Here is a 288,358-nt window from a genome sequence, read left to right as displayed (position 1 = left end):
ATTTGTGGTTGTGAATACAGTATTACACAGTCCGAAAAAACCTATAACTTGACCGTTGGCCTATTTATAGGCCTATTCTAAAGCCATGATTGGTTGGTGTTACTGTAAGTAGTAAAGCAATGAGTGTTTGCACATGAGAGGCACTGATGAATTAGTGTGGCATTTTGATAGGTTGTGTTTGAAAAAGGAAATCAAGATACATCCTGTTAGATTTTTGTGTGTTGTGGTTTGCAAAAAGCGTTTTATGAAACTGAAAACTGAGTCGAAGGCCGAGAATTAGTGTATGGTTTTGCAGATTTGTGTGTGGTTCTGGTGTTTCAGTGTCAGGTTTCAGAAATCGTGTGACAAGTAAAGATTTTGTGTGTGTAAGCATTAAAAAAAAAAAAAAAACTGTAACAAAAGAATTTTGTGCAGTACTTCAATTGATAAACAGTATATCTGTACAGGGTAAATAAGTAATACATTTTCAACAAGGACAGAAATACATTCATTCCAAAACCAAGCAATTCTGCCAACCAGCAGCTGAGACATAGACAATCAACCAAAAAAAGAAAAGAAAAGAGATCTGTAATTTCAGTGGTTTTGGCAAAAAAATCATCTGAGGCCTAAATGATTTTGTTAAAATTGTCTATTTTCAGACACACAAGACACTTCAGTCAGAGTATCTGAGCATTATGACATCATCATCTCTTCGTGCGGGGCTGTTGTCAAAGAAACGTTCGCCGGGGAACTGGATGAGGTCACCTTCTTCGGCCAGTTGTCTGCCACTCTGGTAACCGCTGAATTCAGAAGAGACACAGGTAGTAGCCACAGTCGAGCGAAACGGATGTCTGGTTGAGTACATGTGACGTACATGTCCATGAGCGGACGACTTCCTGCTTCTGATCCGCCTCTTCAACACACGCCCCAGCCAGAATACGCCCAGCAGAAGCAGGAGCAGAGCATTAGCTGTAAGGGCTGCCACTGTGACCAGCTGGAGGTTGACCTCACTTGTCACAGAGGGCAAAAGTGTGACAAATCCAGTGCAGTGATCTCTGGGGGCAACCTGGCACACAGCCCCGTCCACTACGCTCTCCACACAGGTGATGTAGGTGGAGTCTGGGCGAAGCTCTTGGAGGATCACCGCCCGGTCAGATCCATCTGTGTAAACATAGCGTGGGAAACGGAAAGAATGGCCGAAACGGTCAAATAAAACCCGGAAGAGAAGTTCTTTCCCATGAACTAGTCCAACATCGGGAGTTGTGCTCCAATGGACTGTGGCTGTACTGGAAGTGACGTCTTCCACGCTAACATTCAGGATGGAGTGATGGTTGAATTGACACGCATCAGTGATCATTGTAATTCTTGAGTTATGATGCTTGGCTCTGTCCTGTAAGGGCAGGTTGAACTGCTCCTGCTGGTCCAAAGCAAAGTTACTGTGGTTGTGGACGTGGCCTGTCAGGAACGTGGACATTGTTGAGGAAAAATCAGATAAAGAGCCATTTTTCCCAGCTGTGGGTCTTGGTCTTGAGCTGACCAGTTTCCTCTTCTTCTTTCTTTCAAATGTTGTCACAAGCCCTAGCTTCCCCTCATCCCCTTGGACCCCTACTTGTTCATGTATTTCTCCTTCTCGCTTCTCTCTTTCCTCCTTGAGAATAGATGTCTCTGCTACTGCTCCACGGCTCTCCATTGGCTGAGACAGAGGTTCTGACTCGCAATAGCCACTCATATTTCTCAGCTGCGAGTTGCTGACATAGTCCAAGTATTTTCCCGCCAGCGGTGGGGGGTGAAGGCAGCGCACAAACACGGTCAACAGCTTTCCCTGAGAATGCGCATGCGTCATCCAGCTTTTAAGCTTCTCCATCCGGCAGTCGCACGTCCAGTTATTCCCATTCAGTTCTACGTGAAACAAAACGCCGTTTGTGGCAAAAATTCCACCGGAGAGATTCATAAGACGGTTGTTTTTCAATTTTAAGGTTTTTAGATGTGAAAGGTGGCCGAAAGCACGGGGGTCCACGCGAGATATGTGATTGTCGCTGAAGTCGAGGTGTTCGATGCGCTCGAGCGGGTCCAGCAGACCGGCCATGATCTCTGTCAGCTCGTTCTTGTCAATCTCGAACTCTTTAAGGCGCGCGAGCCCTTTGAGCGCGTCGTTGTCCAGCTTTAATATCTTGTTGTGGCTCAGCGAAAGTTTTGTTAGCTTTTTCAAATTCTGAAAGACGTTATTTCCAATGTGCCTTATTTGGTTGCCTGTTATTAGAAGAGCTGTAAGTGACTTAAGATGGGAAAACATAAAAATATCTCGCAGTTCTGTTTGTTTATTGTCTGATAGGTTTAAAAACTGCAGTTTGCTGAGCCGCGAAAACGCATTGCGGTCAATATGGCGAAGCTGGTTCGATTCTAAGTGCAGAAACATTACATTTGTCAGACCTTTGAAAACGGATTCTTTTAAAAACTCTATAGAATTTCCATCAAGTCTCAGTTTGACCAAACTGTTTAAGTGACTAAACGATTCGGAAGTAATGTCCTTTATTTTGTTGTTATTGCTATATAATATTGTGAGTTTTTTCAGCGACTGTAGAGTCCCAGGTTGTATTGCCGAGATTAAATTGTTGCCCAGATATAGTTCCTCCAGCTTGGAAAGTTTCTCGAATGCTTTAGGGTGTATATTCCTTATTTGGTTAAACTGGAGATTAAGTCTCATTAGGTTGCCATAGCGCATGAAGTCGAAGGCGCTGAGGTTGTGAATGAAGTTTCCCGCAAGGCCGAGAACCCGCACGTCCCCTGCGCGCTCCACCTGTGGCGCTTTGGGCACCGCGCGCAGACCGCGATTAGCGCACAGGATATGCTGCGCGTGCTGGCAGTCGCATGTTTCAGGGCAAATGGCGCAAACAGGCGAGAAGAATAAAAGCGCTCCGCTGCCCAACAAAAGAAAGCTGTAGAGCAAATATGCCATTCCAGTGACACGCAAACAACAACACTCTCAATGCATTCCTTTGTTTCAGTCCAAGTTCGCCAAATTCTTCCTCGCCGGGAATTAAAGCTTTGCGGATGCAGTGCCTCCCGAGTACAGACATTTAGATTATGTTTAGGTGTAGCACGATGGCATAGCGATTTGAAGCTATATTGAGATATCCATGCACAACCGTTGCAAACTGATCTGGTTCCAACCAAGGAAACATTTGCCTCCGTCAGACTCTCTCATCCCCCAAGAAGTCATCTGTTGCAGATTACACACACACACACACACACGCACACACTATAGTCATCTCCGAGTTCAGGCACGGATCACCCCGCCCCATCCCCTCCAGATGTCGACATTACAGCCACACGACATACACACACGGATCTAGAAATTCTGGTTCAGATTCATCTGAACGATTCCCTAGGTTGCGTTAAGGATTCTTTTAGTATTTTAAAAATGTAGGGGAAGAAACGCAATTCCTATTGCATTTACTGCTCTTTATCAGTCGTTTCCAAACGATTCAACATATTAGGCCCTATACACAATAAATCAGGAAAACAATTCTTCCAAGGGTTTGTTTACACACAGACTTTAGAATGACTTTTGCGAACTTTTAGAGGCAGTATGAATCCAATTCAAATAACTGGCCCTAAAAATACTAAAACGAAAAAATCGAAACATATTTAATTCATTAATTTTATTAAATATTTTCATAAAATTAATTAATGGTTCAAATATTTTTAGATGGACGGAGCTGATAAAGTGACTAAATGACTTGCGAATCAGAATCAGTGTGTCGGTAACTGTCAAGACAGATTCATGAGTGTTTTTTATTCAAAAAAACAAAACAAAAATGGCTCCTAGAGTCATTCATTTGGTAATCAGACCTCACTGGTCACGTGTAGGTTTTTTATTCACAAAAAAACAACCAGCTGGCTGGAGTCATTCTTTTGAGAATTGTACTGCACTGATCTAACTTCATTTAAATTGTAGTCTACATTTTTCTATGATATTTTTTTAAAGGGTATAACAATTCTGGAAATTCAGTGAGATTAAAAATGATGTTCTCCTCAATGTTTTCAGCCCTATGACAAGAGATCAGTAAAACAAGTGGTGCTCACCAAGGGTGGAGCTTGATGTCCAGCACCCCCTCTCTGGATGTAATGGGTGGAGCTTGAAGGTCCAGCCACACCCTAACCCTACCCATAACCCTATCCCTTATGCAGGTATGACATCACTTTTAAGGCCAAAACGTGAAAACTAGTTAGCATTTTAGCACTTCTGGGTTCCATCATCCTGAAGTCAATGGGTTTTTTTGAATGGGATTTTGGATAAATGGCTGGAATAAGGTCTGCGGTGAACACAAGCTCAAGACACTTTTACGTTTTATTCTACGACAGAAAATACATCAGTATTACCAGACTCATGATTTTTTGAAGCTGTAATGAGTCTTGAAAAAGGCAGTTGCTTACAAGTGGCGATGGGACTACAGAGGCAGTCGGGAACATTAAACGTCATCACGCTGAACAGGTAAACTCAAGCTAAGTGATGGTGACGTTGAATTTGTGGGACCGTGGTGTAGTTCGTTTATAGCCTACCTTTAGCCTTTTACTTCTGGCGACTGCGCTTCAAATTGCATAAAAGTTGTGTTCAACTGTGATAAGTATCTTGATGGACAAAACGTGCAAATTTCATAAACTTTTGTTGATCACAGAGCTTGTTTTTTACAATAATCCAAAAGCCTATGGGAAAATCCTATTTTCGTCAAGGTAACCAGTGTGATGCTAACTGCTGATTGGCCTACAATGTGACGTCATACTGTACCGCTCTATACTATCGCTGTTATTAATTAGGTCAAGCTCCACCCATTAGTTGGACTATAGGTCAAAAACCATCCATTACGTCCAGAGAATCCAAGAAGTGTTTTGGCTACTAGTAGCCATTTTTACTGCAGTCTTTTTTGTTCCTTTTGTTGGTGTTGGATGGATGGGGACTTTACATTCTTTATTGGGATAAAAATAAAGTAAGTCATATTAAAGATCAGTGTCTGGAGACAAACTATTAGACAGGTATGCTTTTAGTCAACCATGACCAAAAATAACATTATTTCAATCAATTTTACACCGTTGTTACTAAAATACAACCCCTGGGGAAATATGCCCAGACCTGCCAAAAACATCCATGAATCTCTAGTGACGTCCCTGCTAGCAGTGTTGCAGGAAATATGGTCAGAGTATTTTTAATGCAGTGTTCTGTACTAAAAATGCACATTCCAGAATGTTTAAAGTCACCATGAAATCAAACCTCAATGGAATATTGCTGTATTCATAAATTATTTATCCGTTCACATCATCATTTTTTCTTAATTCATGTAATCAAACTAACTTCCTTTCCCTTTTGTTTACTGGTGGGTCAATTGTCACTCGCAAGAGAACGCAACAATAGCAAAAATGACAATGATCCAATCAAATCCCAATGGACAAAATCAAGTCCCGCTCTACTTTTTTTGTCCGAGAAGCTGTTTCACTCAGATATACGACACAGTAGGAAGAAAAGACTTTTGCAACTTCCCTGTCATGCCGACTTTAACAGCACTGAACATCATGAAAATTACTTAGTTGCGTTATATATATATATATATATATATATATATATATATATATATATATATATATATTGGAAGGGTTCAGATGCAAAACTTGTTCTTATTCAGAACAGAACTGGTTCCATAAAACACACACACACACACACACACACACACACACACACACACACACACACACACACACACACACACACATATATATATATATATGAAGAGTTCAGATGCAAAAGCCTCTAAGTGCCATCTGAAATTTTCTTCTAGAATGATCCTTTTTATCAAGATTGTATATATAAGTTCAGTAATTTCACTTAAATGACAAATAATAGATCATTTTCATTGCCATTTAAGTGAAATGACTGAATTTAAATATACGAGCTTGATAAAAATGATCATTCTAGAAGAAAATTTCAGATGGCACTTAGAGGCTTTTGCATCTGAACTCTTCATATAATATATATATATATATATATATATATATATGTGTGTGTGTGTGTGTGTGTGTGTGTGTGTGTGTGTGTGTGTGTGTGTGTGTGTGTGTGTGTGTGTGTGTGTGTGTGTTTTTTTGTTTTTTTTTATGGAACCAGTTCTGTTCTGAATAAGAACAAGTTGGTCCCCAACCCTACATGTGTGTATAGACCAAGCAAACGAACATTCTTCCCACGAAGGTCCCGTGAGACTCAATCTCTGCCAGGGAGAAAATGGAAAAGTAAAGAAAGGGAATTTCAGACCAAATTTCTGTCTCAGGCCGTGTGCCAGGTCGTGGGAAGGATTGAGGAGCGCGCTCTCTTGAGTGCGTGGGTAGACTTCACTCAATTACAAAACACTTGAATTTATAAGTTTGAAGTAGAAATGGCTTGTCAAAGAAAAGTTATCGTGGAATAATTCAATGTTTCATTCCTTTTCTAAATCCAACAAGAACATAATAAATAACGTCCACTCAATTAAGCGAAAGGTCCAGATGTTTCAAATTTCCTTTTAACTCAAACATTCAGCATGGAGGAGGGCTGCCACGAGCAATGTTGAGAATTATTTTGACTGCCGATTGGATCTTCTAAAAAAAAACTATATATTTATATGTCAAAGAAATTATAGATTAGCAAGGATCTGATTGGCGCATTTGGTGTTATGAGTTTTATTTGCCAAAATGCCAAACATTTCAATGTCTTGAAATAGAAAGATGCAGAAAAATGCATGGACAAACATACTTATATCTCTGCACTTTGAAATGTGTTTGCATGTGTGTGTTTCCAGGAACTCCTACACCCAGGGGTCATTTCCTGTCCCGTCCTCACTTGGATTTGCGACTGCACACGCTAAGCCATGATGAAGAAAACTGTTGTGCGTATACACAATGTGTTTGTGGGACAAAATAATTTGATACACAGACCACACACAACTGGCTTATTTCAAGTTACACTGGAAAGAATATACAACAGATGAAGGAGGTAAATGAGGGGAGAAAGAGAAAGAAGCCATGTGGCATTATCCTTGAAAACTGCAAAACAGATAGCATGGGAAATGGAAAGAACATAATAGATATGGAAAGGAGTGAGAGAAGGAGGAGAAAAAAGTAAAAGGGGCCAAGGGGAAATAGGCTACGAGAAAAAAGAAAGAGACAGATAGAGAATGAGAAATGGCAGGATGTGTAATAAAGTGCCTGTTGCCAGATATTGATGCAGATGGTTTTCATGAACCAAGTCTTTGAATTAAAAATAGCTAATCAGAGTGTTTAGCATCTCTATGCTTACTGTAAAATAATCAATTATGCAAAAAAGTCATACAGTACACTTGTTTAACTTAAAAAATCTGGTTTCCTTAAAAATGTTTGTTCATTTAAATAACAAATTTGAGTTAATACAATGGAGAAGATTGGTTTAATCAACATAAACTCAAAATATTATGTTATCTGAACCATAGAAATTTTTTTTTTGATAACAAATCATGAAAATATATTTTATGTGAGTACTCAAGCAAACAATGGTTATTTCCTTTATCTTAATGTTCTATAAATGTTCTTTTTAGGTTTTTAACCATCTTGTAACATTCTTCAAATGTTGCATGGAGCTTTTTTGTGACAAGAAACTCTACAGAATGTTGTCTAATGGTTATTTGGTTTTCTTTTTTATAACCATAAACTAACCTTCCTGAAACCAAAATTGTTAGCTTGGACACAACTTCTGTTCTGACATCATCATTGTCGCATCTCAGTATGTTTAATTCAGCTCACATAGCACAAACACATATACATGCATACACACGTGCAAACACATCTCTTTCTCAGTCTCTCTCTCATGGGGGCATGTCTCTTATACGCTCACCCTCTCTGAAGAAGCAGGGCGGTTGTCTATTGGAAACACATGCTGCCTTATTGATGAACAATAGCTTTCCATAAAAACACATCACTCATTTAGAGTAATTCATTCACCCAAACAATCCAAGTGCAAGATGATAAACTCCCAAACCCTGACTATAAAATATGGCATATTTATGCATGTTTGATGAGTGAAAGTGTGAATTATTTTACATTCCTGTCTGTCTGCCGGATTTTTAGCGCTTGTAACTGTGTATATCTCTGTATCGGTATTCGTGAGAACAAGAGAAAAAGGGGGAGAAAAGGAAAAGAGATTTGAGGGGTTGACATGAGCAGCAGCTGGTTGGGTCATTAAGTTCTTTAACCTAGATCTGCTCCACAGACTTTAACTCTCAACTGCCCTTTACACAGTATGAGTGAATGTGTGGAGTGAATGCACAAATGTATTAATAACTTCTGACACATTAAAACAGGTAATAATGGACTTATGGCACTATAATGCATGCATTTTCAACTTTTGGCATCATACAAAATCCTTTAGGTGACAGTTCATCCAAAAAACGAAAGAAGATATTTTGATATTGAGTAAATTGGGTCAAAAACAACTCTGGACTTTCATTATTTAAAAAAAAACAACAACACTTTTTTTTGTTTGCATATGAATGTGTCTTTGCAGTGTGTGGACACAACCACCATACAATGAAAAAAAAATCCATTCACTCCTTTTTTTTTTTAATCCTCAAAAAGCCTAAACACTCTCAATAATCAAGCCTTTTGGATTTTCTGAGCAATATGATGTCATATTGCTCATGCTCCGCCCACAACCACTGACAGACTGTCCCATATTAGCATATTTCCTGTATTAGCATATTCCCACCCTCAGCCATTCTATACTTTCTGCAAGGCAGCACTTTATGTGTCTTGTGTCAACACCCCCATAGAAGAGAGGGGTGGGGTGAGCAGTTGCTCATTATCATTTAAAGAGACATGCACTGAAATGGGTTGCTGTGAACAGAGCTGTTTTTGAGGAGGTAAAAAGGGTGTTGTTTTACACAACCATTAAGGAATTTTAACCAAAGTATGTTACAAACTTTACACGAAAACCCTAAAGAATATTCCCAACTTGTGGAAAATGGGCATCCGATGACCCCTTTAAAAAAAGGTTTGAAACTAAATGAGGGTGAGTTTACATTTTTATGAAGATATATCCTTAAAAAGAGCTATTTCTACCTGTTATGATCCTCAAGTTGTAATTTCACTTAAGGCTGGAAAACACAGCATTTTGCTAAGATTTTTCAATATTTGCAGAAATTGCAGTCTTCAGGATTTGGGCAGTCAGACTTGACAGATTTCACAGAAAATGAGCACAGACTCTGATTTAAAGCTTCAGATTCAGTCAACCAAGTATGTTTGATATTTTGAGCTGAATTTAGATATTGTTTTCATTTGTGGTGCATCTCAAAGCGAAGTGTTTGTTGTGTTCAAAATGACTTGAAAGTCTTGTAGTGTATTATCCTCAGTCAATAAGTGTATGATGCCCTGTTTTTTTCTATAAATTTAAAAAGTAAATTGTCGAAGTGTATGATGCCCTGTGTCTTAATTCTTTTCATACTTGAAAAAGTATAGTTTGTATATATAATTGTATAGTATTCCGGCTTTTATCTGCTGTATATTAAATAATATTTCTGATTTGAATAAAACGATAAAATTATTACATGTCACGACCCGGCCTAGAACTCAGGTCTCTGGTGAAAGAGCTAGGCGGTAATACCACTGAGCCACCAGAAAGCAGGGGTAGGATCCAATCGATACACAGGATACGAGGTCTCAGATAATGGTTTAATAAACAAAAGATGATGTCAAAAACTCCAACAAAAGGTTCTCCTCAAAATGGAGGTATAAAACGAAAGGAAGAAAACAAAAACAAAAACTCTACGAGGGGAGAAAAATAAACAGATGCAAGAGAACTTCTTTAAATAACTTAAAAAAATCTTACTATTTCACAGGGTCTCAAAAAATCCTACGAAACTCAGGGAAAGACCAAGTAACAAGGGAGAACCAAGACAGAGCTAAAATACACAGGGGGAAACAAGGTGCAGGTGAAGATGATTACACAAACGAGAGACCACAGGTGAGTGACATGACATCTAGTGGCAGAACTAAGGAAAAAGCAGTCCCAAATGCTGACAGGAACCCCTCTCCTACAAACGGTAAGACACAGGGTTTACTTTCCTGGCAATACGGAAAGGGCCAATGAACTTCTGGGCAAGTTTCTTAGACTCAACCCGAAGAGGTAAGTTCTTGGCAGCCAGCCAGACCCGGTGGCCGGCCCGGAAGCTGAGAGCCCTTTGTCGATGATGGTTAGCCTGATGCTGGTACCTCATGGAGGTCTGGAGAAGCGCACGTCTAGCCTTCTTCCAGGTCGACTGGCAGTGTCGGACGAAGTGTTGGGCAGATGGGACACCGACCTGTGCCTCATCCTCAGGAAACAGTGGAGGGAGATAGCCAAACTGACACTCGAAGGGGGACAGTCCCGTGGCAGATGATCGGAGGGTGTTGTGGGCATATTCTGCCCACACGATGAAGGTGGACCATGAGGTGGGGTTGTTGGCCACCATGAAGCGCAGGGTGGTCTCAAGGTCCTGGTTGACCCGTTCTGTCTGGCCATTAGACTCAGGATGGAACCCAGATGACAAGCTGGCAGACGACCCGACCAATTTACAAAAGGCCCCCCAGAATCGAGATGAAAACTGGGGGCCTCGATCGGAGACGACATCCTGAGGAATTCCAAAGATTCTGAAGATGTGATTCATCAGGAGCGCGGCAGTCTCCTTGGCTGAAGGCAGTTTGGGTAAGGGAATGAATCGGGCTGCCTTCGAGAACCGGTCCACAATAACCAGAATGACAGAGTTGCCCTGGGATGGAGGGAGGCCTGTGATGAAATCCAGAGATATGTGCAGCCATGGTCTATGGGGAACAGGCAAGGGGTGCAGGAGTCCTAAAGGCCGCTGGTGCCTCGACTTCCCTTGGCAGCACACTGGACAGGACTCCACAAAGCTCCTTACGTCCTCCTTGATGGAAGACCACCAGAACCGCCGCTGGAGGAAGTCCAGGGTACATGCAAAACCAGGGTGGCAGGTCAGGGGAGAGTCATGACCCCACTGTAGAACCCGGGCTCGGACGGATCGAGGAATGTAAAGGCGACCTGGGGAACCACCTCCTGGGTCTGGTTCTTGGGCTTGGGCCTCACGTATCTCCCTTTCCAGTTCCCAGCACAGCGGCGCGACGATCCTAACCTTAGGGATGATCAATTCTAGTGACTTTTCTTGTGACTCAGGAGAGTAAGCTCGGGACAAGGCATCCGGCTTGACGTTCTTGGTGCCGGGCCTGTAGGACAGAAGGAACTGAAAAGATTAAAAAATAAAGACCGTCGAGCTTGGCGAGGATTGAGTCGCTTAGCCTGCTGCAGGTACTCAAGGTTCTTGTGGTCTGTGAGAACCTGGAAAGGGTGTTGAGCCCCCTCAAGCCAGTGGCGCCACTCCTCCAAGGTGAGCTTCACCGCAAGAAGTTCCCGATCCCTGACGTGGTAGTTGCGTTCCGCTTCCGACAGGCGACGAGACATGAAGGCGCAAGGGTGCATCCTACCGTCCTCCCCTCTCTGAGAAAGGATGGCCCCAACTCCCATGTCCGATGCATCCACCTCTACCACAAAAGGTCTTTCAGGATCGGGAACTGAGAGTATAGGTGCCGATGTGAAGCGACGCTTGAGGTCACGGAAGGCTCCTTCTGCCTCTGAGGACCAGCAGATCTTGGTGACACCTCCCTTAGTCAGTGCAGTTAAGGGTGCAGCCACTGAGCTGAAGTTCTTGATAAACCTCCTATAGAAGTTAGCAAAGCCGATGAAGCGTTGAACTTGATTGACTGTCGTAGGGATAGGCCATTTCAGGACTGCCTCGACCTTCTTGGGATCTATCTCAACATGACCTGGGGTGATGATAAAACCGAGAAACTGAGCATGGGTGACGTGATGTGGAACTCACATTTCTCAGGTTTCACATAGAGATGGTTATTCAGGAGGCGTTGGAGAACAGCACTGACATGCCCTTCATGCTCCTCGAGAGACCTCGAAAAGATTAATATGTCGTCCAAGTAGACGAAAACAAACTTGTTTAGCATGTCCCGGAGTACGTCATTTATTAGGGCCTGGAAGACTGCTGGAGCGTTGGTGAGCCCGAACGGCATCACCAGGTACTCATAGTGACCCGTGGGAGTGTTGAAGGCCCTCTTCCATTCATACCCTTGCTGAATCCACACAAGATGGTAGGCGTTGCGTAGATCCAGTTTGGAGAAAATGGAAGCCCCTTGAAGTAGCTCAAAGGCAGTAGGCCATCAGAGGAAGGGGGTAGCGATTCCGAACCGTGATTTTATTAAGTGCCGGTAATCGATACACGGCCTGAGTCCTCCATCCTTCTTCCCCACAAAGAAGAAGCCCGCTCCTGCCGGGGAAGTGGAAGCACGGATGATGCCAGCCGCTAGGGACTCCTTGATGTACGTGTCCATAGCGATGCGCTCGGGAGGAGACAAGGAAAAGATCCGACCTCTAGTGGGACAGGTGCCTGGGAGAAGGTCAATGGTGCAATCATAGGAGCGGTGTGGTGGTAGGGAAGTGGCTCAGGACTTACTAAAAACAGCCTGGAAGCAGTGGTAGACACTAGGGACTCGAGACAGGTTGATGGGTTCTTGAGACTCTGGACTCGGGGCTGGGGGACTCGAGAGGGGACAGGTAACCTGGCATGCAGTACCCCAACTCAGGATGGTTCCAGCTAGCCAGTCGATGCAAGGGTTGTGTTGGTGCAGCCAGGGATAACCCAAGATCACAGGGAACTCGGGAGAGTCAATCAGATAAAACTCTTATGTTGATGTTGGAGAACAGTGTGATGAAGAGGGTAAGTGATCTCCGTAATGCAGCCCGGTTCCAAGGGTCTGCCGTCTAGGGCAGTAACGGTTTGGGGTCGAGGAAGTAATTGGGTAGGTACTCCAAGCCTCCTAACCAGAGACCGTTCCAGGAAGTCGCCAGCAGCCACGGAGTCGATCATGGCTCGGACCTGATGTTGATGGCCCTCCCAGGAAAGAGTTACAGGAACGGAAAAAACTGCATTGGGAGGAGGAGCACAATTCTTCCCCATCACAGCCCTCCTGTAACTGGGCGGGGGCGGTCGTTTCCCGGAAGCTCCCAGAGGAGACGGAAATGCCCGCAGTATAGGCAGCGATTCTCCCTCATGCGGCGATCCCTCTCAGCAGGGGAGAGTCTGGAACGCCCCAACTGCATGTCCTCCGGGGGCTCGAGTTTCTTAGAACTGGGTGAGGAGATGCGAACAGGATAGGGTTGCCTGCTTCCAGACAATCGGGGCGGAGACGTCTTGCGACGGGTTGACTCTCTCTCTCTTAGCCGATTGTCCAGATGGATAGCCATGGTGATCAAGGACTCGAGATCAGTCGCGGGTTCGCGAGTAACTATCTCGTCCAGAATGGGTCCGGACAATCCTCCCTGGAAGCAGGCCATTAGAGCTTCGTTGTTCCATCCACTACCGGACGTAATGGTCCGGAACTCTATAGCGAAGTCTGCATTGCTACGTGATCCCTGCTTAAGGGTGAGTAGTTGCCTGGAAGACTCCCGACCATTCACTGGATGGTCGAACACCCACTTGAACTCCTCCACTAAGAGAGCGTATGTGCCACAACAGACATCCTGAGATTCCCACACCGCAGAGGCCCAGGAAAGTGCCTTATCTGCAAGGAGAGTGATGATGTAGGCAATCTTAGAGCGGTCAGTAGGGAAGCTTGAGGGCTGGAGTTCAAATGTCAAGGAACAATGAGTCAGGAATCCTCCACTTGAATTGGCATTCCCCGAAAAAGGGCTTAGGAGGTGGAAGCCGAGGCTCAGCGACTACTTGGGGTCCATCAATGGGAGGCGGACGTGGTGCTGGAGGAGGTGAACTCTGGAATCCATTGAAAAAGCTGGCCAATGGATTTCATCACATCAGCGAGAAGGTCAGAGTGCTTGGCCATCAGTTCCTCCTGACGGGTGAGAACTGCTTCATGGCATTGATACGCTACCTCACGCTGAGCCACCACTGCCACCAGGTCCTTATAGGTGAGTGTTTCTGGATCCATGTTGACTTGGTCTTTCTGTCACAACCCGGCCTAGAACTCGGGTCTCTGGTGTAAGAGCTAGGCGGTAATACCACTGAGCCACCAGAAAGCAGGGGTAGGATCCAATCGAAACACAGGATACGAGGTCTCAGGTAAGATGGTTTAATAAACAAAAGATGATGTCAAAAACTCCAACAAAGGTTCTCCTCAAAATGGAGGAAGAAAACGAAAGGAAGAAAACAAAAACAAAAACTCCACGAAGGGAGAAAAATAAACAGATGCAAGAGAACTTCTTTAAATGACTTAAACAAGAAAATCTTACTATTTCACAGGGTCCCAAAAAATCCTAAGAAACTCAGGGCGCCAGGCAGACATCTCATACAAAGACCAAGTAACAAGGGAGAACCAAGACAGAGCTAAAATACACAGGGGGAAACAAGGTGCAGGTGAAGATGATTACACAGACGAGAGACCACAGGTGAGTGACATGACATCTAGTGGCAGAACTAAGGAAACAGCAGTCCCAAATGCTGACAATTATAACTATAAAATATAAAAATGTATCTAGATTTTTAGCTTACCTGACAAAAAAAAAAGAATAAAATAAAATACATTCATACTATGCATATATACTATATACTATACATACTAGATACTTCTCTCAAAAAACCCTCTAAAACGGATAACAGTGTGTTGAAGAGGCAGTAGAAACACATTTCTTTCTCTGGTCACAGTGTCTGTGAACTGTGGCTGTTAAAACACACACTTCTGTTTCTCATGCCACAGTGGTTGGTGAACAGTGACACAACAATAACCACAGCAGCAAGTGATTTACAGTCACAGTGATTTAATATTAGGTTTCATGACTATTTAACACTACTGCTGTTTTTGTTTTATGCAAATACTGTAACTTTGGTAAGGCGTGAAAGAAACAAACCAACAACATTGTAACAGTCAGCCACAGATGGTTTGGAGAGAAGTATAAGTTGTTCTCCTTAGTGTTACCAGTGAAAAGGGATACATCTGGAAAAACTTAAAACCTTTACACCAAGAGAGATGTGAAGGGGGAGAGAGAAACTGAGTGAGTGTGTGTGTGTGTGTGTGTGTGTGTGTGTGTGTGTGTGTGAGTGAGTGAGAGAGAGAGAGAGAGAGAGAGAGAGAGAGAGAGAGAGAGAGAGAGAGAGGAATGCAAGCAGCTCTTATTGAGTTTGATGTTCCACATCATTGCGCTGTACCAAATGATTCCTTTCATCTCTTTACTCTTTTTAGATAACACACATATGCACAAAAGACTAACTAAAACAAATCTGAGGTTTTAAATAAGGCTGATAAGAATCAAAAAAGTACATCAACTTCAAGATGTTGTTCCTTGTGCCAGTGGGTGATTTGCTGAATAAATGCGGGCAGTGCCATCTGCTGGTTGTTTTTTAGTATAGTTTTGACACATTTAGCATGGCTGAACTATGACAAAAAACAACAACATTATAATCATCTTTGAGGTTGTGTAAGGATAAACATTTTTGAATAAAAAGCTGCCAATGATGTTTGTACCTTATATGGTGCTTCTGGACTTAACTGTTGTGAAAAACAGCTGTGTTTTTGTTGTAAAAACAGCTATTTAAATGACTTTGGTCTTCCCATAGAAATGGCATGAGTATGTATGCAAAGTATGCAGACCTCCCTCCCTCTGTCTCTGTATGCAGTGGGGTAAAATGCTTCTATTTTACATTTTCTCTAATTTGATGATTTTGCCCCCATTACAAATGATATTACCAGCATCTAATTTTGAGTGAAAAGTTGAATAGCAGCACTCAAGCTACATCAACTCTGCAAGTTTGTTTAAAACCTGATGATCATGTTCTCCAACATGGTTTGAGATGATCCAAAATGCTTGTGCTTCAATGGATTCACAAATATCTGATCGTCTGTATAGTGTTCACATGATCAGTCAATCAAATAAGCAAAGTTGTGACAGAATCATAAACGTTTCCTAATTTCATATTACATTTTTAATTTAAATAAAAATTCACAATGGTATAACAACTGCACACTAGCATGAACATGCAAAAATACAGATGACACACACACACACACACACACACACACACACACACACACACACACACACACACACACACACACACACACACACAGTAAACACATTGTACAGTGAGATAAATGGCTGTTTCTGAATGAAGAGACCCACTCTACCAGTCCAACAGGCTGTTTTGCTCTATCTTCTCTTCCTCTCTCATGTTCAAAGAGAAAGAGAGAGAAAAGACAGACAGAGGGAGAGGTCACACAGAAAGAGAGAGATGACATATTTCAACCAAGACCTTTTTGTTTTGATGTCCATTTGAAATAAAACACCAAGAGGCAAACATTGAATGGTGAACTACTTCAGCAATGCATTAGTACATCTGCAGGCAAGTGATGGTACATGTTTAAAAAGTATTTAGAGTTATATATATACAGAGTATTTGGACAAAAGTATGTGTACACTTTTGCACACTTGTACCTATGTTATTACAGAATATACAAAATATCAAAGCAGCAAAAACAGATTTTCTCAGGACTTCACCTTTCTGAGACACTTTTTCCATTAATTATAGATAGATAGATAGATAGATAGATAGATAGATAGATAGATAGATAGATAGATAGATAGATAGATATTTCTCTCTTACATTCAAGATAGATAGATAGATCGATAGATAGATAGATTGGTATCGCTCTCTTACACTCAAGTAAATGTTTTACTCCTAATCAAATACTAGATGGTGTTAATGTGTGCATGGTTTATGCATGTCTATTTAAGATATAATAATATCTCTCGAAAATGTATTTATATAATTTTGCAATACAATATAAAACATGCACCGAGTGCATGCATATACTTGTGATATAAACAAGTAATTTTCCTCAACTCTATTTGTGTGTGCAGTGCATATTAATTGTAAAGTGTTCATGTAATATGGCTAGTATGTGTGGTTTCGATCCCTGTGGAGGAAAGGGAGTCCCTCAAGTATGCAGCTGGACTGGTGACATATATATAAATGTTGTAAAGTCTTCCTGGACAGCCTCTCGCTCAATTGAATGATACTGTGGAAACCACATTCCTGGATATTTCCTCTTTTTTTTTTCATTCTCACTCTCATTCTTTCTCTTTGTTCCACATACACACAAGTTGAGAAATTGTTATGAGTGACATTCCTCACTGTACCCGGTACTGGCTCACATGGAGCAGAGACTATTTCAGATGGCATTCCTTGGCTTAACCTCCTGCATGGTGTAGAGAAACTAACTAGAGAGGCATTCCTGACCATTCCACCTCTGACCCATTCTTCTGAAACCAGGAGATTTCCATCTGCCTTTCAGATGTACCCATGACCCTGCAGGCCACCCAGCGAAGAGTGTCTGCTCAATGTTTTCAAAAACACATTACGATGCTGATTTAATGATTTAAATAATTAAATCAGCCTTGTAATGGTAAAGTTTGGATCGATGTAATTAAAAGTGAGCAAAAATCCAATATTAAAAGTTTTTAATTAAATATCATAGCTTCCAAAAACGGTATTTTTCTCTTTAAGTGCTTCAAATAAAATGAGCATTTTATTAATCATTATCTATATTTTACCTTTTCAAGAAAGCTTTTTTAAAAGAATATATTAGGACAACAAAAATCGAATTGCAGGTTAGAAAGCAGCATTACTGAAAATGAAATGAAAATGTTGCTACTCACTGAATGCTCAAATCTATGGTTATCTTTCGGTTGCAAATGTGATTTATATTTATTGTATATCTGTGATTGCCTTTGTTAAAGAGAGAGGAAGACACAAATTGAGACTGAAAGAGATACTTAAATAAAAATGTGTCGTAAATCTTGACGGTTCACTATGTACCAGCATGTGTGTAGTGACTGTACTGGAACATTGTTATAGAAACTGGCATCATTCCACACTTCCGTTTAACACTAAACTCTTACTTCAGACAAGCTGGGAGTTGCAATGTTGCAAGACCTCGAGGGATTCCCTCAAACAATGCCAGTACCCTGAGACTGCCTACAACTGATATGCACAGAGGTCTTGGATTGTTTAGCTCTGAAATGTCTTTTTTAATGCAGTCAGTGTGAAATATAACTTCTCACCACAGATGTCACACCATTAGTTGGCTATTCACAGTAAAGTGTCAAACAAGTCACTGTTCTATCCTACACACTGCATTCTATATTCATGTGGGGCTATAAGAATGACAGCCTAATAATCTTTCCATTGTCATTTCTGTAACATTTAAGACCGGCATGTGGCATCACTCCACTCGTGGGAACACTACTCTTCTATGTGAAGCTGATAGCCTATTGCCTTTGTCCAATGTGAAATTGTTTAAGCTACAGTGTCGATTAATTTCGAGGTTTTGTCTATCAATAGACATTGACATAGTAGATGAGGGTTTGGCTCGATTGTTTAGATCACACAAGAATGCTCCCCACCTTGAAAGAAAAAATTGAAAAAAAAAAAAAAAGTTTCACCGCAGAAAAAGCGACTCGCTGTTCGCTGCCAGGGCAACCGTAAGTCCAACCTACCTCCATAGTAGAATTACCTGAATTCTCCTCACGTGACCGATCCCCAGACCGGTCGACCAATCAGAAGAGGGGACAGGTGCACTCATTGTAGTTTCGGAGGTGGAATCTCAGGTGCTCTTGTAAACTGCGACGGCACTATAAAGTCTTTCACGTAAGTTCAAATTGGATGTTCCATTTTGGGCAAAGGATGATGTTACGCTTTCTCAGAGACAAAAATACTGCGGCAAAAGTAAGAGGCAAAACTGCGTCTCAGTGAAGTCTTCGGAGTGAAAGATGATTTTCACGCACTGTGATTTCTTCTGAGGATTCAGCGTCTCTGTTGTCTCAACACACCTTTCATTTAGAGGAACCTCGGGCAGCGTTTATCTTGTTCTCATCATTTTTGTCCAGGTGAGTCGCTCAGGCTGATGATCAGGTTTGTTGTTGTGGCATGAATCATCACCTTTAAAATACTCTCTTGAGGTTATGGCGCTCTAAACCTGTTCTGCATCGCAGGACAATTATCCTTGTTTGTCATGTATGACGTGACACTCATTCGTTTTGCATTGATCTTTGTATTTTAAAAATATGTTTAAACTCCCTTATATGACTTGAATACAGATAGTCTATAGACACGCTTTCAATTTCTGAATTAAAAGTCATTTAGATTTTTTTGCTTAAATTAAAAGATGTCAGGGTGCATAGTCTCTTTGGAGATTTAAAAACAAAAATAAACATAATCAAACGTTTGCATAAATAGTTTGGAATATTGTTTTATTATGATTTATTATTATTATTATTTCTTTCAAAACCAGTAAAGCACTTTTAATGTAAATGGTGTAATCAACATGAAGGAAGCCATTTTATTGTCATGTGACAAAATCCTAAATAGGGAGTACCCCATACCCCTAGGCATATATATATGAAGAGTTCAGATGCAAAAGCCTCTAAGTGCCATCTGAAATTTTCTTCTAGAATGATCATTTTTATCAAGCTCGTATATTTAAGTTCAGTAATTTCACTTAAATGGCAATGCAAATTACCCATTAATTGTCATTTAAGTGAAATTACTGACCTTAAATATACGAGCTTGATAAAAATGATCATTCTAGAAGAAAATTTCAGATGGCACTTAGAGGCTTTTGCATCTGAACTCTTTATATATATATAGGCTATATAATTTATTTTTTATTTTTTTCTGAAAAAAATCCAAGTTTAATTATAGCTTATGTACACTCTGTGACATATATAGGCTATTTCTATATCTATATCAAAATTATGTTTTGGTAGAAGATAGTATAGGCCTACGCATTCATATGAAACCGATGAATGTAGGCCTATTTAAGAATTTAAACTACATTTTTTTAAGTTTTCTCCATCTTGGACATTATTTGTCATTGACCCCTAAGCAATTTGTGTATCCAATGTAGGCTATCCAGTTAAGGGTGGAGATGTAGGCCTAGCCTATTTCAATAAAGCATATTACATCTATTACAGATAAGATATCTCGGATTACACTGTGTTGTTATTCTTGAATAGACATGCTATGTCTATTGTTGTTCTTACGTCATAGCGTCATAAGCGTGGGTTAATAGACTAAAATGTAGCTATAAATATAGCTACAACAACTATAGTCGTTTCAGTTTTTATGTTGAAGTAGTACATTGATTGTGTTTGTTTATTTATATGATCTGTTTAGTTCTCACAATGACGGAGAAAACAGCCCCCTGGTGGAGGTCTTTCGTGGGCAAGAGGAGAAAAACAGCCAGAGAATCGGCAGAGATACTGGAACAGGACCTCCATAACCAGGAGCCGGACCAACAGCTCCCTTCACCCACACATCCAGCGAAAGAAGCAGGCAACTGCTTACCTAGCGATGAAACTTATGACGACTCCGCTGTTCAGCCAACTTTCAACGAGCTCTCCAATCGCCGAAATCTCCTTGTGTCCCGCTCCGGTCGCTTCAAAGAGAAACGGAAGACGCGCGCGAGTCTTCCACAGAGCAACGAAGATGATGGGAAACCTGCAGCTGTCAAATCCACCGACGTTCAGTCAAAGCACTGACTGGAACCTCGGCTTACACCCGATGGTAGAGCACGATATACGGCACTACCTCATGACTGACACTTTTGAACATTTTGACTTATGAATGCACTTATATGAAGTTAAGGGTATAAACTCTTTGAATAACCTAAATTATCCATATCACAGGAGCTTTTTCCAAATGCTGGAAATAATGAGATTTTCCTGCTGAAAGCCTCTTATTTTGCAGGTTTTAAAGGGATTAGGCCAGTCTGGGAGACTAACTAGACCAGTCTAAACCATAAGTTGTTTTCCCCCCAGCAGGGTTATAGGATATAGGTTATTTTTTTTTGTGAAGGATATACAACATTCTTAAAACGTTGTCATATAATTGCACTGTTTTGTGGTGTTACTGCAATCTTTTATGAAGGAATTTACATTAGAAGGATTTAGAAGCAATTATTTTAATGGTATTCAGTGTGCACAGCTTTAGCATGACTTGGAACTGTTTTAATGTTTGTGGATGCTTGCTGCAGACTTTTTTTGTTTTTGTTTGAGGGGGTTTGGCTGGTGGTCCTATCCATCCTGAATCAAAGGCTGTTTATGCCATGATAGTCATATCCATAAGCCATCAGATCCAACAAGCCCTGCATTGTCTTGTGTAGTTTGTTTTATTGAATCCAGGACACTTTGATACTAGTATTTAGCTCTCCCACTGCGAAAGTAGTTGTACTATAGACAAACCAAAGATTCTTATAATATATGTTTAGTTAAATATATAACAGAGCAGTCAAGAAACGCAATATAACAAAATGATAAGCTGTTAGTTTTGCAAACAGTGAGTATATTAAATATGCCTTGAATTCTAAATCAAAACTGAACCTGATTACTTGGGTTAAAAAACTGTGATCAAGCTATATGAGATCTTATAATGTTCTCTTATATTATGAGCAAAGCTGTAAGAAAAATGGGTTATTCAAATGTTCATTGAGCTTGTGTAATGAGATTTGTACATAAAACATAACCAAAAAATGCATCAATGAAGATTTAGACACATGCAGTGTGAGTAGGCAAGTTTACAATATACTTTGGTCTTATGCATTAGTTTGCCAAATTCAGCTTTGGGAAGTGTTACTACATCAAATTTTAAATAAACAGATAATTTTCCATTTAATGCATCCATTTGTTCTGCATGTATTGAAGTGTTATTGCTTTTGAATGTGGTTACGTGTAGGCCTACGTGAGTGTTTGTTATGGGTGGAGTAAACCGAGAGCAACTGGTCATTATTAGAGTTACAGTATTTGAAACTGTGTGCTATAATGCTCATCACCTTGCCTGAGGCTGTCATCTTTAACCTCATCAACCCTGTGTCACAACATTCCTCCCTCTTAAAGCACAGGTTCCTCACAGGGAGCCAGAGTGTCTATTCTGTCTTTCCCTAACAGGTGGAAAATAGGCCTAATTTGCATGAATCTACAAGTATAAATTCTTTCCTATCAGAAATTAGGCCTATCAATTAAGGTTTTTTGAGTTGTGACTGTACATTTTAGTGTTGTTGCAACACACTTAATAGTTTTTATCAGTAGCTGATTTGATTTTCACTTAATGAAACATTCAAATACTGTTTTGACCCTATTTCTGATTAAATCTGGTTTGGAGGTCATCTTTAATTAGCCATGCCTCTACTCTACACACACAAGCCCAACCTTGTCAGAAACTACCACTAGAGAGCGATCTGGTCGCGCACAGCTTTCAGTAACCTACATACAGCCACCTGAAGTACCATAAACATTTATTGTGCTGTTAAACAACTAATAAAAGCGTTGACCTTTTATTTTTATTCAATTTTAATGATATAAACTTGACATATTATCTCTACATGCATTTTAATGAACGCTGTCTGGTTTAGAATTGTAAATAATCAAAGATATGAAACAGCCAGGCTCATGGTCAAGACAACCTCCCACCACGCAGCCTGTATAGCCTACTGTATGTTGTTTATTGTACGCGCTCGCGTTGCGCGTGCACCCTACACGCAACAGGCGGACTACAACAGGGAGCGCGTGCAGTTCAGTTCACACATAAATTCCTAGCCGAGAAAAGGAGGACAGCTTTTGGAAAGTGTCACGATTCACGAAGTGTTTTAAAAACATTTCCAGTGGATTGTTATTTTACTTTTTTTTTTTTTTTTTTTTTTTTTTTACCAAGTGGAGAGGATAATCCAAATGTTTTCTTCACATATATTTGTTTGACTAGCAATTTATACTTTTTGTGCGGTTCGTATAGTAGCCTACTTAACGGAAAATTGGACGAAAATAGTCGTCGTGAAACCGTACAGACTGCGTCCTCGGCGTCTTCCTAATTATAACACGAGCTCGCGGTCAGTAACTGTATCTCGAGGGTCAACGGCGCGCTATGCGGACCCAGCCTCGCTGCTGCAGGACTGGACTCTGACAACTTCCCTGCGTCCACTGGAACAGGACAACGCACGAAATTTCAACTTTGCAAACCACTAAGGTAAAGTTGCCTCTGAAAACTACATTACAGTTAACAGCGAACCACTGCCGTTATGTTTAGTAGATAAGACTACTTCATTGGTTTACGTTGCAGCTGGACACTGTTAGTGAGTGTCATTGACAGGACAGTAGTAGCCTTAAATGTAGCCTTTAAACAGCCTCATATTTCACACCCCTTCGAGTGATAGAGTTTAGAATCTGGATTCAGAAATCATTCTAATATGCTGATCTGATACTCGGTTATTATCAATGCTGGAAACAGTGCTCCTTACTATTTTTTTTTTTTTTACCTGTGATACTTTTTTCAGGATTCATTGATGAATAACAAGTTTTAAGAACAGCATTTATTCAATATATAAAACTTCATAGAAATCTTTTCTAACAATATAAATCTGTAGGCCTACTATCACTTTCTATCAATTTAACACATCCTTGCTGAATAAAAGTATTAATTTATATTAAAAATAAAATAAAAATACTGCCCCCAAACTTTTGAATGGTAGTGTATTTTGTTACAAACGATTTCCATTTTAAACAAATCTTTTTTTTTCTTTTTTTTCTTTTTTTTTTTACTTTTTAAAAAAAAGTATCACAGGTTATTAAAAAAATACTAAGCAGCACAACTGTTTCCAACATTGATAATAAATCAGCATATTAGAATGATTTCTGAAGGATCATGTGTCACCGAAGACAATTTTCAGTTTTGCATTACATAAATAAAATATATTTTAAAGTAGCCTATATTAAAATAGAAAACCATTATTTTAAATTATAATAATATTTCACAATATTACAGTTTTTTTCTGTATTTTGGATCAAATGAGGAGGCTTGATGAGCATAAGAGACTTCTTTCAAAAATATTAAAAATAGTAATGTTTCCAAACTTTTGACCGGTATATATAGGAATTATGATTACAAACAGAATGATAGCAAACACAATACAAAACATTCACAAGTGTTATATTAACACTGGCCAGATATTATACAGCATGTCTCTGTTCCCACATGGGTGGACCAGCTGTGTGTCAACATCTCCATGGGAAAGCTGTTAATGGGACTCTAGAGAGAGAGAGAGAGTTGTTAAGAGCTATGCTGCTGGATGAAATGTAAACCACAAGATCTTGGACAATCATATCATGAAAGAGGCCAAATAATGAATTGCTGAATTCTTCATGTGACTCTTAAACAATGTTGGGATTTTACCTATTAATGATCAACATTAATTTGACGTCAGAGTTTCCCAATTCTTCAACTTGTCCCTTTGTGCTTCAATAGAGCAATAGAACAATAACACAATGTTTCTCTTTTTTGGCAAGAATAAACATTCCTGGAAATTAACATATTAGCTGAATTCTTTCTACATTTCTCAGCTGTGTTTAGCATGTTTCTCTTTCTCACACTATAGCTCTGATTGGCTGTTTGGCTCGCCAGAAGTTGGGCAGCTTTTTTTCCTCAAACAACAGACTCCATTGTTATCTCCGGAGCCTACCAGCTCTTGATAAGGTTCCACTTCACTCTGATCTGAGATCATTTTTATGCCAATTCCTTTTAAAGGACAAGTTCAGTGTTTTATATGTGAGAGATGGCCCTAGTTCAGGGTTAAATGCAGATTCTACAAAAGATGATCTTTGGAACCTCTTACGGCCCATTGTGGAAGCAGGAGATTGGTTTTCCTAAAAGAGAAGGGAGGGTTCCTGTTGGGTGCATCTTGTGATGGACACACTTCCTGCCAAGAGGAACAAGATGATTCATGAACAGAGAGGGGAATGTGGGGGAGATCGCTTTGTCATGTCGAAACCACTATGACATTCTTTAACACTTGTGTTTGGCTGGAGCTTTAACTGTAAATGAGCATTTTCAAATTGCATTAATTGAACCACTGTATTACAAAAAATATATATATTTTAAGATATAATATTCATTTAAATATCTGTTTGAAAAGAGGTTGAATAGTGCGGTAGGTAAGGGTCACAGATACTGTAACTCTATGTGTTATGTGTTTTTCAGGTTCCTAAGCAATGCCTGTCCCTCCTCCACCACCTCCCCCAGCACCCCCACCCCCACCTCCACCTGCTGCAGCTCCTGCACAAGTGAGACACACACACACACACACACACACACACACACACACACACACACACACACTCATAGATACCTGTTAATGTAATACAGTTCATCAGACTCTAAACATTCTGTATATAATAGCTCTTTTTTTTTTCTTCTCCATCTGTGTGTTGCCTTCTCTCTCTGTCTGTCATTCTCTTTGTAACCGTCACCCAGTTCCTCCTGGCAACCACCTGGCCAGATTTGCATTATTAATTAGAGATAAAATTACACACACAGGGATATACAACACAGGTGTCACATGGTCAGATTTGACTTTCTTGTTTAATGCATGCGCACACTAATGACAATTTAAAATGCACATTTGAAACCAACATTAATGGGGAAGTTCCCCCTAAAAGTAAAAATTGCGACTCATTTGCTCACCCATATGCTGTCCCAAACCTGAATGACTTTTAGGTTTCTTCCCTGGAACAACAAAGAAGAAATTTTTATAAAATATCCGTGGTTTTATGTCTATACAGTGAAAGTCAATGGAGTTCAAAACTGTCAACGCTTTATAAATCCTGTAGCTTTCTAAGTCATACCCATGTTATGCTGTTTTACATATCATTCAGTACATGATTAGATTAGACTATTTGTTGCCATGCAGTTTGAGTTTTATTTTGGTGTATCATGGGATACTGTGAAAAACCATAGCAGAGAAAACTAAAGGCATATTGCAACTCATTAGAATTGCACAAAATGAATTAAGTTGCAACTTTTTTCCTCTTTCTTTGACAAGTCACGGACAGACCCTCCTAAAGTCCAGCGTTCTGAGGGAGCAGGTCGCGGTGCACTCCTGTCTGACATTCAGAAGGGGGCGAGGCTGAAAAAGGTCACACAGGTCAAAGACAGAAGCGCACCAGTCCTTGACAGTGAGTTAAAATCAATTTCATTCACAGAAGCTCAATTTTCAATTCAGAATTCTATAATGTAACAACTGAGAAGTTAACCGATCAGGTGAAATGAGTCACTTGGCAACAATCTGTCTGTTTGCAAGCATGAGAAATATAAATACTAAACTGATACTATTTAAGGTTCATTTCCTGATTATCTGATTTGGCATATATCTGCTGTGTGATGGCAACACTGGAATGTTGTTTATTGGTGTAACCAACCAGAGCGCTACCTGCATTGCATATTCATTTTCAACAGTTGTTGATTCAGGATGAGAGCGTTGTATCAACGTGAGAATGTGTATTAAATGACTCTCTTGTGAAAATGAAACTGGAGGAGTTTAAGAAAGAAAGAGTAAGTATGAAGAGAAAGTCTGAATGGCTAATAAGTTGTAAGGGCTTATCAGTGGCAGAGCTATATTTGAGCTCAAGGTCTATAGCCAGTGGGTTCTCTCACACTTCAAAGCATTCATGTGCACACAAAGACACATAGGTTTTCTATCTATATGGAAATGCACAGTGGTAGATAAAGGGCCAAGACCTCAGGAAGTTCTGGAGTGAGGATCACACAGAGACTGTGCTCCTCGCCTTCCTCTTTATTACAAAGGACAGCAGTATTCTTTATGCTCAGGACATGCCATGCTCATTAAAAAGTCATTGGCTCACTTCAGCTTGCAATTCCTGTTTTGCAGAGAAAACTAAAGGGACAGTGAAACTCATTAGAACTGCACAACATTAAAGGTGCAGTAAGTGATTTCTGTGAAACCCGGTTGAACACCCAAACAAACAATTTGGTGAATATTTCTGTTCTGTTCTGTGTGTTTGCTTGAAAAAAAAAAAGTGTTTGTACATAGTCCTGGCAGTGTAAATAAGAGAAATACAAAGTGGATTGGACCGGTCGCCACAACGCTTGTAGCCAAATAGCAATAGGAGAGAGAGAGTGAGTGAACGGGACATTTGTAGAAAGACAGATGGCTGAGATATTAACAAAGAGGAAAATGTCTAAGAAATATATTTGGGAAAAGATGGGTTACGATGAGACAAGAGCTAGGACCTGCATTAATATTGGAACAGCTTTCCAACAACATCTCTGGGGAGATACGTGAGTAACATTTGTTTTGCTACGGTATGTTTCCAGAACCAAGATGCTATTGTTGTTGTTGAATCACGGCTGATTTATCCATGTTTCCTGTGTTGCGTAGTGTGTTTGTTATTTTGGGGGAGGGGTGTGTTTCCTTTGGGTAGGGGTGTGCTTGTTTGGGTGTCATTTTCAAATATCAACAGTGTAAATAAGTTACAAGTTACAACGCTCTCTTTCTTTTAAAGTCACGTACAGACCCTCCTAAATTGCACACACACACAAAAAAAACTGCACAATATTGTGTGATTGTATAATGTAGGGGAGAGCGGGGCACAACCTAACACATTTTGGCACATTTTGGCACATTATTTAAAAAAAAGTGCACTGAAAGTGACAGAAGTGCAAATGTTACAACTTTCCCCATATGCGGGGTTAATTGTTACAGACAGAGGGGCTAGTTGTAACACTTGTGTGTAACACACATAATTCAGTACTATTTTATCTGTATAGTTTGATATTGTTTGTGCATCTGTATAGATAGATATCCATACATCCATCCAATCATCCTTCTATTATGGATCAATATCATGGATAGAGATATAGGAAAGGGCTGCACATTTTTGCAATAAATAAATGAATAAATAAAAGCATCAAATATTGTAATTGCAATTGAATTGTATTTGTGTGTGGCAGCTGCATGCAAAATGATTATTATTAATAATAATAACAGTAATAATAATAAAAACAAGCTTAAAATCACATTTTAAAGGGTTTATTGCATGAAAAACAGGCTATATTCTTAAAAAATAAACAAGTGAGCAATGCATAGTAAACAAATGTGAAAATATTTACATTTACAATATACTTTGACATTTAAATTAGGTTAAATGTGGCAAAATAAATATACAGATAAATACTGAAACCTGAAAAGTTGTGTGGCTCCCTGTTTTCATTTCATTATTGTTGTACACTTGGCGGCTTAGTTGTAACACTGTGCTACAACTAACCCTGCTGTGTAAAAAAATATTTTAAGCCTAGCTAACAGTTGCTAGGAGTTGCTGACATGTTTCAAAATGGTGCTATGTTTTAGCCAACAACACAGTGATTAAGGCAATATAAAGTTAGATTTGGTGACGTACACACCCAACTCAGAAACCGAAAAAAACGTGTGATGAAAAAATGTACTTGCATGGTGTCAAAACACTCTTTGTCCAGTATCTTCACAAAATCTTATCAAAACTTTCCACAAATTAGCGGGACACCGTCTTCTGGCAGCAAGAGAAAATAAGCAGAAACACAACCTGCTTGACCCTGACTAACTATGTAAAAGGTCCGTGTTACATTTAACCCCGCGTTAGGTTGTGCCCCGTGCTTCCCTACAATATACAATACATGATAGATCCAGGAACATGTTCTACTTGGTGCAATGGCTGTAAACATAACGGTGATGTGTGTATTTGCAGAACCTAAAGTGAATAGCGTGGATGACGGTGGAAGAAATGTGTCTGCTGGGAATTCTGCAAACTCAGCAGGATCTACTCCATCTACAATGGGTCTAACTCGGGGTGGACTGTTTGCCGGAGGATTTCCTGTGCTCAAACCAGTCGGACAAAGAGAGAAACTGCCACCTCACAACCCAGGTATTGAAGTCAGATCTATTTATTGTCATGTTAAATAAAGGTTTTCAGTGCTGGAAATATTTTGAATGACTTTTTGGATATGGCTTGTCTGTGTTTCAGTGTCTCGTTCCGGCTCTACCGCCAGCCTGAAGCAGCCTCTCTGGAACCCTCCATCACAAGGAGATGGTTTCAGAGGAAGCGCCCCTGATCTTTCCCCTTCCCACAGGTCTTTGGAGAGAACCTCCTCACTGTCTAAAGCTCGGCCTATTTCCTCATACACAGCTCCGCCGTCCCCCAGCCAAACTGCACATCCTACTTTCAAATTATCCTCTACTCCTCCTTCCTCTGCCCCTCCTCCACCTCCTCCTCAGGAGCGGCCCAGTAATAGACCGCCTTCTCTGCCCACCGGCCCGCCCCCACCCCCTCCTCCTCAAATGGCCAAACCCACTTGGTTACCTGTCCAATCACACTCCATTCCCATGCCCACAACTCCGCCTCCTCCACTCCCTCCCTCGGTTCCTCCCTCGGTTCCTCCGTTCTCACCTCCGGACAGATCATCTGGTGTCTTCCACCCTCCGCCCCCTCCACTGCCTCCATCAGTCCCTCCATCTTCACTCCCCGACAGGTCATCTGGTGTCTTCTACCCTCCACCTCCTCCACCACCTCCATCAGTCCCTCCATCTTCGCTCTCTGACAGGTCATCTGGTGTCTTCTACCCACCGCCTCCTCCACCACCTCCATCCTCGCTCCCTAACCGCACATCTGGAGTCTTCTTCCCTCCGCCCCCTTCGCCAGGGCAGTTCGAAATGAAGGACAGTACATTAGGACCTCCTCCCCCACCACCTCCTCTTCCTGCTTCGTTTGCGTGCAGTCACACCTCCTCAGCACCTCCTCCGCTACCTCAGAAAGTATCTCCCATGCCTTCACCTACATATAGGCCCAGCGTACCACCTTTGCCACCGTCCTACCCCTGTGGTGCACCCAGTAGGCGCCCCCCTGCAGTGCCACGATGTGCAGGTAGAAGACCTTTGTTGTATATATTTGCAAATATTGTATCTATACACTACCATTCAAAAGTAGGGATTGCTGGATATCACTTTTTCATGTTTTCATAATGTAGGGCATTCCTGAACCACACACTCTCTCACACACACACACACACACACACACACACACCTCTTACTGCTACATCTGGTAAAATCTTGATTTTAAAAACTATTACAAATGACTATTAATCTACTATTATATGCTATCACAGGAAGCTATCTGTTCCTCAAATAAAACAATTTTATGGCTTCAGAATACTTGAACAACCATGGGTAACGCACAGTATCGAATTTCGATCGTTCCTGTGCTGACCGATACTTGATCCAGCAAAAAAGTTCTGTATCGGACCGATACCGATACTGAGTATCGGATCGCCACATCCCTTTTCAAAAGTTTGGTGTCAGTAAGATTTTTGGGGGGAATTTCAGTAAAAATATAAACATCCTTAAACCAAGAGAAATCTGTGCTAAGAAACACAATTGCATAAGATTATAACACTTGTTTTCAGAGAAATTATGTTTTAAGGATATATATCTATTAATACATTTAAATTGTATTTACTGTTGGATTTTGATTGTTAGGAAATTTTGTAAGAAAAAACAAAACAAATGTATAGTAAAAACAGTAATATTGTGAAAATAACTTTTATTTTAGTTTATTTAAAAAAAAAAAGAACTGAAAACCTAAGTGAAATGAATTATAGGTTGTCATTTATCAAGATTTTTGGATTGACAGGTCCTCCACGGATGGCTCCACCCCCTGCTCCCCCGGCTCGCTCTCCTAACACTGAACTCTCCATTAGGACTCCGCCCCCTCCTCCTCTCCCACTGTCAGCTCCGCCCAGCTCAGTACGCAACGGACACCTGCACAGTTTAGGTGAGACTAAAGGTCGGCATTAATGATGAAGCTAAAAGCCTAAATGGGCTATTACCTTCTGATGAACAGCAACAACAGTTGGAAATGAACTATACAGTGTCAATGTTTGTGATCCACCATTGTATGTTTGTGATCACCTGCAAAGCAATTCGATTTAACATGGCATTTCTGTTTTGTTTTTTTAACTCACAGAAGTGTCTTTGTCTACTTTTCAGATGACTTTGAATCAAAGTTTCACTTCCATCCGATAGAGGACTTCCCCCCTCCTGAAGAGTTCAGGCCCTTCCCACGTACTTACCCCAGCAAGGAGAACAGAGGTACAACAAACTCTTTGTGTGTGAGAGTGCATGTGAAGAAAGGTGAAGTCTCTTCAATGACAGTGCTCACAATGTTGCCTCTGTTCATTTAGACAGGCTTGAGGCAGATGATCTTTTTTTTTTCTATATACAATTGAAAAAACAGGTGATAAGAGATGGATGTTTTCATAACAAAGTCCAGAATATATTTAGTATTAATGTGTTTGAATTGGACAGCAAAATGTGCATATTAAAACACAATAGCTATGTTTCCATCCACCTTATTTTATGCACATTTTGGGATATCGCATTAAAAAAATGGTGGATGGCAACGCCAAAGATGAACATAAATTCTAAAAATGAGAAGACAGGCACATAAACTGCGATGGAGACACATTTACCTAATAAATCCCTTGATGCACAACAAAAAACTTGCATCGACAGAGGATGTGATTGGATAACTGGACTTACCAGCAGACCAATTTCATTGCACAGCATCTCAAATGTTGGTTTAATCATTCTGAAATGCCTGAGCCAAAGTCTGTCATCAAAATAATTTGGTTTAACTTCCCAACTTCCATTTTTATTACAGATATTTTGTTCTCTTGAACACATGGGATAGAAATGGCGCTTTTTCGCAAATGTTTTATGCGATATCCCAATTTTGTGCATACGTTAAATTCGCAACTTTGGATGGAAACATAGCTTGTGATACAATTAATACCTAAAGGCACTGTTTAAAATGATGGGGTCAGTAAGATTTTAAAGAAAGAAATTAATATTCAGAAAAGACGCATTAAATTCATTAACTGAGAGTAAAGACATTTATAATGTTACAAAATATTTCTATTTCAAATAAATGCTGTTCTTTTAAACTTTATATTTATCAAAGTATCCTGAAAAAAATATGTATCATGGTTTCCCCAATATATTGAGCTTCACAACTGTTTTCAACATTATTAATTATAAGAAATGTTTCTTGCGCATCAAATCAGCATTTTAGAAAGAATCATGTGACACTGAGGACTGGAGTAATGATGCTGAAAATTCAGCTTTTAATATCACAGAAAAAAAAACATTTTAATATATATTTAAAAAGAAAACAATTATTTAATAATATTTAAGTTATATATTTCTGTTTTTAATGTAATGTAATAATGTAAATTTTGATCAATTATATGCAGGGAGCACAAGATACTTCTTTCATAAACATTTAAAACATTAACCGCTTTAGTATAATAGTGTAAATTGTAAGTCTCTGTTTTAATGCAGATTGCTTGTTTCAGAACCAGTTATTATCAGATTCAAAAGTTGAAACAATTGTGCATACAAAAATTGTTCACTCAGTTCCTCAGTTGATTGTTTTTCATTTAAAATACAGAAACGACCTGTCTTGTTGAAATTGAACTATTCCTGTTTTGTTTTCACAGTCAACCCACAACCTCCCGCTATGAGGACTCATTTAAGATGAAATATGAAGCTTGGTGCTAACCTTTATCAGGACAGTTTTTTTTTAACATCATTTTCATGGTAAAGGAAGAACAGCAGCCAAATCTGTAGGTAAAATCAACCCACATTATCTGTGAAAACATTTTAGTTTGATGTAAAACTAGTCATCCACATTTCAAGAATGAGTTTCTCTATTACAGCTGCAGCCCTGTTAAAACCTCTGATTCTTATTGAAAATTGTTTACCTGTCTTATTATTCTTCTTCATCCAATAATAAGTGCTTTAACATTTAATATATATCTGGAACAAATGTGTCATCCTAATAATTCCTATTCATTTTGCTTATCATACCCGAGAAGGCTTTTATTAATTATCCCATCAGCTGTCAACATACACTGAATGGAGTAAAAGGGCAAATTAATAACTTATAAAAATTTGTAAAAGTTTAAATCATGGCTTTACAAAATAAATCAAAAGGAAAAAAGTGTTGAATCTGTGCATGCAGATTTGAGAAATCTCACTGACTTACGGTTTCAATTAAAGGCCATCTGTTTGTTGTAAAAGGGAAGAAAGTTCACCAGTAAAAGTGAAACAGTGTGTTTTAGGCCTAAGGTGGTCAGAATAAATGGTTGAAATGGATGAAACTATAGATGGAGTAGTACGTAAATGGAATTAATCTGCTAAAACTAACACGTTTTTATTTGTTGTGGCTGCTGGAGCCCTATGTAACTGAGTCTTCATAAAATCAAGATTTTCTGAAACACCAAAGAAAAAATAGTCTTAGGGTTCCCTCAATCTATATGTCAGTGTTTTAGATGTACCTGTATTTGAAATCTTTGCCAGAATGAAATACTGAAATAAAGCTCTGAATCTGAATGAGGAAGAATCTGGGAAACAGTGCCACCCACTGGACATGCTTGCAATTTATTGCTCTGACTGAATCAATTATTTAACCCAAGTAAACATTACAAGACATACTTTTTTTCTGTGAAAAAATGGTCAAGCAGAGAATTATTAGGTATCATTTCATAAAAGTCTGGACACAGTTCAATAAATAAAACAATTAATAAATACAATGAATACCTGCTTTTACAATACATGCTTTACAAGACATGAACCAATGCAATACTGCTTAGTCTGTTGTTCCGTGAGAATAAGAACATGTTACATGTATGGAAACATGCACAAACTTAATCATGCATTTGCAGTACCAAACAAATAAATAAGTTTCATATAAACATATTATACATTCATTTGAATAAATATAATTTCATTACACAGCTCCAAACTTTAAACATTTAGCCCCCGCTCAGCTGCCATTAAAACATACTAGCATCAAAGAACATGTGCTGCGAATAGTCCAGTCCCTGCTGAGTTGGACCTTACAGTATAGTGTAGTGTGTGTGTGTGTGTCTAGAGGAGAGTGAAGGAGGCAAGGGTGACAGAAATAGCCAAATCCTCTCAGATCATTGCTAAATACTGTTGATCTCAGCAGACTCTCTCTCATATCTGTGTGTGAGTCTGTGTGAAACTTTTGTAGGCCTCAGGTCCTGTATTTACAGCTGGTTGAGTCGATGAAACAGGAGTCGGTGCACCTGAGCTGCCCAAAGGTTCTACGTGTACAAAAAGATAGAGACGTTAATTATATTGGGTGTTGATAGGATTTTGCATCTCTAAAAATTAATAGAAAGGATAGAAATGTGTACTTGTAACATTTTAAAAGTCACACCCTGGACCATTTAAAAAGCGAAAAGGTAAAAATTATTAAAATGTCATTTCAAATAAATAAATAATTACAATAAAAAGAAATTTCAGCTTAAAATCTGTTGATTACAAAAAGTCTACCCAATATGCATGTGAAATTGTGTGTGTGTTGTATGCATACCCTGGCAAATATGATTTGCAGGTCTGGTAGCCAAAGTCTTTCCCATCACACTCCTCCACACCCTCATTACGATATCCATCACCACAGTATGCCTTCTTACAGCCTACTCACAGAGATAAAGAACAGGAAAGAGACAGAAGTGGTCAAGTGGAGTGAGTGAAGAATTGAGTGAAGAGTGAGTGAAGAATTGATAAGACACACTGCTTTTCTGTGTAAAATGGGTGCTGCTTTTCTGTGTAAAATGTAAGTTATCTACACACTTTCGAAACAAGATCACTATAATGCGGCTAATTCATTTTATGTTTAGGCATATTCATTATTAGCTACAGTATGTGATGGTTTCTGGGATCACGTGACTCACCTACGCAGTCATCCGTAACAACCTTGTTTCCGTCGTCGCATTCCTCCCCGTTGAGTTCCTGCAGCTCTCCATCACCACAGACTCCATTCCCATCCCTCATCCTCTCTGTCGCCTGGAGTGGCATCAGCTGGAAAACAAAAAAGCTCCTATTCCCGAAATGCCAGTCTGGCAGCATGTTTCATGGCATTGTATTCAAAACAGTCCTGTACCTGAATGGGCTTCCATCCATTTTTATCTTTGAAGTAAAGAGACCTCTGATCCTTTCTGAAGGCGAGTGCATTATCTTCGTGGAGACCTTTTAGCTCTTCCTCACTGCTCACAACGAATATCTGACCAGGAAGATCAGGAAACACAAACTGATGAAGAAGCAGATGTAAAGAGTGAACAAACAGGCATATTGATTCCATTAGAAACAGGCAAAATGTGTGTGTAGGAGCAAATGTACCCACAATGACAATAAAACCCCAAATCATCTGGAACTCCTCGCAATGAAAACTGCTCAATTAAGGGACTAAATACGGTCTTAATAAAAATCTAAAAAAAGTTTCTTTAAGGACTAGGTGTAGCAGGGTTAGTAATTCACTTGAAGAAAACATGAAATTAACCCTGTTTACTTTCGCATACATGTTTCTGGTCATATTGTGAATGAATCATCCGTGCATTTTTTTCCAAAGGAAAAATTGGTTTGTCTTCGTCATTTTGAACCAAAATGTAATAAAATGCTCATCCTGTGAAATTACGTTCCTTTTAGCAAACTTGCATTTATTCGGGTTTCATTCTTGTATGTAGCGACCACTTCCGAATGGATAGAATCAAGTTTCTTACTGAATATCTTTAACCTTAAAGGGATAGTTCACTTTGAAATTAATTTTTGATATGTTTTAGCTTACCTCAAGGGCATCCAAGATGTAGATGTCTTTGTTTCCGCAGTAGTTTCAATTTTGATATTTTTAGGTCAAACCGTTCTTGTCTGTCAGTCATATAATGCAGGTCTATGGTCACTGTCTCAAAACACAAGCACAGAGTCCAAATTAAAACAATTCCCCATCGTCCAAATTAAACAATTCCCCATCGTAAGTACACATTGATGGCCTAAGACACGAAACGAGCGGTTTGTGTGAGAAAACGAACAGTATTTATATCGTTGTTATCTCTTGAACACAGCACACGTCCAAATGATCTGACGGCGCGGGCGGGTATAGATATATACATAGATGTCGCCTTGGCTACGGTTTCGTTCCAATGAACTGCAGTAGTGAAGGCGACATCTAGTGTATACATCTATACCTGCCCGCGGGCGGGTATAGATGTATACACTAGATGTCGCTTGGCTACGGTTTCGTTCCAATGATCTGCAGTAGCCAAGGCGACATCTATTTATATATCTATACCTGCCCGCGCCGTCAGATCATTTGGACGTGTGCTGTGTTCAAGAGATAACAACGATATAAATACTGTTCGTTTTCTCACACAAACCGCTCGTTTCGTGTCTTAGGCCATCAATGTGTACTTACGATGGGGAATTGTTTAATTTGGACGATGGGGAATTGTTTTAATTTGGACTCTGTGCTTGTGTTTTGAGACAGTGACCATCGACCTGCATTATATGACTGACAGACAAGAACGGTTTGACCTAAAAATATCAAAATTGAAACTACTGCGGAAAGAAAGACACCTACATCTTGGATGCCCTTGAGGTAAGCTAAAACATACCAAAATTTTATTTCAAAGTGAACTATCCCTTTAAGAAGTAAATGGAAAGTCCTCAGCATAAAACAATTATTTGCGGGTTTGTGTGGCTTACTTGAACTTTGTCATATTTGTTACGGTGTTGTAATGGGGCACTGGCTGGACTGAGAGAAGGCAAGCTGCAGTCACAGACTCCAGGAGGACCGGGAAATCCCTTCTCACCTTTTTCTCCAACTACAAACAGCCCTGTACATCACGAGATGCCAACAAACAAAAGGAAATAGAGATCAGACATGAATATTAATCTAGAGCAGTAATGCACTGATTTACTTATTAATCTACCTGTGTGTAGAAAAACTGCCTTCAGAAGTTAGCTAAATTTCACAAAACCTCACTTTGGATCTGCAGACATCCTCAAAGGTGATTCATAAATATTTAAAGAATAGTGTTTTTAATTTTTTTTTTTTTTTATGCATAAGGTAGAAGCTGAGGGACAATTGAATAATGGTCTGTAGTAATTATAATTAGCTTCATATAAAAAAACAACAAAGCCCTCCTTTAGATAGCTAAATACACATGTCTGTGTGAGTGCATGCCAGCATGAATGTTATGTCACCTGATGCAGGTACCCCAGGAGGTCCCGGGTGGCCCCGAGGTCCAGGTGGACCAACGGGACCCACTGGCCCTGGAAAACCTCTCTCTCCATAAGGCCCCTATGTCAATAAGATTAAAAAAATAATAATTTGAGAGAAATCTCTCATGCTCACCAAATCTTATTTTATACAGTAGACATACAGTGCTGATTTGGTGCTCAAGAAACATTTCTTATTATTATCAATGCCGAAAACAGTTGAGCAGCTTAACATTTTGTAGAATTCTTTTAATAGAAAGTTCAAAAGCGCAGCATTTATTTGAAATATAAATCTTTTGTAACAATAGAAAAGTATTTACTGTCACTTTTGATCAATTTAATGCATTCTTGCTGAGCACGGTCCCAAACTTTTAAATGGTAGTATACAAAAAAAGTCATCAAGCTAGTTGCTGGTGTTGAAATGACATTCAAGTCTGAGGCCTGTGCAGTAATCTAAGGAACACTAAATGTGCATGTGTCACAGTGTTCGGCTGATTGATAGTAGGAATCTAAGGCCTACGGTAACAGTCCAGGTATTTCCCAGCAGTTAGTAAAGACATTCCCAGGAAGTGCCTATCCACAGCGTAATACAAGAGCTCGGAAACACGATCGGCAGGGCTGGATTCAACATCAGAGGCCCTGCTGGTCCAAATCCAGCCACCAGCATGATGAGACTTTCAGCTTCTTAGATTACTTACGAAATGACACACACACTCACAGACTGACGTGCTGACTGAGGCAGACAGGTTAACTTTGCGCGCATGTGGGTTTTAAATACGTCTGAAGCTTCTTCTGCCAATAATCCACTCCCTTATTATCACTCAAAGACTCTAGGTCTCAATATCAAAACAAACTAGAGGAGATCTGATGCAGTGTCGAATGCTGTGTGGGTCCTCACCTGTTTGCCTCTCTTGCCTGGTCGTCCAGTAGGGCCACGCTTCCCTGAGACGCCAGGCTCACCCTTGGGTCCCATTTCACCCTGGGGGAGTGACGAGGAGGGGGAGGTTCAGAGAGAAGTCAGATCAGTGACATCCAAAACATCTTACCGTTACATATATCACATTGATTTTAATGGTTAAAATGTCACATCATACCTTCTGTCCCAGCATCCCAGGCAGTCCATTTGCTCCCTAAAGAGAGAAGACCAGATACACCCGTGAATATGAGTGTAAGTGTAATAAAGGCAAGCCAGTAAGAGCTGTGTGTGTAAACCTCACTCCCCTGGCCTCAAAAGGTGCACTAGAGACTGACGCTAGAGACTGATGCTAGAGACTGCAGTCTTTAGTGTCCTTGTAAGCGTGCCTGCCTCCCATTCCGGAGATGCCGGTTCAAATCCCACTCAGAGTGGGTTGAGTAGGACCGGTTGCATTTGGTGTCGTGACCCGGATGGGAGTGAGGTATAGCGGGGGTGAGTGTAACGAAGACAAGATAGTAAGAGCTGTGCATGTGAACCTCACTCCCCTGCCACAAGATGCGCGCCAGCCGTTGCCGGAGACGCCGGTTTGAATCTTGCTCGGAGCATGTTGAGCGGGACAGATTACATTTGGTGCCGTGACCCGGATGGGAGTGCGGTTTAACGGGGGTGAGTGTAATGAATACAAGATTGTAAGAGCTGTGCGTGTGAACCTCACTCCCCTGCCCCAAGAGGCGCTCTAGATGGTGCCGGAGATGCCGGTTCGAATCTTGCTTGGAGTGGGTTGAGTGGGACGGGTTACATTTGGTGCCATGACCCGGATGGGAGTGAGGTTTAGCGGGGGTGAGTGTAATGGAGGCAAGACAGTAAGAGCTGTGCGTGTAAACCTCACTCTTGCCCCAAGAAGTGCGCTAGAGACTGCGGTCTTTAGTGTCCTTGTTAGCATGCCCACCTCCCATGCTGGAGACGCTGGTTCGAACCCCGCTTGGAGCGGGTTAAAAAAGGACCGTTTACATATGTTTAAACTTAGATTCAACATATTCTTTTTGAACAGAGAAAATAAATCTTACATATATGTGATTTAGGAGCTGCCGGCTGCTACAGTATCTGGGTGATTGACAGTGTATTCTAAGTGCTTTAGAGTGTCGCTAATTGGTTGCTAGTGTGATCTAGATGGTTGCTAGGTGGTTGTTGGTGTGTTTAAAATGTTTTTGCATGTTTCTCATAGGTTCTTTTGTTGGTAGGACGTTTTGAGAGATTGCAAGGTGATTGAAAGCATGTTGTAAGTATTTTTTATGTGTTTTTATGTGGTTACTAGGGTGTTCTGGGTGGTTGCTAGGTGGTTACTAGCATGTTGTAAGCATGTTGATATGGGGTTGCTAGGGTGTTCTGGGTGGTTCCTCTTGTATTCGAAGTGTTTTAGAGGTTGATGTTCAAAATGATTTAGTGTGTTGTTCTTTAAGATGTTCTAAGTAATTTCTAGGTGGTTTCAAGCATGTTGTAAGCATTTTTAAGTGTTACTATGTGGTTGCCAGGGTGTTCTGATTGGTTGCTAACATGTTGCTAGGGTGTCCTGGTGTGGTTCCTAGATGGTTGCTACTGTGTTCTAAGTGTTTAAGAGTGTTATTATTTCATTGCTTTGGTGTTGTAGATGGTAGCATGTTGCTATTTTGTTGCTATGGGATTGCTAGGGTGTTCTGGGTGGTTGCTAGCATGCTGTAAGTGTTTTAACATGTTGCTAATAGGTTTCTAGGTGGTTCCTCTTGTATTCAACATGTTTTAGAGATTGATGTTCAAAATTATTTTGCGTGTTGCTCTTTGGTTTCTAAAATGTTCTGAGTGATTTCTAGGTGGTTGCCAGGGTGTTCTGTTTGGTTTGCTAACATGTTGCTAAGGTGTCCTGTTGTGGTTCCTCTTCCTAGATGGTTGCTAATGTGTTTAAGAAAGATGTAATTTGGTTGCTATGGTGTTATAGATGGTAGCATGTTGCTATTTTGTAGCTAGGGGGTTCTGTGTAGTCGCTAGGTGTGCTTTAAATATTTTACCATGCTGCTGTTTTGCTGCTAGGATGTTCTGGGTAGTTTCTAGGTGGTTGCTAGTGTGTTGCTATTTGGTTATTGGTGGTTTCTAGGTGGTTTTGAGTATGTTCTATACATTTTAGTGTGTTTCTATTTTGTTGCTAGGGGAAACACAGTTAATAAGAAAAAAATGTTATTGCATCTTTAATTTCTAACCTTGTCTCCTTTTGGAGCTGCAGGTCCAAAATCCCCCCGTGCTCCCTGAAACCATAAGAATAAGTTCAGAGAAGTTAAGTACAGTCAGTTAGAGTTTAGTTCTATTGTACAAAGGTAAATCTTTTTTTGTTTGTTTAACAGACATTCTGTACCTTCTCACCCTTGTAGCCTGACAAGCCCTAATGGGACATAGAAGACAATTATTATTTCCCTGTTGGTTCTTTTCTCATTGATAGGTGAGATGAAAAGGTATTTCTGTAATTACCAAAAAAGCACAAAAATAATAAGACGGCATACTGTACACCAGTTACACCTGAAGAACTTGACTTACTTTAGGTCCGGCTGGTCCCCTCATTCCTGGCATTCCCATTAGTCCTGGGTCTCCTTTATCTCCCTGCCAATAAGGTCATATAAACAGTCAGGGGCTCTAATCAGATATTTACTAACCCCTTACCCTACCCCACACCCTGAGAGACAGCTTTCTCCACGCCCCAACCTTTCATCACGCCCACTGCTCCAACCAGCAGATAACCACACTTGGAATTTTCCCGCTTTCCATGTTTTCAATTGTTATACAGTAGGGGGGGCTATTACGCAATTTCGGAAAGTGTAGAGAATCTCCGGATCAAAACCAAAAAAGTAGCAGAAACAAGCGATAAAAGCATTGCTTATGCATGTTGTTGTCTTTGAAAAACTTGATTTTCTCAGCTTTTTGTCCAAAATGTTGCTTTTTTTTTTAAATGAAACATTTCCCACATTCAAGTGTTGATGGAAAAAAGAATGCATGAAGCTAGAATAAAGGCCCGTTCACTCCAAGGACGATAATCTAAAAATCATTCTCAATATTAAAGAATTGCAGAGTTCACACCACAGCTATAACGATAATGGCACAGAGAAACGATATGGTTGGAATCACTTTCAGAACGATTTTATTCAGCTGATGAATGACAAAAACATTGACAGCCAATCAGAATCCATCCTGCTGTAACGAGCTCGAGCATTTAAAGCGGCAGACAAGCACATGCTTAGAATAAACAGAATGATATTGTCCGCTGGCGTGGACGCCAACATAGTAATAATAATAATAATAATTAAAGCTGCAAGCAGCGATGAAAGGGCCCTCGCACCCGTGCCATCAACACTCGGTGGTTTTAGGAAGACAGAGCATGGTTGGGAAATGTACATTTAAGGAGGTATATATAGTAAGAGTATGTCAAAGTCAGTTACAAAATGTTTTGTATAATGGTGATAATAGCATGCTTCATGACTCAGCTAAGTGTTGCTAGCATGTTTAGTCTGTTTCTAGCATGCTCAGTACACAATAATTATGTGGTTAGTACTGCATTACTGTGTTAACCATGTCAGTTTCTGTTGCCAGTAGGTGGCGTTATGACTATAACTGAATATGAGCATGGATGTGTGTTCAGGACAGAACTCTTATCAAACGTGTGAAGTTTGGTGCAAATTGGACATTGCCTTCTTGAGTAACAACAAAGTCATGTTTCATTGAATTAGCATTCTTTAGCACTTAGCTAAGCATTGTTAGCATGTTTTAACATGTTTCTAGCATGTTTAGAACTCAATGGCATTTTTAACATGTTGCTAGAACGGCATCAACGTGTTAAACATGTCACTTCCTGTTGCCAGTAGGTGGCGCTATTACTAGAACTGAACATTCTCATGCAGATGTGTTCAGGCCATGACTCTTATCAAAAGTGTGAAGTTTGGGGCAGATTGGACATTCCATGCCTGAGTTACAGCAAATTCTTATTTAATTGCAATAATAGCATGCTTTAGCACTTAGCTAAGAGTTTGCTAGCATGTTTTAGCATGTTTCTAGTATGTTGTTAGCATGTTTAACACTTGCTGGCACTTTTTTATATGTTATTAGGAGTCCATAACAGTGTTAACATGTCACTTCCTGTTGCCAGCAGGTGGCGCTATGACTGTAACTGAATATAAGCATGGTCATGTGTTCAGGACAGAACGCTTATCAAAAGTGTGAAGTTTGACGCAGATTGGACATTCCATGCCTGAGTTACAGCAAATTCATATTTAATTGCAGTAATATCATTCTTTAGCACTTAGCTAAGTGTTTGCTAGTATGTTTTAACATGTCTCTAGTATGTTGGTAGGATGTTTAGCACCTACTGGCATTTTTTTATATGTTATTAGGAGTCAAGAACAGTGTTAAACGTCACTTCCTGTTGCCAGCAGGTGGCGCTATGACTATAACTAAATATGAGCATGGACATGTGTTCAAGAGATAACTCTTATCAAACGTGTGAAGTTTGGGGTAGATTGTACATTGCCTTCTTGAGTAACAACAAAGTCCTGTTTCATTGAATTAGCATGCTTTAACACTTAGCTAAGTATTGCTAGCATGTTTTAATATGTTTCTAGCATGTTTAGAACTCAATGGCATTTTTAACATGTTGCTAGAACGGCATCAACGTGTTAAACATGTCACTTCCTGTTGCCAGTAGGTGGCGCTATTACTATAACTGAATTTGAGCATAGACGTGTGTTCAGGCCATGATTCTTATCAAACGTGTGAAGTTTGGGGCAGATTGGACATTCCATGCCTGAGTTACAGCAAATTCATATTTAATTGCAGTAATAGCATGCTTTAGCACTTAGCTGAGTGTTTGCTAGCATGTTTCTAGTATGTTGCTAACCTGTTTAGCACTTGCTGGCTCTTTTTTATATGTTATTAGGAGACCACAACAGTGTTAAACATGTCACTTCCTGTTGACAGCAGGTGGCGCTATTACTATAACTGAATATTCTCATGTAGATGTGTTCAGGCCATGACTCTTATCAAACGTGTGAAGTTTGGGGCAGATTGGACATTCCATGCCTGTGTTACAGCAAATTCCTATTTAATTGCAGCAATAGCATGCTTTAGCACTTAGCTAAGTGTTTGCTAGCATGTTTTAGCATGGTTCTAGTATGTTGTTAGCATGTTTAACACTTGATGGCACTTTTTTTATATGTTTTTATATGTCCACAACAGTGTTTAACATGTCACTTCCTGTTGCCAGCAGGTGGCACTATGACTGTAACTGAATATGAGCATGGTCATGTGTTCAGGACAGAACGTTTATTAAAAGTGTGAAGTTTGGTGCAGAATGGACATTGCCTTCTTGCGTAACAACAACATCCTGTTTCATTGAATTAGCATGCTTTAGCACTTAGCTAAGTATTGCTAGCATGTTTTAACATGTTTCTAGCATGTTTAGAAGTCAATGGCATTTTTAACATGTTGCTAGAATGGCATCAACGTGTTAAACATGACACTTCCTGTTACCAGTAGGTGGCGCTATTTCTATAACTGAATATTCTCATGTAGATGTGTTCAGGACAGAACGCTTATCAAAAGTGTGAAGTTTGGGGCAGATTGGACATTCCATGCCTGAGTTACAGCAAATTCCTATTTAATTGCAATAATAGCATGCTTTAGCACTTAGCTAAGAGTTTGCTAGCATGTTTTAGCATGCTTCTAGTATGTTGTTAGCATGTTTAGCACTTGCTGGCACTTTTTTATATGTTATTAGGAGTCCATAACAGTGTTAAACATGTCACTTCCTGTTGCCAGCAGGTGGCGCTATGACTATAACTGAATATGAGCATGGTCATGTGTTCAGGACAGAACTCTTATCAAACGTGTGAAGTTTGGGGCAGATTGGACATTCCATGCCTGAGTTACAGCAACTTCCTGTTTCATGGCGAAACATCGAAATTTGTCAGGCCGCCGAGGACCCGCCCTTCGACGAAAACTCAAGATCTTCGCAATTTAACGTCGCAAAGGCCTTAAGATTACACTCACCAAATTTGAAGATGATCAGATTAAAACTGTAGGAGGAGTTCGTTAAAGTACGAGGCCTGAAAATGGCAAAAACTGCACAAAAATCTGAGAGGAAGTTCAAAATGGCTGACTTCCTGTTGTGTTTAGGGCTATGCTCCAAGAGACTTTTTTGTAGGTATTAGGTCATTACATGTATGTACCGAATTTCGTGCACGTACGTGGAACGTTGCGGGAGGCGCACTCCGTTGAACTTTTATAGGTGGCGCTATCGAGCCATTTTGCCCCGTCCAATTCTGAAACCTATATCAGATGTAAATTTTCGCCAGTTCTGACGCGTGTGCAAAGTTTTGTGAGTTTTCGAGCATGTTTAGGCCCTCAAAAATGCAATTAAATGCGGAGAAGAATAATAATAATAATAAATATAGCTGCGAGCAGCGATTGCGGGCCCAAGCCGGTGGCACCGCCACCCCGGTGCCTTTAGTTACCTAAAGGCACCGGGGATGGCGGTGCCACCGGCTTTGGCCCTCCATCGCTGCTCGCAGCTATATTTATATATATATATATATATATATATATATATATATATATACACACACACACACATATATATATTTTATTTTGCGATGTATATTTATATATTTTTTTTGCGATGTATTTGGATGCTAAACTATTCTTTATTATAGGCTTTGTACTTCACTCGTGTTCCAATATCGATGGAAAAAATCATCCTCTTCACGCGCGCAAAAATGTGCTTGGAAACATCACAGTGGAGCTCTGCTTACTGTGAATGGTACAGATTGTACTACTGACTATTTAAACAGAGCAGTGTAATTCGTTTATGTTAGGTTGACTATTTTTATTATTATATTGTATTAGGGCTATAATGAATGTCAAGATTGCAATTCTGGAATGTGTGTGTGACGCGGTTGCGGTTGAACAGTGGACACAAAAACATAAATAAAATGTTTTAGTTAATTCCTACATCCATAGGAATACATTGAAAATGCTCGCTCTACTCCGCACCATTATCAATGTCTGTGCGGACGTCTGTATTTTACTAGTATATAGTATACTATAGTTAGCGATTTAAAAGCCCTCAGCGGTGTCACATGTCGATTAACCGGTGGGAAAATTTTTATCACAGTCACATCCCTAATATATTTATATATAAATACAATAGGCCTACCTGAAAGAGAATTTTACTTGCCCGACCAAAGTATAGCCTGATTAGAACGTCAATAACAAAAAAATAACTTATCAATTTATTAATAAGTTATTAATAACTTAATCACTAAAACGAGAGATTATTCTAATTTCATTACATTCATTTTAAGTTGCAATCAGCAGTTAATAATAAATGTATTACTGATCAATGGTAACAAGGTTGCACTGCTGAGGCTCATGCTGCTTCTCCAGGAGAATTGTAAATAAATGAGCGCAGCACACAAAAAAGCAACCCAGTTAACAACATACTGACTATAAAAATTACAAATATGGAGTTTTTATATATTTTATAACATATGATAGAGTTAAGCAACCTCACTTGACGAGTAGGCAACTATTTCCTGAATACAATCACAATTGAAACTGTGACATTGATTTCATACAACAGGTTAATAAACAGTTACAATTAAGTCACTTACATTTTAGATGCAATATTGACTGTTTTTGTTCTGTTTCAGCAGCAAAAATAGTTAAACAAAGATCACAGCAACTTGTTTTCTCATTACTGAATGATTCAGCATTTTGAAACGAATCGCTTGACTCAAAGATTCAATGGTCAATCCATAAACATCTGTCTCAATCATGAATGACTCAGTCATTGGAATGAATCGTTTGAACGAATGAATCAATGACTCGCTCATTAAGATGGTCGCCTGGCGACACCTAATGGCGGTTTAGTGTTATGTTTAAAAGTATCATTCTTTCCAACGTGCACCATTATCAATGTCCGTGCGGACGTCCGTTTTTTTACTTTCACTTTTATATTAGCGATTTAAAAGCACCCGCTCGTGTCACACGTCGCTTAACCGATGGGAAAATATCCTCACAGTCATATACCTAATAAATTTATATTTAAATACAATAGGCCTACCTAGTAAAACGTTTTATATACTATTTTGATATCCTTTTGGACACAAGAGGGCAGTATAGCCCTATGTTTGCTTTTTTGTTGAAACAAATAGCACTAAATAGCCTGTTTTTAACTTTTTCATACTTCTTGAATTGCAAAAACAGAATAAAATAGGTTTAGTTCTAATATTTGTATAATTTTATATAAAAATAAATGGTGTATAATTAAATTTTAAGAATATATGAGATGTTTTCTGATTCCTTTTTTGACATTATTTTAATCCCTCGCCATGTCAAAACCGTTTGAGATATTCAATATCCGTTCTCAATTTAGCATATTTAATGTATTTTCATCATGTTGAAAAAGTTTGGTGTGAATAAAAAAAAAAACACTTAGCAGGAGTGGGTAAAAAGCAGAGGCTGAATTTGCAAATAAATCCACATTCAAACCAAAATATCTGACTTCCTGTTGGTCCAAGCTAATGACTGCAAATTAGAAAGTTGTCCAGCTCGATGAGACCAATATACTTACTGATTTTTGTAATTGTGGGTAAACCTAACCCCCCCACTTTTGTCAAAAACATTTTGAAAGTGACACACTTCCTGCTGCCAGTTGGTGGCGCTATAACTTTGACTCACAATAGTTACATCCATCTGATCGGCCTCTTACCACGAACACACTGCTGAAGTTTCATCAAGATCAGTTAATGTATGCTAAAGTTATACCACTTCGTGTTTCTCTTTTCTCGCAATAAATGCATTTCCTCACCACGACCAAAGCGTTCGAGATATCAAAAATCCGTCCGCAATTTAGCATCCTCAATGTCTTGACTTCATGCACACCGAGTTTGGTGGCGATTTAATTAATTCTCTAGGAGAAGTGTTTCAAATTCCACAGCAAGCGTTCTCCAAACAACCCATAATTGCCGACTTCCTGTTGGGCTGGTGTAAAACTTAGAGCACGAAAGTTGTTCGGCCCGATGTGATCTATATGTGTACCGAGTTTCATATCATTACATGCAAGTGTGTTTGATTTATGGACAAGTGTTTGGATCCCGTTCCAGGGGGCGCTGTTGAGCCCCCCTGCCACGCCCGGGTACCAGCTTCAGCCCGGCCCTGATGGCCGCAGGTTCTGACCTGTGTGCAAAGTTTCAAGAGTTTTCGAGCACGTTAAGGGCCCCAAAAGCCCCTGAAACCTTGAAACACACTGAAATCAATTGGAAATTCCCTCCCACCCCTCACACACACAGAGACAGAGAGAGAGAGAGAGAGAGAATTCTCCAAAAAATCACATTCAAACCAAAATATCTGACTTCCTGTTGCTCTCAGCTAATAAGTGTGAATTAGAAAGTTGTCCGGTTTAATGAGAACAATATACATAGCGAGTTTAGTGACTCTATGTAAAACTAAGCCCCCATTTTTGACTAAAGGTGGCGCTACTGAGCCCCTCACCACGCCCGTTTCTGAAACTTTGCACATGTCTACTGGCTAATAAATGTGATGTGTCTGTCGAGTTTCATGCAATTTCAAGTATGTTAAGAGTCTCAAAAGCATCAAAAAAGAATATTAAAGTTTGATGCGTTGCCACGGCAACAGTATCTAAGATATCAATAAACCTTTCACAGGTCTACATCTGCCGTGTGTCCACATTATTCACATAAAGTTTGAAGCAAATCGGGTTAAAATAAGAGGGTGATTTCAAAGCATTTTGAAAGTGACACACTTCCTGCTGCCAGTTGGTGGCGCTATAACTTTGACTCACAATAGTCACATCAATGTGATCAGCCTCTGAGCAAGAACACTCTGCTGAAGTTTTATCAAGATCAGTCAATGTATGCAGAAGTTATAATACACTTCCTGTGTCCCATTATTCGCCATAAATTCGTTTCCTCGCCACAGCCAAACCGTTCGAGATATCAAAAATCCCCTGGCAATTTTTCATCCTCAATGTCTTGACTTCATGCACACCGAGTTTGGTGCTGACCGGGTGAATTCCCTAAGAGAAGTGTTTCAAATTCCTAAGCATGCGTTTCCAAACAACCCTAAATAGTCGACTTCCTGTTGGGCTGGCGTAAAACTTAGAGCATGAAAGTTGTGCGGCCCGATGAGATCTATATGTGTTCCGAGTTTCATATTATTACATGCAAGCGTGTTTGATTTATGGACCAAGTTTTCGGACCCCGTTCCAGGGGGCGCTGTTGAGCCTCCCTGCCACGCCCGGGTACCAGCTTCAGCCCGGCCCTGATGGCCGCGGGTTCTGACTCGTGTGCAAAGTTTCAAGAGTTTTTGAGCATGTTAAGAGCCCCAAAAATGCCTGAATGGTCGTAAGAAAAATAATAATAAATATAGCTGCGAGCAGCGATTGCGGGCCCAAGCCGGTGGCACCGCCACCCCGGTGCCTTTAGTTACCTAAAGGCACCGGGGATGGCGGTGCCACCGGCTTTGGCCCTCCATCGCTGCTCGCAGCTATATTTATATATATATATATATATATATATATATATGTATATAAATACCTATATATATGTATATAAATATCTATATATATACACACACACACACACACACATATATATATATATATATATATATACTTATATATATACGTATATATATATATATAAATATAAGACAGAAAATTTTACTTGTCTTACCTTATTCTGATTTTATGATACACCCAAAATATTCCACAACAAATCCTTTAAATTTAATGTAAAAATAAAAACGAAAGTAAGCAGTGTTGGTCTCACGTAACCCTCTCATTAGAATCAAAATGTTTCAATTTTTGCGATGTATTTGGATGCTAAACTATTCTTTATTATAGGCTTTGTACTTCACTCGTGTTCCAATATCGATGGAAAAAATCATCCTCTTCACACGCGCAAAAATGTTCTTGGAAACATCACAGTGGAGCTCTGCTTACTGTGAATGGTACAGATTGTACTACTGACTATTTAAACAGAGCAGTGTAATTCGTTTATGTTAGGTTGACTATTTTTATTATTATATTGTATTAGGGCTATAATGAACAGGCTGCGATGTCAAGATTGCAATTCTGGAATGTGTGTGTGTGTGTGACGCGGTTGCGGTTGAACAGTGGACACAAAAACATAAATAAAATGTTTTAGTTAATTCCTACATCCATAGGAATAAATTGAAAATGCTCACTCTACTCCGCACCATTATCAATGTCTGTGCGGACGTCTGTATTTTACTAGTATATAGTATACTATAGTTAGCGATTTAAAAGCGCTCAGCGGTGTCACACGTCGATTAACCGGTGGGAAAATGTTATCACAGTCACATCCCTAATATATTTATATATAAATACAATAGGCCTACCTGAAAGAGACCAGAGTATAGCCTGATTAGAACGTCAATAACAAAAAAATAACTTGGGAATCACTAAAACGAGAGATTATTCTAATTTCATTACATTCATTTTAAGTTGCAATCATCAGTTAATAATAAATGTATTACTGATCAATGGTAACAAGGTTGCACTGCTGAGGCTCATGCTGCTTCTCCAGGAGAATTGTAAACAAATGAGCGCAGCACACAAAAAAGCAACCCAGTTAACAACATACTGACTATAAAAATTACAAATATGGAGTTTTTATATATTTTATATGATAGAGTTAAGCAACCTCACTTGACGAGTAGGCAACTATTTCCTGAATACAATCACGATTGAAACTGTGACATTGATTTCATAGAACAGGTTAATAAACAGTTACAATTAAGTCACTTACATTTTAGATGCAATATTGACTGTTTTTGTTCTGTTTCAGCAGCAAAAATAGTTAAACAAAGATCACAGCAACTTGTTTTCTCATTACTGAATGATTCAGCATTTTGAAACGAATCGCTTGACTCAAAGATTCAATGGTCAATCCATAAACATCTGTCTCAATCATGAATGACTCAGTCATTGGAACGAATCATTTGAACGAATGAATCAATGACTCGCTCATTAAGATGGTCGCCTGGCGACACCTAATGGCGGTTTAGTGTTATGTTTAAAAGTATCATTCTTTCCAACGTGCACCATTATCAATGTCCGTGCGGACGTCCGTTTTTTTACTTTCACTTTTATATTAGCGATTTAAAAGCACCCACTCGTGTCACACGTCGATTAACCGGTGGGAAAATATCCTCAGACACATACCTAATAAATGTATATTTAAATACAATATTGGCCTACCTGGTAAAAAGTTTTATATACTATTTTAATGTCCTTTTGGACACAAGAGGGCAGTATAGCCCTATGTTTGCTTTTTTGTTGAACCAAATAGCACTAAATAGCCTGTTTTTAACTTTTTCATTCTTCTTGAATTGCAAAAACAGAATAAAATGGGTTTAGTTGTGATATTTGTATACTTTTATATAGAAATAAATGGTATATAATTACATTTTTAGAAGATTTTTAGTGTTTCCTTTTTGGACATTAATCCCTCGCCGTAGCAAAACCGTTTGAGATATTTATTATCCATTCACAACTTAGCATATTTAATGTAGTTTCATCATGTTGAAAAAGTTTGGTACGAATAAAATAAATAGTTTAAGAGGAGTGGCTAAAAATTCAGAGGCTGATTTTGCAAAAAAATTCACATTCAGACCAAAATATCTGACTTCCTGATGGCCAGAGCTATTGAATGTAAATTAGAAAGTTGTCCGGCTTGATGAGAACAAAATAAAAACTATTTTTTCTTTACTGTAGTTAAAACTAACCCCCCCACTTTTGTCTAAAGCATGTTGAAAGTGACACACTTCCTGCTGCCAGTTGGTGGCGCTATAACTTTGACTCACAATAGCTACATCCATCTGATCGGCCTCTTACCACGAACACACTGCTGAAGTTTCATCAAGATCAGTTAATGTATGCAGAAGTTATTCCACTTCCGTGTTTCTCTTTTCTCGCCATAAATTCGATTCCTCGCCACAGCCAAACCGTTCGAGATATCAAAAATCCGTCCGCAATTTAGCATCCTCAAAGTCTTGACTACATGCACACCGAGTTTGAAGGGGACACGGTGAATTTTCTAGGAGGAGTATTTCACATTCCACAGCAAGCGTTTTCCAAACAACCCATAATAGCCGACTTCCTGTTGGGCTGGCGTAAAACTTGACCGGGGTAAAGTTGTTCGGCCCGATGAGATCTATATGTGTACCGAGTTTCATATTAATTCATGCGAGCGTGTTTGATATATGGATCAAGTTTTAGAACCCCGTTCAAGGGGGCGCTGTTGAGCCCCCCAGCCACGCCCGGGTACCAGCTTCAGCCCGGCCCTGATGGCCGTGGGTTTTGACCTGTGTGCAAAGTTTCAAGAGTTTTTGAGCACGTTAAGGACCCCAAAAGCCCCTGAAACCTTGATTAACAATATAAAAGCAAGAGTCAAATCCCCCCCTCCCCTCACACACACAAAGACACAGAGAGAGGGAGAGAAAATTCTTCAGAAAATCCACATTCAAACCAAAATATCTCTCTTCCTGTTGGTCGGAGATGGTTCATGTAAATTAGAAAGTTGTCCGTCTTGATGAGAACAATACACATACCAAGTTTTGTGATTCTAGGAAAAACTAAGCCCCCATTTTTGACTAAAGGTGGCGCTACTGAGCCATTCCACCACGCCCGTTTCTGAAACTTTGCACATGTCTACTGGCTAATAAATGTGATGTGTCTGTTGAGTTTCATGCAATTTCAAGTATGTTAAGAGTCTCAAAAGCATCAAAAAATAATATTAAAGTTTGATGCATTGCCACGGTAACAGTATCTAAGATATCAATAATCCTTTCACAGGTTTACATCTGCCGTGTGTCTACATTGTACACATAAAGTTTGAAGCAAATCGGGTAAAAATAAGACACTGATTTCAAAGCATTTTGAAAGTGATGTACTTCCTGCTGCCTGTTGGTGGCGCTATAACTTTGACTCACAATAGTCACATCTGTGCGATCGGCCTCTTACAACGAACACACTGCTGAAGTTTCATCAAGATCAGTTAATGTATGCAGAAGTTATAACACACTTCCTGTTTCATTTTTTCGCCATAAATTTGTTTCCTCGCCACGGCCAAACCGTTCGAGATATCAAAAATCCGTCCGCAATTTAGCATCCTCAATGTCTTAACTTCATGCACACCGAGTTTGAAGGCGAATCGATGAATTCCCTAGGAGGAGTACATTAAATTCCACAGCATGCGTTTCCAAACAACGCTAAATAGCCAACTTCCTGTTTGGCTGGCGTAAAACTTAGAGCACGAAAGTTGTTCGGCCCGATGAGATCTATATGTGTACCGAGTTTCATATCATTACATGCAAGTGTGTTTGATTTATGGACAAGTGTTCGGATCCCGTTCCAGGGGGCGCTGTTGAGCCCCGCTGCCACGCCCGGGTGCCAGCTTCAGCCCGGCCCTGATGGCCGCAGGTTCTGACCTGTGTGCAAAGTTTCAAGAGTTTTCGAGCACGTTAAGGGCCCCAAAAGCCCCTGAAACCTTGAAACACACTGAAATCAATTGGAAATTCCCTCCCACCCCTCACACACACAGAGACAGAGAGAGAGAGAGAGAAAATTCTCCAAAAAATCACATTCAAACCAAAATATCTGACTTCCTGTTGCTCTCAGCTAATAAGTGTGAATTAGAAAGTTGTCCGGTTTAATGAGAACAATATACATAGCGAGTTTAGTGACTCTATGTAAAACTAAGCCCCCATTTTTGACTAAAGGTGGCGCTACTGAGCCCCTCACCACGCCCGTTTCTGAAACTTTGCACATGTCTACTGGCTAATAAATGTGATGTGTCTGTCGAGTTTCATGCAATTTCAAGTATGTTAAGAGTCTCAAAAGCATCAAAAAAGAATATTAAAGTTTGATGCGTTGCCACGGCAACAGTATCTAAGATATCAATAATCCTTTCACAGGTCTACATCTGCCGTGTGTCTACATTGTACACATAAAGTTTGAAGCAAATCGGGTAAAAATAAGACACTGATTTCAAAGCATTTTGAAAGTGACATATTCCTGCTGCCAGTTGGTGGCGCTATAACTTTGACTCACAATAGTCACATCCATGTGATCGGCCTCTTACCACGAACACACTGCTGAAGTTTCATCAAGATCAGTTAATGTATGCAGAAGTTATAACACACTTCCTGTTTCATTTTTTCGCCATAAATTTGTTTCCTCGCCACGGCCAAACCGTTCGAGATATCAAAAATCTGTCCGCAATTTAGCATCCTCAATGTCTTGACTTCATGCACACCGAGTTTGGAGGCGAATCGATGAATTCCCTAGGAGGAGTACATTAAATTCCACAGCATGCGTTTCCAAACAACGCTAAATAGCCAACTTCCTGTTTGGCTGGCGTAAAACTTAGAGCACGAAAGTTGTTCGGCCCGATGAGATCTACATGTGTACCGAGTTTCATATTATTACATGCAAGCGTGTTTGATTTATGGACACGTGTTCGGATCCCGTTCCAGGGGGCGCTGTCGAGCCCCCCTGCCACGCCCGGGTACCAGCTTCAGTCCGGCCCTGATGGCCGCGGGTTCTGACGTGTGTGCAAAATTTCAAGAGTTTTCGAGCATGTTAAGAGCCCCAAAAGTGCCCGAAAGGTTGACAAAATAATAATAATAATAATAATAATAATAATAATAAATAATCCTACCGGAAACAATAGGGCCTTCGCCCTTTCAGGGCTTGGGCCCTAATAATAATAATAATAATAATCCTACCGAAAACAATAGGGCCTTCGCCCTTTCAGGGCTTGGGCCCTAATAATAATAAACAGAGCAATTCCAAGAGGGTCCTCACACCATCGGTGCTCGGGCCCTAATAATTCGTTACATTTATATAGCGCTTTTTCTGAGACCTCAAAGCGCTTTACATAGATGGGGGAATCTCCTCAACCACCACCAATGTGCAGCATCCACTTGGATGATGCGACGGCAGCCATATTGCGCCAGAACGCCCACCACACACCAGCTTACTATAGTTATCTTTATAGTTATTGTTTTTGGTGTGAACTGACCTTAAAACATTTTTGTTTTGTTTTTGTTTAAAGGGGTCCTATTATGCCCTTTTACGAAGTCTTGCTTTGTTTTGTTCTTAATCTTGTTGTTTTTTATGCTTGATTGTTAAAAAAACGCATTATTTTTTACATATTTTACATTACAGCACCTCTCTCCCCAGTCTGGCTCAAACACGCCGATTTCGATGAAGCCTCTCCTTCCGAAATGTGCTGTGATTGTTTAGTTGGCCTAGTGTGTTGTGATTGGCATCACTTAGCACGTGTTCAGGAAATGTCCCGCCCCTCCATAACTGTAAGTTCTTCTCTAGTGTAAATTTAAATAAGGATGCCGTCAATTTCAACCAATTCGAGCCCGATTCAGACCCTGACAATGTTAACGAATAAGAGGATCGTGCAGAACGGATTTCAGAGTGGTATGTTTTTTGTAAGTTTCTAATACATTATAGATACGATGTTATCCACCATTTAATCGTGATATTTTTCAGAAAACTAAAGTAATAGAAACAGTAATCGATCAAAAACCATGGTTAATTTTCCTAAGGAGCGGTGAACCGTCTTACAAAAGCAAGAGCTTACAAAAGCAACAGAAAACAAGCTGTTCTCCATAATGTGCAGCGTTGGAGTTATAATGTTCAGGTTTAAAACAGTGTTTAAAATACATTTTAGCCACTCTAAGTTCGTCATCCTTAGGAAGGTCAAACAAATGAGTTTTGGAAAGACTGTGGAAAAAAACTGTGTCTCTTTGACATAGCGACAACACTGTCTTCTCTAATGCAGCTTAACCAGGCCTCGTCCCTTTTTTTTGCTTATTCTGTGGCCGGGGATTATTTAAATGAGTAAAATTGTGACTTCATAAGATCCGGGAAAACCTCACTGAAGCCCAAACGAGCCGTTCGTTGTAGTTCTTGAAAAGGGGATTCTGTTAAATAATATATCTCCTTTTAGAGTGGACTTTGAGCTTTGTTACTATGCAGATCTTTTTTATGCCCAAACAGCAACATTACAGACTAACTAAAGTTGAAAAAGTGGAAAAGCTCTGTTCTTTCTTGTTTCTTTTCATGTTCAGAATTGTACGCTTATCTCTGTAAAGCTGCTTTGAAACAACCTACATTGTTAAAAGCGCTATATAAATGAAGATGACTTGACTTGACTATTCATACAGCGAAATATTTTGGGGGCCATGAAAGTTTTGTGAAAACTAAAAAGTTTTGTGAAACTTTTTTTAAAAGCGCTGGAGGGAAAAGAGTTAATCTCAGACCTAGCGGTTACTGTGATACAGTCATTAGCAATAATGTTGAAATGCAGACACTGACGTCCAAAGATGACGGTGATATTTTGTCATTTTAATTAGGTTAGCGCAGTGTATGGCTACTGATTACATTGGTCAGTTGGAGTGCAGAGGCAAAACTCACCCACCTTAGGTCCCTCTGGGCCGAGCAGCCCTGCAGCGCCTGGTTTCCCTGGCAGACCTGGACGCCCACTACGACCCTACAAAGAAAAAGGGAAGAAATAGTTGTGTGCTAGTTTGCTTCTATACACCCACCGCAACCACAACCCAACCTGGCAGTGTGGCTGAAGTGCTGAGTGTACAGAGCAGCTTTAATCGAACACAAACCATCTACTCAGCATCCCTGCCTCTCGGCAGTCCTCTTAATTCCTTTAAAACATTAGCCTATCTAATCTTTCTGATTCTTTTTGAATGCCTTCCAGGTTCTATACTCAAACACTCTCTTTCTCTTGCTTTTAACACTAGATTCTATCTCTATCCCCTCTGTACTGTACAAAACAATTACTTTATTTCTGGTCTGGTTTTCCAATGAAAGCTTTACTTGAGAAGTAAAATTGTGTAAAATAATAAAGTAATAGGCGATGAGAGGTTGTGCGTTTCATGGGTAAGGGGTGTTCTTAGCATAACGCAAAGCCTTTACCCATGGTAAAATCAGTGTAACGCTCATAAGTTATTAAACGGCAGCAACTGCATTATGGTAAAATGCACCAATGTTCATATTTATAAGACATTAAGAATTTAGTTAGTAAGAAATTAACTGTTTTATTCAGCACTGATGCATTAAATTGATCAGAAGTGTACAAGACTTTAATTTCATAGTTCATTAGTTGAAAAAAAAAATATATATATATATATAAAAGCACAACTGTTTTCAACATTAATAATAATAAATTATTCTTGAGCACCAAATCAGTATTAGAATTATTTCAGGATGACTGGAGAAATTGCTGCTGAAAATTCAGCTTTGCCCTCACAGGAATACATTACATTTTAAATATATTCAAATAGAAAACAGTTCATTTACATTCTAATAATAGGTCACAATATTACTGTTTTTACTGTCAAGGCTTTCGCAGTCTTGGTGAGCAGAAGACACTTTTTTCAAAACAGTAAAAGATCCTAAAAAAAAAGAAAAAAAAAAGCCAACAATAAACAAAAATGAAATAAAAATTAATGAATAGGCCTACATATATTCTTAAAGATATTTTGTCTGGGGGAAAAAAGTGTTATAATCTTATGCAATTGTGCTTCTCATGTAAATGACTTTTCGTTATTCATTATATTAATTTTGATTTATATTGGAAATCAAAACACTTATTAAGATTAAAAATATTTTTGCCATCTCCCATAAATCATCCTGTGTTCCAAACTCCTTCGCCTCTTTTTGCTTGAGGTGCTTGAGAGTTCAGTGCAATTAAATAGCTGTGTGTGTTTAGACTGAGAGCAGCAGTGCAGGACTGAGATTAATGTCTGAGTTCAGCACTAAGTGATATTACAGGGCAGAACTGCAGTGGACGGCAGCCAATCAAACAGCAGCCTGTAAAACTATTACATGCACCAAGAGAGCATATCATAAACAGCGTAAAGGACTGCAAAATGCAACCTGTCTTATCATAAACAGACATTTTATATGAAAGAAAGGAACTATGAACCAAGACTTCTGCTCCATATGTGCTCTATGAAGATTCGTGACTTTTTATCATTACTGGTGGTATCCATGCATCTGGCACAAATATAGCACTTCAAGAGATCAAAGATGAGAATCTGACCTTTGACCCTGGTCGTCCTATGTCACCCTAAAGTGAAAAGAAAGAGCAAATAATTTAGTTTCATAATAGATTTACAACTAACAGACCCTGAAGCAACTGGTTCCTCTTAATGGTGCAGTACGATTTTTGAAAAGCGATTTTTGAAAAATGCTGATGAAAGTGGATTGGACCGAGCACCTCAACAAACTTGTAGCCAATCAGCAGTAGGGGGCGTGTCCACTCATGAGACAGGGAGATTTGAAAAAAGACTTTAGAAAGAGAGATGGCTGAGTGACTTTACAAAATAGAAAAGCTCAGAGGAATATCACTGGAAAAAGAAGGGTTATGATCAGGCAAGAGCTTTACGATCCGCGTTAATATTAGGAAAGCCTTCCAGTGCTGGAGATACCTAAGCGGGAAGGCCTGAAAACGGATGCCGAAGTTGCGTTGTTTCCGCTCCATACGTGAGTAACATTGGTTTTTGAGTATGTGCTGCTGGCGACTAACAACGAACTCTCGCTTAATTTTGATTCGCTTCTGTTATGGTAAAGAGACATCCACTCTTGCATTGCATGTTCGAGCATTTTGGGGGCGGAGCAATGAAGGGAGGGTTTGTTTGGATTGATTTCAAATATCAGCAGTGCTCAACAATGATTCTCAGAAATCACGTACTGCACCTTAAACCAGATGTTTAACCGTCTTACCTTATCTCCTTTAGGTCCCTTCATCCCTGGGATGCCACTGCGACCCTAAAACAAAGAAAAACCTTTGAGGACTGAGGAGGAGTTGTATTTTGTTCCTCATCTTGTTTAGTTGTCTGGCTAGGGGACTTCATACCTCTTCCTGTTCCTTACCTGTGGTCCAACTGGTCCAGGAGGTCCTGGTGGTCCCATCACACCACGTTCCTTCACCTGCTCCTCATCCTCCCCTCTCCCTCTTATCCTTTCCACAGGACTGGGCAAGGCCTTGAAAAACAGATAAAAGGTAGATTAACAGACATACTGTGATTTCTTGAGGCTAGAATTATAATATTGTGTCACTCACAGGCTCTCTTTTCCAGACACCAGGAGGGGGCGGGAACAAAGGAGGGGGAGGCGGGGCCAGCAGACAACAAGGGTCAAATCTTTTCAAGACATCATTTGGATCCCGAGCTAAAGAATAAACCACACAATCAAAAAGACGACAGAGAAGAATAAAGGATACTCAATAATCTTATTGGCAAGCATACCTGGGGTGAAATAACGCTGTGACTTAGGTGAAGTGCTCTTTAATGCACCATCGATATGAAAAATCACCATACCACACAGATCGATAACTTTACAGAGAATGGATCGGATGCATATGGATATGTGCTTTTATGGATGAATGACAATAGATTTAGACATGAGACTTAAACAAGACTTAATTCCACTTCTGAAATATTAAGCCTGACAAAACCTTTATGTTGAAATATAAGAATTAATCACATGATACACATACTGACATACTGTATTAATTATTGCAAGCATACATTTTATTAAGGTCATGACAGCACAGAAAGTGCAAATATAGGAAAAACAAGCCTTTCAATAGCTTTATTTATAATTTTCAATTTATGCCTGCATATAAAAGAAATGTGAATGTAATATAGGCTACATATAAAATATAGGTAGAAAATATACAGTAGGGTCATGATGTTTAATGAATACAAATATTTAAGATTTAATATTCAATTTTTAATATTTAATTGCACTGTTTGACCATGTGAACTCCCATTTAAATATTTTGCACAAACTTGTGGCGTTCATGCAGCTGTGAATAAAGCAATAAGGAGGGCATAGGCTACAAAAAGCCTAAAGCAATTCATGTAAATTGTTCAGTTCAGCATGTATGTGTATTATATTTTCTTGGAAAATATATGTAAATAGTGTATGTGTGTGTATATAATACACACATAGCCTACATATACACTAGGTATGGAAGCTTGTTTCCGCCACAAAAGAAAAACATTTAAATGATAATTGCGACTTTTTATCTCACAATTGCGAGTTTACATATACACTAGGCTATTTACATCTATTTTCCACACAAAAAAAAAAAAGATATAATAGGCTATACATAGATAAGTACATACGTACGCAAATATAAAACAAACCACACGTTCTCAATATCACAAATTGACAATCACTTACGAGCGCGCACACGGATCCGCGCTTTCAATCTCTCTCATACCTGTAGGAATTGGGAGGATATTATCCAGATTGTACGTTGAAAGGTAGCCTGACACAGAGTACAGCAGAAACTGCAGCTGTATCCCAATCCTGCTCATGGCCATGTTCCTATATCAGTGTGTCAAAAATACACAGATCTGAGTCGGTGCCCGCCCTCTTACTGCTCAATCTCTCTCCCATCCACTTTCAAATACCAGCAGCTCTCCCTCTCTCACACCCTATTTTCTGCTGTCTCGGTCTCGTTTGTCATTGTAGCTGTGTTATTAAGTCGTAAGAATGCTTCCCACGGAGTCTGTGGGAATCTCCGAGCGCGACTGCTGTTACAGTCAGAGATCTGACATCTGATCCACCCTCTCCAGCCCCTCATGCCAAGATTAGACCCCCGTACTACCACTATAGGCTACACTTCATACCACACGCCAACAACTGACCAGCTATAATTCAGGGCAAGCATGTGATGAACTCTCTTAAATGTATTTGTAAAACGCATAGTTTAAGAAAAGAAACATATCACTGTACGAACTGCATCTGTCGATCATCACAACATCATTCACATCCTAAAAACGCACCAGGTGACGGCTGTCCACTGTGGAAACTTTCGCAAGGTTTATTAGGCAGCATGGTCACATGATTTGTAAATTTAGTGTCTATAAAATGAGGTAGGCTATAATATAGCCGCTATATAGCCTACTCGTAAGCAAAATGTTTTTTTCGTCTACATGCATTGCAAATCTAAAGTTTGGGTGGGATTTTTTTAAGGAGGTCTCTTACGCTCAACAAGGTTGAGTAAAAACGGTAATTGCCGTTTATTAATATTAATATTGATTACAATATTAATATTGTTAAATATTATTACAATTTAAAATAACTGTTTTCTATTTTCATATATTCTAAAATGTAATTTATTTCTGTGATGGAAAAGCTGCCATTACTCTAGTCTTCAGTGTCACATGAGCCTGTAGAAAAATCATTCCTGGTAAGGAATATTACTTATTATCAATGTTGGAAACCGGAGCAAGCGGTCACACTTTTTACAGAATTTTTTTGTGTCCATTTATTGGGATAGGATGACACTACATGGGGTAAGAGCCAATTAAAAACCTTTTAATTGCCTTTGTGACAACTAGCTCTGATCTCCCTTATATATGTAACACAAATCAATCAATCAATCAATTCAATGTTATTGAATGAACCCAAAATTGAAGAGATTTTCAATGTATAAAAGTTCTACAAAAATTTATTTTTATTTGAATACAACAATATTATATTCAATTGCTAATCTTTAAAAAGCCAGGACAAGGAAACAAGTCAGTTACATTTAAGACAAAAATGTATCGACCAGATCTGACATCAAGATCACGAAATTTGCATCATTATTTTTGCTTGTAAAGAGTAATATAGCTATTTGAATGTTACAGTTGTGTTACTAATTAACTCGTGCCTTGTCTAGTCTTCAACACACCTTTTCATGGTTAAGTGTAATCAGAAATTTCAAAAACAAGTACTTGGAAATAAAAATGATACTTTCACTATAAGAATCCCAGAAATGTTGTTACCCCAAGGCAAAGCCTCCAATTTATGAAACACAATTTTATGAAAAACGGCTAAAACGTCTGCTTCTACCAAGAGATATGACACTTAAGGCAAGTCTCTTGTAAGAATTTCCAATAAAACGGTGTAATTTCAGTGTGATTTAACACCAGAGAGCAACAGAAAAGCAGTAAGAAGCAAGAGATTATGTGCTGTTTTCAAACAGAATGACACTTAAGTTCTGTACTCACTCAGTCAGGATTTACAGCGTATTGGATGTAATCTCAAATACAAGCATTACATAATTGAGAGGAACCATATTCTGATGAAAAACATTAATGATAATAGCAAATTACACTAAGCACCATAAAATAATTCACAAACAGAGCAGTAGAGCACCAAAAACATTGGTCCCAAAAGTAAGAGAGGCATTTGATAATATTCAAAGTCTACTCTTTTTTTCTTAATAAAAGTTCATTCAATTAAATAGTATAAAAGGCTACATTAAATAGATCGTTTTTATGATAGCTGCAAAATAGTTTTAGTGCAAGTAAGCTTAGTGCATAAACAGCTCTCATAGTAAAATATTTTCACATGACACAAATCAAGTGTTGGTAAAACCTACTTTCATCTGAAAAGCCACATCATGAATTTATAAAGTGTAAGGCCGCACAAGAACGTAGATATAGACAATCTCTGAAATGATTTTTTCTACTCTCCCAAATTAGCTTCTTTCAAATCTAATCTATCATTTTCCTCTTCCATTTCAAGACCACCACTGCTGACAGCCATCAAAGGTCAACAGTGCAAACCTGTTGTCCAAAGCACTGTCGGAAGACGTCATTCCTCTGCTTCCTCTGCTTCTGTTGCCCCTCCCTCCTCCTCCTCCATTGCCCCGTCCTCTCCCCCCATGGCTCCTCCCTCTTTGCCCCCCTCCTCTACCCTTGCTCGCTGCTGATACTGCAGGACCTGTTAACGCCTCTAGCAGGATGGAATAGAGCTGCCAAGCAACAGAGTTCCCTGCAAGCAGAGACTCGCACTGGTGACCCCCTCTTATGGCGGCCTCAAGACCATGCAGCAGAGTGCCACTGAAAACCCTTTGAGAAAGAGAGAGAGCAATATAATACAATACATATATAATATACAAATATGTATTTTTAGGGTAAATTTGATCATCTGTAAATGTACTGATATTATCAATGTGATTTGTTTTAAGATATTACACACTATTGTAACATTACAGTAACACTTTTCAATAAGATCTCATTTATTAATATTAATGCGTTAACTAACAAACTAACAGTGAGCAATATATTTGACAGCATTTATTAACCTTTAATGTTAATTCATATAAATGTTCATTTTCATGTTAGTTTACATTAAATAATGTTAATTGATACTTAAAAAAAAAAAAATAGTAAATTAAATTTGGAAATGAACATGAACTAAGATTAATAAATGGTTTAGAAGGCTATTTTTTATTATTAGTTCATGTTAACTAATGTTAACAAATGACACCTTACTGTAAAGTGTTACCAGCAATATTGGAATGTTATTGTAAATACTATAAATGTACTAATATTACTTTATATTATTATATTATATGAGTTTATATGATTATATATACACACATTGATGACCTAAAACATTATGACCAGTCACAGGTTAAGTGAATAGTGTTGATCTTCTCCTAACAAGCCACATATTAAGGTTTGGGTAGATTAGATGGTAATTATTAATCCTGTAATCAATGTGTTGGATGCTGGAGAAATGGACAGGAATAAAGATTTAAGCGACTTTTTCATAAGGGCCAAATTGTTATGGCTAGGCAACTGGGTCTGAGTATCTTTTGGGTTGGTCCTGGTCAGCAGTGGTGAGAACATGCCAACAGTGGACTGAGAAGGGACAATCCACAAACAGGTGCCCAAGGCTCATCGATGATAGCAATGAAGGCTATCTCGTCTGGTCCGAGCCAACAGAAGGTCTACTGTGGCACAAGTCACAGAAAATTTGAATGATGGTTATGGAAGGAATGTGTTACAACACACAGTGCATCACACTCTACTGCAGGCGTTCTCAACCCTGGTCCTCGAGGGCCACTTTCCTGCAGAGTTTAGCTCCAACCCTAATCAAACACACCTGAACCAGCTAATTAAGCTCTTCAGGATTACGAGAGAGCTACAGACAGGTGAGTTTGATCAAGGTTGGAGCTAAACTCAGCAGGAAAGTGGCCCTCGAGGACCAGGGTTGGGAACCCCTGCTCTACTGTGTATGGGGCTGCATAGCCACAGACCAATCAGAGTGCCTATGATGACCCCTGTCCACCGTCGAAAGTGCCTGCAATGTCGGAGCTGGAGCTTAGAACAGTGGAAAAGGTTGTCTGTTCCTGATGAGTCCTATTTTCTTTTACATCACGTGGACGGCCATGTACGTGTTCTCCGTTTACCTGGTGAAGTGATGGCACCAGGATGCACTGAGACCATGACAAGCCGGTGGAGGGAGTGTGATGCTCTGGGATATGTTCTGCTGGGAAACCCTGGGTCTGGCCATTCATGTGGCCATAAATTTGACATATGCCACCTACCTAAACATCGATGCAGGTACACCCTTTCAAGACAATGGTGTTCCCTGGTGGAAGAGGCCTCTTTTAGCAGGATAATGCACCCTGCCACACATTGTTCAGGAATGCTTTGAGGAACATGATGAAGAGTTCAAGGTGTTGCCCTGGCCTACAAATTCACCAGATCTCAATCCAATCTGTGGGTTGTGCTAGACCAGAAAGTTTTATCGGCTCAACCTCACAACCTACAGGACTTGAAGGATCTGCTGCAAACATTGTGGTGCCGAATACCACATGACATCTTTCAGAGATCTTCTTGGAGAGTCGACGGGTCAGTGCTGTTTTGGCAAGCATATTGGTCATAATGTGTTGGCTCATCGGCGTGTATATATATGTATATACTGTGTTCCAAATTATTATGCAAGTGACATATCAGTAGGATTTCAGTACAAAACGTTTCTCTTTGTGAGCTTTGGTTAGAGGTGGCTGAAATGCAACTTTACGCACAACTGCCAGCCTGCATGGAGAGGTTCTTGAGACTCCAGAGAAATCAGCAGCTTCAAATATCTGTTTGCTGCTCAACAGTGTTATAATATATATTTTGACAGGAACTTTCCTTAATAAGCCTTTATCTGACCGAGTTCTCTTGTGCTGTAAATTGCACACAAATCTTATGATAGTTCGATATTCTCCATTCAGTTTTCACACAATAATAGGTGTTTTGATGCCTTCTGCATAACATTGCACAATTTCATGCTTTTCATCTTTAGAAAGATCTTTCTTCCTCCCCATATTGCATGAGAACTGTGACTTGCTTAATAATGTGTAACAACCTCTTTACATTTACATTTATGCATTTAGAAGACGCTTTTATCCAAAGCGACAAACATTGCATTTCAAGGTACACATTTTACATTCTTATCAGTTCTTGCTTTCCCTGGGAATCGAACCCATGACCTTGGTGTTGCAAGCACCAACGCTCTACTGTTTGAGCTACAGGAAAACAAGTAAGGTTTTAAGTAGCATTTCCATTTACTCATTTTAAGTAGACCTAGCAAACTATTTAACAAACCTGTCTGAGATTGATACCAGTTCTCTAAAAAGATACAAGAAATAAAAACAAACAAACACTTTCTTTAAAAAATGAAAATCTGAATGTTTATCGTACTGAAATCCTACTGATATGTCACTTGAATAATAATTTAGAACACAGTGTGTGTATATAGATATATATATTATATTTCACAGTATATATGTGATTATGTACAATTATGTTACATACAATTTATATGATAAAAAAAACCTGTATTTTTCACCTCAATATTGTACTCTTTTTACTGTAAATCTGATGAATAAAGAAAATGATGATTTAATCAAAACAGCAAGGATGAGAACTACAAAATGTTTCAGTGGGATCATTTTATGGCCATACCATACCAGGAGCATTGAGGTTCAGGTAGTGGGAAACACAGTAACTGGTTCAGGACCATCGCCACCCACATGCAGGACTGCCATTGGCTGAGGAAATGGGCCACACCCATATCTAGGCCCCTCCTTTGTCCTGGAATGACCCTCAGCTGAGATAATCGCTGACATACAGAAGCAGAAGCTTTGCAGCCAAACAGTGGGTCTGCAAGATAGAGAGAGCAAGACAATATGGCTCAAGGTGATTAAAGCTCTAAAACTAAAGTTGTCAAGTTGATAAGCAAGTAAAGTAAATGCACATGTATTTTTTTTAAATGTATGTCAATATTTTTTCTACATCTCAAACCATACACCTGAGACAGATGTTGAGTAAAAAAGGGATCACCATTAGGATGGGCCCTTCTCCAGCTGAGTTCTCCATACACCATTCCCAGCAATATGGCCTGAAATAGAGGGTGACTGGGCTTTGGTTTACAGTTATTCATCCAGAAATACGTCACACACACTGGAAGGCAGAGGTGAGGGGGTAACGGCTGTAAAATGTGGTCCATCACACCCAGTGTTCCCAACAACACCTGCAGCTTCACTTGTGCAGACGCCTAAAATAAAAAAACAAATTGGAGATTGGACAATTGGAGGAGTGTTTATGCAGACAAAGTATATTTACATGCAGAAAATGTTTCTCACCTTGTCAATAGTGGCAAGTTTCAGTTGTGACACAGAGTGGGGTCGGTCAACCTCCACTGTGTTTTTCTTTAGATTCAGTTCATGTCTGTCATACTCATCAACACATGGGGTGTCACACTGTTGTCCTCCTTTACCCTGAGATTGTCTGTTTAGGTCTCCTCTTCCCCTTCCTCTTCCTCTCTGGGTGACTGCCTGTGGCGTTTGACTGCCCTGTCTTGCCTTTTCAAGCAGCAGGCTGTAGATGGTCTTTCGGATACTCAATGAGGTTGTATGACTACTAGGCAGGTTACTATTCTCCACTTGCGCAACCAGGAGAACCTTCTGGAGTACAAGCACATCCAAGACAAAAGAGGACAGCTTACCTGATGCAACCATCCTTAAAAGCCACTCGGGCTGAGAAACCAGTGCCGCTGGGAGCCCCTGGGCATCTGGAAGTGCAGGTTGAGGACTTGAGAAATATTGAGCCAAACAGCTATTATGAGGAAGCTGGTAGTCCTGCATTCCTGTAGAGAGCTGCGTACGCAAGTTTCCTTTCTGTTGTCCACCCAGAATCACCAGAACTTCCTCCAGAGCATCTACTGGGCTGGTAAACTGAGACAGCCAGAGCAAAAACCCCCCGATTCGAGGACTGGAACTACGTCCGGTCTTCCGAAAAGATGGTACTCTTTCAAGCTCCACGCGGCTGAAAAAAATCTCTGTTATTTTGCCAGTTGTGTAGTCGTTCCCAGTGATGACGGCAAACAGAGGGAGGAGATGCTTGTTCATGTGGTTAAAATGTGAGCAGAAGCGGTTCACGGTGTAACGCTGGGCAGGGATGTAGCGTTCTGTGGCTTTACCGCTAACGTTATTCCATTGGAAGAATGAAAATGGTAGGTAGCCACCTATCAGGTCGAAGATGTAGAAGTCACTGTCGTTGGTCAGAACTGGACATCCCCAGTGTTTGGCAAGAGAGGCTATCTCAAAATCAGCTTCGGAAATGCATTGCACTAAGGGCACGCCAAGCTCGCCAAGGACCTGTTTGAAGACTTCACAGACAAGCAGAGGGAGAACGCAACCGTGAGATCCTCTGGAAAGAGAGTGAGCCTCTCGGATCTTGCTTTGGGTTCGTTCCTGCAGCGTTTTGAACTTCTTGTCCGTCTGGTCCATTCCGCCATCTAGCACGACGAACGGCTGCACGCTGCATTCAAAAAGTGCTGCAAAAAACTGTCGAACCAACTCCGCAAACATGTCGTAGTCTCCACCCCGTGCTTGATCCAATCCAGAGTTGAAATACAATCGAAAATACAAGCTACACCCATCAATCACAAGGCGACAGTCTCGCAGTCTCATATCTGTGAAGAATTGACGATTTCCTTCCACAAAGCTTGTAAGCCCATGAACCCCCATGATGTCACAGAAATGCTGCAAGCGAAACAAAAAAGGTTGTTAGCCAAGCGACATTTTAAAAACAAACAACACAATATAATGCTTGTTTTTGCTGAAATATAATGAATAACAAAACGGGACAATTTTAATGTATTCCCTCATTACTGAAGGATCTACGGATTCTTAATAGTAACCAGTGTATGTAGGGGCCTAGCTTAAAAACAGTGACCATACATCTGTCTTGGTTTTTTGACTAATTTATTATTCATACTTGTTAATCATAATAAATGAATCATTTTTATTATATTACTTAATATTTTACTTATTTTCCTTGCTCTAGTAGTGTATCTTATGATTGTGTGGGTTTTAAAGGATATTTGTCTTCCTGATTTACAGATAAGAGAATCTCCATTTCAAGGATTTTAACTCCAGTCCATAGGATGATGTTGTGAAGCAAGAAATGTCCACATTTTGCTTTGGTATAATAATAACACTTGTCGGATTGTTGCTGGATAGACGAAATCTAGGCTATGTAAGGATGAAGTTCAGACAAAGTCTGAGCATTGAAACATACGCCACTAAGAATATTCAGTAAAACCCTGATAATTTATAATCATCATCCCTTTCATCGTCTCCTGCTTCATGATTTTTCACAGCTTCCTCTGTCAACCCTTTAGGCTTTTGTTAACAATTTTTTGGCATCAGACAAAACGGCTATCTTTTGAAGTATCTGGTAAAAGACTGGATCTAATATTTCTGATGTGGAGATTTAATCTAACATTTTTGGCATAGTTGGCAGGATGTAGGCATAATCTAACGTCATTGGTAATCACTTGATTATGTGTGACCTAGTTTCAGTCACAACATTACAGACTTTGTAATATGTGCTTTCACCTACATTGTCTAATTTTGCAGAATGCAGACATATATTGCATAGCCTAATTTACCTGAATTCCACCTGATATAAAACAATATAACAGAAATAAAAAGTCATACAAGTAAGGTAAACATGGTTGATAGCCAAGTCATAATTTCATATAAATACGGTGGATATCTACTAACTAAAGAATTCCTTTTGTAGATCAATAAACTCCTGAATGTCAATAAATGTGCATTTACATTGTAAGACAATTTATTGTACTTATTCTGTATCGAACATTTTAAGTTTCATCATCTATTAAGTTGATTTTATGTCTCTAATTCACTGTGAATAACTTTTTAAAGGTAATACTTTGAAACAAGAACCATATGTGTTTTTTGTTTTTTGTTTTTTTTTAACATAGCATGTAAGGTTGTAAATTAACTTTAATAGTGCGTTTGGAGCCGTTACCGGCAAATATATATTTATGTTTTAATGGCAAATTTTTCACTTGACTGCGACGTGTCTTAATTGTGTCTTTCTGCACAAGTTTTAAATAAGAAAACAATGGTGCCGTCTATTTTATAAAACTAAACATCTAAATAGCGTATAATTATTATTTTTTCAGTATTGGTGTTTAATCAAATATATTTTACTTGTCATACTCACCAGTATGCTGGTTATTTATCACGCCGTGTTTACTTCCTTTTAGCTCCGCTTCCCGTTTTGTTCTTCTTTTGTTTTTGTTTTTGGGCGAGACAGCGCATTAGCGCCACCTATTGCAATTCATATTATCAATGGCTGACAGAAGAGGGCACTGTTTTACCGCTCTCAGGGCCCTGCAATATCAAAAATACTTCAAAAAGCTCAATTTAAACATCGAAAAAAGCTTTTATTTGTAATTATTTTAAACTTAAAATAGAAAACGTTAACAGTCCTGCAAACCTGTCAAGTAAAATAATTTAATATGTCATGAGAGGAATTAAAAGACCGTAAAAACCATAACAGTTTGTTATGGTTATCCAAACACATCAGTCTGGTCGTCACTCAAAGATATTGTCTTTAGAACATTATTAGTTGATTATTTGTCAACTAGACCTACTGTAGGCTACTTTTACGTGTATAAAGTATATGTTTTGTTACTTTTCTGTCCTCCAACATCCTCTTTCAATGCATGAAGATGCCAAGATCTTTGTGTTTCACAGAATGAAAAAAATTGGTTGGCAACATTGATCTATATAGAGAAGAGTATAGCCTTCTCTGACCCAGTCATTCAGTGTGTTAAAAAAATATGCCATTGGAGCTTTCCAGTATAGTCTGAATGCAGACTGCCATCAATACAAGTATGCAACTTCTTTTGCCATATTGGTGTTCTTTCTATTTTTTGTGCCAATGTCTACATGGCCGAGCTTTTGCAATGTGCTTCACAATTGCCATTTCGTCCATTATTAGTGCACATGGTGTTCCCTGTTCCCAGGCCTTTGCTGCTGATGTTTATAAGCTAGTTCCTCTTCACTGAATCCAGAATCTCTTACGTTGCTGCTGCACCATCTCCTTATCGAGGACGGGTAAGGCAACACCATTAAGTCGAAGGTCTCTCTGACATAATTGTATGCCTTAGCTGAATAGAATTGTGAGTGCGAATGACTTAAGAGCTGGGTTGTATTATGAAAGAGCTTTCTTTCTCTTCAGGATTTGTGCACATCAGGACAGTTTTCAAGAATAAATGCTCCATTCTCTGTCGGTCTGATTTTTTGTTGTTGTTATTTTTATGGTATTTTCTGATCGTTTTAAGCAATTTTCCAGTGAGGGTCTTCCAAAGCAGTAGCTGTGCTCATTGGTTTTTGGAGCATGATTGTGGTGACTTTATTGTGGTGTCAAGAGTGTCCTCACTGCAAGGACACTGTCATTGGTTTCCCTTAACACAGGCGTCTTTCTGTGGATATGTTCAAAAACAAGGTTTTAGTTTTTAGAAATAATTTTCTCATTCTCTGTTATATAGGCTACTTCTCTTACACTCTCTGTCTAAATTACCAAAGAGGCAACCCTACTCTCTTAGAGTCAAATAGCCAAAAGGCCAAATTGATATCAGTAATTGACACAGACATTGAAAGCTTTCATAGCACTAAAGGGTAAAAAAATTAAATAAAACCTGTATAAATGACTTTCATCCGCAGAATGCAAAGAGAAAATTGTTGGTCATTTTGGTATTGGCTTTTATGACGCGTCAAATCAGATTGCAAAAGAGGTCCGTTCAACTTGAACCACATTCCAAAATTTCCGAAGCCATTGTGGGATGTGAGACTGAAATATAAGTCATTTTTCACTTTGAAAAGTAAGTATGTGGACATCATGACGTTTGGTCATGAGACTAGCTAGAAAACATCATTGGTTCATTCCCATTACAAACAAACTGAGATTTATTCCCCTTCCATTTATCATTCACTTTTGTTATATGGCAAAAAAAACAAAAACAAAAAAAAAACTATGAATACTATTTAAAATGTTGTATTTTGTGTTACACAAAAAGAGACCATCTAAAAGTGTCCGATGGTGTCACTATTGGACACTTTTTTTGTCGAGACTGAACTCTTGCCTTGTAGAAGAAAAAACAAACAAATTTGCACAAATTACTAAAATCACATCCTTTGATTAACTTTAGGCTGCACGGGTCCTCTTTGAGCTTGTGGAGCTCTCTGTCGGTAGGGAATAGGAATATGGAATAATGGAATAATGAATCCAGTCATTGCAGATCAGTGGTTGGCACCATAAACAATGATATATCTTTTTTTTACTATTACTAATACTGTATACATCTTTAGGACAAGTTAAGCAGAAAATACCATGCTATGATATATCATAAGATAAAAAGTCATAATTATGAAAAAAGGCAAAATTATGAGATACTAAGTATTAATTATAATCTAAAAACTGGAAATTATTTCAGAAAAAGTAGAAATTTCAACATACTAAATTATAATTGAGATGGTCGAAGCTGACAACTCGAAATTTAACCATAATTATGACTACATTTCAATTATGACAAAAAGTCAATTACACATCAATTTTATCTCATAATTTGGCTTTATCTCATAAGACTATGACATGATTTAACAAAGCATGCTTTTTTCTTGTGTGGCAGGAAGTAAATACGCATCAAGCTAAAGTAGTTCTCATTTATGTGTTTATTCCTTTTATTACGTCTGCATTGAGAACATCATGTCCGTTTTGAATAGAACTTCCAATTACTTTTATCTTCTTGCGTTTTGTTGTATTCTCCTACAAAATGATGTTTTTATTCACCAACACTACCCCCTAATGCAGCAACAGACCTGTCTAAATCACACACACACACTCTCTGATCACTCTTTCTTTAACGTAATACACACACACACACACACACACACACACACACACACACACACACACACACACACACACACACACACACACACACACACACACACACACACACACACACACACACACACACACACACACACACACACACACACACACACACACACACACACACACACCATGTCATTTGGAAATCAAAAGCATACTTCTTGTGTTGAGCTCACAAAGGAGGAGGAAAGACAAAGGTAACGTCTAGAGAGCATGTAACAGATTTGAAATGCTATGATTCATCGGCAGTATGCATACATCTCCACGGGATACATACAACACAACACATGAATAAAGTAACTAAGTCACAGAAAATGATCACAACGAGTGTAATATGTAGTGCCTTTATAAGGAGATCAATAACTAAGAGCTTTCAAATGGGGTTCGCCCTACGTTGTCGTCACCTCTTGATCGGAAAAAATGGTTAGAGCTCGAAATGTACTGATTGAACTAATACGCAAAATGACAGACTGACATAGTTAGTAAGAGAAAAAGCTTTAGACAGGTCCAAAAAATGAATAAACAACAGAGAAACAGACACCATCTGTTCTTTTTGGGGATAAAAGCAGTCGGTTCAAACAGCATCTGTAACCGGGGGCAGGCTGGTGAAGAAGACTTGAAATGATGCAGAGGAAGGACCAGAGATGCTCAATAGGGAAACTGGGCTGTTATTGGGCAAATGAGTGAGGGTTTGAGGGAAGATTATAAATAATAGGCTCTGTGGTTTCATGTAAGGCTCCAGAGGATTCAGGGTAAGGGCACAGGATGTAAGGACACACGGTGCTCATGGTTAGATAAATGGGGAGGACAGGGTCGTGGTTTTGTTTTCATATTAGAGCAGGAAAACCAGCTGGGTAAATAATGCGCTATGATAACGGAGAGGACGAGTATAAGGAAAGAGGAAGTGTGGGAGAATCCTGAGCTGTAGAGACTGTCGTCGGGGTGGCTGGTTTGCAGGACAGCGTGTGAAGAGTGGTTCGCTCGGTGCCTGAGTGCTGCTGAGGTGGCTGAGGGGTCCTCGGGGAGAGCTCCAGGCTGCCCACAGAGATGCCTGAGTCCGTGCTTTGGCTGCGGCCGCTGGCGGTGCACGGGTCCTCGTCAGGCTCCGCCTCTTCCTCCTCCTGCAGCCACTGAAGTTCCGACTCCTGCAAGGGGAACGACCGGCGTTCCCATGGCAGCACAGCCTGCAAACGCAAGAGAGGATGATTCTAGTACAATGTAAAGAATATTAAACATATACATCTTTCAAGAATCACAAACAGCCCCCAAAAGCAGACTTGAGGATTTTATGAAAACAGCAGACATTTTTTTTAACTAAAGAATGTTCTTCCAGCTAAATAATTGCCATGGTTACAGCAATAATGAAGTTTAATAGAACATCAAGTCCTCTTCCATACACACACACACACACCTGCTGTTCTTCCTCAGCCTGGCTGAAGGGATCCTCCACTCCAGTACAGAAGGGGCTGCGTGGCGAGACGTCTCCTTCTGCAAAATGACTCTGCCTGGAGTCTGGAGAGCCAGGTGTCTGCTCATATCCCCTGGAGCTCTTCCCATCCCCATGGAAGGAGGAAGAAGATCTGAGGGAGGAAGTCAAGCAGAGAGTGAAATCTCGAGCAGTGACCGCAGCGTCCTGCAGTTTCACATGCTATACTTAATCTAAAACAAGACGAGTAGTTTGTTGAGGGCTGGTTTGTAGGGAAGGACTACACACATATATATTCAAACGCGCACCCCTATAGACTGAACTCATAATACGCATGCGCACGCCATCAGCATTCTCACAGGTTCGCGTTTTTAAAGTTTGCGTAGAGAGAACTTAAGAGTTTTCTGTTAAAACGGTGTTGTGTTAGCGGCCCCTAAGTTAATAACTAATGTTGCGACGGAAGTGAATCAATCAAAACTAACTTTAGCTGGACAATAACTTTATTTTAGAGCTGCTATAAAGCCAAAACAATCTCTGTTACTTTAATTTCCTATTATCACTGTAAAGCTGCTTTGGAACAATCTACATTGTTAAAAGCGCTATATAAATGAAGATGACTTGACTTGATTTGACTCTAAAACCGTTTTAAAACTAGTTTTATGGCCACATATTAATTGAGTACATGGCTTATGTGTAAGCTTCAGCAACAAACCATATTTTATTATGTCAATTTTAACCTACATCCTTGATGTTGAAAAGGTTCATGTGTAAGTAATTTGCTAATTACACAAATTTACATATTTTATTAACTTAACTTAAAGGAGAAGTTCACTTTTGAAAAAACTTTTGCTGATAATTTACTCACCCCCATGTCATCCAAGATGTCCATGTCTTTCTTTCTTCAGTCGAAAAGAAATTAAGGTTTTTGATGAAAACATTCCAGGATTTTTCCACATATTATGGATTCCATTGGGACCCAAACGGTTCAAGGTCCAAATGACAGTTTCATTGCCGCTTCAAAGGGCTTTAAACGATACCAGACGATGAATAAGGGTCTTATCTAGCGAAACGATCGGTCATTTCAAAAATAAATAAAAAAGTTTAAGTTTTATAAGCACAAATGTTCGCCTTGCTCTGTTCTGTGATGCGCGTTCGTGACGTCACGTAATACGCAATTACGTTGAAAAGGTCAAGTTTGATGTGTTTACAAATGTGCGGAAGGAGGACCATATAAACATTTTCAAATGTATTTGTGTCAGTTTATCGTTTAAAATGCCCATTTCGTGTGCGCATCCTGAGTGTTTTAATATTAAAAAGCCAAAAAGAAAATTTTCTTCAATTTTTCAAGCGTGACCTTTTCAACGTAATTGCGTATTACTTGACGTCACGAACGCGCATCACAGAACAGAGCAAGGCGAACATTTGTGCTTATAAAACGTAAACTTTTTATTTTATTTTTTAAATGACCGATCGTTTCGCTAGATAAGACCCTTATTCATCGTCTGGTATCGTTTAAAGCCCTTTGAAGCTGCAATGAAACTGTCATTTGGACCTTGAACCGTTTGGGTCCCAATGGAATCCATAATATGTGAAAAAATCCTGGAATGTTTTCATCAAAAACCTTAATTTCTTTTCGACTGAAGAAAGAAAGACATGGACATCTTGGATGACATGGGGGTGAGTAAATAATCAGCAAAAGTTTTTTTAAAAGTGAACTTCTCCTTTAAAGCTACACTGTGTAGGATTTTCTCCCATCTAGCGGTGAAATTGTTTATGACTACCGACTGAATATTACTTTCTAGCCCCTCCCATTCCGAGGGCGTTTTAACTCCTACAGTGGCCGTATTATTTCAAATCTGCCGGCAGTCGCGAGTAATCTCCCCCTCGCATTCGTCACGGTGCCACTGAGTGTAAAAACGCGAAAGGCGAAGCTTTAATTTCCAGGTATGTCCCTCTTTAACTAATGTATTTTCAAGATGGATGCGCAACATGGCTGCCGCCATTCGAGCGACTCGCTCGTATGTATTCTAAATGGCAGATTCTACGCTTACGAGAATACTTGATTAGTTGGTAGAAGTAATTACACATTAATGAGCACATATCATTTTGAAAGAAAGTGTTTTTTGCTAAGAATCAACTTAAAAAATTACACAGTGTAGCTTTAACTTAACTTAGCGTTCTAATACACTAGCATTGAGAATTTTGGGGTCAGTAAGATGTTTTGAATAGTCTCTTATTTGATCAAAAGACAGTAAAAACAGTAATATGGTGAAATATTACTACAATTTAAAATAGCCATTTTCTGTTTTAATATATTTTAAAATATAAGTTATTTCTGTGATGGCACAGCTGAATTTTCAGCATCATTACTCCAGTCTTCAGTGTCACAAGATCTTTCAGAAATCATTCTAAGCTAATTTGCTGCTCAAGAAACATTTCTTATTATTATCAATTTTGAAAACAGTTGTGCTGCTTAATATGTTCGTAGAAACCGTGATGCATTTTTTTCAGGATTAATAGAAAGTGCAGCATTCATTTGAAATATAAATATTTTGTAACATTTCTGATCAATTTAATTCATCCTTGCTGAATAAAAGTATTGATTTATTTTTTGTTTTTATGTTAATTAAATTTTTTTTTGAACTTGCATCATCCTCATGAGACCTGTGGCTTTATGTTGGTGAAAGTGAACTAACTGACAACCAGCACTAACAATAGCCGCTTTCCGACCAAGTAGTTACAGGAACTTAGTTATAGGAACTGTCCACTTCTAAACAGTTCTATGAACTACTCTCCCCCAAACTCGGTTTTGCTGTTTGTGTTCGCACTGGCCAAGTGGCCATAGGAACTGGTAGGAGGGGTAAGGGAGTGACGCAAGCATGGCGACTTTTATTTTGACGGAGCGAAGGACCTTTATTTTGACGGCGCTGAGAACGCCAGAGCAAACAATGCTCGCATTCTCTGTGTTCATTAGTTAGCGATCTGTCTAACAGTACTGTTTAACATGTTATTAGATAGAATTGTTATAGAAAGTACACAGTATATGAAAATAAAGTTATTAGCCTATGCCGTGTGGTTGATGTCCAGTGTTGCTAGCTGAGCAGAAATACATAATCATGTTTGGCTTGGTCCCCTCAAAGTTGCGTTGGATTTTCTCTTCAGCATAAAGGTTTAGAGGCCCATCTATCACTGTTTTCCATGTTTGTATCTAGTTTCTGGAGTAAATATATAGGCTATAATCTGTGTGTTTACATATAGCTGTTTTAAAAATGGCAGGTGCTGGTGTTTTGCGTGCGTTCGGTCATCAGCGTACACTAACGTCACGGGTAGTTCCTATAGTGCTGGTTTAGACCCTACTCTGAAGTAGGAGCTAAATTAGTTCCTCCAAATGGAGTTCCAAGAACTAAAGTCGTTCCTAGTCGGCGTGTTCGCACCGCAGGAACATCCGGGTACTTTAGCCAATAGTTCTAGGAACTGTGAAAAGGTTCCTCCGGTCGGAAAGCGGCTAATGTTTTCCAAATAAACAGCATTTTGAAAGATTTCATTACAAAAGATCCCTGTTTAAAAACATTATTCTGACAGAGACACCAGTTTAAACATTCTCCATCACATACGCTTTTCTTTGACACAAATTATTCTGACCTGCCCCGGCGACGTCTGCGAGCCCAACTCCCCCAGCGACTCCTCTCTCGGCTCTCACACACTGCATGGCGGCTCAGAAACAGAGATTCAGAGAGATCCTCCACCTATAGTTACATTGTAAACAAGTATAGAGCGATCACTTTGAATGGTCGAGAAAACCAAGAGACAAAATACCAAGTGAAAATCCCTCCAAAAAACTTGAAAAGTATACACACCTCTTCCTCCTCCTCATTGTCCAGTCCTTCCCCATTGGGCTGGTGCTGTATGTTATTGTAATTCAACGACAGGGCATGTGGCCCCTCCTGGTATTTAGAGACCCCTGAGAGAGAGTCCAGCTCTCTCCAGCTAAACACAAGACATAGTTACACATTTTTCATCAGAAACCAAAATACTTAACAATAGTGCTATACTAATATATCAGCCAACATTTTAAGATGATCAACATCAGCCATAAAAATCTGCTGGCTTGGCCAATTACAGGGTTCGTACAGATACTGTCAAATTAAATTCCAGGACTTTCAAGGACTTCAAGTACTACTTTTTTGGTTTTCAAGGACTGAGATCTCACTTATCAAACAATATCTTTATTATCTAAAAAAATGTACATAAATAAAAATAAACTAATAAAACAAAATGGTACAAATAATAAAGTGCATCACATGCAATGACAGTGGAAACTTTAATCATTGAAAGGATACTGTGACAAAGATATCGCTTTCCTTATTCAAACTGATTTATTTCCATGAATATATGATTGACCTGAAGAATGAAAGCTGTATCATATACGTGGATATATGAGCAATAAAAATCACGCTCATAGCCATGCAAAATGGCTCTATATTAGACAGGCTGCAGCATAAATTTTGTGTGAAAAGATTCTTTTATCAATAAAATTAAACACTAATTTTACATATATTGTCTTTCAATAATTCAAGCACTTTTCAAGTACCTTTTCTTAAATATAGCTGTTTTCAAGGGTTTTCCAGGACTTCAATTTCAAAAAGTAAAATTCAAGTACTTTAAACGAACCCTGCAATTAACAGACACAACAGTTCCTAATTCTCTCACATACCAAATCTAATAACAGACACTTTTTCCAGGGTTCTCAAGTTTTATCAAAAGCTTGGAGTGAGATCACATGCGGTTAGGGGAGGAGCCCTAATGGAGCCCCGCCCCCGCCCGTCCGTCCCCGCCCCCCAATTTTACCCATTGTTCATAATTAACCAGCACAAATTGAAATTATAACAATTGGTAAATCTGATAAATGACAGAGCAATTAATCCCATCAAATATACTCTTTAATGTTATATTTCAAAATTACAAATATACAAAAATATAACAAATTGCTCCAAACAGTTTGGAAAAACAAATCTTTTTGCATTTTGAATGTGTCTAGTCGAAATGGTATAATGATTTATTGTGTGGTGGGACATTGTGAACAAATGACATAGTATTAAGGTGTGTGTGTAAGTATGGCCTGGTAAACCTTACATTATGGGGACAAAATGTCCCCACAAGGATGGCAATATCCGAAATCCTTGTTCGTGTGGGGAAATTTTTTGGTCCCCATGAGGAAAACGGCTTATAAATCAAAAAAGTTATGTTTTTTTGAAAATGTGAAATTGCAGTAAGTTTTCTGTGATGGGTAGGTTTAGGGGTAGGGTTAGTGTAAGGGAATAGAATATACAGTTTGTACAGTATAAAAATCATTATGTCTATGGAAAGTCCCCATAAAAAATTAAAACACTACATGTGTGTGTGTGTGTGTACACACAAGAGTACACACTGCAGCTTATGAAATGTGTTTTGTGTTGTAAGTGTTTGTTGCACATTTTGACGCGTTGATAACATTGATATATTTAATGTTCTGGCCTAAAAATGTTAGATGAGCTTTCTTACGGTAATTCCAACTTACCTTCTCCATCAAGACGTGTGTTCGCGTGATGTTGTTGGTTACTTAGTAACGAACGTACGGCGGCCGAGAATTTTCCGTCAACTTCCGTGTGTTCGCGCCTATGGTTTGCGCATCTATGTAACGAACGCAATCTGGCCGAGATACGTGCTGGCGGCAGGAAACTTCACTTTGTGTGCCTGCGCTCGTATACAACGTTATATATAAAGCTTGCAGGACAACTTGGTTGGCATTGCCTTTTCAGCGTGAGAAATACACGGTGTGGCGTGTGAGCGTGTGAACTGGTTGAATTGCGTGTGTCTCACGGCCAATGCGTGAGACTTGAGAACCCTGCTTTTTCCCATTTTCAGAAATGTATTAGTGGTATCAATATACTATCCTGCTCTCCTCTCATGTTATCAGTATCAGCCACTGAAAACCCATCAGTATGCTAGTAAGTTATTTTCTTTCTTTAAGCTTCCTGGATCTAGTTTGGAATGTACCTTTACTACTTTATGAAAGATGGGACACAAGGAAACAGTGGATACTAGGCACAGTGTTTGAATAATTGATTGGAAATGACTTGAAACCAAAGCTACTTTGCACAATGGCTATCTGACAGAAGGACCACAACTTAAAGCTAAATGATGTAATCACTAATTCTTGTAATATTTTCGAGTAAGTACATATTCTCTGTGCTGGTTTTGGAGTTCTGGTTGCATTATCTGTACCTTGGGGTGATAATTTCCTTGTATTGCAGTTTCTGTACTCGTGCTCCTAGTCCAGCCAGGCCCAAAGGCATTACCAGGTTGTCGATGTCAAACGAGCTTTCCGCTCTCCTCCTTCGCAAAGGCTGAGGAACGAGAGAGATTTAAGAAGCTAACAAAGAGAATAGTAAGCTACTGATAATTGACCTTTTTCAGCCTGATTTACCTGAGCAGGTGTATCTGTTGCTGGGGGTGTTGCCGGCAAGATTGGCAAATCTGGAGCTCGTGGATGAAGATAGTTTGGAATAATAACACCTCTCTGGCTTCTGCACCCGGAGCCACCTACAAAAGCAATTTTGTTAACTTGAAACTTGAAAACTTTTTTAAAGAAGTCTCTTATCCTCACCAAGGCTGCATTTATCAGACCAAATAATACAGGAAATGCACTAATGTTGTGAAATATTATTACAATCCAACTGATTTATATCATAAAATATTTTAAAATGTAATTTATTCTTGTGATGACAAAGCTGAGTCTTCAGTGTCACATGATCCTTTAGAAATCATTCTAATTTGCTGCTCAAGAAACAATTTTAATTATAATCAAATTAATGTTAAAAACAGTTGTCCTATTTTTTTCCATTTTTGTGGAAACTTTTTTCAGAATTTTTTGATGAACAAAGTTTAAAAGAACAGCATTAATTTGTAATAAAAAAAATAAAAATTAAGTCTTTATTATTTCATTAAGTCACTTTGATCAATTTAATGGATCCTTTCTGAATTTAAGTAATTGGGCCCTATCTTGCACCCAGCACAATTGACTTTGTACACCGACGCATGTATCATTCCTATTTTGCACCCGCACACAGCGGACTTTTCCCTCCACAGACGCATGTCGGTTAACTAAGAAATACACTTGCGCTCCCCGGGGCGGTTCAGCGCAAAGAGGAGGCGTGTTCCGGCGCAAACGTTCCCTCATGCTATTTTGCAGGTTTAGAAAACAATTCCGCCACAGACCGAAAAAAAATAGTTTAAAAGTCAGTGGCGCATGTTATTATATGCTATTTTAAGGGCGCATGCTTGGCCATAATCAATGTAGCGTGTGCACAACGTGCATATACTTCGATTCTCTCATCTACACAGAAGCAGCAGTTTTCATCTTTGCAAATCATACATTATTACGATAGATAGATAGATAGATAGATAGATAGATAGATAGACAGACAGTTTATTATAAAAGCATACATCTAGCTTACACATTTACCCAAATTATCATACGCCTGTTTAACCGAAGTTAATTTGGGTGTGTTTCTCCATCCCCAACGTCACTTCTCTGTGTTTTACGGCCCTGACGAGAACGTCGGTCTCCTCGGCTGTGAACCGCTCCTGGCGTGCGTCTGGCAAATCCGCCGTTATAATAGGAATCCGCTATAGAACAAGCGCGCCTGCTCTTAAAGGGAATGTGAGATGACGCTCTGATTGGTTTATTTCACGTTACGCCCAAACCACACCTATGAATAATGAAGCTACTTCAGATCAACCCATTTTAGATTTGCGTCGGGCGCAAGAGTCATTTATCCCGCCAGTATAATAGCAACAGTGCCCAAGACCCGCCCACAAAGTTACTTGCGTTTCGCGCTTGATACTTGCGTTTCAGATCGTTAAAATAGGGCCCATAATGTCTTCCAATAAAAAAAAGAAATTAAATAAAAATAAATAAATAAATAAATATATATATATATATATATATATATATATATATATATATATATATATAAAATCTTAGTGATTCCAAACCTTTTAACAGTTGTGTACTATACATTGTATGTGTGTGTTTATTGATATGAGTGTAAATATATATTTCACCTACCAGGTGTGTTAAATAAAGGTGGCAGTGCATTAGGCGGACGGGGACAAACTAGTCGCCTCCTCACTCTCCCAACTCGTCCCTGGCCCCGCCTCCCCAGCCAAGAGGACGCTGATGACATGTCTGTCCACTGCAGTGAATTATGAGAATGGTGCCCGGCCAGCGGGCGTATCCCACAATGCAGTGCGAGGGGTGAATCTGCAATGGAGGAAATTCAAAGCATGAAGCCATTTCATCCACAGTGGCCCCAAAAAGTATAAGTACACTTATATTAATCCACACTTAAAAATATATACATGTCATTGCATTTGATAACAAAATATAAAATAAACCAAAATTCACCGCTTTTGAATAAAATAATAGGTATGCTGTTCAAAATTAAGACACTTCTTGTTTGTCAGACGCTACTGGAACATTTTTAACACAAATTATTGTCTTGATGGAACCACACCAGACATGTGTGATTAATTTTTATGAAATCAGTTATTTTTAAACACTAAAATACACCTTGATTGGTAAAAGTATTTCCAAAAAGGCAGAATAATGTTACAGAAAAGTAACATTAGTTGTGAGAAAATTCCTAGAATCACTTATTTGCAGATTCTACTTGATTGGATAATTCTTTTGTCTATTTAATAAATAAAATAATTAATAAAAATAATGCAAATAATATTAACAATAAGGTCTTATTTATTAACATTAACTAACAATGAGCAATATATTTGTTACAGTATTTATTAATCTTTGTTAATATTAGTTAATACAAATCCAGCTGTTCATTGTTTGTTCACGTTACTTCACAGTGCTAACTAATGTTAACAAATACAACATTTGATTTTAATAATAAGTATTAAGTATTAGTAAATGTTGAAATTAACTAAGATTAATAAACGCTGTAGAAGAATAATTAATTCTCAGTTCATGTTAACTAAAATAGTTAACTAATGTAAATGAATGAAACCTTATTGTAAAGTGTTACCATATATATATATATTAAATCAGCGGTCCCCAACCTTTTTTGCGCCACGGACCGGTTTAATATCAGACAATATTTTCACGGACCGGCCTTTAAGGTGCGGCGGATAAATACATCAAAATATATAAAAAAAATAATTAAATATAATAATAAACGTGAATCCAATGTGTAGGCTTACTTGCAATTTTATTAGCAGGGTACTCGTAATATCGCGCCTAAAGACAACTGAGAAAGCCTGAACACAAACAAAAAGCCCCCCGAAAGAAAAAAATCTCCATGTTTACGGTGCTGATGCGATGTAAGGGTGGCGCTGCCAATAAAGCACCTAAAAGCTGTCACAAAGAACCGATTTTAAGAACCAAAATTAATGATTATGAATATGTAAAATATAGCAGGAGACATTTTAATTGTTTAATAATAAACAAGTGTTTTCTGTGCAAAGATGAAGTTGACAATGCTGACTCGATCTTCGCAGTATGCCTAGTGAACGCGCCAGAGAGAAATGCACATTTCATACGAATTAGCCTACATAAGCAGAGAACAGTCAGTTTTCTTTTGTTTTGAATTGTTCTGTTTAAAATTAGACATTTCAAGCTTTCTATGTCTCAGGTCTGTGAGGCAAGTAGGCTACCTTATACGCTGAATTTCGGTTAATTTATGAGATCAGCTCCAGTTCACGCGCCCGCGCCTCCGTGTCCTGATTAAATATTTTCTATTATATTTACTTCTTATTAAATCCAAGGCAATTGGGTGATGAAACATTGATTAAAATTAAGATACAATTAATACAAAACGAAATACAATTTAAAGACAGGCTTTTTGCTTTCTGTCTGAGGTCTCTGTGAAAGTTTTAAAGCAGTCTTTTTGTGCCGCTTTCAGAGCGCTTACGTCCGTAAGGGTGAACTGTCCCATCCGAACAATTATTATTATTTTTTTTTTATTATTATTTTTTTGTGAAATAGGCTACATTTCTAAATTAATGCGACTTATAGTCCAGTGCGACTTAGGCTATATTATGTTTTTTCTTCTTCATGACGCATTTTTTTACTGATGCGACATATACTCCGGAGCGATTTATAGTCCGGAAAATACGTTAAGTTATTTATTCTTTCTGTGAGGCCCGGTACCAAATGTCCCACGGACCGGTACCGGTCCGCGGCCCGGGGGTTGGGGACCTCTGTATTAAATGATAAAACTCTAATTTGAGGGTCACTGTAATGTGAAAGCCACATCTGAGGATTACTTTCAAGGACATCAAATTGACATTTAAAATCTTGTACAGTTTGTACTGTTGAAGTACAAGCTAAATATAGATAGCATAAATTAGATAAATGATATGCAAATTGAATTCTGTGCTTATAAAATAATAATAATAAAGAGATAAGAGATAAAAGATAAATATATAAATATAATATAATATAATATATATATATATATATATATATATATATATATATGGATCTCACCTGATGGCATTGAAAGGACAGGGTGAACGGACATATCAAACAAAGTCTGACGCATCCACAGACCCTTCTCCTTGTCTGATGGGGAGCGAGGAGGAGCACCACCACATAATACACACACAGTTTGGGGTTCACACCAACACTGTAACGAAACCGCCTGAGAGGGACACACAAATGAAAGAATTCGGTTTTATTATCCTCAATGCATAATATAAAATGGAGAGCAGCAACAAAAGAGAGTTACTTTGCATAACAGAAAGCTAGCAGCAAGGGCAACTCTGAGACTGTCTTCACCTTTGACCCCAGCGCTGCGCAATCTTCCAGGCGAATGAGTCTGTGTCGCCGTTGCCTGAGTAACGGTCGAACCCGTGCAGCAGAAGAAGGTGGACAGGGCACTGTTTGCGGGGAGGTGGGGTCTTCTGACTGCCACTTCCTGTTAGAATCACCAGCAGAGGACAACCTTGGGGGTTGCACAATGGTATATTAAATGTCAAATCCAAAAATCTATCAGTGTGTATTTTATGCAAGTTAAAAGGTCTACTGACTTGCAGTTGTTGTGTGATGTGGGGGAGGAATTTGATGCTCTGAGTGGTGTGTCAGGCACAGAGTAAGTGGACCGCACCTGGATGAAACATAACAAGTATAGATGAACACCAAAAAAAAAAAATGTAATTAATTAAAATAAGCTAAAGTAACACAGTTTTTAACATTTTGTTACAACTTAATTTAATTGTGTTCAATCAACCTAATTCATTTGTGTGAAAACTACATGAATCACTGACAACTAGCTGGGCAGTGGATCTCTAGTTCCCAGCATGCTTTGCAAGGGACTGCATTAGGAGGGTAAATTTAGGGTTATTTTATGTTTTCAGTAAGATGTTGTTAGTTAATGTTAATGTTTGTGTTTAATGTTCAGTTATATTAGAAACTTAGAGGACTTTCTGTAATGTTTTTGAATTGTGTGGTTACCATTATGCAGAAGAGTGGTGACTGTGCGTTGTGGGCACTCAGTATACAATATGCATTAAAATCTCACACTTATACCTACATAAGTAATATTTATTTTTACTATGTAAAAGGGGTTTAATTTAATTGAACAAGTATTTCACTTTCATTGGAAGTAACTGTAGAATCAAGTTAGATAGAATTATAATGTTGGCGATTACAATTTCTCTATTAGGAATGTCAAAATTTAAGGAAATTATTTTTTTTCATAATCTTGACTAAATGATTTTAAGTTCATACAACAAGATTACAGCAAATCATTTCAAAGTAATTAGATTTTGTTGGAAAAATGTAATTTAATTTTGTGGAAAAGTTTTCCTTAATTTAATTAAGTTCGTTCAACAGCTTATTTTTTTGAGTGATTCAAACAAAATACAATCACCCAAAAACACACATGAACACCCAGAATACCTTTCCCTGTCGTAGATGTGTGTAAAGCTCCGTCAGCGCACGGATCCGATACTCCAGCTCTGATACTTGAGTCTGAAGCCACACCCACCTGCTGCCAAGCCACGCCCTCCTCTCCGCCCACTGCCATTCTTTGCCAGTGACACTGAAAGAGGAGAAAATAAATGGGAGTATATGCATAATATACGATGTAATGTGTATAAAACATTTACATATTACATTTACTTATCTGCCAGATGCTTTTATCCAAAATGACTTACACTGCATTCAACACTAACTATTTTTCTCCTTATTGTGAAGAACATTTAATAATCAGAAGAACCTTTTTAATCTAAAAAGAACTGTGCAATGGTAAGGTCCATGGTTAAGGTTCTTCATGGAACCATAAATGCCAGTAAACAAACTTTATTTAACAGTTAAGGTAGCCTATGTTTTATCAGTTCATGTGATTGAAGCCATGACCTTGGTGTTTCAAGCGGCATGCTCTACTGTTTGAGCTACAGGAATGCAAAAAAGCTCTTGCTGAATTGAGGATGAACCATCTCCTGACCCATTTTATTCTCGACAGCCCAGAGAGAAAGTGCTTTGTAGCCTTTTAACGTGGCGGCCATGAATCAACTGCCAGTACAGCATTTATATTGTACAGTACAGTGGTGATTCAAAAGCAACAGCAACATGCAATGACTCATCTTGAAGCTTTTTTTTACATACGTGTAGGTGTGCATGCATGTATACAAGAAGGCAGAGTGTTTGAAATAGATAGAAAAGGGTCATTTTTTTTTACAGGGATAGTCTATACCACATTCACATTTCCATCATCATTTACTCACCCACAAGTCATTCCAAAGCCGTATGACTTAATTTCTTCTTCTGAGCACAAAAAAAGGATACTTTGAGGAATGTCGATATAACCAAACGGTTTTGGTTCCTATTGAAACCCACTGAAAAATCCACTGGAAGTCAACGGGAACCAAACTGTTACAGGTTTAGAATACACATGAGGGTGAGTAAATGATGACAGCATTTTAATTTCTGGGTGGACGTAGGCTACTATCCCTTTAACCCTGGCTATTTTGTTCCATCACCCTGGGCTTTTGTTTTTCTTTTCTTTTTTATCTTTGGCATATCATAATGAAGCACTGCTGGCTCCTTTCAAAATTAAAACATTCCTTAGCTCAGGGTTTAGAGATATTAACCTGGTGCTAAGCATAATGTGGAAGGCTTACATTGATTTGACTGACAGGGGTCTAAAGCGACGACCCCCGCTCTCCAATCCCTCATCTTCCTCACTGTCACTGTCACCTCCAGAGCTGCTGGCCGTGTGGTCCGAGTCCAGAGCACTCTCAGCAGTCCGGAGGATCTCGCTGCAGCTCCGTGCCAGCCTGCTCAGCTCAGTCGAGTTTCTGGACATGGCACTGGGCCTCCTGGGGCAGCTCAACCCCCTGCTCCTGTATAGGCCACACAGTTGCTGTGTGACATGCCTCTCCACCTGCTTCACCTGCACGGCCTGCAGACGCCTCCAGAGGTGTTCGGTACGACCCTCCAGCTCAGCCTGCCTGCGTTCGGCTTCACCCCTCACTGCCTCTATCTGCTCTGTGCTGGGGCCCTCAGTCCCTGAGGCATCAATGCTCACACCTGTACAGTCACTCTTCTGTGGCTCTGGCTCTGTCCCGTTAGGAGGCCGACTAACAGCCTGAGAAGAACTGATAGAGAGGGCACACATGGGCTTTTTTACGCAGTCACGTAGGTCATACTCGGGCTCGGGGGCTTGGGGGGAGGGTTGCGGTGGAAGGCTATTGTGAGGGGCACCGTTTCCGCTGACCCCGTTGTTATGGTTGGCAGAGCTGGCAAGAAAGGAGCGCACCCTGTACAGTCTGACGCGCCCCTTCGCCGTCCTGGATGTGGGCAGCTGGGTATTTTCATCAGGCGGGCACGCTGCAAAAGTCATTTTTTGTGCCCCGGTAGTGTTCTCGCACTGGATGCGACGTAAGGATGTGCGCTTGAAAGTCTCGGCAGTGCTCGCGGAGCCCTTCACGTGAGCTTCACCATTGGAACCAACGCGGGCCGCGGCGACCGAGCTGCCGCAGTACGTGCCCGAGAAACACACCCTCTTGGAAACTCGGGTGAAACTGCATCCCCGGCGCTTAATGACCGCAGGGTCGGAATTCCCGTGACCACACCTTGCAGCGGCCGTCATCATCGCGCGTTCGGTCTCGGCGTGCGCCGTGTGTCCTCGTCGGGCTCTCGCGGTGCGCACCGGCGGCAGTCTCACGCTCGGTCTGCGCTCGTCCCTCCGTATGGTAGCGCTCATGAAACATCGCAAACCAGCTCCTTCGTGATCAATATTAATGCTTTTATCCTCGCCCGCTCCAGCGCTTTGTCTACAAAAACGCCCGCGTCCTCCACCGTATTCCCCCGATTCCGCGCATTCGTCTCCCTCCCGTGTGATATCAGCAGCGCCGTTCGTAAAAAATCCGTCCTCGTTCATTATCTGGGCCGGATCCGTAACAACTGAGGTGGCATCGTCCCATTCGCGGAACGCCTGGGCCTCTGCTACGCTGCTCTCCCTGTCTGAGCTCCGCACTGGGGCAGCGCTGGTGGCTGTAGCCGCAGCGGCCGAGCTTCCGTCAACGCTTACGGGCTCACCGCAGCCTCCTCCCCCGCAGCAGCGGCTGGCGCTATGCGGACACCCGGCCCCGCAACTCTCCACTCCAGGCCCGGCTGCACTAGCGCTCATTTTATTCCGATTGCAGTAATAATACATCGCTGTGTCGTTGGCATGGCCGGGTGTGAAGCGACGACATACAACGAAGCTCCGTTTACGTAGTTTTTCGTTTTCGAAAGGAAGACGGGCTTCTCTTTTCACCCGTCTTGCCTTTCCCTGCACTGTTGGCTGTCTCCAACACTCCCTACTCGCACTGAGCATGCGCCATTCACTGGCCCAACCTTCAGTACAGAATTAGGGGTATTTCAAAAAACTAGTTCCCTGCACTATCTTTGTTTGTCACACGCTATGGGCTGATCTTTATTACGTGCAGTATTTAAAATAATTATATATTTCAAAATGTACAATCTATTAAACTTGTCTTCAAAAGAAGAGGACGCAATTTCACGCGTGAGGCTGGTTTGAAAAAGTAATGTTCAAGGATATTTTGACATTCTTAAAAATGAGGACAAAAATGAAACATGTCCAAAAATGTCCATGGCCATATTATTTATTAATTCTACTTTTGAGGACTGGTCTTACTGGCCATTATGCAGTATGTACTGCGTAGTATGCAGTAGGCGTCGTTGGCGCCTTTTTTGGTCTAACCGCTAGAGGCGCTGTGGAGTCTTCAGTGATTCTGGGTAGCGGAGGCTAATTAGCATGTAACAATGGCTGCTGCGGGACCTACGACAAGTCAAGCCAGTTGCAGCTCTTCATTGAGCAGAAGAATGGACGGTGGACCGTGCTGTAAATTCTGGGAGAGCCCGGAAATAATCTCCCAGATGGAAACAGTTCGCAGTTGGATTGGAAAGCATTATAAAAAGGTTAGCGAGCTAGATAGCCGGAGGACCCCATACCCGAAGCTTTCTTTGATTTAATTGTTTTTTTGTTTTGTTTTTGTTTTTTTACAGACAGCTATGGCTGTCTTGCTCTTTTTGCCGCTTTCTGTTTCTAATTAACGTCTTAAACTGACTCTTAAAATAATATTTTATGTGGCGGTATTTTGTCTGTTTGTCTTATATAGTACAGAAATGAAAAGCTAACTCGACAGAATACGTGATGGACAGGACAGAAGTCACAACAACCATCATCCTCTGTACATGTTAGCAATAAAGTTATGGTTATATCCAGCTCCATAACTCCACCCTTTGATTCAGTATAAAAAAACAAACAAACTGATTTGTAGTTTCAATATGACGCGATGCAAGTAAATGTTGATGTTAGCAACATGCTAGCAGCTTGAAGTTTGTGTGAACAGGTTTGTGGTCAAAAGGTGTTTGTTTACCTGACTTGACTGACACACCCCCTCTCAGTGCCATGCCATCCCTGCCCAATATCCACTGTAGGTAACACGCACCAGGATGCTTCTGATGTTTTAAACTGTTAAAATGTATAAACCAGAACAGTGAGTAGCAAAAACTACTGTAGAGAAAGCTCATAAACACTCTTAAGGTTATAGGCCTCTTTGCATTTGTTGTGCAATTTTAAGCAAGACAACTTTACAGTATTTTGTTTTTTCCCCCCTCTCAAGTATGTGCAGACTGATGCTCCCTCCAGCAAGTCTCTGTCTGGTCTGGTCATCCAACTGCTGCAATTTCAGGAAGACACATTTGGCCGGCGAGTGAATAACCCAAGCTTCACAAAACTCCCAGTGAGTTGCTGCTTTTTCACTTCTTTCTCTGGCAAGCCCATACATAAGCACATTTATTCCTTTAAATTTATGTATGTGTTTTTTCATCTGTAACTTGATTGAGTCAAGGATCACACCCAGATCAGTCAAAGCATGACACCTAGATTTGCAGAATTATCAGTGATCCGTGTGAGTTTGTTTCAGCATTGTTTCTTTGTCCTCAGGCAAAGTGTTTTCAGGATCTGACGCCTGGCAGTGCTCTCTGTCATATTCTGGGATCGGTTTACAAGTTTAAGACAGAACAGGGCTGGTTAGTATTAATGCAGAATGGTGCTGAATGGTATAATGGTGGAAATGTGTACAATGTGTATGTAGAGATTCTAATGTACCATTTATTTGTATTTAATGTGAAATCTTTAGGTTTATGTTAATCAAGTCTATATATACATTACCATTCAAAAGATTGTGGTCAGTAAGAGTTTTTAAGGTATTTTAAAGAAGTCTCTTTTGCTCACCAACACATTTAGCCTTCTTGCTTAAAAATAAAACGGTAATATTGTGAAATATTATTACATTTTAAAATAACTGTTTTCTATTTCAATGTATTTTAAAATCGAATTTAATCCTGTGACGGCAAAGCTTAATTTTCAGCAACATTTGTTTTCATAATCAATGTTGAAAACAGTTGTGCTGCTTAATAGGTTTGTGCAAATTGTGATGCATTTTGTTGAGGATTCTTTGATGATTAGAAAGTTCAAAAGAACAGCATTTATTTAAATAATGTAAATGTCTTTACTGTCACTTTTGATCAATTTAGTGCATCCTTGCTGAATAAAAGTATTAATTTCTTAAAATAAAAAAAGTCGTACTTACCCCAAACCTTTTAATGGTAGTGTATGTATGATTTAAAATATATTAGAATGATGATGATATAATCATTTTTTTACTTATACTGTTCCATGACGTAAGATTTTGGTCATACCTCCCACTGCTAACTGTAAATGTAAACTGTGATTCATTATCTAATAAAATTTAGTGTCCGATAAAGATTGTCAAATTTATCTCATCTTGTGTAATCTTTTTATTTTTTTTATTTTTTTTATCAAAGGAGACGCTTTGATCTTCAGAATCCATCCAGAGTGGAACGCAATATAGAGATGTTCGTCTGTGTGGAGAAAACTCTCATACAGGTATTTGAGCTTAGATTTTTTGCAAAGATGAAGATCATAAGCAAATCTAAGTGTGGTACAGTATTTGACCTCTGTGTTTTGTTTTTGCTAGAATAACTTATTAAGCAGACCTGTGGTGTACCTGTCCCCTGATCTTGAACAGAAGCAAGCTCTTAAACTCAAAGACATTGTTGTGCGACACCAGGTCAGTGGAAAAACAAAGAAATTGAGAAATATAATCATTAACACAGATTGGTATTTAGAGTCATTTTGTAGTCAAGTATTCTTAACACACAAAAAAAAGATTACAATCTAATAATAATGTGTAACATCTATACTCAACTAGTTGCTTTATTGAGCATATTCCTAATATGCACATTGTTGATTACTGTATACACAATTTGTCTTGCCTTTTCAGGGCACAGTGACAGAGGAGAGGTCACAAGCCACCCACCAGGTATACCCATCATCCTCCACAGCAGATGAAGGTGTGTATATTTATTTTGAGCATAGCTTTAGTTCTGGCAGGTCACGTCAGTCAAGCTCACATCAACTGACTCTCAGCTGATCCACGTCTACCTATACAAGGAATACAACACCTATCACAGCATCCCTATATTGGTCCATTCCGTATTATCAGCTTTATCGTCTTGCTCAGGAGCTAATGACCTTTCATCTGCTGCTCCTCTCGTCCACAGTCAGGACTTGGCTTTCTGATATTCCTCTTCGAGCCAGACTGTAATTTATCTTGATTTATGTCGTTACGTGAAATTATTGTCATTAAGAACATTAAAGTGCCCCTATTATGCTATTTTAAAGGTTCCTCATTTTGTTTTGGAGGTCTTCTTCAACAGGTTTACATGCATCAAAGGTCAAAAACACTTTAATTTCACCACATTTTTCAATGATTCTAAAATGCCTCGTTGGATGAATCAGTCTCTCTAAATCCCTCCTTTCTGCAAACCTGCTCTGTTCTGATTGGTCAGATGGTCCAGTCTGTTGTGATTGGTCTAACGCTTACAGCGCCTGTCGGAAACAATCACCCATTGCCATAACTGAACTTCAGCTCTGGAGGCTTCCTCAGTCCTCAGCGATTGTACACACTGTATAGACAGTAACGATGTTGATTTTACCATATCAATCCTAGCGCGAGTCCGATGATGAAACATTGGAAGAACTAGTTATTCAATCCGAACCTTCATCGCAAGGACAACTCGAGCAGGACGTTTCTCAGTGATACACTACTCAGTTTGAGGTACATAATGAGATGTTGCAACTGTAATTCCTCACCATCAGCATCAACAAACCGATGTGTATATTTCTAATTTATTGCGGTGCATATGGTGGAAGCCGAGCACTAACATGAATGACTGATGTAACATTAAAGTTTGCAAAACAAATCTTGCTCTATCCTTTATCTTTACTCAAAGTAGTAAGAACTACAGACAATCTGTATTAATAGACACAGTTTCAGGTAACAGTGGCCCACAGCTGCTTAGCAGAAGTATTTCAGTAAGACAGTAATTACGTGAGTTAGCGGTTACCCGGAAACGTACACAATATAAAACACAAAACTATGTATTTTGAACAACCGGTAGAAAATATATACATCAATAATTAATCATACTTGCAGGTTGTGATTCTGAGGAGCAAGCTGGTCCAAATAGACTGGGTACTACTGACCCATCTTTCAAGAGCAAGTGTTCCGCGAATCCCACGTTGAACTCCAAGATTTGAGAGGCAGTGACGTGTTTGATGGGGGGTCAAGTTCGCAGCCGGTCAAGTTCGCAGCCGGACAATGTACAACATAGGCGGGCATTATGCAAATGTCTCATCTAGTGACATTTAACGGTAACACAGTGGGGTTCAAATAACAGACGACTCGTATAGGCGGTTCAGAATCGATTCTTTCTTCTGAGAGACAATAACTTTTATTCATCGTGCACTTTCGACTTTACAACTTTGCAGAACGTTTACATTCACAAACAGCTATATTACACGCTGAATGAAAGGGAATATTTGAAAAACCATAATCCAGAAAAGAACATTACTGCCAATCCAAACTGTATGCTACTTGTCAATAATCTTTGATGATAGTGGTCCTGACATAATTTCATCTTTCTGTCTGTGCAGGAAGGATGGATGTATATTTATTGGTTAAATGTGCAGCATCTTGGTGTATCTGTAAAACTGTTCATATCTCCCTATGTATAACATTCACTATTGGGCCTTTTCCAGAAGAGTGGCTTCGACCAGTAATGCGATTGGATCGGCATGTGATGGTACATTGGGGCATGTGTCCAGACAGGTAGAGAATACATCACACATTCGCACAAGTAATCTAAATGTGGAGATAAGAAAATGCTACAATTTGCTCTGTTGCCCAATGATGATATATGTTTCATATTTTATTAGTTATGACTCACTTAAATCAGCAAATGAAATAGATGGAGAAGTGGAGGAACCTCCCAACCCAGACAGGTGCTTGAAGGTGAAAAAATTCTTCAAGGATTAATACCTTGAGTTCCCATGATCCCCCCCACACTAATCTTTGCATGTCTTGTCTGTTGTTGGGTTCCACCAATGATTAAAATTAGGGATCCACTGATATACATTTTTTTTTTTTGCCAATACCGATTTTAACAAACAACTATTCAGCCAATTCCGATATCAATTTGCCACTTGCTCAATTATTTGAAAAAGTAATATTTCAAAAACACATGAATTAAAGGTGCAGTATGTATTATTGACAGCTAGTGGTTGAAATGGGTACTTCAGTGCAGTCAAAATTTGAAATCCTCAGACTCGATGCTCATGTGGGTTGCCATATTGAGGACACACAGCAGGAACAAGCCCAATTGACAATGGAAGGTGATGAGCCTTGTTGAGTTGATTTATCCATGTTTAATTTGCCTCTGTCTGGAGATTTTTAGATGGATGCAGAGGTTTTTATAGGATTGGTAGAATCTGCGATCTCTGACCCTGTTCGTCTCTTCCATGTCTGCAGTACGCTGTTTTCCTCCGACTGGCAACCTGGTGTATCGAAATATTATTGGGTAAATTGGTAGTGGGTGAGATCACACAGACCAAAAAAAACAAACAGACAATCTTACCAGGGGGGCAGGGATTCATAAAATATTGAAGCTTCCCCGGGCGCAGCCATTGATTAGCGGACCATCACCTGCTGTTAGCATTCCATTGACTCCCATTCATTTTGGCGTCACTTTTACATTGAGGCGTTTAAAGACTCCATTTGTCCATTATTTATTTCTAAAGAAACACGAAAATGTATAAAAGGCTCCATTACCTTGTATCTTACGTTATGGCCCCGTAGATGCAGTTTTTGTAAAAATAGGCTAACGATTGCGTCATAACCACGCGACTCTGTCGCACAGTCGAGAAATTACCGTATGGACAGGAGGAGAAGCTCGCGGGCAATCGGGGGGACGTGGAGGCAAAATGACAAAGTAATTAATCAGAATACTTAGCAAAAGTTTCTCCTGCTCCTATGGACACCTCCTACTCACACTCTCCGTCTCTACAAGTTTCGGAAGGGAATGATTCAGATTTCTCTTGGCACAGCTACTAGAAGACAGACGGGTTGCTCGCGTCACATCTACGTCGTCAAGCTCAGTTTGAGTCTGCGCAGTACGCTCGACCATCAGGAAGTGAGAGCTTCTAATTGACTTCACTTTTCTCCGTTGAAACCTATGGGGTCGCTGTGTCCAGTTTATATACTGTCTATGATTCTGACACGGAAGTATGTTTTTTGAAGAAACAAGTATCTGAACATAATGTTTCCTAAGTATATTCAAACATGTGGTATTTTTATGCTTTAGTCCAGACAAAAACAAAATACATACAGCGCCTTTAAGGTATACTAGCTAGTTTATTGCTGCATCATCAAATCATTTTCATTGAACATGGATTGAATTAATTTAATATTCAACAGGCCAACAATATAAGAGAGGCACACATTAAGATAAAAAAGAAAATGCAAATAAAAACATGACAAATTAACATCATTTACTCATATTTGACTTCTTATTATAGAATTTATTTTTTTAATAAACACACACAACTCTGTGCCTTCATGCAGTTAATTAATCAACTATGGGTTTATAGTCAGCCTTTTTTTTTGCTATAATAGCAGACATGCTAAAGGTTTTAAATGGATAAATAAATTAAAAAACGGTAGCTGATTCATTGGTGGATCTCTAATTAAAATATGAGATTAAATTAAGATGGGCTTTTATTTGTAATGGTAGGAAAGTGTGAATATTTTCTCGAACACCCTTTTCTCAGGTTCATGCTAGATGGATTCTTGACACTGACATATATAATGAGTGGATGAACGAGGAAGACTATGAGATTGACGAGAATGGGATTAGTATGAGTTTCCGCAGGCGTATCTACCAAAGCACTGAGGTATGTTAATTTGTCTAATTTCATGCTCATTTTTTAAACTCCGTTAGTTGTTTTGCAAAGTTTATTTTAGTTTGTAGTTGCAGTTGGTTTGTAGTTTTGTCCTTTTAGACTCTTTTATTTGTTTTCTCTTTCACAAGGAGCAGAAACCTGTGAAGAAGCGGCGGCGCTCCCCCTCTCCACCATCCTCTGAGTCTAAGAAGAAGGGAGGAAAGAAAAGGTTAAAGAACATCTCTTACTTTGTGGTCACTGCTATGTCACATTTTTTGGTCACCTATGCAGGAAGTCAGGGAGCATTAGTGGCTAAATCACTGTAGGTTTTTCCTTTGAAATAGTGAATCAAATCCCCAGTGATTTGATTCAGGATTACATTTGATTCTTAGTAACTTATTTATGTTGGTGTAACCCAATAGCTCAGGGGTGTATAAGAGGCGTGGCCAACCAGAAGAGGCGGAGCCAGAGGAGGATCTCACTAAAGACATGGAGGATCCCACGCCAGTCCCCAACATGGAGGAGGTCGTTCTGCCTAAAAATGGTGTGGTTCTTTTTTTCTACTCTGTGCTTAGTGCTCATGTTGATGTCCGGAGTGTAACACATTTATTTCTCATTGGCTACAGTGAACCTGAAAAAAGACAGTGAAAACACTCCAGTTAAAGGAGGCATTATGGCTGATTTAGGTAAGTTTGTTTGTGGAATTCACTGTTCAGTGAATCTGTTTGTATTCATGTGATTTCAGTAGTAACCTAGAATATCTATGTGTTCCTCTCAGATGACCAAGAAGAGGACCTGCTCTCTGGTATCAGAGTAAGTCAGTTTGTCATGGTTGCTTTCTGTCCAGTTTAACACAAAATCTACATCCAGAACCCAGTTACAGTCAAACTAGATCAACTACAGTCTTCAAATATGTGAGTTCTGACCTATTGTGTGTAGGATGAGGAAGAGCAGAGGGAGTACGGCCGTGGGATGGAGGGGGAGGAGAGTGCCACAGAGCAAACGCATCACATCATTGTGCCCACCTATACCTCATGGTTCGACTACAACTGGTGAGGGTTTAACTGAACGTGTCCAGATTACACCAACTCAAATGCTCATTTTTACATGGATATCAGAGCTGAGGCCTAGTGCTCTGCCCATACTCGGGCATTTACCATTCCTATACATTTTTACATAGAGTAATAGATTAATTTTTTTTTTTTTTTTTGTGTGTGTGTGTGTTAGTATTCATCATATAGAGAGACGAGCTCTGCCCGAGTTCTTCAATGTGAAAAATAAGTCCAAAACACCAGAAATGTAAGTCAGTGTGAATATGCATATATGCACTTACTATCTGCATCAGATTCACCATACTGAACTTAAAATAAACATGTTCATATTTTGTTTGTAGATATCTTGCATACCGCAACTTCATGATTGACACATACCGGCTGAACCCTCAGGAGTATCTGACCTCAGCCTCCTGCAGACGAAACCTGACAGGAGATGTGTGTGCACTTATAAGGTGTGTGTATTCACTTGTATCTTTGACAGCTGTGCATAAATAATTTGCAATTGATTTATAAACTTGCTAATGTGCATTTTAGGGTTCATTCGTTTTTGGAGCAGTGGGGGCTGATAAATTATCAGGTAGATGCAGAAAGTCGACCCCTCCCCATGGGCCCACCCCCAACGCCACACTTTAACGTTCTTACAGATTCACCGTCCGGACTCGTCCCACTACAACACAGACCCTTACAGGTATTGACAAACATGACATTTGTGCTTAAAGGGGGTTTTCACACTGGGCACGTTTGCCGCAGTACGAGTCAGAGCCCGAGTACGATTGCTCTCGGCGCCCCCCCCGAAGCGTTGGTCTGGTTTCACACTGATTTGATTCTATCGAACCCTGGTGCATTTGCCTTCATCTTATGTCTTCACAAACGTGCACGGCGCATGATAGATAGCACTCACTCTACACGATTACACTGCTCGCTTATATCAAAGGTGAATCATCATCATCATCGAATTAGTGATGTCATCCATCTGCTAAAACACATGCACAGGTTACTTTACTTCCTGAACAAGTGCACGAACAAGTGCACCCCCAAGTCTGAATTGCTTTCACATTCATGTAAATCGTGCCACAGTTCCATTGCAACCAAATTCAGACCACCTCCTTTGGGCTCCCGGGTCTGCTGTCAGCTTTCACATTACCAATTTTTCATGCAAACCGTGCCCCGTTTCAGACTAAACTGACTGTGTGAAAGCACCCTAAATCATCACCTCTTCGATTAAATGATCACCTCTTACATTCAGCCAGTCCTTGTCACAAAATAAATCTCAAAAGTGTTTTGACTGTACATTTTTCCAATTATTACTTGTCTACTTACTGTATCTAACAAAGTGACATGAAATATATATTTCAGTTGAAAGCAATCAGTTGCCTAGGACAATTATACAGTTTAATGGTCATTCTACAAAATGTTTAATACATTTGATATATTGTTTATTTGTTGTGTGTTGAAAGGTTTCAGCCTCTCAGCATATGTTGCATTTCCCAGAGAAATTGAGAGAAAAACCATCTGACCTGCAGAATTTTGGTCTACGGATTGACATTTATACTAAGAAACATCCGAAGGTAAAAACAAAAACAATGTGTTTGCAACGTTCATGGATTCAGTTTAACAGTGCTTTACTGGAACTTTCTAGAATCTACTGATTGCATTGAGCCTTAGCATCTCAATACTGCATGCTTGCTTTCTGTCTTATTTTTTTTCTTTTTCTTTCATCTTTTAGAGTAAAGGTGCAAATGCAGGGAGAGAATGGACAGAACAGGAAACACTCTTGCTTTTGGAGGTAAGCCATTCAAACAGTCAACAAGATTTGTTTAACGCTTAAAGATTTGTATTCAGGAGTCTTTAACTGCAGTACTGCAGGTGGTTGCCAATATTTTTTTGATGTCAAGCAATTGCAAATGACACCAACACAACCTTAATAACTTCTTTTTTTTTTTCTTTTTTTTTTGAATCTATAATCCATCTACATTTCTATTATCCCTTCCACATTAAAATGTATCAAGTAAAATTAAAATGTAATCTATATGGATCTGTATATTTAATAGTAATTATATAATAATAATAATAATAATAATAACATTTTAATAATTGTCATAATATATAATAATGATTATCATATTATTGCTTAGCTAAATAACTTAATATGGGTACTAATACAAATGTTATGATATGTCAGGTTTAAAATGCAACACCCAAGTTGCGTTCAAAATCACACACTTCCCTACTATATTGTATGCAAAAAACAGTATGTGACAAAAGTAGTATGTCTGAATTTACAGTTCTCATAAAAGAGTAGGCAAAAAGTATTCGGATGGGAGGGAGAAACACCTCATATGTGCTGCTCCCAAGTATAAGAGGCTTTCCTTGCCAATAATGTTTGGATGGCTAGTGTGGTGGCTGGGATATGCGTAAACCTACCAACATCCGTTGCCATGATTTTTGGAACGACTTATCGTGAGAGGAAAAAAATGGCGTTTTAGTCGCATAAATGAAATGGAAACACCGTCATTTTGCAATAGTTTATCGACATTTAGAAAATATTGCAAAAGTTTTGCACAAATCTTTAATGGAAACGCAGCTAGTGAAGCGACGCAACTGATGCTGATAGGTCACATGATAAGGGCAACATGGTGAATGTAGTATATTCATTATTTTTTTAGTGCTTGCAAAGTAAGTACTTATTCAAAGCAAGTACCTACTCGAGAGTATGTAATTTCGGACTCTGTTTTAAACCGAGTATAATGGGAGTATCTGCTCTCTGACCATTAAGAGGCCCATGGCCTGAAATAGGTTTTCATTATTTGTTGTTTTTGAATGCTATATCTCTCTTCTCAGGCTTTGGAGATGTATAAAGATGACTGGAATAAGGTGTCGGAGCACGTGGGCAGCCGCACACAGGATGACTGTATTCTTCACTTCTTGCGGTTGCCCATTGAGGACCCGTACCTAGAGAACTCTGAAGCCTCAATGGGTCCTCTGGCCTATCAGCCTGTTCCCTTCAGCCAGTCAGGGAACCCTGTAATGAGCACTGTTGCTTTCCTTGCATCTGTGGTGGACCCTCGAGTGGCCTCCGCAGCTGCCAAGGCAGCTTTAGGTAAGAGTTTGTTTGTTTGTTTGTTAGTGTGTGTACTGATTTGAAGATATGTGTGGTGAGACAAAATAGAAAATACGTATGTAATGTTTTAACTGTCTTTCAGAGGAGTTCTCGAGAGCAAGAGAAGAGGCCCCGCCAGAGTTATTCACTGCCAGCTTTCACAAAGCACAGAGAGTTGGGCATAATTTAGATCCGGCCTTTATGCTCCAAACAGGCGGGATTGCAGGACTTGATGACAATTCAGAAAAGACTGGTATTTATCTCACTTGTTTATGCGTGTAATGTTTTTTAAAGTGATGTATGTAGTCACAACATCAAAACTCTTCCCCCGAATTCACATTTGAAATGCATGTTAAAACCAGCTGTAAGTATCAAATTACCTGAGATGTACATTAAGTTCCAGAAGTTTGGATCTATACGATTTTTAAAGAAATTAATAGTTTCATTTATCAAGAATGCATTAAAGTGATAGTAAAGGCATTTTATAGTGTTACAAAAGATGTTTCAAGTAAACACTCTCTTCTTTTGAACTTCCTATTTATCCAAAGATCCTGAAAAATTAGATTTTCCACAAAAATAATAAGCAGTGTTCAACACTGATAAAAATTAGAAATGTTTCTTGAGCACCAAATCGGCATATTAGAATGACACGTGGCACTGAAGACTGGAGTAATGGATACTGTAAATTTGGCTAAATTACTACTGAAATATATTAGAATATTCAAAAACATGAAAAAAATCGTACTGACTCCAAACTTTTAAAAGATTGTGTATGTTAAAACAAGAGGCATTTTAGAGTCCTTGGAATGGTCGTACTTGAAACAATCCAGAGGAGGGCAGTAAACGAAAGAAGAATTTTCATAATGTTTAATGTCATTTTAACAATCACCTTATATGACCTCTATACACCAAATATTATATAATAAAGTTTATGATTAACATTAGGAATATGACTAAAATACGGTTCTCTTTTTCTTTTGTTTAGATGGGAGCGGTATAGAAACAATGAACACTGAATATGATCAGCATGAAAAGGTATGAGAAGCTTCTTCAGATACAAATAATCATCCATTCTGCTGTTTTATAGTCTTGCTTTACAAATCTTAAAAAGGAAAATATGATCGTCACTGAGCATGTATTTTCTGTTGTAGCTTGAGGGTGACAGCATCTTGGGAGAGGGAGCGCGTGTGAAGAACGAGGAGAAAGAAGAGAGTGAAGGAGAGAGAGGAGAGGAGAGCACAGCAGGTCAGAGCATAACTGATGTTAAACGGAATTCAGTATGCATAGTATGCAAATTTTCTGTATTTATGTGATGTTATCTAACGTTTCTCCCTAACATTCCCCCATAGATTTGTATAACAATCTAGATGCCAACTATATTTGGAATTACAAACAAAGTAAACCTGTAGCTTTTAATATTCACAAAGCGTGTTAGAAGTGCTTTGTGGGGTCAATACTTTTTTTTTTATGTTTTTGAAAGTTTTGTGAAATATTTTTACAATTTAAAACTTTTTTTCTATTTTAATATTTTTTTAAATGTAATTTATTCCTGTGATGGCAAAGCTGAATTTTTTGCAGCCATTACATTAGTTTTCACATGTCACATGATAATTCAGAAATCATTCTAATATGCTGATTTGGTGCTAAAGAAACATTTCTTCTTATTCTTATTCTTAATGTTGAAAACAATGTTTTAATATTTAGTATATTTGTGGAAACAGTGATACATTTCTTTCTAGGATACCTTGATTAAAAAAAAGTCCCAAAAAAAAAGGCATTTATTTAAAGTAGAAATCTTTTTTTAATAATGTTAATGCATTTACTGTTTAACTTGCTAAATATTCATTTCCTAAAAAATAAACAAATCGAATTAACCCCAAACTTTTGAACAGTAGTGTATATGCATGCTTTTGTTCCTTTTTACCTGTGTCATCTTTGCTCGTTTCTTCTTACAAAGTTTATTACTTTCTAGACAAACTAGTGAAAAAAAAAAATCAAGTAGTCATGCAAGTAGTCCCTACTGTAGGTAGTGTGATTGTGTGTGATTTCTGGATTTCTTTATATTTCATACTCTTTGTATGTCTTTCCAGATGAGAGTTTTGACATGTGCCTCACCCAAGGGGATGGGGAGGAGATGAAGAGGAGGGTGGAGCTTGAGCTGGTGGAGGTCAACATCGCAACAGCTGCTGCTTCAGCACTGTCCTCTGCAGCTACCAAAGCAAAGGTGAATGTCAAACCTCATTTCATGTGACCCCTAAAGAACCACGATCATTAACAGAGACCAAAAAAGTTATTCATCTGAACTCACTCTTTTTCTTCCTCTTCTGTCCTTCTAGCACTTGGCTGCAGTAGAAGAGAGGAAGATCAAATCTCTGGTGGCTCTGCTGGTTGAGACTCAGATGAAAAAGTTGGAGATCAAACTGAGACACTTTGAAGAGCTAGAGACCATTATGGATCGAGAAAAAGAGGCTGTGAGTCAGTGTGCCTCATTCAAACAAGATCTGGCATCTCTTTTAAGTCTTCAAGAAACGTTTGAGAGGACACTAGTTTCTCTCTTAATGCACTGTTTTTAATTGCTATTAATTTATTTTTGGAAGTTATTTGTGCTAAATAATGCATTCATAATTTTCATTAATCTCCTAAAGGGATAGTTCACCCAAAAGAGAAAATCACCCTCATGTTGTTCCAAACCTTCCAAAGATCTTCTTGACTGCCAACAGCATTTTTAATGTAGACATTTCAGGATGTTTAAACTTAATGATATATCTGTATGTTATAGCTGGAGCAGCAAAGACAACAGTTGTTGTCAGAGAGGCAGAACTTCCACCTGGAGCAGGTGAAATATGCCGAGCTGAAGGCACGACAGGCCGTGGAACCTCAGCAGCAAGCGGGAGCCACACAGAACAGCAGTACTGCGTACAACCCTCTTCACCAAGGTACACCCTTAGGCCCAAAGTGTGCTTCGGTTTTTAAGCGTATGTGAGGGTCTGCATACAGTGCACGTGACGCAAATTTCGTCACCAGAATAGTACATGCGTCACCCGTTTTTTGTAACCGCACGTACTTTGTATGCACATGCGGATTGAATTTGTTTTGGACAAATCAGATCAGTTGTTCCACAAAGTATAGCTACTAGGGGTGGGCGATATGACCAAAATCTTATATCACGATATGAGTCATTTTATTTCACAATAATGATATACATCATGATATAGTTATTTTTGCTTTAAATAAGGTAATGATATAAAAAAAATTAATCATTGAAATTTGAAAAAACTCTTAAGCTTCCTGAAGACAAGTAAACTGTCATTAAGAAAGAGGAAAGAAAACAAACTACAATAGAACAAAGACATAAATGAAATAGACCTACCTGAAAAACAAGCACTAGAAATACTACATAAATATCCAATAAATTATTGCGTTTTCTCTCTCAACTGTTAATGTTAAAGGGATAGTTCACCCAAAAATGAAAATGCTGTCATCATTTACTCTTCCTCAAGTTGTTCCAAACCTGTATGACTTTCTTTCTTCTGCTGAACACAAAAGAAGATATTTTAAAGAAGGTTGGTAATTAAACAGTTGCTGGTCCCCATTGACTTCCATAGTATTTTTTTTTCCTACTATGGAAGTCAATGGGGTCCATCAGTCGTTTGGTTACAGACTTTCTTCAAAATATCTTCTTTTGTGTTCAGCAGAAGAAAGAAAGTCATACAGGTTTGGAACAACTTGAGGAAGAGTAAATGATGACAGCATTTTCATTTTTGGGTGAACTATCCCTTTAACACATGGCATAAATGACTGTTTAGTTGCAAATACATGGTCACTATTTATTGGTGTCTAGATCATGTGTATTTAACCTTCAAGGTAAGCCCAGTTAGGCAGCCAAAAGCACTCCATTCAGTTCTCATGCGCTCTATGAGCAGCGCTTTCATGTCACGCGTCTCCTCAGACAGCGGTCTCTCAGAAAGCGTGCGAATATACTGAAATGAGATGTCTTTTGCTGCTAATTGTGCTTCATCAGTTTAAAATCACCTGTTTTTAAACCACAATGCTTAAAAACGCATACGAACAATAAGCTTTCAAGAACGCGCAAATATATATGTATGTATTTCAATTTCAATTTATTAATGGATAGCCCCTTGAGATGCAACATCTCATTTTCAAGAGGGTCCAAGTACACATAAACATAAAACAAGAAAAACAAGCAAGCAAAAAACAAATGCTCAAAACCATTGAGCTACTAGGCAGCTTACACCATTACCCTAAACCTAAGACACATCATAGCTCTGACATGTTATAACGGTCTCAAAAAGCACATCACATTTACCTCATTATACAATTGGAACCATAATGCAAGAAATTCAGTGAACAAAAGGGTGTCACATAAGAAGGACCGAGGTTAAATCCACAGGAGGTAAATCAATTAAACAGTTACATGAAACAAGAGACAATTACAAGCATTACTATTCAGTCCAACATCAATAGCATGCACACACATTATTTAGATATTGGAATAAAGTTAACTTGAATCTACGAAAAGATAAGATGGACCTCAAGGAAAGAGGAAGATTATTCCAATCACTAGTAGCTTTGTAATGAAAAGTTTTACGACCAGTGGCTGAAAAGATTCCTGGTACAGTAAAGACGAGAGATTGCATATCTCTAAGAGGATACAAAGAACTACGTGGGACCAAGAGTTCTCTCAGATATGGAGGACATTCGAAGTAGGCACATTTGAAAATAAAAAGAAACCAATGAAAGTCTCTTCTTGAATTCATCTGAAGCCAATTCAATGATGCATACTTTACACAATGATGTGTCTTAAAAGGACACCTCAGAACAAATCTACATAGAGAGTTAAAAACAACATTAAGTGGCTTAAGAACAGCGTCACTAGTGTTCATGTAGATAATATCAGCGTAGTCAATAATGGGCAATATCAACTGAGAAATTAACCTTTTCCTAACTTCCAATGTAAAACAATTAACAGATCTATAAAGTGTACTGAGACAACCATATATTCTCTTTGTTATATAGTCATTGTGAGGTTTGAAGGTAAACTCAGAATCCATCCACAACCCAAGGTATTTAAATTTTTCGGATTTCACCATAGAGGACCCATTAGCAAAATACAGTTGTAAGTTAAGAGAACATGGTCTTCTGTGCCTCGTACCAAACAACATACAACAGGACTTTTCCATATTCAACACTAGGTTGTTACTGTGAAGCCATTTTTGAGTCATAATAAAGTCAACTTGTAACCTATTCTGGATCTGGTGAATATCAGAGTCAGCAGTATAAATTACTGTATCATCAGCATAAAGATGAATCTTACTCATGGAGCAGATGTGTGATAAATCATTAATAAAGACCGAGAACAAAAGGGGTCCTAGAGTGGAACCTTGAGGAACACCCTTATCAACCAATAAATAATCAGACAGTGAACCTTTAAAAGCAACACACTGCCGTCTATTATGAAGATAAGAATTGAACCATAATAGAGCACTTTGATTCAAACCTATTGCATAAAGCTTATCAAGAAGAATGTAATGATCCACCATGTCAAAGGCCTTTGAAAGATCAATAAAAAATAGCACCAGTTAGCTGTCCCTTATCACAGGCAGAGAAAATATCATTGGTGAACTTTAATAAAGCTGTGGTGGTAGAAAAATTGGGCCTAAAGCCAGATTGAAATGCGGATAAGATATTATTCTGAATAATGAATTTTGATAATTGATTAAAAATAATTTTCTCAAATATTTTGGCAGTGGAACAGATAATAGAGATAGGACGATAATTATTCATAATAGAAGCATCACCAGTTTTTAATAAAGGGGTAACTTTCGCACATTTCCATGTAGCGGGTACAGTACAAGTATTCAAAGACAGATTAAATAGGTCCGCAAGTGGAAATATCAATACATGAGCAGCAAGTTTAATATACCTAGCCTCAAGCCCATCCGGACCAGCACTACTATATTCCTTCAGATCAGCTATAGCATTAAAAACGTCAATGGGCATAATTTTGTTAAATTTAAATGAGCCAGGTGTAAAAGAAAAGGTTGAGACATGATCATTAGTATGAGAATAAACATGATTGGAGTCACCAATTGCAGTAAAATGCTGATTGAAAGCATGAGCAATAAGGGAAGGATCAGAAATTGTAACATTATTCATTTTCAATTGATTAACAGGAGTTTTAATATTCCTATTGAGAACTCGATTCAAATTATCCCAGAACTGTCTAGGGTTTTTTAAATCATTAAGAAAACAGTCTCTATAGTAACTGGATTTAGCATTTCGGGTGTGAGTCTTGCACTGATTCCTAAGAGATCTATAATAATCCCAGTCGGGGGCAGATTTAGTAAGGCGGTATTTGGCCCATGCCTTATCTCTTTGCTTAAAAAGATTGATTAAATGAGAACTGATCCAGGGTAAGTGCTTCCCTTTAACTCTAATAGTTCTAAACGGAAAATGCTTATCAATTACATTAATGAGTTCAGAGTGAAAAAAAGTCAATGCATCTTCCACAAAAGGAATTAACACAAAAAGTTCTATTTTGGTCTCATCTGACCACATGACTTTCTCCCATGACTCCTCTGGATCATCCAAATGGTCATTGGCAAACTTAAGACGGGCCTTGACATGTGCTGGTTTAAGCAGGGGAACCTTCCGTGCCATGCATGATTTCAAACCATGACGTCTTAGTGTATTACCAACAGTAACCTTGGAAACGGTGGTCCCAGCTCTTTTCAGGTCATTGACCAGCTCCTCCCGTGTAGTTCTGGGCTGATTTCTCACCTTTCTTAGGATCATTGAGACCCCACGAGGTGAGATCTTGCATGGAGCCCCAGTCCGAGGGAGATTGACAGTCATGTTTAGCTTCTTCCATTTTCTAATGATTGCTCCAACAGTGGACCTTTTTTCACCAAGCTGCTTGGCAATTTCCCCGTAGCCCTTTACAGCCTTGTGGAGGTGTACAATTTCGTCTCTAGTGTCTTTGGACAGCTCTTTGGTCTTGGCCATGTTAGTAGTTGGATTCTTACTGATTGTATGGGGTGGACAGGTGTCTTTATGCAGCTAACGACGACCTCAAACAGGTGCATCTAATTTAGGATAATAAATGGAGTGGAGGTGGACATTTTAAAGGCAGACTAACAGGTCTTTGAGGGTCAGAATTCTAGCTGATAGACAGGTGTTCAAATACTTATTTGCAGCTGTATCATACAAATAAATAGTTAAAAAATCATATATTGTGATTTCTGGATATTTTTTTTTTTTATTATGTCTCTCACAGTGGACATGCACCTACGATGACAATTTCAGACCCCTCCATGATTTCCAAGTAGGAGAACTTGCAAAATAGCAGGGTGTTCAAATACTTATTTTCCTCACTATATATATATTTGCGCAATATTAGCAAAACTTTTTTTGTGTTTTTTGCCCCAATTTTTCATGAGCTGAACTCAAAGATCTAAGACGTCTTCTATGTACACAAAAGGCCTATTTCTCTCAAAAATTGTTCACAAATCTGTGTTAGTGAGCAGTTTTCCTTTGCCGAGATAATCCATCTACCTCATAGGTGTGGCATATCAAGATGCTGATTAAACAACATGATTATTGCACAGGTGTGCCTTAGGCTGGCCACAATAAAAGGCCACTCTAAAATTAGCAGTTTTATCACACAGCACAATGCCACAGATGTCGCAGGTTTTGAGGGAGCGTGCAATTGCCATGTTGACTGCAGGAATGTCCACCAGAGCTGTGTCCCGTGAATTGAATGTTCATTTCTCTACCATAAGCTGTCTCCAAAGGCGTTTCAGAGAATCTAGCAGTACATCCAACCGGTCTCACAACCGCAGACCACGTGTAACCACACCAGCTCAGGACCTCCACATCCAGCATCTTCACCTCCAAGATCGTCTGAGACCAGCCACCCGGACAGCTGCTGCAACAATCGGTTTACATAACCAAAGAATTTCTGCACAAACTGTCAGAAACCGTCTCAGGGAAGCTCATCGACATGCTCATCGTCCTCATTGGGGTCTCGACCTGACTGTAGTTCGTCGTTGTAACCGACTTGAGTGGGCAAACCCACATTCGATGGAGTCTGGCACTTTGGAGAGGTGTTCTCTTCACGGATGAATCCCGGTTTTCACTGTACAGGGCAGATGGCAGACAGCGTGTATGGCGTCTTGTGGGTGAGCGGTTTGCTGATGTCAACGTTGTGGATCGAGTGGCCCATGGTGGCGGTGGGGTTATGGTATGGGCAGACGTATGTTATGGACAACGAACACAGGTGCATTTTATTGATGGCATTTTGAATGCACAGAGATACCGTGACGAGATCCTGAGGCCCATTGTTGTGCCATTCATCCACGACCATTACCTCATGTTGCAGTATGATAATGGACGGTCCCCATGTTACAAGGATCTGTACACAATTCCTGGAAGCTGAAAACATCCCAGTTCTTGCATGGCCAGCATACTCACCGGACATGTCACCCACTGAGCATGTTTGGGATGCTCTGGATCGGCGTATACGACAGCGTGTTCCAGGTCCTGCCAATATCCAGCAACTTCGCACAGCCATTGAAGACGAGTGGACCAACATTCCACAGGCCACAATCAACAACCTGATCAACTCTAAACAAAGGATATGTGTTGCACTGTGTGAGGCAAATGGTGGTCACACCAGATACTGACTGGTTTTCGAACAGTTATCAACTAAAACGGGCGAAGACTGCTGGTTCACTACAAGATAGTGTTTGTTCTTCTAGTGCAGAGATTATTTTTCTACTCTGCATTACGCTATTTAGAGCTGTTAATAAATATTTAAACCGTGTTTCTCTGTCTAGGTGTTTTTAGTTTAGTTTTTATCTTTTCAATTTATCTTATTCACTCCTGCACCACTTTTATCATATGCAATAAGACGCTACTCTTTTATGTCTTAATAGACTGCATGTTTTCTGAAAAATGTGCTTTACACACAACGTCACCAGAGCTAAATATTTGACAATGACCTGTAGTGTTATACATTTCATGTAGTCTTGATTTGGGTGTGTACAGTGATCAATTACATTTAAAAGGGTTGTAAATTTGAGCAACTTATTCAACTTTAATCATATAAAACGTTATTTCCCAACAACAAAATTGTGGCCAGTGAAAATGTTGAGTGGCTTGTTACTTTGGAAAACCACGGGATCCAATCAAATCGAAAAGCTGTTTCACTCGGACATACGTATAATAGGGAAGAAAAGACAATCGCAAAGTCCGTTTCATGTCAACCTTAATAATATTGTGTTTTTTGCATCCCTCTCAGGACGTCCGGTGGGCAGTGCTGGTACTGGACAGATGATGGGTGCTCGCCAGCCTGGTGCTCCCAATGGCATGTGTGAGTAACACATGCTACAACTCAAATTCTAATCAACACTGGCACGGTGTTCGAAAAGTTTCTTTTTCTTTCCAACCCAGACCAAACTCCACCGTCCTCACAGGCTGATGGGGCCGCACCCATGTAATGTCCACTAACGAACAGTTAGATCTTCACCGCCTTCAAACCCAAACTCACAAGATCACATGAAGGACACGGTCACGTCATGTACAAGTTACCAACATTCACCTCTACAATAGCACTTATTCTGTGTATATTTTATATTTTTTAAGCATTGATTCTGGCATTTAAGGATATGATTTGAGGCTTTTCATTGTCATATCTGTCTGTACTTAATGTTTGTAGATCTGTTTTTGTATTGCCACCAAGCACTAAAACATTTGTGGCTGAATAAATCTTTTATATGAAGTTATAATTTTTTGTGAGTTCATCTATTGTAGAGTTTACTTCAGAAGGTTTTCTGATACTTTTATATTTTAAATTTGGCGGCTTATTCTCTGCTACATGTAAAACATTCAATTTGATATTTGTGATAAAAGTATCTCTTAAATTTTGTGGCAATGAACTGTTGTTAACTATGAAGAAAACTGAGCTGCACCATTCCTTGATCTGTTTCAGATGTATTTTTGCTGCTTTAAATTTTTAAAAGAAAAATTTCCATACATATGAGAGTGAAGGGAATGGGAGCTCATAAATGAGATGCAAGGAGAAAAAAATTAGCTGCTTTATTTCCATTCATGTATTTTTTTCTGTTTCACTGAAGAAAGAATTACATGCTTGGAACAACATGGGTGAGTATTTTTTCTTTTTTTTTACAAATTGTTTTTGATATCGAAAAGCTGAAGTACTAAAACTGAAATAAAATAAATATATAAAAAAATGAAATAAAAGTTAAAAATCTTAATACCATATTTCTATATAAATAATACTAAAATTACACTGGTAAGAAAAGTAATTCTGATCCATTTCATATTCGACCAAGAATGCTTTCTACAGATGCTACATTTTTTAATAATGTAGAAGCTGTTAAGTGTCCCTCCTTTCAGCACATATAAACAAACTGCTTATGTGTGGACTGGCGTCTATGGGTGACCCAATTTCAGATGCTTTGTTCGTGGTACCCGCTTGCATCATTTTTTGTATCTCAATCCAAGCAGCATAACTGAAATTATTTATAATTAAACGGTTTCTGTATCATCATATTTATATTTTCAAAGTGAATCTCTTTGCATTTGACAGTAAATTATCGATATTTACTCCTGAGTTGACTGACTTTTGCAGTGATTCTATCAGACATAACACAATTGGGTGTGTCTCAATCAGCTCCCTAGTTCAGTAATCAGGGCACTGTGTTGGTAATGAGACGCATGCGCAGATGACTTCACACACAAACTCAGTTCGACTGATAAAACTCGCTGCGGGCTGCGCGCGGTTAAGTGTGCGCGCGAGGCGTCCGCTGGAATTACCGTTAGTTGTAGCGTGCAAATTTACCGAAACTCTCCGCTTCCTTAGTGAATGCCTAATACTGGCTCTCATTACCAACGAGACACAGTTACATGTCTTATCGTCTTTTTGGAGTTGGACAAGAGATGACGGGTCCCTAGCGACGCATAAGGTGGCCTGAATCTCAACCAAAGAGGAATAACAACTGAAGACAACATCCGAAGTTGGCATGAAGTAGTGCGCTTCGTCACGCATTCGTTCTAAGCAGATTTATGTCCTGGATTATTGCTCAAATATCTCCCTTATGACTATATCTTGAATACGAGATCCAGCTGGTTCAGTTTAAGTGTTTTTGAAGACCGTTTGTGTCATGATGAATTCCAGGCGCACGTTGTTTTTTACGGTCTATGTTTGGGAGTCGATGGTGCTGTCCAGCGTCCTGCTTCTGCACATCATTCCTTTGTGTGCTAATGGTGAGTACATGTTTGAGTTGTTGTTGTTGTTATTATTATAGAATATTTCTAAATGCTTGCCTTTCCTGCGTTTAACAGAGATTCCAACAGATCGTTTGTGACCTGTTGGAATCAGAGCCATCGAAGACAAATATGTAGTATGAAATGTACTTTAAAACATTTTAAACAAAATTACAATATATTCTTTAAAATTGTTTCCGGCGAATTGTGTCTCTAAAAATATCACTCAAAAATAATGTTTACATATGAATTACCTTAGGCTATGTAAAATATATTTACATTTTTTAGAATACTTGAGACAGCTCGGGTTATCTGGGAATTTAGAAACTATGTTTATTTTAAAATGTACGTAAATGAGAGAACATTTACTAAAGCACAACCTCATTCTAGTTCTTTTATTCAGTTCATTCAAGTATTATTTTTCTTATTAGCATTTCTATAAATATAATTTCAATGTATTTATCCATGGCTAATCTTGGACCAAATAACGTACACGTTTTATAAATTAGCAGTATTCTGGTCAATTTTGGTTCTTACATTTTTCTTTTTTCTTTTACACTGTTGCTTTAATACGTCACGTGAAGATGCGGTCAATTGGGTTTGCTGCATGTCTACTAAATCTTCACATTGGTGGGGTTGACCTGCATCACACTACTGTTGCCTTGGCCAAACAAGTGACTGTTTAAAGCTCCTTATGCAAATGATAAATTCCTTCTTTACACAGTTGCATTTAGCTGAACCTCTGACCTCTTGGCTGACTTCCCAATGTCTATGTATTATAGCATCACTGCATGCATCTTGCATCAACATAAGACGTTTATTAAGCTTGGGGGCTCTGATGATAAAACTGACCCAAGCACTTTGGTGAACTCAAAATGCCCTTAAAAAGCACACAACTCTATCCTTTTAGGTTGCTTTTTATGATCAAGTCATTTAACAAGTCCAGTGCTCTTGTTTTTATTTTAGTTTGCTTTTGTAACTACTGCAGATTCTAGTTTGGTCTGTCATTCCCTTTCCCTCTCATTGAAATTCCTTTTTTAGAGGTGAACTGTAACTGAGGGTGTATGCATGTGGGGATTGGAACATGTAAATGGCACAGTTCCTCTGACATGTTGCTGGAATTGATTAACACACTTCCTGGTAAATTATGATTGACAGTATTGATTAACACACTTTGTGGTAAATTATGATTGACAGTATTGATTAGTAGGCTGCAGAAGGTGGCTTTAAAGTAGTATAATATACAGTTTTTGATAGCCATGTTGATACCGATATCTTGGAGAGCAGGGTGTCTGATATATATTATACTGCTCTATTTATTATGAATAATATGCATAACAGTTGCTGCGATTAAATGTAAACATTTTCATATATTTGCTAAATAAGAAATAGCCTAATTGATATAATTTTTTTTTTTAAATAAAGTTATAATTAAATAAACAGATTTATTCTTTAGAAACCTATTGATTTTGTGATCATATTATAGTATATTTCACACAGAAATAGTTAAAACATTAATAAAAAGGTAAATGCTATAACCAACAATGCACTGAGTAATCTGGTAAGTTTGTGCGCACTCAAATAAAGACCAGGTAAGGCTAATTTTACAAACAATACACAGTGAGTGACATGACATGATGGCAGCAAACCGGATATAGCGCAACATAGATTGAAATCAATCAAGAATAAAAAAAAATGCTCATGTCTGCACTTCTGGGCACTGTCTAAATAAAGTCCCATTCCTGTCAAAATACGAAACGTTTTTGCTAAACAGTCGTGATATATCGGTCGACCACTACTTTAAAGTCAACGCAAAATCAAAATGGGCTTTGCTGTATACACTGTTCTTGTGGCACTCCCTTATTGTGAACGATTAATTGGTGCACATTATTCCAAAGAAAAAGATGTTTGTCGTCTTTTTCAACCACTGACTACTTGTCAAATACACCACTTTTCACAATCTATCCATTCTCGAAACAAGTCCTGCCCACAGCATTCTCTGATTCCTTTAGAAATAAGTTGGTGTTGCGAACACCATTTTAAATTGACTTCATGCACTCAGTCATGCTGAGTGCTTGAAGTATACTTGGAGAGTTCAGTCAAACATATTTATTATCCAAGTTATTAATTTAATTGAAATGTATTGTGTATTGTTGACTGTTGTGCAGGGGTAGCAACTATACCTTCTTCTGTTCATGATTTGTCTCTTTTGTTATTATGCTGAACTAGGGACAATCATTACTATAACTGAAACATGCATTGTTAGTGCTTAGCTGAAATTAGTGGACATGCTGTGACAAAAGGCTGTCACTGTACTTTGTGTTTTTGCCAAGACCTGGCACACACATCCTCAACCTTAGGAGAGAGAGAGAAAAAAAGACAAAAAGGGAGGATGCATTCACAAAAATGTGCATAGATTTAGTCTTTGAACCATGCAATAACACTAGTCTGTCTGGATGTTTATTTTAAAACCTCTAAAACCAACCTCTGATCGTTTTTTTAGGGCACTTTCTCCCTAAAGTTGTTTAGATCCTTTCCATGCACTGCACAAGAGAGCCATCTGCCACTGCGGCCTCATAACAGCAGAGACTGTCAATGAGCATTAGCATCAACGAGCAAGTGTTAGCGCCCGCCTAGCCTGCCCATATGGAGCTCCCAGTGAGGGCCAATGGTATTTATCCTGCCAGACGCTGACACTAGAGCTGCCTACACTGTTGGAAACTTATGGAACTACATAACCTGTTGGACACTTGCTGATCTTCAGCGTCTGTGCAGTAAAACATTACAGTCGAATTAAGCATGTCACTGATCCAATTTTGTACTTGTTCAACATTTCTAGGTTTAAACTGACAAGGGGACGATCTCTTCCGAACGCCTGATGATATAGACACATTGATCATGTTTACATGCACAATAATATTCCTGCATTGACTGGAATTTGGACATTCTGATTATGAATCAGTCATTCAAACACATTAACCTGATTATGACAAAATGATGGTATCTAGAAATCCACATACGACAGCTTATATGGGTCAATAACATGACGTTCATATAAGAAGTATTGTTTTATGTTTTGGTATCTTAAACCCCCAAAATGTCACAGACTATTTAAAATGGTGTTTTAATAATAATACATTCAAAATAAAATACTAGGCTATGTCATCATTTTATTTGTAAAAGCCTTTCCTTTTAAGCACATTTTTTATAAATATCAGTTGTTTTAAAGCTTTTGAGATACATTTAAAAAAAAAAGCTCTTGTCCGGCAATATATTATGTTCTCAAATGTCAGGGTGGTACAACTGCAAATATAGGTCTTTTATTTTGAAGTGAAACGATATTAACAGCTAATCATCTGGATAATGCATCATCCAGATGATTTCAATTTATGTTTGTGGCAGAGTGAAAAGGTTTGTAGATCTCTCTCAAATACTGATAAAAATGGCTACTTTCAAGTATGGTACACATTTCATGTCATGCTGTGCAAGCAGTGTAAAATTAGGAATATTTATTTCATCATAAACCTCTTTATTGTATTTATAAATGATATGCGTGAACTTGCTAATGAAAGCAAAAGCTAAAACAGGCATCCAAGTAGAAGCCTATTCAATGGAAAATTAGTTGCAAAAGTGAGTGTTGCGCCTCGCAAGCAGGATGTCAGGTGGTGCAACTGCAATGAATGTCCTTATATGAATTAAAACACATTATTTAAGTTAAATATATTTAAGCTAAGATTGTCTATTCTTTTTGTTTTTTAAATTATTGTTCTAAAATGTTAGTTTTAAGTTTAAGATGTTTTACACTTTCAGGTATTTTCGTGATGATGATTTTTAAATAATTGTAAATTATTAAAAAATAATTTTTAAAAAATCAAGTAAAAAAAAAAAGGTCACAAGGTCTTTAACCACTATGCAGTTACATCATGATTGTCAGGCGTCTTGGTTGTAGTAAATTGCACGAAACATGAAAATACTACAATATGTCTTTAATAACAATGCTTTATATAACACAGGAATATATAAACATCAACCAAGTTAAACTACGACGACATGGAACAATGAACAGGGGTCCGTTCTTCAGGGGTGATCTTCTAATCATGATGCCAGATCTTCTAATCGTGATAACTGTTAGTCTCTGGCTAATTTGGTTCTTCAAACGAATTTGTGGATTTGATTAAAATATCTCGATTAAGTCATATGAGAATACTGTGCGTTCTTGTGTTCATTGGAAAGGGGAGATAGTAGTAGTAGTAGTATACTTTTATTGTCCTCGAAAGGAAATTTGTTGTGGACTACATGTTGCTGCATAAACATATAAAAATAGGATAGGCCTATATCGATACATTGAATGATCAACAATGTAGCGATTGGCTGTCGGCAAGACAGCAATGTAATGACATCATATTAAAAAAGAACATCACACACCTGACGAAAAACAGCCAAGCGACCAAAACAACATAAAGGTTATAATAGATAAATGAAAAGTACTTATTGCACAATTTCTATAATTTTTTTACAGGCTTTACATTTTTATTTAAATGTTGTAATTAGCTATTTGTTTAATTTTACCTATGAAGATGATTTGTTACGTGACAGCATTAATTAGTTTCTGAAGGGTCAAGTATTTTTTTATTTTTTTAATGGCACAGCAGACAGTATAAAAAAAAAGTAATCTTTCAATTAGTAAAACTGGATGTATCTATATTATAATAGACTACACAACATTATAAGATTATTTGCACATGTTTTTTTAAATCATTATTATTATTTAAAATTATTATCATTCTGGGTTCATTAGGGTATCTTGTAAGAAAGTAGCGGTGGCTGGAACAGACTTTAAAGTATCACCTCCGCTTAAAAAGATGCAATTTAATTTGTTTGCATGAAATAAGTCTGCTCCCGAGAGTAGGTTTGTGTTTACGGATGAGCTTTGAAGAATTTAACAATTCTGATCATGTCAAATCGTCAACGATGAAATCCAGCTAATTGAGTAATCCACGTATGAAGAACTGACCCCAGAGGAAACTAAGGGTTTAACACAGACAGAGTAATCAAAGGAACTACAAACAGGAGATAAAGTATAATGAATAACCATGGAAACTAAAATTCTCAGAGAAATCAGGCAAAACAGAACTAAAACAGAATGAGATCATGATCTGTTACAATGATGTTCTTGTTCATGTTGTTTTGTATAACACTTGTACTGATATTGAGGTGGGATATGGGTAAGGTTAGGGACAGGTTTGCTGGAATGGGTAGGTTTAAGGGTTAAGAGGTAAGGGAAAGGTTTAACAGTGTAATTATAGTACTATGTCATTACAGAAATTAATTAGAGATGTAATATGCAGTTATTTTTAAATATAAGTAAAATGTAAAAACATGTATGTACATGATAAGTTCATTGTACCAAATTATTAATTTAAATGTTTGTAGTAGTTAAAGACACTTAATATAAAGTGGGACTAAAAACTCAGCACGACAGTCTATTAAAAATGATGAGGCTGCAAGAGAAGCATATCTTGCAAAAAGAGAAGAGATGTGATGAATCTTCTTTATTAGTTATTATTATATTGTGTTCCATTATATTGTTGCTATGCATTTCATCTTTTAAACATTTTGATGAATGCATTTTTGATGTTTTAACTGACTTGAGCTGATTATTCTTTATGTATCAATATAAAAACATGTGATTTCTGTTTTTGATAAATGTAATACTTCTACTTCAATGGAGACTGTTGCCTGAAAAACTTGTATTTGTAATTGAAATGGGGGAAAAAATCCAGTATTTAGCATATTAATGGAGTCAGGTGGTGCAACCATGTAAATTCTTGATTTAAACCAACAAATAAAGGTCAAAGCGAACAAATGGATATACATTGTGAATGGTTATTGTATTGAATACATTTATCTGTATACTTATGATTATTGTCTGTCTTTAAAAGTAAAATTGGATGCTAAAGATACTAAATACCTGGCCACTAAAATGCAGTAATTATAAATTAATATGTATAAAATACACAGCCATCAAATAACAATGTGTTAGGCACTGTAGACACTCTAGGGGTTATTTTAAGATTTCACTTAGACATAAAATTAGGAATATTTTTACAAATATTTGGTTGTACCACCTGACATCTTTTGGGAGGTGAAGTTAAAAAAGTCAAAAATTAATTTAAACCTTTTAAACAAGTTTTAAGTGTTAACATTTCAAACAAATTATTCCTGACTCCAAAATATGCATTACATCCATTTAAAAAAGATTTTAAAAAATGCTTTCTATTGACTTATATTATATTAATCAGAATTTTCTGTCTCTGCAAGCGTTATTTGGAATATCTGCTGATTTCCAAACACAGAATAGTATTAATAATAGTATTTAGTGCATGTTCAAACAAAAGTAATTATGTATGTGTGCTACATTTTAGATGTATAATATGAAATATTATTGTATAATATACTTTTATAATTTAATAAAATGATATAAAAATCATATTCATATATTATATTCATATTAATATTAATGTGAATAATAACAACAATAATAATAATAATAATGTTATATATTAATTATTATTATTATTATATTAAAAGCAAACATTCATGAATATTAAGGCTTAAAAAAGGTTGTGCATTGAAAATCAGATTTTCTAATTATCTGCTCTAATGTTCATTACTGGCTGATGCATGTCCCAAAACTAAAATTTCTCAATGCACTGAGTGTAGTTTTTAGCTCAAATATTTGATTAAAGTGGCATAATTATTAGTGGGTCATACTGTACAACAGTTTTGCAGGTTTCATGGATGGGGTGCATGATGCTGGCACTGTTAATCCAACAGGTTTGGCATCTCTATATGTCTGTTCGGTTTCTCGCTAATACTGCTGTGAACCTACAGTACACCCTGTCCCTGATGCCAGAGACATTCATGTCAGCTCCCCTGCCAAGCAGCATCACAGTACTATTTATAAATAAACACATGAGTGCCAGTGTGTGTTTTATTCAGCAGAGCTTAGAATGACACTTGCCTTTAGGTTAAATCATCAGATTTAGGTGAGCTGGCTTAAATGTTGAGTAGTCTATTGCATAATGATCATTGGCTGCATTGTTGAACTAATTGGCAGGCATACATGGAATCTGCACCCGCCCGGTCATTCACGAAGTTCAACATGTTCTCTAACCCTTGTGCATTTTAGTGATGTTGAAACCAAATTTGCGGCAGATCTTTTTTTCTGTATTATGTGTGAAACAGATTTTTTAATAAAGAATAACATGTAGGGCAGGGAATTGTTTCTATTCATCGGTTGTTTATTGGATAGAGGCAGATCTGAATGCTAGCTAGGGCTTGCTTGCATAAACTAGTTAGCTATGCTACTAGTCTGCGCTCTCAGAAGCCATCGAGTACTCAAGCGTGCAGTAACTATAATGATCTGCATCCTTCACATACAGGCTCCGTTTAACTCCACATTTAGACATACGCTCGCAAACTTACCTAAGCACTTCCCCTTGGAGGAATCCATGCCGCCATTTTGAAGTGCGTTCAACTTCGTCAAGTGGGCCAGGGTAGTGTATTTAGACCAACCCTCGACCCCTCGATTTTGACAGAGGGAGTGAGTTTACTCAATATGTACACTACAGGCAGATCCATAGACCACAATGCAACAATTGTAGCATCACAGTAGATCACGCTTAATTTACCCTCACTCTACACAACTCTAGTGTATGATATTGAAGTTGTTTTGACATTTAACTGCATAATACTTGTAGCTACCTTAAGCTGAATGTTATAGTTTATTGTATTATCATTTTTGTTTGTGTAATTTTTTTATTTTCTCCAACAGCCAAGCATACATACAGCCTATATATCAAATTAAGACATTGATTAAAAAATACGAGGTCATGGATGAATTGTTGGACGGCATCATGGATGAATTGTTGGACGGCATCATGGATGATTTTTTCACAATAAGATCAAAAACATGCATTTTGAAAATAGGTTAATTGTCTTTTCATGCCAACTTTAAATATGTTGGCTAATTTAATTGTTGCAGCTACCACAAAGAATACTAGTCATCTCTATTTAATTTTTAAAAGGATAGTTTACCCATAATCTTCTGTGAAACACAAAAGAAGATATTCTGAAAAATATGTCAGTGGGGTCCAGTGTTCTTTTGAACTTCAGTATATAGACAATTCTTTTTTTTTCTTTTTTTTTCTAGGCTATATTCATAATAATAATTTGTAATTCCAGTGTTAATGCCTTATCTGTGTACATGGAACATTTCGTTGGAGCATCTTGACATGTTCCTTCAAATATTTACCCAGATTGCAGGTTTGTTCGGGCCATCAGAAGCTTTTGACGCTTTTCTGCCGTCGGGCCAAACCGTTCTATTTGCTTAACCATTCCAACCCGTGCCGGTACAGATATGGTTTCATTTTCTACTTTGGGGCTGGTAAGGAGCTCTTTGGAATGTAATACAAGTTTTTCAGTCATTGCTTTGGAAACATGAGTTTACAGATGTAAATTGCGATAAAATCCCTTTAAGACAAGTCATTTCCCTCGGCGGCCATCTTTGAAACGCCTCTCGGGCATGCAAGTGCAGCTCCTATTTCTTTGAATGGGGAAACATCAAATTCTCCAAAACTGTTCGCCAAGCTTACGATTAAATTTCATGTTTGAAATCACCAATGAAATATGACAACAACTGTCTCATACATTTTGTTTCTTAACGCTCGAATCATGACACTTATACGGATCAGCGAAAACGATGCCGGGCCAGTAGTTGGCGAGGTCAAGAAACACTACGTGCCTGTAGACTGAACACGTAATACATATGACGTCACTTCACGTTTTTGTAGTTTAAACCGACTTGCACTTTAAAACCCGTTTTCAAAAGTTTGCATTTTCAGGCCCCCAATACGCCATTGTCATGTAAATGAATTGCCAAAATGCATAAAAAGTTTTCAGGTTTTAGTTGAAAACAGTGTTGTGTAAACAGACCCTCCAAGAGAGAAAGCTGGTGGGAGAGATGAGAGGAAGACAAGTTGACATTTGCAATTTTCTATGCTCTGCAATAAGTTTTTTCCCCACTCAAGAGTGTTACATAAGCCAAAAATGTCAACTACTGAGAGAGGAACATTATGTGCTGTTTTTTTAATGAAGATGAAGAGAGAACATTGAGATGGATTACATTCAACAGTACAGTGCTGCTTTTACAGTACTGTAGCACTAAAGCTTTATGTTTACATTGGTCTTCATTGATATTATTAAATTACTATCCTGATTATATGTGATATTGATTGTAAATAGAGGCAACAGTGAGATAATGAAGACCGCATACTTTCACACACTCTTACAAAATTGAAATGTCTCACTGGTGAGGTCATGAGAAAATAGTTCTCTTCTCTATTCCTTTATCACTCTCAATCATCTTACCCCCCTCACTATTCCCCTCTCTCTTGCGATCTTGACATGCTTACTAAACAGGCGACTGAAATCCCTCTCAAAGGCTTTGGCACTGGGCGGAAAGAGAAACGCACTCTCGCTGTCACATTTTCTCATCTTCACTCCATTATAGCTTGTGTTTTTTGTGTTATTTTTCTTTCAGCATCTCTCTTTCCCCAACCTCTCTTTTCTGTCAGCTGACCCCTTTGAAAATCAAAACAACCGTTTTCCTCTTGTAGCCTCTCTCTTGCTCTGTCTTTGTGTCGTGACAGTGTTTTATATTCGTCAATCCAGTGACTCTTTATCATTTATCCTTTAAATATTTCAAAATAGATTTAAAAGGATACAAATATTGCATTGATATTAAACTCTGTGCTGGTGGGAACCTAGATGAGAATTTAATCGAGTACTTTAACCTCACGTGAGGTACGTGAGAAATGATTCATGCATACGCGGTCATCTCCGTTTCCCTCTCATGGGGGACTGTGTGAATATATGAATGGGAGAAAGAGAGGAAGTGATTCAAGTGGATAGGACAGAGGGGTCTCTGTTTTACATGGCTTTTGAGATGTTCCAAAATGGCAGCCTCTTTACATTGCTTCTTGGCAACTTTGTGTGTGAGTGTCTGTTAGGGGTTGATGTGTGACTTGCATTTAATTTACAATGAAGAGGAATTAAACCATGGAAACTGAATTTCACAGTGTCAGTCAAATACTTTAAAGTATATTGTTAAAAGTCATTCAGTAAAATTTGACTAAATATTCCTCAATTCTGCTTTTTGAGACTGTTTGAATTTAAATTCAATTCAATTCAATTCAAATTTATTTGTATAGCGCTTTTCACAATACATATTGTTTCAAAGCAGCTTTACAGAAAGTGCATTTCAGAAATGTACATAGAGAAATACAGTTAGTTAATCATGTATTGATTTAGGGCATAAACATATCGCCAGCGTCGAGTCGTCTCTTCACAGGCGTCGAGTCGTCTCTTCACAGGCGTCGAGTCGTCTCTTCACGGGCGTCGAGTCGTGAAGAGACGACTCGATGCCTGTGAAGAGACGACTCTACGCCTGTGAAGAGACGACTCGACGAGTGATCAGAATTTATTTGGCAAGTGTGCACAAATACAAGGATATTTAAATGCTCATGTTTGCATGCTTTGTTATATATATCATATTTTGTATTACTTTATTATTGTATTTCTTTAATAGGCTAATTTATTTAAAACACACTACCTTTCAAAAGTTTGGGGTCAGTTAGAAATTTTAATAAATTAATACTTATATTCAGCAAGGAAGCATTGAATTGATTAAAAGTGACAGTAATGACATTTTATAGACCTAATACTACAAATGATTACGGTCACACTTTAGATTAGGGTCCAAATCCAATTCTCACTATTAACTACGACTATTGCTGCAAACTCCTAATTATTGTTTATTAATAGTTAGTAATGTAGTTGTTAAGTTTAGGTATTGGGCAGGATGCAGGGATGTAGAATTTGGTCTTGCAGAATAAGGCATTAATATGTGATTGCTTTATAAGTTCTAATAAACAGCCAATATCCTAGTTATACACATGCTGATAAGCAACTAGTTAATAGTGAGAATTGGACCCTAAAGTGTTGCCAATATTTCTATTTCATATGAATAGAAAGTTCAAAACAACAGGTTTTATTAAAGAATCCTGAAAAGGAAAAGTTTTTACCGTTTCCACAAACTGCACAACTGTTTTCAACATTGATAATCAAACGTTTCTTGAGCACCAGATTAACAGAATGATTTCTGAAGGATCATGTGACACTGAATACTGGAGTAATGATGCTGAAAATTCAGCTTTGCATCTCAGGAATAAATTACATTTGAACATATATTCAAATAGTTACAGTAAATGGTAATAATATTTCACACATTTTACACAATTACTGCATTTTGATTAAATAAATGAGGTCTTGGTGAGCACAAGAGACTTATTTCAAAAAAAAAAAAAAAATTCTCACTGAGCCCAAACTTTTGGACGGTAGAATATTTATTTCGTAATATAATATATTAGACAATCAGGAATTGAAATTTCAATGTGTGTTCATATTGTCAGGGTTCTGTCACTTCGGTCTAGTCTATTTCTTGGTTTTGTGACAGAGCCCTGACACTCATGTTTTGTCTTGTCTGTGTGCCTTATTTCATGTGCTTTCATGTCGTGTTTTGTCTTGTGCTGTGTAGCACGCATCTTGTGCTTACACTAGCTGTGTGCTTTCATGTTGTCATGTTTTGTGTGAACACGTGGCTTATGAGTGTTCTCATTGGCTGCGTGTTCATGTCTCGTTTTGTGTGAGCACATGGCTTGTCGTGTTTCCTTTTGCCATATGCTCTTCTGTCAATTTGTCTTGCCCCACCCATCTTGTTACCTGATTATTGATTCATTTGACCCACCTGTCCTCCCTCATTACCTGCTTTGTTTGCTCTCCCTATTTATTCTCCTTGTGTTTTCAGTCCTGTGCTGGTTCGTCGTTGTAATTCTACCTTGTATGTGCCTCCTGTCTGTTTTCTAGTCTAGTCTAGTCTAGTCTAGTCTAGTCTAGTCTAGTCTAGTCTATGACGTCTGTTTTGTTTTATTTTATTAATAAAGAAGCCCTTGTTTCCTGCACTTGAGTCCTCGCCTCATCTCCTCAACCCCAAACCCTGACACACATGAGGTGCATTGCATTGCATTAGATTGGATTACAGCATCAAGAGTAAATGCCTCCAAAAGACAATCAGTTAGGTCAGTGAGATTTTTCCAGTGTAAGAGGAATTCCCCATTGTGTGTTTATCTTTGTGCATTAAAGCTTACCCATCTCTCTCCAGACTGACCAATGCAAGTCTCAACCTACAGCCCTTAATCCTAATCTGAATCCCAATCCTGGCCCAAACTCAGGAGGCTACATTAGTAAATCAGAGCTCCTAATCCAGCTACCACAAGCCGCTTTGGAAAGAAATCTGGGGCCTCGCGCACAGCAGTGTATAATTAAGCAGATTTGTGTGTGTGTGTGTGTGTGTGTGTGTGTGATACTTAGTATTTGTTTTGTCTTTTGTTCTCTCTCTGCATGACTGTGGAATTGCTGATTTTGCAGTATGGTAACAAGTAATTGCTTGTGAAGGTGTTCTTATGCCACTTGGATTTCTAAATTCTTACAGATTTCTCACAGCACTAACCACACACTAGGATTTTAGGATGCTTAGCTAAGTAATGGAAAAGTGAATGATATATTATGATTCTGGTTTATGTATTTAATTTTTTATATATATGATAAAATATCAGCATTAGATTTGAAATAGAAATATTTTGTAACATAATAAATGTCTTTAGTGTCACATTTGATTAATCTATTGCATCCTTGTCGAATAAAAGTATTAGTAAAAAAAAAAGAAAAAAAAAGATTGGTATGTGAAAACTGGAGTAGAAATGGAGAAATTAATTCCCAGTATTGGTAAATAAATTGAATTGAACAATCAGCAAAAATAAATTGAGGTATAAGGTTGTCAATAACTTTTATTTTATTTTAATTTTTTTCAGGCAGTTCATTTATCTCCAATTCTACTGGCACTAACTCCTCAGACTTGAATGGGGTTGGGCTTAAGCCTGCACTTCCTGTTGAGGTCACACCTATTGCCCAGGCCCACATTCACTCTCGGAAACCACGAGCTGGGGAGGAGTCCGGCAGCGGTGGAGAAACCTCAACCAGTGCTGGGAAGGACATCAGTGTTGATTCAGCCGAAAGGGAACACCTCATTGACCTGCCGAGAGATGGCATAGCTGCCCGGCTGCCCACTCTGGCTGAACCCCGGGCACGTGGCTTGTCCCAACTAGACTTTAACGAAGAGGGAATCGAGGATAGTGCCCCTCACTGGAAGAGTGAGAGACTACAAGCAGATGGGACGCTGTTTGATGAAGTCACGATTCCTCCTCCTGAGTTTACCCATTCCCAACCAGAAGAAATGATCACAGTGAATTTTTACAACCCTTCTCACCAACAGCACGTTGTCCATGATCCTCCTCCTTGGGTTCAGGAGCTCCAGGGAGGAGATCCAACCTCCTGGACACTTTCTGATTTTTATGATTATCTGTCACCTGACTATTCACCCACCGAAGTTTACCTAGAGGAGAGCCAACCAACGCCACCTGACATGGATGATGAAAACGTTCCTCTCGTTGCCAGCGCGGTTCCCTCCAACACAAGGGTTTTGAACCCTGATGATGGTGGATCTGGAGAAACTTCACCTGGAGTATCGGACATGCTTGACAACTCTGGTTGTCTTCTTGGATTTGTGCGTATCAACAGCACATGTGTCTCACCGTGCGACATCTTCACCAGTTACTGCTTCAATGGGGGACAGTGTTATGTGGTTGACGGTATTGGCGCCTTTTGCCGGTAAGACGTATGCATGTGCGTAAAGGCCCCTTCACAGCAAGAACAATAAATATAACAATAACTAGTGACATTCTGTTTTTCATAAGCCGTGCTGCAGTTGTCATCTGCCACTTTAAATGCTCAAGCTCTTTAAAGTCGATTGGATTCTGTCAATGTTATCATTCATTGGCTGGAAAAATTGGTTTTGAAAGTGATTATCTTTCCCCTGTGTTGTTATTGTTATAGCTGCGGTGTGGACTTCCCCATTCTCATAGAATTAGAATGATTATTAGGCTAAAACCTTATGGTTATAGTTTTTGTTCTTGGTGTGAATGGGCTTTTGACAGTTACAGTTATCTCATTAAGGTCATCATAAAGCACTCCAAAAATATGTTCAATGGACTTATTCTGCTAGAATCTACAGCATCTGATTAAATACTGATGAGTTTGAAGATGTAACTCAATCTTTTGGTTTTGTTCATACATCTGTTCAGAGTGCGGGATTATGTTTGCTTTACATTTTCAAGAGAAGCTTAGTGCTGGTCTCTCAAATGTCCCAAAGTCAACTGTTGGGATTGAAGACGGATTGAGTCTGTTGAAGGCATCTCTTGGGAACAGTAGTAAAACGGCCTATCCTCAATGATCTTGAAACTGGGCCAAGCTCATGCAAACATGTGGGTCTGGGCTAACCAGGTCATGCAAGCATTTTTACACTGTGCGTCATTTGCCATAGGGTTTATAGGAAAGCTTTAGGCCTTTATCTAAAAGCTCACAAAACACAATGTTTTGATCCTAATGTAACACCACCGCTATGTATAACTTATCGGTTTTGAATATGGTAAAGGAAAAGGTCAGACAGGCTACATCATTATTTAAAGTCCTCCTGTAGTCAATAATTTTATCCCTTAACTTACATTTGATCACCAAAATGACATAATCAAATGTTTTTTCCTTGAAAAACATTTCGTCATGCCTTAAAATAGCTCGAATGTAACTACACCCTTGCCTCATTTAGTATACGCGGTTCTATGAAAATGCAAATTATCGCTCGAACCAGCTCAGAGATCCTCTCGTTGACGATCACACGTTGACATGATTGGTTACAAGGTAGTTTGTGACGTCAGAAACACCAGCGATGTCAAATCGTGTTTTTGAGACTGTCTTTGGTTCACTGCAGTTTTGAGGAGAAAATACTCAGCAATGGTGTTGACTCATGAATTTGCACATGGTTTGCATTAAAAACACCACATAGACATATAAACAACATTAAAAGCTTGATTTTCAACACAGGGGGACTTTAAGTTCTCCAAGTTGCTGCTGCTGCATGAACATGAAGCAGCAACTTGCTGCTATTACACTCTATTGCTGTAGGTTGAGGAAAAACAGCTCACTTATGTCATTTATTATTTTCCCTCCATCTGCTAGAAATATCAGCGATCATTAGCTGTTGCCTTAAATATACTTGATCCAGTATGTGTTGTGTGGTTGGGTAGAACAGAACAATCTAGTTTTTCACCAGTGACCTTCAGTAATACATTCCCAGTGCCTTCAAAAGTCTACTATTATTAAAATACAAATACTTTTATGAAACACCAAAAATTACATTAATGCTATTAACACTAATAATTTCAATAGTGTAATAACCAATTGAACATGCTTTTCAATCTCCATTATCTTTTTTTATTTTTTTAACCAGTTTGACGCACAATAGGATTGGTAAAATGCTTTAATACTGATATATACATCATTCTTGAGATGATCTGTGTTGAATTCCTGTGTAGCCTACATGTTAAGAATGTTTAGCATTTATCTCATTCACACTCAACTGCTATAGCCTAATTTCAGTTCCACACTCTGAAATTCTCCACACTATGAAATTCTCCAAGCCTGTCATAGTGGCTTGGCGGCATGTCACTCTATTAAACCAGCCTCCACTACTGCCACAACCCTATACTCAGAGGCCCTTGCAGACCCTTATTAAACATTTGCTCAAAGGGATTTGGGTCAGAGCCCAGATCTGTGAATGTGTGTATTTCAGTTTAAGAGCTAAAGACCCTGCCTTGAGCTGGTGGTCTGAGCCATAATAGTGGGGTTTGGGGAATCTTATTTGTGTGTAGTGAAGCCTCAAGGCTAGATGGTGTGATGTGTTAAGCTGCTGTGTTTTAGACCATTTAGACCACTAGCTCTGCGTGGGATACTGCCCATACCCATGAAAATCCCTTTCTTCCTTGTCTTATTGTAATGGATCTGTGCACATTATTCCAGAATAGCTTAGCTTTAAGCCAAAATATTATAAAGAATAGCTTGGCTTTGTGATCCTTACTTTAAAACAACCAAACAATTTTCTTTGTTTTATATATTTTAATAAAGATAAGTAATAAGTAAGTTATTAAGTTTAATAAGTAAAATAAATGAAAAATCAAGGTCAGTCAACAAGTAAAAAAAAAAAAAAGAATTTATTTTTCTATTTCATTTAAATTAATTTATAATAATAATAATTATAACAATAATAAAATGGGAAAAAGAAAGAAATAATTAGATAAATAATTATCCATTTTGTTTAGTTATTTAAAAGAAATAATAAAAGTGAAAATAAAATGATTAGATTAAATATATAATTAGAAAAAATAGTAGAATATTAGAAATATTTGATTTTATTTGCTGATCTTTTCATTTTAATAAATTTTACTACTGATCTATTTGACTTCATTTTATTTTATGTGTATTTATTCATAGAAAAATTAAAATAGGCATAAGTAATTAAATGACAATTTTGTAAAGATCTGTTTATTTTAATTGATCTCTTTTACTTTATTCATTTATATATTGAATAGTGAGGCTCCATTGTAGTATGTAAGGGCAACTTTCAATCAGACTTTGGTGTGTGGCACATGCCGCGGGGCTATCTTGTCGATCGCTGAGAGAAAGAGTGACAGGGTGCTGTCTACACTAATGGGGTCAGTGCTATTAAAAAAGCCCAGATTTCCATCTGCAGGGCATGTAAAGAATGACCTATTGGATGAACATACTATTTGGGGGGATCCAGAGGGTGTTGTGGGTTTAATTATTTGCTGATATGTGTGCATTTGCTGAAATAGTAATTGTTTCTGTTTAACCAGGCCAATGGCTTGCACTAAATAGCGGAGTAGTTAGTAATAAACCGTAAAACTGAGTTTCAAATTGATATCTTTAGGCTAAAGAGTAAACAGCACACTGCCTAAAGCCTACATGCACACTGAGCATGATTTCCTCTGTAGTATTGATTGGCCTTTCACTCATTACAAAATTTACTCATGCTGAGTGTACTACTGAGTGTAAGTGTATATTTGTGGTCTGTGCTTCTTGTTGCATGTCCGTTAGTCTGATGACATTTATTTATTTGATTTGGCTTAATTTTTAAGCAAAAACATGTCTTACTCAATGACCTCTTGTTTATTGAACTGTCGTATGAAAGCAATATAACACTCGCAATCACACTACTTTTTGAGTATTAACCTGGCTGCGATTTACCTGCTGGATTCCGTTTCAACGGACAAACAATATGAGCTAATATGCAAAAAATAGACCAAGCATCTTCAATTAGATATCGAACACCTCAGACACAAGAACCATGACAACTCTTTTGTAATATGGTAAATGAGAGAATTTGGAAATCTATTTTGGAAGATGTGAATTGTGCATAGCTCAGGTGCTTTATTCTCTGTGGGACCAGCACATGCACATCCTTGACAGGGCCATCTGTCCAGTCGTGCAGCTGGAAGCTCTGTAGGACTAACCTTGCAGAAGAATCATTGTAATGATAAATGGGTCAACAGGCCACATAACACACTCACAACACACTTATAGTGAACAAGGATACTTACATCTGTAGTGTTTATCTCCCTTTTTTTCTTTTATCTATGCACAGATGGGTTCGTCGTGGCCAATTTGTTTGTTATATGACAACTCAAGCTTTGGACTCATTCTTTTTTTCTTCTCTACATTCATTGTTTCTGTTGCTAATATATTCCCATAGGTAATGAAAATCACAAATGAGATCTTTATCTTGAGATCTCAATGTCACAAACTATTCTCAGATTTGCCATGATTTCTAAATTTTCCATCGAAAACCGAAGATTTTTTATATGAACTCATCGCATTACAGTATAGCCATTTTATTTTTTCCTAAGGATTAAACATGTTCTCCTGAGCTATACAATTCTCTAATTGAATAATCAATTAAATAATTATTTCAGTAAATAATTATCAGTCTAGTTTCTATTCTATTGCATTTCAGTTCAGTTTCTATTGCATTTAACAAGTTCTTTTGTTGTTTCCAAAACTCTTGACCAGATTTACTTCTGTGTTCACATAGACTGCATTGTCCCAAATTCTGCTCATAGACTAACAATTCCCTTTTGTGACAATTTCATGTGAAATATGTTGTATATGTTGCATTTTTTCCCTAACATCTTTCTTGTTTTGCAGGTGTAACATTCAGGAGTATATATGGAACAAGGGCTCCAGGTGTGAGTCTGTTATTTCAGACTTCCAAGTGATGTGTATAGCAGTGGGCGGAGCCGCCATCATGTTGCTCCTCCTCTTCATGATTATAGTCTTTTTCTCCAAGAGGCTGCACATGCTTAAGACTGAAAACCGACGACTTCGCAAGCACAGGTAAAACTTACATGTAAACTTGCACTCCTAAGGACACTTCCTAGAGTCTTAGTTTCAGATTTGGCGATTTAAATATCAATTGATTGAGCTGAATACATATTGGCGCATACATAGAGTAGTACAATAAAATGTACAGTGTTAACATGGGATTTGAACACAATGACATCACCGTTCTTTGCTAAAAGTAGGCCAATCTGACAGTGCAACACAAGTGAGTGTGTGTGTGTGTGTGTGTGTGTGACTGAGAGGGTGACCTATATACTGTGCTGCCAAAGGCATTTAAACAGTCCTAGAGAGGGGTGGATAGAGAGCAGAGGAGTAGAAGAGAAAAGGAGAGGAGAGAAAGGGAAGGGAGCATAGCGATGATGACAAAATGACAACAGTGAAAAGTCTGTGTAAGTCTGAGTTCTAATCTGCTGCAGGTAACATCTGTGAGCTTGCAGAAACAACATGAGCTTTTAATCCAGTGCATTAAATATAGCAAAAATGTCCAAGTCACTGCAGTAGAATACCAAGTTAAAGACCCTATGTTATTAAAATCAAAGTAGCTCATGTTCGTTTGCCTTGAGGCCATCTGAGTTTGCTTGAGATAATTTGTCACAGCTACCTTTATATGGCCATCAATGGAGAAAGATGCTAGAATATCACCTGCTTCTGACTAGAACTAGCGAAAGTCATATCATGTTTTTTGGGGGGGATTTTGTAAAAATTTTTATTAAATAGTTTTGAAGGCTCTCTTCAGTGCTGCCAAGTAGTTTGTTACAGTTTTTCCCACTGCAAACTAAGGTCTATTTTATAAAAGCTAAAAATAAAAAAAGAACAAGCTTATTTGTTTGTCCCACAATGTCCTGTTTCAATAGGAAACAAACAGTTCAAAAGTGTAGGTTCAGGTTTTTTTTGGTTTTTTTCATCAAGGATGCATTACATTGAGCACAAGTGACCATAAAAACATTTTATTATGACAATTAAAAATGTTACAGCAGATTTCTATTTCAAATGTTCTTTTTATTCAGTGTTTGCATAAAAATATTTGCACAACTGTTTTCAACAGTGATAATAAGCACCAAATCAGCGTATTAGAATGATTTTGAATGGTCATTTGACACTGAAGACTGGAGTGCTGGCTGCTGATCAGCGGGGAAAAAAAGTCATTTAAATAGTAATGTTTCACAATATGACACATTTTACTGTATATTTTTGATCAAATAAATGCATAAGAGACTAAAATCTTACCAACCCCAATCTTTTTAACGATAGTGTATATCAACACAGGAAAGTATAGAAGCTTGTTTCCACCACAAAATAAAAAATAAAAAGGTAATTGCGGCTTTTTATCTCACAATTCGGACTTTTCTCGCAAATGCGAGTTTACATCAGAATTGCGTGATATAAAGTCGCAATTGCGAGTTATAAAGTAAGAATTGCATAATATAAAGTCAGAATTGTGTGATATAAACTCACAATTGTGAGTTATAAAATAAGAATTGTGTGATATAATCTCGCAATTTCGCAATAAAGTCGCAATTCTTATATTACGCAATTCTGACTTTTCTCAGAATTGTGAGATATAAACTTGCAATTGCAAGTTATAAAGTCAGAATTGCGTGATGTAAAGTCGCAAATGCGATAAAGTCAGAATTGTGAGATATAAACTCGCAATTCTGAAAAAAAAAGGTGAATAAAATTGGACTTTATAACTCACAATTGCGAGTTTATGTCTCGCAATTCTGAGAAATTAAATGAGATGTGATCTTGCAGTAGGGAGATAAAAAGTCACAATTATCTTTTTTAATTGTTTTATTCCGTGGTGGAAACAAGCTTCCATAGGAAAGAAATACTGTGCTTATGAAAAGTATTTAATTGGATCATTAATAGTAATATCTCCCAGAATTAAGCTCCCATTTAATTGATCTATCCATTTTACTATCTCTTGTTCTCTCTCTTTGTCTTTCAGTAAATGCCGCCCAAAGTCGGAGCAGCACATCGATAGCTTCTCGCTGTCCACCGTCGCAGAGGGCTCTCAGGCAAATGTAAGGAAACTGTGTGACACCCCGACTAACCTTCCCCATGCCCGTGATTTGGCTTACTATGATAACATTATGTGTCAGGTAACTTCCTCTCCTGTCTTTCCCTCTGTTTTCCACTGTGCATGAGAAAATGCTCGCTCTGTCTCTGCCCTCTCTCTTATTGTTCTACTCTTTATTTATGTGGGAGATCTTTCTTTTCCACTCTTGTCTTTATCATTACGATAATGATAAATAGAGATACCTTCTTCTTCCTCGCTATCTCTTTGTCATTGATTCGCTTGTTCCCCCTGAGGCCATGTGAAGTACTACAGGCTGCATGAATAATGCGGAAATTGGAATATTTCGTGTTTCCAAACATACTGATCATATCACTGGTTGTTTTGTGTGGCTGGGCAATTAATGCAATGATTGTCAAATGGTTAAACCTAAATTAGAGTTTTAGTCCTAACTGTTTTTATACAGGATACAGTGAATATAATGGAGTATCTGCTGAGGCGGATGCCGATTTAATTAAGAGGGCATGATAACAAAGTACTAGAAGTGTGTCAGTAGAGTAATCCTCTCTCGCCACCCCACTCCTTAGAAAACCATGAGCAGATACACGTGGGAATATAAACCCAAAGAGGATCCCTGCAGTGAGGTAAGATGACTCGAACTGACCTCCCAATCTGCTTTGATACCCTGCTGCTAGACTTTAATCCTGTAGCTTCATTATTACTCACCTCTAAAAGTAATAGTTGTTAAAACACTTTTTCCCCTCACTGAGAAATGATATAGAAAAGCAAGAACAGAGTTAATTGGATAAAAATAGAGACATGTCCTCACCGTAGTTGCTATTTTGACTTTTTAGTGTGAGAACTTTTAGATTAGATTAGATTAGATTCAACTTTATTGTCATTACACAAGTACAGGTACAAGGCAACGAAATGCAGTTTAGGTCTAACCAGAAGTGCAATAGCAGCAAGTGCAGGATATACAGTGGTTCATAAGTGCAGAACATGGATATGTACTGAATAAATATAGAGTTGAATACTATTATAAACAAAAATTTACAGATAGATTGTCCTATGAATATAATATACAGATAACTATTACTGTGAACAGAATTTACAGCTAGATATGTACTGAATATAATAATATACAGATGGCTATTACTATAAACAGAATGTTTACAGATAGATATGTACTGAATATAATATACAGATGGCTGTTACTATAAACATAATTTTACAGATAGATATGTACTATGAATATATATACAGATGGCTGTTACTATAAACAGAATGTGAGCATAATATACAGATGGATATTACTATAAACAGAATTTTACAAATAGATATATGTATAAGTTAGGCTAATGAGCAGTATAACAATGGATTTAAAGTAGTGCAAATAAAGTTTGGACAGAAGCTATCCGAGTGAGTGCAGTGGAAAGTAATTGCATATTACAGTTAAGGTACGATATTGCAATGTATATATAAACAGTCGGTACTGTAAATAAACAGTCGGCAGTGCAAATTGAGCATATTCCAGTCAAGGTAGTAGTGCAAGATGCATATGTAAACAGTTGTTACTGTAATAACAGTCAGCAGTGCAAATGAACATTATAGTATTGCAAATAACAAAATGGAGGCAGGTGTGAGGAGGGAGAGGAGAGTCAATCAGTATATGAGGGGAGTGGGATCAATGAGGGTTAGAGTTTAATAAAGAGACAGCTCTGGGGAAAAAACTGTTCTTTAGTCTGCTGGTCCTGGTCCGGAGGCACCTGAAACGCCTGCCGGAAGGCAGGAGAGAAAACAGTCTGTGGGCTGGGTGAGAGGAGTCCTTAAGGATGCTGCGAGCTCGATGCAGACAGCGTTTCCTCTGGATGTGCTCGATGGCAGGTAGTGGAGTCCCAGTGATGCGCTGGGCGGTTTTCACCACCCGCTGCAGTGCCTTGCGCTCTGCAACAGAACAGCTCCCATACCACACTGTAGCACAGTTGGTCAGGATGCTTTCTATTGCACAGCGATAGAAGTTCACCAGGATAGTGGAGGAAAGCTGATTCTTCCTCAGTGTCCTCTGGAAGAAGAGGCGCTGGTGAGCCTTCTTGACCAGGCTGGAGGTGTTGGTTGTCCAGGTCATGTCCGCCGAGATGTGGGTCCCCAGGAACTTGAAACTGGAGACACGCTCAACAGCCATTCCATTGATGTGGATGGTGTCGTGTGTGCCTCTTGACACTTTAAAAACTTGATTTCTGTAACTTAACATCTTGCTAGCCAGCATAGTGTCACTGTCAGCTGGTAAAATTTGTGCATCATCAAAAGCAATAACAACAAAAAATTCAAATTTGTGTTGACTACTCTACAAGGTTTGTGCAGAGTAATGTCTATACCATATACATTTTTTTGTATCATCTGAAATATTTAAATATTTCATATTTAATTGTGCATGCTAATTTCCTCTATTACATGTAGATTACCTTTGTCATCATGTAATGTCCAGTTAATCCTTTAAAAAAAACCTAATAATTTGATGACTTGAAATCTGGGTTTCTATATGCAGCTTAATGAAGTATGGAAGTAAACTTAAGGATTTCAAAAAATACATTTATCATACAAGCAGTGTTTTCATATAAAGTTTAGGCCAAAGCATTACAAGCATAACAAGTAGGCCTATTTAGTCAAACATAAATTCAAGGCGCACATTTTAATTATGCTAAACTATTACCATAAGCAAGTGTCTTTTGAACTTCACTAAACGAATGTTCACTCAAACCAGACTGTAACAGACTGTAAATTAGACCGTACTTTGCTGTTTGGTGATCGTGCAAAATCAAACCACATTTACTGTATCAAACTGGTGTGTCAGAGGTGAACATATCCAGGTTATAAAGCATTTTAGGTTTTTTCTCATCATATAATCACTTTGAGAAAACTAATGAAAAAAGAAAATTTAAATATTTACAGATGAGATGACTGTACACTATGCCAAATACAATGCTGAAAATAATGCTGTATGAACCATGTATGTTAAATATGGTCTGAAAAAAATCTACTGAGTGGCTTGGAAATTTGAGAATAGAGTTTGAAATGAAAAATATGTAGGAACCTTGTGAACTGTTAAAAATAATCTTTAGAAAATCTCTAAATGAAAAAAATTTTTTATATACTGTACATTATAATGTTGTGTATCTTCTCATTTGTAGCATCCCAGACATATGTAAGCCTATTTCCGCCACATAAGAAAAAAGAAAGAGAAACATTAGGGTTTTCACACTTGAAATGGTTAACCCTGAGTCATTCTAAACCCCAGGTAAACAGAATCCTGGATTATCTTGCTTCACATTAACATCGCAAAAGCAGTGCTAACCCTGCTCTGGAGTGAGGTTTCATAACCCTGGGTAAAAAGCGGTGCTAACCCCACATCTTAATTACAAGTGTGAAACGTTTCTCTACCAGGGATTATAAGAACAACAATAACCCACTGTTATACTGTAAGCACAGTGTAAAAAGCCCTATTTCAGGGATTCCCCAACCTTGCTCCTTGAGAGCTACCATCCTGCAGACTTTAGTTCCAACCCTGCTCCAACACACTTTGCTGTAATTATCAAGTAACCTTAAACGGCTTGATTAGCTGGTTCATGTGTGTTTGATTGGGGTTGGAGCTGAAATCTGCAGGACGGTAGCTCTCCAGGAGCAGGGTTGGATTGCCCCTGCCTTATTTAAACTTTCTGATTTGGGTTCAAGAGCACAAGTGCTCCCATCTTTTGGTAACCTTTCAGAGTAGACTGCCATGAATAAATGTTGCACAGACTAGCGTGTAACATTTGATCTTTAAAGGAGGACCAAAGTGTTGTCTTACTTCTATATTCACCCACTTAGGGACCTATTACCCTGCAGTACCTGGTGAACCTTGTCAGTCCCTATTCTCCAGTACTTTGATTTAGGCCATTTATTTATTCTGAATTGAAAATAAAAACTAGTCTAGTTTCTACCCATTCTTCTTTTTTTTTTTCTTTTTTTTATTGCCTTCACAAATGCAATTTTTTAACCTCAGTCAACTTCTGTCGGCCCAGTCCCCCAATGACTTCGTACTGGAAAAGACTCTTTTATGATTAAAAGAGAGTTGACAGCTTCACTGTGCAATGGGGAGGAGAAATAGAGCAAAACTGAGATGAGGCAAGAAATGAGGGATTGACAGACTGTTGACGAAAGAGCCATGAAAATATCCCTAGGTGGCTTTGTTTACTTGTGAGTTGTTTACTTGTCTTTCCACCTCCTGGGAGAATTGATTTGACTTTTTTTATCTTCTCTCTCTTGAGAATGAGTATTTACACTTCTGATTTCAGCAGCGTGAATAAAGTTTTCTTTCCTTTGTGGTTTCATAAGGGATATTACAGGTTGCAAGATATTAAAGGGATAGTTCACTTTGAAATTCATTTTTGATATGTTTTAGCTTACCTCAAGGGCATCCAAGATGTAGGTGTCTTTGTTTCCGCAGTAGTTTCAATTTTGATATTTTTAGGTCAAACCGTTCTTGTCTGTCAGTCATATAATGCAGGTCTATGGTCACTGTCTCAAAACACAAGCACAGAGTCCAAATTAAAACAATTCCCCATCGTCCAAATGAAACAATTCCCCATCATAAGTACACATTGATGGCCTGAGACACGAAACGAGCGGTTTGTGTGAGAAAACGAACAGTATTTATATCGTTGTTATCTCTTGAAAACAGCACACGTCCAAATGATCTGACGGCGCGGGCGGGTATAGATATATACATAGATGTCGCCTTGGCTACGGTTTCGTTCCAATGAACTGCAGTAGCGAATGCGACATCTAGTGTATACATCTATACCTGCCCGCGGGCGGGTATAGATATATACACTAGATGACGCTTGGCTACGGTTTCGTTCCAATGAACTGCAGTAGCCAAGGCGACATCTATGTTTATATCTATACCCGCCCGCGCCGTCAGATCATTTGGACGTGTGCTGTTTTCAAGAGATAACAACGATATAAATACTGTTCGTTTTCTCACACAAACCGCTCGTTTCGTGTCTTAGGCCATCAATGTGTACTTATGATGGGGAATTGTTTCATTTGGACGATGGGGAATTGTTTTAATTTGGACTCTGTGCTTGTGTTTTGAGACAATGACCATCGACCTGCATTATATGACTGACAGACAAGAACGGTTTGACCTAAAAATATCAAAATTGAAACTACTGCGGAAACAAAGACACCTACATCTTGGATGCCCTTGAGGTAAGCTAAAACATATCAAAAATTAATTTCAAAGTGACTATCGCTTTAAAAAATATTCAAAAAAGCTTTGCTTTTAATCGACTTGTGTTTTAATGCCTAGCATTAGTTAATCCGACAGTCTCACACTCACAGCAGTAAACGGTGCTTTAAAAACACCAAATTTTATCATTTTAACTAAGTATTGCTTAACAATTATAACAGTGCCTTATGAATGAGCAAGGTTTACTGTTCGTGGCATATTATCCAGTTAATGTAACTACTATGCTTATATTGTGTTGATTGTTATTGACATATTGACATTGTCTTGAAATTCCTGGTTGTGGATCAGTTTATGCTCTGAAATTTAGCATTTCCTCCTCTGAGCTGTGGAGTAAAAACTGAATCCAGATCCATGCGCTCACCTCATAAACTCAGTTTTGTTTATGTTATGGTTCTCCAGGGCCTTGTTTACAGCTAGTATTAACATCCGGTGATCTGACAAGTCAGTTTGAGTGATCAGACCATGCATTCTTAGGATGAACATCTTCAAATGTGTAGCATCCCACACATATGGAAGCCCCTTTTTGACACAAAGTCAAAAAAAGATCATTTAAATGGACACAAGTTATTATCATAATTTTGACTTACAACGTTGTCGTAATTAAGTCATTATTATTAGAAAATACATTAAATAATCAATTAAAAAATCAATTAAAACAAAAAAATACTTATCTATTGACTCTTAATTTCATTGTGTCATAATTATGGCTTTTGTTGATTTTGAATTTCTCATAATTTAGAGATTAATTATGAGATTAAGTCAATCATAACGGTTGAAACTGAGATACTAAATGAGAAATGTGAAATAGACAAAAGTTAAAATCGACTTGTTGACTGAGTCAATTGATGTTAATCTTTTGTTTTAAAGTGCCCCTATTATGCCATTTTAAAGGCTCCTAATTTTTTGTCCTACAACAGGTTTACATACATCAAAGGTCAAAAGTACTTTAATTTTCTACTGCACTTTTCATTTTTCAATGATTCTCAGACGACTCGATGGATGAATCAGTCTCTCTAAATCCCTCCTTTCTGCGAGCCTGCTCTGCTCTGATTGGCCAGATGGTCCAGTCTGTTGTGATTGGTCTACCGCTTACATTTCAGGAGCTAAACGCCCATTTCTATAACTGAACTTAAGCTCCGTCCAGATGCTTCCTAAAGCTCACCGATTGTACACACTGTAAAGACAGTTACGATGATGTCGATTTTACCATATCAATCCGAGCGCGAGTCCAATGATGAAACTTTGGAAGAACTAGTTATTCAATCCGAACCTTCATCGCAAGGACGACTTGAGCAGGACGTTTCTCAGTGATACACTGCTCAGTTTGAGGTACATTATGTACATTATCAGTTTCAATTGTAATTCCTCACCATCAACATTAATAAGTGTATGTCCATCAACAAACTGATGTGTATATTTCTTTGCAGTGCACATGCGGGAACTGTATCAATAACGGTGCATACGTTAGCCGAGCTCTAACGTGAATGACTTGTGTAAAATTAACGTTTGTAAAACAAATCTTGCTCCATCTTTTACTGAAGGTAGTAGGAATGACAGACAATCTGCATTAATAGACACACAGCTGCTGGCCACAGCTACTTAGCAGAAGTATTTCAGTAAGACAGTAATAACATGTTAGCCGTAAACGTACACAATATAAAACCCAAATCTACGTATTTTGAACACCCATTAGAAAATATATTCATCAATGATTAATCATATTTAGGTTGTGATTCTGAGGAGCAAGCTGGTCCAAATAAACTGGGTCAAGAATAAAATAAAGCAAACCAAATAAATCTTTCAAGAGCAAGTGTTTTGCAAATCCCTCGTTGAACTCTGAGATTTGAGAAGCAGTCTTCAGAAAAATGACGCGGTGATGTAAAATGATGTTCGCGGGCTGACAACGTAAAACAGGCGGGCATTATGCAAATGTATTTTCTAGTAACATTGAACTATCACACAGTGGGATTCGAATTACAGACGACTCATTAAGGCGGCTCAGAATCGATTCTTTCTTTTTGGAAACAACTTTATTTATCGCACACTTTCGACTTCCACAAACAGCTATATTACACTGCATTAAAGGGAATATTTGAAAAACCATAATAGGGGCACTTTAATTGCTTTATCTCATAATTATTACTATGAAATAAAGTCTATACGAAATTGCGTATTCTCTTGAGTGTAGGTACTTATTTTGAATAAGTAATTTCTTGCCAATCACTAAAAATGTGCAGAAAATGTAGAATGAATGTGTGTAGTATGAGTGAAATTTGGATATATTGCCATGTTGTCATAATCATGTGACCTACCAGCATCAGTTGCTTAGCTTCACTGTCATTCATATATCCTCCCTCATGGTCTCATGTGACCGATAAGTGTCTATTGAATGCCTCAAATCTCGCCTCAAATAATAAGTCCGGGTACTGTTTGCCTACTCTTTTATGAGTACTGTAAATTCGGACATACTACTTTTGTCACATACAGTTTTTCGCCTCCTGCATAGTAGAGAAGTATGTGATTTTGGATGCAGCCACAGACTTGCATAACACATAATTGCACTAAAACTAAAGGTTTAAACCAGCTAAGAAGAAATTTAAGGAATAGTTCACCCATACCTAATTTTCAATCAATCAATGTTTATTTATAGAGCACATTTAAACAAACCGAAGTTGACCAAAGTGCTGTACAATGAATAAAAGAATCACAATGAATTAAAGTGAAACAAGATGGAGCCAAGTCACCTTTATTTATATACAGTGGGGAGAACAAGTATTTGATACACTGCCGATTTTGCAGGTTTTCCCACTTACAAAGCATGTAGAAGTCTGTAATTTTTATCATAGGTACTCTTAAACTGTGAGTGACGGAATCTAAAACAAAAATCCAGAAAATCACATTATATGATTTTTAAGTAATTAATTTGCATTTTATTGCATGACATAAGTATTTGATACATCAGAAAAGCAGAACTTAATTTTTGGTACAGAAACTTTTGTTTGCAGTTACAGAGATCATACGTTTCCTGTAGTTCTTGACCAGGTTTGCACACACTGCAGAAGGGATTTTGGCCCACTCCTCCATACAGACCTTCTCCAGATCCTTCAGGTTTCGGGGCTGTCACTGGGCAATACGGACTTTCAGCTCCCTCCAAAGATTTTCTATTGGGTTCAGGTCTGGAGACTGGCTAGGCCACTCCAGGACCTTGAGATGCTTCTTACGGAGCCACTCCTTAGTTGCCCTGGCTGTGTGTTTCGGGTCGTTGTCATGCTGCAAGACCCAGCCACGACCCATCTTCAATGCTCTTACTGAGGGAAAGAGGTTCTTGGCCAAGATCTCGCGATACATGGCCCCATCCATCCTCCCCTCAATACGGTGCAGTCGTCCTGTCCCCTTTGCAGAAAAGCATCCCCAAAGAATGATGTTTCCACCTCCATTCTTCACGGTTGGGATGGTGTTCTTGGGTTGTACTAGGGCTGTCCCCGACTATGGATTTTCATAGTCGAATCAGAATCGTCATGTCTTGCCTATAGTCGACTAATAGTCGAATCATGTGTATGGGGGCGGGGCTTTAACGTTTCAAAGCCGCGATGTACAGAAAATCACACAAAGATATAGAAGAAAATGTATAAAAACATTTTGGATCAATAAAACTAAGAAATAACATAACTCCAGAAAGGCCACACTGCAGACAGGATTTGCATTTCACATGCAAATCAAATTAAATCGGCTAAATTACCTGTGCGAGCAGGCCAGCCTACAGCACAACATCGATGCACCGAAAAAATAAACAATTCATTTACTAAAATTAAATTAGAACAGAATAGGCCTATACCTTTCTAATAAATAAAAAATACAAAACGAAATAAATTAGAATCAAGTCACAAGATGAGGAGCAAATGTGTGCAAAATGCCTAAAGTGCAGGGGAACATATATTCAAAACACAAGCCACAAATAGTTAGATTAGATAACCCTGACAGATTAATAAATAAAATAAAAATAAAGAAATTATTAAAATAACGATAGTAGCCAGAATTTTCAACTTTGTCTTTTTAACTGCAGAAACAACAATAAATGCTAAACTGGAGGCAGTCTTTTTAGCTAAAAATGTTCACAGCATCCAAAAATCTAATTAGAACCGGCTGAAAAGTTTTGAAATCACTTGTACCCTACCTGATCGAGAGAACAAATCCAGTCTTTCACTCTGTCTGTGTCCGTTGGAGTCTTTTCAAATTGTGCGCGCGGATAAAATACATTCTAACGTGAAACCCAGTCTATGCGTGAAACGTGTTAACGTTGGCCGGCAGAAGTGCGATAATGGTTTTCCTGATGCTAAATCCAGCCTTGGAGAATATCCTTTCTGATGGTGTACATCCACACTTTAGATTTTCTTATCCCAGACATTGTTAAAGATTTAAATCCTTGCCGCGAAGACGCTCCTCTGTCGGTCACGGATCGAAAGTGAAACTTAAATCTGTCACGGGGTGTTTGGATTTATTCACGCACGTTAAAAAATATTTATTAAAAGCTTCTTTCTTTGCACATTTTTATATACAGCATTATCATAATAGGCTTAATATTAACGTATTGACATAAAAGTTAGTTCTATGTGAAATTGAGCGCCCTCATATAGCCAAAGGGGCATGATCCTCGTTTCAAAACACCTCTGCGAAGATTCGACCATGAGATCGGTAGTCGAATCAGGCTCCTCCTATCGAAGCATCGAATCTTCGACTATTCGGGGTCACCCCTAGGTTGTACTCATCCTTCTTCCTCCAAACATGGCGGGTGGAGTTTAGACCAAAAAGCTCTATTTCTGTCTCATCAGACCACATGACCTTCTCCCATTGCTCCTCTGGATCATTCAGATGGTCATTGGCAAACTTCAGATGGGCCTGGACATCCGCTGGCTTGAGCAGGGGGACCTTGCGTGCGCTGCAGGATTTTAATCCATGACGGCGTAGTGTTACTAATGGTTTTCTTTGAGACTGTGGTCCCAGCTCTCTTCAGGTCATTGACCAGGTCCTGCCGTGTAGTTCTGGGCTGATCCCTCACCTTCCTCATGATCATTGATGCCCCACGAGGTGAGATCTTGCATGGTGCCCCAGACCGAGGGAGATTGACCGTCATCTTGAACTTCTTCCATTTTCTAATAATTGCGCCAAGAGTTGTTGCCTACCAAGCTGCTTGCCTATTGTCCTGTAGCCCATCCCAGCCTTGTGCAGGTCTACAATTTTATCCCTGATGTCCTTACACAGCTCTCTGGTCTTGGCCATTGTGGAGAGGTTGGACTCTGTTTGATTGAGTGTGTGGACAGGTGTATTTTATACAGGTAACGAGTTCAAACAGGTGCAGTTAATAAAGGTAATGAGTGGAGAACAGGAGGGCTTCTTAAAGAAAAACTAACAGGTCTGTGAGAGCCTGAATTCTTACTGGTTGGTAGGTGATCAAATACTTATGTCATGCAATAAAATGCAAATTAATTATTTAATTATTTTTTGTTTTAGATTCCGTCTCTCACAGTTGAAGTGTACCTATGATAAAAATTACAGACCTCTACATGCTTTGCAAGTAGGAAAACCTGCAAAATCGGCAGTGTATCAAATACTTGTTCTCCCCACTGTAGCGCTATACAATACAGACTGTTTCAAAATAGTGATACAGTGATAACAGGAAAAATTATGCATTTCAGCTGTTGTTCAGCTGAAGTCAGTGTAGATTCAGTTCTGTTGAAAAGATCAATTATTAAATTAGTTAATTTCATCTACAAAGCAGTCCTGCAAAAAATTATTTAATCGTCCTGCTCAGTTTACTCAGATCAATATTATTGCTGAATAATTAGATTAGTGAAATAATATTAATAATAAATAATAAAATAAACAAGCAATAGACGATTAACAATATACAAGAGAGACCCAAAATAACATTGGGGAGTGTTAAATGCCAGAGAGAATAAATGTATAATTTACTCTGCTTTATTCCAGCTATTCCAAATCTCATTGTGTGTTCACCCAATTTTTTCCCCATACACTGTCATTAGGGGCTACCAAGCTCCAAAAAAGCACCACAGAATTATCAAAAATATAATAAGTCCATATAGGATTGTGTCATTGCAAGTGGTCACCGAAAAAACATTTGAGATGTTAATGCTAGGTGTAATAGGTTATAGGGTGTTGCATTTTGTTACTTTCTTTTTCTTGTAGTAATCTTGTGTGTGTTGCTCCACAGGATGACACTTGCAAAGAAGAGCCATGCAAATGTCCCCCTAAAGAGGACGAGTCTTTGAACAACCAGAACTCACTCACGGCAAAACTCGAAAACGACAAGGCCGCCACAGAAGACAATGCAGGGGAGGTAAACTCACTGCAGAACAACATGAACAATGTGTAGAAACATTTTATTGCCACAGGCTGGTGCTGTGACTATAACGAGACACATTTGACACCACTTGGCCCCTTGGAATTACTAAAATTCTCTAATTAGTGGAAAAAATCAATTGTAACCTGATATAGTTTTACCATACATTTTTCTTGCCATGAAAATAGCCACAAAAGTTGGCATGGTGTTAAAAACAAAAAAGCAAAAAAAACTAACTCTAATTAGTGGACTAAGCATTGACATGGCACTCTTCCTTGCAGTCACCTCAAGGTGGCTCAATGTGAGCTTTAAAACACACAAGCTGTATCCCATTTCAGAGGCTGCATCCTTCGAAGGTCGGAACTAACATTGTTAAATGGGACGGTCTAGCGTATAGAGGATTGCTCTTGTCGCCTAGCAACTGTGACAGCTGCCATTGATGAGCGGCTTTAACTTTTGTACTGGACTTTTTGGAAAGTTATATTCACAGCCTGTTTAAATATGTTCACGATGGTCCATTTATGTACATAATAAAAACTATTATCTATTGGTAAAATCGCATCTTGGTAAGATATGACAACATTTGAACCACTTAAAAAATTTTTTTTTTTAACTTTTGTATCGTTAGATATTCAAGTAAGTTTGAACCCAATACTTACAAACTAACAATGTAATTCAACATTTTCTCTCAAAAAATCCTGACGTCACTTGCATGCAATGAATCTTGGGATAGGCTGGCCTGTGAAAGATCGACTCGTTCTATCCTTCGTGGCCCAGGAAAACTGAGAAAGCATTTGTAGGCCGCATTCGAAAGAAACTTTGAATTGGGACAGCCTTTGTCGCACCATTGACACACATTTGGCCTTCAAAGGATGCAGCCTCTGAATTGGAACACCGCTACAAATGAAGCACTGAACTTGCATGCTAACTTATTTTTGTGCGCAGTGAAGTTCCTATTGCCAGAGTACCCTACCAGCACGTTGGCGTTGCTACATTCACTTTGTACTTGCTTGCTGTCACTGCTGATGTCACGCTGCATCATGTTATGTCAAGCTTTGTTATACTATGTATGTCACGCTAAGTCACGCTATGCTATGAAACACTTCACCCCACAATGCAAAGGTTTGGCCGCCAGTGGCGTCAATTCACCAAACTCAAGGTATGGCGAACTCTGATGGCATCTCAAAATCTTGCCTCCTCGACCTGACGACAACTGTGTGTGGTGATGAATCACATATAGCTTTGATCATAACCCAGCAAATTAGACAGTTATAGACCACTGTTATGCTAACTTTTTCCAGCACTTAAAGCTCAAAAGTCTGAATATTATCCAACTTAAATGTTATTTTTAATGTGATGACCAAAAATATTTTTTGTTCATCCTTCAAAGATTGTCCTAATTTTTTTAACTAAAAGTTTCATGATGTAGGAAAACGAACACTTGTTGAAATACAAACAATGGCGGCAGAGGAGCACTTATTTGCTCTTTAGCCATTTCCACTCCCTAACATAGGTTTGTTTGTTTTTTTTTCGTCAATTTTTTTCACTTTTTGTACTGAAGTGTGAAGTATATATTTGTAGGAAAGGTCACTAAGCCTCATCAAAAAAAAAAAAAAAAACTTTTCTTGAAATTGCAATTGAAATTACACAGTCAGGCAGCGAGTTAATTTACAATCACTGAAGCTGTCAGTCAGTTCAGTTCAAACTCATTGAGTGCGAAAACTCTGACTAAACTTCACAATTAATCTTTTATTTACATCATGTCCGCTATGTTTGTTATAATGAGAGGATTTGTGTGCATGTAAAACTAAGTAAACTTGCACTAAACAAACTCATTCAGCTATTTGAGCGATACTGAGCGGATTCTCACTACCGGAAATTCCTCTGATTGGACATTATTTTCAACAGAAATGCCTGTGATTGGCTAGAATACTCAAACGCTACAAAATCACATTGTAAATAGACACATTTGCAGCGCTGTTGAACTCATGTGACACAAATATAACAACCAGATCGCTTTAATTTACTTGCTTTTCTCTTTTATTAAACAATTACAAATTAAATGTCACCCGTAGCCTTAGTAATACAACTCCATTAATCTTTGACCTGACCAGGAAGCCAAGGTATGGCAGACGCCATACCCTGCCATACCCAATTGACGCCCCTGCCTTTAGTCCTCACCGCTGTGACACCTTCACCTTATGAACTCCTGTCTGTCCTGCCTTACTCAAGTCAGCATGCATTGGTGTTCTTTCGTGCAAAAGAAAACGTCTGTGGGAAATAACATAACTATTTAGACAGTTAAAAAATACATTTCTGAGATTTGTAGATGTTTGTTGACTTACTCAGTGTATGTCTGAATATAAATTTAGAAATACTGCTTGGATTGATATTTATATGCGGTATCACACAGTTTTAAAGCTATTTTGTCTTGAAACTAATTGATTATTAATTATGATGTATTGGAAATTGTTTTTGTATTATTTTTTATTTTTATTGAGATAAAACAAATGAGAATAAATAAAGTAAGTTTGTTTGGAATAAAACATTTTACCAATACAATTGAGTGCCAGTTTATTCCTAAACTCCACTGCTCCCATTTTGACTCCTTTTCAGTTTCACTGCTTCTCCTCACTGTTTTGCTTCGCTCCTATGCATGGCTATAGCATTCATTAGGTTCTGCTTCTAACCATACTGGACATTTCACCCCCATAACAACGCTCTATTGTAAGACTATAGAAGCTGACCACTAAGGAGCGAATGTACAGTAACGTGACATAACTGCCAGATTCAAACTGTGCTTTCGCGCTATGGCTGGCGCTATAGGTTGACTTTACATATTGGGTTTGGACAAAACATGAATAATATTCATGGCATTTGTCATTTGCTGTCCAATCTGGTTGCGAGTTGGCAAAGAAAATGAGCAAAATGGCTACAAATCCACATATCATAAATGTTTAAAAATGTAAATGAAAAACTAAATTGCTTATGAACCGTAAGAAATCTGTTTTATATTTTTCCTTTTTTTATTTTACTTCTACAAAATAAATATTCAGTATCGTTCTAAAATTTTGGGTGTGTAAGATGAATAGAAATTAATACTTTTATTCAGCAAGGATGCATTAAATTGATAAATAGTGACAAAGACTTTTAAATTATGAAAAATTTATTTCAAATAAATGCTGTTCGGTTTAACTTTCTATTCACAGAATCCTGGGGGGAAAAGTATTCTTTGAATAGAAAGAACACTAACAGTCACTGTTAACACAGAAATATTAAGCAGCACACAATGTTTGCAACATTGACATTAATAATAAGAAATGTTACTTGAGCGCCAAATCATTATTAGAATGATTTCCGAAGGATCGTGTGACACTCAAGACAAAAATTAAGCTTTGCCATCTCCGGAATAAATTACATTTTTGAAATATATTGAAATAGAAATCTGTTTTAAATTGTTATCTTTCACAATATTACTGTTTTTACTGTATTTTTTTAAATCAAATTAATGCAGCCTTGGTGAATATATACACACACACACACACACACACACACACACACACACACACACACACACACACACACTCTGTTGTAATACATACTGTTGTCATTTATTTTAAATTGCAATCTATTCCTGTGATGGCAAAGCTGAATTTTCAGCATTATTACTCCGGTCTTCAGCATCACATGATCCTTCAGAAATAATAGATAATTTCTTATTTTTATTAATGTTGAAAACAGTTATAGACAGTTAAATGACAGTATATATAAAACATATGTGTGTGTGTGTTTGTGTGTGTGTGTGTAGATATATAGACACAAAGATGGCTCAAATTATGATCAGAATTCTGTTTATTCATTGTACACTCACCTAAAGGATTATTAGGAACACCTGTTCAATTTCTCATTAATGCAATTATCTAATCAACCAATCACATGGCAGTTGCTTCAATGCATTTAGGGGTGTGGTCCTGGTCAAGACAATCTCCTGAACTCCAAACTGAATGTCAGAATGGGAAAGAAAGGTGATTTAAGAAATTTTTAGCGTGGCATGGTTGTTGGTGCCAGACGGGCCGGTCTGAGTATTTCACAATCTGCTCAGTTACTGGGATTTTCACGCACAACCATTTCTAGGGTTTACAAAGAATGGTGTGAAAAGGGAAAAACATCCAGTATGCGGCAGTCCTGTGGGCGAAAATGCCTTGTTGATGCTAGAGGTCAGAGGAGAATGGGCCGACTGATTCAAGCTGATAGAAGAGCAACTTTGACTGAAATAACCACTCGTTACAACCGAGGTATGCAGCAAAGCATTTGTGAAGCCACAACACGCACAACCTTGAGGCGGATGGGCTACAACAGCAGAAGACCCCACCGGGTACCACTCATCTCCACTACAAATAGGAAAAAGAGGCTACAATTTGCACGAGCTCACCAAAATTGGACAGTTGAAGACTGGAAAAATGTTGCCTGGTCTGATGAGTCTCGATTTCTGTTGAGACATTCAGATGGTAGAGTCAGAATTTGGCGTAAACAGAATGAGAACATGAATCCATCATGCCTTGTTACCACTGTGCAGGCTGGTGGTGGTGGTGCAATGGTGTGGGGGATGTTTTCTTGGCACACTTTAGGCCCCTTAGTGCCAATTGGGCATCGTTTAAATGCCACGGCCTACCTGAGCATTGTTTCTGACCATGTCCATCCCTTTATGACCACCATGTACCCATCCTCTGATGGCTACTTCCAGCAGGATAATGCACCATGTCACAAAGCTCGAATCATTTCAAATTGGTTTCTTGAACATGACAATGAGTTCACTGTACTAAAATGGCCCCCACAGTCACCAGATCTCAACCCAATAGAGCATCTTTGGGATGTGGTGGAACGGGAGCTTCGTGCCCTGGATGTGCATCCCACAAATCTCCATCAACTGCAAGATGCTATCCTATCAATATGGGCCAACATTTCTAAAGAATGCTTTCAGCACCTTGTTGAATCAATGCCACGTAGAATTAAGGCAGTTCTGAAGGCGAAAGGTGGTCAAACACAGTATTAGTATGGTGTTTCTAATAATCCTTTAGGTGAGTGTAATGCAAAAACCAAGATTAAAGTGCACCTATTATGCTATTTTAAAGGTTCCTCATTTTGTTTTTGAGGTCTCCTACAATAGTTTTACGTGCATCCAATGTCAAAAAATATTTACATTTCTCATAATATGCATTGCACATCACCTCATTTCTCAAAGAGTCTGAAACAGTTATAGTTTGAAGATTCCGTCTCTCTAAACCCCTCCTTTCTGAAAGCCTACTCTGCTCTGATTGGTCAGAAAGCCCAGTCTGTTGTGTTGTGCTTCAAAAAAGCATAATAGGTGCACTTTAAGCTAATACCAAAGTTTCCCTTCTGTTATGTGAATGTGACAAACTTAGAAAAACTTCCTTCCACTGAGAGTTAGGGTTAGGATAAGTGCCGAAGCTTTTGAACAATTGAATTCCTGATAAAGCAGTTAAACATTTGATTTCATTTGGTGATTAATGCTAGATGTCTGCATAGCAATTAAGAGCAGGCTATATAGAAACAAGTAGGCAATCAGTCAAGTAAATTTGAAAGTTGAAAATGAGCCACAAAGTAAAGTATTACAAAAGCCTTGAAAAGATTGACCCTCTACTTAACACAAAGTGCAAGTGAAGTACAATCCTTTGTTTACTTCAACTTGCATATGCTTGATAATCTGAGATCAGTTCCTGCAAGCTGATTACTTGCTCCTGAGTCATGCCCACCTCATATATTTTGTGCCAGGTTGGTGTCAACACTGAAATCACTCAGCTTAAACTAATATTCTTAAAACAATGACTTGGTAGGTTCCTGTTTTTACTCTGATTATTTTTTTAGCGGTTCATGAGTGAATTTATGTGCTTTATTTTTGTTAAATTCTTTATACTTTCTTGCTTTTTTTCTGTTTTTGTATCATATGTTTGTGTCCATCTGTGTGTAATCGTGTGTTGTGTGCTTTTTGATTCCTATGTTTGTGTTGTTGTGCTTGTGTGTACTTTGTGTGTGTCTTTGTGTGTGTGTGTGTGTACGTGTCCAGGGTGGTGTGACCATCGACTTAGAGTTGCTCCTCCCCAAAGAGGTGAAAATGCTCCCTGAAACAACTCCCCCGCTTCACTACAACGTCTTCCTCTACAAGCTCCCTAAATCCCCTAAAAAGTCCCCCGGCCTGCGCCGGCCTATGGGCAAATCCGTACAGGGGAGGCCTCTGTCCCAGCTCTGCTCCAGACGCAGCTCCGAACCCGGCTACAGCCCCATTAGCACGCGCTCCTTACCGGGAGTGCTCTCCGGGTCATCCAGCCCTCACCTGGGCACGGCCTACACACCTTAATACGAGTGGAAGCCTTCAACACTGACGTACGACGACTTGAAAAAAAGAAATATGTCTTGACCGTTACAAATTATGAGACATTGATTGTTAACAAGTGAGTGTTTTGGATGAACTAGACATTAATTTGGACATGAAACAATATATGAATATGAAACAGCACAGCACAGCTCCACCATGAAGGTTAATAGAAATGGCAAGACAAAGTAGCAGTGTTGTGCAACAGGAATATAAAGGGAAAATAAGAAGTTGAAAAACTGTTGATTTGGTATTACATATACAAAAGTGGTTTTCAAATGTGTTATGGTGCCATGTTTTATGTTGTATTTTGTCAAACAGCACATTTATATTCACACACATGCATACACATTTGTAACCTGTAAACATTCAGGGTATACAAACAAATTGATAACTATTATTATTAACAAGGTGCTTTTTGAGTTTTTAATGTTAGATTAATACTTTGACTGAAAATAAAGAATTTTAGAATTGTTTAATTTGACATTGTTTATTTTTGGTTCCTTGGACAAAAATGTGATATAATAATTTCATCATCTGTAGAAAGGTTTATTTTTAGCAAAAATTCTACACATTTGTCACACTGCAGAACTATTTAACTGCAAAATGGATTTAAAATATTAATAATAAAAATCTGGACCGGTTATAACTTACCCTAAACTCTTTAATTTTAAAAAAACTACAGTGTGTATCTATATTTGTCAAAAAGTTGTCAGTGTTTATGAGAGGACTGACATCATGATGTATGCTGATAATCTAAACTAATACCATGTTCTCTAGCCAAGTCCTCTACAAAACATCAATGCTAATATTTGCTATTCTGCTCAAGCCAAAACCATCTTATTGAGAAAAAACTGGGTCAGTTCCTCTCCCAGCGCTCACTCCATCAAAGCAAGTCAAAAGCAAGGGGTGGCGTGCACAGACTGCTGAAATAAAAGACTGGGTATTTTAGAAGAGTAAAGGGCTCTTGAGCTCACTAAGACAAAACCATTTCTGACTAGCTTACAAACACACTGCGTGCATGTCTTGGATGTGCCATTTTCATGTTTACATGCAATGAGAGAAATCAATACTGTGTTCAATACTAGATTCCAGTCACTACCCATTAAGCATAGAGTGAATTTTGTGACCTCTTATCTCAGGCCTTTCTCTGACCTGTTTATGAGTGTAGTGTTTAAACAAGATGCAAATGTTTATGGACTTGATTAGTCTAAAGATCTGACTCAATTTGAGCATTCCTGCGTTATTATTTACAGACTTACTGCAGGATGTGCGTGTAGTAATTCTGTGGTTCTTTGTGCCTGAAGCAAATGAAGCGTATTGATTTAATCTAGACAGCTCCAGGAACCCGTGAAGAGGGAACCAACAAGCTCACTAGACAATCCTACATGACCAGAACATAACCAGACAGTGCCATCATATGGCCATATTAAGGCAGTGGTGCATTCGACAATACCCTTCAACAAAGGTGCATTGGGACATAACAGTATGTTTATTGTATTATCCACCACAATCTGTAGGTTTTGTGTTATATACTGTATTAATAAGGAACGCATACTGCTAAACGTCTAAGAATGGTCTTAGTACGTAAAGTGGGGTGTGGTGTGGAGTGATGGGAGGACACATAGCTTAAGACTAGTGAGAATTCACCTTTCACTATAAGGACCCTAAAACAACACTGGACATAGGGAACAATTTCAAAGCACTGGCCTGGATGCCACTGCAAGGGGGAAAGACCTGAAGATTGTTCACAGATGCTCCCCATGCAGTTTGAGCAAGCTTGAAGTGGTCTATAAGGAAGAGAACAACTGCACAAGTCCAGGTGCGTAGAGCTGCTAATTTTCTATAAAGGTAGACATGTGAACATATTTTCAAGTAAGCTAGTTTATTTAATATTGAATTTTACACAGAAGCAACATCTCCACATAAAATAATGGTGCAAGTCAATCAAAAAGCATTTCCCTTTTTATAAAATGAAAATGTTACGGTTGTGTTACAGTATAATAGAGTTAAAAGAAAGCAGTTTACAATTTATAAGAACTAGAATAGTTTTGGTATAAAAAAAAACAAAAAAAACAATCTCCTCCTCACCATCATCGTTGTCATCACTCTCAGAGTGCAGACTAAAGTGCTATTTAGGAATAGAAATACAAAGAGTGATTCTTGACATATTAGAGTATTGCATAGAATTACAGAGCAAAAGCAGTTTCCTTTTTTTCTTGCAGCACATTTGGTAAGTTTGTAATTACTGTTTCAGAGAGTACAGTGCAATTCTGTGTCAGTACTGTACATGTAGAAAAGGCAGGTGTTAGTGTGTGTTCAGGCATTAGATCTTGTGTTGTGACTACAAAGAATCCAAATCACCAAAAATCAATTTTTTCAGCAACCCTCTGTTGACATCCCCATCATATTTGATTGTGCACTGTGTGGTATCCTGACTATCATTGATGGCTAATGTACAGTTGTTGGTATGGGACACAGCAAGAGACTGCTTTTATGATTGAGTTTGATCATTTATCCACTCCGCAATCAGTTTAGGACCCAATGCTGAGATTATCCACCTTGTGCTGGATAAGATTCAGAACAGTAGTGGAGTCGGACCTCATCTCATCAGTTGGAGCAGCACTTGATGTGGAAGAGGATGGCACACCTGGTCTAGGAGTGGAAATCTGGTTCTGGGATGAAACCTGAACAGGTGATGGTATAGGAATGAGAGTGCTGGCAAGTGATAGTGGAACTGGATTGTCCATCACTGGGGCAGCTGCTTGTCCTGATGATGGATGAGTCACATTTTGAGGGCCAAGTATTTGGCTTTGACCAGGAGTGTACATGGGTTGCCCCCCTGAGCCATTAAACATGGTATTGAATTGGGGTGGAATGGTCTGTTGACCCATGTGTGTTGGTGCAAATGAATACATATTACTTTGTGGTGGTACAGCTCCTGGTGGCATTTGAGGCTGACTAAGTGGACGAGCACCATAAGGAATTTGGGAATTTTGGCTCACGGGTGCCTGTGGAAAGATTTGAGAGCCTGGATGTACTTGTTGGGGTGCAGGGATCTGCCTAGGTTGCAAAGATGGAAAAGATGTGGCGGCATACCCCATATAAGGCTGAGGCATGTTTTGTGGAAGTTGTCCAGGATGGAACTGATTGGAAAGACTGCACTGAGGCTGAGTTTGAGCTTGTCCTGGAATGAGGGCTCCCTGAGGATGGGACACTGTCTGTTGGCCTGTTAGACCATGCTGGGGTTGGATGTGGGGAACTAATGCAGGTCGGTAACCTGAGGGGAGGCCAGACTGTTGCTGTGTTTGGCCTAGCATGGGAGGTTGGACCTGTCCAGGTGGGAAGGGGGGAAGGACTTGCCCAGGAAATGCACTTCTTGGTGCGGTTGAGGGGATGCTTTGTCTAGGCTGGGTGGTAAAGCTTTGGCACTGTGTTCCCTGTATGATCTGTTGGACAGAGGAAGACTGAGTCATGACAGTTGGCATGTGCTGCCCAAAAGAGTTTGGCAAGGATACTTGTGGTTGTCCAGGTAAACCAGGCCTAATGGAATTTTGAGGAATCTGACCCATTTGTGGAGACACAGAATAACCTCCTGTAACAGCAATGGGCCCACCATGAGCTTGCTGCCAGAGAGCTGGATTGTACCCCTGAGAAGGCACCTGTGCGGTGTTCGATTGATTAACCTGCGGATGGACATGTGTGATGTTTCCAGCTGATCTTGCCTGGAACTGCTGTGGTGGCAGCCCAGGGATTTGCATGGGAGCAAAGGGCTGGCCATAAGGTGCCTGATTTTGTGGGAGATTGTGGGACAACTGTTGCTTTGGATCTGTAGTTGGAAATTGGGGGTTTGGAAACCGAGTTGGGGGAAATGGGCTTTCCCCTTGTGGCCAGCTAAGAGGGGTTCCACCATGGGGAACAGGATTGGGAAGTAATGGACCTCTGTGCAAATTCAGATTTGGAGGGAAGCTTTGTAGTTCTTGTGGGAGATCTTCAAAAGAGGCAACAGAAGGACCTACAGATTCAAGACTGGAAGGGCCGGTTCTAGAACCAACAACTTTCTGGCCGACTACAGGTTTTCGGGCAGCAGGTCTAGGAGGCGGCGGCCCTTTTTCAATCTCCCTGCAGAAAGTAGTATGTCAGACAAGCATGGAATGAGATACATTGTTGAAAAACAGCCATTTGAAAAGGAATACCTTTAGTATTAAGTGGTAGTAGTCAACTGGTTCATAATTCACACTGATGATAAGTATGTTTCAGATTCAATCTAAACATTTACTGAAATCTGAATTGTGTCTACTGTAAGTCAAGGTACTTGATCCTGTACATCCAGGTGACTGTCTCTTCAAACAGTGTACAGAAATAAAAAATATATGCACAATATCATACCCTTCAACTTGAGACAACTTACTTTTCCAGCAAGGCAACTCGCTCCTTCTCTCTGGTTTGGCAACAGGACTTAGTTTTGTCCAACAAGCCAGAGGTCTTCTTGTCCAGATCCTGGTAGAAGTCTCTGCCCTCCTCCGCCTTCTTCATCAAGTCCTCATATGCCTCAAATGAGGCAATCAGGGCTTGCACAGTGCCATTCCATCTTCAGGACAAAATGAGAGGATTGCATACAATGTCACTGAAACAGATACTAACACTTGAAATCGGAGTCTTTTGACTATGAAAATACACAGACAAAAACATACTGTTGCTCTGTGAGAATGAGTGTCTTGCGGACAGGGGCGTACTGCACATTTGCTTCTGTCAGGGCTTTCAGGATGTTATCCTGAGCAATCAAGTTCTGTTCTATATATCCCTTCAGCTGATCATATTTCTTCAACTGCTCCGCAAACAATGTCTGAAAGAGAGGATAGAGGGAAAGACATTTTTGACTGGTCATTCGTTCAATTTGAATCGACAGCACAAAGCGATAAACAAAAGGCAGTACAGTTTCAGTTGGTCATTAACCTTGATCTCAGCACGATCTGTGGTTACCAGGACTCCAGTGATGTCATCTTTATGAATAAGGTCACGGAGCTGACTCTCCAATGAGATCCTCTGCTTTCGCATTTCATCAACTTTGCCAAGAATAGCCTTAAATTTTTGCAAGGATGATGTTTCGTCTACAAAGAAAAGAGATCATTACATTTTTAGGGATAATGAATGAACTCACAACAGATAACTTCTATGTCTTTCAATGTACATCAGTAAAAAACACTTTTACCTTGACTGAGTTGTGGCTGGGGCAGGCTCTTTCTGAGTTCCTCAACAGATCCCTGTAACAGGCGTAGGTTTGGTATGTGCTGGTTCATGGCTCTGTGGAGCTCGGTGTTGGTGTTGCTGGCTGTCTGATGAGCAGCTTCATATTTCTTCAACTCTTTCTGAATCTCCTGCAAGACTGCAGACCTGGCCGGCAATCCCTTCTGCCCTACAACCTCTATTAAACTCTTCTCTCCGGCCTCATCTTCCTCAAGGGCACTACGGACCTCATCCAGGGATGAACCCACATCAGTGTAAACATTAGATAGTGCTGCAACACACACACATGATTGGAAGTCATAAAAAGCATCAAAATAAAAATCAAACAATAATAGTAAATAATAAATTTAATTATAATAGTATTGGTAATTAGTCAGAAATATCATAGACATAACATTTCACAGATCATAGAATCCTTGTAATGTTGAAATGACTTCTAAAAAAAAACTAAACACACAGTAAAATGGCAGACTGCACATTTTAAGTTTTTGTTTGTCTACGTGTATGTTCTCACCTTGCATTGCCTGGACGAGGTTCTTAACAGTGTCTGGTCGTACACTGAGAAATGCACATTTTTCCAATACAACATCAGGCAGAGATTTAAACATGTCAATTTTATACACCGCGTCACTGCTAAGAGACTCCATAAATTTTCTGCATAAATTGAGAAGAGAAAAAAAATGTCAGCTACTGTAAAAGCCTATAGATACACAGAGTGAATTCACTTTTAAAGGGTTAGTTCCCCCCCAAAATGGAAATTCTGTCATTATTTGCTCATCGTTCCTGGAAACCTGGATGACCTTCTTTGAGGGTGAGTAAATTATGACAGAATATTTTTAGGTCAATATTTGTTTTTATGAGTAACTTACTCAAGGATTTGGTTTTTGTCCTCTATTTTAGCCACAATGTCCCTGAGTAGCTTTGCCTTCTCCTCACTGAGAGAGAGAGGGGGGCACAATGGTTAAAAACAGAAACTTTCTACATAGGCTACACTTTTAAAGTAACACATCACTGAAGCATGTTACCAATGTACCAGCTGACCTGTAAAGAGATGATGCCTCATGAGTTGCCATGGGAACAAGTTTAGAGAAGAGGTCAGGGCCAGTGACACTTTGATCAGTTAGACTCACAGGTAGGGGTTTCACCAACGATGCACCTGTGTAGCAGATGTCACAAATGCAAACTAAATAATAATTTCTAAGGTCTTTAAGATCATTTTAAAAGAGATATAAGAGCTGTTTGTATACCTTTTACTGCCACCAATGTGTCCAGACCAGGCACAGACTCGTGGTAAATGAAGTCATTGTCCTTCTTAGCTGAGTTATATCTGAAACAGACAAAAAGTAGGAAAATGACATTAATCAAATATTTTTAAAAATACTTTTGGAGAGATTAAACACCACAGCATACACTGAAACCTTTTAAGACTAAGGGTGTAATTTGGGTATTATCATAGTAATAAATGTGAGATCTTACTTTCCACCAATCACATCCATGGTGAATTTCAAAGCTTCCTGTACAAGTTCTGGTTGACCCTGAAAAGGTTGATGAGTACACATGTAAAAGCGCTTAATGAACAGGTGGGTTGTGTGCGGGTGTTTGAGAATCTTTACCTTGCTCTGCTTAATTGCCTCATTAAGTTTGTCGATAGAGTACTGAAAGTATGCGACCTGTGGAGAAACAGCAGGTGACCTCACACTGTCATCAGAGAATATTATGCCCATATTGTGCATGTCAAGTAATGTCAAATATCAGCCGGCAAAATATAAATAAAAATATTACTACTAATAATAATAATAATATATAATAGTAAAATAATAGCCAATTCAATTCAAAATGTCATGTCAAAAATTATGCTTCGCTAAAAACAAATGCACATAAGCACATACTTACTGCTTCTCCGTATTTCTGCTGTTCCTCTGACTGCTTCCCCATGTGTAACTAATGAAAATAAAATGAGGCATGGTTTATGAAAATAACCAACAAGTCTATGAAAATGCATTAAAGGGATAGGTCACCTAAATTTTTTTTAAGATATTTTGAAAAATATCAGTACCCAAACAGTTGATGTACCCCATTGACTTTGTATTTCCATACTATGGAGGTCTATGGGATCCATGAACTGTTTGGTTACCCATATTCCTCAAAATCTCTTCTTTTGTGTTCAGCAGAAGAAATAAATTCATACAGGTTTGGGACAACCTGAGGGTGAGTAAATGATGACAGAATTTTCATTTTTGCCTGAACTATCCCTTTAATCTAAACCGCATGGTGAGTGTGATGGTCTCACGTGTGTGATGGCACTGAAGTAGCTGATCTTCATGCTGATGAGTTTCCCCCACTCTTTCTGAATCCTTCCTGGCACACATTCTGCATTATCCAGCAGCCTCAGGCAATCCTTATAATAGTCACACACCTGCAATCAGACATTAGGGTTGAAGTGGCAAATGCTCTGTGAATCAAAGACCTGCTGTGATGTTGACAGATAAGCACATGTCCAGAGCGTCATACCCGAGCACAGATCTTTGCTATTAAATGACTCTTTCTGTTGTCTAGTAGAGTTTTCTCCAAGAGACACTCTTGAGCCTGTGCCTTCAGAGAGAACGACAGAAACAGAAAAAGAGACGAGAGGTTGTCAGATTAAAGTGGATTTTCCCAGGTAATAAAAGTAGCATTTGTGTGATGGACTGTGTTTACCAGCATGAGGCTGATTATGATTGAAAGTGCCTGGCCGCTCATGTCAGAGCTGTAGCTGTGATTGTAGTGGTCTCGGAGGTGAGTGAAAGCCCCAGCAGAACACTGGAAATGCGTACAGGACACTTTCATCCCCTTAACACACACATGCACACAAAAGGAGCAAAAGGTTAGAAATTTCAGTGAATCATTTCATTTTTCTTAAGATTTCTTACTAGCAAATATATGTAAGAGTGCATGTTCACCTCCTCAGACAGGCGGTTATCCACAGCTCCCAGCAGCGAGTGCAATGCACCTAAAATGCATTAGAGGGATTGTTGATAGATAACAAACAAATTTGCAGTAACCCATATATGTGCTGAAGCTTTGACTGCATTTAACTCACCCAGGTTATACAAGACACAAGCCTGCTCATAGTTAATATCATCATGTGTGATATTCCTCCCTGAGAAGATGTCCGTCCTGCGAGCAGAAAGCAAGCACGAAAGCTAAAACGGCATGACAACCACACATCTTGCATGTCGACGTAGCAAGTATGGTCTTATATCAAAGTGAGCACCGACGACATCATTTTACCAAGTCACGGGCACTGCAACCTCCTGGCCAGCTGCCATGGGAACACGACTCTGCAGAAAGTGCAGCTGACCACAGTACTTTCGAAGAGTGCTGCAGCCCTCAAAATCCCTCGGGATGTTTACCACACTCTGAGAATAAAGAACCTTTTTTAAAGCTCGTTAACCACAGACACAACTGTACAACTACATTTCCCACTATCCCATTGATCTAACCCACCTGTCTAAGTTGCTCCAGCCTCTTCAGTGACTCAGTGTAGTTCTCAGGGTTCTCGCCATAGTTTATTTGAATGTACTGGGACAAAAGAGGGGGAAAGAATGCTGTTATATTTGTATTCTACTGCAATCCAATGTTACTGTCATACACAATATGAAACATTAGTTGGCTTAATGCAAATGTGTAAAAAATAAGACTAGCAAAAGCGAGGGAGATCATTTGGCTTTCAAATGACCAGGTTACACAAGACATATGCTTACAAGCACAAAGGCTGTGAAAATATCAGTTTCATAACAACTGCTGTTAAATGGATCCATGAGTAACATAAACCTTGAAATCAGCTCCTTGCATAAAATTACGATACAGATCTGAGTGTGAGTGCTATGCAGTAGTTATTAATAGAATAATATGTTTCAAGAGGCAAATATTAATTTGTGAAACATGAAACTGACGTTGGAATATTGCGCAATATTCAAGGCGTTTCTTCATTTTCATGTCTAACGTTACATCCATATCAAAATATTTAAAACAAAATATTTTCTTAATAATACTATCCTAACTTGTAATCAGTGTATATGTTTTCATCGCTTTCCATCCAGTTAACCGTTTGTGAAAATAATAAAATAAATAAATAAAAATACTTTTACCCATAACCCTATGTAAACTTCCCTAAATTACAATACAGGCAAATACCTATTCCTTACTGAGTTTATGTTACGGAAATCAAAAGGTAGGCCTAGTGCATAACAGGAATGATCCTCTCTGGAGCTGACCACTGTTGTGTAACGTTAACAGGCTGGATTAATGTGACGCGGATTATTTCTCACCTGTCTGACAGGAGGACTGAACTCAAACTCTCCAGCTTCCTTCAGCTCCAGCCAAATCATCGGCATCCTGGGAACGGCCTCCATTTCGACTCCGCGAAGTACTATTTCAACTTAACACGAGTTTTCAGCGGTTTCGTAACTTGTTTTTAATTAGCTAAAAAGACGAAGCTAATTATAATGTCTCGATTTGATCAGAAAACTTGACGCCCCGATCCGCCTGACGCTCCAACCTTTGACTCGTCTTCAAAACAGTACGTCACCGGAAGTACGTCAACATGCATAACATAAGCGATTTACATTAGCTTTATTACCTTGTTTGTCTCCAAATATGTTGATTGCGCTTAACTATTAACTATTTGTACTGTATTAAAAATACTCAAAATAAAATACAAAATTTGATTTATGATATTCTGAGTACTTCAGTCTCAAAGAAATCATTTGTTATACATTAATGTTGTAATTTGATCCCTTTTATATGGCAACTTTTTTCAAAAAATGTCAAACTTTTTTTTTTATAATCTGATCGTAGAATCTTGATTTCATAGAATAGGTGATATTTCATAATATAACATAGCCTACTATATTTTAGGGAAACGAGTTGGCTATATTATAGGACATTTTTATATTAATGTTCATTAATGTTATTCTGAACAATCTTGAACATTGGATGGACGTAGGCCTATTGCTTTATGTCTCAGAAATGTTGAACTTTAATAACATTTATTATTGTTTTTTTTCTCGTGTTTACCTATTCACATGATTTGTATGCACTAGGTGGCAGCAGCGCATCAGTTTAGTGTTTTGAATAAGGAATTATAATCAGCCACAAAAAAAGAGTTCTTTATTAAGTTAAGAAACAAATAGCCTCAGCTTTTAAAATGTCTGTGTGTAATATAAGTTATGATCTGTTGATTAACTCTCCGAAATATGGGGTATAGAAAATGTAGTTACCTTAAAAATATGAGGTGTAAGAACATTTAAAAGATAAACTGTATGTAGTTCTCTAAAATGTTTTCTCATAAGCATGTTTGTGTCACTATGTCTCTCCATAAATAAAAACTCAAACAGCAGATAATGATGGTGATGAAAGAATATGGCAAGCTCTAAAGATCAAAATACATACACACATACATACAGTACACAGTGAAAGACCACAGGGTGAACGTGACTCTCTCTCTCTCTCTCTCTCACACACACACACACACACACACACACACACACACACACACACACACTCTCTCTCTCTCTCTCTCTCTCTCTCTCTCTCTCTCTCTCACACACACACACACTCTCTCTCTCTCACACATGCACACTTAATAGCTCTCTTACACATGGCTGGTCTTGGGCCTTTGTTGCTTAGGTCTTTTGTCCTGCGTCTTTTCCCCTCCAGCTGGTAAAATACTTTTCAGAGCAGAGAAATGTCACCGGTACGTGTAAGAATATGTGTGTGTGTGCACGTATATTTCGGTTTGTGTGATAGATGGTTTAAATAGCAGATAACCACATGGGAGCTTTGGTAGATAGGCTATAAAACAAGATTTAACCTTAAGGCAATTTAAGGCAATTTATTTTGTTTATTTGGTAATAACTGGAATATTTGCAGCTATGTGGCCTGCAGTAAAGTTTCCTGACTTAAAATGAAACTTGCGGCAAGGTCACATGATGCGTCTAAAAGATCTGTTTGGAGAACAATGTTCTCATGAACAATGTGGAGGACTCTTCAAGTCCTTGTTTCTCCAGAGGTGTCTAGAGCACTGGCGCTCTGTATTGATTGTTTAACATCCCACAGTCTTTCCTGAGCGCAAGACCTCCTTTCCTCCCTCTTCTGCGGGGTGGAGTGCTAATCTGCCTGCATGGGGCGGCCATGACATTTACCCAGGAATTATGGGAACATAATAAACTCTTAATCAAAGAGGCAATGACTTCTGCTACGAGAGCAGGAGAGCAGAGAGAGATGCATCTGAGTGTGAGTAAAACAAAGGAGAGATCTATAAAGAGTCAAATCTAGACAAAGATGCTGTCACTTTAGAGTTTAACTATGTGAAATATTGATGACTAATTTACATCTCCCGTGTGTGAGACACGACTAGTCCATTAGCACTATTTTATTATGATTGGTAGGTTAGACTTTTCATGTTTGTAAGTCTACTTTGGGATGCATTTTTAATTAGTGTGAAATGAGACAATCAAAGGGAAAGAATGACATCCATTTGTAAAGCGAATCGTTTAATGATGCAACAGACAGACCTTTAATACAACTGACATGAGCAAAAAGACCACTTCTCGGACAGAAATATCAAGGGATATTCGATGTAAAATATTCAGACGCTTAGTGGATTCTCTGTGGCGACCATCCAAAAAAAAAAAGTGTATGTATTTTAATGAGTTGAAATCATTTGCCAATAATTAATATGATGTTAATATTTTATATCTCATCACTCATAAGCCCAGCTGGGTCCTGCTTCTGACTAACCAATGACTGACAGCCAGCAGTCTCTCTACCGTAACCATGGTGACACCTGGTCTCTCATGGACTCAAGACTTGGAGACTTTAATTGGAGTTTACTGAACTGAATCAGAGTTCCTAGAATTAGAATGGCTTGAATATATTATACATTTAAAGAGAGAGAGAGAGAGAGACAGACAGAGGAAAAGAAAAGATCTGAATGGGTTAACAAAGCAAGAAAGTTTGAGTGTGTGTTTGACAGCTACATAAGAGGATAGTGGAAAGACGGAGGTGTGAGTGATAACCATGAAAGGAGAAGATCAAAGGATTAGTTTTCTCTGGAATGGTGGTGGCATTTCTACGCTCGTGATGATTGGATGATTGGACTTGGATGTTGTAATGTGTGCTGGTTTGTAAGGAAAAAAACACATTCTTTAATATTAATAGATGCTAATCGCAGAGAGCAGTGCATGCTGGGTAACACAGAGCGCGCAGGCCACAGGATTTCTCCTGGTTGGATTAAACCCCCACCGTTTCTCCCAGAGCTTTCTATCCAGTCATTCACACAGCCTGTTATTTAATAATACGTGGATTTTGGTTTGCTATGAAAGTTGTAGACTATAATCTCACGTGTCTTTCACCTCATTTTTAACATGAGCGGACATGGCCATTTGTAACTTGAACGTGCAACGCTTCCGGTGTCACAGAAAACGGCATACTTCCACATTGCAAAATAAGGTGGATATAATGATCTGAATCTGTGTGTGTGTGGCCTGGTAAAAACTACATAATGGGGACAAAATGTTTCCACAAAGATGGCAATATCCGAAATCCTTGTGAGGACATTTTTTTGGTCCCCATGAGGAAAACAGCTTATAAATCATACTAAGTGATGTTTTTTTAAATTGTAAAAATGGAGAAAGTTTTCTGTGATGGGTAGGTTTAGGATTATGGTTAGTGTAAGGGGATAGAATAGTTTGTACAGTATAAAGATCATTATGTCTATGGAATGTCCCCATAAACATGAAAACACCCATGAAAACGTCAACTCCAGAGAAGTGTGATTTTGCCAAGTAAGATATGTTCCTTTATCAACATATTTTGTTGATCCTGGAACAACATTTCTGTCTGAAAATTGTGTGCATTCCCATCCCTACCCCTAAACCATAACCTGATCTAAAATCAGAGGGAAATGATAGCAGAATAACACTGATGTAGATGCACCTAACCCTGGTTGGAAGCCTAAACTAGCCTAATGCCCGGGTTTTTATAGACAAGTCTCAAGCCTAGTCCCAGACTAAAATGCATGTTTGAGCTGTCTAAACTGAAAGCAACTTGTACTGATATACCTTAAAATATGTCAGTGCCATTGTTTTGTCTCAAGATGCACATCAGTAATGTTCTTTCTAAGTCACGTTTATAAAAGCTACGTAAATGTCCTAATTCAATTAAAGAATACTGGCTTAATCGAAGCCCTGTCTATGAAACCAGGCCATAAACTGTAAACTTCTCCCTCAAATCTGATTGGCTGATTGGAATGTCGCTCCAGGATCATCAAAGATGCTGATCCAGGAACATGCTGACCTTGATGAAATTTGAGAGAGAAAACCTATTCAACCACCACACTTAATGGTTGCTTTTTGCTTCATTATCTACTCCAAAACATTTAAGCATAAACCTTCTGATAAATTGTTTTAAGTCTGAGAATATACATTTGCTGAAATGTTGGCAAGTTGACTGGTAGCGTAAATTAAGACGACAAAACATTTGAACGCTATAGTGTTACAGTGAGAGGTATGGTTTTGTAGTAGTAATACTGTTATTTATTTATTTTAAATACATTTTCATTTTTGCTAAACTATCCCTTTTTAGCGAGCCATCATTCACTGTTGATGACCTCCTCTGTGGTTTCTAGCACTCTGACCATTGACACAAATGGACACCGGTGTGCCTCTTTGGCTTGTATATCTCGTTCCATCAACATCTGGCAGAGATGTGTGTGTAAGTGTGTATGCAGAGGAGGCGTGCTGTGCTGAGCAGGTGTGGTTACAGGAGGGGGTGTGACCGCTGTGAGGTTCAGTGGGGTGATCAAGAGCGATTTGGGGCGGAAATCTGGAGGGACAGGATGTGTGTGTGTTCAGAGGATTAGATTTGGAGATTGGCAAAGCGTTTGGCATTATGCTCTCACTGGGGTCCACGCACACCCCTAGAAACTCTGCAAGGGGCGCAGATGTGCCATGCTTAGGGGGGCAGAGCCAGAAACCAACCGAGCGCCGTTCAAGCTCGATAAGACAGTTTTTAGTGCAGTGCTGACATCAGGGAATTCACTCATGCGATGATGGTACTGAGATTTTAAAAAAACTCTTTGCATTATGTATGTCTACGGGAAGCCCAAAAACATATTACTAGGTCAGGCGTCTGACACATGCGTATGTGGGTCTGTTAGGATTTATGTGGGTTAAATCTTGATGGATCGCATTATAAGAGCAGTGTGGCATCCGGAGACCCTCGATGTGCTATTGTCTTTCTGACAGAAACCGGGTCCCTTGAACAAAGCAGCGCTATCATGTGTCACATTTCATAAAACATGAATTGTTATAAATAGGCACATAACTAAACGGCCAACATTCACACCTTATCTAAGAAATCCACGCTGACAGTTGTGAACCATGATGTGGAAAACTAAAAGCAGAGCAAAAGGGAAGTTAAGCAGAAATTAAGACTTGGTTTTAAAATGTAATGCACAGTGCAGACGGTAATGACGGTGTCTCCAAACTGTAGTGCAAACAAGCGAACATTTCTGACTGAATAATACATGAACACAATATGCGACAGCTCTGTTATTATGCATGAGGGTCGCAGCTTGTTATCTTTAAGAAAGCACATCTGTTGCCCTCAGACATTCCAGGGCTAATGACTTTGAAACCATTAAAATCTTGTAATTATGGTAAACTGGCAGCTGATTTCCACCATTTTTTATTTACCAATACAGTGGCTATGTTTCACATTACAGTGAAGTCATAGCATGAAGTAATGTTGGTCACTGTATGGCCTATATTGTTTAAGGATAATAATAATATATGCACCCTAGTAATTGTATTGTACATATAGTCTAATTTCAAGTAAGCTGCGGCTCTTTTTGGGAATGTGGTCCAATTTATCTGGAATTCATTTATATTTAAAAGGCAATACATGTAATTTAATAAGAAGATAGGTCAAATTCATCTCAATGCAAACTTTTAATTCATGCATTGTTGTTAAAAACATGCTACATAAACACTTTAAAAAAAAGGAAAAATAGAAAGAAAAAATATATATTTGGTAAATATATACTATCAGTCAAAATATGATCAGAAATACAGTAAAAACAGTAATATTATTAAGATATTATCTAAATTAACGTTTTCTATGTCAATAATCAATGTTTTCTATTTTGAGGGTTTAAAGGGATAGGCCTACTCCACTTCGACTTCGGCGCAGTAATATCTTCACTAGAGGGAGCGGGGGCCGGTGAGAGGATTTTTCACGAGTGAAGATATTACTGCGCCGAAGTCGAAGTGCTTCCAAGCACTTGCTATGGTATTCCGCCATACAATATAGTTATCCATTTTACACGCTTAGAAAAGCGCAATGTTTTGTTTTGTTTTGTGTCACCGTCCTAGGTCGAGTTACACTACGCGAGTAACTGTATTTAAATAGGGAAAACGTGGAGGTGTTTTGTAGCTTCTCTGCTTGGCACATATTGAATGAACTGGGCTAACAAAGTTTCGCCGCAAGACAGAGCGATTTAGTGCACGCACTGACGAGAGAGGTATGTATCAACTCGTCTTAGTTAAGGGAATAACATAGTTTAATATGAAAAAACGGTGGAGTATCCCTTTAAAATTTGTTTTGTTCCTGTGATGGCTAAGCAAATCATTCTAATATGCTGATTTGGTGCTCAATATCTATCTATAGTAATTTTACTTAGTTAACCAATTAACAGGTTATTACTGTAGAATTTTTTACTTTTTTCCATTAAAATAAACATTTTGGTCAAATAACGTTTAAAAGGTTGTTAGTTTGAGTGCCTTTTTGTTTTGTTTGCTGTACTTCCAGAAAATGCCCACTAGCTGTATCCGTTACTATGCTGGTGTGTCTTTAGAAAAAGACAAATATGGGAGAAGAAAACATACATATAAAGTGTTTACATGACCTTTCTACAATGCTGTATACAGCTGTGTAACAAACAGTGTTTGAGGGCTTTGGACTAATGTAGCCACTCCATCCACACACACTCGTTCCCTTCATCAGTCAGTGAGCTTTAACTCATGCAACATTAATGCCTTGATTTATTCCCCTCACTTAGAGAGAGAGGGAGAAATGTCAACCATTGTCAGCATCTATTCATCCTTCCGTCTACGCCGCCTCCTCCCGCTCTCTTTTCTAATGCACAGAGGTCAGCACAGTGTGTCCCATCAGGGTATCCTTACAGAGTTTTGCTGTCAGTTTGATGTATTTGCAACTTTATGTCCATTAAGCAGATTGTCAAATAAGTCCAGAAATGCTGACAACTTTTACATACGCAGTCACAAAAATAAACAACTTATAATAATGAGGTTAAGTAATCAATAAAAGGTTTAGCTGATTTAATTACAGGTAGAGGTACAGGGAGTAGATTTATCACATTAATCAAATGTTTTGAACTCACACAAATTGAAATAAGATGAAGATGCATGTGTGCATGCAGTTTAGTTTAATATTAAGTTTAGTTTAAGTATTAATGTTGAGTATCTTCTAGTTTTCCAGAGATTGTCAAATGTATAACTTTTTGTATTTGTTTAATTCAGTTTTTTAATGCTATAACATATGAAAATACAAGAAATGCAGAGATTTTATCAAACAGGTTTTATTGTTTTAATACACAACTGCGCTTGACACTTCAACATGATCCAGTTGTAACACAGAAGTATGAATTTACTCTCTTATGTTTGTACTTGACAAAATCTCATCTTTAAAAGTCTTTGAGCTCAGCAAGGCTGAATCCACTAGAGATGAAAGACTCTGATTCAAGGGTCACGTCATGCCAGTGTCCTTTAAACCAGCGTAAGCAAGAAGACTTGTGGGATCACAACCTCATTCAGGCATGGGCTCCCCAAACTGGAACATGTCCTCATCGTAGAGGTCTTCAGGGAGCTCTTCGTCTCCATCAGCAAAGAACGTGGGGAACGGCGGGCTCTTGTTCTTCTCAAACCGAGTGGGCAGAACCGTGTCTCTAACCTGATCGAGTGAACGCAAGCACAACGTTTAGACAACTGGGCAAGAACATTGCCTCAAGATTATAATGCCGTTTTTACTACACTCGACCAAGTACTATGATGTCATCATTTGCTGAACAAGTCGCACTTTGAGATAGTTCAACTTTCGGTTGAGTGTGTATGCAAGCAAACTCTACGAGACAAAATGCTGACTACATATGATCGATTCACTGATGCACTTTGCACACACGAACGCCTCTGTGCATTGATATGGATAAATGATTCAGCACGAGTGTGTATTAGCATGCCAAGTTCAGTGCTAGTGTTGGCATGGACAGTACAGTTACACAAATCTTTTTAACTAAATGCTGCTGAAAGTGAAGAAGCAGAGAAGATAAAAGCAAAGATGGAGAAGGTCCTTCACGAAACAATATTCTACCTGAGGATAAGTACTTGTTACTTGGCATACTTGGGAGTTTGAGTATGTGTGAGGAGTTTTACCTTAACAATACAGTTGCGGTGACCCGGTACGGAACCGTTGACGTAGAGGACGTTATACTTGGTGTTCACCCTCCATATCTGCCAGAGAAAAGACCTTAGTGAAACTACAAACACTCACACACAATTTTTCACTGTGACACCGGGTGACTTTACATTAGATGCCTCCTAAGCACAAGATATTATGATACAGCAGCTGAGCTTATACAGCTGTGCTATATCTAAAAGATATTAAAAAGGCATTTTGTGCATTCTCATCGATGTACCTTCAATCCATGAACAGTGTCATATATGTTTCCCATCCTGCCTGGCATCTTCTTTCCTTTGAAAACCTTTGCTGGATCCTGATGGAGAGGAGACAAGTCACTTAACTCATCCATTAACCATTCAAAGAGCACACTGAGGTCACGCTAAACACTCTAGAGACCATACAGGACAGTTACGGCTAGCTGAAATGACTGATATGAAACCTTTGAGAAAGTGCTTCAATATCTGAACATTTTTAAGAGGGATATATTGTGTTCCTGAGAAAAAAAATTCAATCAGTTCCTAGTATCTCTGTGACAAAATTTCCAATCAGGATTGAACGGCAGCTTCCGTTGCAACAGATCCATCCTAGATATTAACATCCAAGATCAACAGGAAAAAAAAATAGTGCACATTGATAAATGCATTATGGAAATGTTAGCAGATACTGATTATCCATAATTACAAAAAAGCAATATATAGGCCATTATTAGACATAGATCTACATTTTGACTGCAAAAAAAGGTACTTTATGACATCTTTATGCTCTTTAAATGATACCAAAGGTCATATACAGTGGAAAACTGCTTTTCATTTTAAAACAGGTACAACTGCAGAAAACTTAAAGAAATCTTTTTAAAAATCTATACCTATTACTCTATAACTGTTATAGGCCTATTACAAGATAACTCCTATCTTGAAGTCCCCCTGTAGTCAATAAAAAAAAAAAAAAAAAATATATATATATATATATATATATATAGATAGATATAGATAGATAGATAGATATCCAAAGATTTACATTTCCTTGAAGTCTCCCTGTAGTCAATAATTGTATCACTTAAAACTAATCTTTGTTCACCAAAATGGCATATTTAAATGTTTTTTTCCTATTAAAATACATTATTCATGCCTAAAAATTGATTTAATGTAACTCTAAACCCTTGCTTCATTTAGTACTGATCTATGAATATGCAAATTGGCCCCCGCCTCCACTCACTAACACCAGCTCAGAATACCTGATCCACTAGATCAACTTGTGGAAATATTACTGGCTTAATTCAGCCATACATGGTTGAACCAGAAACTGATTCAGAAGAAGAGGAAGAGTGAATGGTAATGTGTTTTATGTACTGCTCTCTACATCGGACACACAACGGTAATTCATATAATTAGCCTTTGGCTTGCTTGACTGTTATCAAACAGCTAAAAATGTGTTGCTAATGTTACAAAAACAATATCACACATGACAGTCAGACAGCTGCCTTCTAAAAATCAGCATTATAAACACTGTGAACAACTTAGAACGTTCATCATAACATCGTAATATACATCATATATATCGCTAAATGTAATGATTTTTCATATCAACAGGAAAATATATTAATATTCTTTTGAGACCCCCCTGCTTCGCACTCTCAGCATAGTTAATGCTTTGCTAAATACCACCCTGCACGTTGACGGGATTGGTTACAACATGTTTGCGTCGTAGAGAACAGGGGCGATTTCAAACTTCTAATTTCAAAAACTCTCTTTGGTAAACTGCAGTTTTAAGGAGCAAATACTCAGCAGTAGTGTCGACTTGTGAGTTTTCTCATGGTTTGTCTTAAAGCATATTAAAAACACCACATAGACATATAAACAACATTAAAAACATGATTTTCACCACAGGGGGTCTTTAAAATATTTTAAAATGTAGTTTATTCCTGTGATGGCAAAGCTGAAGTTTCAGCATCATTACTCCAGTCTTCAGTGTCACATGATCATTCAGAAATCATTCTAATATGCTGATGCCACAAAAATATTAATATGTAATGCTTAATATTTTTGTGGATACTTTTTTTGAGGATTCTTTGATGAATAGAAAAGTTCAAACGTTTTTTGTAACAATGTAAACATTGTTACGATCACTTTTGATCAATTTAATGCATACTTGCCGAATAAAAGTAATTTCTTTAAAAAAATATCTTACTGACCCCAAACTTTTGAATGGTAGTTATTAGCATGAAGTGACACTACAAGTTCAGAAATAAAAACACTCACCCCTCCCGGCCCCAGAGCGCCTGGCCTCCTGTGCGTTTTAGTTTGTCCATGGGTAGCTGGCTGACCTTTGAACCCCCAACGCTTCATTACTCCCTGAAAACCCTTGCCAATTCTACAATTAAAAAGATCAACAGTGTAATGCCGTAAAGATGTAAAAAGAACGTTCAGTTATTATATGCTGTGTAACAACATAAGAGATATGTGGATGGAGCTGCAGGATCTCAGGTGTGAAACAGGGCTGACACAACTCAGATGCTATGATTAATCAAGGCTCTCTTCAAAAAAGGTGATGGGTGTAATTACTTTCAATGACAAAAGACTTCATTCTTTTCCAGCTTAATATGTAGAAAAAAACAGAAATTCTTAGTGTTTTTACGTGTCAGTTATGTAACCACCCTATTTTGCTAAAAATCCACCCACTCCGTTTGTTATTTTTCCCCTTAAATCAAGTCTCTCAAAATGAGCTGTTCAGGAATGCTAAGCATTGTGACGTCACAATATAACAGGCCCTGGCCACGACTGGCGATGGAATCGGCCCTATTAGCTTAGCCATGTGTATGTCCTCGGTACAGCATTTAACAGCAGCATTCAAGTAAGAAATTGCATTCAATTGAGAAATTGACAGAAAATTGATTGAAGGTTTTCAATTAAGAGCAGTGAGTGATTTTCTGTTTTTCTTTTGTTGTTTGATTCACATTAACAGCATAGAGCAGCAGGTACTGTACATTCAGCGGCAGCCACTTTATACACAGATCTAATATAGACATGCGATTTCTTTCCCAGCTGTTTACGTTCACAGACTGTGTTTATATTTGACAGTTTAAGCGCAATGAGATGCGAAAGAGAACTTTGTTTAGTGTCACGTGAGCGTAACGGCAATACAGATGATCAAAAACAAACTTGTTTTGTTAGTTGATGCCCTTTACGATCTTTAAAGGCTTCGCCCTCTTCTGGAAAGCGGGATGGGGAGCAGCAGCTCATTTGCATTTAAAAATACACACGAAAACAGCATTTTTTTTGCTTCCAGCCAAAAAGGGGCAATTGGTATAATAAATTATCTGTGGGGTAATTTGAACAAACTTCACAGGCACTCTCTGGGGACATTTTTATTATTATTCTTTTTTATGGGGACCTAATAGGTCCCCTTTAAAATGCACAATTGCACATATTGTAAAGTATATTGTAAAGTATTTTTGAGTATGATTCTTTTTCTATTATTCAGATAGAAAAATGACAATGAATTACTGTGAATTCCCAAGGATAGTTACCGCTGACCTACAGGCTGGAGAAAGTCTCTCTGTGGTTTCTCAAAGGCCGTTCTCACAGATATAATCAAGTGATCAAGTGTAAATCTGTGTAGAAAGGAAATCTCTGGCTGATTTACTGCAGAAAGAGCTGAAGTGACTCTCAGCCGAGCCGACCCTGGCACTCGCTCTCTGAGATTCACACACTCATTATTTGATGAGAAGATGAAGCTCTTCAAATTAGATGGATGGAGGAAGGGAGGGGGTAAAAGGGAAGGAGGGAAAGAGAGAGAGAGAGAGAGAGAGAGAGAGAGAGAGAGATCAGGCCATTTGGAACAGTAGGATGCACGCTTCTACAGACTAAAATATCAGTCAATCTTAAAGATTTGTCACGGTTTGAAAAACGCATCTCCCTTTCATATCATTTAAGTCAGAGTGTAAAAACAGTTCTGCCGCAAAACTTGAATTAAAAATTAACCTAAGAATGAGGGAACAATATATGGGGACCTATTTTAACGATCTAAGCGCACGGCGCAAGTGCACTTAGGGCGTGTCCAAGTCCACTTTTGCTAGTTTAAAGGGACAATGTGTAGTTTTTTAGGTATTTTATTATCTAAAATCAATATTTTTATTCTCAAATATGTCCTCAATGGTGTACAAATACCTCTGCCAATGATCTGACTTATCCTCGTAAAGAATTTATTATCTTTATATACATGGGACGGGTAGGTCCACGGAGGCTTCCATGTAGTTCCGCCATCTTGAAAAACTATAATAGCAGAGAGGGACAAAAAGTACTAGGCCAACGCGTTTCTGTTCAAAGCCAGCGTCACGTGACTGAAACCAGCAGAAGCGGAGGAGCAGAGCAGTGAGAGGCAAGTTTAAAAGACTGCACTGTACGGTTATTAGTCACAGGATAAGGAGTCCTCGTCGTCGAAAAAGTCCAAAGTAGACCGTAAAAACGAAACGTGACCGGAGATTACAAAAAACAAGGGTTAAGGCCATTGCACACCGAGTCCGAAATTCGCATCCGAAATTTTCGCACGTTAAAAAAAAAATTCGACCTCACCTTATGTCAATCATGCTTGCACACTGTCTACGTAACTTTCGTCCGTAAAAAAAAAATTTTGGATTGGGTTCGATTTTCTGCGTTTTTCGCATCCACAGCCAGTGTTTTGTGAGGTTTTTTGAAAATTCAGAGCCACCATACAAGCGAACGACAAAATCCAGAATGACGTCTGAGAAGTTGATACACTTCGTCTCGCAGCACAAGTACTGTATGAAAAACAAAATGCGGATTACAAAGACACTGAATAAAATATAACCTGTATACAGCTGTTCTGTCTGCCCAGCGCTTCTGCCGGCCGCGCGTGTGTGTGTGTGTGTGTGTGTGTGTGTGTGTGTGTGTCCGTCCATAGACATAATGCCAGTTTCTGTTCAGGATCGACTGGTTCACGGAAATTGGTGGTCTTCTTTTTAATATGTGGCTCCAGTATCGCTAGCAAAGCATCAAACTGTTCCACTGACAATCTGAGGTAAATTTTGAATCGTTTGGGATAATTTCGCAACTCCTTGATAAGGAGGTGAAACTCTCCTTCCTCTCGGCGCAATCTCAGGATTGGATGGACCCAATATTTCCTCTTTCTTTTTCTCTTTTTAAGAAGAAAGAGGGCAACAAATTCATCCTCACTGCTTGACGAATCCATTTAGTATTTTTTGCGTTTTTTTCCGCAAAGGTTTAATAAATACGCATCGGACTCAGTGTGCAAGGTTTCTGTGCGTGACGAATTTTACTGCTGACGAACACGAAAAAACGCATACGAAAATTTCGGACTCAGTGTGCAATGGCCTTTATTGTCGGGATAGCTTTTTCCAGGTGGAAAGAGCTAATGCACGAGAAAGCTTTCAAAAAAGACGCTGAAGTTGCCTGCTTTCTTCTCAACAGGTAAGTCAATGTTACGGTCTTAATTACAAGCTTTTTTTCATTGCTTGGTTGTGTAACGTTACTTTATTATATAGACAGACAGTAGAACTCGATGAAGTGCTATTAAAAGACATCCTGTCATAGCTTTATGGTACGTAACGGCTACCGTAGATGCAACACGCATTTGAAAAAGCGAGGCGCTGGAGAGCACTATACACTATACACTATACTTTCACAATAATGGTGAAATATATCCCATATTCCACTGGTTGAGCAGACAGAGAGTCCTATCCCAAACTCACGCCACTGGTTGAGCCAATGTTACAATGCTGGGCTGGTCAAACAAACAGTCATGTTTTGATCGAGCCACATTGTTTAAAGGTCAGATGAATCCACAAATGGATTATTTATAGTTTTATAGTCTCTACATATTAAGCTGGAATATATGAGAAAATGACATCACAACTTAAAAGGTGCTCTGTGCGCGTTTATATTCGACTCACGTTTTCGCTGTGACGTCCACATATTGTCCTGGACGGAAGTGAGCTGCATAGAGAGGAGTGCCTAGATAAAACAAAACATAAAAAACACAAACACATAATGTCATATGGTTTAAAACGCAAACATCATGAGGTTTATTCACTCAAACGTGTAATTATACAGCTGAAATAACTTCATTCTTTATCTGGCAAAAGTAAAGACTTCTGACAGGTGGACTTTAATTCCAGATCACATGGCTACGCAGAAGCGATAAAAAACGACGGCCTGACGAGTTATTTGTTGAGGTCAATTTGTAAAGAAAGACAAGCCTGCGCACATATATATTCAAATGCGCATACCTATAGACTTAACACGTAATACGCATGTGCACGCCGTCAGCGTTTTCACAGGTTCACGGTTTTGAAGTTTGCGCAGAGATAACTTCTTTTTTCAAAATGTTTCAAGGCTTGCACCTTGGAACCTATTTCAAGGTCACGTACTCGAGCCACCGGGCACTGTTGTTGTGCGAGTGAGCGGGCCGGAGCGCGTTAAGGGTTTTCTGTAAAAACGGTGTCGTGTAAGCGGCCCCTAAGTTAATAACTAATGATCTTTGCAACGGAAGTGAATCGATCAAAACAAACTTTAGCTGGACAATAACTTTATTCTAGAGCTGCTGTAAAGCCAAAACAATCTCTGTTACTTTCATTTCCTATTATCACTGTAAAGCTGCTTTGAAACAATCTATATTGTTAAAAGCGCCATATAAAGAAGGTGACTTGACTTGATTTTACCTGGTTTGATGATGCTGTTGTCTGACACACAAAACGTGGTGAGTTTCTGTTTGGGAGGAACTCCTGCATTCCGGAAAATCTCTAAATATCCCTCTGGCCTCTGAGGGAAAGACAGATTGACTTTCAGTTGCTTCAAGTGATTTACTAACTTACATAATCCTTAAAAAGGAGAAAAGGTGAAGAAAAAGAGAATACATTAAACCTAAACTGCTCTACTGTGTTTTGGGAGATGACTGACTGCAAAGAGACTGAAAGCTCAGACTAAAGGTCAGGACAATTGACAATTACACTTCAAGCAGCACTTGGTGGCAGATGTCAAATATAGACAGATGACACACAGACACACACTAGCTTACTGACAAAAAAAATGTAAAAAAGGGACACAGAGCCAAGCTTTTTTTTCATTACAATCTCCATAGAATTATATTTTAGATGTTTTTTTCCCCTAACATGTGCGCACACACACACACACACACACACACACAAATAAAGGTGACCTCTGTATCTACTACTCAGTAATTTCTCTCCAGGAGCTCTTCAGGTCTTATTATACTTCCTCTCCACAGAAACAGAACAGCTCTAGTCTATTATCATGTTCCACCTCAGAGAGGACGAGGATCGCCAGAAAGGTGAAGAAACAAGAGTTCGTTACGAGTGTGTGGATAAGATCAGTCTTACTGACATCAGTCTAAATGTTAAAGACATTTCTAACTCACGTGAAACGGAGAGACGTTTTTTCCACCCACGATCAGAGCTGCTGTCTTCCCATTATACTCTTCCTTTGATAGATATTTCACCACATGACAGTCCTGCACCTGAGAGATAGATTTGGGTGTGTTAAAAATATAAACAGATTAGTATCAAGGTAAAAGAAAAATCAAGTTTAAAAATGTAATTTGATAATCTCATAACAATCAATAAACTTTCAGCTGAATTTTAAGACACTACACAGCATGACTGCTAGAGAAACTTCTGATGAGAGTTTTTGAATCTTAATTAACTATACTATGTATGGTCTTTTTATGTTTCAAATTATTAGATTTTTTTATTAGATTAGATTTGTTGTTAATTTGATTCATACATATATATAGTACTGTGCAAAAGTCTTATGCACGTTTGTATTTTCACCCACCAAAGAATGGTTAAGCCTGTTATTTACACCTTTTGCTGCAGAGTGTCAGTAGGAAATATCAGTTTACATTTCCAAACAAGAACTGCAGCAACGACTCTTGAAGAAACCGACCTGCAAAGCTACTTGAAAAACTATGCGCAAGGGTGGCCAGACCAAATATTGATTTGATTTAGTTAATTCATAAATAAATTCTATTTTTGGAAATCACATTATTTTTGAAAGCATTCTCACTTTACAGCACTACACAAGTGCCTAAAACTTTTCACAGTACTGTAGCTTTGCAATTAGGTTTCTTCAACGTTGCCGCAGTTCTTTTGGATTTAGTCTGTCTCAGTTTCTTCATGTAATCACAGACGGACTCAATGATGGTGAGTTTAGATCTCTGAGAGGAACATATCGGCTTGTGCAAACAAAAATCTCACTGGACTATTACAATTAATGTCAAAAAGGAAGTCTGGAAATGTAAACTGATGTTTTCTATTGGAACACTACAGCAAAAGATATAAATAAAAAAAATGTTTTTTTTAACTACGAACATGCCCAAGTCTTCTGCACAGTAATGTTTATATTAAAACACACATGCATACATATTTGACTTACTGTTTTAGGTGAGGAATATGGGGTTAAAATTGTAGCATTATTCCAAATAAATAGATTAAGATCCACAAATAAATGTAAATATTTTCACAATAATAAATAAAATTCACAAATAGATAAAATGATATTTTCAAATATTTTTTTTTTTACAAATGTGTTTTGTCTCACAAACAAAACTCTGCCTGGCATTCATTTGTGAATCGCTTTCTGTGCATTTGTAGATCCCGCACACTTATGTTGATTTTGAAACACGTGCAGACAAATACACAAATAAGCGGACTCCACCCACTGTTTACTCAAGCCAATAAAATAACGCCCCATTACGCTGACCAATCATAGCACGCTCTCGCTACAACCAATCAAGTTTGGCTTTACACTCTGTGCAGGAGCAGATTCATTTTGCACCACTGAAAGGAACTGTATTCTATGGATGCTTTGTTCAAACTGAGCTGAAGTGCTATTTGTGTGGTTAAAAGACCCCGTTTCCAAAAGATTATTGGAGTTTAAGGCTTCTTTATATTTCCATCAGAATCAGCGAATCAGGATAAACTCAGGATTATACACAAATTATGATCATTCACAGATCCTGAGCATCATGATCAGTGAAACCCTCTCTACACCGGACGCAAGCATCACCGGGTGATGCTACAGTATGAGTCTCGCTGCAGCTGTACTTGAGTTTTGTGAGTGTATAATGTATGTTGTGTGACAGTAATTTCACCTAATACACAAACTCAAAGTATCAGTATAGTTGTATTGGTTTATAGTTGTATGCCATGTCAGCATCTGTGGCTATCTTCATGGCAAAAACTGAATTATAAAAATACAAGAGTTACATATACACAATAAAATAAAATAAAACAAGAAACACAAACTCACGTGTTTATCACGAGGTTGAATGAGTTATTCATTAGTCAGCTACTTATTAATGTTTTTCTGTTCTATCTTGAATAACGTGACGTTCCCATAACAGAGATGTCAAGTGCTGTTTCTCTAGCCTTTTCAAAGGCTCATAAAATATAATACTGTAGTTTGGCTTGATACACATCTTTTTTAAACATCTGATCAAAGTTATTTCAGGGCAAAACCGCAAAAGCGAATTTTGCAAATCGTGATTGGTTGGAGCGGGAGCGGGCAATGATTGGTCAGAGCAATGGGGCCGTTATCGGATTGGCTTATGTAGACGGTGGGTGGAGTCCACTTATTTGTGGATTTGTCTGCACGTCCTGACGCTAGAAGTGTTTCAAAATCCACAAATGCATGCAGGGATCAACAAATGCACAGGAAACAATGAATACAAATGAATGCCAGGCAGAGTAGTGTTTGTGACATAAAACATATTTACATTTACATTTATTCATTTAGCAGATGCTTTTATCCAAAGCGACTTACAAATGAGAACAATAGAAGCCGTTAAACTAACAATAGGACAACAATATGCAAGTGCTATGACCCTTAATCTAACGCAGTACGTGTACTTTTTTTTTATATAAAGATAATAGATATAGAAGAGAAGAGAAAGTGTTAGTGATCAAGTGTTGCCGAAAAAGATGCGTCTTCAGCCGTTTCTTGAAAATGCTCACGGACTCAGCAGCTCTGGTTGAGTTAGGCAGATCATTCCACTAGCATGGAACAGACCAGAAAAAGGTCAGAGAAAGAGATTTTGTGCCTCTTTGAGATGGCACCACAAGACGGCGTTCACTTGCAGGAGCGCAAGTTTCTGGATGGCACGTAAGTCTGAAGTAATGAGTTTAGGTAAAAGGGAGCAGAGCCAGTGGTTGTTCTGTAGGCAAACGTCAGTGACTTGAATTTGAGGTGCAATTTTGTGAGGAGAGGAGTGACGTAGGGCGGGGCGATATATCGATATAAAAAATATATCGATGTATTTTGAAATGCGATATGGAATTAGACCATATCGCATATATCGATATAGTTCAAATTTTCAAATAGTCCGCCCCTCCTTCCACTCTGCGTGCGTGTTTAGAGCATGTTATGTTATGAGAGGCGAATCATGACTACTTCAGAAAACCCAGCACAATAGGAACTAACAGGCAGTGACATAAGTGTACGCTGAAATAAAGTTTTTCACCTCAGAAACACGGACTTTCTTGTCCTGTCAGCCGTTATACTGTGCTCGGAGCGCACACTCTTCAATTGCACGCGCAAATTCGGCGGCGCGCGCGCTGTGTATCGCTTCACTGTAGGCTATATAAAGTGCAAAAGAAACTCTACGAGCATGCAACGCCGTTACGTTGTAAATTACACGAAATAAAAGTAATGCAGGTATGATTTTCATTCTATTCACCTGAGCAGTTTCCATGTTTCATTAACAGTTATTGTTAATATTGTGTATTCACCATGGTAACTGTCGTTTACTTTATTTTTCTTTGTGTTATTTTTTATATTTTTAAATGACTGTAGTGGCTCATACCACATTGTATAAACAAAAACTAGTTTGGGTCTGCTATTGAATAGCTTTAGCATAGGCCTACTGTTTATTTATTAGTAGCCTACTAGTCTTTACTAGTCATATTTTTACAATTTATGTTAAGTAAAGGGGGACAGTGTGTGTGTGTGTGTGTGTGTGTGTTAACAAAATTTGTGTAAACGTGTTATAATTTGCCTATATATATGTAGGCTATATATAAGCAAATTATAACATGTTTACACAATTTTTTTTATATATATTCAATGTAAACTTTGATAATCATAATTAATAAATCACAATTACAATTCCAAGGGAATAATTGGCAATTATGATTTTTGTCATAATCGGTGCAGCCCTAAGGTAAAGAAACCTGTTTATAATTTATTAATTTGATTTTGCAACTGTTCACTGAAATAGCTGGTTTCAATAAAACTACTTGTGACGTCATGTTTGGCTTTGACTTTGACTGAACATTTGCTCTCACTTTGCAGAAAAAATATCGGGATATATATCGTATATCGATATTCAGCCTAAATATATCGGGATATGACTTTTGGTCCATATCGCCCAGCCCTAGAGTGACGTGTGCTCTCTCCGGCTCGTTAAAGACCACTCTAGCTGCAGCATTCTGGATCAGTTGCAGAGGTTTGACAGTGCAAGCTGGAAGACTTGCTAGGAGAGCATTACAATAGTTTGTAAATATTGTTTTGTTTGCAAATCTCGTTTTATTAACTTGTGAATTTTATTAATTTTTGTGAAACACTTTACATTTTTTGTGGATATTATAAATCTATTTATTTGTGAATAGATTAATATAAGAAATATAAGTGCATTCATTTTACAGTAATACAATTTAATTTCTTCCCTTTCACTTAGCAATGCAATGGCTTTTAAAACTGAGGGAAAACTTTTGTGTTTCTCTGTATAATTGACTTATAATTTTTTTTTTTTTTACATCTTATACATACAAGATCTATAGCAGTGGTGTCATCTCCTCCTCTGTAATAAAGTGATGAACTTGATCCTGTTTACCTGTAGCATGGTAACAACATGTCTCTCTCCAGATTTTGTCCACACAGGCATCATTCCGAGTTTAACGGCCACAAGACCGACTCTCCGACTCCCTAAGGAGATGCAGATTACAAATCAATACAACCACAAAAACTGAAGTATCAATCAAGCATCAGTGTAAACAATCCTGCAGGCTGCATCCTCTAGGACCAGAGAGCAAATGACAACCACATAAGACTTCTTGTGTTGTGAGTGACCCAAGTCAAGTATTTGAGTTTATTGCAGATATTTATTACATGGCAGATAGCCTACATCTTTAACATTTAACAACATAATATATAATGAAAAGAAACATTTTATAAAATTCAACTTGAAAAAAACCCAAACCAAAATGTACAATGTGAGTACAATTCTATAAAATAATCTTTAAATGTGCTTGTGCTAAAAATATTTGTTTACGTTTTTCTGGATCTATAAATAAGTCCTTAAAAGTTTGTGCGCTGTGACCTGACCCACCTTCCACCCACTCATGTCTGGGCCAGGGTTCATCCTTGAGGGGGTTGAGTTTGTCTGCGGTCAGTTGTTGGTATTCATCTGTAATAATCTTTTTCAGAAATGAAGCATTATCTTCTGTGAGGTGTTCATCCCACCATGTGTTCGTCCGATGCGTCCTTACACAATGAATGACAGGAGCTCTGCTGAGATATAAACAAAACAAAAAAAAGTGGCATGATGGTAACTGTCGCGCTTTTTACGTAAATATCACGTTAAAAAGTGATACTACTGACAGTGATACTATATAATATTTTTTAATGTGATCCTACTTACCAATACACCTAAATAATAAGATTTGCTTTATATGCACACCAATTCAAACTCAAAATTATTGATATCAAATTATTAAACAAGTATATGGTAACGTTATATGTGAGTGAGATTTACACGATCTCGAGATAGGGATTACATTCTTTTATGATAACATTCTGTTTTATTTCCGTTAATAACTGTAATCAAATACCTCTGCAGCGCTGCTCCAGTTCGGCAAACGATTACTGGCGCTCCTCTTAGCAAACCATCAGCAAGACTAATAAACCTACACGTCAACGCTGTCATTTTTATTATTTACAAAATTATCATACAACATACAACAGCTCAAAGTATTCAGCCCGATCCCATCATTGTACTCAAAATGACAGTCTCGTGTTTGTCCTGCAGTAGAATGTCATTCCTTCAACTTCCGGTGTTACACGGAAATACGGTCGCTGGATTCTCCTGCTTCAAAATATTGTTCCTCTAAAAATTATTAGTTCCCTGAGCACTCAGTAGAGTGTTATTTTTTGCTGTTGTTGAAAGCAAAATAATATTTGGGTTTATCATTTACAGGTCTGTTGTAATTTCTTAGTACTTACCAGCCTAAACGTGTTTGTTGGTCTCTCAGTATGATCTGTTGATATAAAACAATAAAATGTGGTTAATATAGGCTAGATTCTGCAACACCAACCAAACTTCATAATACAATAAAGAAGTAGGCTAATCATGTGATATTATTTTAAATTGTAACAAAATAAATAAATAAATTAATTGTTTCTTACAATGAAAAATATAATTTATTAATCTGCTTACATGAATAAACATGGTTGTTACATCCTAGAAAATGGACCAGCTTTCTTAGTCCCTGAACAGTAACTCTGGTTACTATACTGCCATAAAATAAACCACATTTTTAATTTACATTTTACAATTGCATTTCCATGCACTCTCAAAACTAATTATTGTTTTTAAAATTTTGTCATCATTTACTCACCGTTAAGTTGTTCCAAACCTGTATAAGTTTCTTTCTTCTGCTGAACACAAAAGAAGATATTATAAAGAATGTCACCAGACAGTTGACGGTGGCCATTGACTTCCATAGTATTCTTTCCCCTACTAAGTCAATGGCCACCGTCAACTGTCTGGTTACTGACATTCTTTATAATATCTTCTTTTGTGTTCAGCAGAAGAAAGAAACTTCTCATGCCACTGTTTATATATATATATATATCTCAGCAGAACTCCTGTCATTTATTGTGTAAGGACGCATCGGACGAACACATGGTGGGATGAACACCTCACAGAAGATAATGCTTCATTTCTGAAGAAGATTATTCAAAATATATTCTTTTGAGGACAACTTGAGGGTGAGTTAAATGATGACAACATTTTCATTTTTGGACGAACTATCCCTTTAATAGGCCTTTGTAAAATGCATTTGGAGAATCTCATTGTATGTCCTGCACAAGCTCGATCCAAGTTAAACCAGGACTAAATGCATCCTGTCCACTTGCAGTTGGAGCAAGACAACTCTTTTTCTGCCATTTATCCAACGTTATTTGTTTAGTAGTCCTTTTTTTTTTAGGAGAACTAGTCTAATTTAAAACCTTGTGAACTTCCAATTATAAACTGAGATGGAGAAAAGACCAACCAGCTGCTGGAGGATGTAAAAGATTAGGAGGGTGAAGGATTTGAGGAGGACCACATGCTCTCTTCTACCATGGTTCTCCTAGAAACCTCAGCACCGTTGCAGATTAAGCCCTAACCACAACTCAGCTGCTCCTCTGTCCCGCCAGCTGCTACTTCCTTCATGCTGCCAGCTACCTCATCCACCCTGCCAGCTGCTTCTTCCCCTTACCTGCCAGTTGCGTTTTCCTCCTACCTACCATGCGGTTTCCTCATCCACCCTGCTCCCTGCCTAATCCACTCTCACGGCTGATGTTCACAGTACCGCCCGCTGCCATTGATGTTCACATAGGGCTCTGAGGAACATTAAGTACATATTGGAGCAGTAGCAGATGCTTCCAGATATCAGGATAAACTGACCACACAAAGATTTTGGATATCTGTAAGCCTGTTTTCACTCCTAGAAGTTGTTGAGTTACACAGCCTCAGATGCCTGATGACAAGTCAAGTCAAGCGAGCTTCATTGTCATTCCATTGAGACATACAAAGGGATAAAATGTCATGCCTTACAGGGCCACAGTGTTACATACTGTATATAAACATAATTCACAGACCAGTCTGTTACCTAATAAAACATAGGATTGTTTAATCAAATAGAATATACACTTTCAACGAAATAATATACACATATTGAATAGAATAAGACTATAAATACAATGAGTTGTTAATATAAGAAAATATATGATATAATACGTAAATATTTTCAAGATAAGTTCAAATCCTGAAAGCAACCAATTGTTAATTTTTTGTTATGTTATTATTATATTACAAATATTATACATTTTAAAAAATATTATTATATTATATTATATTATATTATATTATATTATATTATATTATATTATATTATATTATATTATATTATATACATTTTGAATCCTAATGTTTGTGAGGTCAAATCATAGGAACAGCTAAATTGTTAATATTATTATGTTATGTTACATTACGTTGCACCGTGTTACATTACGTTGCGTTACATTACATCACGCTGCGTTAAATTGCGCTATGTCATGTCACGTTATTGTTATGTTGTCAAATCAATTATTCACGATTAATCGCATCTAATATAAAAGTTTGTAAATATAAAGTACAATATGTGTGCATATATATAAAATGTTAGAATGTTTAATATTTAAAAAAAAAACATAACACAACAAAACATAACATTAGTCATTAATCGCATCTAACATAAATGTTAGTGTTAGTGCACACACACACACACACACACACACACACACACACACACACACACACACACACTTAACACTAACATTTATGTTAGATGCGATTAATGACGTTATGTTTTGTTGTGTTATGTTTTTTTAAATGTTGAACATTCTAAAATGTATGCAAATATTAATCTTAGTAAATATTCATGTTCATTATCTAATAGATATCTGTCACGTTTTGGGTTTTGTTTTTTGTTCTTGTCATTGTATGTTGCTGTGTCTTGTCATGTGATCCCTGTTTGTCATGTGATCCTGCCATGTGTCTTGTCATTGGTTAATCGGAAGATAACTACACATAAGCTATACATAAATTCATCAACTAACCATTCAGAAATGTTCTGTTGCATTCTACACTTCTTGTCACTTCTTCTTGAGTCTCTCCATCTTTGTCTGACTCCGGTTTGAACAAAAGTCTAAAAGTTTTTGATATTTTCAGTGCATGTCTGTGTGAGGTAAAAGGACCAAAGCTGTTGAAGCTCTGCCCTCTGTGCTGGGAGCAGCAGCTCATTTGCATTTAAAGGGACAGACACAAAAATGGTGCGTTTTTGCTCACTCTCAAAAAGTGACAACTTTAACATGCTATATAAAAATATCTGTGGGGTATTTTGAGCTAAAACTTCACATACACACTCTGGGGACATCAGAGACTTATTTTACATCTTGTGAAAAGGGCATTACACCACCCCTTTAATAAATTGCATTTGGGTTCTCACTTCAACTTGCCTCCAGTGGACTAAATCATTACAATATCACCTTAGTGAATATTCATGAAATTGGGGGTCTCCCAGCAAAACTGTGCCTTTGTGCCCATTCAACCTCTGTGGTTAATGCTGAGAGTTGTTTTGAAAAAGAAAGCATCTGCAATATTACTAACAAGAAATAATGATCTGAATCTCTTGATTAATGGATATGATAAAGAAGATCACCTCTCTTTCTCCTGATATCCCCTATAGTCTTGTCCTGGTGATCTGAGTGTTTAATTATGATGGAGTGAGCTGAGAGTCTGTGTGTGTGAAGAGGAGTGTGTGCATGTTTGTGTGTTTAGACTTCAAAGATTCGTCTGACTCATAAAGAGTCGATCACATCTCCAGGACTCCAGTTTCTCATGGTCTTCTGATAAGAGCCTGTACATTCAAGCATCCCTAAATTTAGCATTTAGTGAATTACAGTAATGTAGCATTTAAGAAAAACTCTAGATCAATATGAGCGGACGTGAGAGACCTGTGTGTGTTTAATGTGATGATGAGCAAGTGCATCCAGTGAACATCTGTATCAAAACAAAAAGCTGAAACACAAAAAGTGGGAAAAACATTTTTTATTGGCAACATGCAAAATACAGTCCTGGTTGCTGTAGTAAGCAAGCACACACACACACACACACACACACACACACACACACACACACACACACACACACACACACACACACACACACACACACACACACACACACACACACACACACACACACACACACACACACACACACACACACACACTCTCTGAACAGAAGGAAGAAGAAAGGAAAGAAATGTGTGAAAGGAAAAGAGAAATGTGTCTAATACATCACCATAAATACACACCTACATCTGAAAGGGACTTTATTATTATAGATTAAGAAACTCTGTAAAACCAATGTCAAGAAACCTGTAGAAAAGAACAAAAACAAATAATCCCTAAATACTGTATTCACAGAATTGAGTCCATTCCACATGCTTTCCAATAAATATTCATTCATTTATAGAGCTATATACAATACACTTAATTGTATGTAACATTTGTAAGTCGTAAAGGCCTCACATCAAAAACAAGTTAAAAAATAAATACACTACTGTTCAAAAGTTTGGGGTCGGTGAGATTTTTATTTAGTTTTTTTACTTTTATTCAGCAAGGATCTATTAAATAGACCAAAAGTTACAGTATAGACATTCAAAATATTACAAAAGATTTCCATTTCAATTTAATACTGCTCTTTTGAAATTTCTATTCACCAAATCCGAATATTAGAATGGTTTCTGAAGGATCATGTGACACTGAAGATTGAAGTAATTGCTGCAGAAAATTCAGCTTTGCTATCACAGGAATACATAACATTTAAGAAAAAAAACATATCCCCCCCCCCCCCCCCCCCCCCCCCTAAAATCTACCGACTCCAAACTTTTTGTAGGTAAATTAAATAAAGCAATTAAATGGTTGCACTTCGGATTATAGAGGACTAACAGTGTTTACTAACTGAGCATTGGTCATGCACTGGCCAAAAACTGATAATCACTTGCCTCCTAAACTATTACGTATTGGAATATTATGCTATATTGGACCATATAGCCCTTGTATAGCAGGTCCACCAAATATAAAGTAATGATATCTAGCAAAAAAAAAAAAAAAAAGAAAAAAAAAGCCAGCACTAATGAACAAATGCAAATTGGAATCAGTCTGGCATCTGAATCTAAAGGAACACTGTCCACAGTTTTCGGCTTTTCTTCCATTTACACAGAGTAGGTTACAGCAGATCAAAAGGTGCTTGCAGATTGGTTTGGTTGCGGTGAAAGCAATCTATCCCGCGGTTAAAGGTGCACTCAGCGATTTCTACCCCATTAAAAAGTTTTACACATAATTAATCGTAATTTGAACAAATGTTTAAAATCATCTCACAGGAGAGCGGGTCGCCTCATGAATACTACGACTCAGCTGAATACTATACTCATTTTATATTGGTAACTCCCCTGTTATCAGACACTTTCAGTTATGGGACAAAATAATCATGGCTGACTGCAAATAGATTGTTTCTAAATTGGCATCAGTGACTGCAGTGCGAACCTTTGCTTTTGTGCAATGCTACATTCACACCAATAAGTGTACGAATAAAGGCCTGTTTACACCAAGATTTGATAAGCCTTTTAATTTCAATGTTAATGTCTGTTCAGACTGCCATCAATGCTATGTAAAAAATTGTTTTACCGCACTGCAAAGAAACAGACAGTCGCACACACATATTATACCATGCATACTTTTATCCTACATGTAGTTTATTTCAGAAATAAATCTTAGAAAAGCCATAGGCCTAATAACTTTAGTTTGTAATTATACATACCTCAGTTTTGTAGAGTAATTGATGTTATCAATGTAAAAAATATAAATTTGGTTTCCCATGTTAACCTAAGTTGTTCACATTCATTAAACTAACCATAAATCATAAAAAACTCACATCAAAGCGCATGTAAGTGTACATTACTGTATGTAGTGTATGCATTCTATTTATTATTTTCAGTAGCTATCTTACAGTAACTCTCCGCCCAAACAGCTTTTTGTGCCTAAACATGATCATGTGCGTTTAGCGCCATCCCCAAACATTATAAAGAGATTAATTCATTAAAGAATACATTACCCTCTTTCTTGTTTATTTAATTCGGACATAAAAGTCGATCGCGGCTGTTTCTCGTGACTTTTACCTCTGTAAAAAAATAATATATATATATATATATATATATATTGGCAACAACTAGGTAACTATGTTGATAGCTATACACTCAAGATAATGTAGGCTAATCGCTGAATTCAACAAATTTGGACAGTCATGCCAAAAGTGTGTAACAACTTTAATCTTGTATTATTCCTGACCCTGTTTTGGTGTAAAGTAAACGGAGTCGACTCTGAGAAACCTGGAATCGAACGCCCCTAGATAATACATGTGTGTCGGGACTTAATTTTGTTCATTGGGAATTGACTGGATCGGAGTTTGCTAATTGCTGCGATCACATGTGAGTGAAAGTTTGCTGGAAGAGAGGGATTCAGAGACATGTTTTGGCGATAGGGAAGGGAAGTTAAGAGGGCACGTGAATTAAAAAATGATGTGCACAAATAAATCATTTAGAATAAACATGACAATGTTCCATAACAAAAAACAAAACAAGAACTGTCGATTTTATCATATTAGCCAGGCAAACCAAAGAAAAAAAGACTGAATGCACCTTTAATATCACTAACATCTGCGTAAGAAGAAAATGTGAACAGTAGTGGACATTTTTGCCCAATGCTATTGAAAACCTGAGTGAAATAACCAACAACAACACCAACACCAACAACAACAACAAGGATGGACCTGCTTGTGGATACCTATACTAATGCAGCAAGCTCTGAAATGATCAATGAAGATATCTTAAAGACTCTGTAGCTGCTTATATGGCTGTGCGTAGCTCAGGGACTGAACGCCCTGGAAGACTCATAGTCCGACAGGCATTTGGGCTTGATGCCTTTTCCATTGTAGTAATCCACCACTTGATTGGGAACCTCAGCCAGCACACTTTTAGCCAGCGCTGTAGGAGAGGCCTGTGTGGAAGAAAAGACAAGAGGCAAGGATGAGAGAAACGAATATAGATGAAATCTCACACTTTATTGTGCTTGAGTACACCTTTCCTGATACAGGAAAGGTGTCACTCCTATTTCTCTCTGTCCGCAAAACAGGTGGAGACAGACCGGTGAAAACACAGCAGGACAGAACTAAAAATAAATGCACGCACACACACACACTCTGTTTCTCGCCGAAGCATTCGTATCGGACAGCCAACTTCACACCTCCAGAGCTGCGCTATATTTATGAATTGTGTGATATTGCAGAAGTTGACCTGAGGTAGCAAGTTTCCTCACAGCAGTTATCTTGACTGTGGAGGAAAGCAAAACAAAACCCTTCTCTGGAGTTTAGTGCACAAGAAATGCACACCTTGCACGAAAGGTTCAATAAATCAAATGAAAAACCTACCTGAAGATTTAAAAAGCACAACTACACCTCCAGTCACATAACAACTGAGAAAATACAGCATAATCATGAAATAATCGGAAGAAATGAACGAAGAGATTTTTGCCAAAAACTTGCCATTGGCCACACTGCAAGGTTGTGGGAGGGACAACTGGAAATATCCCAACTTTTTGATGCCACAGACACCCACACTCCCGACAATATAAAGGCATCTTCAATGTAAAATTTAAATTATGTAAAATAAAAATAATAATTTAAAATAAAACAAATAACCCAAAAATGAACCCAAATCAACATTAATCCTAGAAAAGCATGGACTATATGAGATAAATTTTGCAATTCAAACAATAAAAAAAAAAACAGTTAAGTGTTGTGAAAATGCATTATCTGTGTGTGCCATGTATAATTATGCACTATTAGTTTATTTTAGCTACAATCTAATGTTACTGTATTGAAATTAATTCTGAACCGTGTCTCATGTTGCAGCCAATGCGATCCATTTTAGGATAAAATATAACGACTGAATTCAAGTTCATCTCACAGCTGTCAAAAAAAAAAAAAAAAAAAAACACTACATTAATATTTATTTATGAAATTACACCTTCATTAATTATATACTAGACTTTTGAAATCATTTTGTCTCATTTGAACTCACATAGGCTTTATATAAATAAATAAAAAATATGTATTGAATGGCATAAAAAAAACCTGAACTTTGCATGAACCAAACTTCAGAGGCTGAAGATATTGCTAAGTCAAAGCAGGACAGAATACGCCTAACGTCACTTAAAGAAATGCTTTCATAAAGAAGACTGTTCTACATGAACGGGTTCTCACTCCTTAATTAAACTAAACAGGGCTGTAAAATCTAAGAGCTTTGAAGTTTTCCTTCCCTGTGTTCCAGCGTCGAGATGCTTGTTACTGGAGCTCAGACAGACAGCTGTGAGAGCAACGCACTGACCAGAGAGAAGAGAGAGATGAAAAGAAACCAGGATGCCTTCAGATGTACGGCATCCTCTTGTAGTTTGGTTTCCTGACTATGCCCTGACCGGAGGTACCATACAGTTTCTTAAATAAGAAAACCTGGCATGAAGCATTTCTTTTCATAAGACACATCTGTTCATTACGCTTTGATTTATAAGGCATCCGGTAAAACTTTTAGGCTTTGCTTTCTATGTTTATGGTTACACCATATCCTGACAGGATTCTTTCATAAAGTGAATTCAATTCATAAACAGATTTGTGTAGAAACATTTTGTTATTCCAACATGAGTGTGAGTAAAATAATGACAGAATTTATAAATTTTGGATACTGCTGTTTTATACTCACATGTTTGAAGTTGCGGAATGGCACAAATTGCACAATGTCCCTCAGGACGGGTTCTCCTTTAGGAGAGCGGAGGATCCCATCATCACCGTCCAGCATCTGCATGTCGCTGAAATCCGCACTGCCAATGCCGACGATGATGACGGACATGGGCAGGTGGGAGGCGTGAACGATGGCCTCTCGTGTATCTGCCATGTCTGTGATTACTCCATCCGTCAGGATTAGCAGTATAAAGTATTCCTAATGAACGGGACAAATGAGGAAAGTGATTAAAAAAAATGTGAGAGAACATAAAAAAATGGACAAATATGATCACCAGGTGTTTGTCTGTCTTGGGCTCAGAACCAACAAATTGTTTCTTATCTTATTTTCAGCATACTGTATACGGCGCTAAATTTGCCAGTGGGGCATTATTTCATTAATAATAAAAGTAAATTAATCAATAAGTATCTTCTGAGAACAAGCCCTGACATCTAATGCAGTTTGATTCTCAAGAAAATGTATATAGATACAGTACAAGGATGTTTTCAAATTTTACATGAAAGTGAGACAAAAATTCTGATAAAGTAATAATGTTTCTATGCTTTCTAACTTTCTAACTTTGGTTATTTTTATAAAAAGGCAACAGCAGTAAAGCAGATGGTGTCAATATGGTGCTGAGCAGAAATTAAGCTCTTCAGTCTAATTAAATGTGTCTCTCTCTTTCTCTCTCTCTCTCTCTCTCTCTCTCTCAGAAGAGAGGTACAAGACTGGTGGAAGTGTTTACACCGGTTTATTTCATTTATGGGCCAAAATACAGCAGAAGTAGGAGGGAAGCTCATGTTTTAATTAACTTTTCATTTGGGCAGGCAAAACTGGCTATATGGTTGTCACGGAAAAATGTGTGTTGTCGTGTCAAATGATGTGGTGTCTATTTGAAAGGGATTATTAAAATCTTGTATTAAAATTGAGTTAAATGGAAAATTTTAAATACAAAGTAAGTCAATGCATTTCTTCTTTTTTTTTTTTTACTTTTTGTAAATAAATAGACCTTTAAAAGTCAAAGTCTCTCTCTCTTCCACTAACCATGGCCTCTTTGGTGTGCATCTCCTCGGAGGCTGAGTCGGCAACTTTCTGGATGATGGGAGCGATATTAGTTGGACCATACAACTGGATTTTTGGGAGGCAGTTCTGATAAGCCTCAACAACACCTTGAATACCTGTAAAACACACATAACCAGTCAGGTCATCTCCAAAATACACACACTTGTTGTTAAATATCTTGAATTAAGCATAAAACTCACAAAACTTTGTAATGATTTTTATGCCAATTTATGACAAATGTATCAAATTTTCAATGGTATAAGAAAAAAACGAAGCTATTTAAATTTTATTTTATTTTAGCTGAGCTTAGCACAGCCAGGCTGCTGCAATGGCCAATTATCGCCCAGGGGTGCGTTTCCCGAAAGCATCGTTGGCCAACTATGGTCGCAAGTTCATCGCAATGTCCATTGAACTCTATTGGTAACGACGGAACTTGCGACCATAGTTGGCCAACGATGCTTTCGGGAAACGCACCCCAGGAGCGGAACTATCAGTTTTGTAACGTGACACACTGAATGGATGTCATATTGCCCATTTCTTTTACATTGGTTTTCATTTAAATTCCACAACTATTGACTATGTGAAAATAAAGAACATAACCTTTGACCTCAGACTTTTGTGCAAAACATTAAGTAAAACTGCCTGCAATTTGCACAATAACTATCTGCCAGACATGCATGTACACTGAAAAAAATTTGGAGTGATATTTACTTAAAAAAAGCTAGGCAACTTTTTCCACTCAGAAAATGCTAAATTTACAAAGCTTTGCCAAGTAAAAACCTAAACATATTTATCAGTAGCTTTAATTAGAAATCTTTAAGTAAAATTGACTTAATATGGAATTAAGTAAACTTTACTTAACCTAGTTAAGTGAACGTAACAAAGAAAATAAGTAACTTTAACTTGGCTAGTAAAAGGTTGATTAATATCGATTTAGTTGAAATTTCCTTTGCATTACATTTCACTCAAACAATAATATTGAATTATACCAGTCATTTATAGTATGTGCTTTACTTAGATTATCTAAGTAATTTATACTATAGCATGTCAGATGTTAAGCATCATGTGAATGCAAAGACCTCAATACTTGGTAGACAATACACAATGACGGTAACATTTGATGGATCGTTTTTGTGTTTGAATGTGTCATTTTGAGCAGAAAATGTACTCAAAATGTCACAAAATGGCAAGTTACTAATCCTAACAACAAAAGCAATGATAAAACAGTGTAAATACAGCTGGAAACCAGTGAAAAATGAACCTCATTAATTATTCAAGGTCCAGTGCATGATATTTACGCTTTAATTTCTACTCGCTTGAATTAAGTACTGATATGGAATTTACTACGTTTTTTAAATTCTTGCCTGAACTAACTTTTTCATGTAAATTACATTGTTTTTTTTCAGTAGTATTTACATCACCAAAAAATCATTTTTTACAGTGTATATTCCATAAATATCTGATATGGAATGTTTGTAATGTTTGCTAAATTGGCAAATGAAATTGGAATGGAATGTTTGCTAAATTGGTAATGAAAGAGGAATCACTATCTTACCATTCAAATTGGGAAGCAAATATATGGACTGCCCAGCTCAATCACTAATATTTTTGAACATGGATGAACGTCACAACCCAAAACAGCAGCAGCTACAGCAGTACTGTATAAATACATTTGTATTTATACAGTACATTTATTTTATAGAAATGTGTTACATGTAAACTGAAGATTCACAGTTGCAGTAGGAAGATAATGTAAGAATGTGTGGTGGTGGTAGTGTTAAGGTGATGATACACAGGGCAACATTTTGGGCAATGTTGCTGGGCAATGTTGCCGTCAACGGGCAACCAGATGAGACACAGGGTTCACGACCGATCTAAATGATCCAGATAGAAATTGATTGTCCATTTTCAATGGGAAAGTGCCCAAGCAACAATCGCTCGGCAAAAGTTGCCCTGTGTATCATCACCTTAAGGGGAAGACATGATAAAGCGAGTAAAAAAATAAACAAGCAACTGAGAATTTTCAATTTACTGACACAATAACTAGGTTCCTTTTCAAGGGAACTCGCGCTGCGTCGATTGACACTGAGGGAACGCTTCGCGTGATGAAGTCTTGAAGTCTCTATAGCTTCTGTGTCTTCAGGAAGCGCTCAGTGTGTCTCTGTCTATTTGGTGTTGTATTGTCTATACATCCACTATATTTCAAAGATTATGGTGAGCAAGCAGCAGTTTAGAGTGTCTGTGCACCCCTGCCCACGTTATTTAATGGATGGGGACACACATAACCTTTGTGTTGCTTGTTTGGGTGAGGAGCATGCACAGTCAGCGCTCGAGAGCACTGTGATGTGCTTCAAATGTGGACACTCCGATCCCTCAGGCTCGCTTTACCCAGGGCTCTGGTCCCGCTGCTGCCGAGGCACAGCGACAACTTCAGTCCTGGGGTTCGCAAATGGATCTATCAACAGGGTTAGAGATGGGCCCAGCCTTATCTCTGCCTTCACCTGATCGATCCAGTGCCTTCTCTCAGGGTTTGGAAGCATGTGTTGTGGGTACTTCCTCCCTGATTGAGGCACCGACACTGCAGCTATATAGTACTGAGGAACTAGATGTTGTCAGTGTCGAAGTAGGAGATACTGAGGATTCGCCACCTCAGTCTCATGCAATGAGGAGCTAGTTGAGGTTGTGACGGGAGCTGTGAAAGATTAAGCATCGATTGACCAGCTGATAAGCAGGAAGTTCGTACAAAAAGTAAATTAGATGAACGCTTCCTGCCATCTCGTTCATAACCTCAAAGCCAGGGCTTTCCGTTTCTCCCCGATCTTCACACCGAGGTGTCGAGATTGTGGGAAAAAACTGTTTCTTATAGAGTGTATAGTGCACAAACATCTAACTACTCTTCTATATCAAACTATAAAGAGCTCAGTTATGGGGAGATGCCAAAGCTAGCTTCTCGTGCTCCCCCTCAAAAAGACTGGGGACAGAGAAAGCGCTCTGAACTGCAGCCTTCAAGGGGTAAGACGGATCTGAGGACCGCCATTATTTCCAAGAAGGCTGCAGGGAAAAGGTCCTGACGCCCGAAGGGTCAGACCAAAGAGGGCAGTCCCCCCTGAAGTAAAGCGGTTAACACCTCATTATACGGAGCCTGCTTATATGCCAACCCCGCCACCTTGTGTGTTTTGGGGCGCGGCAGTCTCTGGCGAGCACATACACATGTTGGGCTGATTGTGCAACAAAAACCAGAAGCCAGTCTTAAGAGGCTGGTACCTCTAGTAGACTTTTTGGCAGCGAGGAAGCTACTGCCAAATTTTTGTCGTTGGGTCCTGCAGACTATAGAAAAGGGTTATCATATACAGTTCGGGTCTCGCCCGCCCAGGTTTATGGGGGTCCTTTCCACTGTGGTGGGCCCTGAGCAGGGGTTCTGGTAATGGAACAAGAAGTGAAAACCCTTTTGGAGAAAGGGGCCATAGAACATTTACCCCCTTCCAGCAGGGAAACCGGGTTCTACAGTCGGTATTTCATAGTTCCAAAGAAGGATGGGGGGCTGCGTCCCATTTTGGATCTGTGAGTTCTGAACGAGTCAGTCATGCAGCTAAAGTTCAAAATGTTAACGTTGAGACAAATCATTCCACAGATCAGATCCGAGGACTGGTTTGTCACGATAGATCTCAAGGACGCATATTCCATATATCCACCCTTCCATATCACAGGAAGTTCCTGAGGTTTGCTTTCATGGGCAAAGCATACCAATATCGAGTTCTTCCATTCGGCCTAGCACTATCACCCCGTGCTTTCACAAAATGCGTAGATGCAGCTCTGGCACCTCTGCGCCTGCAGCTAAACGGCAAAAAGAGTGTGCTTTCTCCACTACAGAGAACCACTTTTCTAGCCGTGGTTTGGGACTCAATGTCGATGCAGGCATGCCTCTCACCGGCACGCATAGAGTCCATCCTGTCGACGGGTTGGGGAGTGGTCCTGGACGGACGCTGACTCAGGGTCTGTGGAGGGACCATCATCTCTCATGGCACACATCAACCGCCTGGAGATGTTGGCCGTATTTCTTGCCCTGAAGAATTTCCTCACAGACCTCAGGGGCTATTATGTGCTTGTCCACACAGACAATACATCGGTGGTCGCCTACATAAATCATCAAGGGGGTTTGAGCTCGCATCCACTCTGCAAACTGGCGGACCAATCCTCCTGTGGTCCCAGGGGAAGCTACTTTCACTCAGAGCAGCTTATATCCCTGGGGCCCAGAATATAGGAGCAGACATCCTGCCGTGACAGGGGCTGAGGCCCAGGGAATGGAGGCTCCACCCCGAGGTGGGGAAGCAGATATGGAAGGTGTTCGGCCAGGCGGAAGTGGATCTGTTTGCGTCACGAGAGACGTCTCACTGTCCACTCTGGTTCTCCCTCACGCACCCAGCAACCTAAACTCTGAATGCAAATTCCAATTGTTAGCAAATGTTTCCATGTAGAAGAAGTTTCCGTCTATATAAAGAAATGCAACAAGAGGCTCAGGGCGATTGGTAGCTCAAATTAGCCTGTGATGCGGAGTGTGGGCAAGACACTCAGCATCATGAATTTTCTAATGTCAGGTTCGCGTCTTTTCTCTTTATTCCAGAGCATTTGATGTTTTGTATTTATTATCTTTGAACTGATTATGAAATTGGCATGATACATTTACCTGACATAATAAATTGTTACATTTGATTTTATTCTGACTTGCTCTGAAATTGTTTTCCCAAGTGGATTAAACGGATTCGTATGCTACCGCAAAATCTGCGTCAGATTAGTGACGACTAATATTTGGCACTAATTCAAGTGTACGTGGTCTTGTAAAGACAAGAAGTGAATTTCCGTTTAGGACAGCAAAATGCTGCTTGACCAACCTAAATTTGGGTGTATCTTACCTCTGTTTTAATTAAAATTAAAATTAAAAATAGTTACTTTAGATAAGTGTATGTGGAAAACCACGGCATGGCCAATCCAAAGCTATTATAAGAGAAGTAATGTTGGTCGACTTATATCTGTAGTAGTGGCCATACCTCTGCCTGAAGTAAACGTTACTTTAAATTCAAGTGTATACAAAAACCACAGGGGCTATACAAAAGTATCTTTGATTGTGTAAGCGTGAATGCGACCATCTCAGGTATTTAGCTAATTACCTCTGTTAAGTGACCGAAGCTGGCAAGTTTGTGATTGTGAGACCCGCGTTAAACAGAAGGCGTGAGGACCTCAAAGCGACATAGGTAAAAGTAAAGAGTTGAACAGGTAAAAGTAAAGAGTAAAGTAAAGAGTTGAAAAAAATAATCAAATGTGCTGCTAAACTATTATATAAATGACCATTAACCAATTGGCATTCTAACCTAAATTCGAGGTTGTGATAAAATGGAGTCAGATAAGTTTAATTGGAAAAGACAGTAACGCGCAGAGACCTTCACCCGTTCTATCAGATACAACCATTGGACCAATTTAGACGGGCTTACATCTGTTAAGCTAAAATTATTATTATAGTTATTATTATAGTTATTATTATAGTATGCAGCCCTACAATGCACAACAAACCTATGTTCATTATTTATATATTTTGTGAAAATTTAAATAGTAATTATAACCAGAAAAAAATCTACATTTTCTTCCCAAAATCGCGCAGCCCTATAAATTTCTCTTGATATCAGAATGTTCACAGTTGTTTTGTTGTTGTTTTTACAGGGACCAGATGCCACTGATGAGTCCTGCTGACTTAAACATTCACATGAGTCTCTGTACATGAACATGGTAAAATGAAAAAGCAAACACCTTGGAAATGACAGGTATGTTGAACAAGAACTGTTTCAGGAATGACACAAAGGTGTGTGACTGTTCAAGTCTCTGTCTTTAGATCAGTGTGTTCAATAATTTGCTTTTTTGTCCTTCGTTATGTACCTTTGAATTATGTTGTGTTGTAAATAAATCCAAACAATCAAAAAGCCATTCTTTTTTAAATCTCTCCTCATTCTTTGTTCAAGTTCCCTCACAGTCCCATCTGATAGGGCCATTAGGGGAGGGTCTTTGTCTTCCCTCAATATTCATGATGATTCACGCCCTCCTCGCATACAGATTTCTTACACAAAACATGTCTTACAAATTTTCAATCAATATATTGTTAAATCTGAATGAGAATGCAGGATGATTTTCACATAGTTTGAAGAAAATATTCTAGGCTACTTGATATAATAAAAGTCTTGTGAAGAAATAATCAGTATGGGTTTTATGACCCCATTTCAGTGACAATTTTTTTTTTTTTTTTACAAACCACGCATAAACGTAAGTTTCTCAAAACTACAAACTTTAACATACATGCTGCTCACATATTGTAGCAGAGTTTGTGCTGAATACAGTGTAATCAGACTTTAGCCATGGAAATATAAGTAACAGAAATAAGCACAAATGTCAGAGCATGTCTCAGAACCTATCCTCTTTGGTCTCATCCACACTTCCTCCACCTGAGCAGCTCTCAACACTAGATACTAACAGTGCAACTGATACTCTTTTCTCCACTTTAACATCCTGCTTGGACAACTTCTGCCTCCTTTCCTCCACCTCCAATTTACCAAACCACAAACTGACTTACACATCTTACCAGCTAACACACACATTCTACCCTCCTTCTCTCTGCTTACAGAGGCAGAAGTCTCCAAACTGAGGTGTCTGAGACCCAACATCTAGCTACTGGGGTGCCTCAGGGCTCAGTGCTTGGACCACTTCTCTTCTTTATCTACATGACATCACTAGGATCTGTGATTCAGAAACATGGCTTTTCCTATCACTGCTATGCTGATGACACACAACTCTACCTCTCATTCCAGTCTGATGATCTGCTTGGAATTTGCACCTGGTATGGTTAAAGCATTCCTTCATCCTAGGCCAGGATACATTCCTAAGGTCCCCACTAATGTGGCTAGATCTATTGTGCTGTAGGCCTTTTGTCCTCCTCCTTTCCAAAACTCAGACCAGGAAAAGAATAACCTGCTATGCCCAGTCAGGGCGCTAGATGCCTATGTCCACAGAGCTGCCCTGTGGCGTAAATCTGAACAGTTATTCGTATGTTTCAGGGCCCCTAACAAAGGGTCCCCTGCATCTAAGCAGAGAATGAGCAAGTGGATGGTCGAGGCTTTCTCACTTCACCTATGGCTGTCCGTTCCCACTCTACTAGGAGTATGGCGGCCTCTAAGGCCCTTATGTCAGGAGTTGCTCTCAAAGATGTTTGTGATGCGGCAGGATGGTCCTCACCGCACACATTTGTAAGGTTCTACTCTTTGGACCTGGACTTTACACCAGGGTCCCAGGTGCTCTCGTCCTAGAGCTGCTCCTCGCGATTTCACACAGGACAGACACTTCTCGCTATGGTGGTGTTGGTATAGACGTTCCCTCAGCATCAATCAACGCAGTGCGAGTTCCCTTGAAAGGGAACGCCTCGATTAGGACTGTAACCTCGGTTCCCTGAAGATGGAATGAGACGCTGCGTCACCTTGCCATATCTCCTACGTGCCTGTCAGCGACTTACTTCAGACTTTTACGAAGCTAGCGCTGCTTTGTTTTGGGCAGGCTTAATAGTTTCCTGGTTCAAGAGGTCACCCGCCTCTGATGTTCTGCCACACATTGGACTGATTTCACGTGCTTCAAGACGTCATCACGCGAAGCATTCCCTCAGCATCAATCGACGCAGCGTCTTGTTCCCTCTTCAGAAAACCGAGGTACAGTTGTAACTGAGGCGTTTTGAAGCATGAATTAAATGTTTTGGGTGAGTTACATTTTTCAGACATGCAATAGAGTTCTGATGTTCCGGCAAGGACGTTGTGACAATTGAACTTACAGTTTTGAGCATGTTAAGATGGTTTTAAAAATAAGTGAATGAGAAAATCTGTAAATGCAAAAGTATGCAGTTAAAAAGTTACTGGTTTATGCATCAAAAACCTATCATATTCTCTTTGCCATTGAGTGTGTGTGGGACATGTTTGACTCATACATTAAGCAAGCATTGGAGTTCACTGAACTTAAAAAAAAAAAACATGTTTGTAGAGGCATGAAATTATGTCGTTTACACTTTAATGACTCACCGGCACATTCTGGGTTATCCTCATCAAAATTCACAGCAAAATCATGAGAAACCTAAAGAGAGTAGAAAAAGAAAAACCTAGTTTACTGCCAAAACCTCAATGATCAGTGACAGTGATGGCAGAGTTACTGCTTTTAGAAACAAAACACTTTGTTCAAAAGGCATGGAGAAGAAGACTCAATCGATTTAAACTTTGAACCCTGCCGATATTAGATTATGATATTAGAGTCCATTTGATGTACTGGAAGAACTACAACATTTAATTTCTTTATTTTATTCATAAGTTTTCTAGGTTCATTTATATTCAGTGTCTTTGCAGTCAACGAATGGGATAAGGCCATGCATAAAACATGGAGCTTCCCTGTGGCTCAAACTACGGTCAAATAAAATGCATTCTTAGAGTCACATCCAACCACGCTGCGGCCATGACCTCTGATTGTAACATGGCAACCAATCAGATGACCTGATTTTGAGTGATTGGCATAGATTAGCAGGAATGATGAGGTGATTATTGTAAAAGGGCATCAGCAGTTCATGAATTATTCAGAAATCTCTGGTCAGGTAACAGCGAGGGATTCAGAGCACCCTGGTTTCCTCAGCGATTTATTGTATTGTATGGGAATCTCCTTGCAGTCTTAAAATCAGGTTACAAATTCAGTCTATTTCACCAGAGTCCATTAAATGAATGGACCATGAATAAATTTGTTTTTAATATGATATAGCTCAAATACTTTTTGAAGGGCATTACTAAATTAAATATAATGTGAAATCTTTTCGACTTCTTAGTATGTAACAAGTTGAACAGTCAAATGAAAACTAGAATCACAGTAAGAAAGCAAAGTTATTTAAAAAAAACAAAAAGTCCTCCAAAATTCCATGTAAAAATGGTTTACACTTAAAGGGATAGTTCAGCCAAAAATGAAAATTCTGTCATTTACTCACCCTCAAGTTGTCCCAAACCTGTATGATTTTCTCTCTTCTGCTGAACACAAAAGATGATATTTTGAAGAATTTCGGTAACCAAACAGTTGATGGACCCCATTGACTTCCATAGAATGGATTGGAAGTCAATGGGGCCCATCAACTGTTAGGTTTCCCATATTCTTCAAAATACCTTGGTTTGTGTTCAGCAGAAGAGAGAAAGTCATACAGGTTTGGGACAACTTGAGGGTGAGTAAATGATGACAGAATTTACATTTTAGGGTGAAATATCCCTTTATAGCATAAAAAAACCTCTTATTTATTTATTTATTTATTTATTTTTCTTTTCTATTTTTTACACATAAAAATAATTAACTTACTTTGAAGTCTGGTGGGATTTGGGCTCCAAAGCCAAAAGCGGGAAACATTTTGTCGCTGGAAACAGATCAGAAGGAGGAAGGATTAATGAGTGTGCATTGAGCCCCAGAGATGAGCAATGAGGTGAGCAAGGATGTGACATTGTGAGGGGTCAAATATAATTGACTCCAAGCTTAAGTGACATCTTGGGTGAGAGAGTGATTGAAGTATAGAAACTCAATCCTTGACATGACAGCTCTGCATACTACAGGCGCTGGCAGTCATAAGACTAAATGCCTGATTGATTGATGTAATGTGTAATTGACTGATTAATGGTTTGAACGTTTGGTTAATGGCCTGTACTGAGTGTAAACATTTCATGAGAGAGTAGAGTAATAGTAGACTCTGTTAAATTTAATTTGGTAAAATTCAAGGTTTGGCTGTTTGCCTGACTGGTTGCATGATTGATTAGCTGATTTATTGGTTGACTGACAGGCTGATTGAGGGATTGAGTAGTGGGTTACCTATCGTAGTCCTGGCAGATCTCCCCAACAGCGATCAGTGCTTTGAGGTACTCATTGGGCTGATAAGGGTGGATGTAGTGGAGGGAGCAGCTGTTTCGAGGGTCACCATTTGAGGCGGTGAAATCAATTGCCACCTGCAGAACAACAACACTTAAACACCACTTAAAGGAATAGTTCACCAAAAATGAAAATGCGGCCATTCTTTCTTCTCACAAAGCCTCAAAAATAGATGCATAAACACAATAAATAAATTGTGTATATAGGACCTGTGCACTATATTTCAAGTCATACGATAGCTTTGTGTAATGAACAGACTTAAGGGTTAGTTCACCCAAAAATGAAAATTATGTCATTTATGACACCCTCATGTCGTTCCAAGCCTGTAAGACCTCCGTTCATCTTCGGAACACATCACACACATGACCAGCGTCGGCCAATAGTGAGCCTACGTGTGACGTACAACACAGAAGCGCTGCGCTATTACACTACGTGAACTCACTCGAGGCCCAGAGAGAAGGAAATGAATAGTGGAATAAAGTCGTTATTTTTGTTTACTTTTTGCGCACAAAAAGTATTCTCGTCACTTGATAAACTTAAGATTGAGCCACTGTAGTCACACATGGACTACTTTGATGATGTCTTTATTACCTTTCTGGACATGGACAGTATACCGTACATACATTTTCTCGGACTAAATCTAAAATATCTTAAACTGTGTTCCGAAGACGAACGGAGGTCTTACGGGCTTGGAACGAGTCATTAATGACATAATTTTCATTTTTGGGTGAACTAACCCTTTAATTTTTCACTGATAACCCTCCAGAACTTTAATTTGAATTCATTTCACCCTGGTACTCCCTATCTGAGCCATCACTATCACAGTCAGTTTTAATTGCCTCTGTTTGCTGCACACAGCACCTGTGGGGTCACATACGTCTAGGAGGTCCAACACATCTGATAGTTTTAAACTGTGTAAAAAATAAACAATTGATAACTAGGATTAACAGCCAAAACCTGTGTTTTCAACTGAAACACTGTGTTATACTACCGGTCACAATTGTGGCCGTTAACAAATTTACACCTCTTACCAGCAAAATATATATGCAGGAGTATAATTCTCCAAATATATCAGTAGTAGACCCTTTAAAGAATATATGTACAAAATTTGATATTTCTATCTGTTAATTAAGGTGTTTTATATACTACTTTTTGTAGTAGTGTGAGGAAGACATCTTCTTCTAGATGTGCAAGCAGGAAATAAACTGATCTGATCATATGACCTTTCACACTATTTTTATCAAGACAATCTATTTTTTCTTTTAAAAGTTGAATTTCTTGCCCAAAGCCAATAACAACACTTTTAGAGCTTCCAGAAATAAGACAAAATATGCGGTCACAATTGTGACCGGTGGGATTAAGCAAAATTATCTGCCAATGGGGTAAGAAAAATGATCTTAATTCAAACAGAAACAAGATTATTTTTCTTACCCCATTGGCAGATCATTTAGCTTTTTTTTAAAGCAAAAACAGAAAACAAGACTTGGGGCCCTATTTTAACGATCTGAAACGCAAGTGTCAAAGCGCAAAGCGCAAGTAACTTTGTGGGCGGGTCTTGGCGCTGTTGCTATTTTCCCGGCGGGATAAATGACTCTTGCGCCGGGCGCAAATCTAAAAGGGGTTGGTCTGAAGTAGCTTCATTATTCATAGGTGTGGTTTGGGCGTAACGTGAAATAAACCAATCAGAGCATCATCTCACATTCCCTTTAAGAGCAGACGCACTTTTTCCTTGGCGTATTGCTATTATAACGGCGGATTTGCCAGGCGCGCGTCAAGAGCGGTTCACAGCCGAGGAGAGCAACGCTCTCTTCACGGCCGTAAAATAGAGAGAAGTGACATTGGGGATGGGAGAAACACACCCAAATTAGCTTCGGCTAAACAGGCATATAATAATGTGGGTAAATGTGTAAGCTAGATGTATGCTTTTATAATAAATTATTATATTTATAATAAATTATCTATCTATCTATCTATCTATCTATCTATCTATCTATCTATCTATCTATCTATCTATCTATCTATCTATCTATCTATCTATCTATCTATCTATCTATCTATCTATCTATCTATCGTTTGTAATAATATGATTTGCAAAAATGAAAACTGCTGCTTCTGTGTAGATTAGAGAATCACAGTGTATGAGCGTTTGTGCACTCTATACATTATGGTCAAGAATGCGCCCTTAAAATAGCATAATGAACAACGCGCAACGCGCCACTGACTTTAGACTAGGTTTTTTCTGGCCAGTGGCGCAATTGTTTTATGGAACAGTAAAATAGCACCAGGGAACGTTTGCGCCAAAACACGCCTCCTTTTTTGCGCTGAACCGCCCAGAGAGCGCAAGTTCATTCCCTAGTTTAGCGACGTGCTTCTGTGGAGGGAAAAGCGCGCTTTGCGCGGGTGCAAAATAGGAATGAAACATGCGTCGGTGTACAAAGTCAATTGCGCTGGGTGCAAGATAGGGCCCATAATATCTTATGGCATTTTACTACTTTAGTAAATGCTTCTTGATTTAAGAATTTTTTGATACTTGGACAGGAAACAAGACAAAAATACTAAGTAAAAAAAGCATTTTTTTGCAGTGTATATATGAGTCGAGTTTGGTTTAAGCTTAAGATGACATTAAGATAAAAAAGTGGGGGGAAATCCTTCCAAAAGCCATGCAAAACCACTTACTGTGAACTGAATCTGACAACCTCCCATGATATAATCCAGGAAAGAGTGCATCTTTATGATCTGAAACAGAGATAAAATAATAATTATTAAACTGATAGTTCTGGTCCTGGATTCTGATCGGTTAACAGATCATTCCAGTTGTACATAAAAGCAACACATTTTTTATTCCAATTTTGATACCACAGCTAAAACTACTAGCCTAACTAATATAAATTTAAAAAATTATTAAAGACAAGTAACAGCTAGTTTTCAGGTAGAGACATTGAAAAAAATGATCAAAAGTAAAATAACACTGGATAGTCTTCACTTTATGAATTAAACAGAGTAATCCTTATTAAAGTTACAAAAGTTATTCAGTCAAAAGTTTTTTGCTTTGTCCTTTAAAAAACACAGAGAGCAGCAGAAATAGTAGGCTGCTGTCACTTTTAGACTGAATGCATGGATCCAATACACTGATACACATCTTTCTCTATTTTTTATGTTCACTTAAGCCATAACCAACTATGTTTAGGATAGAGACAGACATTTTTATTTTGTGTGAATTTGTCCGTTGTCTGAGACGCAGCTTTCTGGGCGAGCACTTCGGATGTTTGTGCACACAAAACTTTCCACACAGCCTGCAAATAAAGAACTGAGTTCCTTTTTGCATCTTGCGTCTAAATATTTCAATTGCTAAGGTTTAAACTCTTGTGACGATGTAGTGCTGGCCTGTCAACTGTCCCGAGCGTCGTTCATTTTTGTTAATGTTCACAAAATTGCATTTTTAGAATTCATTAAAATATTACCGGCCAACTGGCATTCGACACCGTTTCATATACTCACCAACGCCGATTTTTACTCGCATTTGGTGCTTGGTGAGTGTTCAGTTTTTGGCCCAGCTCACACGTACGGAAAGTATTCAGACCCCCTTAAATTTTTCACTCTTTGTTATATTGCAGCCATTTGCTAAAATCATTTAAGGTAATTTTTTTCCTCATTATTGTACACACAGCACCCCATATTGACAGAAAAACACAGAATTGTTGACATTTTTGCACATTTATTAAAAAAGAAAAACTGAAATATCACATGGTCCTAAGTATTCAGACCCTTTGCTCGGTATTTAGTAGAAGCACCCTTTTGATCTAATACAGCCATGAGTCTTTTTGGGAAAGATGCAACAAGTTTTTCACACCTGGATTTGGGTATCCTCTGCCATTTCTCCTTGCAGATCCTCTCCAGTCCAGTTCTGTCAGGTTGGATGGTAAACGTTGGTGGACAGCCATATTCAGGTCTCTCCAGAGATGCTCAATTGGGTTTAAGTCAGGGCTCTGGCTGGGCCATTCAAGAACAGTCACGGAGTTGTTGTGAAGACACTCCTTCGTTATTTTAGCTGTGTGCTTAGGGTCATTGTCTTGTTGGAAGGTGAACCTTCGGCCCAGTCTGAGGTCCAGAGCACTCTGGAGAAGGTTTTCGTCCAGGATATCCCTGTACTTGGCCGCATTCATCTTTCCCTCGATTGCAACCAGTGGTGTAGTGGTAAAAAAAGAGGTGGGTAAACTATAAATTCTGGTGGACCACAACTTGGTCACCCGGTAAGGTGGGCCACTGCGGTGTATATGTATCCTGATGACATCACTATAGGCTATCATTTGATGGTACTACCAAGGGTATCACTGGTTGTTCCCTCATCATAGGTCACACAATCACTATTCAATTTATACATTAACCTAAATTCTTGTTAAAGAGACTCAAAAAGGAATAATATGGTTGAAATCTATCAAGTTTACTAAATGACAAAACAGAGAGAACAAAAATATTTAAGAGAGATCGAGAGGGAGGCTTATATCCAGGGCTTCCAATGCAATGCACTTGTGCATAATGATTAGGGATTTGGGATTTTTCATAGTCGATTAATCTGTTGAATATTTCCTAGATTAATTTATTAGTTGTTTGGTCTATCAGAAAAATGTGGATCAGTGTTTCCCTGTAGAGGGAAAAGTCTTGATGCAGGCTTGATTCCCTCTGAATCTCTTGTAGGCCTACAGTTGGGTTTTGACATGCTCCCTACATTAAACCAGCTGCCTGTAATGAATTTTTTTTTTTGTACTGTTTTTGCATCATTTGAATGATTTCCTGTTGCGGCTGCGATCAAGTTTCATTCTCGCGCAGTTTGTTTAGTAACTTCACGAGCGTGTGTTTTCTGCTACGTGTGTGCGCCGTTCTCTTTGTTCCGTGTGTGTGTGTCGGCGCGCTGCGCTCTCTGCTCCGTGTTTGCGCGCTGCGCGTTCTGCTCTGTAGTTAACGGCCCAAATGCTCGAATCATGTACCGATCGGCGATCACGCACTGGAAAAGCAAAGTCCGCTCAAATAACGTGAAATTTAGAGGTGGATAAACGCAATTTAGAGGTGGATAAACGCACTTTGGAGGTGGGCAAACGCTATTTCCAAATTTTGGGAGGTGCGTAAACGGCGTTTACGTGCGTTTAGCCTCCACTACATCCCTGATTGCAACCAGTCGTCCTGTCCCTGCAGCTGAAAAACACCCCCACAGCATGATGCTGCCACCACCATGCTTCACTGTTGAGACTGTATTGGACAGGTGATGAGCAGTGCCTGGTTTTCTCCACACATACCGCTTAGAATTAAGGCCAAAAAGTTCTATCTTGGTCTCATCAGACCAGAGAATCTTATTTATCACCATCTTGGAGTCCTTCAGGTGTGCTTTCATGTGTCTTGCACTGAGGAGAGGCTTCCGTCGGGCCACTCTGCCATAAAGCCCCGACTGGTGGATGGCTGCAGTGATGGTTGACTTACAACTTTCTCCCATCTCCCGACAGCATCTCTGGAGCTCAGCCACAGTGATCTTTGGGTTCTTCTTTACCTCTCTCACCAAGACTCTTCTCCCCCGATAGCTCAGTTTGGCCGGACGGCCAGCTCTAGGAAGGGTTCTGGTCGTCCCAAACGTCTTCCATTTAAGGATTATGGAGGCCACTGTGCTCTTAGGAACCTTAAGTGCAGCAGAATTTTTTTTGTAACCTTGGCCAGATCTGTGCCTTGCCACAATTCTGTCTCTGAGCTCTTCAGGCAGTTCCTTTGACCTCATGATTCTCATTTGCTCTGACATGCACTGTGAGCTGTAAGGTCTTATATAGACAGGTGTGTGGCTTTCCTAATCAAGTCCAATCAGTATAATCAAACACAGCTGGACTCAAATGAAGGTGTAGAACCATCACAAGGATGATCAGAAGAAATGGACAGCACCTGAGTTAAATATATGAGTGTCACAGCAAAGGGTCTGAATACTTAGGACCATGTGATATTTCAGTTTTTCTTTTTTAATAAATGTGCAAAAATGTCAACAATTCTGTGTTTTTCTGTCAATATGGGGTGCTGTGTCTACAATAATGAGGAAAAAAAAAGAACTTAAATGATTTTAGCAAATGGCTGCAATATAACAAAGAGTGAAAAATTTAAGGGGGTCTGAATACTTTCCGTACCCACTGTATGTTTTCTAATAAGCTATTAAAATTCATCATATACTTGTACAATTAGTTGAACATTAGCTTTGCTTTTTAAAATGTAAACAAAATATAAAAAAAAAAATTCCACAACATTTGTTTTAGTTACTGTTAAAAACTCCTTTATCTAACGACAAATTACATTGCTAAATAAAAACAAATATGGTTACAAAAAACCTTTTTAATATTTGATTTATGCAATGTGTTCTACACAGATCGACATACAAAGCATTTCCAACCAATTGAATGGACCAGATATTGTAATAAAAACGGTAAAAAACGCATATTTTCTACCCAAAATTACTTATAGTGCAGTGATTACAAGGACAGTCATAATGGTGGTTCAGAAGGATTGATTTACACTTCCTATTTAACCCAGATCTAAAATCCTTCATTAATTTATTTAGTGCTAGAAAAAGAGTGTGAAAATTACTCACCTTGCACAGGGTAAGAATTACCATTCCAGAATTTCTGTAGTTCTTCTTCTTCACTTGGTACTTAGGATTAATACACTCCCACTGGATCTGTCAGAAACATGTTACAGTAAAATAACACTACAGCACTATGCCACTCATTCAACTCTGCAGTGAACTCCAACTCCACATGAATCTATCCTGGGCTTGCAAGTCTTTCATCTGGTCTGATGTGTGTATGTGATATATCTATATGAGAGGAAGATGCCCAAAGCCTGAGAGACACATTGACAGACGGATGTCTTAAAGACTCAGTATAACATAGTGTCTGCAGTTGAGCTTTCAGAAAGTATGAGAGTGATTGGCTGTAAGCTAGCAGTGCTGGCAAGACTTTCACAAGCATGTCAGTGTTAATAAGTCACCTTTTGGCCAAGATCAGTTGGTAGTTTCTCTTGTGATAATGCCTGTCAGGACAAAAAAAAGATATATTTATATCCCAGCCAAACAGTTCTTCATTTAATTTACATTTCTAGTGTGAATACAATAGCTCAGTGAAAACCTAGTGATGCAAACAATCCAAAGATCTCGGTCTCGAATCCATGAGTTATTTAAAATGATCGATCCAAGCACAATCATCTCAGCCTGTTCTAAAGATCTCAAATCAGGTATTCTCACTGAAGAGCATGCAATACGTTTTCTTCCACCCCTGGAGACTGAAAGCATCAGAGTTTCCCACTGAAAACGAAGCACCTATTTGTGAACCCCGCTAGCAGTGCAATCAGCACACTCTGGCGGAAGAGGTATTCCACTGATTAACAAATGCAACGAGAAGCGTATGTTGAAGCCTGTCGACTTCGCTCCTCTGAGCATTCAAGGGAATGACTGTGAATATGAAGTTAATGGAATTTAAAGCCACACATTAACTACTAATCAGCACAGCCGGTAATAGATTTTAAATGAGAGAAGCGACGGAGCAAAGTAAGTGTGTGTGTGTGTGTGCTTGAGTATACACTATACGATCAGGTGGTATAGTGGATTGACTCCAGTATAGAATTATCTAGTTATGGTGGTTGTATTTAATTATATATATAGTACTTGTTAAAAAGTCTGGAAACATAAAAAAAAAAAAGTTTTTGAAAGAAGTCTCTTATGCTCACCAAGGTTGAGTCAAATGGGGGAAGAACTGATATGTTGCTAAATTATTCTAATAGAGAACAAAAAGATAAATCGTTTTTTATTTTCTCAAACAAATGTGAGTGTGCAAAACTTGCTGTCATGCCAGGGTGTTGCTAAGATGTTCAGAGTGGTCTGTTGCTATGCAGTTACTAGGGTGTTATGGTTGGTTGCCAGTGTGTTGCTATGTTGTTGTTAGCCTATTGCTATGCAGTTGCTCCGTTGTCCGGAGTATGACGTATGAGGGAACCCGCGATGACTCAAACATCAAATAAAGCAAAATGACATGGAACAAAAAAGTTTCAGCAGCATCTTAGAAATCTTGAATGGATACATTAGCAGAAGATATTACTTCTCCACTTGCGCGTGACATCATTAACAACACTCCTATGTTGCTGAACCAGTGTGGTTCAAATGACAGAGGTGTGACCATGTTACCACAGTTTTGGGAAATAGTAGTGACTAATTGGTTAGTTTCTCCAACGATCCATCGTACTATGCTTAATCAGTGAGATACATCATTGTATGGGAAACGAACCCCTGGTTGGTTGCCAGGATGTTGCTAAGGTGTTCAAAGTTGTTGTTAGCCTGTTGCTATGCTGTTGCTAGGTGTTCTGGTTGGTTGCCAGAGTGCTGCTATGTGGTTGTTAAGGTGTTCAGAGGGCATTAGGATGGTTGTCAACGTTTTGCTAAGTGTTCAGAGTGGTAGCCTGTAGATATGCAGTTAGTGAGTTCTATAGGGTGCTTAGCACTGAGGCTCAAAGGTTCAATTTCGGCTTCATGAGACCACAGAATCTGTTCTGGTTCTTTGAAATTCTACAGCCTTTCACATACCCATGGGCAAGCTCCAGTCTAGATGATGTGATATGAGTTTTTATTAATAAAGGCTTTCTTCTTTGCACATATCCATAAGCTGGAGTTATGAAGAATGCATGCTATTGCATTCCCCCCCTATTGCATTCCCCCCCTATTGCACTCCCTAGTAGTGAATCCTAGTGTTTCCCATACAATGGGGATACTCCTATAAGCAGGCATAATTCATAATTCTAAATAATTATATGAAACAGTTAAAAAATCATGTTATTTGTATATGTTTAATATTCAACAATTTTATTGATCTGCCTTACGATGACGCAATTTTATTCTAGAAACAAACTTTGTTGTATTATTTTCATGTTATCACTTTGAAGCTGCTTTGATACAATCTGTATTGTAAAAAGCGCTATATAAATAAGGGTGACTTGACTTGACTTGTTGAACAATTGTATTGCGTTGAATTATTGAATTATTGTGTTGATAAGAGAATTTTGGAAGACATTTTGTGACTGTGTGTGTATGTTCATTTTACCTGCTTCCCATCCATGGCTGACTTCATCTCCTTGAAGGTGGTTTGAAATTCCCCTATGAAGTCATGTTTTCCATTAGAATCCCAGTCCCATACTGTACACTGCAATAAGAAACAAAAGTGTAAAAAAGCTAATCACATAGAATTGACAATATACATCATGTTTATGATAAACATGATTATGATACAGCTGAGCTGAGTTTATTCAAATATAACTGCTTTTTGAAACACAGAATCCACCATTATTTATAAGATGCTGATCCACATGTTTTATGGGATAAATAAATATATGAATCATTTTAACTTTGTGCATGAATGTGTCAGTCCCTAGAGAACTGTGATAAATATCCTGTGCTGAGTAGTTTCCTATAAAAGTACTAAAGGTCACACACGCGCGCACGAGCGCACACATGCACACACGCACACACACACACACACACACACACACACATACACACACGCACAAAAACGTATACAATATTCTTCTTATGATGCACCTGTGATATTGAGCCTACGTTTGTTCTTCTTACCCAACTGGCAATTCGTTTTTTCTTGTTTAAAGCAAAATGTAGTGAGATTGATACATGTTAAAAAGACCTTGCCAATAGGATAAGAAAAATTTAATATTTAACTAATAATTATTAAGTTTTTTTTTTTTTTTGATATTTTATTGAAAAAAGTACTGTGGGAAAAAATGGTTGTGTAGTGTTTGAGTAAGAAAAAAAATATAGACATTATGGGGATATGGAAAGTCATCAGATGCACAAGAGTTAAATTATATCTGAAGATCTAATCTTATGAAGGAATAAAAGTAAAACACAGTTCAGCTAAACAACTATGAGAAATTCAACTTTTAACCTCCACAAACCTTCTCATACGCATTCATTTGCAAACATTTGTTTTAATTCTAGAGTTGTTTCAAGGAGCAAAAATAGTATTGTCTCACAAATGATAGATTGTACAGAGTGTAAATATGCACACGAAGTAAACAGTGTGTCCAAGAACTAAATGCTGAGATAATTAATAACATCACAAATGCAGCCAAAATGAAAACAGCATCAGCTTTTCTTGCTATAATGAGACTGAAATGTCACAGTTCATTTAGAAGATCTTTTATCTAGTCGGTGCTGAATCTGGAACAAGCTGAAGAGTCTAAAGTTTCAAGATCTATAATAAAGGATTGCGATAGTGTACAGACAGATGTACAGACAAACTGCAACAGGTCATCTTGTTCTCATAACACTTCTTGAATTTTAATATCGTTTGTCATGTTGTTGGTTTAAAAATACAGTATAACAGCCATGCCTGTACGTTGTGTATATGTGTCATTGTGAATGTTGGTGTGTGGCAGGAGTGGCAGGAAGACAGCACACTGTAGCATTGCTGTTAATGAATCATTGATGCCGGGACATAAGCGGGTGGTAATCAAAATTTGAAGGCCATTTAAAATATTAATACAGAGATGCTGTGGTTGACTTTTCAGCTGAAGAAGCGAGAACCAGCAATAACTCAACATGCAATCTGACAAAACACCTGCATCTCTTCTCAAAATAAAGTTTGAAAACATCCCCAAAAGACAGATGAAGCGATGGTGTGTTTCATTTACCCTGGGCTCCAGACTAAACTAAACTAAACTAAACTAAACTAAACTAAACTAAACTAAACTCAATTAAATATTTGTATATAATGTTAATAAAATAACATATTAGTCTGCAATAATATGCAATATTAGTCTAAAATAATATGTTTTTCTTAGAGCATATTATTAATTGAGGTTACACTATTATTTTAAGGTGTCATTGTTACAGTGTAATTATATATTTAAGTACTGAGTAATATTAATTAACAACATGTACTATAGGGTTAGGGTAGGATTAAAGTTTGGTTAAGGTTTAGTTGCATTTAATTATGCATAATTTACTGTTATTACTATAGTAACTACATATAACATATGTAATAAATCACTGTAAAATAAAGTGTTACCTTAACCCTTAAACAGGCAAGAGTAGAAAATGATAAGCAACAAATAATTTCATGTCATTTTTTTTTATATCATCTGGACTTAAGTAAATCATATCCAAAAGATTTTTTGAAATTTTTTATGTATTTGGGATTTTATGAGTTGTGACTCCCAGATCACATTGCCTGTTTAGGGTATAAAAAAAGGACCAAATCTATAACTGTAACTGCCAATGCATGTTTAAAACAATTATATCCTATACTTCAACTCATATAATGTTGACATATTATATATCATTGGAAAGCTTACAAACTCAAGATTCAGCCTGTGAAAACCGGTTTGAAATCGGACCTTGCATTACCATAAAAATGGTAAAAAAAAATTGGTCAAATGGTAAATAATGTTGGATTTAGGTCAGGCTGACTAATTGATCACAGATAACTTGAAGCAAATCATGTGACCAGCATACTCAAGACAGACAGGCTGTATCAGTTTAACCTGTACATTTTATAATTTGTAAAAAAAAAAAAAACCTCAGAATACAAAGATTGTTACAAAAATGAATACAAAGTTAATCCCTTTTTTATACCCAAAAGTGGCATTGTGACTCAGGTGTAACATATATTTCAAAACGTGCTAAATAACAACATGAACAACATTTTTATAAATTGTCTTTTTCAGCACCTTAAGACAATGTTCATAATTAATGTTAGCAGTGTTAGTATTATTTTTTCAAAAGAAAAGTAAGTTTAATATATATTTACTTATCTCAAAATCTGAATGTCCTGCACCACTGGCAGCCATGTTGGAATTAGGTCAGGCTGACTAATTAATCACAATTTTTTTTAAACAAATCATGTGACCAGCATACTCAAGACAGACCAGGCTGTGATAAATGATAAAAGGATTTGATGAAAAAATCATTCTTACGCCCCAAAAAAGACGACAAAAACTATGTTACACCCAGATCACATTGCCAGTTTTAGGGTTAATAGATTCCAAATGTAAAACAAATTTTTTGAATCAATCACAGCTCTAACAACATAATACAGTAACAGTCTACAGTGAGGAAAACGCATACAGACTAGATTTGAAATTATTATTGAAAAATGTTGTTGCCTTTGGGCCGTTACATCAATATTTGTCAAAGATTTGTCAAAGACAAAGTGCTTAAATGATAAATGACTGTGTCAAAATCTGCACAAAAAAAGGACAAACAGCAGAGTGATTGTGAGCTTGTTTCAATATAACATGACGCATTAACTGCTCTGTCTTATAAATCTATTGATAAGTCTCATTACATGAATAAAACGTAACTGCAGTGGCTCCGTAACTCAGTGAATCTGAATTCAAAATGTGTTTTCACTGCAGAGGCATGAATATTAAACAAACCAATGTTTATTCAGGGACATGTCACCTAAAATAACTGTTTTCCCCTCTGTCTGAATACATGTCCTTGACTGTTCAATATCACCTACACATTTTTTGACTCAAATCAACAATGTTTGAGTATTAGATTGAAAATTTATTTTAACCAACTTTAAGTGAACATGTTGCACAACTACTCATTCAGCCACTTGATATAATGGCCAAAGACTTAATTCAAAGTGGCTTGTTTCCAAGCATTTAAAGTATTAGTTAATTTGCTGTAAGTGGTGGTTATTTTCATGTAAAGCTGAGAGCAGCAATGTAATGTGCCAACGTGGAGCTGATCAAGGGATTCAGTTCTCAAATAAACATATTGAGACATCAGCTCTTAATTTTGCTCTCTCTGCCTTTTTCTTGGCCTTTTACTTTCTCTAAAATGTCTCTTGTGCAGTATGTGAACATTTTAGAAAGGTTTTAGTTCCAAACAGCTTTTGTGCAGAATCTCAGTGTGGTGCGGCAGACTAAATCTCATCTAAACTCCGTTATGAGAATACAAAGAGAAGCATCTTTAGAGCCAGATTATTGCAATACAGCTCTCCTAACCCCACTACTGCATCGGCATACCAATGAGTATCTTACACCTGCAATGCTGACTCTGAGGTCTGAATAAGTGTATGTGACAGAGAGAGAAAGAGAAGAGAGGGAATGTTTGCTTATTTACTCATGAAAACTCCCCAGTTTGGAGCATTCATGAGTTGATAAGCAAAGAAAATGTATCAGGTTATGACTGCAACCATAGTTCCCTGAGAAGGGAACAAGATGCTGCACCGATGCCGATTTGGGAACGCCTCTGCGTGATTGCGTCTGAAGCACGTGTGTCAACTAGTCCAATGGTGAGAGGAAACATCACCGACGGGTGACGTCACGACCAGGAAAGAATAAAAGTCAAGTCAAGTCACCTTCATTAATATAGCGCTTTTAACAATATGGACTGTTTTAAAGCAGCTTTACAGTGATAATAGGAAATTAAAATAACAGAGATTGTTCTGGCTTTACAGCAGCTCTAGAATAAAGTTATTGTCCAGCTAAAGGTAGTTTTGATCAATTCACTTCCGTTGCAAAGATCATTAGTTATTAACTTAGGGGCCGCTTACACGACACCATTCAAACAGAAAACCTTAAACGCGCTTTGGCCCGCTCACTTGCACAACAACAGTGCCTGGTAGCTCGAGAACGCAAACCTTAAAATAGGTTCCAAGGTGCAAGCCTTGAAGAAAAAAAATAATTTATATGTGTATATATATATATATATATATATATATATATATACTGTATATACTGTATATATATAATATATATAATATAATATATATTTGTTTATTTTTTTATCTCTGCGCAAGCTTTAAAAACGCAAACCTGTGAAAACGCTGACGGCGTGCACATGCGTATTACGTGTTTAGTCTATAGGTATGCGCGTTTGAATATATATGTGCGCAGGCTTGTCTTTCTTTACAAATTGACCTAAACAAATTACTTGTCTGGCCTTAAAAATGTATAATACATAATTATTTATCGCTTCCGAGTAGCTATGTGAACCGGAACTATTTTGACAACGTTTTATCTATACAGAGGTAAAGGGAAGGAGAAGGGGGCCTGGATCCGGCGGACTGCGGTAAACCTTGGGATAAACAGAGAGACTAATATTTGCGTAGACGCCATTCTTCTTATGATGTAACGAGTACATCAGGATTTATGGGAAGTGTTCCCGGTTCCGGCTGACCTAATCTATGCAGCCTAACATTGAATTATAGAAATGTATAATGTGTTATGTGTATGCTAGGTCAAAGAGATGTGTTTTTAGTCTAGATTTGAACTGACAGAGTGTGTCTGCTTCCCGGACAATGCTAGGAAGATTGTTCCACAGTTTTGGTGCTAAATAGGAAAAGGATCTACCGCCAGTCGATTTTGATATTCTAGGTATTATCAACTGGCCGGAATTTTGAGATCGCAATAGACGTGAAGGACTATAATGCGTTAAGAGCTCGCTCAAGTACTGGGGAACTAAAGCATTTAGTGCTTTGTAAGTAATCAGCAATATTTTACAATTTATACAATGTTTAATAGGGAGCCAATGCACTGTTGATAGAACCGGGCTAATATGATCATACTTCCTGGTTCTAGTAAGAACTCTAGCTGCTGCGTTTTGGACCAGCTGTAGTTTGTTTATTAAGCGTGCAGGGCAACCACCTATAAGAGCATTACAATAATCTAGCCTTGATGTCATGAACACATTAACTAATTGTTCTGCATTTATCATTGAGAGCATATGATGTAATCTAGATATATTTTTAAAGGTTGTATCAGCGATTTCAGGCCCAAACATAAATTATCACATTCATCTAATCTTTCCTAACGATCCGCTAGCTACCCGCCCCATAAGCATGCCGTCAAAAAAACGCGTCTCTGTAGGCAGCCTAGGCTCTGAGATCTGTACACAAAAACAGTTGGTTTCACCACCACTCAAAACCAAAATAAATAGTGTTCCAACCAATCACCGACAGGAGTGGGTGTTGTGAGGTTTTGCGCTCGTGCACGGCTGCCTATGACGGCTGCACGCGAAAACCTCACAACACCCACCCCGGTCATTGATTGGCATGCTTATGGGGCGGGCAGCTAGCGGATCGTTAGGAAAGATTAGATGAATGTGATCATTTATGTTTGGGCCTGAAATCGCTGATACAACCTTTAAGATGGAAAAATGAGGTTTTACAGATACTAGAAACGTGACTTTCAAATGAAAGATTGGTATCAAAGAGCACACCCAGGTTCCTAACCGACGACGAAGACTTAACAGAGCAGCCATCAAGTGTTAGACAGTATTCTATGTTAATAAGTGAGGACGTTTTTTGTCCAATAATTAGAATCTCTGTTTTTTCAGAACTAAGTAGTAGGAAATTACTAGTCATCCAGTTTTTCATATCAGCTATGCATTCCATTAATTTTGTGAATTGGTAAGTTTTGTCAGGGCGTGAAGAAATATAGAGCGGAGTATTATCAGCATAACAGTGAAAACTAATGCCATGCTTCCAAATGATATCTCCAGGGGTGATAGTAGAAAAAAATCCTGAGCCTGAACTTTTTTCCCTGGGAGGAAAGCGGCCCCTATAAGCCAAGATATATGCCCTGATCAACATAATTGTCAAGCGGGATCCAGGGGTGTGCTCCCCTTGGAGAACATTTAGATAAATAGTCCCTTATAGATTCTGGTGACTTTTGTGGATATAAATGGACATCATTCAAACATGAGATGAACAAACCCAATACAAGCCTATATTACAGTAGCAGGTTTCAGTAAGTCAAATTTAAGACCTTTTTAAGACATTTTAAGACCATAAAGATTGAAATTTAAGACCTACATTATATATTTATTGCCAAAAAATATTCAAATCAAAGAATTCATTTTATTTCAATGAATTCAGTAATTGAAAAAGCATTAATTTAATTTGACAGATAAAGCAATCACATTAGTAAACTTCCACACCCAACAACGCGTGTCAGAGAAAAGAACAGAATCAGATATAATTTTTTTTATAGAAAATTGTACTTTGCATATTATACTGTAAAAAACACATAATTAGTTGATTTTAGTTGATCATAACTAGAGATGAAATGGCATGAACATTTCATTTGATGATTATAGTGACAAAAATTATCACAGTTATCACAGAATCCTGTTCAAAAAGTACTAATACTACACAATGAAATCAATTCACCAAGTTTTATGTCGAAAACCAGCAAATAACAAATAAAATAAGCATCAATATGCACTTTTTGTTGACATAAACATTAAAATAATAGCCTACCATTAATGATAGCCAGATTTTAAAAGTGTCTTGCAACATGTTATATAGGCCTACTAACATGTACAAGTTCAAATAAAGTTTTGACAAAAAAGTTTATAAAAAGATAAGCCTCACATATTTCAGACTTTAAATTATTTTTATAAAAAGAATGAGTAAAAAAAAAAGATAAATTACTGACATTTACAATGCACTTTAGCTTATCTTTTATTATTAATAGTAAAATTAGGTCAGATTTACCCTGCTATGCAACCATGCACTGCGCTCTCCACAATGACAAAAAAGTTTTAGTGGCTAATGGATTTCCACCACCGAAAAACGCCTGGAAAAAAACGAGCGCGTCGCTTCAATTATGAGTAGGGGAGAACGGGGTAATGTGAGACATCGGGTAATGTGAGACACCCCCTATATCTAGGCAACGGAACACAATTTTGGTCATTTGACCATTATGTTTTCAAGCCCCTTTCATTTCACCTTGGCCATGAAGAAAATGACCTCATGGTGCTGTAGTAAGCATGTTTTTTTCACAAAAATATTTTTTTTGCATGTAAAAGTAAATTTTCTTGCTGTCAACTTAATCAACTGTTGTGCCAAAGCAAATTGATTCAGGTAGAAAAACTTATATCATACATGTTGATGAACTATCAACATATAAAACCATGTGATGATGCTAGCTGAAGATAAGCCCGAATTGCTAAGAGAGATCGTTTTTTTCTAAAATGTGGCGGTGGGGTAAAGTGAGACAAATGCTGTGGGGTAAAGTGAGACATGAGGCACAAGTTAAGTTTAGTCTTAAACATATTTTAATGTAATATTACATGACATATGTTTTATTTTTAATGTCATAAACATAGTAGAAAAGCCATAATGCCAAGGCAATACACCAGGAAGAAAACCTGACGGCCCGAATGAGAGGGTGCGCTCCTCTGGGCCCCAGGCAACCCGAAGGCGCCTGTTTTCCATTACCTAGTCCGATAAGAGTGTCGTCTTCCTCCTCTACAACACCCCGAGCATCCGTGTTTGGACCGTCATTGCTCCAGCAGGAGCGCCAGCAGGTGTACGGATCTGACTTTGACCAGAGATGACCCACCCTCCCTGGGGCCGGCCCGGGAGGTCCGCAAGCATGGAGCTCTTCTTCAAATACAAGATATTTTTGGACATTTTTACGAGGAGGAATATCCTTCAGTGTTTCTTTCACCCCTAGCTCACCCAGGATGGTGCACATTCACCGGTGTGCACGCCCTGGCACCGAGGGACTGGGTGTCCAAACCAGACCCTATTTACTGGAAGTCTCGCCCGCACAAAGTGCACTTTCTCTGGGCTGGGTCAGGCGGTTTCCCCACCCGGTCTGACCACCACGGTTCTCTGGTCCATGTTCCTTGACCAAGCGGAGCTTTGTCCCTCCTCCACAAAGACCCAAAGATCCGTTTTAGGACTGACTTTGCTCCAGACGGAGCTCCAGCGGTGGCGGACAAATCCGAATCTGGCTCAGGACGGGCCACTCTCCCTGGGCTGGCCAGGGGAGGTCTGACAGCATTGAGTTTTCCAAATGTATCACAATAATTTGGACATACTGTAGTTCTTTTTTTTTTTAGGAGGAATTTCCTCCAGTGTGCCATTCACCCTTAGCACGCCAAGGACGTTGCACCTTCACTTGGATGCGCACCGGTGGGTCATCAAAAAATGTGCTTAATTGACCAATCTCCATGATTCTGTTACTAGTCTGACATTAGTTCTGGAATGTGTGGTTGTCAAGCTAGCTGTCAAGATTCTTACTGTTACAACATGTGTTGTTATGGAAGTTTCAGAGTGGAAAAAGTAAGTGGATCAGATTACCCCCAGCTGGTTCACTTTACCCCCTTGATTTCTCTGGTCTGTCTCAGTTTACCCCTAAGCTGGGGTAAAGTGAGACACAAGACCACTTTTTTAAAAACAATCATATTTTCACTGCCCTTCGTCCTGAATACATTCTAATAATTTCCATTGCTAGGAAACATCCTAAATGAATGGGAAATGTGTAAATTTGACTGATATATCATTTTAGCTTGCTTAGAGGGGAACGAATGTAAAAAATGTCTCACTTTACCCCACTCTCCCCTACCTTTGAATGAACTTGAGCGCGCAAAAGACGCGATATGTGAACGGCCTGTTGGCGAGCGACCTCAAATCAGGCTACGAGCTACAGCTGCTTGATGACTAGGGTCTAACTCGCGCCGTGGCAGCACTTTTTTCCCGCTAGTTCCATATAATATTTTCCTTGCGCACAAAGTGCAGAAACTTCGTCTCTACCCACCACCTCTATCCAAGACCATTTATTCTTTATGCCTTTATCGACAAGTTTGGCATCTTCCCCTGGCTTCATAAAGTTGCACTCCATGACTTTGGCTACGTTTCGCGCTGCCAGTGAGGGAAACACAATCGTAGTGTATGGGAAAAACAAACAAATTCGCACGTGGAGTGACTGCTGTATCAATCTGATTGGCCAAAACCCAAGACCAGCCCCTACCCTATTACCGATTGGCTGAAGTAGGCTTACTTAGGTACAAAAAGCACCTTGGAGAAACTCAACAGCAGTGCAAATTATGAAAAGACAAAGCAGAAAAGCAGAGCGCATGTGGCGGAAGACAAAACTTGTAGTCCATTATAACATCTACAAAGACAGCATCCATGCTTTCAATATGGAACTAGGCAAAGCTAGACAGACTTTCTTCTCAAATATTATAAACAGCAATTTAAACAACACACGCACTCTTTTTGCTACTGTAGAGAGACTGACAAACCCTCCAAGCCAGATTCCCAGTGAAATGCTCTCAGACAGCAAGTGCAGTGAGTTTGCTTCTTTCTTCTCTGAGAAAATCAATAATATCAGAAAGGTGATCAGCACATCCTTGAGTTGCGCTGGGGTCAGACAGATCAGACCACCTGAGAAAGTAGTTACTATGTCTGACTTAGAAGCAGATCTTCTAGAAGTGGTAAATGCTTCACTTCTCTCTGGGAGTTTTCCAAACTCCCTGAAAACTGCAGTTGTCAAGCCCCTCCTGAAAAAGAGCAATCTGGATAAGACCATATTAAGCAACTATAGACCGATCTCAAATCTTCCTTTCATAGGCAAGATCATTGAAAAAATTGTCTTCAACCAGCTGAACAAATTCTTATGCTCGAATGGATACTTTGACAATTTTCAATCTGGTTTCCGACCGCACCACAGCACAGAGACAGCGCTCATAAAGATAATAAACGATATTCGCTTAAATACTGATTCAGGCAAATTATCAGTGCTGGTACTACTCGACCTCAGTGCTGCATTTGACACTGTCGATCACAACATACTTCTTGACAGGCTGGAAAACAGGGTGGGGCTTTCTGGGATAATCCTAAAATGGTTCAGGTCATACCTAGATGGGAGAGGTTATTATGTGAGTATAGGAGACCATAAGTCTAAGTGGACATCCATGACATGCGGAGTCCCTCAAGGCTCAATTCTTGCGCCACTCCTGTTCAACCTGTATATGCTCCCAATGAGCCAAATAATGAGAAAGAACCAAATTGCTTACCACAGCTATGCAGACGACACACAGCTCTACTTAGCCCTATCGCCTAACGATTACAGCCCCATTGACTCCTTGTGCCAATGCATTGATGAAGTCAACAGTTGGATGTGTCAAAACTTTCTTCAATTAAACAAAGACAAAATTGAAGTCATTGCATTTGGAAACAAAGATGAAGTTCTCAAGGTGAACGCATAGCTTCACTCTAGGGGTCAAACAACTAAAAATCAAGTCAGGAATCTTGGTGTGACAATAGAGTCAGACCTTAGTTTCAGTAGTCATGTCAAAGCAATAACTAAATCAGCATACTATCATCTGAAAAATATTGCAAGAATTAGATGCTTTGTTTCCAGACAAGACTTAGAGAAACTTGTGCATGCTTTCATCACCAGCAGGGTGGATTATTGTAATGGACTCCTCACTGGCCTTCCCAAAAAGACCATAAGACAGTTGCAGCTCATACAGAACGCTGCTGCCAGGATTCTGAGCAGAACCAGAAAATATGAACATATCACACCAGTCCTCAGGTCTTTACACTGGCTCCCAGTTAGATTTAGGATTGATTTTAAAGTATTATTACTGGTATATAAATCATTCAATGGCCTAGGACCTCAATACATTGCAGATATGCTCACTGAATATAAGCCCAACAGATCACTCAGATCATTAGGATCATATCAGCTAGAAATACCAAGGATTCACTCTAAACATGGCGAGTCTGCTTTTAGCTATTATGCCAGCCGCAGCTGGAACCAGCTTCCAGAGGAGATCAGATGTGCTCCTACAGTAGTCACATTCAAATCCAGACTCAAAACACATCTGTTTAGCTATGCATTTACTGAATGAGCACTGTGCCACTGTTCGTCCGACTGTTTGTACTGTACTGTATTTTATTTGTTTTTATTTTTTTAAACTGTTTTTATTTTATTTTTTATTTTAATTGATTCTATGTAAAGCACTTTTAATTGCCATTGTGTATGAAATGTGCTATATAAATAAACTTGCCTTGCCTTGCCTGTGGTTTAGTAAAAGCGCCTCTCAGATCTTGGGATAATTGTCAGATCACGCGAATGCGAATTTTTTTTTTTTTCGCAGACACGTCTGTACGCCGGAAATCCGGCGTGGCGCCGGAGTGCTATCAGGCCTGTATCTCCCAAGGGTAGCATGTACAGAGTGAACAGCAACAGTCTAGTACTGAGCCTTGTGGTACTGCATACTTAACTTGTGATCGATAAGACATCTCTTCATTTACTGCTACAAACTGATAACAGTCAGATAAGTATGATTTAAACCATGCTAATGCAATTCCACTAATGCCAACATAATTTTCGAGTCTATTTATAAGAATATTGTGGTCAATAGTATCAAATGCAGCACTAAGATCGAGTAACACTAATAGAGAGACACAACCACGATCGGATGATAAGAGCAAATCATTTGTGACTCTAATGAAAGCTGTCTCAGTACTATGGTACAGTCTAAATCCTGCCTGGAAATCCTCGCAGATACCATTTCTTTCTAAAAAGGAACACAGTTGTGAGGATACTGCCTTTTCTAGTATCTTTGAAAGAAAAGGTAGATTTGAGATCGGCCTGTAATTGACTAATTCTGTAGGATCAAGTTGTGTTTTCTTAACAAGCGGTTTAATCATAGCCAGCTTAAAAGTTTTTGGTACGTATCCTAATGACAAGCACACCCGGAATAACCGGTGCTAGCTTCAATTACCCGAAGCAAGTCGATCACAGGGATATAGGAAGTATGGCAGGGCAACACAGCTTCTCATTCCCTTTTCAGGGAACTATTACAGTCGTGAGGTGAGACGTTCCCTTTCGAGGGAACTTGCGCTGTGTTGATGGCGCTTTGGGAACAATAATGCCCAACGCCATACTTACAAGTGCCTGTCTGTGTGAAACTGTGGCACAACTAAGACATAAGCACCTGGGACAGCTTCCAAGTCCAGGCTATAGAACCTTACGAATGTGAGTGGGAAAGACCAACCCACCGCAACACAAAACTCTTGAAGGGATACACCTGAAATTAAGGCCATGTAGGCCACCATACTTTCTGGTAGAGTGATCTCTGATAGACAAAGGTGAAGGCTAGAGACTTCATAAGCAAGAGAGATAGCCTCGACTTGCTGACTGTCTGCTTTGAAGCAGGAAGACCTTTTTTAGGCAATCCAAAACAGACAAACAGCTGATCAGATTTCCTCCACAGGGCAGCTCTGTGGACATATGTATCCAGTGCTCTTACTGGACAGAGAAGGTTCAGTTTTCCTGGTCCTGATCTCTGAAAGGAGGAGGACAGAAGGCTTGCACAACAATAGGCCGTGGTACGTTGGTCGGCACCTTAGGGACATAGCCCGGTTTAGGGTAAAGGAATGCCTTGACCATCCCCGGTGTGAACTCAAGGCAAGTGGGGGATACCAATAAGGCCTGAAGATCTCCTACTCTTTTAAGAGAAGAAATGGCTAGAAGGAAAACTGTTTTTAAAGTCAGAAATTTTTCTGAAACCATATCAAGGGGCTCGAAGGGAGCTGCAGATAAGCCTTCTAAAACAATAGCCATATCCCAAGCAGGATCCCTGGTACGAATTGCAGACCTCAGCCTCAGAGTGCCACGAAGGAAACGTGTTATTAGAGGGTTCCTCCCCAAAGATGCACCACTCAAAGGGACATGGTAAGCCGCTATGGCCACCACGTAAACCTTTAATTTGGAAGGGGATAGCTCTGCCAAAAAGCAATCTTGTAGAAACTCTAGATCTGAACCCACCGAGCAGCTAACTGGATCCCACTGTCGCATTGTGCACCAAGAAGTGAAAACGACACTCGGTTACTAACGTAACCTCGGATCTCTCTAGAGCAGGAACGAGTGTTCCGTAAGTTTAGCTTACGCTACGGGAAAACTCCTTTTCTCGAGAATATTGAAGCAAAAAATTATCCTTAATTATCCTTAAGAACGGGGAGGGACGACTCGGTATTATGAAGATAGGTGCTTACACGTATATACAGTTAAGGCAATATATCAACCTTGAAACTGCATAGGCCCACAGGACGCTGCAAACATATCAACGGTCTGAGCGAACTAAGTTGGTCAGGCGCGTTAATGTAGCATAATTAGACTGAGAACAGCCTAGCCTGTAAGGCGGGCAACTTCTAGGTTATAGAACCTTACAAATGTAGACGGGGAGGCCCAGCCTGCCGCCATACAAATGTCTTGAAGTGAGACCCCACTTGTCCAAGCCCACGACGAGGCCATGCCCCTAGTTGAGTGGTGCCTAACACCCAAAGGGCTATCCAAGCCCTTGGATGCATAAGCCGACGCAATAGCATCTACTATCCATCTGGACAGGGTCTGTTTCGTGATGGCTAGCCCTTTAACGCGGCCACCGAAGGAAACGAAAAGCTGCTCTGTCTGCCTGAAGGCAGCAGAACGTTCCACATAAATCCTCAAAGCCCTTACTGGGCAGAGAAAATTAACCCCAACCTCACTGTCGGACGCAGGGAGGGCTGACAGGGAAATGACTTGCGCTCTAAACGGAGTCGCAAGCACTTTCGGGACGTATCCATGCCTTGGTTTGAGGATGACCTTAGAGTCATTAGGCCCAAATTCCAGACACGTAGCACTCACTGAGAGCACGTGTAGGTCGCCCACCTGTTTTACTGAGGCCAATGCCAGCAGAAAAGCGGTTTTGAAGGAAAGGTATTTCAGCTCTACCGCATGTAATGGTTCAAATGGGCCGCCTTTCATGGCTCTAGGTAGAAAGGTCCCAAACTGGAACCGAAGGGGCCCGAGGAGGATTCAGCCTCCTAACTCCCCTGAGGAAACGGATTATGAGGTAATTCTTTCCCAGCGACTGGCCATTTACAGGCTTTGTAAATGCTGCTATGGCTGCCACATACACCTTGAGCATGGATGGGGTTCTCCCTCTGTCCAACAGCTCTTGCAAGAAAGAAAGCACCTCCATTACCTCGCAATCTAGCGGGTCTAGTTCATGAGCTGAACACCATTCAGCGAACACTGACCATTTAGACGCATAGAGCCGTCTAGTAGACTGAGCTCTAGCCTGTGTGATTGTGTTCATAACCCCCTCCGGGAGGTGAAATGGTAATAATTGATCGCCCACGCATGTAGGGCCCACAGTTCGGGGTAAGGGTGCCAAACTGCGCCCCCGGCCTGAGACAGTAGGTCCTTCTTCAGCGGAATCGGCCATGGAGCTGTGCTCCCCAGCTCCATCAACTCTGGGAACCACACTTGATTCTCCCAGAGCGGGGCTATCAGTATTATCGAGCATTTGCACTCCCTGATTCGCTTGATTACCTGTGGTAACAAGGCCACCAGGGGAAATGCATAGAGAGGACGTCTGGGCCAGTCTAGGGCCAGCACGTCCCTTTCTTTTGAAAAGAATATTGGGCATTGAGCGTTGACCTGCGACGCGAACAGGTCTACCTACGCTCTGCCGAAGATGTCCCAGATGTTTCGCACCACCAGGGGATGCAAGGACCATTCCCCTGGGGGAAGCTTGGCCCTGGACAACATGTCTGGGCCCATGTTCAGGACGCCTGGCACATGCGCTGCTCTCAGTGAGCACAGATTGTGCTGGGCCCATATAAGGAGGCGTTTTGCTCTCGCAAGAAGGCTCCGGGACCTGAGACCGCCCTGGTGATTTATGTAAGACACCACTGACATGTTGTCTGTTCTGACTAGAACGTGGTGGTTCTTCAGCACAGGGAGGAAAAACTGAAGGGCGTTCTCGACCGCTTTCATCTCTAGACAGTTTATGTGTAGACACTTTTCTGCGTCTGACCACAGGCCCATTGACGGCCTCCCTTCGTAAAGGGCGCCCCAACCCGTGTTGGAGGCATCTGTCGAGACTACTTTGACTTTTGAGGCTATGCCCAGGTTCACACTGGACTGGTACCAGTCGGCACTCGTCCATGGTTTCAGCGCTGCTGCGCATATCTGATTCACAGTGAGACAGAGCGAACCTGATGTCCACGCTCGCGCTGGAACACGCCGCTTCAGCCATAGCTGAAAAGGGTGCATGTATAGCAGACCCAGCCGCAGCACCGTCGAGGCTGAGGCCATAAGACCCATCATCCTCTGAAACACTCTGAGGGGAAGATACCTCCCTACTATGAATGTCGCTGCTAGGCGTTGGATTACTGCCGGGCGTTCTCGCGTTAGGCGCGCCAGCATAGACCTGGAGTCCAACTCTATCCCTAGAAAGGATGTTTCCTGGCTGGGAAATAGATTGCTTTTGGCCCAGTTGACTCTGAGACCCAGCTGTTCCAGATGGTCCAGCAATAGCGCTCTGTGTAACACCAGTTCCTCTTTCAACTGCGCTAAAATCAGCCAGTCGTCCAAATAGTTCAGGATTCTCACGCCCCTTCGTCTGAGGGGCGCGAGCGCTATGTCCATGCATTTGCAAGCTAGTGCCGGTCATTCCGGATGTGGTTTTATGCTTTCCTGGTCGTGACGTCACCCACTCGTGACGTTCCGTCTTCCCGTTGGACTAGTTGACACACATGCTTCAGAAGCAATCACGCAGAGGCGTTCCCAACAATGAAACCCTAAATACATGTAGCGATATATATATATATATCACTCACACATTCTCACTCACTAAAACACATTTCACACTGTGATGCACTTATGTTTCAAAACACTAAACACAGGCGGACAAAAGTTAAACACAACTACAACACAGTTGTCATCGTTTACACACAACGACTCAAGATTGTTCACACTTTCTAATGATGTGACCAATCCAACTGTACATAATACAAGTCAGTTCAGAAAGCCAAAACTGACTCAAATTGTTGCACTGAATGTTGATACTAACAATGGATGGAACAATATAAAAGGGAGAGGGCGAAGAGTATGAGTAAGAGGAGGTGGACGAGGAGGAAGAGGATGAGGACGAGAAAGAGCAAGAATGTTGTCAAGGCTGGATCTGCTTTAGGGTTTTTCCCTTTGCCTGCAGATATGACATTGTCTGTGGTGTGGACAAAGTCCTCAGGCCAGACTCAACATGAAGACATGATGCAGAAACAGAATGAATCTCTCTCACTGACCTTGATTTTGCAGTTGCACAACTCTTCTGAGTGTACTGTAACATGCTTTTCATTTAGAGTTTTTTACTGTAACGTTTTTGACTTTTGCAGTTGGGTCACTGTATTTTCACAGTATGCAAGTGCTGAATATACAGACATTTACAGTTTTTCTCGATTGCTTAGACACTATAACCAGGCTTTTGAACTAAAATTTCAAAACCATAATGCCATTTATCAAAAAGCACACCCATTTCCCTAAACTATAAACACTATTCCCTGTTTTGACACGAGTCAGATTTGTTGAACTGTCACTGCAAAACTCTACACACAAATCCCTTCATTTCTCATTGCCTACACACCATGTTGTCATTTAGAAAGCACTAGTATTCAATATTGTTCACTCAAGTCAGCACAGCTTCAGCTCAGTTAGCACACAATTACCCAAGTGGAAACACTAAGAGTCAAAATATAACACACATCAATCAGATCCTTCAATAGATAGATAAAAGGGCCCAAATCAGTTTATTGGAATAATGGATCCAGAAAGACATGAAGGAAGAGATCGAGGAGGGATAAGAAGGAGGAGGAGGAAGGGCAAGGGCAAGAAGACAAGCAGTCTCAGATGAAATTCAAACCACAAGCAACAACTTACCAGTTTTGGAAATGTTGTTTTGAATTTATTGCACTAGTGTGTTAGACTATGTTGTAGTGTGTGTGATTTTGAGGGCTTGTTTGTGATGTCTTAGGGGAAAGTCTGGTTTTCAGCAAGAGTGAATGGTTTTGAGTGTAGAGCTTCATTTTGACCTTAAAATAGGATGTTTGGGGAATTGGGTGAGACGTTATGGATTTGTGTTTACAGTTTTGAGAATATGAGGCATAGTTTCAAGAAATGTGTTTAATCAATCGAGAAAAACTGTAATACTATACAAAATTCAGTACAATACTATATTTGCAGTGCATACAGTATACGATATATTCACCTTACTACTGTAAGTTGTCAAAGTGTAAAGTAATTGCAGGATTTGTTTACTTTGTTCCAATATACCTTTTTTTCTGTAACTGCATGCTTTGGATTCTGTGTTCTCCTTTTTTTATGTAGTTTCTAATGAATGATCTGTAGTGTTTATATATTGACTGATGTGTGTATGATCTGAAAGCATTGTTTGATTTTGAGCACAGATAAAATGACTTTGAGTCAATTGTTTGATTTTGCCAGAAGAGTCAGAGGTTCTCTGAATGTAGTTTCAAGATTTTGTTTTGTGTTTAAGGTTTTGAGAAAGTGGGTGATGGTTCCGAGAAATGTGTTTTAGCAATTCAGAAAAACTGTAATGCTGTGGTTTGAACCTTTCAATCCCCTTGACACGTTAGGTTTGTTCAATAACATTTTGAAGTATTACTATAAAAGTGTGCTTTCAGTACAGAAGCTGTGTTTTAATTGTAATAAATATTTAATAAATATTTGATATATAAATTAATGTATATATGAACATAATATATATATATATATATATATATATTTATTTATTTATTTTAATATTTAATCTCACAATTACACTACTGTTTAAAAGTCTGGGGTAGGTACGTTTTTTTATAAATGTTTTTTAAAGTCTTTTATGCTCACCACGGCTGCATTTATTTGATAATAATAATAATTAATTATAATAATAATTTGTTACATTTATATGGCGCTTTTCAGGGTACTCAAAGCACTTAAGAGGGAATCTCCTCAACCACCACCAATTTGCGGCATCCAACTGGATCATACAACGCTAGCCATGTTGTGCCAGAACGCCCAACACACACCGGCTCATTGGTGGAAAGCCAATCAGTATATCTGAGGACGATCAGGAGGCAAATTTGGCCAGGATGCCGGGGTTAAACCCCTACTCTTTTTCGAAAGAACATTCTGTGATTTTTAATGACCACAGAGAGTCAGGACCTCGGTTTAACATCTCATCCGAAGGACTGTACTTTTTGACAGTATAGTGTCCCAATCACTAAACTGGGGGATTAGGACCCACACAGACCACAGGGAGAGCACCCCCTGCTGGCCTCACTAACACCTCTTCCAGCAGCAACCTAGTTTTCCCAGGAGGTCTCCTATCCAGGTACTAACCAGGCTCAACCCTGCTTAGCTTCTGTGGGCAACCTGTCTTGGGCTACAGGGTGATAGCTGCCGTCTAAAAAACACTTTAAATTAATATTGTGGACTATTGATACAATTTAAAATAAATGTTTTCTATTTTAATATATTTTAAAATGTAATCTATTCCTGTGATGGCAAAGCTGGATTTTCAGTAGCTATAATCCAGTCTTTGGGTCACATGATCGTTCAGTTAAAAAAAAAAAAAATTACTCCAAACTTTTGAACAATAAATATACTTATTTACATAAATATTACCATTAATTTAGACATGCTCAGAAACAAACAAACAAACACAACCAATCTATATAAAGGTTCTTCACATTAGCATGTTTAAATTTTCATTAATTTGATAAGAAGAACAGACATACCAACTAGTTACTGACTTGATGCAGACTAATATACACTTCTAAAGCAGATTGGTATCATCTTGGTCTGGAGCAAGTTTTACTTAAGGTAAAGTGAAAATAAACGGGGCAGTCTAAAATCTGCCCCATGGCTCTCATTTTTCACCACAGATTTACATTGGAAAATTGTGGGGCACTGTAGAGCTGGGGTTGACACAGGCACCCTCTGCAACGCTAAGTATCATAATACATGCGCCTAATTTTAATATACCCTGCTCACTTTATGACTTAAATTATGACAAAAATATATGTTACAGAATGCTGAACACATTTACAATTTATTATTGGTTCAATTCATATTGAGGTCTATGTTTTGGATGAGTATTTTGGCAGGGCACTGCACCACCTGCCCTGACAGATGAGCCATGGCTGACTTTGAGTCTAATCTCACTTTCTGATCCCAAATCAATCTTGTCTGGTGAATAACACAGCTTCTTGCTCTCCAAAGAGCCCTATGTTCTTTTATACAACTGGACCCAGGGACAGAAAGTTCTCAAACCCAGAAGGACAGTATGGGCTTGAATGGACTAAAGGGCATTAACATCAATTTCTGTCACTGGTTCCACTATGTCTGTTCCTCTCAGCCAACTGTCAGGACCCTCCGAACAGCCGGACTCCATTTCCCTGCTCAATAATTAGCTCACTATGAAAGATGTCAGCTGCAGTGGTGAGGAAGAATGGATAGGACTGCCATTGCATAAATCTGCCAAGATGATTCTAATCTAATGTGACCAAATGGTCACGCTGAGACCAGAATAAAGAGCAACATTTTTTTTTTAAACTACACTGACATAAAAGCCTTGTATAGAGTGTGTTTATCTTTCGATTAGATTCATTGCTTTATGTCAGAAATATCTCAAATAGCATGTCTAGTTATCATAACAGTATGCATAATAATTTAATAAATTATTAGTGGATCTAGTCGAAATAGCTGTCCTACCTTTAACTCCCGCTCTTGGTCTCCACTGCAGAGTGTGTTTAAAGAAACTTTGAAGGATTTCCAGACAGGACTTAGATTGTTCATAATGGTCTGCGAATAGAAAAATACAGAGATCAGTTAATACATGTACACTATATATCTTAAATAAGTATTTAATATGCATGTTTGCAGATGCATGTGTCTTTCTATCAATCTCACTTCTGTTCTGTGCACCAGTGATTCTGTTCCATCATCATTCACTCTGAAGATTTCCAGAAATGGATCTGACTTGCTAAAAAAGTCCTAAACAAACAAAGAATCAAACTCATTCTTATTTTTAAGGTTAATGTAACATCTGCAAATATTAAATACGTGTTCTAGAAGCCTTTCTGAAAATCTAAATTATAATAATTATTTTTGCAATTTTATTCGGTGCCACAAGTAGCACAGAAATGACACTTGAGCTTTAATGAATTTTTGATTGATTCATACATCAATCCCAGGCACATTTATTGTGTAATAACTTTCTCCTATTCAGAGTCTATATTAGATTGCACATACTTTCTTGTTTTTGAATGGTCCACTGTGTATTTAGACTTTTTCGCCATTTTGTAAAGGCACATTAAAAATAGCAGTATATTTTAAAGGGTTAGTTCACCCAAAAATGAAAATTCTGTCAGTAATTACTCACCCTCATGTTGTTCTAACACGTAAGACCTTCGTTCATCTTCGGAACACAAATTAAGATATTTTTGATGAAATCTGAGCGCTGGCTCACTCCTCCATAGACTTCTAGGTGACCGAAACTTGCTGGACCAGAAAAGTTATTAAAGAGATCGTTAATATAGTCCAAGTGACTACAGTGGCTCAATCTTAAGTATATCAAGCGACGAGAATACTTTTTGTGCGCAAAAACAACAAAAATATTTTTGTTTATTCATTATTCCACTATTCATTTCCTTCTATCTGGGCCTCGAGTTGGTTCACGTAGTGTTTTTGCGCAGCGCGTCTGTGTTACACGTCATCACGCATCACACACATGACCAGCGTCGGCCAATAGTGAGCCTACGTGGTGACGTGTAACACAGACGCGCTGCGCAAAAACACTACGCGAACCAACTAGAGGTCCAGAGAGAAGGAAATGAATAGTGGAATAAAGTCGTTATTTTTGTTGTTTTTGCGCACAAAAAGTATTCTCGTCGCTTGATATACTTAAGATTGAGCCACTGTAGTCACTTGGACTATATTAACGATCTCTTTAATAACTTTTCTGGGCCAGCAAGTTTCGGTCACCTAGAAGTCTATAGAGGAGTGAGCCAGCTCTCAGATTTCATCAAAAATATCTTAATTTGTGTTCCGAAGATGAACGAAGGTCTTACGGGGTTGGAACAACATGAGGGTGAGTAATTACTGACAGAATTTTCATTTTTTGGGTGAACTAACCCTTTATTAAATTAGCAAATGCATTGCTCCATTTGAATTTTGGCTTTTCATAAACCATTGGGATAAAACCGTAAAGGACAGTATGAAGACCAACATTATCTGATTGTTTCTCAATATTGCTGTAAAGTGCCTGTTGAGCTATTACAGAGATCACACCTTGTCATCCAGTTTCTTGGCACTGAAGGCGAGCTCCACGTAGTCATCATTCCCAGACAGCTCTTCAGCTGTGACCTGTGATTTCAAAGAAGTCATAGTTCAGATTACGAAAGAGCACAAATTTGCAGTGTGAAATAATTGGGGGTGAAATGTCTATCTTACTGTAATAGAAGATTTGCCAGATGTATTTCCTTGCTTCAGTAAAGCTTTGGATAGTTTTCTCTGTGATACAATCTATGAAGGAAAAGGAGAGGACATGAGGCAAGCAGATACACTTATACAGAAAACCAGACCGTAAACTCGAACAAATTATGAACTTACTCTAAGAAACGTCTGTAAAAAATAAGGGCCAAAAACCTGAGGTAATTTTCCATATTGATTTTTCACAGGTGCTTTAACTGTATTTTGAATTACACATTTACCAATGAATCACCAATAAGGCTATTTATCCACATGCTTTAGATAGTAATATTAAATAGTAATGTAAATATCTAGTAACCTAGTGAGCAGGACCACTCAGATTGAATAAGAATGTGCACTTAACACCACTTAACCAATAAAAAGTATTGGAAACAAAATTTGGTTACACTTTATTTTAAAGTAATGTAGTTACTCAAGTAAGTACTGAGTAATAATAATTAACTAAATGTACTTACTATAGAGTTACGGTTAGGGTTTGGTTTAGGGTTAGGGTTAGTTACTTGTAATTATGCATAATTTACTGTTATAACTATAGTAAGTACATGTAGTAACATGTAACTACGTCACTTTAAAATAAAGTGTTACCAAAAATTCTCCTAAAATTTACCTTGTTTAGCATGTTAAACTCACGAAAAAAGTATTTTCAAACCATTTAATATATACTATTTGTCAACTGTAAGTGATTTCAACTGAAAATTATTTTACAATATATATAGCATATCACTTTAACAGCGAGAAACGAAAGAAGTGTCTGTTATTACCATCCAAATCCTGTAGTTTCTTGTCCTCACATGAACTCTTCTTTACTCAAGTCCTCTTTACCCTCATATGTTCCTTTATATACCACTGGTTGTAGTCTTGTTTTATAATAGACTAGATAAAAAGAGTTTGGAGTAATAATCCATCTGCCCACCAGGCACCTTCATGCGCTTGTCAGCTCTCTGCTACCCTTTTGAATACACACAATCCCTCTCATGTACTCATCCTCTCTCTCACGCACTCGTTCCATTCACAAGCTTTCATCTTCCCTACTGTGCTTCAGTTAAGTGTGCACTCTGACGCTCCTTCATGCATTCACCTGTCCAAGCGTACACTCCATGGCACCCAGGAAGTCAGCCTCTTTGAGTCCATTATGGTTGCTACTGATGTCATGGAGCTCAAAACGGAGGCGCTGCACTTCCTCAAAATAGTAGTCCACTGTGAAGACTTTGGAGAAAACCGGACTGATGCTGCTGCGAATAACCTCTGTCCGATCCACCTAGAACCAATCAGAACATGGCAAATGTCACATTCCAGCTCTGGTGTTTTGATTTAATACAAATTTCAGGCATTTAGTTCAGAGCTTTTTACAAAAAATATTCCGCTCTGGGATCAATGAAGTCCTAAAGGTTGATTGTTTGGATGTTTGAATGATGAAAAGGATTTTACTCAATCTGTTTCATATCCTTAATCGTTTCAGTCCGCATTCAGTCATATTTAAAGTCAATGTCAATTGATGTTAGCTGAACAGGGCCACAGAACGACTTTTTGTACTCAAAGTGCAAAAGAGGTTATTGTACTTAAAGTCCAAATTGAATTTGTTACAGGCTATTATGACAGGTGGCATTACGACTATAACAAACTGCTTAAAATAGTATTATACTTAATCCCATGTGCCATCAATAATTAAGTGTTTTTTTCATGTATAGTTTCATTGTCTTGTTCTGTTTACTTTCTAGTCCTTTAGTCTTTTCCTTGTCACTGTTTTCGTTTATTTATTTGTTGTCATGGTTTCTAATTAGTTCTCACCTGTTTCTGTTTCGTTAATGATCTTCCTCTGTGTATTTAAGCCCTCTGTTTCTTCTGTTCATTGTCTTGCGTTAACGTTAATGGTTTGTTGTGTTGTATTCTAGTTCTTGGTGTTCATTAAAAGTAGGCTACCTTTTGTCATTCATTCTGCATCATGCATTCTCTTTGTGGATTATACTGTATGCACAGCACCAACAGAATCCAAGATCACATATTGGATTATAACAGCAAAAGTATTTAAGACTATGATATAACTGCTGTTCGCCTCCTCCTGCTGGAGCAGGGGGATCGCTCCCTCAAGGATCACAAAAGGGATTTTCTAGATCTGGCATGCCTCATCCACTATCCTGACCGCTTGCTGTACGTATTCTATAAGACTGGTCTCAACAAGCATTTAAAGTCACACCTGCCCATGGAAGGTCCTCAAGGAAGTTTTGCAATTTGTGGAGTGGGAGCTGGTAAAGTGCGGTTCTCTGTACACTGTTTGCATTGCGGATGAGGACAACACCAGCCCCACTTCAGACCCAGAGCCCAGACAGCCTTCAGCAAGGCCCAGGACGGAGCATAAGCCAGAGCCCACTGCAGACTCAGAGCCCGAGCCCACCACTAAGCAAGAGCCAGAGCGAACGGCAGAGGCTACTTTTATCCCGGAGTCAGAGCCCAATGCGGAGTCTGTCCACGGGTATGAGCCGGCATCAGCGTCTGTCGTCGAGGGCATATATCGTCGGAATGGATTGGAGCCCCGTCCACACTCCTGTTGCTTATGTGCATGCTATAAGCTGGGTCGCTGAGGTAAAATTATTTAAGGAGATGGATGATATAGTGCATCCTGGTCTACCTTCTCCCGCTCCAGTTCCAAGTCATCTTTGTTTCCTCTGGTTCAGGCCAGTTCCAAGTCGTCTTCATCTCTGGTGGTTCAGTCCAGTCCCAAGTCATCTTTGTCTCTGCTGGTTCAGTCCAGTCCCAAGTCATCTTTGTCTCTGCTGGTTCTGTCTAGTCCCAAGTCGTCTTCGTCTCTGCTGGTTCAATCCAGTTCCAAGTTGTCTTTCACGCCGCTGGTTCAGTCCAGTTCAAAGATGTCTTTATCTCTGCTGGTTCAGCCCAGTTCCAAGTTATCTTTGCAAGTCTCTTTCGTCGTCAAGCACCAAGTCTTCTTTGTCATCCAGTACCAAGTCTCATTTTTCGCCACTGGCTCTGTCCAGCTCCAAGACTCTGTGGCGGATAGTCCTCCCAAGCCTGTGTCTCTCTCTTCCGCTGCCAAAACCATCCAGTTCCTCAGCCTCGTCTCCACTATCTCCCTTTAGCCCCTTGGCACCTCCAGAGATTCCGCCCAGCTGCACGGATCTACCAGGGGCTTTTGACCCATCGGCTCCACCTTTAATCAACTCTCCCTCGGCTCCACAATGGTCTGTCATCTCTCAGGCTCCGCCGGGCTCCCTTGTCCCTCTGGCTCCACCATGGTCATTTAGACTTGGTGACTTCATTTAGAGTCAAACATCCTCTTTGTGGATTAGCACCCGTGACATCAAAAGTTTGGGGTCAATGCATTTTTGAAAGACATTAATACTTTTATTCAGAAAGGACACATTGATCAAAAGTGACAATATAGACTTTTATATTGTTAAAAAATATTTTTTTTAAAGTGCTGATCTTTTGAACATTCTATTCATCTAATAATCTTCTTTTTCACAAAAATATTAAGTAGCACAACTGTTTTCAACATTGATAATAATAAGAATTGTTTCTTGCACAACAAATCAGCACATTATAATGATTTCCGAAGGATAATAACTAAAGACTGGAGTAATGAGGCTGAAAATTCAGCTCTCCCATTAAGATGGTGAAGATGGTTCTTTTGCCAAAAGAAAATGGTTAGATTATAATACTATTTCACAATATTACTACAGTACACAATACTGTTTTTGCTGTATTTTTGCTGTATTATTTTAAAAAAAATCTTACTGACCCCCAACTAAACTTTTGAATAGTAGGATATGCCCTAATGATATTTAATTCTAAAATAAAAATAAATAAATTTGACATAAAGACAATTACACTGTCAGGATGCTGTGTGGAACACTCACGACACGAGGACGAAGGAGTAACAACCCAAAAGTCTTTAATAGACCCAAAAAGAACTAAATCTGACTAACACCAGACAAGGGGTAAACTAAGACAGAGGGTTTAAATACCTGAACAGAGTACTACAATCAATGTGTAAGCATAGCAACAGATCAGAAGGGAACAGAAAGAACAGAACCAATTAGCAATGACAACAAAACAAGCACTGAACAGGATAACTAAATCAAACAGAATACAAACATGAATAAAATAAACTCAGAATATGACAAAAACCTACATTAAGATTTTGTTGTTGTTGCATTGTGATATTATTTCCAGGACAATTAAGCACATGTATCTTTCAATCAATCAGTTCTCATTACTGTAACGCATCCGTCCATTTCTGTTTGACTACTCCCATTATATTCATTATTTTTTTCATTGTATTGTACAGCTTTCTTAAATTAAAATAAGCATAAATTGAAGGCAGTATAACAAATACTCAAATTGCAACTTACTTACATTTATCTATATAAAAAAGAGAATTATAAACAAAGATTTCCAAACATTCTTCCTTAGTTCACAGGGGCAAATATATGCAAATAAAGCACTTTATGAATGGCGCAAAAAAGATGTTTCGGTCTCAGTGATTATTTAGTGTTCTTCTAGCAAAATTCACTTTTACATGGTGTTTTTGAACATAAATGTGTGTTGGCAGTGTGTGTACACCACCACCCTATAATGATAAAAATCCACCCACTCTTTTTGAATCCCCATAAATCATAAGCAGTGTCTCAGAACAAGCTGTTTGTAGATTCTGGGCAAAGCGACGTCACTTTGTACAACAGGGCCCGCCCACGACTGCTGGTTGATATAAAGTTTGCCAGTTTATTAAGCCCCCCCCCCGAAAAACCACACGGTCTGTATATATTTGTTTACTGTTAGTTGTAACGAGTGTTTTGTGTAATTTCCCTTTGTATGTTGATGATAATACAAGGGAGAAAGAGAGTTTATGGATAAGACTCCATAAAGACTCTTCATCTTTTGTGTTATGTGCAATAAACTTCATAAAACTCATCAGCAAAGTTTTGGCCATCATTCGGATGGGGTCTGCTACAACAGGCTTTTACTAATAGTGGATAAAAGCAAGATGATAACCATAATTAAACTAAACTATACCTGTTCAATCTCCATGCAGCATATTTTCTCTGGCTCTGTAAGCATCATTGTCCGACTCCAGTTCAAACATATAAGGCTGAACACCACTACTGACAGTTTCTGACATTTTTTCAGTGTGTGAAATTGTCCTTTTATGTTGTTGCATGAGCTTTTGAAGATCCGCACACTTCTTGAAAGGGGGCCGGGAGCACCAGCTCATTTGTATTTAAAGGTACATATACAAAATCTGCGTGTTTTTTGCTCACCCCTTCAAAAAGTGGCAATTTTAACATGCTGTGAAAAATTATCTGTGAGGTATTTTGAGCTAAAACTTCACATACACAATCTGACTCTGGGGACATCAGAGACTTCTTTTACATCTTGTTAAAAGGGGCATAATATGTCCCCTTTAACTTATTATTACCACTTTCCAACTTACTGTTTCCTGTAACTGGTCTTTACTTTGCTTTTCAGAACATAAAAAAATAATAAAATGGATTATACGGAACTGCTAATGTGTATACTGCTTTCCAAATCAACTGATTAACTTGTTTGTATTAGACCAATTGATTACGCATGTGTTGGTTTTTAGTAAAGCCTAGAAATATTACTTGTATTAGACTAAATGATGCAAGATTAACACTGAAGGTCTGTGGGGACTTAAACTGTTGTGTTTTTATTGTACTATGCTAAGTTCGCATTTACTTGCACCTATGAACTAATAAAGAACAGTTAATAAATGGAAGTGATTATTTGTTTATTTTTTCAAAATCTTTAAGTCTTTGTATACGTGTCCCACTACCATGATATATGCATTTTTCAATTTTAAGGGATAGTATAATTTCAAGGAACAGTTTCTGTCATCATTTACTCACTTTTGAGTTGTTCTATACCTGTAAGACTTTCTTTCTTCTTCAGAACACAAAAGAAGATATTTTGAAGAATGTTTGTAACCAAACAGTTTTGGTTACTATTGACTTTTATTTTAGGGACAAAAAAATAACACAAAGACATTCCTCAAAATATCCTCTACAGAAGAAAGAGCCATATATATGTTTGGATCAACATGAGGGTGAGTAAATGACAGAATCTTCATAAAAAAACTTAAAATATTATATATTTTTAGTCACATTAGAATGAGAATAATATGAGAATATAAAAACAAGATTCACTGTTGCTTCTGTCACGGGTTATTGTACACAAGTAGCGCACGAAGATGAATATATCAGGAAACAGTCTTTAATTGACAATCACTCAGAGAAAAGGACTTCAAAAAAGACCTCGACATTGACATAGACAGGACAAAGACTGCAGGAACGCAAGGAGTATAAATACAAAGGAACTAATGAGATAATTAACTAGACAACAGATGAATTGAATACAATAATCAGACACTCTAGGAAACTGTGTCAAATTAACGGGCACGCAGGGAAACACTGACAGAACCAAAAACACAAAGAAACAACCAAAACAGAATATAACTCTGACAGCTTCACAGTAGTGGGAATGAATGCAGGGGAATGCTCAATTGTCCCGAAAAGTAACGTCACAATGAAAACAACCGTAATGGTCCTAAGAACTTGATTATGAATGAGCCGAACATTTTATTGACAGGTTACATGAGATTCTCATTCTACATGAGACTACTGTGCCTTCAAATATTTTCAAACACATCACTTTGTTTTCAACTTCAGTGCTCACAGCTGGAGATAAAATGGCTCTGCCTTATTAATTATGGATCATACCCTTAACTGTGCCAAGCAAAACCCCCATGTGTCAGAAACACCTGTTTTGTGCTGCAACTGAAACCTTTCGCAGACACCTAGCAAAAAATAACATGGCAATTCACTTGAGTTACTGCAGAAGTGCACAACCACGCCTCTGTTTTTTGTTAGCGAGGCACAAGACAGCGTGACAGTTAGAACGCTTTCTGTGATCTAACGGCGCTGTTTAATATTACTTTCACATCACAGCACAGACTACAGCCTCAGAACACTAATCAGCCTTTAACAGTCATACACACATGCATAAGGGCATACGGTTCCATAAAGAGCTGGTTCTCATGCACTGTATAAGTAGCTTCTGTTCAGTCCAGATTAGTGTTTGTGAAAGGACTGTTACTGAAGTATGCAACTTTTACAATAACACCAGAAGTTTTTTGAAATATTTCACTACACAGTTTCAATGTGAGGAAAGGGAGTGTGTGATTGCCTGACACACAAACAGTTGATATATGAAAAAAGTCATTGTAAACTGTTAAAAAAGGTATTCAAACACACATATGACAATCACACTCTAGAATGTGTTTTTGTGTAGGTGAAAATTAGATGTTCCTTCATGAAAAACATCATACTGTTTGTGCTAGAGCATACAAAACCCTCCAAAAATAACACACCTCAAACCACTGTCCGTGGGACTGCATCTTGAGGACGACGCAGGGGTCAGGCTTGGACAGAGCATCTCGGTCAGATATTCCTTTACAGGCCACACGGAGCTCCACTTTTGTCAGACATGGGCTGTTGAAGAGGCCCAGCGTGGTGGCAGCGGACTCATAGATGTTACTCATTTTCCGTTCCTGTTTTCAAGCTGTGAAAGAAAATATCATTTTCAGCTAAAGCGTTAGTGGATACATATGAATCTCTTTAAATAATAATAATAATAATCACCTGTGTGTTTAAAGTGTTTTTAAAACACATTTTATAATTTTTTTATACATTTTATACATTTTTTATTCAGCAAGGATGCATTAAACTGATCAAAACTGACAATTTTGATTTTAAATGAATGCGATTTTTAAACTTTCTATTCATCAAATAATCAAAAAAAAATTGTCTCATGGTTTTCATACAAATATTAAGCAACACAACTGTTTTTAACATTGATAATATTAAGAAATATTATCTGCAGCAAATCGGCATATTAAAATGAAGAGTTGTAAAGACAGGAGTAATTCAGCTTTTCCATCACAGAAATAAATTATAACTTAGCATAATAAAATAGCAACTGTTATTTCAATTCATGATAATTGTGCACAATACTATAGTTTTTACTGTATTTTTTTTTTATCAAATAAATGCAGTTTTGATGAGCATGAGACATCTTTCAATTACATTTTTTTTTTTTTTTTAATCGTACCGACCCCAAACTTTATAGTGTATTGTAGCCTAAAGTGTGTGTCATCCTTCTGGTAGTAGCTGGTTTTACACAGTTACTAGCTAGACCAAGATAATGAATCATCTCAGTGATGCAGAGACTGACCTGGCACTTTGATCAAAATGAACCAGCTATGAATTTCGAAAAGCCACCTTGACCACATTAAGAGAAGGTGACATGCTTTTCCAGCAGAATATTTTCTGTAGTTCTTAAATTGCAGCAAACATACTTCATAAATGTGAGAAAAAAAAAAATTTAAGAATGCAGTGTTCAAAGGTCTATAATTACCAAATTGGAATTACATGAAATATTATTCTAATATTATTACACTTTTAATAAATTTACATTTATTACGATGGTTGAATCACAAAAAACTTTTTTTCTTCTTTTCTTGTTTATCAGTGCACCATTTTGAATCTACCAAAACTGCCCCACTTTTCGTTCATTCAGCATACGCTTAACTTAAGAAACTATATCTATCTGACCTGACACTTAAAAAATACTTTCATTGGTGTAACCTCATGTAGTCAGGTTGATTCAGTCACATGAAATAAAAGTTTTGAACTCAGATAAATCCAGTCATGTTAAGATGAAGCACGTTTTATAGGTTAGCTGACAAAACATTTTTAGCTACACTGTAGTCTCTAGAGGAAGGCAGTCCTTGAAATAATTTGAATTAATCATGTTACACTTGGACAAGTTCTACACAATGGACAAGTTCGAGCATGATAAGTGTTTTGATTAAAACAGAAAACGGGTGACTTGTTAAGTCAGATAATGCTGCTTTATAAGAAAATTGTTCTTAAGTCAGGCATCGTGTGGAATGAGCTCAGCGTCGTCCCCGTGGGACAGATTCCCTGGAACACAGAGTGAGGAGCTGACCCCAATACTCTGAGACCACGCCACAGAGAACGTGTATCTCTGTGTGTTACTTAATTATTCATGCCCTCTGCTTCCTTTGAGAGCAACATTTTTGTTATCATTATTGTTATTTTTAGATAAAAGAGGCCGACGTGCCTTTACGGGCTGCTGAAACCCTCCTGAGCCTTCTAGCCCTGCAAGATGGACAAAACCATTGCTAGCAACCTCTAGCAGTTCTTACAGTAAGCAATCCTAAGCGTGTCCCACTTTGATGCAGTATGAATGCACCTGGCAAGATGAATTGAGGTGACTGCGTGTGAATAGCCCCCGTGTAGCCTGTTTGCATTGCACATATTGAAATAATCCTGGAAAGCAAGGGGTTTCCTGAAATATGATGAATAATCAAGCACTCATATGAGCTGTGCTGCTGGACAGCCTTACGTGCACCAGTGGTCTAGTTTTCATGGTGTTCATTTGTGCTATAAAGGTGAATGGACAACAGCTGCAGATTTGCTACATATAGTATGTAAATATTTACATTTATTCATTTAGCAGACGATTTTATTCAAAGCGACTTACAAATGAGGAATACAATAATTGATTCATCTCTGTCTTCAGTGACAGAGGAAAACTTGCGCAACTACTAAAATGTAGAGATCAAAATAAACAGACAAAGCCTCCAAGTGCTCTGTTTTTATGTGGATTAGGAATAAATGATGTGTGTGTGTGTGTGTGTGTGTTAGGGCTGTCAAAATGATTAATTGCATATAACATAAAAGTTTGTGTTTATAAAATATAAATGTGTGTATATGTATGTGTATATAATATACACAACATTGATTCAATCGATATCAATCGATTTGACAGCACTATATATATATATATATATATACAGTATATATACATAAATATATAAATAAATACAGTAGCATATAGTGTAGCATACAGTATATATTACGCCAAACTTTTGATTTGGCAGGCAAAAGTTTCCCATATATTAGTGCAATATAAAAAACTGATTCCCTCATTATCTTTTTTTTTATTTTTTATAATAATAAAATGGTATTCCAAACTACTTATGCCATCATTTCTTTTTTCAAAAATTTCAAGAATTTCAGCCTTTTAGTGCGCCTTCTTTCTACCTCAATGGGATTCGAACAGTACAAGTCTGAACTGCACTTTTATTTTACAAAATCACTACTGACAGACTAATATTTCTTATGTATGCTATACATAAAATGCAAAATGTTTCCATACATCAATATATTTGGCCATATGCATTAAACTGTGAGGTAAAATGGTTATCGCATCAATGCGTAAAACATCACCAAATTCTTGCGCGTTTTGATATGAAATGGATAAAACTTACCCACTGTTTAAGTATAAGAACAAATTCCAAGGGATGCCAGAAAAAGTTCCTCAGTATTAAGATCGGTCTGAGTGCAGTTAGCGCACTGGACTCATTTTCCATCCGATTCCATGTCCAGATTGTCTACGGTGATAAAAGCATTTCCATCGGGTTGAGCGTTAAAAAAGGTGATGGATAGTCCGACCCGCAGTCTCCTCTCTCAACATAAGAGCAGGGCAGGCGCGCGCACTCCAGTTAACTTCACTGTTTAATCCTTCACTGTGAGAGGTGGAGAGGAAGTGCAGGGTGCGAACAGTGAAATCCTGCACTCTGGCGGTTACTTCAGTAAATTACAATTGGTGTGAGATCTTGTGAAAAGTACAGTATCTTGATGAATACAAGCAGGGCCTCAGCTAATCAATGCTGTGAAATGTTGGAATGATTCGGGGCCCAAGTCCCATGTCTGATGTCTTAACATGTCTGCCCACATGAGCACGAGTAGGCCTACATGATTAATTTCTTTTTCAACTTCTTTTTAATGAAACAAAACAATTGCCAACACATCAGTCTGTTTTCCTGTGTAAAATATATTTAAATAAAAGATAAGGGACCCAGAGTGAAGGGGCTCAGATACGGCCCAGGATGAGATGAACATAAAAATAGGCATCAATGACATTCTATTCTATTCTATTCAATTCTATTCAATTCTATTCTATTCTATTCTATTCTATTCTATTCTATTCTATTCTATTATTCTATTCTATTCTATTCTATTCAATATCATGTCTAAGCTTGCATCGAGGCTGTGATTGAGGTTACTCGGCACTCTGTCTTTTTCTTTCTTTCTTTCTTTCTTTCTTGTTGTGATGTTTTGACATTTCTATGTGTCCTCTGTTCATCCATAGTTCTATTCTGAGTTCATTTCTTTATTCTGAGTTATTTAAAATTAATGAATTGAGATTATTATAAATCCATTCTCTTCAATGGCTTTATTTTTATTTTATTTTTATTATGTTCTAATCTTTGATTCAGGTGATTGAATTTGAGCTTTGATTCAGGCGATTGAGGCTCACAGTGGTCCACACTCATTTCTTTCTTGGTTTCACTTTAAAATAAGGTTTAATTTGTTAATATTAGATAACTACATTAGTTAACATTAACTAACTAAATGCATGTAAAGCATTTATTAATCTTAGTAAATGTTCATTTTAACGTTTACTAATACTAACATCAAAAGTTGTATTTGTTAATATTAGTTAATGCACTGTGAACTAACATGAACATTTTTAACAACTATAGCATTAACAAAGGCTAATAAATGCTGTAAGACTATATTGTTAATTGTTAGTTGTATTGCATTAACTAAAAAATGAGACCTTATTGTAAAATGTTACCTTTGATGATTTGATATAGGCTATCTAATGTCCTCTCATTTCCTTGCACACAAAACTATTCTGAGTTTGTTGGTTCTATTTATCCCATGCGTTGTTTGAAATTAAATGAATTGAGAGGCTTATATAATAATTTATCAAAAACTTTATTGTATTTCATTATTTTCATTTTTGTTCTATTTAATAACCACATTCAGTTATATTCTAAAGTAGCTATATAGCCTATGATAATATAGTAGGCCTATAATCATTCTATTCTATTCTATTCTATTCTATTCTATTCTATTCTATTCTATTCCATTCAACACTCTTCAAAATAAAGATTCCAAAGCATGCCATAGAAGAATCCTTTTGGGTTTCCCAAAGAACCTTTCAGTGTAAAGTTTATAAAAGACCCATTTATTTCTTAGTATGAAGAATATTTTTCATAATCTTTTTTTCCACTATTTTAATTCCACCTTTTGTGCAGTTGAAATGATCCATGGATGTTAAATGTTCTTTATATAGCCATAGCTGCTAATAAAGTAAGTAAAAAAGATTTGATTGTATTCTATGAATCTGAGCTTTGGGTCTGTGATTGCGGCTCGCAGTGGTCCACGCCCAGCAGAAAAGCAAAGCTCGGCTCTGCGCGACACATCCGGGGCTCATTCAGGGGTGTCACTCAAGCCTGCGAAGATGGCGACGACAGGCAGAAATACACTCCTATCGGTTAGCTCAAATGTAAATAACAGCATATCCGAAAGCCAAAACCCTGAGGAGGATGACGGACAGAATTTATGGTAGGCCTAGCCGGTTCTTTTATACCCCATTCAATCTCGGATGTTATGTGCAGAACGCGGCTTTAGGTGGCCCAGAGCCGCATGTGACAGTTGTTAGCCGCTAACTTGCAAATTGCCCCAGCCGGGCAGGTACACACAGGCCAGTCTGAATCAATGATCGCAGGGATGCAAAATGAATAAAGCAACGTGATTTAAACACTGTGTTCCTTTACGTTCAGGTCATCGATATTGAGTGAGGTGTCGACGCGATCTCGATCAAAATTGCCGTCAGGAAAGAATGTGGTGGTTATGGGTGGGTGTTTTTTTTCTTCTTGTCACACATAAATGCTGTTTCATGTCTGCTGTGCATCCTATTGACCTGCATCCAATCGTTCATTCATTATTATAAAAAAAAAAAAAAACATACAATGCTGACTGAATTGACGCTGCCGCTCGCTCGCTCTAATGGCACTGATGTTATTGTAAGTGTGCTGTTATTGTTAATGAGCGCACGTCATTGTCTCCACTCCACTCATCGCTGTCAGACACCGCGCGCACAAAAGACAATAGTGTCTGTCGCGTGAATTTTATATAAATAAACAGACATTTATTCCGTCTCAACGGTTTACATGCGTTACAGACTGTCGGTTTTGGTGAATAGAGATAATCCGCACTCTCGGACACGGGCTGTGTCTCAAACCCTATCGTGCAGCCTACCTAGACAGAATCATAGGTGTGTTCCGATGAACAAAATGCTGCACTCGAACCGTATGGGATACTAAAAAGGCTGTATGGGTGTAAATGATGCACATAAAGTGCTGTCTAGGCATCTATGATGGCTAAAAATGATGTCTAGGTAGGCAGCTCACTAGTTTTTGAGACGCAGCTAATGAATGGCTCATATTTGCTGCCTCGGTGGGTGCTCTTTACTCATAGGGCGCCAGACATGATACTGTCATCTCTGTTGAATATCTTCTAAAATATATATTTTTGTTAGTATAATTAATTATTATTTTAAGGACTGTTTTAACTATGCTCTGGGCATGTTTTTTCTTACCACCTTAAAGGGATAGTTCACCCAAAAATGAAAATTCTGTCATCATTTACTCACCCTCAAGTTGTTCCAAACCTGTATGAGTTTCTTTGTTCTGCTGAACACAAAGGAAGATATTTGGAAGAATGTTAGTAATCAAACAGATCTCGGTCCCCATTGACTTCCATAGTAGGAAAAAATATATACTATGGTAGTCAATGGGGACCGAGATCTGTTTGATTACAAACATTCTTCCAAATATCTTCCTTTCTGTTCAGCAGAACAAAAAAACTCATACAGGTTTGGAACAACTTGAGGGTGAGTAAATGATGACAGAATTTTCATTTTTGGGTGAACTATCCCTTTAAGATAATAATAATGTTTTATTAGTGAACTTTCTGGAGTTGTAATTTCAGTGTGCGGAGAGCAATCCTTTTTTGTTTTGTCTTTGACAAACACCTGAATTCACATTTTATTCTATTAAATTCACATTTATTTGTATAGCGCTTTTCACAATACACATTGTTTCATAGCAGCTTTACAGAAAATGCATGAGTCCACATTACAATGTAGATTGATCTGTTATCAGAGGTAACTGTGCAAGTTATGTATTTTAGAAATGTACGTACAAATCACACAGTTAGCTAAAAATTGATTAATTTAAGCAATGTGATTATTTAAGGCAGAAATAATGCTCATTGAAGTAATGAATATATGTTTGCTAACAAATGATTATGACATATAGAAAATTTTAGCATTATTCCATAAATTCTCCATCTAAATATAATAAAAAAATATATTAAGACATGTATTTAAGTAATATAGTACCAGCTGTTCAAATTATATAAAAAAAAACAGGAAATCATGATTTTTGCCTAAATCTCTGGTTAATTTCAGACCTTTGTTGTATGTTTTTTTTATGATTTACTTAAGGAGTTAACCTGTTAAATATTTTATTAGCAATCCAGAGTTACATGTCTCTGTTTTGACTTTGTAACAAAAGCTATAAAATTAAATCAGCCATTATAAAAGCACTGCAGCCATATGTACAATTTTCAATTCACTTGTTTTTTTCATTTGCATTTCTCTGCATGTTATTATAATAACAACAGTTAAGAGTAATGCAGCATGCTTACATATGTTTTTCAGAATCCAAAAGTATCTAAACTCCTAAATGTTTGATACAATTGCCTGCGTGTTAATCTGACTTGTTTTACAGGTGAGGTGGGGTCCGGTAAGACCACCCTGGTGGCCAAACTACAAGGTGTTGAAGAGTATATGAAGGGCCGGGGTTTAGAGTACCTGTATTTCAATGTTCACGATGATGATATTGATGGTAAGGATTAGACAGTCTACAGTTTGATATTGGCAATATATAGACAGTTTTTGATGTGTAATCTTAAATGACACTGAATTAAAGAAAGCTAGTTGTGATCCACTACAAACAATCAATAGCTTCTAACACTGCAGTATTTTGAAGCAAATGTTTTAGCAGTTAGTTAGTAAGTATTTAGTCATGTCCTCTATTGAAATGGGAAAGTGTTGGTTGTAAACAATAATAAATGCCCTAATTGAGCTCTGAGATCCCAAATTTATTGTGTCATTTTTTATTTCTTAATTTTGATGCACCATTATGCATGGTTTGTTTAAGTCAATCTAAAGTATAAATACTGTTACTGTTTTGCCAACTTAATTATCCAAGACATTATCTGTAACCTGTGAGTATAGAGGCAGCCTAACGACCAACATTAGGACATTCAAAACAGGCATGCTAAAGCTAACGAAACTCTTTTTGGCAGATCATGCACGGTGTAATGCATGGGTGCTGGATGGGGACCTGTACCACAAAGGCCTGCAGAAGTTCGCCGTATCGACGGAGAACCTGGAGGACTCGCTGGTTGTGTTTGTGGTGGATCTGTCCCGGCCCTGGCTGGCCATCGATTCGCTGCAGAAATGGGGCAGCGTGGTGAGGGATTTTGTGGACAAGCTCAGAGTTCCCCCTGAAACCATGAGAGAGCTGGAGCTCAGATGTGAGTAGCTTCTTTGTGTGTGCGTTGAGATTGTGAGCGTGTTCGCATGCCAAGTACCCTGTAAGAATGATCTAGTGTGCTGATGCATTTTGACCTGTGATGGTCCTTATAGATCGCTGCAGGCATTTCTTATACTTGCATGAATGAGTTTCCAGTTAGTAAATAACCTATAGTAAATGCAGTTAGAATGTGACTGTGTGTGCATGCAGTGACAAAGCAGTTCCAGGAGTATGTGGAACCAGGAAGTGACCTGGAGGCTGTGCCCCAGAGAAGGAATCCTGAGTCAGAGGAAGAGAGCGTCCTTCTACCGCTGGGAGATAACACACTCACACACAACCTGGGCCTGCCTATAGTGGTGGTCTGCACTAAGGTACACCTGCTGCCTCAAACTACTCCTAACATGTTATTAGATTGTATTTAAAAGAGCAGCTACAACACCGGATGCGTTCATACACTATCATTCAAAAGTTTGGGGGTGGTAACATTTTTAAAAATGGTTTTAAAAACGTATGCTTATTTGATTAAAATACAGTAAAAAATGTAATATTGTGAAATATTATTCGAATTTAAAATGTTATATATTTGAATATATATTTTAAACTAGCTGAATTTTCAGCAAGCATTACTCTAGTCTTCATTGTCATCGGAAATCATTCTAATATGCTGATCTGATTTGTTGCTCAAGAAAATTTTTTTATTAATATTGATGTTTAAAACAGTTGTGCTGCTTAATACTTTTGTGGAAATCTTTTTCAGGATTTAATTAAGATAAATGTTAAAAAGAACAGCATTTATAACATCCTTATAAATGTCTTTAATGTCACTTTTTGGGAATTTAATGCATCCTTGCTGAATAAAAAGATGAGTTTCTTAAAAAAAAAAAACTGACCCCAAACTTTTGAACACTATTGTATTTATATTATTAGCATAACAGTTTGAGTGAGGTTAACAGTTAACATTTTACCTTTTGTACATAGAAATTGACATGTTCAATGTCACAAATGTCATTGGTAAACTAGAAAGGGTGCAGAATTCTGTATATTTCTAATTCTTTTGCTTTTTCATTATTTAAAAATCTTGAAGCCTTTAGTTTATTACTTTGGATTTTGCCAATGTGCTCTCAGACTACTGGACCCCACGTATTTCAAAGAATATGATCATCTTGCCATTACTGTCCGTTGTTTACCAAGATGATTTTGCTTTTACTTTCACTATAAGCCCCAAATATATCAAGTTACAAAACAAGGATGGACTAAAATATTAATGGAGAATCCCTTTCATAATTCTTTCTCTCTCTCTCTTTCTTTCTCTGTAGTGTGATGCGATCAGCACTTTGGAGAAGGAGCACGATTATAAAGACGAGCACTTAGACTTCATCCAGTCTCACATTCGACGTTTCTGCTTGCAGTGTATCCTTGCACATCAGCACATCTAAACCAAAGATGTAATGACAATTATATTTCACTCTGCACATCTTAGTCATCTGATGGCCAGGCTATTTCCATGTTCAGTTTTATCTTTAAATGTCAGGAGTAGGGCAGTGTGATTAATCGTATTAATTAAATAATTAAAAATTTTTGTGCCACATTCCATCCAACGCACCTTCCTTTCCTTCACAGTGGTGCGCTTTCGTTCCTCCCTAAAACCTCAAACATGACATCCAAATCAGCCAAATAAGTTAGCGTTGTAAAATGCAGTCTACTGTTGCTAAACTACTGGATGTGTTTGATATTAAACAGTGTTATTAAAAGCAAAAAGAGACGCTGGCCCACAGACGGCTTTCTGCCGAACACTGATGAGCAAAAGGGCTTTGGATATGAGCCTAAATGTGTACACAAAAATGTCAAAATGCCTTTTTGGAGAGTATTCACGTAAACACAGTGGATTATGTGTTTACTAGTAAACGTACACAGTTGAGAAAGAAAACGCATGTGTAACAGTATGTTGGATCCGTGCATTAGCTCTTAAAGTGACAGCAGCCTAAAATACCTACTGCAGTATGTCATTGATAATCAAACAACAAACGACAAAGGAAAATCACTCACTAATCTTGACTGAATAACTTAAGTATAAGGATTAATCTGTATTTAATGTGTACAGTAAGACTATACAGTGTTATTTTACATTTGGTTATTCATTTTGTTGTTGTAGGGTATTATCTGAATACTGTTAGTACATTTTCCTGAAAAACACTGTTTATTTAATTTGTATTTTTGTTCTATTGTATTTATTTGTCTGTTTTGTTTGGAATTAGTTTTTGTTCTTATTGTATTGCTGACTGTTTACTTGTCTTATGTAATTATTTTGAGGATCTTTTACTTGCATTAGTTAACCTAGAAGTATCGATCAATTTGAAATTTCACTGATATTGAAAATGACTGATATCGCGAAATAAGACTTGGATCATATCGCCCACCAATAATCGTGATTTCAATATTGACCAAAACTACTTTTTGTTATGATTTTTGCCATAATTAAGCATTCCTCGTCAGAAGTGTACATTTGTGTGCATCTGAATACAACAACAGGGGCTGCACAGATAGATGTTCTGCATCTTAAATTCACCATAAAATCAACGTTTACAATTCTTATTTTTTTGTGCTTATTATAAATGATTTATCCGTGCACATCATTATTTAAAAAAAAATTCATATGCCTTTGTAGTCTTTAATCAAAAACATCTATATATCCTCCACAACTGACTGCAAACTGACATTCAGATCTGCCTCAATTTAGTTAGCAACACCCAACTTCCTACGATCCAATCAGTTCCCGAAAGACGAAATCAAATCCCACCCTACATTTTTCTCATTCCAGAAGTCGTTTCACTCAGATATACAGGGAAGTACAGAGTATGACAACTTTTGTTTCATGTCGACTTCAATGTCTTTTTTAACAGTAGAGGACGGTAACATGATCAGCTGACCTGCCATAATGGCCGCTTTCCAAAAAATCTGTACAAATAGGGAGAGTCTTGTTTCTGCTTAAATGTAACCTCATCTTGTTTTTCTCCTTCACAAGTGACCTTTCAGATGGGGCAGCACTACTCTACACATCTATGAAGGAGAACAAAAATCTAGATTTGTTATACAAATACCTTGTTCACAGGTTATACGGCTTTCCCTTCAACATCCCAGCTCAGGTGGTAGAGAAAGACTCTGTGTTTATGTAAGTAGTTGGATGTCAAGAAACATGTACATTTTTATTTTACTACTAAAGTCTGCACATGGAATCAAAATCAATTGCAAATTGTTTTATAATCTTTGTTATGTAAAAAACAATGTAATAAATGTTTTTTTATTAATATATATATATTTTCGTTCACCTGGAATATATCAGATTATTGGTGTAAAATTGGCTGTCATTCAAATGTTTCTTTAAATGGTAAATGTATATTATCTGTGTCTCACTTTCAGTCCGTCAGGATGGGACAATGAAAAAAAGATCGCCATTCTGCATGAAAACTTCCAGTCAGTAAAAGCAGAAGACAACTTTGAAGATGTAATAGTGAAACCTCCAATTAGAAAGGTAAAGGCTCGGTCCTAATTAGAGCTTTGCCAGTGTTTGTGCAATTAGCTATTGAGTCTCTCTTTCCTAGTGACTGCTCATTTCTGACATGTCTTTCTAGTTTGTACATGAGAAGGAAGTTCAAGCTGAAGATGACCAAGTTTTTCTACTAAAGTTGCAGGTAATTGCTAAAAAAAAATCTTGATTTATTCTCCAAAGTGCCTGGGTGGTGTTATGTTTTATTCTTAAACTTGTAATTGTATACATAGATTACCATTCAAAAGTTCTGGGATTTTTTTTTTTTTAAATGGTAATATTGTGAAGTATTATTTCAATTTAAAATAACTTCTATTTTAATGTATTTAAAAATATATATAATTTTCTCCTGTAATGGCACACACGCATGTTTACTTAGCTATCTAAATGGGGACATTCCATAGACTTAATTGCATTTTTATATTTTTAAAAAACCTTTAATAACTTTTTATATTTTTAATTACTATTTTTTTTATACCAGATTTACAAATGAGGAAGTCCCTAAAGGGAGGTTTTTGGAGATTTTGTCAGGTTTTGGTCACTTCTGGGTGCAAATTTGTACACACACAGACATTACCCAAATGTAATTTCCCTGTCTAAAATGAAATGTGGCATAAAGTGAGATTCAGTGAGACTGTAGCTAGTCTAGTAAACAGAAGTTTTGTTAGTGATGCATGAAACTTGTTTGTCAAACTAATCATTACCAAACAGGATAGAAATTTCTGTCTTTGTTCTGTTCTCAGTCTCTGTTATCTAAACAGCCTCCAGTCAGTGCCGGAAGACCAGTGGTGAGTGTTTTACATGCGCTCCATTTACATTTCAGCCCACTGTGTTACTCAATGTTGAATCATGCTTTGGGTGGAGACCTTTTCTGCTGCAAGACATTTACATGTATTAATTTCGCAGACACTTTTATCTAAAGCAATTTAAGTAAAGATCCATTCTAATTATTGCACACTGTTTGCATGTGACTACAGATTTACTCCTTTAGTTAATTTTTCTTATTATAAAGTTTTATAATCCTAAAAGATTTCTGTATGTGTAATAGGACCCAACAAACAGAGCTCCCACCGGCTCACCAAGGACGACCAACCGTTCAGCGGCGGCTAATGTGGCAAACGTCATGCCCATGCAATCAGGTACCAAGAAGATTGATCCCAACATGAAAGGTGTGTATAAGAACACTGTATTCAGGATGCATGCCTCCGTCTTCTCTCTACCTTTCTCTCTCTTTCCTTCTCTATCCCGCTCTCTATTTTCTCTCCTCGGCTGCATCTTTCCAACTTTGGGAGCAAGAGCTTTTGGAGTCACACCTTTCTACTTCCTGGGCATTTATTTTTTCAAGTCCTTGGAACTGGTTTCCTGGTTTTCATCACCCTCTCATCTTGGGAAAAAAAGTAACATTTGACCTTCAACATGAGATCCCATCCTCTTTTTTTTTTTGTGGCAAAGCTTATTTATTTAGCTTTATGGGAAAAACGTTAGTTTGTTTTGGTCCGCAGTGATCATGAATACACTTTCAGTGTCTCCAGAGATTGTGTTTCAGGATCTCTTCCTGTATGCAGATAAGGAGGACTCTACTCTCATGGTTTTAGATCATAGGAACATTGCTGCCATGTTTGGAGAGGATTAGAAAAGCTTGTTGGGATTAAAGCTTGTTTCCTTGCTGAATTTCTCTAAGACTTTCATTTTGACTTCACCTCCTTTAAACACATTTTTAATTCCAACTTAGGGTTGGTACATATTACTGTTTTGCACTGATCTGAAACTAGTTTAGGCTAGTTTCAGCTTGTATAATTGTGCTAATTATTGTCATTTTTCATGACAGGAGGTCAGACAAGTGAGGGTGTGCTGGCTAACTTCTTCAACAGTCTGTTGACTAAGAAAGCAGGCTCACCCGGCCCAGGCGGCCAACCTACAGGAGGAGGGAGCAACACACCAGGAACAGTCCGCAAGTCAGGTGAGGGATCCTTCTTGACACTATATCACTCACACATTCATATAAATGTCCACTATCATGGTATATATTTGAAGTGTTTTGACTTTTTGTATTTCAACAACAGAAAATTGTGGATAAAACCTGTTTTGCATGGTACGCAGCGGGACGTGTTGTCGTGCATGGTTCCTAGCATTACCACCATGCTGGATTAAACAATTGTATGTTTCGTGACATCATTAGCTATGTTTCCATCCAAAGTTGTGAATTTAACTTATGCACTTAATTGAAATATTGCATAAAACATTTGCAAATAAAGCACCGTTTCTATTCCATGCGTTCAAGAGAACAAAATCTTGGAAATTGGCACAAAATATCTGTAATAAAAATGGAAGTTGTTGCAATTGGAGAAGCCCGGCTCTTATGTCCTACATCATAATTGACTTGCGCCTCAGAGTGTGCAGATGAAACGCAATAAATGGCGTCATGTTATCTTGCGTTCAGATGCCTGATTTTTGTAAATGCTGTCATGTGAGACAGTTCTGGGAGGTCATTATTCCAAATAATTTTGATGGGAGACTTTGGCTTTGGCATTTCAAATGAGTTAATACAACATTTGAGATTCTCTGCAATGAAACTAATCCGGTTACTCCAGTTATTTATTCACATCCTCTGTTGAGGCAAAATCACCCGAGTTTTTTTTTTTGTGTGTATTGAGGGATTTATTTGGTAAATGTGTTTCCATCGTAGTTTATGCTCATGTCTTCTTATCGGATAAAAAAAAAAAAGAAGCACAACCGACTCAATTATTTCCACCCAGCGTTATATCCCAAACATTTGCATAGTTGGATGGAAACTTGGCTAATGAACAGTCAGAGAGGATTTACGCTACCGTCCAAAAGTTTGGGGTCGGTAAGGTTTTTTAAAGTAATTTAATGCATCCTTGCTGAATAAAAGTATTGGGTCATTCTGTCAAATCAACCAAATTTCAGAAACTTCCCTGGCACAAATGTTTTATTTTGTTGATATTTTTTCTGAAGAAAGACAAACATTTTAATTAATCTTAATTTTCTTAATATGATTTTACATTCTGGTTCTTTAGCAACTTTTCTTTTGGTATCTTCATTTTGAAGGCCTTGTATGGTTTAATTCCACAGATATTGGGATCTTATAGCTCCAAGCATAAATTGTTCAATTGTACACCTTTTCAATGGTCGAAAACTAAATCTGAGTCACTTTGCTTACAGCTGATACTTATTGTATTTAAAGGGGAATGTCTGAAGAATTAATAATATTGAAACCTGAAATGTAGCTTGTTTCCCTTTATCAAAACAATTGCACGTTATAGAACATACCCGTCTGAGTGCCAAAATACACTGAAAGTTGTTCTCAGTAGTCTGAAACCAATTGAAATATTGAATCTTATGAACAGAGATATTTGGAAGAAGGGGTTTTGTTCATTTAAACAGCTTCTGAAGATAGCAAGAGTTGAAATATGCAGTATCGTACCTAGATGTTTGAAACAATTTCATGCCTCCTAGGAAAGTGTGTTTGCTCTCCTCTCACATTGTATTCACATCAATAAACCAAGATTTGCCTCACCTGGATTGTTTAAGTATTACAATTTCCTATTGTTATAACATGTGAAGCATAGTCATAAATCGATTAGCATCCACTGCTATGGGGCATATTTGGAGGAATCACTGACAATACCTCAAACTTAAAAACATTTAAGGGCTCTCCTCTCACACTTGAAATGGTTCACCTTGGGTAATTCTAAACCCTGGGTTAATGTAATCGGTTTCACAGACAAGGCTAAAGCTTGTCCCAGACTAAAATGCTGTTTTAACTGAAAGCAACTTGCACTGACATATCTTAAAATATCTCAGTGCCATTGTTTGGTCTCAAGATGCACACCAGTAATGTTTATTTCCTAAGACTTATATATAAAGGCTACTTAAATGCCCCAATTGAACTAAGGCCTAATCCTGGCTTAGTCTAAGCCCTGTATGGCCCTTATTTTGTGTTTCACACTGCTCATACTTTACCTAGAGTTAGCAATTAATCATGGTTATTCATAATCTGACATGTCACTCTATACATTCCTAAACCCTGGGTTACTGTTCTTATTTGCATATATCGCGGTGTCAACAGCCATGACTGGATAAACACAAGTCACATTTGGTTTTCAACCACTGAAAAAGGGTAAAATTCCACAATTTGGATATGGAGCCGCATTGAGATCCCAATACCTCTGGGGTTGATCCATATAGCCTTAAAAATGGAGATTCCAAAAGAACCATTTCGTAGGAAACAGAATCTAAAATCATATTAAGATATCTTCAATACTTCTTTAGTTACAGGCAGGCAAACTTTGTAAAAAAAATAAAATAATTGCCACTCAGGCAGGTATGTTATATGCAATTGTTTTGATAAAGGGAAACAAAATATATTCTACTTTCAATATTACTGGTTCTTCAGAGATTCTTCTTGTAATACAATAGATTTGGGCTATATGCAAAGTGACCCATATTTGGATTTCAACCATTGAAAATGGGTAAAGTTCAACAATTTGAATATGGTCATAATTGGGAACCCCATATCTCTGGGATTGAACCATATGGCCTTAAAATTAAGATGCCAAAAGAGAAGTTTATTAGGAACAAAAATCTAAATTAAGATATTTTTTATATATCTTGAGTTACAGAACACAAACTTTGGAAAAATAAAATTTATAGTACTCAGACTGGTATGTTTTATGCAATTGTTTTTGGAAACAAGACACATTTGTAGTTTGAACACGATTTGTTTCTTCAGACATTTCTCTTTAAAAGAAAAAAATTATCAGCTATATGCAAAGTGGCACACTTTTAGTTTTTGAAGATACATTGAAATCCCCATTTCTCTGGAAATTAACCATATAGGGCCTAAAACAAAAAGTACTTTTCCAATTTTTGAACTATTGGCATATAATGCTGCTGTAATGATGCTACCATCTTTCTAAAGTAATTTTTATCCCCCTGTAATCCAAATCTCAGGTCAAAATACTGGATTACTTGGTAAATGGTTATCCATGACATTTAATATTATATTTAATATACTTCACCAGAAAAGAAATGATCAAAAAATAATAATAATAATAATAATAATAATTAGTCGGGGACCTCTGGTTAACAGGACATGAAATGACCTTGTTCATTTCTTTCCAAAAAAATCTTGCTGACCCCAAACTTCTGAACAGTAGCATACAAATCAAATGACATTTTAAAATTATAATTATCGCCATGATTTTTGTCTCGTTTTCTTTATTGTTTGCAAAATCAGAATCCATAATGAACTTTATTGTCAGTAATTTTGTTGACAAGTTTAAAAGTGCGGTCACATTTTGGTTAAATTTTGCAGGGAAAAAAGGCTCAATGTCTGTTTCCAATAGTGTAGCGATGTATGGAGCACAGCTCACACAGAAGTCACTTTCAAACCAACCAGTTTTCTGTTGGTCAGTGCGGCAAATAAAGGGATCAAACTGTTGTTAAATCTGCATGGGGAAGTCTTTCGTGCTCTCGCAATTCCAGATTGCATGTTTTTTATTTTTATGGAAATGACTGGATTTTGTTAACAAAAAAATCACAGATCAACTGAAAATGTGACTGTACCATAAGACTGAATATGGTCATGAACATTGGAACATGGAGGGGAACATAAATAATATATTATATGGAGAATAAAATTGTGTTTTTTTCATTAGTCCTACACTCACCTAAAGGATTATTAGGAACACCTGTTCAATTTCTCATTAATGCAATTATCTAATCAACCAATCACATGGCAGTTGCTTCAATGCATTTAGGGGTGTGGTCCTGGTCAAGACAATCTCCTGAACTCCAAACTGAATGTCAGAATGGGAAAGAAAGGTGATTTAAGCTATTTTGAGCGTGGCATGGTTGTTGGTGCCAGACGGGCCGGTCTGAGTATTTCACAATCTGCTCAGTTACTGGGATTTTAACGCACAACCATTTATGGGGTTTACAAAGAATGGTGTGAAAAGGGAAAAACATCCAGTATGCGGCAGTCCTGTGGGCAAAAATGCCTTGTTGATGCTAGAGGTCAGAGGAGAATGGGCCGACTGATTCAAGCTGATAGAAGAGCAACTTTGACTGAAATAACCACTCGTTACAACCGAGGTATGCAGCAAAGCATTTGTGAAGCCACAACACGCACAACCTTGAGGCGGATGGGCTACAACAGCAGAAGACCCCACCGGGTACCACTCATCTCCACTACAAATAGGAAAAAGAGGCTACAATTTGCACAAGCTCACCAAAATTGGACAGTTGAAGACTGGAAAAATGTTGCCTGGTCTGATGAGTCTCGGTTTCTGTTGAGACATTCAGATGGTAGAGTCAGAATTTGGCGTAAACAGAATGAGAACATGGATCCATCATGCCTTGTTACCACTGTGCAGGCTGGTGGTGGTGGTGTAATGGTGTGGGGGATGTTTTCTTGGCACACTTTAGGCCCCTTAGTGCCAATTGGGCATCGTTTAAATGCCACGGCCTACCTGAGCATTGTTTCTGACCATGTCCATCCTTTTATGACCACCATGTACCCATCCTCTGATGGCTACTTCCAGCATGATAATGCACCATGTCACAAAGCTCGAATCATTTCAAATTGGTTTCTTGAACATGACAATGAGTTCACTGTACTAAAATGGCCCCCACAGTCACCAGATCTCAACCCAATAGAGCATCTTTGGGATGTGGTGGAACGGGAGCTTCGTGCCCTGGATGTGCATCTCCATCAACTGCAAGATGCTATCCTATCAATATGGGCCAACATTTCTAAAGAATGCTTTCAGCACCTTGTTGAATCAATGCCACGTAGAATTAAGGCAGTTCTGAAGGTGAAAGGGGGTCAAACACAGTATTAGTATGGTGTTTCTAATAATCCTTTAGGTGAGTGTATTTTTCTTATTGACTTTAATTTACATGCAACACAGAATACGGTATATACAGAAATCACCTAATTCAAGGATTCAGCTAAAGCAATAGTGGGCATCGTTGTGCAGGCGTTGAGACATTCAACAATCCCTCAGTGGAGACAATCTAATCACATACCTTGTAAAATGACCTTTACAACTACTTAATTTGATGAATTTCACTCAAATAGATGATACAAAATTACAAATTGTACTTTGGCCTGTTTTTGAGAATCTCTGCCATTTTTCAACATTAATTTTATAAAAGCAGTATTGTGACCATGTCAACTTGGAGTGTTTTAGTCTTTAAAGATTGAGAGTCATGGCTTCAAAATGAGAAATATCTCCCTAAAGACCCACCTCATATGAAACACATCCCTCAGAAAGAGTTATGTTGACACAGTAGATGATAGAATCTTGAAGTTGCAAATGAAGGAACAGGTCTGTCAGATTATCTTCAAAACACTTCAAATCTTGTCTTGTTCATGTTGTCACTTAAGTTTGTCCCGTTCTCCCTTTTTGTTTGTTTGTCATTATATTGTCCTCATCACCCTCCTCTCCTGTACCTTTATCCTCCCATCCCAGATCTCTGACATCAGCGACGGTAAAATAAATATATTTGATAAAATCTCCTCTGCATGTGCAGCTAAAAACCCAGCTAATCATTCAAGCTAAAATGTTAACCTCTTTGTTCATCAGATTACTAATAACCCAGTAATCTATCCCAACATGCAACAGAGCAAATTAGCAAATATGCAACCTCCTTAAATGGATGAAATTGTCATCTCTTACTCACCCTCATGTTGTTCCAAACCTGTATGATATACTTTCTTTTGTGGAACACTTTGAAAATGACTTTTGTTGTCCATACAATTAAAGTTAAGGGAGTTCATTGTTGTTTAGGGCTTTCATTATATGGACAAAAACAGTTAAAACACTCTTCAAAAATATCTTCTTTTGTGTCCCAAGAAGGACTTTTTTTTAATGAATTATTACTTTGAACGTTAAAATGGAACAAGAGCTTAAGTAATACGAGTAAAACAATTAAACAACAATAGTTTGGGCTGAATTATTGACAGTAAACGCATATGTTTAACATGCTCACTAAGGGTTTGTACAGATTTAGCATTCAACTTTCAGGCTTTAAAACTAACACAGCTAACGCAGTCATTTTACGGCACACGCTATTGTGTTCTTTCATATTATGCTTCTGCATCTTGGTTTGTTTTTGAACCCATAATGCAGCTTGGTTTTATGGGAGTGTATTAAAGGTAAAGTACGTCTTTGGTGACAGTGACCTCATCATCATCTCTGCCCTGATTTTCTTTCTGTTACTATGTGTAAGTCTATCTGTAATAGTTTTTTGAAACCTTTTTTCCCTTTCGTACGTATGTATGAATGAGTGAGCAACAACATTCGTGTGCACTATGTTCACCAGTCATGAAATTTAACCCCTTCAAACTGTCTTTCATCATGTGTGTTAGCCAGGGGATGTTGGCCACGCTAAGGTGTGTGTTAGGCTACTTTCCCTCACTTCCTTTTGCTTTAACCATTGCTGCATCTCCCTTTTTTATGACAGCTATGAATTTCTTTTAGCACTTTTACACACTTGAGCATGTTTAACTTTGGCATGTGTTATACATTCACTGTCCTTCTCGTTTCGGGCCCCTCATCTTGCTCCTTTGTTATTAACGCTGTCTGTCAACACTTATTAACACTTAGTTTCAAATTACACAATGCAAAGCCTCCTAATAATCACTGCATGAAGCTTCATTAAATCCATAGGTTATCGTTAAATTTGGCATGTTTTTCTGATTACAAGGTCCTGGCATTTTCTGCTACTACTACTCAGTGTATCTAATTGAAAAGTAAATGGTAACACTTTACAATAAGGTTTTATTTGTTAACATTAGTTAACTACATTAGTTAACATTAACTAATAATGAACTAACTAAAATGAATAAATGCTGTAGAAGTGCAATGTTAATTTCAACACAATTTCAAATTCAACTTTTGTTAACATTTAGTTAATGCACTGTGAACTAACATGAACAAACAATGAACAACTATTGTATTAACATTAACAAAGATTAACAAATACAGTAACAAATGTATTGCTTATGGTTAGTTAATACATTAACTAATGTTAACAAATTAAACCTTATTGTAGTGTTACCATGTAAATTATATGCAACAATAATAATAGTTTTTAAAAGAAATCTCTTACGCTTAAGGCTGCATTTATTTGATCAAAAAATACAGTAATATTGTGAAACAAAAGCTGAGTTTTCAGCTTCACTACTACAGTTCTCAGTGTCAGATGGTCCTTCAGAAATCATTTGCTGATTTGCTGCTAAAGAAACAAGTCTTATTATTCTCAATGTTGAAAACAGTTGTGCTACTTAATATTTATGTGGAAACCATGATGTTTTTTTTTAAGGATCCTTTGATTAAAAGTTTAAAGTTTAAAAGAACAGCATTTAGTTGAAATAATAATTTGTCACTTTTGATCAATATATTGCATTCTTGTGGAAGTAAAGTATTAATTTCTGTAAAAAAACAACAACCTTACTGGCCCACACTTTTGAATGGTACTGTATATTTTCTTTAGCTAATTTTACCCGCGGTTAAGTTTGTCTTTAGACGAGGTCACACTAGGCTTTGTGCATGCAAAATTACTTCTGACCCGCAACACTGCAAAACATGCAGCTTTTAAGTTTGTGTTCATCCAACCGGTCAGTCTGTGACATTAAGATGGTCTGTTGGTCAAATGTCTTTAGTTATGCTTCAGACATCAGTTTGGTTCAGAAAGGTTCAAACATTCAAACGTATTTGTATATTCTTGCATTTCCGGTTGCTTGCATTCACATGCATATGAATAGTGAATGACACAAAGACTAGTGTGACCACACTTTTTCTTAGTTGCACTATATATTGAAGCAGAAAACTGTTGCTCAAACAGTAGAGCATGGCACTTTATAGATTCCCAGGGAATCAGTCATGGGTTTGATTCCCAGAGAATGCATAAACTGATAAATGGAAGTCACTTTGGACTTTGCCAAATGTGTTAATGTAGATGACAATAAGTAAATGTTGCGTTCCGGCACTGTAAAGGTGAAGAATTATGTCAAAACTAAGATCAAGCAAATTAAATCCTGTAAGGTACCATCCACAATTGCTGCAGGGCTAATTGTTAGCACATAATTAGCAAACCTCAAGCACGAAGTATACTTTGTTTTTTTACTTGCACGCTAGTGTATGCGTATAGTCAAACACATAGCCTTTCATATTTGATATTGTGCGAGAACGCAGGCCGTCGACACGTGCTCTGGAAAGTTTCATCTTTGTCCAGTGACTGCGCTATTTTTCTCCAGAAGTTATGACTGCTAAAAATGTCTTTGAATTCTTTTAAACTAAAGTTGTGGCTATCTCATAACCCCCTCACACAAGCGCCTGTCAATGCGGGCATCTGTTGTTGTTCCGTCTCTTTAGTCTCGATTTCTACTTGAAACAATGGCCTAGCAGTGTTGCCAGCCCAAAAGATTACCAAAACCCGCCCACTCCAAGAAAATTCAACAACAAAAGATTAACAACAACAACAAGAATGCGCTTACCTTGTGTTCAGACAGAACTACAGTACGTCTATGTACGTGAAGTACATAATGTAGAGCATAATGGAGAACTTTGCACAATCAAAACTGAGTATACGAGTACAGCCTGGATGGTTCAAAAAGATATCCTGATGCTGGACAGATTTCGATTAAATCATTAAATTTTTTACAACGAGCCTTCGAGTCATCTCGCACCACAAGTGTAATTCACATTTTGAGTCGAGTCACTTTCCCACTCTACCGTGCAACTTATATTTAGGCCACTTTTGCTTTGCGATCGCTTGAATATACAGCTACATGTTAAAAATCTGGTTCCTTGTTGTGCCAAAACCCTGTCATCACATCTCACCAACATAAGACAGTAAGTTGATTGACAGGTCTCCCTTACCTGGCCCTGATTGGTTAAACTGAACCAATAAGGAAAATGTGTTGACTGCACTATGCATTATTTTTCAGTGATACTTTATTATTCACGTGTTCGAAAGTATTAAAATAAAATGACTACACATAAGACACAATAATAAATAAAAAACATCTAAAAACGCAGCTGCTCAGGCTGGTTTTTATTTTAAAAAGCGGCGCAAATTTTGTCCACCCGCCCAATGTCTTTTTCTCTGGTCCAACCCGAGCGAAAGAAGCCCAGTTGGGCAGGAACCTGGCCAATTGGGCAACACTGCGGCCCGGATCGGTTTTGCCACCTTGTGGAACAACTGATGAGTGCAAAACAAATTCAATTCGCATGTGCAGAAGTACGCACATTTACAAAAATTGGGTTTCGTGCGTACTATTATGGTGACAAAATATGCGTCACGCACTCTGTATGCAGACCGTCGTGTACGTATAAAGGCCGATGTATACTTTGGGCTTAAGATACAATAAGCCTTCAAACAGTGATAACAACTGAAGATCTCAGCATTGTGAATTGTACCTTTTAAAGCCCTAGATAGATCAATTTCTATTCAAAATAAGTCTGTTTGTAAAAGTTTTCATTGCATGCTTAATGTTATTGTGTTGGCTGAATGTTCCTTAATTTTTTTTTTTTTTTTTTTTTTCATTTCAGCTTTCAGGCTGAATGCGTGTGTGAGTCTGTGTGAAGGTTCATTGACAGTCTTTCATCTCCATTCATTCCATCTTTATGTATTTACTTTTCTCTTTCAAGCTCCAAAAAACTTTTTAATTCCAAAATCTTATTTCTGATCTTTCTGCTTAACATTGATCAATTAGAAAGCAATGGCTCACAGACTCATAAACACTGACACGCAATAGGTTTTAAGTGTATTGCCATCCCTTGTCACTGATTAAGGAATATTCTGGGTACAATACAAGTTAATCTCAATTGGCAGCACTTGTGGCATAATGTTTATTTCCACAAAAAATTGTCCCCTCTTCAAGCCAAAACCTGGGATACACTGAGGCACTTACAATGGAAGTTAATGGGGGCGATGTGTAGTATAATCAAAAGACGTAAACAATGTACATTAACATAAAAACATGGGGGAAAAAAAAATCTTACCAAGCTTTTCTGATTTTGTTAAACTGTCCAATTTTACAACTTTTTTCCCCATAACAATGTAATGCCTAAAACCATACAATTTATTTAAACAGCTTTATGGCTAAAATAAAAGGTTTAACAGAAGAAAAATTGTGTTTTTTTAAAATCATCATTATATTTATAAACATAATTTCTGCCTTTAAATTCTCCAAGAATTGGCCCCATTTACTTCCATTATAAGATCATCACCGTAACCATGATTGTTACCAAAAATTCAATTACAAAATATATATATTTGTGTGTGTGTTTATTTTTTGTTGTAATTAACATTATGTCACACATGCTGCAGATGGAGCTTAACTTGTATTGAACCCAGAATCTTCTTTTAAAGCTTTGGTTAATACTGTTTCCAAATAACGTGATATGAAATGTGGTCAGTGTACTCGTATTAATTCTATCTGATTTTATCTTGTTTGTTCACAGGCTCCAAGTTGGGGTTGACAGATGTCCAGGCTGAGCTAGACCGGATCTCCAATAAATCAGACCTGGACTCCTCAGCCCCTAACGCCACCACACCCCCTGCCGAAAATGACGAATCCTGAACGAGAGGCGGGGATTACTCACGGGCAAGCCCCTCCCCCTTTACACTGCTATCTCTGCCCCCCCTGAACCTGCCTCCCTTCTGCCACCCCTCCTCCCTTCCTCTCCCTCACTCTTTCTCTTGATCTTGTTCAGAAGGGGGATTTATTCCTGTTTATTACTTGTAAGGCCAGTGACTTGAAGCTGCATGTCGGACAAATTGCGATTGCTATGTCTGTCTCCACACACACGCACACATGTACAGCAGACAGGTCCGTAAATAACCACAGAGGCAGGGTTGTCATAAAAAGAAGGACACTAGATCAGCGTTCGACACTAAAGGAGAGGCTTAAATGGAGATGTAGAGCCAAGTCTGCATTAGAAAATGAAGGTTTTTTTTGAACGTAGGTGTATCTGTATGCAAGTTAGACTTTTCTTTGGCTTTTGGTAATGAATTAACTTATATGAAGGATCCTGTTCATCTAGAGTAAAAATCAGTCAGCTTCTGTTAAAAAAAACGCACGTTTTTCCTTGTCTAATCTGAACAAAAAAATCAAATTAAAATAAAGGGAAGCAGCACATTTCAGTCAGAGTGACAATTCAATCAAATGATTCATTAGATATGGTCACCTTGTGTTGGTGTTTTCATTAAATGGTCATCTTTAGCACTCTTAATATCTGCCCTATTCTAAAGTGTATCGATCACAGGACCAGAACAAACATACTGACATGATTTCAATGCTTTAGAATATTCATAACCCCTTTTTTTTGCTGCTGAGAAACTGTCAACAGAGTCACCAAGTCTGATTCGTCACCTGTGATCTGTTGCATACAAAAAGTTTCTAAATATTGCACTATTATACAATATTAGGCTATGACACTGAAAATAATCACTTACAATGCTGATTGTAGCAAAATAGTACACTTAACTGGAGAGCGAGAGAGTTTTTAGATTAGACATGGTTTATGAAGTCGTCTGTGTAACTGCTGAGCAAGACTGTTGATGGGACTGACAACTATGTCCATTGTAAAAAAAAAAAAATTTGTTTGTTGTTTTCTATGTTCTTAAGAGCTTGAAAATTGGATGTTTCTGTGTATGTCTGTTTTCATCTCTCAACTACAGCCAGTTATGGCACTGTTTATTAATGGATGCACTAGAGATCATGCAAACAAGATCAGTATTACTGTCTTTACATTGGTGTGTGTCTGAGTGTGTGTGCGGGAGTTGAGCAAAATTCAGCCGGATTTGTCTGTTTAGAGACTTTAACAGCTAGAAATTAGTAGTGGGAAGGGAAGGGCGAGGCAGAGGTGGCAGGGCAGGTGAGATCTCAGAACACGCTCACCTGCATGTACAGTCATCAACCAAACTTCTTACGAGAGGGAGGGGGGGCGGGGTGGATAAACATACGCTATTATGGTCCTGTAATTTCACAAGATGTAGTGATGTTTCTCTGGATCAGGTCTGTAATCATTCAATTAAAGTTGTATTTATTGGGAATGGTTGCTGTCTTTGTTCTTTTGTGGGGGTGGAGAGAGATAGGAACCTGCGTTTCGACACAGGAAGTCTGTGATCTCAGCAAAAAAAAAGAAAAAAAGAAGTTCTTATTTGGAACAGTTTACTCAATGCTGAAATGAGATCAACATATTTACAAGTTTGTTGTTTTTTCCAAAAAAAAGCATTGGACAAACTCTAGATTTGGCCCCAAACCAACAAAAATAAACAAAAGTGCTCAAAGAAATACTAATAATAAATTAGTAAAGAAGTGATTAACAAAACAATGTTGAGACTTAATTAAGATTAAAATTCTATATAAATCTTTAATAAATTGACAATTATTAGCAGGTATTATAATAGCTTTTTATAATATTAAATTATTTAATAACTATTATAGTATTAAATGTATCATATAAAGAGCATTAGACCAACTGCAACAACAATGAGCAATTAAAAGCATATTAAGATGTTTTAAGCAAAATGCCTGAAAGTAATGTGACTGGTAAATGTGATTTAATGATTTATCATTTTTGACTAATAGGTGGTGCTGCTACAAAACTGATGTGGTGTGGTCAGAGTAAGGTGACAATGACACATGCAAAATTTGGTGTGAATGTGCCAAAGCATTGCAGAGATACAGCCTCAGAGTCGTTTTGGCATCATCCCATCAAATTAGTTGATGCGGTATACAAAAACGGTTTAATCTATTGACACCAAATCGAGTAGACAAATGGTCTAGGAGGAGCCAGAAAAAGTACTTTTTTAAAGAAAATCAAAATGGTGGACAGGAAGTTTGGACGACTATGAAAAGATTGGTATCTATGGAAACACCAGTTTCATTACAATAGGTTAATTTAATCAAAAGTCATTAGCATTTTTGGAATTTTTATTGTAACTTTTAACCACAAGATGGTCCAAAACTTTTTGAGTACCGTCAGGGCATGGTGCTGAAGACACATACCAAGATTTGTATTGATATGCCAAGGCATTCGTAAAATAAAGCATTTTACAACAAAATTCAAAATGGCCGATGGCCCGATGCCCAATATAGTTGATATGGGAAAATTGGGAATTGTTCGATTAAGCATGCTGCACCGAATCTAAAGAGCCCAGTTTTGTGATATTTTTATTTTTTTTGGCCAAACCGTTCATAAGTTTTAAGCAAAAAAGCTACTGACCAGGCGGCACTGCACTCAAGTCATGGTTGTCATAATATACACCAAGTTTGGTCAGATTACATTAAGCGTTGCGGAGATATAGCCTCACGTTCATTTTGGCATGCTCTTCGTTAAATTCGTTTGCGCATTATTTGAGAACTAGTCAACTTGAATTCCATAACTTTTTGTCAACAGGGTCTGAAGATGATCTGGTTACATTTTCATGAAAATCGGAGCAACGGCCTAGGAGTTCGATTTTTTTTTATTTTTTTTTTTATTTTTTTTTATTATTATTTATTATTTTTTCTGAAAATTCAAAATGACAGAAAAATTTCCATGACAGAAAATTGTATCGGCTTGAGAATTTTGTTTCTAGCCCTTACAGTTCAAAAGTTATTAGCATAAACTAAGTGAAATTTTGGACAGTTGGTGGCACTAGAGGCATTGAGTTAGAGACTCCAAATTTGCTATGGTGATAGATCTGACTGTCCTCTAACTGTGTGCCAAATTTCATAACTTTCCTGCAAGTGGTTCTATGGGCTACTATTGACTACCAGAGTGGAAGAAGTAACGCCACCGATTACCTTCGGTGCTTGGCCCCTAATTATTTGGCTACAATAAAAAATGAGTGCAATAAGTGATATTGTGATAGTCTTTTATATTCCATGTAAATTTACTGAAACAACCATACCCTTTTTTCAATTCCCCATCCATGCTGTCAAGTGTTGAGAGCAGTTAGATATTTCAGTAGGAGCACTACAAATATCAAAACACTGTTTTTATACTGGTGGATCTGGAATAGAAATACATTATTTTAGATAAACAGTTCAGGATCCAGAAGCACATGACCAGTTTACAGATCCAGCTATGTTCAGTTTATCTTAATATGCTGAAATACAGAAAGAACAGAAAATGCACACAGCTCTTAACTTACCCGCAGGTTGTGGGCGTTGAATGGCAACAAACGACAGTATCACACTAACAACCAAGAGATATGAGGCCAGAAGACCACATACCTGAAAAACAAACATCAGAAAAGCTTACAATATTATCAGTCTGACAGAACTACAAAAATGTTATAGAGAGGTGAGCAGTTATGGAAATTAAAACGAGAACAACACCACCAATCCTGCAAACATCCAGACAACTGTCTTTTACATACATTTTTATTTCACAAAAGAAGGACTTTTCCTTCATCAAAAGTTTGATTGATTAGATGTAATAAAACTGATGAACATTCATTGTGATGAAGCCCTTACTGAGGCGGCAACCAGAACGGGGACTTCAAAAGACTTCAAAGCAGCTATAATGGATCCAGTGGAGATGAAGATGAATCCCAGTGTATCGAGCACAAACTCCTTGAAGAACAAATGGAAAAACATTCTTCATCAGACCATCCATAATCATATACTGTCTGTTGTATACTAATATGGTTATAATGTGGGTAGCACTTGACATGAAAATGTGGGAAGAACTATGTTAAGTTGACATGTATAACAGTTTGACATGCTATACTCCATATTAATCATTTTAAACAGCACTTTTGATGATTATCTTCTAGTATAATTATTACACATCAAAGTTTTATGATCTGACATTAATTGGTCGCACATAATATAACAGGTTATGACAAAAAGGTCTTAACATTTATTACTTTTTCTTATACACATTTATATACATGCTCAACTAAAATCTTGATTTACCTGGTTGGGAAATACAGGGAAATCAAATAAAAGTACAGCTAACAGCTAACTGTTAAAAAAAAAAAAAAACATCTAGTCATCTTTGCTTGTTTGTTGGAACGCGTTAAAAAAATTACACCAGCCTAATCTAACATAATTTAGTCCATGGACGTTATACGTGAACTATCTATATAGACAATTCACTATAAGGTAGATGTGAGCTTTAGGTAAGAATAGTTATATGAAATAGAGTAGCAGCACATATTATGTGGAGCAATACTCACGGCTATGAGCCAGTTCACACACGATGCCTTTTTTTGAAGCCCAAAGACAGTCAGGAACAGGTAAAGGACAATTGTGACGGAGTGACCCAGCGTAACCCCTTCATAGAAACCGTACGCGTAAAAGCTGTTGTACCACGTCGAGCGAACGCACGCGAACGCTACCAGGAGAATCACCTGCACACACATGAAATACTGTTTCCTTTCGCACTATAAAGATTCGCAGTCACGATTAAATTGACATTATAATTGTTGACAGATTTTATCATTCACAAAAATGAAACGCGACAAAGTTTTATGTGTCGGTTTGAAATACTTACGAGCTGAGCTATTTTCAGAATTCCTTGTTTTGATAGCAAGTAGTCCAAAAATAAAAACTCCATCATAGTTCGGTGGTTGATGTATCACTACACTTTAAACGAACAAAGCGCGCGTGTGTAGTCAAGTGACCAGGAAACCGCATCTGACGCGGTTAACTATCGTTGCTCAATTTCACATCATGATTCACAAGTCATACATGCTCGTAATATCATAATCTGAGAGCATGAAACACAATTCATTGGAACACAGTAATGACATAATATATGAGCTCAATAAGTATCTCATCACATTCCTGTTATAGTGAATACATAGTGTGGTGGTGGGCTGTATGGATTCATTTTTGTGAACTTCCTTTTCTGCTTTGCCAAATGTGAGCTGCTTTATTGTGTGTAACCGTAATAGCTAGTTTGACATTTGAAAATATAAAAGTTAAGTAAATGACTTAGATCCTGTTTCAAAGGACAAATGTAATGACAAAATGTTTTGTGAAAACATAGTTGTATATGCTTCTTAAAATACAATGAGGCTCTCATAAAAAGTCAGTCAGGTAAGTCCAAACATGAGGCTTTTCAACATACTTTCAGATCATGCAAATATGAATCAACATTCACATAGGTAAAACATCTACCCCGGTTTCACAGACCAGGCTTAAACCTAGTCTCAGACTAAAATGCATGTTGGAGCTGCTTTACCTGAAGCAACTTATCTTAGCACTGACATATCTTAAAATGTGTCACTGCCATTGTTTTGTCTCAAGCTGCCCATCAGTAATCTTTTTTTATTTTCTGAGGCACATTTGTAAAAGCTACTTAAATGTCCAAATTGAACCAAGGCGTAAGGCCTAATCCTGGTTTAATCTAAGCCCTGTTTGTGAAACCAGGCCTAAATGTCTATTCATTCACAACCAGTCAATATTCAATAAAGTTAATAAAATATAAAGAAATATCCATATAAGTTATAAAAAAAAGATATCAAAACATCTATTGTGCATTAGACAAATCTGTGTATTCAGATTTTGATTGCAAATACATACAGAGCAAAAGGTTAAATTCTTAATTTTTAATAAAAAAGACAATCATCAATATACATTTTTTTTCAAGTTTATTCAATTCTTGAACAATATAAGGATGAGCCATGTTTTTAAAAATGTGATTAAAAACTACAATCTACCCATCACATTTTATTCATCTCTGTGCCAGGATTTGTAACTGAAGAACGCACTACCAGCGTAACTCAGAGATACTAGGAATGCAAAAAACTAGAACAGAGAAAAAAAAGAGAGGCAAGCATTAAAACTTGTAACAATTTTATGCAAAGTAAATGAAAAACATGTATTTCACACGATCAAGAATGTAACCACATATTCTGGGCTGAGGAGACTCTTAAGAATTTAAAACTACTGAAAACCAGCCGAACACTGATATATTCCCCTCAATGTTATGTTGGTTACAGCCTCGCACACATCTAACAATAAAATGATTATTACCGTTGATGCTGCCCAGCAGTTAAAATCATGATGACCTTTGACCCCCCGATTGACCAGAGCTGCCTCAACAATAGCAGCCGAAGTGTACAATAAAGCCGCACTGCAGTTAAAAATGAGAACCTAAGAGAGCAGGGACGGAACTACAATTATTTGAGACAATTAGCACAATTTTGTTCCTTCAAAACCATTAAACCATGTTGTTTTTGGAAGTCATTAAAATAATACATTTAGACTTGTTTTTTTCTAAATCAAAATGTAGAACTATTTTCACATACCATCATGGCATCCTTTTTAATCACAACTTTGTAGAGATGAATCAACTAACTGTATAGAAGTGCACCCACCACTCTAGTCCAAGGAATGTGACGTATTTTTCCATTGGCCAGGTTGATGATGAAGAGGAAGAGGGTGAGAAGCCAATAGAAGACAGTCACAAACATCACCCATCCAAATGGGGAAAACCGGAAATACTCTGTGCTTGCAATCAGTGCCCATACCAGCAGGCCCAAAATCTGAAGAACAGAAGAATTCCTGTTGCTTTGAATGACTTAATCCTCTGGAAAAACAAAAGGTTGTGGGACAGTGGTTCTCAACCTTTTTAAACCCCCAGTGTACATAACTGTATTTGAATGCCCCATGATTTTCCAGTAATTTGTGATTTACTGGATAAGGATTACCTTTTTTTGTTGTTTAGGGTGTGAATTAAAATAAGAAATATCTTGATTTTAGTTGTTGTTAAATATCTCAATTTGTAGTAGTTTCTGTTCAGATGAACAGAAACACAAACAAGTAAATAAATACACCGAAAAAAACCTTAACAGAAAGTTACGTCAATAAAGATATCACTTCACATATTTAAAACAAAAATGTGTATGCTAACGAGAAAGCCTATATTTTGATGAGCTGTGGCGAACCTATATTACATTTAAACTATAAAAGAAGAAGCCACTACTTTTTCAAAACTGGGTTATTGGGTCATTCAAATCAACCAGCCATTAGCACATACCATTTAAATACATAGTTCTATCACAATCTCACTTCCTCAGCAACGGCCTTATCTTACCTACATTGAGACAGAAAGAGGAACATTCACACCGACCGTGTGACACACACACACACACACACACACACACACACACACACACACACACAATGAGTTTAAGAGAAGGCTGTAATTAAGCTGTAGGTTAGGCTTCTTCTCCTTAAAGATCACGTACATAAATCCCAAAATCTCTCCATATAAGTTGTTATGGGGATTTTGCAGCTCACATATGCAAGGCTATAGGCCTACATACAAATTAGATGTCTGTATCTTTAAAAACTATACAAGATTACACAGCCAGCCATGCAGTGTAACGTTAGGCTAGAAGCCCTTCAGTCATCTATTTCCTCCTGAATACAAAGGCAGGCGTTTTACAGTGCACATTTGCCTTTAATGTGATAATCTAAAATCAACACTCAACCAATTGTTGACAATCTGAATCACTGATTTGAATGGGGTAACGTTGGTTCACCCAAAAATCATTTACTCACCCTCATGTTGGTCCAAACCTCTTTTGTTGAACACAAAAGAAGGTATTTTAAAGAATGTTGTTAACCAGACATATGACGGCACCCACTGACTTCCATAGTAGGAAAAAAAATACGTCTGGTTACCAACATTCTTCAAAATATCTTATTTTGTGTTCAACGGAAGAAAGAAACTCATACAGGTTTGGAACAACATGAGTAAATGATGACAAATTTGTCATTTTGGGGTGAACTATCACTTTAAGGTGAGCGAATTACACCGAGAAAATAATAAAGTTTAACATATTACAATTTCTAAAATCACGACCGACTTTGAATGAACGGCTTATGATAACTGCTGCATAACATCGTTTTGGATAGGAGAATAGCCTACATTCGGTTGCTTAGCAACCACGCCGTCCAGCGCACGTAATGAATGGCTCTATTCTGCTCGCGCAGATTCCAGTGAAAAAGCAAAAAGGTAAGAGAACAGAACAGACAACCCGTATAACTCTCAAAACTGGCACAAATTCTTTCCGACAAGTCTGTTTGGATTTGTTCATCAATTGCCCATTTTAGTCGTTTTAATAAAGTTCTAGTCGAGTTTTAAAGCCATGATAGTAAAGTTTACTCACAACTTCAACAAGGATGAGGTACTTAGGCACGCGCAGCATGGACTCTTTGTCGTACCACGGGGTCTCTGTGCTTGAACTCCCGCATTCCAGGTAAGGACTGCTCGCGGTGGTTATTACTGGTCGAGAGTTTGGATCCTCCGCCATGAATGCGACCCAAAATCTTTCTGCTCCACTCCAAAAAAAAGTGTTTTTCTTCTTCTGCGTACAGGTGTATACGAGACAAAGTCGCGGAACATCCGATAAATATGTAGTCTGTTTTTTTAATGCCAGTACCAGGTACAGAGGATGACGAGTCCATATACTTTTCATAAATAGTAGCTCCACTGAAAACCATCAAAAATGTTTATTTGCATTCTGAGGTTGCAGCAGAAAAGACTCCTCCCACCGACCACCCCAATCTTTAACAACCACAGTTGACTTCCTCCAGAAATACACCTGACCAGGTTAGATATTGCATTTCCTGAAGGAAAAACCAGACCGTTCGATGCAGCAAAATAATAAAGTCAATATTTTGATGAAATTATAAATTATTAAAAGAAAGAGAAAGGGGCGCAGAGTTATCATTTTCCGCTGCCATTAGAAATAAAATATTTGATGTGAGTCATTATGCATGGCACGCATTCATTAATAATGTCTCGCATAATAATTAATGCAGAAAATAATAAATGCAATATAAGGGTTTCCACTAGATGGAGCCACGGTCAAATGAAACCTTTTTTAGACACAGCTCTACTGCAAAATGAATAGCTAGGCTATCCAACAGAAACAGACACAAAATCATAAATAAATAAATAAAAAGAGAGGATTTTAAAGAGTCTAAAAGCTCTGGTGCAATTTTTAAAACAATATTTTTAAAAGACAATATATACATAATCTAAAAGTATAATGCATTCAGCATTCACTACCTTTCAAGAGTTGAGGATCAGTACGATTATTTTAAAGAAATTAATAGTTTTATTCAGCAAGGATGCATTTAATTGATCAAAAGTGAACGTAAAGACATTTATAGTGTTAAAAAACTATATTGTTGTCTGAAAAAAGGTATCACAGTTTCCACAAAAATATTAAGCAGCTCAACTGTTTTCAACATTGATAATTATTAGAAATATTGAGCATATTATAATGATTTCTGAAGAATGTGACACCGAAGACTGGAGTAAGGACGCTGAAAATTCAGCTTTGCCATCACAGAAATAAACTACATTTGGAATGATATTTAATAGAAAACAGTTATTTCTCACAATATTACTGTTTTTACTGTATTTTGATCAAGTAAATGCAGCCTTTGTGAGTATAAGAGACTTAAGAGAAAAAAGAGAAATATAAGAAAACTTTAAATCTTACTTTAAACATTTAAATGGTGGTCTGTAATCTGTATAATGTATTATGAGAGATACACTGTAAAAAGTGAACAGTTGGATCAACTTAAAAAAATGACTTCAATTGGTAACACCTAAAGAAATGAAGTTTTCTCAACTTAAATATCACGTTTTTCACGATAAAACGTGATAATTTAAGTTGAGAAAACTTAATTTCTTTAGGTGTTACCAATTGAAGTCATTTTTTTAAGTTGATGCAACTGTTCACTTTTTACAGTGTAGTATAATAATAATAATATACTATTGCTTACATGGCTTTGATGTTTTTGATGTTTAGAGCTCTTTTAAGGTTCCTCTTAGGTTGGTGTCTAAACAATGAGAGGAAAATCCAAATCTAGTAAAATGAGATCCTTTTGTGTTGTTATTTTACTTTAAATATGGACCCAATAAATGCACACGGTTCTATGACCGATCTTAACATCTCCATTCAAACATAGTTTCTCTGTGCATATCTGCAGTTTTAATGATTGACATCATTTCCAGAAAATATCTTTTCTCTACTGTCACAGATAAAGTATTAATCCATTAATGTTCAGATTCATAACTCATATTATTCTGACACACACTCATTACTCAGTCAAATACTCTGTGCGTGTTTGTTGTATCAAATTTAATATTCCTTTTTGCGCGCTCTTCGCTGCCTTGAAGGCGGATTAATGAGAAGAAGTCTAATTGGCTGAAATTGGATTGATAAGTGGCTGTCGCAAATTTGCATAGAGAAAGTTATGAATTTTAATCTGTTTTTTTTTTTTTTTTTTTAAGTGGATGTGTGTGACGGAGCTGCTGCTGAATGCTCGTTTAACAGGGGGAAAACAACAAAGCAGATAGACGCCGGAAAGGAATGAGTGTGGAAGACATGGAGAGAGAAAGAGGAAAGTACAGAGGAAAGAGAAAAAGTTATAGGAGATTCAGTTTTTGAAGCCGCCTATCTGGTTTGGAGGCTTCTGTACCGAAACATTCACAGATGAAACCAATTTATACAAAGCAAGTGGGCGCATGGATGACGTTAACAAAGACTGCATTGATATTTTTCACTCCAACGAGCATGAAGAGCTCTATACGTTTAAAGAACACCAAAGGAATAGTTTAGAACAACAAAAAATCATGTGCCGTGTGCAGTAAGCCCGTGTTTGTGTGAGGTTACCCACATAAAACAGAGAGTCATGTCCTTACAGGCCCCTCTCCCACCTGTGCTCAGACAACAAAGAAGAAAAGATTTAAAGAAAAAGATTTAGCGTCTTTGAGTGGATCTGAGAGTAAGAAAATGAGTCTTTCTCTATGTTATAAAATAGAGAGAGAGAGGGGGTCTACACAAACATGTCTAAACACACTCCCTATGTGAAACATAGGAGGCCCTCAGTGAAAGAATAAATACATCAGAACTGGTCTTGACATTCAAAGCTGAAGAAAGAATGAAAGCTGGTCTGATTATTGTTCTATTACTCATTACTGCATTAAGGTCATACTTGACGTAAGCAAGCTCAATAATGAATTCTTAAGCTGCCTCAAAAACTGATTTATCCATAACAAGTCAATTGTTACGATGCTGTAGTGAGCGCACAATGAAGGAGAGTCCTAAACAAAACGTACTTTATTAAAGAACAGACTAACATGCAGGAGATCGCAGGATTAATAATTATAGATAAACAACCAAAGCAACATAAGAGAACCTACAAGGGAAGGAACTGAACAGGGAGAGCTGCACAACTCTAGTGTATGATACTGGAGTTATTTTGACATTTATCCGCATAATACTAAGCTGACTGTTATAGTTTATTGTATTGTTTTTATTTTTGTTTGTGCAATAATTAATATTTTCTCCCAACAGCCCACACATACAGGCCTATAAAATGGTATGTAAAACAAATTCATAAGGAAAATAATTGTATATAATAAATCTGCTTCATTGCGTATTCCTTTTTTTAAATTATCATCATTGCAGAAATACATACAGAAACTCTACAAAATACACACATCGACCAAAAAACTAACAAAAACAAAATACAGATAAACAACAATATAAGAACAGGAAAAAAAAGGATAAAGAAAGAAAAGAAAAGAAAAGAAAGACCTTATCATTTAAAATATATATCCTTTGGGGGTGTTGAGTGTTTTAAGGTATTCAATAATTGAACATCTTTTACGCTTTCTCTCGTCCCCCGCTCTCCTCTCCTCCCAGTCCTCCAAACAATAACAATAATAATCAAGTATGACTTTATGATTAATATGCCCGGGTGAAGGACGGTGCACCTCCTACAGCAGTGGCAGTCCCGCCCAGAAGCCCACATCCACCCTACCCCTGGACAGCATACCCGCTCTAACTTATAATTCCTCTCCTCCCCCATTGTAAGACATATAGTGTATGCAGCGAACACAACATTTTGATTTTTTTTTCATCCTCCAGCTATCCCTATCCATTGTGAATTCAAGGGCTTAGTGCATTCCATTTACAGTTCCATTTCTGAATTGCTAAAACACTAAACCCCATTCTCTGAACCAAATTCTCAATAGTCTAAACCAATTTGTGGAATAAATCACTCTTTCTGTAAAACATTAAACAAGTTCAGGTAGTTAAAACACAGTTTGCAAATCTCATGCACTCTTTTTTCAAAACTCTGAACACATTCTCACTCACTAAAACACATTTCACACTGTGATGCACTTATGTTTCAAAACACTAAACACAGGCGGACAAAAGTTAAACACAACTGCAACACAGTTGTCATCGTTTACACACAACGACTCAAAATTGGTCACACTTATTTCTAATGATGTGACCAAACCAACTGTACATAATACAAGTCAGTTCAGAAAGCCAAAACTAACTCAAATTGTTGCACTGAATGTTGATACTAACAATGGATGGAACAATATAAAAGGGAGAGGGCGAAGAGTATGAGTAAGAGGAGGTGGACGAGGAGGAAGAGGATGAGGACGAGAAAGAGCAAGAATGTTGTCAAGGCTGGATCTGCTTTAGGGTTTTTCCCTTTGCCTGCAGAGATGACATTGTCTGTGGTGTGGACAAAGTCCTCAGGCCGGACTCAACATGAAGACATGATGCAGAAACAGAATGAATCTCTCTCACTGACCTTGATTTTGCAGTTGCACAACTCTTCTGAGTGTACTTTACTGTAACATGCTTTTCATTTAGAGTTTTTTACTGTAATCTTTTTGACTTTTGCAGTTGGGTCACTGTATTTTCACAGTAGGCAAGTGCTGAATATACAGACATTCGATACTATAAGATATTTAGTACAATACTATAATTGCAGTGGATACAGTATACAATTTATTCACCTTACTACTGTAAGTTGTCATTACTATACTTTTTACGTAAGTGCAAAATTAGTTTACTTTGGTACAATATACTTTTTTTTCTGTAACTTCATGCTTTGGATTCTGTGTTCTCCATTTTCTGATGTAGTGTCTAACGAATGATCTGTAGTGTTTATAATTTTGACTCGCTGTGTGTATGATCTGAGAGCATTGTTTGATTTTGAGCACAAATAAAATGATTTTGAGTCAATTGTCTGATTTTGCCGGAAGAGTCAGATTTAAATGTGGCTTGAAAATTTGTTTTTGTGTTTAAGGTTTTGAGAAAGTGAGTGATGGTTTCAAGAAATGTGTTTAAGCAGTTCAGAAAGACTGTAGACACATTGCAAGGGTTCTGCCAGTAGTGGGTACTCATGCAAAGTAAGCAATGACGTACATCCGAGTGAATGAGACGGAGAGAAGTTAACAAGGGAAGGGCATAACATTTTGACTCAAACGCAGCCCAATACAACTGTATTTTTGTTGCTTTGGAAGCCTCTGCACCAAATTTAGTGGTACTTATTGAAAATTGATAAAAAAAAAAAAAAGATTGTACAACAAAATGGTAAAGAAGTTTGTTTTGATTAAAAATCATGTAAATAAAAAGGCAGCTAGAGGGTAATATTTGATAAAAGGCTTTATATGATTTATATAAAATGTGTTTTCATATGCAAACACTTCTCATTTACAGTTTTTTACAGTCGTTAGGACACATTTATCAATACTTAGGTCACTTTTTCAAAACTCTTCACACAGTGAGCACAACAGAAGTATATGTGGGCTAAACTGTGGATCATTTATCATTGCTTTGGCACAAAATGCATTCAGTGACTACATCTTTCAAATTACATTAACTCTTTTCTCACTTCGACACAACCGCCAAAACTCTGTGTACCTACAGGCCAATTTGCACATGCTTACATACTGTTTTCAAAACTGTTAAACTTATGTTCAAAACAATAACATAATACAAAACTTAAGACAGCAATTTGCTCCATTTCTACAGTAATATTTTAATGAAATATATTTTAAATCTTCAAATTAAATGCTATAAAAACAATTGGACCAACCACAGCTGATTCTCATTGTAGATGAACGTCTACACAGGTGTTACTCTTTCAATTTCATTACAAAAGGAGACAACTGCTGAATTGTTTTGTATTGTGATGTAAACATGGACCCAGCCAAAAATAGAGAAGTGGCTGAAAGAGGAAGAAGAGTGGCTGGGAGGGGGCCACTGTCACTGAGTGGTTTGCAGCCCATCCCAGAATGGTGTCACTTTTCCTCCCACCTTACTCTCCATTCCTCAACCCCATAGAGGAATTATTTTCCTCATGGAGGTGGAAGGTTTATGATCACCATCCACATGATCAAATGTCCCTCCTGGACGCAATGAATGCTGGATGCCTGGACATATCAGCAGAAGATTGCCAGGGATGGATCAGGCATGCCAGAAGATTATTTCCTAGGTGTATTGCCCTAGATGACATAAGATGGGATGTGGATGAGAACCTGTGGCCAAATGGAGAAGACCGAGTAGATTAGCATTACTATTGTATCTGTATCAGTGGATGGTGTGTATACAACTTCTTGTATTTTGGAATTACTCACTGCAAAAAAAAAAAAGAACAAAAAAAAAAGACATAAAATATATTGAAGCATTCTGCATCATGTCTGATTCATTCCAGTAACATATATTGCAGTGAATTATAAACCGAGGTGTGTCCTTGTTTTACACAAGAAAACATTGTATAATGCTACATGTTGTTAGTGTTTTTTAGGTCATTGTTTTGTGGGTGACAAAGTGTGTTTGTTGGCTGTCAACCTTTGCTAGTGTTGTGGAAGAATGTATTGATTTTGAGGCATGTATGAAGTGATTTGGTAGTTTTAGTGCATTTTGAATGTGAAATGAACTGCTGTGCCGAGCTGAAAGTTGGTTAGGAGAACTGTGTGAAGAGTTTTGAAAAATTGACTTAAGTATTGATAAATGTGTCCTAGCGACTGTAAAAAAAACTGTAATGACATTCAAGTACTTAAAGCAGCACTAGGTAACTTTTCAACCTGCATAATATATTTCAAAGACTCTTGTGATGGTACATCGACTTACAATAGGTTGAATGACATGTCTGCCATAGCCTGACGGGGTCTGTATCGTTTTTAATCGTACTTTTAAACTTCGGGGTTCGGGTAGTAACCCCCGCGCACAAAAAGAACTACAAAATTCGACTGCTTTACGGCATAGGCTACCTCACTTCCCCCAACACGTCCTCACATGCTGTTGGACTTGTAAGTATATTGCTTATATTGTATATCACTCGGACAAGCTTTCACTCGTTGGTGTGAGCTAAAAAGCACCTGGCGTTCTTGTTGATGGATTAGTAACTTAGACATCTTCGGAGGCTAGCTGTGCTTGTTCGATGTCCGACGATTTGTAACGCGTTGTGTTTATTCCCCAATCGAACTCGTGTAACTGTCTGTCACACGTTCTACCGTCCACAGCATTACTTGATAGACAAAAATAGGACAAGAATGAGCGTCAAATAGAAACAACCAGCTTACGGGGTGTTCGAGGCACACATACGATACAGACTGCCGGGGCGCGCGCAGCTCTTAAAGGGGCCACACCTTATTTCCACTCGTTACAGCTTCCATCCGACTGAACCAGGGGGGCAGCGTTTCATATTATGTTGAAGCTTCCCCGGGCGCCGCCATTGGCTATCAGACCATCACCTGCTGTTAGCATCCCATTGACTCCCATTCATTTTGGCGTCACTTTGACAGCGAATAACTTTACATCTGAGGCGTTTAAAGACTCCATTTGTCCATTATTTATTTCTAAAGAAACACGAAAATGTATAAAAGGCTCCATTACCTTGTATCTTACGTTATGGCCCCGTAGAAGCAGTTTTTGTAAAAATAGGCTAACGATTGCGTCATAACCACGCGACTCTCTGTCGCACAGTAGAGAAATTACCGTATGGACAGGAGGAGAAGCTCGCGCGCAATCGGGGGGACGTGGAGGCAAAATGGCAAAGTAATTAATCAGAATACTTAGCAAAAGTTTCTCCTGCTCCAGCTCATGGACAGCTCCTACTCACACTCTCCATCTCTGCAAGTTTCGGAAGGGAATGATTCAGATTTCGCTTGGCACAGCTACTAGAAGACAGACGGGTTGCTCACGTCACATCTACGTCGTCAAGCTCAGTGTGAGTCTGCGCAGTACGCTCGACCATCAGGAAGTTAGTGCTTCTAATTGACTTCACTTGCCTCCGTTGAATCCAATGGGGTCGCTGTGTCCAGTTTATATACTGTCTATGGACTGAACAGGGACCGGTATACAGGGGGGAGGGGATCAGGCCGTGAGTGAAGAGACTGCTCTGCGTGAGTGGTATTTACGACAGTAACGTTAAATACAAGTAGTCCACAGCGACTCTAGGGGTCTTTGTTTGACCAAAACGGAAATCTTTCCTAGTGGGGCTTTAATCAATATATGTCAAGCTTTAGTGCTTTTATAGTCTCAAAACATTTTAATCTAAGAGTGAAGTAAAATACAGTATACGAATACAGTAAAAACAAAACAAAAAAACTAGTATATATTGGGGTTGGAGAATATACCTGTATGAACAGACAAAAAAAGACAAAGAACATGGGAAGAAACAAATAAAGACATTTTTCGATTCTCTCGAAACAAGTAAGTGAGGGATTGTTTTACAGGGCAGCAAATAAATGAAAAATATATTCACACTACTGCACCAAAACTCCATTTTATTAATCCCTGGAAGAAATATTTGATAACACAATTCATATGCAAATAGGCTTAATCCATATTCGATGGATCCATGTCAAAGTTGTTAGTGTGGTGTGGGAATTGTGTGTTTGTGGGTGAATGCGCGACCGGGGTTGCTCTTCATCAGCATTATCATATCACTGTATAGCGGCTGTCATCCCTGTTTATCATTGACTTTGACAAATTCAGAGGAGAAGGCCAGTAGAAATGATGTAGACACATACTCCTGCACATAGCCTACAAAATCATTTTATACAATGCAGCCTTTCATGAAGGATACTTGATTCAAGTGATTCAAGAACTTGATTCAAGAATCATGGCAAAATACAGCTCTTTTAAAATATACAATTTGAGGGATATTTTATGATAAACTCTGTTTAAACTAAGTTTACAAAGCATAGAGCAATTATATAATACATAGTGGTTAATTCTCATGCTTCTGACACATTGAGCCATGGTGCCATGAGGGATCAAATCAGGACTGCATATGCGCTGACCCCATCTCTCTTTCCTCAATAATTTCATGTCTGTCTCTACTGTCCAATCACCCTCTGGATTACTTTACAGTTTTTTCAACTGTACTTTCAAAACTTTGCCTCTTTTTTTTCCTCAAAACTTTACACACAAATCCAAGAATTACAATGAATCCATTACACACAATGTATCCAAGGATACATCATATTATTCAAAACCTAAAGCTCTTCTTTCATGAGCTCCTATGTACATTTCTGTACAATACTGAAAATAATTGGCAGAGATGTTGAAAAAATCACGCCACGGTAAACACGAAAGCAAGATTGAAACCAAACTATTTTTTTACTGTAAGCATTTGTGGTTGTGAATACAGTATTATAGGTATCCGAAAAACCTATAACTTGACCGTTGGCCTATTTATAGGCCTATTCTAAAGCCATGATTGGTTGGTGTTACTGTAAGTAGTAAAGCAATGAGTGTTTGCACATGAGAGGCACTGATGAATTAGTGTGGCATTTTGATAGGTTGTGTTTGAAAAAGGAAATCAAGATACATCCTGTTAGATTTTTGTGTGTTGTGGTTTGCAAAAAGCGTTTTATGAAATTGAAAACTGAGTCGAAGGCCGCGAATTAGTGTATGGTTTTGCAGATTTTTGTGTGTGGTTCTGGTGTTTCAGTGTCAGGTTTCATTGTGTGACATTGTGTAAGGATTTTGTGTGTAAGCAGTTGAAAAAAACTGTACTAATGAAGTATAATATTTAATCCACATGCAATTAATGTATGAAGTAACTCCTAAAAATATATGAAATATTAGTGCAACTTAAGTGTGACTTAAAACAAAACATAAATAAATAAATCACCCCCTATAAATAATGAAGTTTACATAATATTTAATACATGATGGATATTTACAGTGTCCCAAAAAATATTTAGACTCTTAGGTCACTTTTTAAAATAGTTGTGAATAGTTCATACATTATTCATACATAATGTTCATACATTATGAAGTGTAAGTTACATAAATAAATAAAAATTGAACTCCTAGAAAATCAATATTGTCACTGATATTCAGAGACACATAAACTGTCCTGCCTTTTAAATCATTTTTTCTATAGTGTGTTTCCTGAGTGTGTGCGCGCGTGTTTTTATGGCCTCTAGAAGTCAACAGCACTGAGTCTAGAGGCAAACTTTATTACCACTGTCTAGTGTGTGTGGGAGAGAGAGAAATCTTCTCCCTTGGGGTACCAGAGATCCCAGTGGCTCTCATTATCTGCCTATTTGGTGTCACTTGTGGTCAAGCATAAATATGTATATAAGATCAATGTTTGTGAGTGTGTGTGGGTGTGGGTGTGTGTTTGCTCAGTCCCAACATCACTGCTGGGCCTTTATGCTCATCGAGACACTAGCCAGACTCTGTTTACTTCAAAGAGATCCTTGTTCACAGCCAAGAATTATGCCTATTAGTGTCATATTCATTTACAAAAAAAACCCATTACAATCTAAACACCCTCTCAAGCCACAAACAAGAGCCACAGACGCACACTACAAATTACGTTATTCCTTCATGATGAAAATTATTTTGACTTGCTTAGTGGACAAATTGTATTAGGCGTATATGTTTTCATTCAGGATCAAAGAGGTTTCTTTCATGGGTGCACACTTTAAAAAAATAACATTTATTAAAGCCTTCTGTTAATTTCAGCGTTAGTTGCATCTTTCTTTCAGTCTGTAAATGGCTGCGTCTTGTTTTTTTTAAACAACTTGCTCGATTGAGAGCCTAACCAACCGTATTTCCCTTGGGAGAGATGGAGAAGGCAGAAAGAAAGAAAAGGAGTAGGAAGCGGAGAAGAGGCAGTGAACTGTGTCTTTCTTGGGGCCCATGTATAGTCTTCTGGGAGCTGGAGGGAGTGTCTGGTCATCAAAAAGGGGCGTGGCTGCATTCAACCATCAAAAAGATCTGCAGTCCCCTGGGCCGAGGCCCCCTGTCCAATTCATTCCAGGAGCTGTCAGTCAAATGAATCACCTCACTTTCAAAAACTGAAGTGCAGCATTTCTGTTCCCAATTAAATGATGGACTCTCTCTTCAAGTACAACATATACATAAATGCAGCTGGTCCACAAAAGGGTATTCATTAGTCTACTTTCCCTGCCCTCTGGGATTTTAGAGTTGTCGAACTTCATAGCCCTGGGCCATATTCAATGAAGTGATCGAATTTTAGATTTTTTTCATCAGGAGACAAAAACAGAGAGAAGAGATGAACAAAATCCATCTAGATGGACAGTCTGAAAATTCAGTTGACGCTTTTACAGTCATTTATGCAAGTACCTGCTGAAATGCAAAGTTTCCCCGGGATTAGTCAGTGACTTTGCAGGTTACATTGTTACGCTAGTAGTGACGTGACATTTTGTCATTCAATCATTCAAGCAACCGATTTGTTCAAAAACATTGATTCATTCAGGAACTAAACTGACGTGTGTTGCTGGGAAACATCCAAGGTTTGACGCTTCGTTTGAAATAATCTTAATTGGCAGAGCAAAAATACTGGCAATATTTACTCAATACTAACGTATTGTTAATGGAACTGTTCTATAAAAGCTCAGTGCTATTAAAGCAATATCCCACTTGCAATCTGATTTGGGATGGGCTCTTTTAGCTTGAGCCAGCATGCAATGCTATAGCAACCACCCAGAACACCTTAGCAACCACATGGCAATGTGCTAAAATACTCAGAACACCTTTGGAAAATTGACTTTATATGCAGTAGGATTTTTCATTAATGCGTGTCAAACAAGCTCAAGGCAAGGCAGACATGAAATACATGAAATACTACAAGGCAGACATGAAATACTGCGAGGCAGACATGTTACTCATGCAGATTACTTCATGTAGGATTGTAAGTTGAGTTTTCATTAGCAATAGAGATTTCACTGGAGACTGAGGGATTGTCAATCACAATGATCTCTGCTGTGAGAAACACTCATTGGTTTTGCTCTCTCACACAGACAGACACACAAACATATCAGAGCTGCTTATTAGAGCAGATAGGGGAGTCTGAGAGGTCATCGGGTCGAGAGATCATAGGTCACTGTGTTTGATTTCCCTGTGCACTGTCATGGATTTGGGGGGTGTGGCTTACGTTAAACCTGCCTCTGGCACTAAGTCTGAGAATCACTCCTAGTAAAGCATGATTGACACTGCCGCTGCCTCAAGCCTAGTGTGAGGGTTGTGAAGGTCATATATACAGTATGTTTCAGAGAATCAATGCACACACACACACACACACACACACACACACTCACAAACACACACACACACACACACACACACACACTGCTCAAGGCCTGTATATGGCGCTGGAGGCGAAAATGGAGGCGAAAAAGGAATCTGAATATCAATTACATAATAAGGAATCTGCATATTTGCATGTTTGATTAAGTGTTTATATGAGATAGCTGTGAAATACATGATCTAAGGTGCAATAAACCGGTTCTTTCTTTATCTATGAAAAATCCTCTTTGTACTACTGTGCACCAAAAGACAGGTGATATTCTTGTCTCACTTCTCTAAGGACCCCTTCAGCTGTCTAACTGCAACTTGCCCCCATTTTCTTTTCCTTCATTTCAGTGCAACAAAGAGTCCACTGAACAGATAATTACAGCCCAAAGCGCAGAGAGATTAAGAGACACTAGGAGAAAGAAAGAGAGAACTGAAAATGAGATTTTTCTAGTGACTTCAATCTATTTTTTGATCAAGACTATATATATATATATATATATATATATATATATATATATATATATATATATATATATATATATATATATATATATATATCCTTATCAGATTATTATTATTAAATATGCTTGATCCTGAAAGGAAAATTTGACTGCTTAAAAGTTGTTCCTTCAAAGCTCAGACTTAACTGAGTGCCCCATTATGCCTCATGTTTGTCTCACGTATCCTAAAATTCCTTATAGAATAATTAAATGGACACAAAAAAGAAATGACAACACAATAACTATAAAAAATATAAAGCTATGAAAGCTTTTTTGTCAAACTATTGCAGCTATTTTCTTTGAATGTGTGAGACTTCCAATTCATCAGACAAACCAGTGTTTTTATGATTATGATAGCAGTTTGCAGTATAAAGCAGCATAACAGACTGCTTTAAAATAACTGGATGTGAATGACACCAGAAGCCTTGCACATTCAATTAACAAATGGTCGCACCTGCTCTTATACGTTAAAAAGAAGGTGGATACAGTTAACATAATTAACCAGATCATTTGTTCCTGGAATACGCTGAAACATTAAAGTTTGAATCAAAATGAATCACAATCTCTAACTTTTTATCATAGACTTTGGTATCTATCTTGACAAATATAAATCCAGTTTGAGTCATTGTTGAGATCTCTTCTTTCCCTCCAGAGGTGCATTTGAGATACCAAAGTCAGTTTTCTCAAATCTTAGAAGGACAAGCCTTCATTTGCTTCCAATTTTATAATTAACCTCATTGTTGCCATAAGAGAAACAACTGAGATATTACAGAGATCCTCTTTTCTGTTGGTTGGTTCTGGAGCGCTGACATAATTAATTAACAACATCATATACTGCCTCATATGATCTCTCTAGCTCTCTTTGCACATATAATGAAGCTTCTCTCCTCTCACTCTTAACTAAACCGCTTGTACATTAGCAGAAAACTCAGTGTATCTGGGTTTATCTCTCAGTTCATCTCTTTTATCTGAGTAAAAAGCAGGCTTTCATCTTCCTGTTTCAAGTGTATGTCTGTCCCCACCCAGCATCTCCGCTCAACCAACATGGACACCTGCACACACACACACACACACACACACACACACACACACACACACACACACACACACACACACACACACACACACACACACACACACACACACACACACACACACACACACGTGTGAGTGAGTGTGAGAGTGGCTATAAGAGCCTCTCCTGCCATAAACCCCCTGGTTGCCAGGCAACAGGCCCCTTGCTCTTTTCAGAGAGGCTGAATAAGCATGCCTCTCTCTCTCTCTCTCTCTCTCTCTCTCTCTCTCTCTCTCTCTCTCTCTGTGTGTGTGTGTGTGTGTGTGTGTGTGTTTATGGGGCTTCCCAACCTTTTAAACATTTCAAGCAAATACTTAAACTGCAAACGAATGGTGAATCAGCCATTGCTGGGATTGTTGTGTCAGCTAATCACTCATGACAGCCCTGCTGTATCTTGAAGATTGTTAGAAAAGTAACACTTTACAATAAGGTTCATTTATTAAACATTAGTTAATGTTTAAACTAACATGAACAAACCACAATACATTTGTTACTGTTTTTGTTCATCTTTGTTAACGTTAGTTAATAAAAATACAGCTGTTCATTGTTTGTTCATGTTAGCTCAGTGCATTAACTAATGTTAACAAGACTTTAATAAAGTAGCCTATTACTAAATGTTGAAATTAACATTAACAAAGATTAACAAATGTTGTATAAGTGCAGTTCATTATTAGTTAATGTTAACTAAAGTAGTTAACTAATGTTAACTAATGAACCTTATTGTAAAGGGTTACCGAAAATACTTTTCTATGGTGTTTAAATTGGTGTATTAGAGATTTCCTAAGAGAGTAGCTCTTTATTAAACATTATTTTGTGGTGATAATGTGAGTGATATTGCCAGTGCAAAACTGTCTGGCACAAGATGGATTCCAGGGTATTACTATGTGGTTGCTAGGGTGTTCTGGGAGGTTGCTAGGTGGTTACTTACTGGCCCAAGTAAAAAACAACAACTCTATTATCATGATCCCTATATGGCTTATGACTGAAATTATTTATAATAGTCCTTTATGACTGTTGCTTGTCAAACTGTACGAACTGTACGAACATGATCCCCGCTGTAAGCAATGTGACACTGTAGGATCTCAGTTGTCATTAATGTCAAACTGTACGACAGTCAAGATGCATTAAAGGATTAGTTCACTCCAGAATTAAAATTTCCTGATAATTAACTCATCCCCATGTCGTCCAAGATGTTCATGTCTTTTGGTTTTGAGGAAAACATTCCAGCATTTTTCTCCATATAGTGGACTTCAATGGGGTACAACAGGATGAAGGTCCAAATTGCAGTTTCAATGCAGCTTCAGAGGGCTCTACACGAACCCAGCTGAGGAATAAGGGTCTTATCTAGGGGAACGATCAGTCATTTCCAAAAAAAAAAAGAAAAAAGAAAGAAAGAAAAACCACAAATGCTTGTCTTGCACTTGCTCTGCGATGCGTTTCCACAACTTCACGCATTACGTAATCACGTTGGAAAGGTCACACGGAAGGCGGAAGTACTGACCCAGTGTTTACAAAGCGAACGTGCAAAGACTAGGTCAAATGCCCTTTACAAAAAAAAAAAATTGGTAAACCAACGATGTCGGACAATTTTAACATTGTAAAAACCTCCGTCGGTAAACCTCACGTGTGACCTTTCCAACATGACTACGTGACAAGCAGAACACCCTATAGTGCACATGAAGTGTAACATTTGGGACAAGGTCTAACTCATGAATGAGGCTGTTTCATGAATCTTTTTGACTGATGAGTCCCTGCTGAAAAACAGCTAAAAAAACAGCCTAAGCTGGTTGGCTAGTTTTAATGGGTCTCCCAGGCTGGTTTTAGAGGGGTTTTGGACACTTTGAGGCTGGTCTTAGCTGCATGATCAAGCTAAGCTTAATACTTTAGTATGAGCAAAAGTAACAGTGATGCTGGCCTTCTGCTCACAGAACAAAAATATTAAGAGATACTATAACGAGACCTATATTAGCGTCCACATAAAAAAAAAAAGAACAATATCATAAGTCCAGTTATGTATCTTCCGATTTAAATGCTCAAGCTCTTTGAAGTTGAATGGATTCTGGAACAGCTGAAAAAAATTGTTCTGAAAAGTGATTCCAACCATTATCGTTCCTCTGTGCCATTATGGTTAATGTTGTGATGCGGACTTTGCTGTTCTTTTACATTAAGAACAATATTTAAAATTATAATCTTTATAGTTTTAGTTATCACCCTTGGTTACAGTTCACGTTTGTGCTGTTTTAATGACTATTGCACTCTAAAGTGAATTCAGTAATAATAATAATATCGAACGTGCCTCCCGCACCTCATATAGCTCCAGAGAAAGAAATATGAACTGCAGTAAACTATTCTCTACTCTGACACTTCCCATCTTCACAGCGCGGGGAGTGACAGACACTAGATCATGATCCGTCTATGAGCTTTGATCTCGTTGACTGTCTCTTTCAAACACACAGACGTCCTCACAGGTGTGTTGCCTCGAGGTAAGAGAATATGTGGGAGGGAAGGTCAGAGAGTTCTTGTGTTGTCTTTCTCTCTCTCCAGGGCAGCCGAAATATCCCGTATTCTGTCTCTCCTTCTCTTTCTGGGATCTGACGATGTGACCTCTAAGAAAATATTTCACTATGCATTTCTGTGTCTATGGGTTTTTCTTCAACTATGGCCAGTTTTTTCCTTTGTACTCAATCTCATTTAAAACACACAATGTCAAATAGTGGAAATCCATCACAGGATTTTATTTTGTGTAATTTTTCTGAAACTTTATTTCCACCACAATATCATTATAGGCCTTTGATAGCATTCTCTGATGAAAATGACTAAATGAATTTGTGGATTAAAATGGCCCCTTGCTCTTGTTTAGGCTAATTTTAGCTATAGCATTTTAGGCTATGTGCTTTAAATACACAACATGACACACTTTATTAATCAAAAAGTGACAGTAAAGACATATATAATATTACAAAAATATTCGATTTCAAATAAATCTTGAACTTTTGACATTTCTATTCTTCAAAGAATCCTGAAAAAATGCACAACAGTTTTCAACTGATAATAATTAGAAATGTTTTTAAGAAACATTTCAGAATGATTTCTGAAGGATCGATTCGTGTGACACTGAAGACTGAAGTAGTGGCTGCTGAAAATCATCTTTACAATCACAGGAATAAAATACATATTAACATATATTAAAAGAGAAAACAGTCATTTTAAATTGTAATGAATATTTCTGTTTTACTGTATTTTTGATCAAATTAATGCAAAATTCTTTAAAAAAAAATATTAAAAATAGTCTGACCCAAACTTTGGAATGGTAGTGTACTTTTATTTTATTCACACATCACTTATCTCATATTTCATTTCAAGTTCTGTATATATATAAATACATTTTCACTTTATTAGAGGCAAAAATGTTGGTGTAAATTAACCATCAATATTTCTATGATGGATTCTGATATGTTAAAATTAAAAATTTGAGCCTGGGACAAGGGTAAAACAGCAAAAACATAACATGCATTTGAAAAGTAAAAGAAAACTAAACAATAAACATGTAAAAAAAAAAAAAAAAAGTTTCAAAGACATTTTATGTGATAATTATTAAATCATATAACAAAAAGAAAAAAGTTTAAATCCATTTGAATTAAGTCCAATGTATAGACATGTTGCCCTGCCCCCTGTCCAAACTGGGCAACCCCCCTCCCCCCTTTTTTTTTCTATCTGAAGAGGGGGATGAGTGTTTTTGTGGAGGCGGTGACTGTGAGGGCTGCTCAGCACAAAGCGCTCTGGCAACACTTCAAACTGCAGCCGCCGTTTGGCAAGGCCTCAGTGAAATTCCTCTCCCGACAAAAAAAAGAGGTGGAGGCAGAAAATGGAAACGTTCATAAAACTTCCCAACACACTCTAAAATGCTGGTTCTAAACAGCTCATTTATTGGTAAAACAATCAATATTTGTAAGAATATATTTTCGTGAAAACAACAATTATGCAGGCTGCAGAGCCTTAAATTCAACCTCAAATTTAAAAATGAATGATGACTCTATTGGCGACAACAGACATGTGACTTCAACAAATCAATTGCAAAGCATGCCAAACATGTGATTAATGCATTATATCAGATT

General features: G+C 38.2%; 13 protein-coding genes across 24 annotated transcripts in view; 4 read left to right on the top strand and 9 right to left on the bottom strand.

Annotated features, from left to right (window-relative positions):
• tril (TLR4 interactor with leucine-rich repeats) overlaps positions 1-3,170 on the bottom strand; it is a 3,838-nt gene extending 668 nt beyond the window's left edge. The window contains exon 1 of the mRNA XM_084422515.1: positions 1-3,170. This exon is cut by the window's left edge and continues 668 nt beyond it. Within this exon, the coding sequence (XP_084278641.1) occupies positions 653-2,935 (2,283 nt within the window). The 5' untranslated portion in view covers positions 2,936-3,170 and the 3' untranslated portion in view covers positions 1-652.
• Positions 3,171-22,602: 19,432 nt separating this feature from the next.
• On the top strand, positions 22,603-33,386 carry wipf3 (WAS/WASL interacting protein family member 3). Its single transcript, XM_084423737.1, has 8 exons — positions 22,603-23,114; positions 25,122-25,204; positions 25,963-26,095; positions 28,661-28,837; positions 28,937-29,833; positions 30,599-30,739; positions 30,955-31,056; positions 32,466-33,386. The coding sequence occupies exons 2-8, from the start codon at positions 25,133-25,135 to the stop codon at positions 32,504-32,506; spliced, it is 1,563 nt and encodes a 520-aa protein (XP_084279863.1). The 5' UTR covers positions 22,603-23,114; positions 25,122-25,132; the 3' UTR covers positions 32,507-33,386.
• On the bottom strand, positions 32,563-60,121 carry LOC311299859 (uncharacterized protein). Of its 2 annotated transcripts, none has more exons than XM_084423739.1 (17): positions 59,356-60,121; positions 58,189-58,295; positions 57,999-58,109; positions 57,849-57,893; positions 57,166-57,192; positions 55,525-55,596; positions 40,529-40,591; positions 40,350-40,376; positions 40,198-40,242; positions 38,145-38,180; positions 37,949-38,029; positions 37,036-37,132; positions 36,535-36,665; positions 34,940-35,059; positions 34,731-34,857; positions 34,370-34,472; positions 32,563-34,097 (listed from the first exon to the last, which is right to left on the bottom strand). In XM_084423739.1, exons 1-17 carry the CDS (start codon positions 59,456-59,458, stop codon positions 34,028-34,030), a joined length of 1,365 nt encoding a protein of 454 aa, XP_084279865.1. In that variant the 5' UTR covers positions 59,459-60,121; the 3' UTR covers positions 32,563-34,027. The 2 variants fall into 2 exon arrangements, with proteins under 2 accessions (XP_084279865.1, XP_084279864.1); XM_084423738.1 differs by having other exon boundaries at positions 34,940-35,086; positions 59,356-60,120.
• Positions 60,122-60,575: 454 nt separating this feature from the next.
• aste1b (asteroid homolog 1b) lies at positions 60,576-68,523 on the bottom strand. Of its 3 annotated transcripts, XM_084423514.1 has the most exons (6): positions 68,450-68,523; positions 65,557-66,957; positions 65,255-65,468; positions 64,882-65,074; positions 64,761-64,789; positions 60,576-61,981 (listed from the first exon to the last, which is right to left on the bottom strand). In XM_084423514.1, coding segments are annotated over exons 2-5 (1,794 nt in total). In that variant the 5' UTR covers positions 66,943-66,957; positions 68,450-68,523; the 3' UTR covers positions 60,576-61,981; positions 64,761-64,788. The 3 variants fall into 3 exon arrangements, with proteins under 3 accessions (XP_084279640.1, XP_084279638.1, XP_084279639.1); XM_084423512.1 differs by lacking the exon at positions 64,761-64,789; XM_084423513.1 differs by lacking the exon at positions 64,761-64,789 and having other exon boundaries at positions 61,804-61,981; positions 64,877-65,074.
• A 2,424-nt stretch (positions 68,524-70,947) lies between these two features.
• Positions 70,948-87,589, bottom strand: LOC311299569 (uncharacterized protein). Its single transcript, XM_084423189.1, has 12 exons — positions 85,800-87,589; positions 84,577-84,718; positions 83,706-83,782; positions 83,455-83,620; positions 83,164-83,317; positions 80,725-80,919; positions 79,081-79,196; positions 78,879-79,000; positions 76,472-76,601; positions 76,257-76,360; positions 72,600-72,768; positions 70,948-72,372 (listed from the first exon to the last, which is right to left on the bottom strand). Exons 1-12 carry the CDS (start codon positions 87,497-87,499, stop codon positions 72,055-72,057), a joined length of 3,393 nt encoding a protein of 1,130 aa, XP_084279315.1. The 5' UTR covers positions 87,500-87,589; the 3' UTR covers positions 70,948-72,054.
• Positions 87,590-87,886: 297 nt separating this feature from the next.
• On the top strand, positions 87,887-108,452 carry smarcc1b (SWI/SNF related BAF chromatin remodeling complex subunit C1b). Of its 2 annotated transcripts, none has more exons than XM_084423191.1 (28): positions 87,887-88,104; positions 88,812-88,931; positions 89,135-89,220; positions 90,019-90,100; positions 90,192-90,284; positions 90,498-90,567; positions 92,318-92,387; positions 92,495-92,570; positions 94,385-94,507; positions 94,651-94,724; positions 94,918-95,039; positions 95,122-95,181; positions 95,274-95,308; positions 95,435-95,547; positions 95,723-95,794; positions 95,889-96,002; positions 96,085-96,238; positions 97,008-97,118; positions 97,277-97,336; positions 98,392-98,650; positions 98,754-98,903; positions 99,636-99,685; positions 99,802-99,895; positions 100,741-100,874; positions 100,987-101,121; positions 101,430-101,586; positions 107,973-108,044; positions 108,125-108,452. In XM_084423191.1, exons 1-28 carry the CDS (start codon positions 87,949-87,951, stop codon positions 108,169-108,171), a joined length of 2,889 nt encoding a protein of 962 aa, XP_084279317.1. In that variant the 5' UTR covers positions 87,887-87,948; the 3' UTR covers positions 108,172-108,452. The 2 variants fall into 2 exon arrangements, with proteins under 2 accessions (XP_084279317.1, XP_084279316.1); XM_084423190.1 differs by having other exon boundaries at positions 87,888-88,104; positions 94,645-94,724.
• A 966-nt stretch (positions 108,453-109,418) lies between these two features.
• On the top strand, positions 109,419-149,153 carry cspg5b (chondroitin sulfate proteoglycan 5b). 4 transcript variants are annotated; one of them, XM_084424176.1, is made up of 7 exons: positions 109,428-109,960; positions 122,953-123,808; positions 128,255-128,443; positions 130,398-130,473; positions 131,054-131,110; positions 141,989-142,114; positions 148,203-149,153. In XM_084424176.1, the coding sequence occupies exons 1-7, from the start codon at positions 109,858-109,860 to the stop codon at positions 148,491-148,493; spliced, it is 1,698 nt and encodes a 565-aa protein (XP_084280302.1). In that variant the 5' UTR covers positions 109,428-109,857; the 3' UTR covers positions 148,494-149,153. The 4 variants fall into 4 exon arrangements, with proteins under 4 accessions (XP_084280304.1, XP_084280302.1, XP_084280303.1 ...); XM_084424178.1 differs by lacking the exon at positions 148,203-149,153 and having other exon boundaries at positions 109,419-109,960; positions 130,398-130,551; positions 141,989-143,750; XM_084424177.1 differs by lacking the exon at positions 131,054-131,110 and having other exon boundaries at positions 148,203-148,979.
• Positions 149,154-150,374: 1,221 nt separating this feature from the next.
• ptpn23b (protein tyrosine phosphatase, non-receptor type 23, b) lies at positions 150,375-158,323 on the bottom strand. The gene is made up of 20 exons (XM_084422634.1): positions 158,066-158,323; positions 157,242-157,316; positions 157,026-157,153; positions 156,835-156,911; positions 156,695-156,744; positions 156,453-156,584; positions 156,267-156,347; positions 156,046-156,171; positions 155,649-155,696; positions 155,369-155,425; positions 155,232-155,290; positions 155,003-155,082; positions 154,797-154,911; positions 154,625-154,690; positions 154,270-154,409; positions 153,721-154,026; positions 153,465-153,619; positions 153,203-153,354; positions 152,920-153,099; positions 150,375-152,630 (listed from the first exon to the last, which is right to left on the bottom strand). The coding sequence occupies exons 1-20, from the start codon at positions 158,147-158,149 to the stop codon at positions 151,043-151,045; spliced, it is 3,699 nt and encodes a 1,232-aa protein (XP_084278760.1). The 5' UTR covers positions 158,150-158,323; the 3' UTR covers positions 150,375-151,042.
• A 7,060-nt stretch (positions 158,324-165,383) lies between these two features.
• mrpl3 (mitochondrial ribosomal protein L3) lies at positions 165,384-179,453 on the bottom strand. Of its 2 annotated transcripts, none has more exons than XM_084423332.1 (10): positions 179,161-179,453; positions 178,659-178,840; positions 178,164-178,255; positions 173,691-173,789; positions 172,975-173,074; positions 172,207-172,267; positions 168,536-168,647; positions 166,513-166,590; positions 166,250-166,327; positions 165,384-165,770 (listed from the first exon to the last, which is right to left on the bottom strand). In XM_084423332.1, exons 1-10 carry the CDS (start codon positions 179,253-179,255, stop codon positions 165,627-165,629), a joined length of 1,041 nt encoding a protein of 346 aa, XP_084279458.1. In that variant the 5' UTR covers positions 179,256-179,453; the 3' UTR covers positions 165,384-165,626. The 2 variants fall into 2 exon arrangements, with proteins under 2 accessions (XP_084279458.1, XP_084279459.1); XM_084423333.1 differs by having other exon boundaries at positions 178,659-178,837; positions 179,161-179,391.
• Positions 179,454-183,996: 4,543 nt separating this feature from the next.
• Positions 183,997-241,220, bottom strand: cpne4b (copine IVb). Its single transcript, XM_084424039.1, has 17 exons — positions 240,545-241,220; positions 237,557-237,747; positions 231,233-231,412; positions 230,116-230,187; positions 229,954-230,028; positions 228,574-228,657; positions 228,376-228,465; positions 208,098-208,196; positions 205,999-206,040; positions 205,601-205,687; positions 201,664-201,723; positions 198,931-199,064; positions 198,430-198,484; positions 197,130-197,181; positions 189,013-189,146; positions 187,951-188,187; positions 183,997-186,193 (listed from the first exon to the last, which is right to left on the bottom strand). Exons 2-17 carry the CDS (start codon positions 237,725-237,727, stop codon positions 186,062-186,064), a joined length of 1,704 nt encoding a protein of 567 aa, XP_084280165.1. The 5' UTR covers positions 237,728-237,747; positions 240,545-241,220; the 3' UTR covers positions 183,997-186,061.
• Positions 241,221-242,524: 1,304 nt separating this feature from the next.
• On the top strand, positions 242,525-263,413 carry dync1li1 (dynein, cytoplasmic 1, light intermediate chain 1). 4 transcript variants are annotated; one of them, XM_084424043.1, is made up of 14 exons: positions 242,525-242,693; positions 242,912-242,985; positions 244,925-245,041; positions 245,505-245,735; positions 245,945-246,105; positions 247,051-247,144; positions 248,768-248,903; positions 249,152-249,263; positions 249,364-249,423; positions 250,022-250,066; positions 250,327-250,417; positions 251,107-251,238; positions 256,778-256,796; positions 261,779-263,413. In XM_084424043.1, exons 1-13 carry the CDS (start codon positions 242,590-242,592, stop codon positions 256,783-256,785), a joined length of 1,365 nt encoding a protein of 454 aa, XP_084280169.1. In that variant the 5' UTR covers positions 242,525-242,589; the 3' UTR covers positions 256,786-256,796; positions 261,779-263,413. The 4 variants fall into 4 exon arrangements, with proteins under 4 accessions (XP_084280169.1, XP_084280168.1, XP_084280167.1 ...); XM_084424042.1 differs by having other exon boundaries at positions 250,327-250,447; XM_084424041.1 differs by lacking the exon at positions 256,778-256,796 and having other exon boundaries at positions 261,779-263,412.
• Positions 263,414-264,492: 1,079 nt separating this feature from the next.
• On the bottom strand, positions 264,493-266,954 carry LOC311300006 (CKLF-like MARVEL transmembrane domain-containing protein 7). Its single transcript, XM_084424047.1, has 5 exons — positions 266,810-266,954; positions 266,493-266,666; positions 265,786-265,884; positions 265,461-265,542; positions 264,493-265,319 (listed from the first exon to the last, which is right to left on the bottom strand). Exons 1-5 carry the CDS (start codon positions 266,873-266,875, stop codon positions 265,306-265,308), a joined length of 435 nt encoding a protein of 144 aa, XP_084280173.1. The 5' UTR covers positions 266,876-266,954; the 3' UTR covers positions 264,493-265,305.
• A 982-nt stretch (positions 266,955-267,936) lies between these two features.
• On the bottom strand, positions 267,937-270,768 carry LOC311300475 (MARVEL domain-containing protein 1-like). Its single transcript, XM_084424771.1, has 4 exons — positions 270,441-270,768; positions 268,641-268,808; positions 268,297-268,416; positions 267,937-268,068 (listed from the first exon to the last, which is right to left on the bottom strand). The coding sequence occupies exons 1-4, from the start codon at positions 270,747-270,749 to the stop codon at positions 267,991-267,993; spliced, it is 675 nt and encodes a 224-aa protein (XP_084280897.1). The 5' UTR covers positions 270,750-270,768; the 3' UTR covers positions 267,937-267,990.
• Positions 270,769-288,358: the final 17,590 nt, after the last annotated feature.

This window comes from Rutilus rutilus, assembly GCF_951802725.1.
Source record: "Rutilus rutilus genome assembly, chromosome: 11".
In the NCBI taxonomy this organism is placed as follows: Eukaryota; Metazoa; Chordata; class Actinopteri; order Cypriniformes; family Leuciscidae; genus Rutilus; species Rutilus rutilus.
Note: the sequence above shows the minus strand (reverse complement) of the source record. Positions and strands in the feature narration are given on the sequence as shown.

Excerpts from the sequence above, each read along its gene's own strand:
- wipf3 (XM_084423737.1), top strand. The coding sequence starts at position 25,133 with ATGCCTGTCCCTCCTCCACCACCTCCCCCAGCACCCCCACCCCCACCT. Across the intron at positions 29,834-30,598 it reads TGCAGTGCCACGATGTGCAG|GTCCTCCACGGATGGCTCCA; the intron begins GTAGAAGACCTT and ends TTGGATTGACAG. Across the intron at positions 31,057-32,465 it reads CCCCAGCAAGGAGAACAGAG|TCAACCCACAACCTCCCGCT; the intron begins GTACAACAAACT and ends TTGTTTTCACAG.
- LOC311299859 (XM_084423738.1), bottom strand. The coding sequence starts at position 59,458 with ATGGCCATGAGCAGGATTGGGATACAGCTGCAGTTTCTGCTGTACTCT. Across the intron at positions 57,894-57,998 it reads CTGGACCAGTTGGACCACAG|GGTCGCAGTGGCATCCCAGG; the intron begins GTAAGGAACAGG and ends TCTTTGTTTTAG. Across the intron at positions 36,666-37,035 it reads TCCTGGGGTACCTGCATCAG|GGCTGTTTGTAGTTGGAGAA; the intron begins GTGACATAACAT and ends CGTGATGTACAG.
- aste1b (XM_084423512.1), bottom strand. The coding sequence starts at position 66,942 with ATGGGGGTTCATGGGCTTACAAGCTTTGTGGAAGGAAATCGTCAATTC. Across the intron at positions 65,469-65,556 it reads AACTTGCCACTATTGACAAG|GCGTCTGCACAAGTGAAGCT; the intron begins GTGAGAAACATT and ends TTTTTATTTTAG. Across the intron at positions 61,982-64,881 it reads CCTGAACCTCAATGCTCCTG|GGTTTTCAGTGGCACTCTGC; the intron begins GTATGGTATGGC and ends TCTTTCTCAAAG.
- LOC311299569 (XM_084423189.1), bottom strand. The coding sequence starts at position 87,499 with ATGCTCAGTGCGAGTAGGGAGTGTTGGAGACAGCCAACAGTGCAGGGA. Across the intron at positions 84,719-85,799 it reads CCCCTGTCAGTCAAATCAAT|TGTCACTGGCAAAGAATGGC; the intron begins GTAAGCCTTCCA and ends CTCCTCTTTCAG. Across the intron at positions 83,783-84,576 it reads CACATCTACGACAGGGAAAG|GTGCGGTCCACTTACTCTGT; the intron begins GTATTCTGGGTG and ends TGTTTCATCCAG.
- smarcc1b (XM_084423190.1), top strand. The coding sequence starts at position 87,949 with ATGGCTGCTGCGGGACCTACGACAAGTCAAGCCAGTTGCAGCTCTTCA. Across the intron at positions 90,101-90,191 it reads TGGAGAAAACTCTCATACAG|AATAACTTATTAAGCAGACC; the intron begins GTATTTGAGCTT and ends TGTTTTTGCTAG. Across the intron at positions 95,040-95,121 it reads GGTCGTTCTGCCTAAAAATG|TGAACCTGAAAAAAGACAGT; the intron begins GTGTGGTTCTTT and ends CATTGGCTACAG.
- cspg5b (XM_084424175.1), top strand. The coding sequence starts at position 109,858 with ATGATGAATTCCAGGCGCACGTTGTTTTTTACGGTCTATGTTTGGGAG. Across the intron at positions 123,809-128,254 it reads GGTATTGGCGCCTTTTGCCG|GTGTAACATTCAGGAGTATA; the intron begins GTAAGACGTATG and ends CTTGTTTTGCAG. Across the intron at positions 128,444-130,397 it reads CGACGACTTCGCAAGCACAG|TAAATGCCGCCCAAAGTCGG; the intron begins GTAAAACTTACA and ends TTTGTCTTTCAG.
- ptpn23b (XM_084422634.1), bottom strand. The coding sequence starts at position 158,149 with ATGGAGGCCGTTCCCAGGATGCCGATGATTTGGCTGGAGCTGAAGGAA. Across the intron at positions 154,912-155,002 it reads CACATTGGTGGCAGTAAAAG|GTGCATCGTTGGTGAAACCC; the intron begins GTATACAAACAG and ends TCTGCTACACAG. Across the intron at positions 154,027-154,269 it reads CCTCGTCCAGGCAATGCAAG|CACTATCTAATGTTTACACT; the intron begins GTGAGAACATAC and ends TGTGTGTTGCAG.
- mrpl3 (XM_084423332.1), bottom strand. The coding sequence starts at position 179,255 with ATGACAGCGTTGACGTGTAGGTTTATTAGTCTTGCTGATGGTTTGCTA. Across the intron at positions 173,075-173,690 it reads AAAACGTCTCTCCGTTTCAC|AGGCCAGAGGGATATTTAGA; the intron begins GTGAGTTAGAAA and ends TCTTTCCCTCAG. Across the intron at positions 172,268-172,974 it reads CAACAGCATCATCAAACCAG|GCACTCCTCTCTATGCAGCT; the intron begins GTAAAATCAAGT and ends TGTTTTATCTAG.
- cpne4b (XM_084424039.1), bottom strand. The coding sequence starts at position 237,727 with ATGAGTAACATCTATGAGTCCGCTGCCACCACGCTGGGCCTCTTCAAC. Across the intron at positions 205,688-205,998 it reads CAACTGATCTTGGCCAAAAG|ATCCAGTGGGAGTGTATTAA; the intron begins GTGACTTATTAA and ends TGTTTCTGACAG. Across the intron at positions 201,724-205,600 it reads TAATTCTTACCCTGTGCAAG|ATCATAAAGATGCACTCTTT; the intron begins GTGAGTAATTTT and ends TCTCTGTTTCAG.
- dync1li1 (XM_084424040.1), top strand. The coding sequence starts at position 242,590 with ATGGCGACGACAGGCAGAAATACACTCCTATCGGTTAGCTCAAATGTA. Across the intron at positions 242,986-244,924 it reads AAAGAATGTGGTGGTTATGG|GTGAGGTGGGGTCCGGTAAG; the intron begins GTGGGTGTTTTT and ends CTTGTTTTACAG. Across the intron at positions 245,042-245,504 it reads TCACGATGATGATATTGATG|ATCATGCACGGTGTAATGCA; the intron begins GTAAGGATTAGA and ends TCTTTTTGGCAG.
- LOC311300006 (XM_084424047.1), bottom strand. The coding sequence starts at position 266,875 with ATGATGGAGTTTTTATTTTTGGACTACTTGCTATCAAAACAAGGAATT. Across the intron at positions 266,667-266,809 it reads TTCTGAAAATAGCTCAGCTC|GTGATTCTCCTGGTAGCGTT; the intron begins GTAAGTATTTCA and ends ATGTGTGTGCAG. Across the intron at positions 265,885-266,492 it reads GTGTGAACTGGCTCATAGCC|GAGTTTGTGCTCGATACACT; the intron begins GTGAGTATTGCT and ends TTGTTCTTCAAG.
- LOC311300475 (XM_084424771.1), bottom strand. The coding sequence starts at position 270,749 with ATGAAAAGTATATGGACTCGTCATCCTCTGTACCTGGTACTGGCATTA. Across the intron at positions 268,809-270,440 it reads ACCTCATCCTTGTTGAAGTT|ATTTTGGGCCTGCTGGTATG; the intron begins GTGAGTAAACTT and ends TCTGTTCTTCAG. Across the intron at positions 268,069-268,296 it reads ACTGCTGGGCAGCATCAACG|TTTTTTGCATTCCTAGTATC; the intron begins GTAATAATCATT and ends TCTCTGTTCTAG.